A 288,358-nucleotide genomic window follows, 5' to 3' on the forward strand; every position below is an offset into this window, starting at 1 on the left:
AAAGTGGCTTCACTTGAAAGACAGGTGAATGGATGTTCTTTGTTCCTACCCCAAATCCAATGCCTCCATTAATTGTATCTAGGTGCCCACTCCTCTAACGTGTTACTGAGTTGAAGATGATCTCATATCCAGCTTGAGATTGTTTCTAATTAGCCATAGCCAACATCAGCAATCTCAACATATGTGAGAGAAATTGAACAAAATCCAAATTTCGCTTTTGAAAAGAAAAACTTTCAGCAAACTAGGAGAAAAGGGTTTCTTCAGCCTGATGTCAGCATCTATTGATCAACTCTACAGCTAGCATCATAATTAATAGCAAACCACTGAATGTTTTCCCCATAAAATCAGGAAAAAGACAAGTATATCTCACTCATACTTCTATTTAATATTGTGCTGGAGGTTTTAATAAATGTAATAAGATAGACAAAAAAGGTATCCAGATTGGAAAGGAAGAAGTAAAACTATCTTAATTTGCAAACAACAGGATCATGAATGTAGAAAATCTGATAGATTTACAAAACTGTTACTAGAACTAATATATGAGTATAGGAAGGTTGCAATATGTAATATCAATATAAAAAACCCTCTGAAATTAAAAATCCTGAAATTAAAATAAAAATAACATCTATAATAATTTAATATATATGTCTTGAAGAAAATGTGTGAGACTTACAAAATGAGAACTTAAAACTTTGCTCATCGTTGTTAAACAATTAAAATAGCCTTAAATAAAAGGAGAGAGGTACCTTGGTCATGTCTCAGAAGTCTGAATATTATGAAGAGGTCAAAAATATCTAAGATAAATTAAATAAAATAACTATTAAAATCTCAGCAGGCTTTTAATAGAAATTGACAGAGTGCTTAATTCATTCAGAAATTCTAAGGAGCTAGAATTGGCAAAATAACTTTCAAAAAATAAGGACAAAGTCAAAGGGCTAACCTTATTTTAAAACTTATTATAAATATACAAAATTATGACAGTGTGTTTTTACATCAACATATACAAGTAGATCAATGAAAAAAGATTAGAATGTCTAGAAACAGACTGACATATATGGACAACTAATTTTTTTTGTAAGAGCTTTATTAAGATATGATTCACAAATTCACATACCATACAATTCACACACTTAAAATGTACAATTCAAAGATATTTAGTATGTTCACAAAGTGCCACCATAACTACAATCAAATTTAAAACATTTTTGTCACCTCTAAATGAAAGCTCATACCCTTTAGCTATCACCTCCCAACCCCCCAATCTTCCCCAGCCCTAAGTAAACACTAGTCTACTTTATAGATTTGCCTATCCTTGTCATTTTATAAACTATGTGATCTTGTGTATCTGCCTTCTTTCACTTAACATGTTTTAAAGGTTCATACAAGTTATAGCATGTATCAGGACATTGATATTTATATGGATAAATGATATTGTGTTGTAAGGGTATACCACAATTGTATTTAACCATTCATCAGTTGGTAAACATTTAGGTTGTTTCCACCCTTTGGCTATTATGAATAATGCTGCTATCAACATTCGTGTACAAGTTATCATATACACATTTATTTTCATTGCTCTTGGATAAAATTTGAGTAACTTCCAGATTATTTTCCAAAGCATCTGTACCATTTCTCATTCCCACCAACAATCTGTGATGGTTCTGATTTTACCACATCCACATCCTTGTCAACACTTGTTATTATTTAACATTTTGATTATCATAGTTCTACTCAGTGTAAAGTGGAATACTACTGCGTTTTTGATTTGCATTTCCTTGATGACTAATGATATCAAGCCTCTCTTCATGTGCTCAGTAGCCATTTATATATCTTTGTTGAGAAATGTTTATTCATAACCTTGGCATGTTTTTAATCATGTTATGTGTATTTTGACAAGAGTTCTTTATATGTTTTTATCAGTTATATAATTTACAAATATTTTCCGCCATTCTTTGTGTTGTCTTTTTACTTTCTTGACAATGTCCTTTGCTGCATAAAAGTTTTTACTTTTGATGAATGTTAATTTATTTTTTTCTTTCCTTTCTTGTGTTTTTGATGTCATATCTAATGACCCACTGCCAAATTATGGTCACAAATATTTAACCCTAGGTTTTCTTCTACAAGTTTTATAGTCTGAGACTTTACATTTAGGTCTTTGATCCACTTTAAGGTAATTTTTGTACATGGTATGAAGTAAGGTGTCAACTTCCTTCTTTTGCATGTGGATATCCAGTTGTCTTAGCATCATGTGTTGAAAAGACTATTCTGTCTCAACTGACTGGTCTTGATACCTTGGTCAAAAATCAGTTGATCAAACATGTATGGATTTATTTCTATTCCATTGATCTACATATCTATCCATATGCCTGTATGACATTAATTACTGTAACTTTGTAGTAACTTTTGAAATCAGGAAATGTAACTTCTAATTTGTTCATCTTTTTCAAAATTGTTTTTAATTTTGTTGTTGTTGTTTTGAGCTTTCATATGAATTTAAGGACGTGCATATCAATTTCTACAAAGAAGGTAGCTATGATTCTGATTAAGATTGTGCTGAATGTATAGATTAGATCGGTTCAGGTCATATTGCCATCTGGTCACTATTAAGTCTTCTGATCCATAAATATGCAATGTCTTTCCATTTGTTTAGATCTTCTTTAATATCTTTCCTCAATGTTTTGTATTTTTCAGATTTTTTTTTTAAAGGAGTAAAGCTGTGGTTTTCTTTTTTTTTTGAAGATGTTGGGGGTAGGAGTTTATTAATTAATTTATTTATTTTTGCTGTGTTGGGTCTTAGTTTCTGTGCGAGGGCTTTCTCTAGTTGTGGCAAGCGGGGGCCACTCTTCATCACAGTGTGCGGGCCTCTCACTATCACGGCCTCTATTGTTGTGGAGCACAGGCTCCAGACGCACAGGCTCAGTAGTTGTGGCTCACAGGCCTAGTTGCTCCGCAGTATGTGGGATCCTCCCAGACCAGGGCTGGAACCCGTGTCCCCTGCATTCTCAACCACTGTGCCACAAGGGAAGCCCTGTATTTTTCAGAATTTAAATATTGTTGTTCTTTTGTTAAATGTATTCCTAAATATTTTATTCTTTTGGATGCTATTATAAGTGGTATTAATTTCTTAATTTCCTTTTTGGTTTGTTATTGCTGTTTTAATAGAAACACAACTAATTTTTGTGTGTTTATGTTGTATCCTGAACTTTGCTGAAATTTTTTAGCTCTAAATATGTGTGTGTGTGTCTGTGTGTGTGTGTGAGTGTGTGTGTGTGAATTGTTTAGGTTTTTCTATATATAAAATTATGTCACCTTCAAATGGGGATATTTTAACTTTATTGTTTCCAATTTGGATGCTTTTTATTTCTTTTTCTTGCTTAATTGCTCCAGCTAGAAGTTCCAATACAAGGCTGAATATAAGTGCCCCACTGAGCATCCTTGTCACATTACTGATCTTAGGTTAAGCTATTCAGCCTCACATAATTCAGTAAGATATTAGCTGTGGGGTTTTCATAAATGTACTTACTGAGTTGAGGAGATTCCCTTTAATTCTTAGTTTGTTAAGGATTTTTATCAAGAAAGGGTATTGGATTTTTTTCAAATGTGTTTTCTACATCAATTAAGATAATCATGTGTAGGGTTTTTTTTCCCCTTCATTCTAGAGAGAGAGAGAGTATTGACCCATCCTTCCATTCTTGGGATAAATCCCATTTGGTCATGATATATAATCGTTTTAATATAATGTTTGATCAGTTGGTTATTTTGTTGAGGATTTTTGCTTGTATATTTATGAGGAATATTGGTTTACAGTTTTCTCAGAATTTTGTTCGTTTTGTTTCAGGGTAATGCTGGCCTTATAGGATGAATTTGAAGTGGTCCTTCCTCATTTATTTTTTGGAAGAATTTGAAAAGGATCACTATTAATTTTCTTTGTTTAGTAGAATTTATTAGTACACTCATGTGTATCTGAACTTTCCTTTGCTGTTTTTTGAGTGCAGATGTTTTTGCTTGGATATGTCTGTTAAGATTTTCTATTTTTCTTGAGTTAGTTTGGTAATTGTATTTTTCTAGGAATATGTTAATTTCATCTAAGTTAATTTGTTGTCATCCAATTGATCATAGTTTTCTCATATAACCCTATTTATATCTGTAATAGTAATGTTCCAATTTTTTCCCTGATTTTAGTAATTTGAGTATTCTCTCTTTTTTTAAATCAATCTTCCTAAGTTTGTCAATTTTGGGGTTTTTCAAAGGACCAATTTTTATTTCATTACTGCTATTGTTTTTCTATTCTCTATTTCATTTACCTCTGCTCTAATATTTATCAGTTCCTTTTTTCCATTCACCTTGGATTTAATTTGGTCTTCTCTTTCTAATTATTTATGATTTAAGTTTAGGTTATTGATTTGAAATCTTTATTCATTTTAAATGTAGGCCTTTCCAGCTATAAATTTCCTCTGAGGACAGTTTTCACTACATCTCATACATTTTGGCATGTTGTGTCTTCATTTTCATTTATTTCAAAGTATTTTCTAATTTTTCTTTTAATTTCCCCTTTGATCCATTTGTTTTTAAACATGTTTTATTTGTACGTCATTGTAAATTTTCCACTTCTTCTGGTCTTGATTTCTAGTTTCATTCTGTCATAGTCAGAAAAGATACTCTGTATGATTTAAATCCTTTTAAACTCACTGAGACATGCTTGTGACCTAACATATGATCTAAGCTGGAGATTGTTACATGTAAACTTGACAAAATGTGTATTCTTGAGTGAAGTGTTCTACATATGTCTGCTGGGCCTATTTGGTTTCTAACGTTATTTAAGAGTTCTGTTTCCTTATTGATCTTCTGTCTTATTCTATCCATTATTGAGGATTAGACATAGAAGTTTCCAATAATTATTGTAGAACCGTCCATTTCTCACTTCAATCCTGTCAGTTTTTGCTTCATATATTTTGGGGCTCTATTTGCAGGTGTGTAATGTGTTGATAATTTTTACGTCTTCTAATGGATTGGCCCTTTCTCTATGTATAATGTACTTCTTTGTATCTTATAGTAATTTTTTACTTATATTCTATTTTGTCTTATATTTGTATACCACCCCAGCTCTCTCTGTACTACTATTTTCATGAAAGGTTTTTATGTCCATCTTTCAATTTCAACCTATATGTGTCTAAAGTTAGTCTCTTGTAGACAGCATGTAGGTGGATAATGCTCTTTTAAAATCCATTCTGCCTCTCTATGCTTTTTGATTAGGGCATTTAATTCCATTTATATTTAGAGTAATTACACATAAGGAAGGATTTACTTCTGTCATTTTTCTATTGGTTTTCTAATACCATATCTTTTTTGATCCTCAAATTATCTTTACTTCCCTTCTTTTGTGTTTGATTATATTTTGTAGTGTGCCATTTTTCTTCCTTTTTTATTTCCTTTTCTGTATATTTTTTAGGCATTTTATTAGTAGTTGTGCTAAGGATTTCAGTTAGACTTTTGAACTTATAACAACTGTATATGTGTGTGTGAGTGCATATAGGTGTGTGTGTGTGTGTATACACATATATGTTTATATATAGCATCTAACTAATAAGGGGACTATAAAGATATATATACACACATATACATAATAAATAAATAGTACATTAACTTTACCCTGTAGTTCTGTATAGTGTAGTAAAAGTGGAGGAAGTACAAAAATCATATTTAAGCACAGATAGAGCCGTATCATGCTTTAGGAATTATAATATGCTTTCATGCCTTATAGATTAAGTAACCCATTCAACTATTTCATAAGATAAATATACTTTTGTTGTGCTGTTTGATAGTTAAGATAATTGATGCAAAGAGCTTAAAGTTTTACAGGCAGTAAGTGATGATGCTGAATTTAAAATACAGGTCTCAAGGAGAGACCTTCAAGATGGTGTAGGAGTAAGATGTGGAGATCACCTTCCTCCCCACAAATACATCAGAAATACATCTACATGAGGAACAACTTCTACAGAACACCTACTGAACGCTGGCAGAAGACCTCAGCCTTCCCAAAAGGCAAGAAAATCTCCATGTACCTGGGTAGAGCAAAAGAAAAAAGAAAAAACAGACAAAAGAATAGGGATGGAACCTGCACCTCTGGGAGGCAGCTGTGAAGGAGGAAAAGTTTCCACACACTAGAAATCCCCTTCACTGGTGGAGATGGAGGGTGGGTGGGGGTGGGAAGCTTCAGAGCCACGGAGGAGAGCGCAGCAACAGGGGTGCAGAGGGCAAAGTGGAGATATTCCGGCACAGAGGATCGGTGCTGACCAGCACTCACCAGCATGAGAGGCTTGTCTGCTCACCCGCCGGGATGGGTGGGGGCTGGGAACTGAGGCTCTGGCTTGGGAGGTCAAATCCTGGGGAGAGGACTGGGGTTGGCTAAGTGAACACAGCCTAAAGGGGGCCAGTATACCACAGCTAGCAGGAAGGAAGTCCAGAGAAAACTCTGAACCTGGCTAAGAGGCAAGAGACCATTGTTTTGGGGAGCACAAGGAGAGGCGATTGAGAGCATGGCCTAAACGAGCTCCAGAAATGGGTGCAAGCTGCGAATATTAGCGCAGACATCAGAGATGGGCATGAGATGCTAAGGCTGCTGCTGCAGCCACCAAGAAGCCTATGTGCAAGCATAGGACACTATCCACACTTCCTCTCCCAGGATCCTGTGCAGCCCGCCACTGCCAGAGTCACATGATCCAGGGACAACTTCCTGAGGAGAACACATGGCGTGCCTCAGGATGTTGCAATGTCATGCCGGCCTCTGCTGCGGCAGGCTTACCCTGCATTCTGTACTGCTCCCTACCCCGAGCCTGAGTGAGTCAGAGCCCCCTAATCAGCTGCTACTTTAACCCCATCCTGTCTGAGTGAAGAACAGACGACAGAGGGCAACGTACATACAGAGGCAGGGCCAAATCCAAAGCTGAACCCCAGGAGCTGTGTGAACAAAGAAGACAAAGGGAAATTTCTCCCAGCAGCCTCAGGAGCAGTGGATGAAATCCCCACAATCAACTTAAGGTACCCTGCATTTGTGGAATACCTGAATAGACAATGAATCATCCCAAAATTGAGGAGGTGGACTTTGGGAGCAACTGTAGACTTGGGGTTTGCTTTCTGCATCTAATTTGTTTCTGGTTTTATGTTTATCTTAGTTTGGTGTTTAGAGTTTATTATCATTGGTAGATTTGTTTATTGATTTGGTTGCTCTCTTCTTTTATATATATATATATATATATATATATATATATATATATATATATATATATATATATAATTTTTTTTTTCCTTTTTCTCTTTCTGTGAGTGTGTATCTTTGTGTGATTTTGTCTGTATAGCTTTGCTTTTATCCTTTGTCCTAAGGTTTGATCAGTCCTTTTTTTTTTTTTGGAACAGTTTTTAGTGCTTGTTATCATTGGAGGATTTGTTTTTTGATTTGGTTGCTTTTTTCTTTCTTTTTTTTCTTATTTTTTTATAACATTTTAATTTATTTTCTTCTTAATAATTTTTCAAAATTTTTATTTAAATACTTTATTTTCTTTTCCTCTTTCTTTCTTCCTTCCTCTCTTTCTTTCATTATTTTCTTTCTTTTTTCTCCATTTGCTTCTGAGATGTGGGGCTGACAGGTTGTTGGTGCTCCAGCCAGTTGTCAGGCCTGTGCCTCTGAGGTGGGAGAGCCGAGTTCAAGACATTTTTCCACCAGAGACTTCCTGGCTTCATGTAATATCAAACATCAAAAGCTTTCCCAGAGATCTCCATCTCAACACGAAGACCCAGCTCCACTCAACAACCAGCAAGCTACAGTGCTGGACACCCTATGGCAAAAAACTAGCAAAACAGGAACACAACACCACCAATCAGGCGAGAGGCTGCCTATAAGCATAATAAGGTCACAGACACCTCAAAACACACCAGTGGATTCGGTCCTGCCCACAAGAAAGGCAGGATGTAGCCTCATCCACCAACACAGTAATCAGTACCCTCCATCAGGAAGCCTACACAACCCACTGAACCAAACTTAGCCACTGAAGGCAGACACTAAAAACAATGGGAACTATAAACCTGCACACTGTGAAAAGGAGACACCAAGGACAGTAAGGTAAGCAAAATAAGAATACAGAGAAACACACAGCAGATGAAGGAACAAGGTAAAAAACCACCAGACCTAACAAATGAATAGGAAATAGGCAGTCTAGCGTAAAAAGAATTCAGGGTAATGATAGTAAAGATGATCCTAAATCTTAGAAATAGAATGGAGAAAACAAAAGAAACAATTAACAAGGACTTAGAAGAACTAAAGAGCAAACAATGATGAACAACAAAATAAATGAAATTAAAAATTCTCTAGAAGGAATCAATAGCAGAATAATTGAGGCAGAAGAACTGATAAGTGAGTGGGAAGATAAAATGATGGAAATAACTGCCAGGAAGCAGAATAAAGAAAATAGAATGAAAATAATTGAGGGCAGTCTCAGAGACTTCTGGGACAACATTATACGCACCAACATTTGAATTATAGGGGTCCCAGAAAAAGAGAAAAAGAAAAGGATTGAGAAAATATTTGAGAGTCTATAGTTGAAAACTTCTCTACCATTGGAAAGGAGATAGTCAATCAAATTCAGGAAGCACAGAAAGTTCCACACAGGATAAAACGATGAAGAAACACACCAAGACACAGATTAATCAAACTATCAAACATTAAATACAAAGAAAAAATATTAAAAGGAGGAAAGGAAAAGCAACAAATAACATACAAGGGAATCCCCATAAGGTTAATAGCTGATCTTTCAGCAGAAACTCTGCAAGCCAGAAGGGAGTGGCAGAACATATTTAAAGTGATGAAAGGGAACCAACTACAACCAAGATTACTCTACCCAGCAAGGATCTCATTCAGATTTTTTTTTTTTTTTTTTTTTTGCAGTATGTGGGCCTCTCACTGTTGTGGCCTCTCCCACTGTGGAGCACAGGCTCCGGACGCGCAGGCTCAGCAGCCATGGCTCACGGGCCCAACCGCTCCACGGCACGTGGGATCCTCTCAGCCCGGGGCACGAACCCACGTCCCCTGCATCGGCAGGCAGACTCTCAACCACTGCGCCACCAGGGAAGCCCCTCATTCAGATTTGATGAAGAAATTAAAACCTTTAAAGTAAAGCAAAACCTAAGATAATTCAGCACCACCAAACAAGCTTTACAACAAATGCTAAAGGAACACAAGAGAAGGAAAAGACCTACAAAAACCCAAAACATTAAGAAAATGGTAATAGGAACATACATATCGATAATTACCTTAAATGTAAATAGATTAAATTCTCCAACCAAAAGACATAGACTGCCTGAATGGATACAAAAACAAGACCCGTATATATGCTATCTACAAGAGGCCCACTTCAGACCTAGGGACACATATAGACTGAAAGTTAGGGGATGGAAAAAAATATTCCATGCAAATGGAAATCAAAAGAAAGCTGGAATAGCAATTCTCATATTAGAAAAACTAGACTTTAAAATAAAGACTACTACAAGAGACAAAGAAGGACACTACATAATTATAAAGGGAACAATCCAAGAAGAATATATAACAATTTAAAGTATTTATGAACCCAACATAGGAGCACCTCAATACATAAGGCAAATGCTAACAGCCATAAAAGGGGAACTCAACATTAACACAATCATAGTAGGAGACTTTAACACCCTACTTTCTCCAATGGACATATCATCCAAAGTGAAAATAAACACAAGCTTTAAATGATACATTAAACAAGATGGACTTAATTGATATTTACAGGACATTCCATACAAAAACAACAGAATACATTTACTTCTCAAGTGCTCATGGAACATTCTCCAGGATAGATCATATCTTGGGTCACAAATCAAGCCATGGTAAATTGAAGAAAATTGAAATCGTATCAAGTATCTTTTCTGACCACAATGCTATGAGACTAGATATCACTTACAGGAAAAAATCAGTAAAAAATGCAAATACATGGAGGCTAAACAATACACTACTTAATAGCCAAGTGATCACTGAGGAAATTAAAAAATACCTAGAAACAAATGACAATGAAAACACGATGACCCAAAACCTATGGGATGCAGCAAAAGCAGTTCAAAAAGGGAAGTTTATAGGAGTACAGTCCTACCTCAGTAAATAGGAAACATGTCAAATAAACAACCTCAACTTACACCTAAAACAATTAGAGAAAGAAGAGCAATAAAACCCCAAAGTTAGCAGAAGGAAAGAAATCATAAAGATGAGATCAGAAATAAATGAAAAAGAAATGAAGGAAATGATAGCAAAGATCAATAAAACTAAAAGCTGGTTCTTTGAGAAGATAAACGAAATTGATAAACCATTAGCCAGACTCATGAAGAAAAAAAAGGGAGAAGACTCAGTAGAATTAGAAATGAAAAAGGAGAAGTAACAACTGACACTGCAGAAATACAAAGGATCAGGAAAGATTACTACAAGCAACTCTATGCCTATAAAGTGGACAACCTGGAAGAACTGGACAAATTTTTAGAAAAGCACAGCCTTCTGAGACTGAACCAGGTTGAAGTAGAAAATATGAACAGACCAATCATAAGCACTGAAATGGAGACTGAAATCTTCCAACGAACAAAAGCCCAGGACCAGATGGCTTCACAGGCGAATTCTATCAAACATTTACAGAAGTGCTAACATCTACCCTTCTCAAGCTCTTCAATATGTAGCAGATGGAGGAACACTCCCAAATTAATTCTACAAGGCCACCATCAGCCTGATACTAATACCAAAGATGTCACAAAGAAAGAAAACTACAAGCCAGTATCACTGATGAACATAGATGCAAAAACCCTCAACAAAATACTAGCAAACAGATTCCAGCAGAATATTAAAAGGATCATACACCATGATCAAGTGTTGGTTATACCAGTATTGCAAGGATTCTTCAATATATGGAAATCAATCAACGTGATACACCATATTAAAAAATTGAAGGAGAAAAACCATATGCTCATATCGATAGATGCAGAAAAATCTTTCAACAAAATTCAACACCCATTTATGATAAAAACTCTCCAGAAAGTAGGCATAGAGGGAACTTACCTCAACATAATTAAGGCCATCTATGACAAACCCACAGCCAACATCATTCTCAGTGGTGAAAAACTGAAACCATTTCCTCTAAGATCAGGAACAAGACAAAGTTGTCCACTCTCACAACTATTATTCAACATAGTGTTGGAAGTTCTACCTACAGCAATCAGAGAGGAAAAATAAATAAAAGGAATCCAAATTGGAAAAGAAGAAGTAAAGCTGTCACTGTTTGCAGATGACATGATACTATATGTAGAGAATCCTAAAGATGCTACCAGAAAACTACTAGAGCTAATCAATGAATTTGGTAAAGTAGCAGGATACAAAATTAATGCACAGAAATCTCTTGCATTCCTGTTAACTAATGATGAAAAATCTGAAAGAGTGATTAAGGAAACACCCCATTTACTATTGCAACAAAAAGAATAAACTACATAAGAATAAACCTACCTAAGGAAACAAAAACCTGTATGCAGAAAACTATAAGACACTGATGAAAGAAATTAAAGATGATGCAAACAGTTGGAGAGATATACTACATTGTTTGATTGGAAGAATCAACATTTTGAAAATGACTATTCTACCCAAAGCAATCTACAGATTCAGTGCAATCCCTATCAAACTACCAATGGCAGTTTTCACAGAAGTAGAACAAAAAATTGCACAATTGGTATGGAAACCCAAAAGACCCCAAATAGCAAAAGCAATCTTGAGGGAGAAAAATGGAGCCTGAGGAATCAGGCTTCCAGACTTCAGATTACACTACAAAGTTACAGCAATCAAGACAGTATGGTACTGGCACAAAAAGAGAAATATAGATAAATGGAACAGGAGAGAAACCAAGAGATAAACCAACACACATTTGGTCACCTTATATTTGATAAAGGAGGCAAGAATATACATGGAGAAAAGACAGACTCTCCAATAAGTGGTGCTGGGAAAACTGGACAGCTACATGTAAAAGAATGAAATTAGAACACTCCCTAACACCATACACAAAAATATACTCAAACTGGATAAAATACCTAAATGTAATGCCAGACACTGTAAAACTCTTATAGGAAAAGACAGGCAGAGTGCTCTATGACATAAATCACAGCAAGATCGTTTTTGACCCACCTCCTAGAGAAGAGGAAATAAAAACAAAAATAAACAAATGGGACCTAATGAAACATAAAAGCTTTTGCACAGCAAAGGAAACCATAAACAAGACGAAAAGTCAAACCTCAAATGAGAGAAAATATTTGCAAATGAAACAACTGACAAAGGATTAATCTCCAAAATTTACAAGCAGCTCATGCAACTCAATATCAAAAAAACAAACAACCCAATCCAAAAATGGGCAGAAGACCTAAATAGACATTTCTCCAAAGAAGATATACAGATTGCCAACAAACACATGAAAGGGTGCTCAACATCACTAATCATTAGAGAAATGCAAATCAAAACTACAATGAGGTATCACCTCACACCAGTCAGAATGGCCATCATCAAAAAATCTACAAACAGTAAATGCGGGAGAGGGTGTGGAGAAAAGGGAACCTTCTTGCACTGTTGGTGGGAATGTAAATTGATACAGCAACTATGGAGAACAGTGTGGCGGTTCCTTAAAAACCTAAAAATAGAGATGCCATACAACCCAGCATTCCTACTACTGGGCATATACCCTGAGAAAACCATAATTCAAAAAGAGTCATATACCACAATATTCATTGCAGCTCTAGTTACAATAGCCAGGACATTGAAGCAACCTAAGTGTCCATCAACAGATGAATGGATAAAGAAAATGTGGCAAATATATACAATGGAATATTACTCAGCCATAAGAAGAAATGAAATTGAGTTATTTGTAAGGAGGTGGATGAACCTAGAGTCTGTCACACAGGGTGAAGTAAGTCAGAAATAGAAAAACAAATACCGTATGCTAACACATATATATGGAATCTAAAAAAAAAAAAAAAAAACATATTCTGAAGAACCTAGGAGCAGGACAGGAATACAGACCCGGACATAGAGAATGGACTTGAGGACACCGGGATGGGGAAGGGTAAGCTGTGACAAAGTGAGAGAGTGGCATGGACATATATACACTACCAAACGTAAAATAGATAGCTAGTGGGAAGCAACTGCATAGCACAGGGAGATCAGCTCGGTGGTTTGTGACCACCTAGAAGGGTGGGATAGGGAGGGTGAGAGGGAGCCGCAGGAGGGAGGAGATATGGGGATATGTATATGTATAGCTGATTCACTTTGTTGTAAAGCAGAAACTAACACACTATTGTAAAGCAATTATACTGCAATAAAGATGTTAACAAAATAAATTAAATTAATTAAAATAATAAAATAAAATAAAATACAGTTCTCTTTAAGGCTCTAAATCTTGTGATTTTCCACTATTTTATTTTATTTATTTTTTGGCTGCACCACGTTGCATGTGGGATATTAGTTCCCTGGCCAGGGATCGAACCCACGACCCCTGCATTGGAAAGCTTGGAGTCTTAACCATTTTACCTCTGTGGAAGCCCCAATTTTCCACGATTTTATAAATTTTTTGAAAGAGTCAATTTCTTAATTATCCATATTCAAATTATTAATATCACAGTCACCAGCTCATATGTCAAAAATTTCTGATATATTTTAGTTTGTTTGTATATCCTCAATTTAACTCTAGTTATGTAAATTTTTTCTGTTTCAAAAAGTAGCAAAAATTATCAGTTTTTCATGATGGTATTTTGTGATGATTATTGTTCTGTTCCTTTTATAAATCTAAATTGACTGCCATTGCTGTGTCTTATATCTCAGGGATCATTTTTTCCTTCAGATCTGCACTCTTAACGAATTGGTTGCAAATCTGTGTAGCATATCTGGATATGAAATGAACGAAAGTCTGCCTAGTACTCAGATCTAGGTCTACAAACTTAGATGAAAAAAAGCTGCCAGGTATCATAAATATGTTCTTATTTTTCTTGCTTGAGAAACGGTTCCCCTCTTCCACAGATTTTTTTACAGTTCTCATGTAAATTAATTGACTATAAGTCAGTCCTATTCACATTCATCTGAACATCAAGAGGACCAAATTAAATCATTTTCTTTAAGACTAACAAGAACTTGATTTAAAAAGTAAATATTTTTGCAAATCATGAAGCTCCATGCAAATACAGTCTGCCTGTGAGAAGAGATCTAAAGAGTCAAACATGGAAAGTTAGGACAAAAAAAGAAATATTATTTTGGAAGCCATCGAGATATTGTTGTAGGAGTATTTTTGCCATAAACTTACCACCACATTTAATTAATATACTGAAATCCTGTAGTATAATATTTTAATCATTATTAACTATGTTCTCTATTCTTTGAATTATTGAATATCAGAATAACTTTCCCTATTATGCTAATGAGTTAAACTTACAGTCCTTTCTGTTTTGTTTACACAGTTCAATTAACCATTTCCAGAGTAAAAATTAATCATAAAATCATTTAATCTTTACCCTACTGACATGAAATCTATCACAACATTGTTAGCTATACAGGTCTCTAACCTCTCAACTTTCAAGTTTCCAAAATCCCATACTCATAAATGGTTTATTCATATTTTTCCTGTCTTAAGGCATTTCTTTTGCTCTAGGTGTTATGTGACTTAATATTCTAGATTCGTTTTGTTGTTCAACACAGAAATCGATAAGGTCTATATACCTGAGAAGAGGGATTTTTGGTGCCCTTACGTAAAAGAGACAAGAGAACAGAGAACAGATTTCACAGATAGAAGAAGAATGGGTAATGTTAAAGAGTAAGACTAGCTAGATGGGACAACCATGATTACAGAGTACCAGAGGAGAAGGATATGGAGCTGCCCCCAGGGAATTGTGTGTGTGTGTGTGTGTGTGTGTGTGTGTGTATGTGTGTGTGTGTGGGAGAGAGAGAGAGAGAGGAGAAGGAAAAGCTGAAAGACGGAGGAAAATAGAGATAGGTGGGTAGATAGATTAACTATAACAGATTTCTATTTGTGTTTTTTAAGTGTAGTTAGTTTCAGTGAACAACTTTTCATTGGTTGATGAATTGAATATGGAAAAGATAATAAGTGCATTAATAAGATAATTTAATCCTTCACCAATAGGGAAGCCCTGCTAAGATGGTGGGCGTGGGGTTACTGCAGATAGGAAAGTCAGTATCATTTTGTGTTTATGCTTCTTATTGGAATAAAACAGTTTTTCTCTGAAGACAGGCCAATAATTTCTATTTTTATAGTATTCTCAAATGCCATAATAATTAATGTTATAGAATATCTTCTTGGTTCATAAAGGACATGATTAATGAGCAAATCCACAATGAATAATATTTAAGTGTGCTGTGTCATCTGCATGGCCTTTCCTTTTCAATTAAAAGAATGCCACATATTAAATCATAAGAATATCTTAATGAAATATGCATCATTTTTAGTTAGGAAGAATGGCATACTTATTTTTATGACATTCCTGAATTTTTAAAGAATAAAAGAAATTGGACTGAATCCACAACTGAAATTTTGTACAGCACAATAAACAACAATACACAATATATAAGACTGTGCTATGGTGCTTTATCTACTTAATTAGCAACATGTAAAACTGGATCAAATCATTTTCCATCAGCAACTTATTTAGATATGTTGTCCAATCTTATGTAACACTAAACGATCTTAAACAATTTCCTGGTGCTTTATAAAATTATTTCCAGCTAAAGAAATTCAAACCTGGGGTTCATATGATAGGAAATAGGAAAATTAAATTTTTGTGAGGTTGTATAAAAAAAATATTGATTGAATAATAATCAGTAATTGAGCATCCATCTCTAGATAGCAAAATTTTAAAATTCTTAAAGAATAAGAAAAATGCTTCTGCAAATTTGTGCAATATTTTCACTGAAAATATTATTTAAAATTTTTTAAACATCCAGATAACTTTATTTGCTATTGATTGTATATGAAATATCAAAATACCTCTTTAGACTGGGATTTTGTCTTAAAAATGTGTGTCTTCTCCAGTAAATCTATATTATTTGAAATTTATGGTACTCAAAACATTTTTGATGAATTAATAATTATTTTATTAATATAATTTAAAAGTCAAAGGATAAATGACTAATATGCTTAAGTAATAATGGTTAAATGACATTATCTGTGTCAAATAGTTATAATGTGAGAGAAAAGGGCTTCCTTTTTGCCTTTGTAATTAATACAATTTTATAAGAATTAAAAGATATACATCAATTATTGTGGACAACTATATTGCTCTCATTGCTACAAAACACACACAAAATATTGCTTCAAAATAGTTGTATGTATCTGTGTGTTTGTGTGTGTGTGCTTTGCTAATATAGCACAAAAAAGGGGGATCTTAAGTTGAAGAATATAAGATGGTTTTAAAAGAAAAATGAAATGATATTTATAGTTGCTTTTTGTTAATATTTTTAATTTTTAAAATTAAAAAAATTTGTTTTAACATCTTTATTGGAGTATAATTGCTTTACAATGGTGTGTTAGTTTCTGCTTTATAACAAAGTGAATCAGTTATACATATGTTCCCATATCTCTTCTCTCTTGCGTCTCCCTCCCTCCCACCCTCCATATCCCACCCCTCTAGGTGGTCACAAAGCATGGAGCTGATCTCCCTGTGCTATGCTGCTGCTTCCACTAGCTATCTATTTTATGTTTGGTAGTGTATATATGTCCATGCCACTCTCTCACTTTGTCACAGCTTACCCTTCCCCCTCCCCATATCCTCAAGTCCATTCTCCAATTGGTCTGTGTCTTTATTCCCATCTTGCCCCTGGGTTTTTCATGACTTTTTTTTTTTAGATTCCATATATATGTGTTAGCATACAGTATTTGTTTTTCTCTTTCTGACTTACTTCACCCTGTGTTACAGACTCTAGGTCCATCCACCTCACTACAAATAACTCAATTTTGTTTTATGGCTGAGTAATATTCCATTGTATATGTGTGCCATGTCTTCTTTACCCATTCATCTGTTGATGGACACTTTGATTGCTTCCATGTCCTGGCTATTATAAATAGAGCTGCAATGAACATTTTGGTACATGACTCTTTTTGAAGTATGGTTTTCTCAGGGTTTATGCCCAGTAGTGGGATTGCTGGGTTGTTTGGTAGTTCTATTTTTAGTTTTTTAAGGAACCTCCATAGTGGCTGTATCAATTTACATTCCCACCAACAGTGCAAGAGGGTTTCCTTTTCTCCACACCCTCTCCAGAATTTATTGTTTGTAGATTTTTTGATGATGGCCATTCTGACCGGTGTGAGATGATATCTCATTGTGGTTTTGAATTGCATTTCTCTAATGATTAATGATGTTGAGCATTCTTTCATGTGTTTGTTGGCAACCTGTAAATCTTTGGAGCAATGTCTATATAGGTCTTCTGCCCATTTTTGGATTGGGTTGTTTGTTTTTTTGACATTGAGCTGCATGAGCTGCTTGTAAATTTTGGAGATTAATCCTTTGTCAGTTGCTTCATTTGCAAATATTTTCTGCCATCGGTGCTTTGTGACCACCTAGAGGGGTGGAATAGGGAGGGTGGGAGGGAGACATAAGAGGGAGGAGATATGGGGATATATGTATAGCTGATTCACTTTGTTCTACAGCAGAAACTAACACACCATTGTAAAGCAATTATACTCCAATAAAGATGTTTAAAAAAAAAAGTATACTTTGAGGCTTAACTACTTCCACTTCCATGACTACCACCCTAGACCTAATCACTGTCATTTTCATGTGTATTAATTTAGTGGATGTCTCACAGGAATTCTTCTACCATGCTGGCTCTCTAAAACCCTGTCTCCATAAGCCAAAGAGGGTCATACATTAAACACAGAATTATCTCACTCTCTTTATGGAAATACAGTAATCTCATCTTACATAAAGGACAAAAAGCTGATGACTTTACCATGGCTTCTAAGATCCTACATGCTATGCCTCCTACTATCTCTGTTCTTCCTTGTTCCTTGTGTTCCAGCAACACTGCTCTCCTTGCTCCTGCTCAAAGATCAGCATGTCCCATGGAATTTTCATGGGATAGTCTCCTTTCTTAGAACTATGTCCTTAGGTATTATATGGCTTATTTTCTCTTTCCCTTCTCTGACAACTTTAAGTAAAATAGAAAAAGCAGCCATGATCAGTCTATCAATTTATCCAGTATTGCTTCACCGCCTGATTTTTTTCTTAATACTTTAATTTTTAGAGCAGTTTTAGGTTCACAGCAGAATTGAGAGGAAGCTGCAGAGATTCACCACATATCTCCTACCCTCACATATATAAATTATCTCTAATCCCCAGCACAGTGGTACATTGTTACAATTGATGAACTCACATTGACAGACACATCATAATCACATAAATGGCATAGTTTACATTAGGGTTTACTTTTGGTGTTGTACATTTTATGGGTTTGAAAAAGTGTATAATGATGGGAATCTATCATTATGGTATCAAACAGAGTGTTTTCATTGCCCATATCTAAGGTATAATCTTTCAGGGGTCTCTACTAGAAGTCTAGAGTGTTTACCATGACTCTGAAATTTAAAGTTTTCCCTATACCCTCCTTCCATCCAGTTTCCACTCATCCCTAATCACTGCAGTCTCCACCATGCTCCATAAACTTGGGGAGAGTTCTGTTCAGCCTCTGAACCCCTAGAAAAATGTTTTTCATTCTGTAAGTCCCCAAGGGAAAAACATGTTATGCTAAAATCTCTGCATTCCCTTATTTCTGGGATCTTGAACACTCAACTCCCTCACTGGGAGCTCTCCAGTGCCTTCAAGCTTTCTTAAGTATCTTTCCAGTTTTTCTCTCTCTTCTTAATTGAATGGTCTATCTGCAATAAGCTAGTCTGCTATCAACCAAAGCAGAAACCAAGGACTTTTGCTTTTAATCTGAGTAATATTGGAGCCTCTCATCAGACTAAAAGTTAATAGTAGTGTTATACAACTTTCATTTTAAGAATATTATTCTGACTACCTTTTTGGAAATATATAGAGGGATTTTTTTGAAGGGCCCTTTAATAATTCAAGTGAGAGATGATTGTGACTTGGTCCAATGTGCAATCTACATCATAATCCAGAAACACTACATTCCCTAAAATAAAGCCTTTGTTTGAATGCCCCAGCAGTAGGTAGTATTAAGAGTGACTGGACTCTCATTAGAGGAAAAGCATTAACCAGACATAAAAGGAAGTGAGTTAGAGTCTAGTCCCCAACATTTCCTAGATTTATATACTTGAGGGATCATATAACTTCTCTGTTCTAAATTTACTAGTGTTATCAAAATAGCAGGATTGTTGAAGATCACATAAAATTATTTACAAGTCCATCGTAGGGTTTATATTACTTATATAATTTAGCATTGTTTTCTTCTTTATGATTTTATTTAACTTAGTATTACTGATAAATAATAGTTATTTACTATTTGTAATAATAAAGGTATTATTTATTTTGTGACACCCACCAGTGGTCTTAGATCTAGGTGTAGGCTGAAGAATCTACTCTACCTTGTATGTTCTTCCTCTTTTTCTTTGTAGGGTAGCCACTTTATGATAGCTGTATTTATTAGTCATTTTTCTTCCTGAAAAAGTCCTAATTTCTTTGAATAATTATTTAAGTGATACTGTGCTTATATTTTTATTTTATATACATTTTCTTCATGGATTATGTTTTTCTTTGGTTGGTTTGATTGTTTTGTGAATGCATAGTTGTAGTGTAACTATTATGTACCATCTTTTACATTCTGAAAATGTTTACCAAGTCAGTACTAATGTTATAGTAATGTGGCTTCCTTTGATGATAAAATATTGAATAAACTAATTTACCTGGTATCTCAAACACAATTTCATAGAAAATCGTGAATACACTTTAAAAAATGATGCATCAACTTGTTCTTGATTCTGAAGCAGGTATTAAGAGACCCATGTCCATATTACCTCTGCAGAACTTGAAATTTCCACAAAGAGTTTATTTACACAAATATACTCTTGCATTTTCAAAAATACAAAAATAGAGACTTGTGTTATATCTTTTTGCTGTAGTTTTCCCCAGTCATCACTGGTTGGCTGAAATTCATCTTCTCATAGTGCCATCAAAGAAAGTCATGGGAAATATTTCCTGAGTTTATGTATAGCTTTCATATTTTAAGGACAGATTGTCCAAATATTTTTGGTTTGTATTTTTTTTACCTCTGGAACACAGAGTGCCATTTCAATATGTAGATTGAAATCTTAACTCTGGGCATTTAAAAATTGTATTAGTTAACATTTATTGAGTATTTACTATGTATTTTATGCATTATTCAACAAATATTATTAGGGGTCTATTATGTGCCTAGCATTATTCTTACTACTAAAAATACAAAGGCAAAAAAAAAACAAAAACAAAAACCCAACGAGACAAAAATCCCTGACCTTATCGACCTTGCATTCCAGTCAGGGAAGATAGGTAAGAAACAATAGCAATAAGTAAAATTGTACTGGATATGAGAAAGTGATATCCTGTGGAAAAAATAAATCAGGAAGGGCGAAAGACTTGGAACAGCCAACATAATATTGAAGGAGAAAAACAAAGTTGGAGGGTTGACACTACTACTATAAAGCTACAGTGGTCAGGACAGTGTGGTATCAGTGAAAGAAGAGACAAATAGATCGATGGAACAAAATAGGGAGCCCAGGCATAGACCCACATAAAAATGGTCAACAGATCTTTGACAGTGAAGAAAAGATAGTCTTTTCAACAAATAGTGCTGGAACAATTGGACATTCTTGTACAAAAAAAGTGAATCTTTACAGCCATTATAAAAATTAACTCAAAATGGGCTTCCCTGGTGGCACAGTGGTTGAGAGTCCGCCTGCCAATGCAGGGGACGCGGGTTCGTGCCCTGGTCCAGGAAGATCCCACGTGCCGTGGAGCGGCTGGACCCGTGAGCCATGGCTGATGGGCTTGCGCGTCCAGAGCCTGTGCTCCACAACGGGAGAGGCCACGGCAGTGAGAGGCCCGCGTACCGAAAAAAAAAACAAAAAAAAACCCAAAATGGATCATAGACCTAAATGTAAAATGCAAAAAAAAAAAAAAAGAACATAGGAAAAAGCCTAAATAATCTTGGGTATGGCAATACCAAAGGCATGATCTAGAAAGACAAAATTAATAAGCTGTACTCCATTAAAATTAAAAACTTCTGCTCTGCAAACACAGAATCAAGAGAATTAGAAGACAAATCACAGACTAGGTGAAAATATTTCCAAAAGACACATCCGATAAAGGACTGTTGTCCAAAAATATACAAAGGAACTCTTAAAATGCAACAATGGGAAAACAAATGTTCAATTAAGAAATGAATCAAAGACCTTAACAGACACCTCATCAAAGAAGATATGCAGATAAACAATAGAGATATCAAAAGATACTCCACATCATATATCATCATGAAAATGCAAATTAAAACAATGAATTACAACTACATACCTATTAGGATGGCCAAAATGTGGCACACTGACAACACCAAATGTCAAGAATATAGAGCAACAGAGAATATAAATTCATTACAGGTGGGAATACAAAATGGTACAGCCACTTTGACAGAGAGTTTTGCAATTTCTTACAAAACTAAGCATACTTTTACCATATGATCAAGCAGTTGCACTCCTTGGTATTTATCCAAAGGAGCTGGAAATACAAGTCCACACAAAAACCTACACATGGATGTTTGTATCAGCTTTAGACATAATTACCACAACTTGGATGAAACCAAGATATCTTTCAGTAGGTGAAAAGATGAAAAACCTGTGGTACATCCAGAATGGTTTATTATCAGCACTAAAAAAAAAAATGAACTATCAGACAGAGGAAACATAAATGTATATTACTAAGTGAAAGAAGCCAATCTGACATGGCTATATATGATTCCATGTACATGAAATTTTGAAAAAGGGAAAACTGTGGAGACATTAAAAAGATCAGTCATTGCCAGGGGTTAGGGATTGAACAGGATGAGGAATAGATGGAGCACAGAGAAATTTTAGGGCAGTAAAAATATTACGGATGATACCATAATGATGTTTACTCATCATTATACATTTATCTAAATCCCCAAAAATGTACAACACCAAGAGTGAACCCTAATGTAAACTATGGGTGATTATGGTTTGTCAGCATAGGTCCATCAGTTGAAACACATGTACCACTCTATTGAGAGTGTTGATAAGAGGCAGTATATACATGTGTGAGGATAGGAGACACATAGGAAATCTCTCTACTTTTTCTCTCAATTTTTCTGTGAACCTAAAACTGCGCTAAAAATGTAGTCTTAATAGTAGTAATAAAAATTTAGTACTTACATAATTGAGAATCTGGGGAGACGATGGCAGGCTTCTCAAACTGATCTGAAATAACAAGAGCAAAGCAAGTAAACTTAACTACTTCAAATAACTTAAGAGAGCAAAGGTTTGGGATTTGAATGTTAGAGGGAGAGGGGTGAGAGTGTGAGTTTCTGCTCACAGGAAGGTGATTTTGTGGTTAGAATCTCCAGTTGGCACCAAGGAGGGAGTACTCAGACTTTCTTACTATCCTGTGCAGATGCGGAGCAGAAGGAAAAATGGAAGAGCGGGACTTAAAATTAGACAGCAATCAAACAACAAAAAATGCAGTTATACTTTTTATTACATATAACTAGAAAAAAATGCAAATCCAACCATACCTGCAAAGAAAGTCAAATCCTGATAATATGATTTCACCAGGTGACCAAGTTCCTTCCATAGCAGCTCTCTCAATCAGGAAAATAGAGCTAATAAAGACTTTTTAATCAATTTTTGTGAAGGTAAGTTAAACTTCTCATGTAGAAACATGCTAGATATCTAGTAATAAAAATCTACTTCCATTCTATCAAGTGTTGCCAAAAAGAAGATTTTTTTTAAACCATGCAGTTTCACTTAGATCCTATGGCAGAGATGTTTAGTTACCACCAACAGTAATTCTCTTCTTCTATATCAATGAAACCCCCAATTCAGTGAATTCAGTTAACAAATATTTATTACATACCTAATATGTACCATGAACTGTTATAGGACTTAAGATAAAGCAGTGATAAAAATAGAAAAAAAATCCCTTCCCTTGCCTTGTAAGACTTACATTCTATGGTAGGGAACTTACAGTAAACTATCTATCTATCTATACATATATGTATAGGTGTATAACATATATATATATATATATATATAATACATCAAATAGTATATTCAAATTAATGAATGAGTGTAACGGAAAAAAAAATACTAAAGCCTGGTAAGAGGAATTGGAAGTGATGAAATCAAGTGGGAGTGAGGTTTCAGTGCCAAATAGGGTGGTCAGTGTCTTACAGAAAATATGATATCTGAGCAAATACTTGAAGGATCCAAGTGGATTACTAGGGCAAGAACATTCTGAACTGAGGGACAGGTGGAAAAATGCTGTCAAGTGGTGGCACGTCAGACTTGTTCAGAGAACGTCAAACAGGTTATTGCATTTGGAATCACAAGAGGAGCAGGAAAGGAGGATGTGTCAAAGAGATATTGGGGGAGGCACCTTATATAGGGACTTTGATTTTAATTCTGAGTGCAATGAAGAGCCACAGCAAGGTTGGTTTTTTTTTGGAAGGGTGAATTTTTTTTAACATCTTTATTGGAGTATAATTGCTTTACAATGTTGTGTTAGTTTCTGCTGTATAACAAAGTGAATCAGTTATACATATACATATATCCCTATATCCCCTCTCTCTTGCGCCTCCCTCCCACCCTCCCTAACCCACCCCTCTAGGTGGTCACAAAGCACCGAGCTGATCTCCCTGTGCTATGCAGCTGCTTCCCATTAGCTAATTTACATTTGGTAGTGTATATATGTCAATGTTACTCTCTCTGTCCCAGCTTACCCTTCCCCCTCCCCATGTTCTCAAGTCCATTCTCTATTTCTGTGTCTTTATTCCTGTCCTGCCCCTAGGTTCATCAGAACCATTTTTTTTTTTTAGAGTCCATATATATGTGTTAGCATATGGTATTTGTTTTTCTCTTTTTGACTTACTTCACTCTGTATGACAGACTCTAGGTCCATCCACCTCATTACAAATAACACTGATGAAGGAAAGTAAAGACGATACAAACAGATGGAGAGACATACCATGTTCTTGGATTGGAAGAATCAACACAGCAGGGTTTTGAGTAGAAGAGTAAAATTATCAGAGTATCAATTTAGAAAGCCCACTCCAGTTTCTGTTAAGAACAGTCTGTAGAGGGACACAGTTAAAAGCAGAGACACTTGATAGAAGACTATTACAATAGTTCATTTAAGAAATGTCTGTGGCTTGGACATAGGTATAGCACTGGAGATGATGACCAGTAATTAGATTTGGGATATATTTTTAAGGAAAGGCCAAGAGGAATTTCTCATGGTTTAAAAAGGAGTCAAGAAAATTTCCACAGTTTTTCAACTGAGCTAGTGAAATATAGAATGGATAAACCATGATTTGAAAAAATGATCAAGGTTGTCAAGATTTGAAAAAATGATCATGTGGAGTTTAAGACATTTATTAGACAATCCAGTGAAGATATGGTGTAGGAGATGAATATAGCAGTCTGGTGCTCAAGAGCTATAAATTTATAATTTGTTGAAATATATTTGATACGTAGAGCCTTGAGACAGCATGAGATAACCAAGCTGTACATGTTGATAAAAAAAAAGAAACAAGGTCCAAATATGGAGCACTTCAAACTGAAGAGGAAACAGGAAAGGGAGACAAATTTTCAGCTGGATACATGGCCACCTGGAATAAAATCTTCCTTTATCTTGATGTGAGTATGTGGACAAATACTGGCCAAAGGAATTTAAGTAGATGGGAATTTATTCGACAGCTTGAGTGAAGCTCCTACAAGCCAGATGTCAAACTCCTTTTCCCATTTCTTCTTTCTTCCTTCCTTTATGTTGCTACCAAGGATATAGATATGATGGCTGTACCTCTAGGTACTATCTTGGACTTGTGGACAAGAACACACTCTGAGGATAGCAGATTGAGCACTGGAGGATGGCTGGATTCTTTGAACTTTGAGAAATTGTACTATCATACCAACCATGGACTGCCTTCTTCCAGATTTTTATATGAAATATAAATATTTTTGTCTTGTTTCATCCTGTTTAACTTTAGATCTGCATTTTCTTCAAGTGAAATTAATCCTAAGTGATAGTTCCCATAAAATAAAGCCAAACAGAAGGAATGTACTAGTTGTCTTCATTATTTTTACAGTGAGGAATAAAATATCCTCCTTCTGGTCAGATCAATTTAAATTGTATAATACCACCTGAAATATCATTATCTAAATATTTTATTCTCCTTCCATTTTCTTCCTTCCAACTGGGAAAGGAATAACCCATGTGAGTTATTCTTTATTTAGTAGCAAGTAATTTAATAAAGTATGTATGATAGTATTGAAGCAATCATGGAGCAGTCAGGAAGTAGATAAACTGCCAAGAATTTGCCAGCGAATTACAGAAAGACATTATAAACAGAACCTGTGTATGAGTATACATCTTGAAATGTAAAGCTTTTGAGTACTATTTTTCTGAATTTCTTAGCAGGGAAGTCCTTCCTAAAATGTGTTATTATATAGGATCCCAGTACATAAAACAGAAAACAACAAAGTGCTTTGACAGGGGAAGTACCCTGATTTTTTACCCTACCAGTCATTCAATAAGGCAACGTTAAGATATCTCTTGGAACTATTAAACAGAGTAAAAATTTAAAACACCACGTAAAAGTTTTAGTGGACAAAGTTTTAAAATATATTGAGTTATTTCTTTAATATAACCTCTGGTTATATTCGCATGAGCATGGAATCTATTCAGAATTTTAGGTAATTAATATAATCTGTCACTGAGACTATGATACTTGGAGAATATTTTGGGTGGAATGAACAACTGCTAAACATCTTTAAGTCGTTTGCTAATTCCTAGTTTAAAAAATCATGGCTCTGCATATAAGAAGCACCTGTGCATAAATTTCTCTTTTTCTTCAAAGACTGTGCTTGTTGTTGAAAATAAGAACCTGCATACACAATTACCTATTATTCAATAAGGCAGCTACAAATATATGACACCACAGATGCATCTGCAAAAGAAGAAGAAGAAAAAAGAAACGGATGTTATGATTTTTATTTAGACTCCTTTCAAAGAAGAGATGAGACCCAATAGGAAGAAAAGTCACTAGGCAATTAATAAACATTACTTTTCATCTCACTGCCTTACTTTTATTACCTCATCTGTTATAGTTTTATGGGTTTGTTCTTGTCTCCCTAATCTTTTCCTCTTGTAATTTTGTGTTGATTTAAAATCAGCTTTCCCGTGGCGTTTTTAGGCTAGGGACTTCTCCATTAATAGTGTGCTTACCTAGCATTTTTGCATATCCTTCACAGCTCCTTTTAAGAGTTAAAAAAGTATGTGATAAAATTGAAATATGTTAATATAAAAATGAAGAAAAGGATTTGTCTTTAGTATATTAGGAAGATGAAACAATGGTAAGAGCTCTAGACCATCTAGAGCTTTGTTTTTATCCTTTGCTTTTTGAAGCTGCTCCCACATCTCTATAAAGACACTAAATGGCAGCTCTCCTCCAAGGTTAGGTTATTCTGTTATTACAAGTGAAAAAGCATGAAAGAGACTAATTAGGCAGCAATGTGCATCTATGCATTTTATCTCTCTCCAATATAAATACCTAGGAGATGCTTGAAACAGTGTTTAAAAGGAGTCCTAATGAATCATAAATGATGATAAATCTGACTTGATTTCAAAGTGATGGGTATTTTACATTTACCAATTTTGCTATGGAAGTTGTCTTTTGTCACCTAGTTCTTTTAAGTTCAAATATATGATGCATTACGCAAAACTGGTATTTAGAGGCATCAGTTCAAACAACAAAAATATAAGAATTAAATATAAAACAAAATTTTATTGTATAAACACTGAATACTTACATATATAAACATACACACACATACACTATCTACATGGATTTATTTTTCATATAAAAATATATTTTATGTTAAATCAAAGGCATATTTAATTTTGATACACTACAGATTATTATTATTATTATTATTATTACTGAAGGAAAATCCAGTTATTTCAAAAATAGTCTGGATTTTTTTTGTATGAGAAAACTTTAAATATCTTTCTGATATTGCTTGTATTTTGAACTTGGGTGTCTTAGGTGTATGACCAAAAGTAATAAATGTTTTATGATTTTATAGAGTCTGCATGCTTATTTAAATTTCTCTAGGAGTTAAAAAAGATATAGAATATAACATCAATTTTTGTATGCATATTATATAAATTGGACAGGCAGATCGAATAACAATAAATTATTGATTTCAGGATGTGGTTAAAAGTTAGATTAATACCTATTATGCAACTGAAATCTTTGAAATTCCACAATTCTGGCACTTGTTCACTAACTTCAGTTTCCACATTTGTAGAATAGAGATAACACTAATATAATAGTGCTTACCTCTCAGTTACTGTGAAAATTGAATGAGATTATGTATGTAAAGTTATTCATATAACAGCTGATAGGGAATGTTTAATAAATAATTTGCTGTTACATCATGATTTATTCCTTCTCAATCCTTCTGTTAATTGAAAATAATGTTAAGTACATTCAATGTATCAGACACTATTTTCAACACAAAGATAAAGCTCTGAACTAGGCCAAGTACCTACTTTTGTGAGGTTACAATTTAGTGGAGAAATGGGACAGGATGGCAGATCATACATAGATGATCAGTACATATGTACCATGATGAAAGGTAATATATTAAGATCTATGAAGGTGAAGAAGGTTAAATTATGAGAGTTACATTGATGATGTATTTGATAGAGTTGTTAGAATATGTTTTTATTCACTGTAAATTGACTCATTTTTTTGATTTATACATTTCAAAGTTTTAGTAAGAAATGGTATTTAACATTCTGTTTTCTTTAAATACCAAGCCATTGAACCATTATTCTCTTCTATATCTACATCATTTTTATGTCCATAACTCTATTCGAATCTACTGAAAATGAAACATTCTGAGTAACTTTGAAATCTTTCATTTTAAAGAAAAAAGTAATGTACAAAGAAAAAAGACGCCTAAAATATGAAAACTATAAATAAATAAAAACATTTTCTTATTTTAAAATTTCTGTATCAGATTACCTATATAGAGTATTTAGGAAACCTTGATTTTATAATGTTACTACATCATAGTCCATGTAGGGCATAATAACACAGTAGTAGTGCTAAATTTTCATAGTCCCTAGTGGAAATAGTTGTTTATGTCAAAATTTGAAAACATCAGGAATTATTGATAATTTATGTCTCTTTGCCCTATTTCTAATTTTAAATTTACTGGTTCTTTCTATGGGATTTTTGGTGGTTAAGATGTTGAAGGTGGGTTTGGGGTAGTGAGGGTGTCATGCGTTGTTCTCGACTAAGAAGCAAATTTAATTTTTTTAGTTACTAAATTTCTCAATGTAATATAAATCTTGTCCTCTTGGATAGAATAATATATGGATATAATTTCTAATACTTTTCTCACAAATACAAATATCCAAAGCTATTTCAAAGTGGATCAAATTTCTTTTCAGAGACACATTTTAAAATTTACAATATTTAGTTTAATTTAGAGGAATTATAGACAAACTTAAAAGACATAGTTTGCTTAAGGTGGGAGAGTGAAAGACCAGCAGACAAAAACTCAATATAAATGGAAAGAGTCACGAGGCTTTACATAGTAAGTGGCAGCCAGTTAGTTATGGTTCGAGAGAAGCAGTTGTATAAGCACCATGGTTGTAAATAAATCAGTTGTCAAGATACACTTTATTTATTATTATGTAGCTCAAAATTGTCAAACTCAGTACGTCAATTGGAATGTAAATTCCATCATACAGGATTAAATAAGACTATATAAAAAATGTGAGAGCTGACTGGAGAAATGGAATGGACTACAAATTAGTTAATTAAATATATCAAGCAGGAAGGAATAAATAAAATAATGTTAAGCTTGTATTTATGTAATTATATTTAAAAATAAACATTTTGATTAATATTTAATGTTATTTTCTAAAACACTGAAGATAGTATACAAAAGGTTGTCTGAATTTCTAGTTTTACTTATATGCTTCTAATTATATATATCAAAGGTCATGAAAAATATTGCATCAATCCACTTACTATCTAGATGTTCTAATAATCACATGTAATTTTGTAGACTAGAAAATGCAGGGACTTCCCTGGTGGTGCAGTGGTTAAGAATCCGCCTGCCAATGCAGGGAACACAGGTTCGAGCCCTGCTCCAGGAAGATCCCACATGCTGCGGAGCAACAAAGCCCATGCACCACAACTACTGAACCTGCATTCTAGACCCTGCGAGCCACAACTACTGAGCACGTGTGCCACAACTACTGTAGGCTGCGTGCCTAGAGCCTGTGCTCCGCAACAAGAGAAGCCACCGCAATGAGAATCCTGTGCACCACAACGAAGGGTAGCCCCTGCTCGCCGCAACTAGAGAAAACCCACACACAGCAACAAGGACCCAATGCAGCCAATAAATAAATAAATAATGCAAAATATAACTTCATGGATTTCATGGATATGAGCATGACCTACTCAATTTTTCTGTGAAGCTATGATTTGAAGGCATGCTAATATGGCCATTAAAGAAACATTAAAGTCTCCATATATTTGTCTCTCTTATATTTGGACATTAGAGAACTGAGAAAAGTGGGCTCTGCCATAAACATAAGAAAGCCATTCATGTGAATTCCAGAAGCTTTCTTTGTCCATATAGTTAATTTCTCTTCTCTCTCTTGCTCTGGTATAATTACTTGCAAAATCTCAACCTCATTTAAATGTAATTTCCATTCTACCTCTGCACTGGAACCGTGCAGTGGGGAACCTCACAACTATGCTGACTTAGCATAAATAATTAAAGGGAAGCCTTCAGTAGGCCTTTAATGTTGCCTGCCAATCATATTACACTTCCCCAGTGCTTTCAATTGTTCCCTCCCCACTCTTCTAGGTATGTAGGACATATTTCTCCCCTTACTCAAACCCCCAGTAACCTCTCTTCTATCCTCATTTTCAATTGTTTGCTTCCTATTTCACTGAAAAAAAAAATTGTCAAAAGAGGGCTTTTGGGAAAGGGAATGATTGAATGCACTGGGGAAATGTAATACGATTCCTTATATTTGAGAATAATCTAAAGAAAAAAAGAGTGGATATATGTACATGTATAGCTGATTCACTTTGCTGTACACCTGAAACTAATACTACATTGTAAATCAACTATATTCCAATAAAAATTTTTTAAAAGATGAATTTTATATAATTTCCATCACCAAAACTTCCCACCTCCAGAACATACCCAGATGTTCCAGCTATCCAAGAATCTTAATGTTCTTTCATATGCCACTCCCTCTTTGCCTGCACCAATTCTTATCCCATTGCCCAGACACAGGGCACTGCTGCAATATTTTTTCTTTCTCTCTTCTGTATCTTCCAGTTTATTTTTCTCTGTCTCTCCCATGGAAATATGTTCTTTATGTCTATCATGTTTTCCTTGATCCTAACGTTTCATTTTCTCTTTCACTTGTCAGCAGAACTATAAAAAGTCCTTACGTTCCCTGTCTCCAAATACTTTCATTTCATTCTTTTTGAAATAACCCTAATAGAGTTCCCCTTTCAATACCTCACCCAATTTCCTTTTGTCAATGAATGTCAGCATTGAGTTTAATTTGCTAAGTTTAATCATTACTTTCATCCTTTGTCATACTTGAATTTTTAAAAATATCTTTATTGGAGCATAATGGCTTAAAATGGTGTGTTACTTTCTGCTTTATAACAAAGTGAATCAGCTACACCTATACATATGTTCCCATATCTCTTCCCTCTTATGTCTCCCTCCCTCCCACCTTCCCTATCCCACCCCTCTAGGTGGTCCCAAAGCATGGAGCTGATCTCCCTGTGCTATGAGGCTGCTTCCAACTAGCTATCTATTTTACATTTGGTAGTGTATATAGGTCCATGCCACTCTGTCGCTTTGTCCCAGCTTACATTTCCCCCTCCCAGGTCCTCAAGTCCATTGTCTAGTAGGTTTGCATCTTTATTCCCATCTTGCCCCTAGGTTCTTCATGACCTTTTATTTTTTTTAATTCCATATATATGTGTCAGCATACGGTATTTATTTTTCTCTTTCTGACTTACTTCACTCTGTATGACAGACTCTAGGTCCATCAACCTCACTACAAATAACTCAATTTCGTTTCTTTTTATGGCTGAATAATATTCCATTGTATATATGTGTCACAGCTTCTTTACCCATTCATCTGTCGATGGACACTTAGGTTGCTTCCATGTCCTGACTATTTTAAATAGAGTTGAAATGAACATCGTGGTAAATGACTCTTGTTTTTTTTTGGTTTTTTTGTGGTATGCGGGCCTCTCACTGTTGTGGCCTCTCCTGTTGCAGAGCACAGGCTCCGGACACGTAGGCTCACTGGCCATGGCTCACGGGCCCAGCTGCTCCACGGCATGTGGGATCCTCCCAGACCGGGGCACAAACCCATGTCCCCTGCATCGGCAGAGGGCTCTCAACAACTGCGCTACCAGGGAAGCCCACATGACTCTTTTTTAATTATGGTTTTCTCAGGGTATATGCCCAGTAGTGGGATTGCTGGATCATATGGTAGTTTTATTTTTAGTATTCTGAGGAACCTCCATACTGTTCTCCACTGTGGCTGTATCAATTTACATTCCCACAAAAACTGCAAGAGGGTTCCCTTTTCGCCACACCCTCTCCAGGATTTATTGTTTCTAGATTTATTGATGATGGCCATTCTGACCAGTGTGAGATGATATCTCATTGTAGTAGTGATGTGCATTTCTCTAATGATTAATGATGTTGAGCATTCTCTCATGTGTTTGTTGGCAATCTATATATCTTCTTTGGAGAAATGTCTATTTAGGTCTTCTGCCCATTTTTGGATTGGGTTGTTTGTTTTTTTGATACTGAGCTGCATGAGCTGCTTGTAAATTTTGGAGATTAATCCTTTGTCAGTTGCTTCATTTGCAGCTATTTTCTCCCATTCTGAGGGTTGTCTTTGCATCTTGGTTATGGTTTCCTTTGCTGTGCAAAAGCTTTTAAGTTTCATTAGGTCCCATTTATTTATTTTTGTTTTTATTTCCATTTCTCTAGTAGGTGGGTCACAAAGGATCTTGCTGTGATTTATGTCATAGAGTGTTCTGCCTATGTTTTCCTCAAAGAGTTTTCCAGTGTCTGACCTTACATTTAGGTCTTTAATCCATTTTGAATTTATTTTTGTGTATGCTGTTAGGGAGTGTTCTAATTTCATTCTTTTACATGTAGCTTTTACTCAGCGCCAATTATTGAAGAGGCTGTCTTTTCTGCATTGTATATTCTTGCCTCCTTTGTCAAAGATAAGGTGACCATATGTGCATGGGTTTATCTCTGGGCTTCCTATCCTGTTCCATTGATCTCTTTTTCTGTTCTTGTGCCAGTACCATACTGTCTTGATTACTGTAGGTTTGTAGTATAGTCTGAAGTCAGGAAGCCTGATTCCTCCAGCTCCATTCTTCTTTCTCATGATTGCTTTGGCTATTCAGGAACTTTTGTGTGTCCATACAAATTGTGAAATTTTTTGTTCTAGTTCTGTGAAAAATGCCAGTGGTTGTTTGATAGGTACTGCATTGAATCTGTAGATTGCTTTGGGTAGTATAGTCATTTTCACACTGTTGATTCTTCCAAACCAAGAACATGGTATATCTCTCCATCTATTTGTATCATATTTAATTTATTTCATCAGTGTCTTATAGTTTTCAGCATACAGGTCTTTTTTCTCCTTAAGTATGTTTATTCCTAGGTATTTTATTCTTTTTGTTGCAATGGTAAATGGGAGTGTTTCCTTAATTCCTACTTCAGATTTTTCATCATTAATGTACAGGAATGCCAGAGATTTCTGTGCATTAATTTTGTATCCTGCTACTCTACTAAATTCATTGATTAGCTCTAGTAGCTTTCTGGTAGCATCTTTAGGATTCTTTATGTATAATGTCATGTCATCTGCAAACAGTGACAACTTTACTTCTTTTCTGATTTAAATTCCTTTTATTTCTTTTTCTTCTCTGATTGCTGTGTCTAATACTTCCAAAGCTATGTTGAATAATAGTGATGAGAGTGGACACCTTGTCTTGTTCCTGATCTCAGTGGAAATCGTATCATTTTTTCACCATTGAGGACGGTGTTGGCTGTGGGTTTGTCCTATATGGCCTTTATTATGTTGAGGTAAGTTCCCTCTATGCCTATTTTCTGGAGGGTTTTTATCATAAATGGGTGTTGAATTTTGTCAAAAGCTTTCTCTGCATCTATTTAAATGATCGTATGGTTTTTATCCTTCAATTTGTAAATATGGTGTATCACATTGATTGATTTGCATATACTGAAGAATCCTTGCATTCCTGGGATAAACTCCATTTGATCATGGTGCATTATCCTTTTAACGTGCTGTTGGATTCTGTTTGCTAGTATTTTGTTGAGGATTTTTGCATCTATGTTCATCAGTGTTATTGGCCTGTGGTTTTCTTTCTTTGTGACATCTTTGTCTAGTTTTGGTATCTGGGTGATGGTGGCTTTGTAGAATGATTTGGGGAGTGTTCTTCCCTCTGTTATACTTTGGAAGAGTTTGAGAAGAGTAGGTGTTAACTCTTCTTTAAATGTTTGATAGAATTCGCCTGTGAAGCCATCTGATCCTGGGCTTTTGTTTGTTGGAAGATTTTTAATCACAGTTTCAATTTCAGTGCTTGTGATTGGTCTGTTCATATTTTCTATTTCTTCCTGGTTCAGTCTCGGAAGGTTGTGTGTTTCTAAGAATTTGTCCATTTCTTCCAGGTTGTCCATATTATTGGCACATAGTTGCTTGCAGTAATCTCTCATGATCCTTTGTATTTCTGCAGTGTCAATTGTTACTTCTCCTTTCTCATTTCTAATTCTATTGATTTGAAGTTTCTCCCTTTTTTTTGATGAGTCTGGCTAATGGGTTATCAACTTCATTTATCTTCTCAAGGAACCAGCTTTTAGTTTTATTGATCTTTGCTTTTTTTCCCTTCATTTCTTTTTCATTTATTTTTGATCTGATTTTTATGATTGCTTTCCTTCTGCAATCTTTGGGGTTTTTTTGTTCTTCTTTTGCTAATTGTTTTAGGTGTAAGCTTAGGTTGTTTATTTGATATGTTTCTTGTTTCTTAAGGTGGGATTGTATTGCTATAATCTTCCCTTTTCTAACTGCTTTTGCTGCATCCCATAGGTTTTGGGTCATCGTGTTTTCATTGTCATCTGTTTCTAGGTAGTTTTTGATTTCCTCTGATTTCTTCAGTGATCTCTTGGTTATTAAGTAGTGTATTGTTTAGCCTCCATGTGTTTGTATGTTTTACAGATTTTTTCCTGTAATTGACATCTCATCTCACAGCGTTGTGGTCAGAAAAGATACTTGATATGATTTCAATTTTCTTAAAGTTACCAAGGCTTGATATGTGACCCAAGATATGATCTATCCTGGAGAATGTTCCATGAGCACTTGAGAAGAAAGTGTATTCTGTTGTTTTTGGATGGAATGTCCTATAGATATCAATTTAGTCCATGTTGTTTAATGTATCATTTAAAGCTTGTGTTTCCTTATTTATTTTCATTTTGGATGATCTGTCCATTGGTGAAAGTGGGGTGTTAAAATCCTCTACTATGATTGTGTTACTGTCAATTCTCCTTTTGTGGCTGTTAGCATTTGCCTTATATATTGCAGTTCTCCTATTTTGGGTGCATAACTATTTACAATTGTTATATCTTACTCTTGGATTGATCCCTTGATAATTATGTAGTGTCCTTCTTTGTCTCTTCTAATAGTCTTTGTTTTATAGTCTATTTTGTCTGATACCAGTATTGCTACTCCTGCTTTCTTTTGATTTCCATTTGCATGGAATATCTTTTTCCATCCCCTCAATTTCAGTCTGTATGTGTCCCTAGGTCTGAAGTGGGTCTCTTGTAGACAGAATATATACGGGTCTTGTTTTTGTATGCATTCAGCCAGTCTATATATTTTGGTTGCAGCATTTAATCCATTTACATTTAAGGTAATTATCTATTTGTATGTTCCTATTAACATTTTCTTAGTTGTTTTGGGCTTATTATTGTAGGTGTTTTCCTTCTCTTGTGTTTCCTGCCTAGAGAAGTTCCTTTAGCATTTCTTGTAAAGCTAGTTTGGTGGTGCTGTATTCTCTTAGCTTTTGCTTGCCTGTAAAGGTTTTAATTTCTCCATCAAATCTGAATGATAAAATCTTGCTGGGTAGAGTCATCTTGGTTGTAGGTTTTTCCCTTTCATCACTTTAAATATGTCCTGCCACTCCCTTCTGGCTTGCAGAGTTTCTGCTGAAAGATCAGCTGTTAAACTTATGGGGATTCCCTTGTATGTTATTTGTTGTTTTTCTCTTGCTGCTCTTAATATTTTTTCTTTGTATTTAATTTTTGATAGTTTGATTAATATGTTTCTTGGTTTGTTTCTCCTTCGATTCATCCTGTATGGGACTCTCTGTGCTTCCTGGACCTGATTAACTATTTCCTTTCCCATATTAGGGAAGTTTTCAACTGTCATCTCTTCAAATATTTTCTCAGTCTCTTTCTTTTTCTATTCTTTTTCTGGGACCCCAATAATAAGAATGTTGGTGCACTTAATGTTGTCCAGAGGTCTCTGAGACCGTCGTCAATTCTTTTCATTTTTTCTTCTTTATGGTGCTCTGCAGTAGTTATTTCTACTATTTTATCTTCCAGGGCACTTATCCGTTCTTCTGCCTCAGTTATTCTGCTATTAATCCCTTCTAGAGAATTTTTAACTTTATTTATTATGTTTTTCCTCATTGTTTTTCCTCATTGTTTTTCCTCATATAAGAAATATAATTTCTTATATTTTCTCCGTTCTGTTTTTAAGATTTTGGATCATCTTTACAATCATTATTCTGAAATCTTTTTTAGGTAGACTGCCTGTTTCCTCTTCATTTGTTATGTTTGGTGGGTTTTTACCTTGCTCCTTCTTCTGCTGTGTTTTTCTCTGTCTTCTGATTTTGTTTAACTTACTGTGTTTGGGGTCTCCTTTTCTCAGGCTGCATGTTCTTAGTTCCCGTTGTTTTTGGTCTCTGCCCACAGTGGGTAAGGTTGGTTCAGTGGGTTGTGTAGGCTTCTTGGTGGAGGGGACTAGTGCCTGTGTTCTGGTGGATGAGGCTGGATTTTGTCTTTCTGGTGAGCTGGTCCATGCCTGGTGGTGTATTTTGGGGTGTCTGTGACCTTGTTATGATTTTAGGCAGCCTCTCTGCTAATGGGTGGGTTTGTGTTCCTGTCTTGCTGGTTGTGTGGCATAGGATGTCCAGCACTATACCTTGCTGGTCGTTGCATGGAGCTGGGTGTTGGTGTTGAGCTGGAGATCTGTGGGAGATTTTTGCCATTTGATATTACGTGGAGCTGGGAGGTCTCTGGTTGACAAAAGTCCCGAACTTGGCTCTCACACCTCAGAGTCACAGCCCTGATGCCTTGCCAGAGCACAAAGAGCCTGTTATCCACATGGCTCAGAATAAAAGGGAGCAAAAAAGAAAGAAAAAGATAAAATAAAATAATTATTAAAATAAAAAATAAGTATTAAAAATTTTTTTTAAGTAATAAAAGAAAGAAGAGAGCAACTAAACCAAAGAATAAATCCACTGATGATAACAAGTGCTAAAACTATACTATAAAAAGAAAAGAATAAAAAACGGACAGATAGAAACCTAGGACAAATGGTAAAAGCAAACCTATACAGACAAAATCACACACAGAAGCATACACATAGACCCTCAGAAAAAGAGAAAAAGGGAAAAATATACATATATCATTGCTCCCAACGTCCACCTCCTCAATTTGGGATGATTTGTTGTCTATTCAGGTATTCCCCAGATGCAGGGTACATCATGTTGATTGTGGAGGTTTAATCCGCCGCTCCTGAGGCTTCTGGGGGAGATTTCCCTTTCTCTTCTTTGTTCTCACAGCTCCTGGAGTTCAGCTTTGCATTCGGCCCCACCTCTGTGTGTAGGTCGCCTGAGGGCATTTGTTCTTCACTCAGACAGGATGGGGTTAAAGAAGTGGCTGATTAGGTGGCTCTGGCTCACTCAGGCCAGGGGGAGGGAGGGGTACAAATTGCGGGGGGAACCTGCCGCGGCAGAGATCAGCATGACATTACAACAGCCTGAGGTGTGCAGTGTGGTCTCCCGGGGAAGTTGTCCCTGGATCACGGGACCCTGGCAGTGGCAGGCTGCACATGCTCCCAGGAACGGAGGTGGGGATAGTGCCCTGTGCTTGCACACAGGATTCTTGGTGGCTGCAATAGCAGCCTTAGCATCTCATGCCCGTCTCTGGGGTCTACGCTGAGAGCTGCGGCTCGTGCCTGTCTCTGGAGCTCATTTACGTGGTGCTCTGAATCCCCTCTCCTCGTGCACCCTGAAACAATGGTCTCTTGCCTCTTAGGCAGGTCCAGACATTTTCCTGACTCCCTCTAAGCCAACTGTGGTGCACTAGCCCCCTTCAGGCTGTGTTCACTCAGCCAACCTCAGTCCTCTCCCTGGTATCCGACCTCCGAAGCCCGAGCCTCAACTCCCAGCCCCCACCTGTCATGGCGGGTGAGCATACAAGCCTCTCCGGCTGATGAGTGCTGGTCGGCACCGATCCTCTGTGCGGGAATCTCTCCGCTTTACCCTCTGCACCCCTTTTGCTGTGCTCTCCTCCGCAGCTCCAAAGCTTCCCGCCTCTGCCACCCACAGTCTCCACCCACGAAGGGGCTTCTGAGTGTGTGGAAAGCTTTCCTCCTTCACAGCTCCCTCCCAATGGTGCAGGTCCCATCCCTATTCTTTTGTCTCTGTTTTTTCTTTCTTCTTTTGCCCTACCCAGGAATGTGGGGAGTTTCTTGCCTTTTGGGTGGTCTGAGGTCTTCTGCCAGCATTCAGTAGGTGTTCTGTAGGGGTTGTTCCAAATGTAGATGTATTTCTGATGTATTTGTCGGGAGGAAGGTGATCTCCACGTCTTATTCTTCCACCATCTTTTTTTTTTTTTTTTTTTTTGCGGTACGCGGGCCTCTCTCTGTTGTGGCCTCTCCTGTTGCAGAGCACAGGCTCCGGATGCGCAGGATCAGCGGCCATGGCTCACGGGCCCAGCCACTCCATGGCATGTGAGATCTTCCCAGACCAGGGCACGAACCCGTGTCCCCCACATCGGCAGGCGGACTCTCAACCACTGCACCACCAGGGGAACCCTCTTCCACCATCTTGAATCCCCTCTATCATACTTGATTGATCACAAATATTTTATTCTGTTGATCAGTCCCTCGTAATAGAAAGACTTTATTTTAATTGAAGTATAGTTGATTTACAATATTGTGTTAGTTTCAGGTGTGCGGCATAGTGATTCAATATTTTTGCAGATTGTATTCCATTATAGATTATTACAAGGTAATGGGAATAATTCCTTTTGCTATATAGTATATCCTTGCTGCTTATCTATTTTATACATAGTAGTTTGTATCCGTTAATCCCATACTCCTAATTTTCCCCTCCCCACCTTCCCTCTCCCCTTTGATAACCAGTAGTTTGTTTTCTATTTATTTATTTATTTTTGGCAGAGCCATGTGGCTTGTGCGGTCTTACTTCCCTGGAAGCGTGGAGTCGTAACCACTATACTGCCATGGAAGTTCCACTAGTTTGTTTTCTATATTTGTGAGTCTGTTAGAAAGAATTTCATTAATGCCTTCCTGAACATCACATTAACATTGTAATTTTGATGCCTTATTTGACAATCCACTCCATAATATTTTCTGAATCTTCTGTAATTTCCTGAACTAAAATACTGGAGTTTTTTTTTTTTTTTTTTTTTTTTTTTCTGTACGCAGGCCTCTCACTGTTGTGGCCTCTCCCACTGTGGAGCACAGGCTCTGGATGCACAAGCCCAGCAGCCATGGCCCACGGGCCCAGCCGCTCTGCGGCATGTGGGATCATCCCGGACCAGGGCACGAACCCGTGTCCCCTGCATCGGCAGGCAGACTCTCAACCACTGCGCCACCAGGGAAGCCCAGTACTGGAGTATTTTATGTCTCATTCCTTTAACCTCTGATTTTACTGTTTACAATGATAGGATTTTAGGCACATTTTCCTGAAACAACTATCAACATCTTTACATAGCATAGAATGGTGAGGGAGGAATCATATGTGTTTACATGAGTCAAATGTGGCATTAATACATTACTCTTGATTAGTACCTTGGGAGGAACTCTTGACTGAGGTGAGAAGGTATAATTGCTATCATGTCATGACTTGTTTGACCAGAAATTAAATGATAGCCTAAACATTTTAACAAATGCAAAATGTGATGACAACCAAGAAACAGATAGTATCATCTACAACTCAGGGGATGCCAGCAAGGGAAACTAATGGAAGGGGACCAGCAAGAATTTAAATTTACCCCAGTTATGAAATCAGTAGACCCTTTGTTGACTAAATAAGCCTTTAGTTTACAGACGAAAATAATTTCTGACTTGTTTGATAATCTCTAGATTTGACCATGATATTTAAAAGGAAGGATATATGATATTTTGCACATGTTGCTTTGTTTCTATATTAGAAATTTATCATTATAAAAATATGTTCACAGTGAAATAGTTGAATAAACTATCTTCAGTTTAATAATAATCAAATGTATCATAATTATTCATTAAGAAAATAACATTGATTTGTTTACACCTTTTGTTTGAACCATGGAGGGTTTCTGAATAAATTGATATTGTGGTATGCTAATTTAATTAACATATTTATAGCTACTCATTAAACCTATAATCCTATCTGATATTAAAATTAATAATTCTATTTGATAGTACAACAGCCAAACTAAATCAGTGACACATGTACTCGGTGATATTCACATATTTGACACATTCTTACTAGCATACTTATGGTTATGGATGTCTCCATTCAGAACTTTATTCAGAAACACTGTAAAATATGCAACAATTTCAATGCCCTAGCATATAATATTAAAAAATAATAAAGATTGAAATTAAAATTTCAATATAAATGGACAGCTTTCACTATGACATTGCCCATCAATTTTGCATTTCCTTTCTTTTATAATTAATTTTTTAAAATTAATTAATTAATTTATTTATTATTTTTGACTGCGTTGGGTCTTTGTTGCTGTGCGTGGGCTTTCTCTAGTTGTGGCGAGCAGGAGCTGCTCTTCATTGTGGTGTGTGGGCTTCTCATGTGGTGGCTTCTCTTGCTGTGGAGCATGGGCTTTAGGCTTGCAGACTTTAGTAGTTGTAGCATGTGGGCTCAGTAGTTGTGGCTTGCAGGCTCTAGAGTGCAGGCTCAGTAGTTGCTGTGCACGGGCTTAGTTGCTCCATGGCATGTGGGATCTTCCCGGACCAGGGATTGAACCTGTGTCCCCTGCATTCGCAGGTGGATTCTTAACCACTGCACCACCAGGGAAGTCCCTTTAATTAATTTTTATTGGAGTATAGTTGCTTTACAATGTTGTGTTAGTTTCTGCTGTACAGTTACACATATACATATATCCACTCTTTTTTAGATTTCCTTCCCATTTAGGTCACTACTGAGCACCGAGTAGAGTTCCTTGTTCTGTACAATAGGTTCTCATTAGCATTTCTTTTCAATATGCTTTCTCTAGGTAATCTGGTCAACACAGCTTAAAATGGATACATTACCTGATAGTATGCATTTTTAATACAACATTCAAATAAGTAAATTAATTTTTGAAAAACTTTACCTTTTTTCCCTCTATTACATACCTAAAATAAATTGATACTATAAGTGTTGCTTATTCTTTCAAAAAGTAAATTAGCATCTGCTGATGTTAAAATGATACATCAGCAACTCAAATAATAAATTGAAGATTCGAAATCATGTAATTAGTATTTATGCATAAAAGTAATTACATTAATTGATCTAAATGTCAAGGTATCTTCTGTCTTAGCTTTTATTTAAGTATTAACTCAAAATCACTTTTCTTATAAGCCAGAACAAATATGTGAAGTATCATTAATGTCCTCAAAGTATTATTTTAGTACTACTTAAAAATTTTAATTGCTCCAAAACCAAATGTTTAAGATAAAAATTACACCATATGTGAAGCCTAAATTACAAATAAGAAGTGAGAAATTATACAGGAAAATTCTGGATAATAAAATATTTTCTCAATGTTTCATAGCATTTATGTGATTTTTTTAATGAATTATCTGAATAATATTCTTCATTTTCTAGCCCCTTGTATGTTTACATAAATCAGTCACAGGATACTACTTTAACGATATAATACAATGAATATAATATTTTTAATAATTACACAGCATTTTACTGAGTATGTAAAACTTTGATATATTTGTTATAGAGTAATACTGTCTAACATTTACCAAGACCATACTATGTGCTAGACATGTTTCTAAGCCCTTTACAAATTAATTTAATCCTCAAAGCAACACAATGAGGTAGGTACTATTTTTATTCAATTTTATAATTTAGGAAACTGAGAAGAACATCAATAAATATAAGTTGATTCTGAATTTGTTGGAATAATGTTTTTGTGGTCATGTGTCTGACCACGTGTATAGGTGTGGTTGAAAAGCTGTGTGTTTCCTTTTTTTTAAAATAAATTTACTGATTTTATTTATTTATTTTTGGCTGTGTTGGGTCTTTGTTGCTGCACACAGGCTTTCTCTAGTTGCGGAGAGTGGGGGCTACTCTTCGTTGCAGCGTGTGGGCTTCTCATTGTGGTGGCTTCTCTTGTTGCAGAGCATAGGCTCTAGGCACACGGGCTTCAGTAGTTGTGGTTCACAGGCTCTAGAGTGCAGGCTCAGTAGTTGTGGCGTACGGGGCTTAGCTGCTCTGCAGCATGTGGGATCTTCCCGGACCAGGGATCAAACACATGTCCCCTGCAATAGCAGGCGGATTCTTAACCACTGCACCACCAGGGAAGTCTGAGCTATGTGTTTTTCAATAGTTATTCTTTCACACATGATTTCGTAAAGACCACCATCTTCTGATTTATGTCTAAAAGTGTTATTTATAACTAAAATTCCATTTGTAAATTGATGGCTGTGGCCCAATTATTTTCATTTATAGAAACACAACATTTTTGATCAAAAGTGTGACTTTTTTCTTATATTTCCAATTTAAATCTCCATGATTACATTCCCCAGAAATGATTATTATAACTACTATCATGCTAGTAGTTTTATGTAATCATATATATCTATCATTGCATCTTTCTGGCAACAATAACTTTGTATAAGTAGATTAATTTTTTGGTTGCTGTAATCGGTGATTATAGAAGTTAATGAAATGTTCATATCATGGCCAATATTAGTGACATTGATTAAAAGTCTCAAAAAATCGGTTGTAAGATTTACATAGCTACCCTACTCATACAGAAGCATTAATATAATTATTATTAATTATATATTGTATTATGTTAGCTATATATTTCCAGCTTTTTAACTGGTTATCTTGGGATAACTCTCTCTTTAGAATGATGTTTAAAGTTGTATTACTATACGCGTTTTTATCCTGTAGCAAAAGGATACTTCTATTCTGTGATTTTGAAGATTTTTTTTTTTTAACATCTTTTTTGGGGTATAACTGCTTTACAGTGGTGTGTTAGTTTCTGCTTTATAACAAAGTGAATCAGTTATACATATACATATGTTCCCATATCTCTTCCCTCTTGCGTCTCCCTCCCTCCCACCCTCCCTATCCCACCCCTCCAGGTGGTCACAAAGCACCTAGCTGATCTCCCTGTGCCATGCAGCTGCTTCCCACGAGCTATCTACCTTACGTTTGTTAGTGTATAACCTAGGAATTGGTGCACAATATTACTAAATTCTTCTTCTTCTTCTTATTTTATCGAAGTATAGTTGATTCATAATGCTGTGTTAGTTTCTGGTGTACAGCAAAGTGATTCAGTTTTATATAACATAACTGAATAATACATATATATAATTCAGTTATATATATATATATATATATATATATATATATATATATATATATATATCCTTTCTTGTATCCTTTTCCATTATGCTTTATTATAGGATATTGAACATATTTCCCTGAGCTATTCATTAAGACCTTGTTGTTTATCTATTTTATATATAGTTGTTTGTATCTGCTAATCCCAAACTACTAATTTAGCTTTTCCCCAGTCCCTTTCACCTTTGTAACCATAAGTTTATGTTGTATGTCTATGAGTCTATTTCTGTTTTGTAAATAAGTTCACTTGTATCATATTTTAGATTCCACATATAAGTGATATCATATGATATTTGTCTTTCTCTGACTTATTTCACTTAGTATGATAATCTCTAGGTCCATCCATATTGCTGCAAATGGCGTTATTTCATTCTTTTTTTTTTCCGCTGAGTAATATTCCTTTGTATATATATACCACGTCTTCTTTGTCCATTCACCTGTCAGTGGACATTTAGGTTGCTTCCATGTCTCTGGCTATTGTAAATAGTGTTCCTATGAACATTGGGGTGCATATATCTTTTCAAATTAGAGTTTTCTCTGAATATATGTCCAAGAGTGGGATTGCTAGATCATATGGCAATTCTATCAATATTTTTAGTTTTTTTAAGGAACCTCTATACTGTTTTCCATAGTGGCTGTACCAATTTACATTCCCACCAACAATGTAAGAGGGTTGTCTTTTCTCCACACCCTCTCCAGCATTTATTATTTGTAGATGTTTTAATGATGGCCATTCTGACCATTGTAAGGTGACACCTCATTATACTTTTGATTTGCATTTCTCTAATGACTAGTGATGTTGAGCACCATTTCATGTGCCTATTGGCCATCTGTATGTTTTCCTTGGAGAAATGTCTATTTAGATCTTTTGCCCATATTTTGATTGTATTGTTTGTTTGTTTGTTATTGAGTTGTATGAGCTGTTTGTATATTATGGAAATTAAGCTCTTGTGGGTTGCATCATTTGCAAATATTTTCTCCCAGTCTGTAGGTTGTCTTTTCATTTTGTTTATGGTTTCCTTTGCTGTGCAAAAGTTTATAAGTTTGGTTAGGTCCCATTTGTTTATTTTTGCATTTATTTCTATTGCCTTGGGAGACTGACCTAAGAAAAAATTGCTACAATGTTTTGCCTGTGTTGTCTTCTAGGAGTTTTATGGTGTCATGTCTTATATTTAAGTCTTTAAGTCATTTTGAGTTTATTTTTGAATATGGTGTGAGGGTGTGTTCTAACTTCATTGATTTACATGCTGCTGTCCATCTTTCCCAGCACCCCTTGTTCAAGACACTCTCTTTTCTTTATTGTATATTCTTGCCACCTTTGTCAAATATTAATTGACTGCAGGTGTGTGGGCTTATTTTTGGGCTCTCTATTCTTTTCCATTGATTCATATGTTGGTTTTTGTGCCAATATCACCTTGTTTTGATTACTGTAACTTTGTAGTATTGTCTGAAGTCTGGGAGGGTTATGCCTCCCAGTTTTGTTCTTTTTCCTCAGGATTGCTTTGGCAATTCTGGGTCTTTTATGGTTCCATATAAATTTTAAGATTATTTGTTCTAGTTCTGTGAAAAATGATGTGGATAACTTGATAGGGGTTGAATTAAATCTGTAGATTGCTTTGGGTAATACAGCCATTTTAACAGTATTAATTCTTATAATCCAAGTCATTGTTTATTATTGAAATGACTATATGTTCAAAATTTATTCTATTGTTGAGATTATATAATATTAATAATTTTCCAAATGTTAAACTATTTTTCATTTCAAGAATTATCAAATAATATTTTTTAAAATTTATGTATTTTGTTTTGATACATGTACCATGGTTATTAAGATATTAACATTAGAGAAAATTGAATGATAAGGATGTGTGAACTCTGTAATATCTTTGCAACTTTTGTATAAATCCAGAATTATTTTTCAGACATTTTTTAATAAGGCCCTACTTATTTAGGACAAGACTATTGTTTTGTAGGTATGAAGTCATTAACCAAATAACTCTTTTTAATCAATATATATCAGCTCTATGGCCATTATAATTCCCTGTCCATGACAGCATGCTTTTAAACCCATCTATTCAATGAAACAGTGACACTCACTTTAGTGAACACACCTCTGAAAGCTAGCCAATCACTGTCTACCTCATTTTCTGAAAGTCACCTATTCAGTGGATTTGCTTTAGTGAACATTATTCTAAAGGTAGTGTTATCAAACTCATGTATCTCTCCCCAAAATAAGAGCTATTACATGCCACATTCTCAAGACTGATGCCAACTCACACCAACACAACCTCAAAGCAAAGGCTTTCCAAATACTTTATAAGAGAGCAGTAAGCTTTGCTCAAGGATGTCATGGCTGACCAGCATAGCAATCTTTTATTTAAGGAAGCAATACATTCAGCGTTTTGTTTTCAGATATTAAGTGGTGATCTCATAATTAAAGTCATTTGAAAAGATATATATAATTCACTGGGCCTCATAATCTGTAATGGGAGAAGATATAAATATCCTAGACTGCCACTTTCTAATGTTCTGAGGCTACAAATTCTCCCACTTCTGTTGACCCAAGAGAACCTATCTTCCTGACCCAAGAGTGGACTATTTCAATATTTTCAATCATTGTTTGCAGTGCTCAGTCTAAGGTCAGGGAATTTGTCCCAGCCTGGGCTGACCAGAGCCCTTCACTAATTGTTTTTTAATTGCTTTGTTTATACAAGTTTAATACAACTACAAAATGTTCCTCCAGTGATATCTTATCTGAGGACTGCACAGTTGATATGTATCTCCCACCCCTGTGGCCTCCAGTGAACCCTGTATGTCTTCAGTCACGTGTTCCTCCAAAAACTATGTTCAAATGTTAAGGACTTAGATGACTTATACTACACTAACAGCAAAACAAACAATCCTTTCAACTAGATATTCTAGCTAGTTTTAAATTATTACACTAAAATGCATGTATAAATATAGACCATTCCGAATCAGGCTATACGTAAAAATTAATGGGAAAGAAATTGAAGAGCAATTCAAAAGGATGTGATGAGTACACTTTTAAAAAATAGTTATAGTATATGAAGTATTTATTATAATAATAGAAATAATTTGCAAACTACCAACAAATTTCAATGGTAGTTTCCTTTCATTCTTTGCCACATGTCTCTTATGTCTACCATTTCTAAATGAACTTGTAGTCCTAAGAAAATAATGATAATTGCTTATTAGAAGTTGTTGTTATCTTGTCAATGTATGTAGTAGGAGAGAACATCAATCACTTAGAGGTAGCACTGTCTATAAGCAGAAACTATAATTTAGGAATATGTTATTCACTCAGATCATTTCCAGAGTCCTTGTGGATCTATGGAGATTTAATATATAACTATTTACAATCTTATAACAATTTAATAATTTATTTTGGTTAGTCAAATGCAACAATTTTTGTATGAATAAAGCAGTTACTGAATTTGCAGATGATAAGATCCAAAGTTAAGCAATTCTGAACAAATTTCAAAATACAAATTTAAATGATCTTAGTGGCACTAACAACTCCTGCTTTAAGTAGGACATTCTATAATAAAATTTTGCTATAAATTACAAGAATTCACAATTCAAAATGTAGCGAGCCATATGTTACACATAACTTATGGGTATGACATTCCCAAGGAGGCTATTGAGAAATGCAAGGTCTAGAACACTCATCCATTCATCTATTCAATGAATATTTATTGTGGATATGATAATAAATAAAATAATTGCATAAATAACTGCTATTCATGGAGCTTATACTCTATGAATGGGAAAAGGCAGAAATCAAGATAAATAAGAAAATATATAGAAAGATGTAATGAGTGCTATGGAGAAAAATAAAGCCTGAAGTATAACATAGAGGATTGAGTAAAAGCTGCAGCTTTTGATAGATTGTGTGTGTGTGTGTTGTGTGTGGGTGATGTTGTGTGTGTATGTTTATGTAATGCTTCCCTTTTAGTGCACATAGGGCTTCTTGAATCCCTAGAATGGTGCTTCTCATCATTTCAGAAAAGCCTCATTCTAATCTTTGCTGTCTTCTTTCATTCTTGGATGTCACTTGTACTTACATTAAAGGTTAAAATATTTCCCTTATGTCCTTTCTCTTCTTTTCTATATTTGTATATCTATATTTTTCTTTCAAAATATTTCTTCTGACAATTCTTCAGGTCTTAATGCTCTATATTTCTTCTTTGTCTTAAATATAATTTGAGTTTATATCAAGATTTTTAGTTCTTTTTTATATTCTTTTGATCTATAAATCACCTGTTTTAGCTGCATGCTTTAAATACTTTGGGGGGATATTCTGAAAGTACTTATTTCTTTTGAGATAGATGCTAATATTTCTTCAGCAGACTTTGTTTCATGTGTTCAAGACATCATATAGCTGCCATGATAGATGGAAAAGATAAAAATTATATTGTGAATTTGGCACAATAGAAATAATTATAGACTTATACTTTAATATAAACTACTGTCCCAATAATTAGAGTATTCAGACTGCCATCTATATATTGTACTTAAGTTTTATTTCTCACACATATTTCAACTAAGATATAATGAAAAATTTTCCTGTCGCTTCAACCATCTGACAACTTTGCTGCTTCATGGCATGGATCATGGAACCACTGGCTGGTACACGAACTCACTAAAAGAGGCAACAGTGTTAAGTATTTTTTGATAACCCCTTAACACAATAAAAGTTTAGCTGTCTAAGAGCAGATGTTGTACTATAAGCTTACAAGAGATACTGTAGAAAATCAGTAAGCAAGGCTAGTTAGTCACAATCTTATTGTATACATTATCTTTTAAGTTAAACTAAGGTGAGAATGGGAAGGATCTAAGTTTATATAAGAATGATGCAACTGTATCATACATTTCAGGAAAACAGAAAATGCATGTTCATTGATAAGTTGATAAAAGTCAAAAGAATAAATTTACATGTAATTTTAGAGTTTAAAAACATCCCATTACTCTGTTTCCTTTCCTGATTTTTCAAGGTGGAGGATACAATTTGAAAACTTGGGTTGGCATGCCAAGGTTGCATAACTACTTAGTGGCAAGGGAAGGGATACAACTCTGGATTATATATTCCCAATTTAAAGTGCTTTCCACTAGAACACAGTTTCACTCTTTGCCACAATTATAATATAATATAATAATTAATATAATAAATATAATAGTGCACTACTTTTGTAAATTAAATTTTTTTGGAACAGAGTCACATTTACTTATTTACTATTGTATAGGGCTGCTTTCATGCTATACCACCAGAGTTGTGTAGTTGCATAGGAGACAATATCACCCCCAAATTCTGAGATATTTACTATGTGACCATTTACAGGAAAAGTTTGCCTATCCTTAACTTAGAGTGAAAGATGTGGTTGTTTGTTTAGTTTCCAACTCATGCAGACCAATAATTTCTCACATGTAATAAAAATGTATTACTAGAAACCAATCGTGCATTTAAATGACACATCAATGTCAATAGCTATTATGTTTATAAATGCTTAACCTTAATCTCTGTACTTATTTACTATAAAAATGGATACAAACAGTTCTTAGATCATACAAGTTCACTGAATATACTGAGTAAAATGTCTGTGGAGGTAAAAAAAAAAGAAAAGAAATTAACTCTGGAGGAAAACTACCTGGGTTTGAATCACAGCTCTACAACCTACTGCTATTTATTTTGTCAAGTTACTTATCTCTTTGTTTCTCACAAACCATATCTGAAAAATGTGTGTAGTCATAATAATAGTGGAATAATCATTCTTGTCTTAAAGAGTTCTTTCAAGCATCAAATTAGTTAAAATATAAAGCACTTAGAAACTGCCTAGTGTGTATTTAAGCATTAAAGTCTTAGCTATTAGTATTAGTTCTTAATATATGAAACATTCACAGGCTCAAAATATACCTGAGCTATTTATTGGTTTAATTATTAATTATTGTTTATTTTGGATCAAAAAAATAGTGTTATCTATGGATAATATTGGTCATGAATAAATCTAACTCTTGCATAGAGTAATCCAATTAAAAATAATTATTTTAACTCCTTTGGTAAGCTTTGAAACATTTTTTAAAATAAAGACTCTATTTTTGTAGAGCAGTTATTTCCCATATACTCTCTGTCCTCACACATACACAGCTTCCCTCATTATCAACATTCCCCACCAGAGTGTTGTATTTGTTACAATTGATGAATCTACATTGACACATCATACTCAACCAAAGTTCATAGTTTATATTACAGTTCACTCTTGGTGTGGTATATAGGGTGGATTTGGACAAATGTACAATGACATTTATCTATCATTATGGTATTATACAGTACAGAGTATTTTCACTTCCCTACAAAATCGTCTGTACTCCATCATTAATCCCTTCCCCTCCCCAAACCCTGGCAACCACTGATCTTTTTACTGTCTCCATAGTTTTGAATTTTTCAGAATGTCACATAGTATTGTAGCCTTTTTAGATTGGCTTCTTTCACATAGAGATATACATTTCAGGTTCCTCATGTCTTCTCTTGGCTTGATACCTCATTTCTTTTTCACTCTGAATAACACTGAACCATTTTAAATGCTCTCTGAATGGAAGCCAAATTTTAAAGTGTCCATTTAAAAGCATGAAAGAAATGTTTTTCAAGCAAGGTTGCAGTGCTCTTGAGCAAAATCTGCTAGCTAGGAACTATACCAACTTTTTGCTCAATACACAGTCTTCTTATTCAGCCATTTTCTTTTGAAATCTCATTTACAATATACCACAAAATATTACACCTTTTGTTTATAATCGGGCTTCAGTTTATAGTACCCAGCGGCAATGATGCAGGTCACCTGTTCTCAACCTCATCTGCCTTTCTTTCAGAATTGTTTATTTCTTCTTTCAAAATCTCAGGTCTATAAAGAATTTGGAAGTCCTTTATAGAGGACAAACAATAACATTTAAACATGAACTAGTGGATGTTTTTATATTCAAATATATGAAAATATTTTAAAAATGTAAAATATTTGTCAAAAATGTGTAAAGTTTATCCAAACCAAAATCTAATTAATACAATGTGAGAAAATCATCAGATTATCAATAAATTCTGTGACGTTTGAAAAACTACATAAATGCTAAATATTAATTAGTTTGCCACTCTAACATCATTGTATTTATTTTATTAAATAATTACATTAATGAATATTTACAATTTATATATCAGGCAGAGGATTTGGATCCAACACATTCAAAGATTCCCAAAATACATTTTGAAAGAACATATAACTCCACTTAAATAGTGAAAAGGATAGGACTAGGTACCTTCAACAGAGAAACTCTGCATGCAAATAAACAGGAAGTATATATTTAGTTAATTTGTTATGAATTAAGCAAAAACGGAAGAAATCATATATTGTTTTATAACCTTTAGATTGGCAAAACATTTTCTACATCTGTTAATGTTAGGAATAGCAGAGGATGTGGAGCATGGGAGCTCATACAGCTAGTGGAGGTATATTTACCTGCAAAAGTTCTGAAAAGCAAATTTGCAATGTCTAGGAACTGAGTAGGCCAGCTAAGTAGACTAAACAGGTTTGTCAGCTTTGTTCACATCACAAAGTGGCGTCCTTCACATAGACAACAGTGATACAGAATTGTGTATTAGACAATCTGTTTAGCAGAACACGGTAGCCTCTCTGTGTAGCCATTACTCAACAATTTCAGTGGTAGGTATATTCTCTATCTAGAATAGAGAAACTCTTAAGATATGAACTCTTATATACATGGATTGGAGAAACAATTTAAATACTGTTAAAATAGACAGATATATTTGTACATGATGCATTTAGTTAATGTTTTTAACAAAAGTATATTAATATTTTAGAATTATTAATATATGTAATACAAATATTTAAAAGAGTAGTTGAGAAGGCTTTACACCAACTTCTAAATAGTGATTGCCTCTGGTCAGGAGAGAAAGGAATAGAAGTCATGAGGTTTTCTATGGTGTATTGTGTCTCAACTGTAGTTGTAATAGTTTGTTTAAGAAAAAGTCTTAGGCAAATATTTTAAAAGTTTAACATTTGATAAATCTGAACGATGGTATTCAGCTTATCATGTAACCTGTTTAATTATCTCTATTTTTGTTTGTTTAATATTTACATTTTAAAAACAGAAAAATGGAAAGTTATTATTACAATGGCCAACTAGTATTTAATTTCTCTTAAAAACTGAAAAAATGTCTGGTTTTATTTTTACTATTTTTATTTTCCTTAATTGTACTTTTTGGCTAAAGTTTATGTTCCTATTTTCTGTTTTCGTAAATATATGAAGTGGATATATTTATATACATATTCAGGATAAATTTTAAGCTTTATTGTTAGACCAGAATTAACACTCTACATTTTTTCTATGAACATATATAGCTATTCTTTGTATTTGAAATTACAGCATTACAGCCATCTACAGGATGAAGCTTAAAATACCTGCCAGTATTTCCCCAGAGTCAATTGCATATCGTAGTTATTAGCAAATGGAATAGATATTAAAATTGCATCAGCCAAATTTCTCATGTATTACATGAATCTTCAAGGCAATTGCTGGTAAAATCTGATCTAGATTTCTTGTCAAAATTCTTACTTTTCCTGTGGATCATATAATTTACAAACAACGTTCAACAATTTGCTTAAAATGTTCTAAGATAATCTTACCATCTGCACAAAAACATGTCATTTGACTGATTGAGTATTTAATTCAAACAAATGTCTATTCCATATAAAAGACTTTTTAAGTATGGAATTGTTACTTGATTAAATTATCCACCGAATTGTGATATTTAGCATCATTTTATACAACCATAGAAATATTTTATTGAGATATAATTTGCATACCACTAGACCATCAGGGACCAGTGGCCAGTGACAAGGCCCTGGCCCATCAGCTGTGTAGAAATGAATTTGACATAGAGACATAAAATAGTGAAACAAAGTAAAGTGTTTATTAGGAGGAAAAAGAGTACGAGTGGATAGACACAGGGGCGGGCTCAGAGAGAGAAGTCGTGCCCTCTTGATAGTTTGAATCATTTTTATGGGGCATTTCTTCCGGGTTTCCTTTGGCCAATCATCTTGCTTTGCTTGGTTCTGAGTCCATATTTGGTATAACTCAGGGTCTTCCCATGTGTACACGCACATCTCTTAGCCAAGTGATTCTAGTGAAAAGGCCTATGGGTAGGTTGATATCACCTACTGTGGGGTGGTGCCCCCTCCCTTTTTGACCTTCAATGAGCTTTTCTGTGCACGTGTTGTCAGGATGTCTCCTTGACTTTGTGAATGAGGAATATGTGGTCTTTACCTCTTATCTGGGCAGGACTTCTCCTCCTTCCTGCTATTTTGGAGTATCTGTCCACAGGGGATGGAACTCCAGCTGTTCAGCCTGTAGCCCATCTATCTCCTGCCTCAATTCCAGAATAGTTCCATTATCTCCAAAAGAAATTCGATGCTCATTAGCAGTCACTTTCCCTCCAGGTCCTGGCAATCACTAATCTACTTTATATATCTATGGCTTTGCCTAGTCTAAAAATTTCATATAAATGGAATCATGTAATATATGGCATTTTGTGTCTGGTTTCTTTCACTTAGCTTAATGTTTTAAAAAGCTTCCTTGGTTGTATCAATTCTTCATTTTTTTAATGGTATCTCATTGCTATTTTTATCATTGCTTGTGTTTTCCTAATAAAAAATGAGGTTGAGCTGCTTTTCATGTGCTTATTGGCCATTTGATTATCTTCTTTGGAGAAATGTCTATCCAAATCCTTTGCCCTTTTTTTATTTGGGCTACTGTCATTTTATTATTGAGATGTAAGTCTTCGTATATTCTGGATACTGGTTCCTTATCTATGTTATTTGCAAAGATTTTCTCCCATTTGTGTTTTTTTTTTCTTTCACTTTTTTGTTGGTGAATTTTGAAGCATAAGATTTTAAATTTTGATGAAGTTAAATGTATTTCGTTTGCTACTTATGGTTTTGGTATCATATCTAAAAATCCAGTGCCTAATACAAGGTCATAAAGACTTTTGCCTTATGTCTTCTAAGATATTTATAGTTTTAGCTCTTGCATTTAAGTCTTTGATCCATTTTGAGTTACCTTTTGTATATAATATGAGATAGAGGTCTAACTTCATTTATTTTGTATATGGTGTGAGATAGAATGTCCAGTCATCCCATTACCAACATTAGACACTATTCTTTCCTTATTGGAATAGCTTCTAGAAAATCAATTGACAATATATGTAAGGGTTTATTTCTGGATTCTCAATTATGTTTTATTAATTTATATGCCTATCCTTTTGCCAGCACCAGAGTGTTTTGATTTTTGTAGCTTTGTATTAAAATTTGAAATTGAAAAGTTTGAGTCCACCAACTTTGCTCTTCTATTTCAAGATTGTTTTTGTTATGATGGGACCCTTGTATGTCCATGTGAATTTTAGGATCAGCTTGTCAACTTCTGCAAAAAAAAAAAAAAAAAAGCAGATGAGATTTTGATGGAGAATGCACTGAATCTCTATATAAATCGGGGGAATATTACCTTCTTAATAAAATTAACATAGCAATTTCTTGTTAAAAATTGCTATAGTCTGAATGTTTGTGTTCCTCCAAAATTCATATGTTAAAACCAGTATTAGGAGGTGGGGCTTTGGAGAGTTAATTAGATCATGAGGGCGGAGCCCTCATGAATGACATTAGTGCCCTTATAAAAGAGTCCTGAGAAAGTTCTCTTGCCCCATTTACCACATGATGTTACAGTGAAATGACTGCCAGCCTTCTAGGAAGCAGGGTCTCATCAAAAGTAAAATCTGCCAGCACCCTGAGTTTGAACTTCTCAGGTTCCAGAATTGTAAGAAATAATATTTTGTCATTTATAAGCCACACAGCCTCTGGTATTTTGTTATAACAGCCCAAATGGGCTAAGGCAATATTATATCTTTGTTTTCAAGAACATGCAATGCATTTCCATTTAACCACATCTTCAATTTATTCATTGTTACTTTGTAGTTTTCAGTGTAAACATCTCATACATCTTTTGCTAAATTTATTCCCAATTATTATATTATTTTTGATGTTATTGTAGATGAAATTATTTTTAAATTTAATTTTTAGATTAGTCATTGCTAGTGTATAGAAATATAGTTGATTTTTATATATTAATCTTGTGTCCTGTAAACTTGCTGAGCATGTTTGTTAGATCTAGTTTCTTTTTTTTTTCATTCTTTAGTAATTTCAACATATGAGATTATGTCATTTTCAACTGGAAAGAGTTAACATCTTCTGTTCCAATATGGATGTCTTTTCTTGCCTAACTGCCTTCTCTAGAACTTCAGTATGTTACTGAGAAGTAGTAAGAGTGAATATTCTTGTCTTTTTCCTTATTTTGGAGGGGATACTTTCAGTCTTCCACCATTAAGGATGATGTTAGCTGTGGGAATTTTGAAGGTGACCTTTATCAGACTGAGGACACAGAAATGTTTCTAACACTGTTTTTAAGCTTGCTAGTGACACATGTGAACAATATTTTATTCAGCTCATATTGGATTTTTATGCTATTTTTTATTTGTTTATTTTATGTGTATCTATCATATGGTCAACTGGAATTTACAGGCCATAAAATGTCTAGTAATTGCAGAATTAATCTTCACATAGTTAAATGGTTGGCTAGCTATCTATCAAATTTTAATCAAATTAAATTTTTTACTATCATTAAGATAACCACTGAGTGATACATATATTAATAGATTCAAATAATTTATTGTTATTAAACACAGAATATAATTGTAAGTTTTTCCAGGAAGATATGTCATAAACTTAGGATAATGTGATTCTTCTTTTATATCCTTTTTTGATGAGCAACAAACCAAATTCAAAATTAATTGCTTAAAACAACAACTTTTTTTTATCATTCACATATCTATGGGTCATGTGGGTATTCTGCTGGCCTTGCCCAACGTTAGTTTCCCTCTGTTGATCCTTGTTGGAGTTGGTTATACATTTGTGCTCTGCTGGTAGGTGAGCTGGGGAATTCCTACCTAAGATGGCCTCATTCACGTCTTGTATAATTAGAATGTCTGTCAGTTTGGATGATGAGGTTAATTGAAATCTCATTTCCTATTCTTCAGCAGACTAGTCTCGATTACGATGGCAGAGTTCTAAAAGTAACATGAAGATGAACAGTAGTGGCAGGGTGATGTGAATTTTAGCGATATTTTTCTCTTTAAAAGTTGGGAGCCATTACAGAATGTTTATATATTGGTTGCATACAAGATTCCAAAGAATTCATGTGTAAGAAAAGTACAAATGCATGGACTAGACAGTAAAGACTATAAGCTTAGAGGAACAAGGCATAAATATGTTCATTGTTTAATTTGTCCTTACCAATGTGAATAGAAGCATTAAGAGGGCTGGGGAAAATTTCAATCCTTTATGCATATCACAAATCCTTTCATGTAATATAAATATTGTTAAATCTGATTAAATGAATGAATGAATAAATGAATGACAACTAAGGTAATAAGGAATGGTTTAATTCTGGTGATGAAAACTGATCTAGATTTTAAGGACAGGATACAGGAGGTGATCTAGGTATATGTATGGGATGTCTGGGGGGATTGGGGACTGGTAGAACATGACATAATGGAATATTCTGGAAATGGTGAGGAATAATGGACAATAGATAACTGTCCAATAACTCTGAGAAGATAATTTGACTCAACTTTGATAAACTTTGAGTAAATAAGGAGCAAATGTTATGTTTAAATGGGTACGAACATATTAATATTATCATTTTGGAAGATATATCTGAAAATTGTTTTTGAAGAGATTTAAGTGAACAGTGTCTAAGAGCAATGGAAACCAATTAAGAGCCTTCACTAACAATCAAAGTAGATAATGAGGGCTCAGGCTACAGTGGTGTCAGAGCAAATAGAAAGTAAGTGGGAATGGATGTTAAAAACACTTTGGATAGAACATACTGGCTAATCACTCATCTTTGTATGCCTTAGTGATATTTTATTTTTCCTAAGAAATCCTTGCTTTCCTGAGAGTAGGCTTCTTTTGCTGCATTCTTTTCTCATTTCTGACTATATTCTGTCCATTTAGGTCTCACCTAAAACATCTCATTTTCTATGGAACAATTATCAATTTTTATATAGTCAGTAATTAATATTCATTCCTTTTAATGCCTAGAATACTATTTTTATGCTTTTTAGAGCACTAAATTGTCTGCCTTATACTATAGTCATTATTTTTATCAAATATTTATTGTGAGCCCTGTAATGCTAGAATTATATCTTACTGACGTTAGTAACTTTTTAAACTTAGTGTTGTTTTCTGTTGAAGTTTAGCCACCTGTTAATAAATTTAACCTGTTCATAATGGCATTTTAATTGTGGAGGGAGAGGCCACAAATTACTGAGTTTTCCAGGCTGGAAAAACTAGTGAGCCATTGATAATCTTAAGATATTGATCATTTTATCACTATAAATCTCACTTTCCCTCAAAAAGCAAAATAAAATAGTAGCAAAATGTAGGAAGCTGTGCAAGAATTGGTGAAAAAATTTAATGAATATTTAAGATGAGAATAGCTTGCTTAATAATAAAAATATTTATATAGTGATTATATATATACTTGATGTAATTTTCATACAACCTTGGGAAGTATTATCATCATTACCACTTTATAGATGAAAGAATAGACATTTGAATTTGTCATGCTGAAAATAGTGAACTTTAAGCTTAAATCTTGGCTTTATGACCCTATATACAGGTTTCTTTATTCTACACCACAGTTTATAATTTAAGTATCATCTTCTCGTGTATTTTCAAGATGATTATAAATTTCCATTAACAATAAGTCCACCTTCCTTATTTAAGGTTTAATATTGTGATGAGTAAAATGTTTCTGGCACTGGTTTAAACTATGCTACCCATTTATTGACACTTGGTTAATAAATAGAATTTAGACTCATAAAAGTGTTTATTCCCTGTTTCTCAATAATACAATTTCCCTTCCAGGCTATGCCTGACCTCCACCATGAATGTGGAAGGAAAGGGAAAAAAGAACCAATTAAATAATTATTGAAGGCTAAGTTGTTCGATTCTTGAATTTGATGAAATGGGGTATACTAGTAGGGAGGCTCTTGAACTTAGAATATATCTTTGATGTGAAGTTCATCTAAAGGATTCTCATGGGAGAGTTAAATGAAAGTGGCCTAACCACCACTCAATTTATTCCCAACAGTTACCTGCCAGTCTGAGTGCTTCTGTACCATTATAAAAATCTATCAAACATTCAAAACCAATTACACACAGGATGTCATGTGTTGTCATGCCAGCTGTCCTTTCACTCCTCCTGAGATGCCACTGCCCATTTTCAGTTAAAAGTACATCTTACTGTATTGAGGTTTTTGTCAAGATAAACTTTACTATGTTCATGTCCATCTCTCATTTAACAAAAGTGCATGAGATTGTCTTTGAAAGACCAATAATTATCATAGGTCACAGAAGATTTTCCTGGCTATTATATTCTACAAACGTGTATTATCAAGACAAAAATCTCAGTGTCTGTGGGTGATTTTCTAAGAATTTCAGGTTTATTATTGAATAATTTTTCTAACTCATCAGAGAATGCTACCTGTCATTTAATCTAAGGGATAAACATGTGGAAGTAAATTAATACTTTATAAAGAGAAATAAGAAGAGAACTATAAATTGCATGTCCTGGTTTCAGTGAATCTATACTCTATTTAGATAGTTTATATTAGCAGGAAGGAATTGAGAATAATAAATAATAAAGAATTTAGAAGAACTTATTGTATTTATCAAGGCTGCTCAAAATATATTGAATAATATTAACAACTGTATCTTAATTAAAACCTGCACCATCTAACATGAATATCTGCCTTTGTATTTTTTATATTTATTTCCATTTTATCATTTGAGTATCCAGCACATATTCATGCAAGTCACATAATTAACTATATGATTGAGCTAAATAATTTTATATTTTGCTGCTTTCATCTAAAAGAAAAGCAGATTTATTGGAAGTTGAAAAAAAATTTAATATTACCAATTCTATAATTAAGAAATGACAGGAGGGCTTCCCTGGTTGGCGCAGTGCTTGAGAGTCCGCCTGCCGATGCAGGGGACATCGGTTTGTGTCCCGGTCTGGGAAGATCCCACATGCCGCGGAGCGGCTGGGCCAGTGAGGCATGGCCCCTGAGCCTTCACGTCTGGAGCCTGTGCTCCGCAACGGGAGAGGCCACAACAGTGAGAGGCCTGTGTACCGCAAAAAAAAAAAAAAAAAAAAAAAAAAAAAGAAATGACAGGAGCTCTAGATGAATGTAAGCCAACATCATATTGATCAATAAAAATATCAATAATGTTACCTATGAAGTATTACCTGCTCACTGTATGCCTGCTCTGTCCACAGCAGAATCATGAGTATCAAAATATAAGGTATTATTGAGCACTTTCTGCATTTGTATTTATATCCTGTAAGGTACTCTCTTGGATTTTCAAAAATGGCTAAGGCAGAATTAATAAAATTAACAAGAGAAAAAATAACATGTATAGGGGCTTCCCCGGTGGCGCAGTGGTTGAGAGTCCCGCCTGCCTATGCAGGGGACATGGGTTCGTGCCCCGGTCCGGGAAGATCCCACGTGCCGCGGAGCGGCTGGGCTGTGAGCCATGGCCGCTGAGCCTGCGCGTCCGGAGCCTGTGCTCTGCAACGGAAGAAGCCACAACAGTGAGAGGCCCGCGTACGGCCAAAAAAAAAAAAAAAAAAAAAAAATGTTAAAAAAAAAAAAAAAAAAAAAAATAACATGTATATTCCTCAAACAGAATGATAATTTCTATCTGGGAATATCATTGGAAGTCTTCAAGATGAGTGTAAAATGAATACAATTTAAAAATATAGTAAAGGAAATGAATATTTAAATAGAAAACAACGTGGTTGAAAACGATTCAAAAAATTGTATGGGATAGTTAGCAAAAAGATAGTAGTACATTTTGGACGGAGTATAATATATTTATAGGTTGGTGGCAAAATAAGACTGAAAAGGGAGTCTTTATTTGGATTTTAAAAGGACAATGAGTGCAAAGCTAAGGATTTAAAGTTTTATTATTAAGTAAAGGGATGCCACTGCAATTTAAAAAAATAGTGACATCATTATAATGCTTCTCTATGGAAGTTTATCTTGTTACAGTATGGTAAAAGATATTCTTTTTTTTCCTCCTTAATCCACTTTACAGAGATATGATTGACATAAAAAGCTGTACATATTTAATGTTTACAACTTGGTGAGTTTGGAGATAAGTATACACCTGTGAAACCATCACCACAGTCTATGCTATAAACATACCCATCACCTTCAGGGTATATTCCTGCCCTCTTTATTTATTATTATTATTGTGATGGGAACACTTAACATAAGATATACCCTGCTGACAGATTTTTAAGTATACTGTACGGGATTGTTAGCTATAGACTCTATGCTGTACAGTAGATCCCTAGGACAAATTCATTTTGTATAACTAAATCTTGTACCCTCTGACTAATACGTCCTCATTTCCCCCTCTCTCCAGCCTCTGGTAACCACCGTTCTACCCTCTGCCTCTATGAGCTTCACTATTTTAGATTTCTCATATAAGTGGAATCATGTAGTATTTGCAGCAACATGGATGAACCTGAAGAACATTATGCTAAGTGAAAAAAGCCAGATGCAGAGGGCAAAAAATATTCTTGAATGTAATGACCAAAGGATAACCTAAAAGCAAAGATATCTAGTAATTAAATTTTAGAATGTTACAAAAATTGGTGAGGACACATAAAACTATATTTGCTAATGGTGGAAAAGCAAGTTATTCAAAGGAAGTTACAAAGTTGGAATCTACAGAAATCAATATTTCACTTTCAATCAAAACAACCTGCATTTTTAGGTGAGGTAACTGAGGCACATAGGTAAAATAATTTGTCTGACATTACAAAGCTAGCTTATTAGGTAGGGTGGGATAAATGGTTATAGACCCTCAAAATTTGGTGGCAAAACCCATCAAGGTTTAGTTTCTTGTCACATAATTGTTCAAGTTACGGTTTTTGGGTCACAGGCAATTCTATTTCATGTAATATTTCTAGAATCCAGGCTGATGGATGAATTATCTCTAACATCTGGCTTCTAAAGTTAGTCTGGTCATTGTAATTTCAGTCTACCGTGGGAAAATAAAAAGGACAAAGAAAGCACGTTCTTAAAGACCTTGCCATGGAAGAGAAACACATTACTTTTACTCATATTTTATTATAGAGATATTGGTACAGGGCCACACTTAACTACACCAGAGGCATGGAAATGGAATTTTGCTGTGTCAGATGAGGAGAAATAGATTTTTGTGGACAGTTGCAGACTCTATTCTGATCACTAAGTGACAAATGGGGATTTCAACACAAGCAAGAAAGAATAGCATTTATGCTTTTAAATATTATTCCAAGCAAAGAACTGGGGTAGTAGAAACTCTTTTAAATAAAACTCCAGTTAGCCAGCTTCCGGGAAGATGGTGGAAGAGTAAGACACAGAGATCACCTTCCTCCCCACAGATATACCAGAAATACATCTACACGTGGAACAACTCCTACAGAACACCTACTGAACGCTGGCAGAAGACCTCAGACCTCTCAAAAGGCAAGAAACCCCCCACGTACCTGGGTAGGGCAAAAGAAAAAAGAATAAACAGAGACAAAAGGATAGGGACAGGACCTGCACCAGGGAGAGGGAGCTGTAAAGGATGAAAGGTTTCCACACACTAGGAAGCCCCTTCGCAGGCGGAGACTGCGGGTGTGGAGGGGGGAAACTTCGGAGCTGCGGAGGAGAGCACAGCAACAGGGGTGCGGAGGGCAAAGCGGAGAGATTCCTGCAAAGAGTATCAGGGCCGACCGGCACTCACCAGCCCGAGAGGCTTGTCTGCTCACCTGCCGGGGCTGGCGGGGCTGGGAGTTGAGGCTCGCTTTGGTCGGAGCGCCGGGAGAGGACTGGGGTTGGTGGCGTGAACATAGCCTGCAGGGGGTTAGTGCACCATGGCTAGCCGGGAAGCAGTCCAGGGAAACGTCTGGACCCGCCGAAGAGGCAAGAGACTTTTTCTTCCCTCTTTGTTTCCTGGTGCGCAAGGAGATGGAATTAAGAGCGCTGCTTAAAGGAGCTCCTGAGACGGGCGTGAGCTGCGGCTAAAAGCGCAGACCCCAGAGACAGGCATGAGAGGCTAAGGCTGCTGCCGCCACCACCAAGAAGCCTGTGTGCGAGCACAGGTTACTATCCACACCCCCCCTTCCGGGGAGACTGTGCAGCCCACCACTGCCAGGGTCCCGGGAACCAGGGACAACTTCCCTGGGAGAACGCATGTCGCACCTCAGGCTGGTGCAACGTCACGCTGGCCTCTGCTGCCGCAGGCCCACCCCGCAATCCATGCCCCTCCTTCCCCCCAGCCTGAGTGAGCCAGAGGCCCTGAATCAGTGGCTCCTTTAACCCCGTTCTCTCTGAGCGAAGAACAGACGCCCTCTGGCGACCTACATGCAGAGGCAGGGCTAAATCCAAAGCTGAGCCCCTGGGAGCTGTGAGAACAAAGAAGAGAAAGGGAAATCTCTCCCAGCAGCCTCAGAAGCAGTGGAATAAAGCTCCACAATCAACTTGATGTACTCTGCATCTGTGAAATACATGAATAGACAACGAATAATCCCAAATTGAGGAGGTGGACTTTGAGAGCAAGATTTATGATTTTTTCCCCCTTTTCCTCTTTTGTTGAGTGTGTATGTGTATGCTTCTGTGTGAGATTTTGTCTGTATAGCTTTGCTTCCACCATTTGTCCTAGGGTTCTATCCGTCCATTTTTTGTGTTTAAAAAAATTTTTTTTTCTTAATAATTATTTTTTTATTTTAATAACTTTATTATATTTTATCTTACTTTATTTTATTTTACTTTACCTTCTTTCTTTCCTTCCTTCCCTCCTTCCTTCCTTCCTTCCATCCCTCCTCCCTCCCTCCCTCCCTCCCTCCTTCCTTCCCTCCTTTCTTTCTTTCTACTTCTACTAATTCTTTCTTTCTACTTTATCTCGCTTTTATTCTGAGCCCTGTGGATGAAAGGCTCTTGGTGCTGCAGCCAGGAGTCAGTGCTGTGCCTCTGAGGTGGGAGAGACAACTTCAAGACACTGGTCCAGAAGAGGCTCCCAGCTCCAAGTCTCCCAGCTCCACATAATATCAAACAGCGAAAATCTCCCAGAGATCTCCATCTAAACACGGGCACCCAGCTTCACTCAACGACCAGCAAGCTACAGTGCTGGACATCCTATGCCAAACAACTAGCAAGACAGGAACACAACCCCATGCATTAGCAGAGAGGCTGCCTAAAATCATAAGTCCACAGACATCCCAAAACACACCACCAGACGTGGACCTGCCCACTGGAAAGAAAAGATCCAGCCTCATCCACCAGAACACAGGCACAAGTCCCCTCCACCAGGAAGCCTAGACAACCCACTGAACCAACCTTAGCCACTAGGGACAGACACCAAACACAACGGGAACTACGAACCTGCAGCCTGCAAAAAGGAGAACCCAAACACAGTAAGATAAGCAAAATGAGAAGACAAAAAAACACACAGCAGATGAAGGAGCAAGATAAAAACCCACCAGACCTAACAAATGAAGAGGAAATAGGTGGTCTACCTGAAAAAAATTCAAAATAATGATAGTAAAGATGATCCAAAATCTTGGAAATAGAATACACAAAATGCAAGAAAGATTTAACAAGGACCTAGAAGAACTAAAGATGAAACAAACGACAATGAACAACACAATAAATGAAATTAAAAATACTCTAGATGGGAACAATAGCAGAATAACTGAGGCAGAAGAATGGATAAGTGACCTGGAAGATAAAATAGTGGAAATAACTACTGCAGAGCAGAATAAAGAAAAAAGAATGAAAAGAACTGAGGACAGTCTCAGAGACCTCTGGGACAACATTAAATGCAACAACATTCTAATTATTTGGGTTCCAGAAGAAGAAGAGAAAAAGAAAGGGACTGAGAACATATTTGAAGAGACTATAGTTGAAAACTTCCCTAATATGGGAAAGGAAATACTAAATCAAGGCCAGGAAGCACAGAGAGTCCCATACAGGATAAATCAAAGGAGAAATAAGCCAAGACACATATTAATCAAACTGTCAAAAATTAAATACAAAGAAAACATTTTACAAACAGCAAGGGAAAAACAATAAATAACACACAAGGGAATCCCCATAAGGTTAACAGCTGATCTTTCAGCAGAAACTCTGCAAGCCAGAAGGGACTGGCAGGACATATTTAAAGTGATGAAGGAGAAAAACCTACAACCAAGATTACTCTACCCAGCAAAGATCTCATTCAGATTTGATGGAGAAATTAAAACCTTTACAGACAAGCAAAAGCTGAGAGAGTTCAGCACCACCAAACCAGCTTTACAACAACTGCTAAAGGAACTTCTTTAGGCAAGAAACACAAGAGAAGGAAAAGACCTACAATAACGAACCCAAAACAATTAAGAAAATGGGAATAGGAACATACATATCAATAATTACCTTAAATATAAATGGACTAAATGCTCCCATGAAAAGACACAGATTGGCTGAATGGATACAAAAACTAGACCCATATATATGCTGTCTGCAAGAGACCCACTTCAGACCTACTGAAACATACAGATTGAAAGTAAGGGGATGGAAAAAGATATTTCATGCAAATGGAAACTGAAAGAAAGCTGGAGTAGCAATTCTCATATCAGACAAAATAGACTTTAAAATAAAGACTATTAGAAGAGACAAAGAAGGACACTACATAATGATCAAGGGATCGACCCAAGAAGAAGATATAACAACTGTAAATATTTATGCACCCAACATAGGAGCACCTCAGTACATAAGGCAAATACTAACAGCCATAAAAGGGGAGATCGACAGTAACACATTCATAGTAGGGGACTTTAACACCCCACTTTCACCAATGAACAGATCATCCAAAATGAAAATAAATAAGGAAACACAAGCTTTAAATGATGCATTAAACAAGATGGACTTAATTGATATTTATAGGACATTCCATCCAAAAACAACAGAATACACATTTTTCTCAAGTGCTCATGGAACATTCTCCAGGATAGATTATATCTTGGGTCACAAGTCAAGCCTTGGTAAATTTAGGAAAAGTGAAATTGTTTCAAATATCTTTTCTGACCACAACACAATGAGACCAGATATCAATTACAGGAAAAGATCTGGAGGCTAAACAATACACTACTTAATAACGAAGTGATCACTGAAGAAATCAAAGAGGAAATAAAAAATACCTAGAAACAAATGGCAATGGAGACACGATGATGCAAAATCTATGGGATGCAGCAAAAGCAGTTCTAAGAGGGAAGTTTATAGCAATACCATCCTACTTTAAGAAACAGGAAACATCTCGAATAAACAACCTAACCTTGCACCTAAAGCAATTAGAGAAAGAAGAACAAAAAATCCCAAAGTTAGCAGAAGTAAAGAAATCATAAAAATCAGATCAGAAATAAATGAAAAAGAAATGAATGAAATAATAGCAAAGATAAATAAAACTAAAAGCTGGATTTTTGAGAGATAAACAAAATTGATAAACCATTAGCCAGACTCATCAAGAAAAAAGGGGAGAAGACTCAAATCAATAGAATTAGAAATGAAAAAGGAGAAGTAACAACTGACACTGCAGAAATACAAAAGATCATGAGACTACTACAAGCAACTCTATGCCAATAAAATGGGCAACCTGGAAGAAATGGGCAAATTCTTAGAAATGCACAACCTGCCAAGACTGAATCAGGAAGAAATAGAAAATATGAACAGACAAATCACAAGCACTGAAATTGAAACTGTGATGAAAAATCTTCCAAAAAACAAAAGCCCAGGACCAGGTGGCTTCACAGGCGAATTCTATCAAACATTTAGAGAAGAGTTAACACCTATCCTTCTCAAACTCTTCCAAAATATAGCAGGGGGAGGAACACTCCCAAACTCATTCTACGTGACCACCATCACCTTGATACCAAAACCAGACAAGGATGTCACAAAGAAAGAAAACTACAGGCCAATATCACTGATGAACATAGATGCAAAAATCCTCAACAAAATACAAGCAAACAGAATCCAACAGCCCATTTAAAGGATCATACACCATGATCAAGTGGGGTTTATTCCAGAAATGCAAGGATTCTTCAATATACGCAAAACAATCAGTGTGATAAACCATATTAACAAATTGAAGGATAAAAACCAAATGATCATCTCAATAGATGCTGAGAAAGCTTTCGACAAAATTCCACACCCATTTATGATAAAAACCCTCCAGAAAGTAGGCATAGAGGGAACTTTCCTCAACATAATAAAGGCCATATATGACAAACCCACAGCCAATATCATCCTCAGTGGTGAAAAACTGAAAGCATTTCCACTAAGATCAGGAACAAAACAAGGTTGCCCACTCTCACCACTCTTATTCAACATAATTTTGGAAGTTTTAGCCACAGCAATCAGAGAAGAAAAGGAAATAAAAGGAATCCATATCAGAAAAGAAGAAGTAAAGCTGTCACTGTTTGCAGATGACATTATACTATACATAGAGAACCCTAAAGATGCTACCAGAAACCTAGTAGAGCTAATCAATGACTTTGGTAAAGCAGCAGGATACAAAATTAATGCACAGAAATCTCTGGCATTCTTATACAGTAATGATGAAAATAGTGAAAGTGAAATCAAGAAAATACTCCCGTTTACCATTGCAACAAAAAGAATAAAATATCTAGGAATAAACCTACCTAAGGAGACAAAAGACCTGTATGCAGAAAATTATAAGACACTGATGAGAGAAATTAAAGATGATACAAATAGATGGAGAGATATACCATGTCCTTGCATTGGAAGAATCAACATTGTGAAAATGACTCTACTACCCAAAGCAATCTACAGATAAAATGCAATCCCTATCAAACTACCACTGACATTTTTCACAGAACTAGAACAAAAAAATTCACAATTTGTATAGAAACACAAAAGACCATGAATAGCCAAAGCAAACTTGAGAACATAAAACAGAGCTGGAGGAACCAGGCTCCCTGACTTCAGACTATACTACAAAGCTACAGTAATCAAGACAGTATGGTACTGGCACCAAAACAGAAATATAGATCAATGGAAAAGGATAGAAAGCCCAGGACTAAACCCATGCACCTATGGTCACCTTATCTTTGATAAAACAGGTAGGAATGTACAGTGGAGAAAGGACAGCCTCTTCAATAAGTGGTGCTGGGAAAACTGGAGAGGTACATGTAAAAGTATGAGATTAGATCACTCCGTAACACCATACACAAAAATAAGTTCAAAATGGATTAAAGACCTAAATGTAAGGCCAGAAACTATCAATCTCTTAGAGGAAAACATAGGCAGAACACTCTATGACATAAATCACAGCAAGATCCTTTTTGACCCACCTCCTAGAGAAATGGAAATAAAAACAAATATAGACAAATGAGACCTAATGAAACTTCAGTGCTTTGCATGGCAAAGAAAACCATAAACAAGACCAAAAGACAACCCTGAGAATGGGAGAAAATGTTTGAGATTGAAGCAACTAACAAAGGATTAATCTCCAAAATTTATAAGCAGCTCATGCAGCTCAATAACAAAAAAACAAACAACACAATCCATAAATGGGTCCAAGACCTAAATAAACATTTCTCCAAAGAAGATATACAGACTGCCAGCAAACACATGAAAGAATGCTCAACTTCATTAATCATTAGAGAAATGGAAATCAAAACTGCAATGAGATATCATCTCACACCAGTCAGATTGGCCATCATCAAAAAAATCTAGAAACAATAAATTCTGGAGAGGGTGTGGAGAAAAGGGAACCCTCTTGCACTGTTGGTGGGAATGTAAATTGATACAGCCACTATGGAGAACAGTATGGAGGTTTCTTAAAATACTAGAAATAGAACTACCATATGACCCAGCAATCCCACTACTGGGCATATATCCTGAGAAAACCATACTTCAAAAAGAGTCATGTACCAAAATGTTCATTGCAGCTCTATTGACAGTAGCCCGGAGATGGAAACAACCTAACTGTCCATCATTGGATGAATGGATAAAGAAGACGTGGCACACATATACAATGGAATATTAGCCATAAAAAGAAACGAAATTGAGCTATTTGTAATGAGGTGGATAGACCTAGAATCTGTCATACAGAGTGAAGTAAGTCAGAAAGAGAAAGAGAAATACCATATGCTAATACATATATATGGAATTTAAGAAAAAAATGTCATGAAGAACCTAGGGGTAAGACAGGAATAAAGACAGAGACCTACTAAAGAATGGTCTTGACAATATGGGGAGGGGGAGGGGTAAGCTGTGACAAAGCAAGAGAGAGGCATGGACATATATACACTACCAAATGTAAGGTAGATAGCTAGTGGGAAGAAGCCACATAGCATAGGGAGATCAGCTCGATGGTTTGTGACCACCTTGAGGGGTGGGATAGAGATGGTGTGAGGGAGGGAGATGCAAGAGGAAAGAGATATGGGAACATTTGTATATGTATAACTGATTCACTTTGTTATAAAGCAGAAACTAACACACCATGGTAAAGCAAGTATACTCCAATAAAGGTGTAAAAAAAAAAAAACCCTCCAGTTAGATACTAATACAAATAAATACCTTAAAATTTAATTAAATTAAGTTTTAATTAACTTTCTTTTCACTGGAACTCTTTTCATTGTTGCTGTAGTAATTTTTTATTACTATTTCACATGTAGTGTTTAATAACTATAAATATATATACGTAGAAAATTAAAATTTCAGTTTAATCACCCAAGGCCTTATTGACTAAGTTAAGTTTAAGGGACTATGGGACAGCAAATTAAAATGGGTTAGGAAGCCACTTGCATTCTACATCATTTTTTTCCACGTACACTATTTTAATGATTAAAAATAAAGTACTGGAATGAAATTTAATTACATAGGTTAAATACCTTCATATATACAGGTAACATTTCATATACATTATATATGACATTTGTTTATCTATCCATCTTATCTGTGTATCTATCATCTATGTATCTATACATCTAATCTATCTATCTGCTATCTTTACATGGTACTTTCCCACATAGTTTCCTTTTAGTTGCTGTATGTTTGCAAAGGAAATAGTAATTGAAGCCCTAAAAGTGCTTTCTTCTTGAAGCTATTTGAAATCACAGCTGGGAATAACCACTGTGCCAAAAAAGGAAACTACACAAGTGCTTCACCAACATGCACAGAACTTGTAATTCCATTGATTTACTAAACACATGCTTGAACTCCAAATATACTAACAATAAAACATCAAATTGTTCCACATGCCAATTCTTTGTAAAAATAGAAATATTAATTTAATTTTAACTAACATGGAAACAGAAAACATTAAGATTGATTCAATTGAAAGGGAAAAATCCTGATAGCCTACAAAATTTGAAAAATCACACAATTTTTAATAAGCATAATTTTTCTATGTTAGATTATATAAAAGCTCTATATTAATATAAAAATTCTATCATTCCAAACAAACACATGCATTCAGGGTATAATTTTCATGGTTAGTACTTGTTTAAAGTGTTTAAAAAATTTTTTAAGATGCAGTTTGATTAAACATTCATTAAAATTAGTTTCTAGAACTGGACAAATAAAAGATGCTTAATTAAATAGGGATAATACAAATATTTTTGTTTATAAGGAATTCATACATTTAGAAATGATAACAAGTAGTAATGGTGCCAAGAATACCTGTGAATACAAAATAAGAACTCAAAGATATTTGATAACATTGGATACTGTATTTTAACATATTTATTTGAAAATAAAGAATCTGTACAACTGATACAGAGAAATAACTTCTAGTAGTAAAATTATCAAAGAAATTTTTTCTTGTTACTCTAGCACTAAAGCCAGAGGATAGAAGCAAGACAGATTCTGCACCACCAGCTAAACTTTGGCAGATTGATCTTTCAGGTACCAAGGTAAAAAGTACATTTTAAGTAGCTATAATTTTGTCTTAAATAGAGATTCTAAGGCACAGTTGGAGATGCTTTGGGAACAGAAAACAGGGAAGTAATAAGCAATTATGTTTCTTCCAAGTCTTTAGATATTTTTATACTACATTTTGGTCTTTTGATTGGTATGAATGACTTCTCAAAGTCCTTTACAATTATAACTTATAAGGCCAAGTTGATAGTTGAATTATGTTTAATTGAAGTTTCAGAATTTTATAAGTATAATTTCAAACTACCTGATTAAAGGTGTGTTTCTTTAATGTCTGTTTTTTCCAAATAGCAAGTGCTATGGTAATATATAATATTAGCAATGGTTACCTAAAATCCTATTGCTAAAACTGCCATCATAAAATTATAATTTCCTTAATATAAAAGTTTTCATTATAGGTTTCATTTGATTAACCAAAACTTGTTTTAATTCTTTCATTTGTTGTTTTATATCTAATCATGGATTTAGAAAATCAATGCTTATTAAATACTCTAATATTGATTCACCTATAACTTTGATGTTTCTATTTTTAAATTACTTATGGACAAACTATCGTATAAATCACTTATTGTTACTCAATTCATTTGTCTATAATTTGAAATCATCAGTGGTGGGAGGACTACTAAAAAGGATATTTTATGTTATAAACTACAATAGATTAATTTCTGAGAAACGTAACTGGAATGGAAATGTAGCTACACCCATAAGTAACAAAATGTTAACTTCTTGCTACTTATGTTATGAGTGTACCTTACATTTCCTTTAATATACATATTTACGTATGTATGTATATATATATAAATAACATTATATATATATGTTTATTTAGGAAGAGAAGAAAACAATTTGTGTGTGTGTACATGTGTGTTTGCATATTGTCAATTTTATTTATGTCTTCATTATACAAATGTGGTACAGAAAATATGCTTATAAGTAATGTAAATGAAGACAATTTTGAGGATGTACTATATTCCTATAGAAATAAACATTTAGAAATACAATCAAATAGAAATTTTAGAAGCAATAAAATCAAAAATTGAAATTTCAAAAAACAAATAGGTTTAAGAACAGAATGGACATAATGAATTAGAGGAGTAGCAAAGAGGATTAGAAAAAGAAATTGGAAGATATCAGTATATGCAAATCAATCAGTGTGAAACACTATATTAACAAATTGAAGGATAAAAACCATATGATAATCTCAATAGATGCAGAAAAAGCTTATGACAAAATTCAATACCCATTTATGATAAAACCTCTCCAGAAAGTAGGCATAGAGGGAACCTACCTCAACATAATAAAGGCAATATATGATAAAGGCACAGCCAACATTGTTCTCAACAGTGAAAAACTGAAAGCATTTCCACTAAGATCAGGAACAAGACAAGGTTGCCCACTCTCACCACTATCATTCAACATAGTTTTGGAAGTTTTAGCCACAACAATCAGAGAAGAAAAAGAAATAAAACGAAACCAAATCATAAAAGAAGAAGTAAAACTGTCATTGTTTGCAGATGACATTATACTATACATAGAGACTCCTACGATGCTACCAGAAAACTACTAGAGCTAATCAATGAATTTGGTAGAGTTACAGGATGCAAAATTAATGCACAAAATATCTTGCATTCCTATACATTAATGATGAAAAATATGAAATAGAAATTAAGGAAACACTCCCATTTACCATTGCAACAAAAAGAATAAAATACCTAGGAATAAACCTACTTGAGGAGACAAAAGACCTATATGCAGAAAACTATAAGACACCGATGAAAGAAATTAAAGATGATACAAATAGATGGAGAGATATACCATGTTCTTGGATTGGAAGAATCAACGTTGTGAAAATGACTCTACTACCCAAAGCAATCTACAGATTCAATGCAATCCCAATCAAACTACCAATGGCAGTTTTCACACAACTAGAAGAAAAAATTGCACAATTGGTATAGAAATACAAAAGACCCCGAATAGCCAAAACAATTTTGAGAAAGAAAAACAGAGCTGGAGGAAAATCAGGCTCCCAGACTTCAGACTATACTACAAAGCTACAGTAATCATGACAGTATGGTACTGGCACAGAAACAGAAATATAGATCAATGGAACAGGAGAGAAAGCCAAGAGATAAACCACACACAAATAGTCACCTTATCTTTGATAAAGGAGGCAAGAGTATACAATGGAGAAAAGACAGCTTCTTCAATAAGTGGTACTGGGAAAACAGGACAGCTATATGTAAAAGAATGAAATGAGAACACTTCATAACACCATATACAAAAATAAACTCAAAATGGATTTAAGATCTAAATGTAAGGCCAGACAGTATAAAACTCTTAAAGGAAAACATAGACCACACACTCTATGACATAAATCACAGCAAGATCCCTTTTGACTCACCTCCTAGAGAAATGGAAATAAAAAACAAAAATAGACAAATGGGACTTAATGAAACTTAAAAGCTTTTGCATAGCAAAGGAAACCATAAACAAGACAAAAAGACAACCCTCAGAATGGGAGAAAATAGTTGCAAATGAAACAACTGACAAAGGATTAATCTCCAAAATTTACAAGCAGCTCATGCAACTCAATATCAAAAGAACAACAACCCAATCCAAAAATGTGCAGAAGACCTAAATAGACATTTCTCCAAAGAAGATATACAGATTGCCAACAAACACATGAAAAGATGCTTAACATCACTGATCATTAGAGAAATGCAAACCAAAATTACAATGAGGTATCACCTCACACCAGTCAGAATGGCCATCATCAAAAAATCTACAAACAGTAAGTGCTGGAGAGGGTGTGGCGAAAAGGGAACCCTCTTACACTGTTGGTGGGAATGTTAAGTGATACAGCCACTATGGAGAACAGTTTGGAAATTCCTAAAAAAAGAACTACCATACGACCCAGCAATCCCACTACTGGGCATGTACCCTGAAAAAACCATAATTCAAAAAGAGTCTTGTACCACAATGTTCACTGCAGAACTATTTACAATAGCCAGGACATGGAAGCAACCTAAGTGTCCATCGACAGGTTAATGTATAAAGAAGATTTCGCACATATATACAATGGAATATTACTCAGCCATAAAAAGAAACAAAATTGAGTTATTTGTAGTGAATTGGATGGACATAGAGTCTGTCATACAGAGTGAAGTAAGTCAGAAAGAGAAAAGCAAATACCATATGCTAACACATGTATATGGGATCTAGAAAAAAAATGGTTCTGATCAATCTGGTACAGGACAGGAATAAAGACACAGACTTTGAGAATGGACTTGAGGACACGGGGGGGGGAAGATTAAGCTGGGATGAAGTGAGAGAGTAGCACTGACATATATACACTACCAAGTGTAAAATAGATAGCTAGTGGGAAGCAGCTGCATGGCACAAGGAGAACAGCTTGGTGTTTTGCAACCACCTAGAGGGGTGGGTTAAGGAGGGTGGGAGGGAGACACAAGAGGGAGGGCATATGGGGATATATATATGCATATTGCTGATTTACTTTGTTATACATCAGAAACTAACACAACACTGTAAAGCAATTATACTCCAATAAAGATGTTAAAAAAATAAAAATAAATAAAAAAGAAATTGGAAGACACATGAGAGTTATACAGACTAAAGAAAGGAGTGAACAAATAATAATGAAAAATAGAGAAAATATAATAATAGACATTTATATACTGAAAATTTTTACCATAAATGTACTTGGTATTCCAGAAGAAAAGAGAAAGAGAATGGAGGTGAAGTAATATTTGAAGAGATAAAGTTTACAAGTGTCTGAAAACTGATGAAAAATATCAACAACATATTCAAGATATTCTAAACAAAATGGAAGATAAATACAAGGAAATTATACCTATGCAGCTTATAGTAAAACTACTGAAAACTAATGACAAAAAGAAAATCTTAAAATCCAAAGGAACAAAGGCACACTACCTTTAATTTTGTTGATTTTCTCTACTGAGTTCCTGTTTTCAATTTCATTGTTTTCTGTTCAAATTCTTATTGTTTCTTCTCTTCTGCTTATTTTGGATTTAATTTGCTCTTTTTTTTTTCTAGTTTCCTAATGTGGAAACATAGATTACTTATTTTAGATCTTTCTTCTTTTCTAATATGTGTATTAAATGCTATAAATTTCCCTCTAACCTCTGCTTTTACTGATTCCCACAAATTTTGATAAATTGTGGTTTCATTTTCATTTAGTTCAAAATACTTTTTAATTTCCCTTGAGATTTCTTCTTAGATCCATGTGTTAAGAAATTAATTGCCACATTTTTTGGGATTTTCCACTTTTCTTTCTGTTATTGATTTCTAGTTTATTTCATTGTGGTATAAGAGCAGACACTGTATGATTTTCAGTCTTTTAAATTTGTTGAGTGTTTATGGCCCAGAATATGGTCTATCTTGGTGAACACTCTATTTGAGCTTGAGAAGAATGTGCATTCTGCTGTTAAATAGCCTATAGATGTTAATTATATCCAGTTGATTGATGCTATTGTTGACTTCAGCCTTATCCTTACAGATTATCTACCTGTTGGATCTGTCCATTTCTGAGAAAAGGGTGTTGAAATCTCCAACTGTGAGTGTGGCTTCATTTATTTCTCCCTGCAGTTCTATTAGCTTTTGTTGCATTGTTTGATATTGTCAGTGCACACACATTTAGGATCATTATATCTTCTAGAAGTGACCACTTTGTCCCTGTGTAATACACTTTTTTATTTTGATGACTTCACTTGCTTTGAAGGTGGCTCTGTGTGAAATTAATATAGTTTTTCCTTTCTTTCAACTAGAATGGTATATTTTTCTCTATCCATTTACTTTATATATATACATATTTATAATATCTTTATATTTAAAGTGGGTTTCTTGTAGACAACATATTTGGGGTTTATTTCTTATCTACTCTGAAAATTTCTTTCAGTTAGTTCATTTAGACCACTGATATTTAAAGTGATTACTGATATATTTGGGCTGATATCTACCTTATCCATTGATGTTTTCTATTTATTGCCCTTGTTCTCTATTCCTATTTTTGTCCTCCAGTCTTTTTCTGCCTTTCGTGGCTTTAATTGATCATATTTTTATGATTCTATTTTCTCTACTTTCTTAGCATATCAATTATACCTCTTTTCTTACCTTTTTTTTAGGGGTTGCCCTGGAGTTTGCAATATACATTTATAACTAATCCAAGTCCATTTTTAAATAACACTATACTATTTCATGAGTAGTGTGAGTACCTTATGACAAAATAAACCTAATTTCTCCCTCTCATCCCCTGTATTATCATTGTCATTCATTTCACTTGTATATAAATGTACATAAACATAGGTATATATATAAGCATACAAAATTGCATACATTGTGGCTATTATTATTTTGAAAAAACATATTGTTAGATCAATTAAGAATAAGAATAATGAAAGTTTTAATTTTTCCTGCACTTATTCCTTCTTTGATGTTCTTCTTTTTTTTTTTTTATGTAGATCTGAGTTTCTGACCTATATTATTTTCCTTCTCTCTAAAGAATTTCTTTTAACATTTCTTGCAAGGCAAGTCTACTGGCAACAAATTCTCTCAATTTTCATTTTTCTGAGAAAGTCTTTATTTTGCCTTCACTTTTGAAAGAGAATTTCTCAGGGCACAGAATTCTAGGTTGGTGGTTTTCTTCTCTCAACACAAAATAATTCACTCTACATCTTTCTTCATTGCATGGTTTCTAAAAAGAAGTCAGATTTTTATCTTTTCTCTTCTATAGGTAAGATTTTTTCCCCACTAGTTTCTTTCAGGATTTTAAAAAATAATTCATTAGGATTTGAAAATTATATGCCTAGGTATGGGTTTTTAAAAAATATTTACCCTTCTTGGTGTTCTCTGAGCTTCTTGGACCCATGGTTTGGTGTCTGACATTAATTTGGGGAAATTCTCTGTCATTATTGTTTCAAGTATTTCTTTTGTTTCTTTCTCCTTCTGGTATTTTCATTATGTGTTTGTTACACTTTTTGTAGTTGTCTCACAATCCTTGGATATTCTGTTCTGCTTTTTCATTCCTTTGTTCTTTTTGGTTTTTGAGGAGTCTATTATTATATCCTGTAGCACAGAATTTCTTTCCTCAGCTGTGTCCAGTCTACTAGTAAGCACATGAAAGGCATTCTTCATTTCTGTCACAGTGTTTTTTTTTTTAATTCTCTAACATTTGTTTTTGGTTCTTTCTCAATATCAATATTTCTACTGTTCTGTTTATATAGCTCATCTGTTCTTTAATGCTGTCTACTTTACCTATTAGAAACCTTCATATATAATCATAATTGTTTTAAATTCTTGGTCTGATAATTCCAACATCCCTGTAATGTCTGCTTCTGTTGCATACTCTGTGCTTTTAAAATGTGTGTGTGTGTTTTATATTTTGTTATGCCTTGTAATTTTTTCTTGATAGCTGGATGTGATATAAGGAGTAGAAGGAATTGCTGTAAATAAGACTTTAGTAATGTGGTGGTGAGGTTTGGGAGAAGAGGAAATATTCAATAGTCTTATGATTAAGTCTGAGTCTTTAGCGTGCCTATGCCTCTGGACTGTAAACTTCACAAGAATTTCTCAGTTTATTTCTTTCCCTATACTTGGGAAAGTGTGGCTACAGTGGGCTGGAGTTGTGTATTTCCCTTCCACCAGGTCAGTTAGGCTCTGATAATACCTCAGCAATTTAGGCTCTTTTTAAGTTAACTTCCCTGAGGGCAAACATTGTTCAGAAGAACAGAGAGTTCTGGTATATTTAAAAATGGTTCCTTTTCCCCTTTCTCTGCCAGAAACATGAAGGGATATTTCTCCAACATATACTGTGAGAACCTGGTAAAACTCAGAAAACTCTGCCTCATCCCCCATGACTAGTCTCCCTGAGTTTTTAACGCTCAGACTTGTCCACACTGAGCCACTGGAAATTTGTCAATTACAGTTCAGATTCTCCTATCCCATCACTGTTTCCTGTGGTAATTTCAGCTTGAAAGTTTCTGTTCTGGTAAGCCATGATTCCCTGTATTAACCTGTCTGTCCCTCCAGTATTGAGGGTAGAGATTTGCTATGTGTCCTCACCTCTCTTAAGGATTCTAGAACAGTTTTTAAAATTTTTTTACTCTGTTCAGCTTTTTACTTATTGTTAGGGTAGAATGATGACCTCCAAGCTCCTTGTATGCAGACCTAGAAACCAGAAGTTGTCATGCTACCTTTAAAGAAACAAAGTTGATAATTGATACCTAATTAGAAAATATAGATAGTACAAAAAGTGGAAGTGTCTTTAAAATGTTGAAAGAAAACTTGTAAACTAGAGTTCTGTTCTCAGAGGAAGCAAACTCAAAAACAGTATGAAATAATGACTTCAGACAAAAACAGAGAATGTGTTGCTACAAAATCTACCCTAAGAGAAATATCAAAAAGTTTTAGATACAGACATCAAGGAGAACAGTATGGAGGTTCCTTAAGAAACTAAAAATAGAACTACCATATGGCCTAGCCATCTCACTACTTGGCATATACCCTGAGAAAACCATAATTCAAAAAGACACATGAACCCCAATGTTCATTGCAGCACTATGTACAATAGCCAGGACATGGAAGCAACCTAAATGTCCATTGACAGACAAATGGATAAAGAAGATGTGGTACATATATACAATGGAATATTACTCAGCCATAAAAATGAACAAAATTGGGTCATTTGTATAGATGTGGATGGACCTAGAGACTGTCATACAGAGTGAAATAAGTCAGAAGGAGAAAAACAAATATCGTGTATTAATGCATATATGTGAAATCTAGAAAAATGGTACAGATGAACCTATTTGCAGAGCAGAAATAGAGACACAGACATAGAGAACAAACATATGGACACCAAGGAGGGAAAGGGGGGTGGGGTGAATTGGGAGATTGGGATTGAAATATATACACTACTAAGTATAAAATAGACAACTAATGAGAACCAGCTGTATAGCACAGGGAACTCTACTTAATGCTCTGTGGTGACCTAAATGGGAAGGAAATCCAAAAAAGAGGGGATATATATATACATATAGCTGATTCACTTTGCTGTACAGTAGAAACTAACACAACATTGTAAAGCAACTATACCCTAATTAGAAAAAAAAAAAAAAAAGAATAGTACTTTTAGCAGAAGTGCAAAGAAAGAGCAAAAGACCCAGTTAGTACATTGGAAAGGCTAATTCATATGATTAAAGAAACCCAGTAAGTTTAACACGATTGTCTCAATAGCTTACAGCATAAACAGGCAAATATCACTGAGGATATAGGCTCTCTTAAAAATACAATAAATATCCTTAGAACATTACATTTTGCAAAGAAAGAACTTGCATTATTTTCAATTTATTTAATTTATTTTATCTAATTTAGAAAATTTTGTGTTTTAAACTTTTTTCAAATTCATCTATATTTTTAATTTCATTGGCATAAAATTTTTATATTGTTCTATTATTTTTTTAATATTTATGTAAACTCTAGTTATGTCCCTATTTCCTTCTTGATACTGTTGAGTTATACTTTTCTTTTTTCCTTGATCAAACATGGTAGAGTATTATCCATTTAATTTACCGTTTGAAAGATATAATTTTATGCCTGACACTTTTTCTATTGTATGCTTATTTACTATTTCATGGGTCTCTGTTTTTATGCTTATTATTTTTATCCTCTTTTTTCTTCAGGTAATTCCCTGCTCTCTCCCTTAATCTCTTAAGCTGAAAGATTAAAGCATTGATATTTCAGATTTTTTTTTTTGTCTAATATATAGGTCTATGATAGTTCCTCTAAGAACTGATTCAGCTATATCACAATAAACATATTGTCATAAGTCAATTAAAAACATTTTCTAATGCATATTATCAGCTTTACTTGTTAAATTAAAAAACAAACCAATGATAGGCACAAATTTTTATATCAGAACACAAAAATCACAAATTATAAGAGACCAAAAAAATGAGCTGAGCACCATCATAATTGGAATATTTTGCTTTTCAATAATCATTGTTATGAAAATAAAAGGAAAGTCATAGACTAGGTAAAAATATCCACAATACCTATATCTGACAGTGGTTTAGTACTTAAAATACATATAGAATTTTAAAATATGAAGAAATACTATCTAGTTTAAATTTGAACAAAATATTTGAATAGACATCTCACTAAGAATACCCACACACGTGTGTGTGTTCACACACACATGTAATACAGAGTTTATTTTCACTACTGTGATAGTTATGGTCTGTAAAATCTCCAGAAAAGTTGAAATAGAAAATATTGAATTATTGCTCTTACTGGAAATACAGTTAGTTTCCTGTGAGCCTTTAATCACAACAATTTCATCAACTGAATTAATAAATAACCTTGTTTTATGTGTGTTTCTGTTTAAAGATGCCTACTCAATATAGTTGAGTGTATATATATATATATATATATATATATATATATATACACTCAATATATATAACACATTAAATTTGCAGCCAACAGCACTTGAATTCATACATGAATGAAGCTTACCCAACAAGTATTTTCTCTTTAATGTATATCACAGCCTTCTTGCAGTTAACAAGAAGGACAAGTGTTGTAACACAGGACAACAGCACTACAGCTCGTGGAATTTTAAACAGCAAAATCATCAAATAGCATAAAAATGAAAAAAATCATAGCACTAAATTGATTGTGTAATGGACACCACACTGTTTACAGTATAAGAAATGAAACAAGTAAGCAGAGTATAGTTTTGTTTGCCTTCACCAAGGAACATTCATGTTGCGAGATTAAAATTTTTCACAGCTCTTCACATGACTGTGAGTATTGATTTTGGGTTTACAAATAAATTTTACCTAGTAAGAGATTTCACAAATATCAATTTTTGAATACTGAGAGTTGGCTGTATATGTGTGTGTATTATATATATATATATAATAGTACATATATATGTATACTTTTTATGTTATATATAATTAAAATATATGTGATATATATATAAGCTCATTAAAAATTACCTATTATAACTATTCATCAAGAAAATTCATATTAATGCTACAGTGAGATTATACAGTGGACTATATGCCCACTAGAATGGCTAAAATTAGAAAACACTGGTAATACTGAGTGGTGGTGAAGACATAAGAGAACTAGTACCCATTTATTACTAGTAGGAATAGAAAATACTACACACATTTTGGAAAATATTGTAGTCTCTTTAAAAATTAAACAAAAATTACCTTATAACATCATTTCAACTATTAGGTATTTATGTAAAATAAATGAAAACATAAGTTCTTAAAAAGATTTTTATAAAAATGTTCATATCAGCTTTATTCATTATAACCCAAATCTGGAAACAACTCAAATATATATTAACATTTGAATGGATAAGCAAATTGTGATACATCCATAAAATGGAATAATATTCAGCCAGAAAAAGGAACAAACCACTGAGACATACAACAACATGGATCTCAAAGCATTTTACTAAGACAAAGAACCCAGATAAGAAAGAATACAAATGTGAATAGGCAAAGTAATGTGATTTTGATAGAAATATTACCAGTGATTGCCTGAGGCTGGGGTAGGGGAGTGATTGGCTGCAGACGGGCAGGAAAAATTTTTTGGGGGCAATGGAAATATTCTGTATCTTTACCATACTAATGGTTTTGCTGATATGTATCATACTTATCCAACAGCACACTTAAAATGAATGCTTCTTATTGAATGTAAAGTATATATTAACAAATTTATATGAAAAAAGAAACAGGGGACTGTAATCTACTTGACAGGCCATTCACAAAAGTGGAAATCAAAATAGTATAACATGAAAATATACTCAAAATCTTTGTTGATCAGTCAAATTCCAATTTCCACCATGAAGATACGATTACACATCTAAATGATTTACGAAAATTAAAATGTCTGACAATATTAACGTTGGCAAATATATAGAGGAATTTGAAACACTGTAGGTAAATTTATCATTGATACATCTACTTTGGCAAACAGCTCATTGTCATATAGTAAATTTTAAGATCTACATGGCTTTGACATATCAATACTTAGAAAAAAATTGTTGGTCACCACACGAACAAAAATATGCAAGCATGTCCAAAATACCCTTGTTTTTAATAGTTCAAAACTTGAAACAAGTTAATAGTTGATCAATTATTTCATAGAATATTTTATAGCGATAGAAAATCTTTAGCTACAAACATCAACATGGATGTATTTCACAAAACTAACATAGAGAAAAAGAATGAGGTCACCAAAAAATACATAAAGTATGATTTCATTAAGATAAAGTTTAAAAATATTAAAATAATTTTAATGGTACATACATATGCAATGATATCATAAAAGGTTAAAGGTTAAGATATGATATACCCAAAAGCTGCATTAGTGCTTAATTCTAGGAGGAGGTAGAGGGGTATAATATGGTGAGATATGAAGATTATTGACAATAAAAGGAAAAAAAAAGATTATTGACAATACCCAATTTCTAGCCAATGATGTTGAATAGAAGTGTAGTTAGTTTAAACTTTACACTACAGTTTTATTGCATATCACACACATAACAAACGCACACACACACAATAGTAAAATAAACCCCTATCAGATATACTATGTGAATTTTCTACTGCCCTGAAGAACACAATGAGAATAAAAAGTGTCTTGATACATGTAAAATAGAGAAGTAGTTTTTGTTTTTTTTTTCTTTAGAAAGGGAGTTCCATCATCCCTAAAAATTGATACCAATAGGGAAGTAGCAACGGACTAGGTGGATTAACTCCCGAGATAAGAAAATTAAGAGGAAAAAAAAGATATTAGGAGAGAAGAGGAGATAGCATTGTCAGGCTCTAGACACTCCAAGTTTTAGATGTGTCTACTATATACTTTCCTCTAGATCGGAACGATCAATTATGTTTCCTGTCTACCAGAGTTAAAGATGAGAGGAAATTGGTAATACATAATTTGATAAAAATATAAGACCTAGTATTAATTATCTGTTGCCGTGATAATGCTGTATAATAGACTACCGCAAAATCCAGTAAGTTAAAATAGCAAGGAGATACATATACATACATATATATATATATATATATATATACACACACACACACATTTTTTTACTATATATATATATATATATATACACACACACACACACACACACACTTTTTTTTTTTCATTCTCTAGTATGCAGGTCAGATGGAACAGCTTTCCTTTAAGCTGTACATCCAAATTATGAGTTGGATTCTCATCTGCATCTAAGATTCTTATCTCCAAATTCCCCTCAGATCACAATCAGACTTTAACTAGAATATATTCTTCTCATGGAGGTTCACAAATGCACAAGGGGCTTGTTAGTTCATACAGGTACGTTTAATCAGTCTGCTTGTACCAACTGGCTAACATTTCATTAGCTAAATTTAGTGGGTCCTGTCCCAACAGAGTTATAGGGAAGTATATATTTGCCGAATAACAATAGTACAATTTCTCAAAAATGTAAATGACATATAGTTGAGAAATTAGGTCAAAGTTTGTAAAGATAAGACAATATTTGACTTTCATTATCATGATTAATTATGCTTTGAAACAGAATAATAAGGAAGATATTAGTGACATATACCTATACATATATATTAATTTTAAAAGAATATTATAGGTTATATACTTCTACTAAATATATAATATGACATTTTAAAAGTTTTAATTACTTCAAAAATGTCATACTTTAATAAACTTTAAAATTCATAGTACATTATTAAAGCAAAAATTAACAAATTTGAATAATTGTGTAAGTGTTCATACTTCTCTAAGGAGTTAAGAAAAGTTTTAGACAGGGAAGAAGAGATATATGCACATATGCACAGCAGTATAATGATCATTTTCAATAAAACTTCAGATCTTAATAGCTAAAATGATTAATGGGATAGGCATCTGAAATAACACGACTGTATTAACTTCCAATATTTTTCTAATATTACGCAGGTAAAGTGTGTTACTCAGATTTTGGATTTAAGGACATTTAAGGTAAAATTACTAAAATGCGGTCACAATGGCTTATTAGTTATCTAGGTGAAAGCAGTTATTAACCAATTCTATTGGTAAAGAGATAAAAATATACAGAACTGACTCTGGTTTGCCATGTGAGTCAGATTCATAGCAGTCATTTGTTATAGAGACAAATTAAACTCCTTGTCTGCTAGCAATGACTATTCATCTTTAAAGTTTCTTTTCAGATAAACCTGCTTGGAGATATCTTATCTTTTCCACAAGGAGAACTATTTATCTTTTAGTCTCAAAGACCATAATATACTTTCTGTACTCATGAAAATGTATACAATTTACTGTACATGTATAATAAGAGTAAACAGTAAGGTTTGGCAAAGCAGGGACTGTATTTTATTTCACTTTATATGCTATCATCCTGCATAGATGAGATCCTTGGAAAAATGTTAACTGAAAGAAACTGTATATAAATTCCTGAATGTGGACAAGAATGTACACATACAGTAAAGTTCACTAGAGGAAAAGAATATCATGTGGGGAAAAAGTTTTAAAGAAGTATAAAGGGAACTGTATGCCATTTTTCTATTTTCACATCTACGATAATGTAACATAATAGTGTTGAATTATTGAATGGTTCTACACAATGATGAAACCTAAATAAGCAAAGCTAAAGATTTGAATTTTTCAGGGAACTCAGAGAATTCAGGATGGCATCCATACACATAAGAGGAAAGATTCATATTATTTTAAGGGATCCCCATAAATTACCTTTGCATATTTTGATTCACATTATTCATAATTTATGTGGTGTTTTGGTTTGGGTTTTTTTTTTTTTTTGGAGGCAGTGTGGATTGGTGCCTGAAACCTGGTTCAGACATTCTCCCTCTCTCTTTTCTTACTTTCATGAAATTTCTATTGTGTTCTATTCTTGTGGTGGAGGACTTCTCTTTTTTATCAATATGTTTTTAATATTGATTGTATGTTACAATGATAATATTTTGGATAAATTGGGTTAAATAAAACATAGTATCATACTTAATTTATCTGTTTCTTATTACATTTTTAATAATATAAATATTATATATATATATAATGTGATATAACCAACACGTAACACTGTATACATTTAATGTGTACAAAGTGATTTGATACTCATATATTGTAATGTGATTACTACCGAAGTTTTAGGTAACACCTCTGTCATGCCACATAATTATTATTTCTAATTTGTAGAGAGAACATATAAGATCTAGTTTCTTAACAAATTTGAAGTATATAATCCAATAATATTGACTAGTCACTAAGCTGGATCACATGGTATTTACATTTTTAATTTTTGAGAAACATTTGTACCATTTTCTATAGTGAATGAACCAACTTACATTCCCACCAACAGTGTACAAGTGTTCCCTTTTCTCTACATCCTCACCAGCACTTTTGTCTTCCTCATGATAGCCATTCTAACAAACATGAGGTGATATTTCATCGTGGTTTTTGTTTGCATTTCCCTGATAGTTAGTGATTTGGGGCATCTTTTCATGTACCTGTTGGCCATTTGTACATCTTTGAAAAAATATATATTGTGCCTTCCTCTCCCCATTTTTTAATCACAGTTTTGGTTTCCTTGTGATTGAGTTATATGAGTTCTTTTTATATTTTATATGTTAATCCCTTATCAGATATATGGTTTGGGAATATTTTCTCTCACTTTGTAGGCTGTCTTTTCATTTTGTTGATTGTTTTACTATGCAGAAACTTTTTAGTTTGATGTAGTCCCACTTGATTTTTGCTTTTGTTGCTTTTGCTTTGAATATCATCTCCAAAAAATCATTGCCAAGACCAATGTATAAAAGGGTCTTCTTCCCTCTGTTTTCTTATACTAAAGTCTTTAATCCATTTTGAGTTTACTTTTTTTTAAGTCTACTTTTTTCTAATAGGAGTACAGCTACTTCTGCTTTCTTTTCGTTATCATTTGCTTAAAATATCATTATATACCTTCACATAAAGTCTATGTGTCCTTAAAGCTGGCATGAGTCTCTTTTAGGCAGCATTAAAAAAAAAAAAAAAAAACCGCCAGCCACTCTGTGCTTTTTGATTAGATAATTTAATCCATTATATTTAGAGATATTATTGACCAGCAGGGACTTAATACTACCATCATTAATATTTTCTGACTGTTTTGTAGTTCTCTTCTTTATTTTCCCCTCTGTTTCTGCCTACCTTTGTAAACTGGTGATTTTCCAGGTAGTATGCTATGTTTCTTCTCTTTATCTTTTGTGAATCTACTATAGATATTTGCTTTGTGGTTATCTTAAGGCTTATATACATAATACATCGTACTGATAAAATAGTTCATTTTACACTGATAGTAACTTAATTTCAATTGCATAGAAAAGCTTGAAGATTTTCCTCCCACTTTTAAAAATAATTTTGATGTTACAATTTATCTCTTTCTATATTGTATATTTGTTAACAAATTATGGTAGCTATAGTTATACTCTTTAACTTTTATATTATAATTAAGTGGCTAACACTCCATGTTACAGAATTAGAGTTTTCTAAATCTGATTGTATATTTACCTTTACCAGTATGCTGTATATTTTCCTATGTTTTCATGCTACTAAATAACATCTTTTCATTCTGTTTGAAAAGCTGAAATGCTTATCTGGATAGTTTTTATTTCTTTAATATCTGAAGGATAACTTTGCTGAATGTTTTATTCTTGGTTGGCAATTTTTTTTTCTTTAAAACTTTGAATATATCATTCCACTCTCTCCTGGTCTGAAAGTTTTTGCTGAGAAATCTGCTGATAATTTATTGGGGGTTTCTTTGCAGGTTACAATCTTTTTTTCTCTTTTGCTTTTAGGATTCTTTGTTTTTTTTTATTTTTGAGCATTTTTTTATATTGTATCTTGAAGAAGTTGTTTTTGCATTGAGTTAATTGGGTGAAGTATTAGCTTTGTAAACTTGATGTCCAAATCTCTCCCCAGGTTTGGGAAGTTCTCAGCTATTATTTCTTTAAATAAAATTTCTGCCCCCTGCCATGTTTCTCCTTCTGAAACTTCAGTTACTCTAATATTTGTACGTTTGATGGTGTCCCATAGATCACATAGGTTCTCTTCACCCTTTTTCATTCTTTTAAAATTTATTTCCTTTGATTGGGTTGTTTCTAACTTCTTATCTCCAGATTACTTTGTCTACCTTCTGTTTGCTCTATTTTGCTGTGATTTATCATTTCATTCACTGAATTCTTCAGCTCCAGAATTTCTGCTTGATACTTTTTAATGATTTCTATATCTTTGTTAAATTTCTTATTTTATGTATTGTTTTCCTGATTTTTTTTGAATTGTCTTTTTGTGTTGTCTTTTTGTGTTGTGTAGTTTCTTAAAACCAGCTATTTTGAAATATTTTTCAGCTAAATCACAAGATTTTGTGTCTTTGAGTTTGGTGGATTATTGTTATCTTTTGGTGATGACATGTTGCCTTGATTCTTCATGTTTCTTGGAGTTTTGCACTTACTGTTTTCACATTTGAAGCAGTGGTCACGTCTTCAAATCTTTACTAGTTGTTTTCAGATGGGAGATATTTTCCAAAATATATTCCTTTGCATAAAGTACTTTTATGTATTTTAAAATATTATGCTTTAAATTGTGTATAACTAGTTTTGCTGGTTTTTGAGCTCTATGAAATTATATAACACATTAATAATGTTTTAAAATATGGTTTTTAAACACAATATTTCAGGGATTCAGCCCTGTCATTGGTGTCCCTGCAGTTCATTCACTTCCATTGTTGTGTTATATGTCATTTTGTTAATAGGTCACAATGTATTGATATACATTTGACTTGTTTAAAAGAATTTTAAATTAAAAAAGATTCTCCAAAACTATGCTGAAAAAGAGTGGTGATAGTGGGCAACCTTGTCTTGTTCCTGATCTTAGTGGAAATGCTTTCAGTTTTTCACCATTGAGGACAATGTTGGCTGTGGGTTTGTCATATATGGCCTTTATTATGCTGAGGAAAGTTCCCTCTATGCCTACTTTCTGGAGGGTTTTTATCATAAATGGGTGTTGAATTTTGTCAAAAGCTTTCTCTGCATCTATTGAGATGATCATATGGTTTTTCTCTTTCAGTTTGTTAATATGGTGTATCACATTGATTGATTTGCGTATATTGAAGAAGCCTTGCATTCCTGGAATAAACCCCACTTGACCATGGTGTATGATCCTTTTAATGTGCTGTTGGATTCTGTTTACTAGTATTTTGTTGAAGATTTTTGCATCTATGTTCATCAGTGATATTGGCCTGTAGTTTTCTTTCTTTGTGACATCCTTGTCTGGTTTCGGTATCAAGGTGATGGTGGCATCGTAGAAGGAGTTTGGGAGTGTTCCTCCCTCTGCTATATTTTGGAAGGGTTTGAGAAGGATAGGTGTTAGCTCTTCTCTAAATGTTTGATAGAATTTACCTGTGAGGCCATCTGGTCCTGGGCTTTTGTTTGTTGGAAGATTTTTAATCACAATTACAATTTCAGTGCTTGTGATTTGTCTGTTCATATTTTCTATTTCTTCCTGATTCAGTCTTGGCAGGTTGTGCATTTCTAAGAATTTGTCCATTTCTTCCAGGTTGTCCATTTTATTGGCATAGAGTTGCTTGTAGTAATCTCTCATGATCTTTTGTATTTCTGCTGTGCCAGTTGTTACCTCTCCTTTTTCAATTCTAACTCTATTGATTTGAGTCTTCTCCCTTTTTTTCTTGATGAGTCTGGCTAATGGTTTATCAATTTTGTTTATTTTCTCAAAGAACCAGCTTTTAGTTTTATTGATCTTTGTTATTATTTCCTTCATTTCTTTTTCATTTATTTCTGATCTGTTCTTTATGATTTTTTTCCTTCTACTAATTTTGGGGTTGTTTTTGTTCTTCTTTCTCTAATTGCTTTAGTTGCAAGGTTAGGTTGTTTATTCGAGATGTTTCCTGTTTCTTAAGATAGGATTTTATTGCTATAAACTTCTCTCTTAGAACTGCTTTTGCTGCATCCCATAGGTTTTAGGTGGTCCTGTCTCCATTGTCATTTGTTTCTAGGTATTTTTTGAGTTTTGGAAGTTTTAGCCACAGCAATCATAGAAGAAAAGGAAATAAAAGGAATCCAAATCAGAAAAGAAGAAGTAAAGCTGTCACTGTTTGCAGATGGCATGATACTATATATAGAGAATCCTAAAGGTGTTACCAGAAAACTATGAGAGCTAATCAATGAATTTGGTAAAGTAGCAGGATACAAAATTAATGCACAGACATCTCTGGCAACCTATATACTAATGATGAAAAATCTGAAAGTGAAATCAAGAAAACATTCCCATTTACCATTGCAACAAAAAGAATAAAATATCTAGGAATAAACCTACCTAAGGAGACAAAAGACCTGTATGCAGAAAATTATAAGACACTGATGAGAGAAATTAAAGATGATACAAAGAGATGGAGAGATATACCATGTCCTTAGATTGGAAGAATCAACATTGTGAAAATGACTCTACTACCCAAAGCAATCTACAGATAAAATGCAATCCCTATCAAACTACCACTGGCATTTTTCACAGAACTGGAACAAAAAATTTCACAATTTGTGTGGAAACACAAAAGACCTCAAATAGCCAAAGCAATCTTGAGAACGAAAAATGGCGCTGGAGGAATCAGCACTGTTTGGTGCTGGTACTAGCACAAAAACAGAAATATAGATCTATGGAACAGGATAGAAAGCCCAGAGATAAACCCACGTACAAATGGTCACCTTATCTTTGATAAAGGAGGCAGTAATGTACAGTTGAGAAAGGACAGCCTCTTCAATAAGTGGTTCTGGGAAAACTGGAGAGGTACATGTAAAAGTATGAGATTAGATCACTCCCTAACACCATACACAAAAATAAGCTCAAAATGGAATAAAGACCTAAATGTAAGGCCAGACATTATCAAACTCTTAGAGCAAAACATAGACAGAACACTCTATCACATAAATTACAGCAAGATCCTTTATGACCTACCTCCCAGAGAAATGGAAATAAAAACAAAAATAAACAAATGGGACCTAATGAAACTTCAAAGCTTCTGCACAGCAAAGGAAACCATAAACAAGACCAAAAGACAACCCTCAGAATGGGAGAAAATATTTTCAAATGAAGCAACTGGCAAAGGATTAATCTCCAAAATTTACAAGCAACTCATGCAGCTCAATAACAAAAAAGCAAACAACGCAATCGAAAAATGGGCCAAAGACCTAAACAGACATTTCTCCAAAGAAGATATACAGACTGCCAACAAACACATGAAAGAATGCTCAACTTCATTAATCATTAGAGAAATGCAAATCAAAACTACAATGAGATATCTCACACTAGGCAGAATGGCCATCATCAAAAAATCTAGAAACAATAAATGCTAGAGAGGGTGTAGAGAAAAGGGAATACTCTTGCACTGCTGGTGGGAATGTGAATTGGTACAGCCACTATGGAGAACAGTATGGAGGTTCCTTAAAAAACTACAAATAGAACTACCATATGACCCAGCAATCCCACTACTGGGCATATACCCTGAGAAAACCATAATTCAAAAAGAGTCATGTACCAAAATGTTCATTGCACCTCTATTTACAAGTAGCCAGGACATGGAAGCAACCTAAGTGTCCATCGACAGATGAATGGATAAAGAAGATGTGGTACATATATACAATGGAATATTACTCAGCCATATAAAGAAACGAAATTGAGCTATTTGTAATGAGGTGGATAGACCTAGAGTCTGTCATACAGAGTGAAGTAAGTCAGAAAGAGAAAGACAAATACCGTATGCTAACACATATTTATGGAATTTAAGGGGAAAAAATGTCATGAAGAACCTAGCGGTAAGATAGGAATAAAGACACAGACCTACTAGAGAATGGACTTGAGGATATGGGGAGGGGGAAGGGTAAGCTGTGACAAAGCGAGAGAGTGGCATGGACATATACACACTACCGAACATAAAATAGATAGCTAGTGGGAAGCAGCCGCATAGCACAGGGAGATCAGCTCGGTGGTTTGTGACCACCTAGAGGGGTGGGATAGGGAGGGTGTGAGGGAGGGAGATGCAAGAGATATGGGAACATATGTATATGTATAACTGATTCACTTTGTTATAAAGCAGAAACTAGCATACCACTGTAAAGCAATTATACTCCAATAAAGATGTTAAAAAAAATAAAAAATATTTTCCAATGAATATATTTCCTAAATCATATATGCATGGGTTTCTTCAAGGGAGAGTCATTTAAATAAAATTTGTGGTTCATCTCCAATTTTAGATGATGTCTAGTAGTTTCATAAAATGTCCAATTTACACTTCCATCAGTCGTATGTAGATTTTTCACATCCTTTCTGTTACCTTGTATTTTAAAATTTGTTAATTTTGGACAAATCTAATGTTTCTAAAGTAGCACTTCATTCTTCTCTTAATTCTCATACTTCTGCTACTTATATTTAATACATTTTTATTTTTGTCACCATTTGTGGTCCTCTTTTCTGAAATTTTAAAGTTTGTTTTAATTTTCTGAAATATTTTCTTATATTCAAAACCAATATATATATTCTAATAATGCCTTAAAACTTAGATACATTGCAACATTTCCAGCTTCAACTCGACTAACTCCTGTTTATTTCCTTTCACAAACAAAATATCTTCCCTTTTATGTGGTAAAATTCATTAATTATTATTCTGATTTGTATACTTTCTGTTTCTTAAGAAATCCTATCATAACCCAAGACAAATGGAATTTCTACCGTAGTCAAAGTTTATATAGTTTACAAATAACATTTAAATATTTAATCTATTAGTAATTAATATCTGTGTAGAGTATGAGGGTGATTTCATTCTCCTTTCCTTTTCCTTCCATAAGAATAACCTATTTTACTACCACCATTTTTAGGATAGTCCTTTCTTTTTCAGAAATCTTCAAAGCCACCTTCCATCTGTCTAGGGTGTCATAGGTTTATTTCTAGGATCTACAGCCTCTTCCAATGGCTGATTTTCTTTTACCTCTACCTTAATACCACACTTTTTTTTGCATTAAAATTTTTTAATTGATATATAACACTTAGAAAAGTGCACAAATTTCGTTCTTGTTAAATGATCACAAAGAGAACATAGTCATGTAACCACAACCCAGCTCAAGAAATGAAACATTATTAGATTTTTCCTTTTCTAATAGCTACTCTTCCCTTCTGCTCAAAGATAACCAATATCCTTGACTTCTAATACCAGATGTCTGTTTTGACTGTTTCTGAATTTTGGAATTGGACTGAGACTGTGTTGGAATTAGACTGTGTTTATCCTGGTGTCAGACTTATTGTGTACATATTATGTTTGTGAGATTCATCCAAGGTATTTTGAATACCTTGTAATTCACTCATTTTCATTGCTAGTATTGCATTGTATGACTGTATATACTCAATGTGTGTAACCAATCCATTGTGTCAATAGAAATTTAGGTTGTTTTTAGTTTGGGGCTATGAAAATATTCTTTTGCATGTCTTGGTGTCCAGGAGCACACAGTTTTGTTCTGTATATTCTTAAGAATTAAAGTGGTGAGTCATGGGGGTATGAACACATCCAGCTTTTCTTGATAGTTCCAAAAAGTTTTCCAAAATAGTTGGCTTGATTTGCAATCTCACCAGCAGTGTATGAGAGTTCCAGTTCCCTCACTTCCTTACCAATATGAGGTATTCTATATCTTTTAAATTTAATAATTCTGGTGAGGGTATAGTAGTATATTGTGTTTTAAAATTTGTTTTTCCCTGATGACTAGTGAAGTTAAATGCTTTTCAAATAAATTTATTGGCCATTTGGATATCCTCTTTTGTGAAGTCTCTATTCTAGTTTCTTGCCCATTTTTTTCTGTTGGGTTGTCTGTCCTTTTGTTTGTATATAAGGACATGTGTGTGCTTGACACACTCTCTTCTTAACAGTTTTATAATGTCTTGATATTTGATAGGTATATCAAATATTCTTGTCATGATAGGTCCTCATGTTGTGTTTCTTATTCAGGAATACTTTGGTTCATTATGCCCATTTCCTCTTTCACAAAAGTATTAACGTTAATGTCTTTGTAAGAACTGTTTGAGGTACTAATTCAAATTTCAGTAATTTTACATATAAATTTGGGAATGGTTGCTATCATTACAATATTAACTCTGTCTAGTCATGACCATAATTTATCAGAAAATACATTTAAACATTATTGTAGCCTTTAATAATGTTATATTTTCTCTATAAAGGTCCTGTACACATTATAGTATCTTTATTTTAATGTACTTGAATTTTTATATGAATGTGAAGTTATATTTTTAAATTTATGGTTTTGAACTCTATTTATTTATTTATTCTTAGTAAGGAGAGACTTTATTTGAAAGGATTATTGTAAGGGTGGAAAAAACTATTTTCATAGGGAGAATGCAAGTGTGTAAAGAGTTGGGCAGAAAGTGGTTTTCTTTTTTTGAGAGAGGTAAACAAGCCTAGAAAGAACTGCATATGGGGAAGTGGAATGAAAGGGTGGCATGATTGGATAGCGATCAGAGAATATCTTACCCTTAGTGCAGCCAATTCTCAGGAAAGGCTGTATGCTGGCTCAGGCTGAGAGTGGAACAAAATTCAGAGGCCTGGAGGAAGGAGAGAAGCTTAACCAGAGTTTGGATAACAAGCATTTTTTCCAATTGATCAGTGTGGATAAAAGAGTTCAGCTAATCATTTATGAGGCAAGAAATGGGGATTTGTAGTGCTGGTGTCTACCCTTGTCATAGATAGACAAAGGGGTATCCTTGTCATCTGGGAAAGGGTGTTTTTTTGTGTTGTAAGCTATTTTCCAGGACATGAAAGGATTGAGGATTTCTCCACCGTCGCTATTTTCAGGTAATATTCAACACTGTCAATGGTAAAACCTTCAGGATCCAAAGTCACTCAATGGTGACATCCTCGAAGGATGTTGATGGGTGTGTCAGATCTTTCCAAGGCCCCTCAATGCACACTCTGCTGAGCATCTACCGGTGGACGTCTGACTGGATAGGAGTGCTCCTGCCCTTGATGGAAGAGGTCAGAGGCTTTCCAATGATTTGTGAGAGGCTGTCCTGCAGTGCAGTCCTTCCAGCTTGGCCATGGCTTGCTTGCTTCGGAGCCGGCCACGAGTGCTTTCACAGTCATCCTGTCGTTTCAATTGGCAAACCACAAGCAAACGCTCATATTCACCACGAGTTTGTAATAATTTGTACTTATTTCTGGTGGACCAGACAAGTTGGGGAGGAACAAAGCACTCAAGTGGCATCCTGATTATGCTGCCAGCCTTCTGATAAGACCTTTCTTTGGAAGATATCAGATGGCCCTGTGGTCTCACTTCTTCAAAGAGACATTCTACCTCATCCATTTCAACTTCCTCTTCCAACTCAGAGTCTTCTGAATCCTCAGGAAGTACAATGGTCAAGACAGCACTTTTCTTCAACAAATAGACTGTCTTAACATTTGAGAAGCTGCTCAGGTCTTTCAGCTTCCTGTCTTTCATAGTCTTTTTAATCTTTGCACACCTTTTCAAGTTCTCATTATACACCTCCCAATCTCATCATTCACGATCACTTCATCTTTGTCTGCACTTAATTTCCTATATGTGACTGGCTTTTTCCATGACCCCTTGGTTTTGCAGTCTGGTGAGGTCCATTCACCTCTGGAGGGCATTTTCTGGGGGGGATTTCTCTACTTGTGCTTCATACCAACACATGTCACACTGGATGCCCTCATCTACTTTGGTAAACTGGGCCAACCAGGTAGGGGAGGACAGGTTCCCTTCACAGTTATTCTCTATCTCACCTTCATCTTCATCTTCATCCTGGTTCCTACTCCCCATCTACTCTGCTCCATTTCTCATGTCATACTGGATACCCTCATCCACTTTGTTGAACTGGGTCAACCAGGTAGGGGAGAAACCGTGCTGCTCATAGCCATTTGTTCTCTACCCCACCTTCGTATTCATCTTCATTTTCATCCTGGTTCCTACTCTCCAGCTGCTCTGCTCCATTTCTCATGTCACACTGCATGCCCTCATCTACTTTGTATAGGGTTGGGAGCAGGGAGGAATAATGACGCCCCTCATGGAGGCTATAAGAGTCACCTCCAGAAGGCATTTGCTAGGGGTATTCCTCCAGTTGCATGCCCTCAGTTACTTTGTTTGGCAGGGGGGAATCAGAGGGCATTGCAAGGGAGGTATCATACCCCTCATAGAGGTTTTCATAATCATCATCATCAAATTCAAAGAGGTCCCTATACTTCCACCATGGGAAAGTGGTCCCTTTATACTGCTTTCTAATGAGGACTCAGGGGATTTCCCAGATTGTGTGTCATAACACTGACCCATGTCACCCTGGACGGCCTCATCAACTTTGTTGATCTGAGCTAACTAGCTAGGGAAGGGAATACCTCCCTCAGGTAGCTAATGCTACCTACCTCTTTCTTTTCACCCACATTCTCAGGGGAGAATGTATTAGCAGGGATAAAGGTCACCCTTCCTATGTCACAGCTGTTGCTTTCTGAGTGCACATCTCGTTTGTCATTCAAGTTTTCAGCCTGTTGAGGTTCAGTTTCTGTTTCTGTGTCTTTCATTTTCATTTCTTTCCAATAGCCACCATGTTGTCAGAATTGTGCCATGTTATAAAACATAGGAATCATGGGTCTTTGGTTGAGAATTGTGGCCAATGGGGACTGAGGGACGAGGAAGACAGGATACTCATTGAGCACCACAGGATATGGAAAATACAGACTTCCACTTGTGAAACCTGCCCCAGGAACGCATATTGGATTATAGGCAGGATTCCGGTACCAGGGACCCAGGAGAGGCTGCTGGGCCATAGGGTGCACATAAAAGAAAGGTCTGGAGTTACTGCCCTCAAAATTTTCATTGTTTCCTGAAGAGTTCATTTTCCAGGCTGCTCTAGCTTGATGTCTGTGATTGTGAACCTTTATGGTGGTGCACGGGACCTGTGCTGGTCTGCCCTTGGTGACAAGAGAGCCTATGGTCTGAACTCTTTATTGGTGCTATATTAAATTTCATTTATTTTTTAGTGCTTTGAACTTATAGCAAACATTATCAGTAGGTTCTGCCATTAATTATAATAAATATCTGAGATAAGTTGAAAGTTTTCTGAAGTATTAATGTGATTGGAGTAATGCAGGTTTTGTTTTTTCTTTTCCATCTTAATATCTATCATTTTATATATTTTTCAGGCATTTGTTTTTACTGGCTAGAAATTCCACTACGATGTCATTGGAAGTGATAATAGTTGCATATTTGCCTTGATATGATTTTCAAGAAAACATTTCTGCCATTTCAATATTAAGAATAATAATTATTGGTTTTTTGGCCTATACAGTGGTGACCCCTCATGTTCAAAACTATGCCTCAGGAAGAGTAAACATTTGACATTAGATAAGTATCCGTTGAATTGATGAATTAATGGAGTAAAAGATATGAGGAATTAGACTAGGGTATTATTTCTTATTTATATAAGATTCATACTTATACATGGGTAGGGATAATATTAAAAAGAACATTTCATAATTCTTATGAAAAAGAGACATTTCTTTGTTACTCATTGTATGTTTAATGGTACATATATATAAGCACCAGTTATCATATCTGATCCAGGGGAAAACTGGCAATGCCTCTGACGCTTATACAAAGCATGGCTTAAGGCAACTACCACAATTGCAGGCTTCATTTTCCCAGAAAGCTTTTCTGTGGACTATAAGGGCTTAACTAAATGTTAGTAACTTGACAAGCTGCACCTGCAAAAGGAATATTTTATTTCTAAATTACCATTCTGTAGACCCCATAATATTTAATCTTTTAAAGTGCTATGGTGATTCAGAGTTGATAAAATTGAAATGCATGTTTTCCAGAAGATAGGGACTGAAACCTATTAAGCCAGAAAACCTAGACCATTACTTTTCCTGTACCATCTGAGGTTTGTGATAAACTTGTGACTGATCCTTTTCCTCAGAGATCATTTCCTGTCTCTGTCTGTGTTCAATAAGGTGTAATGTCATTTCCCTGATAATAGGTATTTGTTACTTAGCAACAAGTTCTACTTGTATATGCTACAATTCATGGTTAATATATCTACACATTCTCTCCAAAAATGAACAGTTATGATATTTTAGTTTGAAGTAATACTTAAATTGAACTGAATGTTTTAAAAGTTCAAACAAATTCTGCTAGCAGATATGCAGAGCTGGAAAAAAAAAGGATGTTAAATCACAAAATAATCTAAACATAAAATAACATAAATATGTTCAGTTGGAATAAATATCAGTATCTCCAATCTATGTTGGCTTTAAAACTTTAAGCTGAATAAAAGTCAAGATAATCAAAGCACAATTTTTTTTTAGGAAATGAACTTCATTTTAGCAGATTTCTTCAATTGAGAAATTCAAGTTGAACTGTAAATTTAGAATGACTAAATACTAAAGAGACTATTTGAAAGTTGAATGTGATCTAAGACCATCTCAATAATATGAGAATATTTCTCAATAATATGAGAATATTTGTTAGGAAAGTAGAATTTTCTGGCACTGTGTTTTGTGTGACATTGTATGCATTTTGGCTCAGAAATAAAATAACATATCATACGATAAACTAGAACCATCTACAAACTGAACTGTCAAAAAAGAAATAAGGTTGATTCAGAGCAAGTTAAGTTCCCATTACTGTAAAGAATTAATTAAAAACTGGTTGATATTTTGAGAAAAAAGCCAAATAGGAAACTCATGCATTGCTAAAAAGTGTTACAAATTAAATACAATTAATCCTGATTTTTCAAATTAAAAAATAACAATAATGTAAAACCTGCAGCCATTACATTATTTCCCCCAAAAGTAATTCTCATTAATTTTTTATAGAAGATGAAGGAGATGAATTACCATTTAAATTTTTTAACAGTGCAACTTTACTTTTTTGAAACATCAATGGTTAAACATTAAGTACTGTATTTTGCTAGTCATGTAAGAGAGTATACTAAAATTATTGATGTGAAATACCATCTTGTCAACATACCCATTTGATATTTAAATTAGAAAATTATGATTCATAAGCTTCTAGATTGTCATGAACTCTTCAAAAAATATATTTAAAGCTAAGATCCTAACCAAGGAAATTGGACACATATAAATGTGGTTTTAAATTGAGTTTCAGTATTTACATTGCAGAAGTCTAATAATATACAATATTTAATGAAAAAGTATTATAATGTCATTGACATAAAAAAAACTATTAATCTTGATTTTCTGATGTAATGATGACTTGAGTATTCAATCTGCTATTTTTCTGCCAATAATATATTTTTAAAATGGAATAAGGAAAGAAAAAGTTATTTAGTTTCTTATTTTTCATATCGTTAAGCACCATTCACGAGATTTCCTTTAAGCAGAAAGAAGTCAAATTTTTATACAGTACGATAATTTAAAGTAAAATTCTGTGCACTTAAGAGTATTTTTTTTTTTGGACCTCTGTTAAAAATGTCAGGGGATGGATGTGAGGAATAAAATTTGAAAAAGGTTAATATTTGATATATTGAAGCTTAGAAGAAAAATCAATTTCCATTTCAAAATTAGAAAAAAAAAATTCCATTTCTTATCCTATAATCCTACTCTTGTCACAATTTTAACTTCTAGCAGTTATCACCAGAATGTTTAAATCATTTTTAGTGTGCACTAATATAACTTACCACTATATCCTTTAATTTCTGTGCCTAGATACAGTTTATTTGACTATTATTTGCAAATTAATTATAACACAATTTCATTCTTTGTGGTGGTCATTTAGTTATCTTCTTTTCTTTTTTAATTTTAGAAACAAAGAAAAAAGGATGTGTTAAGGAATTCCTTTTTCACTAGAACTACTTCATGTCTTGTTTTTTCTTCATTTTAGTTTTTGCATATTTATGTAAAACTTACTAAATTATAGCTCTTTATTATTATTATATTTTTAAAATTAATGCTATATTTCATTTTATTTATTTTTTGATAGTTTTATTTAGATACTGGGTATTTTTAAATTTTGGCAAAACACACACAGCATAAAATTTACCATCTTAATTATTTTTAATGTACAGTTCAGTGACAGTAAGTTCATTCATGTTGTTGTGCAAATATTACCACCATCCATCTTCAGAACTTTATCATTATCTGGAGCAGAAACTCTGTGCCCATTAAACACTAACACCCCATTCCTTCATGGCCAAATCCTCTGGCAACCACCTCCCTACTTTCTGTATCTATGAATTTAACTATTGAAAATGTGAATTAATAATTTTATGTAATTTATGTTCATCTCCCTCATCCCCTACACGTGGGAGTGGGAACACAACTGGATTTCTCTAATCGCTCCACACAGATGTGCTTCATTCTTAGCACCTGCAATGTCTGGCCCATGATGAGGGTGGACAAAACTGGGAGTCAGTTTATTCTTGCATTTCAAAAATATTCTCTGAACCTCAGCAGAATCCAGATGATGTGATTGGTGCTGGAGACCCATCTGGGGAGAAGACAGCTATGTCCTTTTGGAGCTGAGATTTTTAGCCTCCAGCTTCCGGATTTTCTAAGCCAGTGGTCCACATATGTGCTCTTTGGTCCAGCAGTAAAAGCCTCAGATTATTTACAGAAACTGTGAGACATTCCTGTGTGGCTTTGGAGAACACAGTACAGTTGTGAAAAGAAGGGTTGGCTTCATCTATTCTCAGCGCTTAGATCTACAAGGACAGTGGGCACCACCGATGCAGGGGACATGATACTGCCCCAGTGTGAACTTCCCACAGTGATCAAGTTGGGTTTCTTCCGTGGCTTTTTGTTTTGTTTTGCTTTGTTTTTACCACATAGTGATTTGATATTTCTGTACATTAATGAAATGATCACCATGATAAGTCACCATCTGTCAGCATACAAAATTATTTCAATATTATTGACTATATTCCCTTTGCTGTACATTACTTCCCTATGACATTTATTTCATAACTGGAAGTTTGTACTTCTTAATCCCCTTCCTCTATTTCACTCTTCCCCCTACCCTCTCCCCTCTGACAGCCACCAGATTGTTTTCTGTATCTATGAGTCTGTTTCTGTTTTGTTATTTTTTGTCCATTTGTTTTGTTTTTTGGATTCTACATATAAGTGAAATCATATGTTGTTTTTATTTTTCTGTCTGACTTATTTCACTTAGCATAATACTCTCTAGGTCCATCCATATTGTCACAAATGGGAAGATATTCATTTTTATGGCTGAAAAATATTTCATTGTATATGGACCATTAATCTTCATCAATTATCCATTCATATATTGATGGACACTTAGGTTGCTTCCATATCTTAGCTATTGTAAATAATGCTGTGATGAACACTTTGGTACATATATCTTTTCAAAATAGTATATTACTTTTCTTCAGTAAATACCCAGAAATGAAATTGCTGGGTCATATGGCAGCTATATTTTTAATTTTTTGAGAAAACTCTATATTGTCTTCCATTGTGGCTGCACCAATTTACATTCCCAACAATGCACAAGGGCTCCCTTTTTTTCTACATCCTTGTAAATACTTGTTATTTGTTGTTTTTTGATGATATCCATTCTGAAGTGTGTTAGTTGATACCTCATTGTGGTTTTGATTTGCATTTCCATGATGAGTATTGACGTTGAGCATCTTTTCATGTTCCTGTTGGTCATGTGTATATCTTCTTTGGAAAAAAATGTCTATTAAGGTCCTCTGCGAATTTTTTAATTAGATTTTTTTTAACATCTTTATTGGGGTATAATTGCTTTACAATAGTGTGTTAGTTTCTGCTTTACAACAAAGTGAATCAGCCATACATATACATATGTTTCCATATGTCTTCCCTCTTGCATCTCCCTCCCTCCCACTTTTCCCATCCCACCCCTCCAGGCTGTCACAAAGCACCGAGCTAATATCCGTGTGCCTTGCGGCTGCTTCCCCCTAGCTATCTACCTTACTACGTTTGTTAGTGTGTATATGTCCATGCCTCTCTCTCGCCCTGTCAAAACTCACCCTTCCCCCTAGATTGTTATTTTGATATTGAGTTGTATTAGTTCTTTATATATTTTTGATATTAATCCCTTATCAGGCATATCATTTGCAAATATCTTCTCCGATTCAGCAGGTTGTTTTTTGGTTTTGTTCATGGTTTCTTTCATTGTACAAAGCTTTTTCAACTCTTTAATCCGTTTTAAGTTTATTTTTTATACAGTGTAAGAATGTGGTCTGGTTTCATTCTTTGGCATGTATCTATCCAGTTTACCCAAGACCATTTATTAAAGAGACACTCTTTTCCCCACTGTATATTCTTGCCTCCTTTATCATGGATTAATTGACCATAAAAGTGTAGATTTCTTTCTAAGCTCTCTTTCTGTTCCATTGATATATGTGTCTGTTTTTGTGCTAGTACACTGCTGTTTTGATTACTATAGTTCTGCAGTAATTTTTTGAAACCTAGAAGTGTGATACCTCTAGCACTGCTCTTTCCCAAGATTATTTTGGCTATTCAAGGCCTTTTGTGGTTCTATACAAATTTTAGGAATATTTGCTCTAATTCTGTTAAAAATGTCATGGGTATTTTGACAGGAATTGAACTAAATCAGTAGATTTCTTTAGGTAGTATGCACATTTTAAACAATATTAATTATTCCAATCCATGAGCATAGTATATCTTTCCTTTTTTTTTTTTTTTGTAGACTTTGATTTTTTCTTCATGAACGTCTTATAGTTTTCAGAGTACAAGTCTTTCTCACCTCCTTAATTAAATTTATCACCAGGGTTTTATTCTTTTTGATGCAATTGTAAATGGGATTGCTATCCTAATTTCTCTTTCTGATAGTTTGTTGGTAGTGTACAGAAATGCAACAGATTTCTGTATATTAGTTTTTTTATCCTGCAACTTTCCTGAATAAACTTATTAGTTTTTTGGTGGAGTCTTTAGGGCTTTATTTATATAGTATCACGTCATCTGCAAATAGTGACATTTTTACTTCTTTCTTTCCATTTTGGATACCTTTTATCTCTTTTTCCTGTCTTATTGCTATGACTAGGACTTATACACTGTTGAATAAAGGTGGCAAGAGTGGGCATTCTTGTCTTGTTTGTGATCTGAAAGGAAATGCTTTCAGCCTTTCACCTTTGAGTAAGATGTTTTTGATGTATGACCTCTATTATGTTCCCTCTACTCTCTTGAGAGTTTTTATCATGAAAGTATGTTGAATTTTTTTCAAATGCTTTTTCTGTATCTATTGAAATTATCATATGATTCTTATTCTCCATTTTGTTAATGTGATATTATCATGTTCATTGATTTGTGAATATTGAACCATCCTTGCATCACTGTAATAAATCCCACTGGATCATGATGTGTGATACTTTTAATATATTGTTGAATTAATTTGCTAATATTTTGTTGAGGATTTTTGCATCTATATTCATCAGAGATATTGATTTGTAATTTTCTTTTTTTTGTAGTGTCTTTGTCTGGTTTTCATATCAAGGTAATGCTGGCCTTGTACAATAAATTTGGAGATGTTTTTTCTTCTTCAGTTTTTTAAAATAACTCAAGAAGGATAGGTGTGAACTTTTCTTTAAACGTTTGGTAGAATTCACAAGTGAAGAATTTTGGGCTTAGACTTTTGTTTGTTGGGAGTTTTTTGATTACTGATTCAATTTCATTACTAGTTATCAATTTGTTCAGTCTTCTATTTCTTCCTAATTCAGTCTTGGAAGATTGTATGTTTCTAGGAATTTATTCATTTCTTCTAGGGTGTCTAGTTTGTTGGCATATAATTTTTCATAATAGTCTTTTATGATTCTTTGTATTTCTGTGATATTGGTTGTAATATCTCCTTTTTCATTTCTGAATTTATATTTAGCCTTTTTCTCTTTTTTTCTTGATAAGTCTGGCTAAAGGTTTATCTATTTTGTTTATCTTTTCAAAAAGCCAGTTCTTAGTTTCATTAATCTTTACTATTTTTAAAATCTCTATTTCATTTATTTATAATTTATTTCCTCTATGATCTTTATTATTTTTATTCTTCTACTATCTTTGGGCTTTGTTTTTTCTTCTTTTACTAGTGCCTTTAGGTGTAAAGTTAAATTGTTTAGTTGGATTTTTTCTTGTTTCTTGAAGTAGGTCTATATCACTATGAGCTTCCCTCTTAGAATTGATTTTGCTGTATCCCATAGATTTTGGAAAGTTATACTTCCATTTTCATTTGTTTCTAAGTATTCTTTATTTCTTCTTTGATTTCTTCATTGACCTATTGATTGTTTAGTAGCATGTTGTTCAGTCTCCATGTATTCCTATATCTTCCAGTTTTCTCCCTGTAATTGATTCTAGTTTCATAACATTGTGATCATTTTTCTCCTGAGTTTGATGAACATTTTTATTACTATTACTTTGACCTCTTTGTATAATAAATTACTTATCTCCAATTCATTGAGGTTTTTTTTTTCTGCCATTTTTCTTGTTCTTTCAATTCAAATGTATTCCTCTGTCTCCTCATTTTGACTTTCTGTGTGTGCTTCTATGAATTAGGCAAAACAATTACTTTTCCTGGTCTTGAAGGTGTGGCTTTGTGTAAGAGCATCCTCTGTGTAGACTGTATGTGCCGGGTGGTTTTGGCAGACTGGCAGGAGCTGGAGCACGTGCTGCCTAGGGGTCCTGAGATGCACTGCTTCGGGACTACCTTGACAGTATGGCTGGATCTGGGGTAGGCGTGGGCCAAGGCGTCCTGGGATACTCCATGCCATGCTTTTTGGATGGCTGAAACTGCAGCAGGTGCAGGTTGGGGAGTCCCAGGAAATGCCACACTGGCCGCCTTGGTGGGACAGATGGAGCTGGTGCCCTCAGAGATTCCCGGGAGTGTCATGCCGGAGATGACTTGGCAGAATGTTTGGAGCTGGAGTGCGTGCACGGGGGCCTCTCTTGGGAGACAGTTATAGCTGGTGCGGGTCAGGGGTGTGGAGCATACTGGGACAGGCTTGGCTGCCGTCTAGAGTACCTGTATTGTGTTACCGTCCATGCTATCATGTAGGCAAAAATGGCACTTTTAGGTGCCTCTGACCCTGGAGAGATTTCCAGCAATTTCCCACCCATTTGGCAGATGCTCTAGGGTTAGTAAATAGATTTCCTTTATGTATAGCCTAGGTGCCCTTTAAACCACTGTTGTTGTTGTTGTTGTTGTTTTCTGTGCAAATGAGTCTGTGCAGGGTCCCCTCAGTGATGTCCCTTTCTACTGCAGGTTGAGAGGTTGGGGGTGGGGTTCCAGCCAATACCATATCTCCATATCTGTTACCTGTCTTTCTGTGATCCCTCTGTTGTTTTCTGTGCAGAAGCTGTTCAATTAGCCCTCAGTTCTTTTTCAGGAGAAATTGCTCTATATGTAGGTACAGATTCAGTGTGTCCACATGGGGAGGGGAGTTCAGGATCGGTCCACTGCCTTGGACCCCTACCACACTTATTATAACATTTTAATTAAACATGCTAGGTAACATTCAATTTGTTATAATTGATTTACTGGCTTTCATAATTATAATAATTTAAATGTTACATATTATAATTAGTCTGGTATATGAAGAAACTTTTTCTCTGAGGGACAAATTTATTTTACCAAAAACAAGTTGTGTAAATATATCCTATGTGTTTAGCATATTAAAAATATATGAAACATCTAAAGAGCTCATTTTCTCAAGAGTTAGGAACGTAAAAGGCACTACTACAGAGTCCTGGGTATTTTACCAGGCTGCTAAGTTAATAACCTATGGTTTTAATTGATAGTTAAGTTTTTGGAAAGAACCCCAACTATCCAGTATTTTACTCTCTGGTGAATATTGGTACAAATAAATTTATTATACACTCTCTTTAAAGTGAACCATGCATTGTTTTTCTTTTATGTCGATGAACCTTATTGGGAAATTTACATATACTCTTGTCTTCTTTGAACTACCTTTCACTATAATTTTTTTTGTCTTATCAAGTGGCACCAAGTTTGTCCCTTGAATAAAAAAGATGTTGCTATGCTGCAAGTTCTCCCCTATTTATGCAAAGTAGCTGTTAGTGGTTATAGGGTTTGCACATTGTGTTCTCTCTTGTCTGAGGATTTTAATTAAACCATCCAATCTTTCACTGATACATATTATATTGGACAGCCACCATGTATCCACACAACCTAGCTGCTAGAGATATGATGATAAATAAGGTAAAAATTGCCCTTTCTTCATGCAACAGATGCACTCTGCAGTCATAGAACAGAGTGAAGCTAACTGCCTCTGTCTGTTAGAGATTGGGAAGGATATGGGGATCCAATACTGAATCTTAGATTTGGATGCTATTCCTATTCAGCTAACCAACCAGAGATTCCAAATCAGATAATAGGCCTGGATTTTTATTTTCTTTTTACAATTTCTCTTTTTATTCTCATTAGTTTCCTGTTAAGATTCAAGGGCTTGAGGATTTGACTCCAATTTATATTTATTTAAATTGAAAGAATCATAAAAGTTATTACCAGATGGTCATGTTTCCTTAACACTATGTTGACTTCACTCTCAGTAGCACTAATATCATGAACTGGATGAGCTATTGTAAATTTCTCCAGTATTTAGAACTCAGATATTCCACAGCAGGTCACATATTTCACTGCTTGGTATTTGAGCCTCACAGCTTGGTGTTTCTGAAATTGCTCTGCTTGCATCCCTCAAACATCAAATTTAATGATAGGCACGAAGGAGCTTCAAATGCTTCATACATGCAGTGTCTTCCACTATCTGTTCCTCTCCATACAAACACTGCTTCTGATTACTGAGTGGCAAACATTTGATTTAAGTAGTATGGTTTTCTACTTATATAAGATTACTTGGCCTGTTCTTTTACCTTGGAATTTATTTTTCATTCAGCTATATGTGACCTTTTCCAAACAATATATATTTTTATTAAGTTGTTTCTGACAATATTTCAATGTCATAATTAAAGGTGTTGAGCTTGTGTAAAGTAGTAATTTAAAGAGAAAAAATAAGAATGAAATACTGACAGCTGTGCTAATACAGGAGACCATCACTACACAGCATGACATAGTCTCCAGTTCAGCAACCAGAAGCTTGTTAAGATCATCAGAAATTGAAACTGAAATAATTTATTTCATTTGACATTTATAGATTGAAATTAAAATATAAATGAATTAGATACATTATAGATAATTAGTTTTCAAAACTCCATTTAACTTAGATGTCAAATTTGTAGTGAAAATTTCATATCAAATATTATTTTCTGACTTTCCATGATGAACAGATGGTCCCCACTCAAAGAGAGAGAGAAAGGAAAAGAAAAAAAAAAAACACTCTAAGTTTTTAAAAGCATAGAGCCAATTTGAAATATCTTTTAGCCTTAAATTTAAATAAATGATGGGCCAACATCATTTAAACATGTCTGGCTCCCAAACCATGATGGCCTAAGAGTGCCACAGAGGCTTTCCTAATCTTGAATTGTCATCTGAGGTTTAGGATCTCAAACATATTTCAAGTATATAAAAACACTTGAATTAAAACTTTTGGCAATGATTCAAGATAATTATTAATAATTATCTATTAATCTTCAAAAATATTCACAGGAAGAGTCAGCAAATTTAAAATGCTCAGTTAATATTGTAATCATTTACAATTATATGAAATATATTTAAGTGAAAGTGTGGTATAATACTTCTATACCAAGATTTCTACAGATAAGCTTTATTAGTTATATCAATACAATGAAAGCAAATGAGATAACAATTAGTCATCTTCCTCCCTCTGGACTATTTTAAATCTCCATGAGCAGCAAACCAGGAATGTGTGCAGGTGCTTACTTTACCTTGGAATACTTTTGTCTAATTATATATTTATAGAACACAGGCCCTCAATTTAATATTTAAAGCTTTAAAAAAAATAGATGAATGACCACCATCATAAAACACTGATGTACTTATTTTGGTTTGAGCTTTTGGAAGTTTTAAAAAAAAATTATATTTACAGTTTATTCTAATGAATTGATAGAACTGATAATCACTTTATTGATTAATTACATTTCAATGTCTTCTTTTCAGTTTGTCAACTTAGATATAAAAAATATATACCTTCCTCCAAAATGACTTTGTTGGAAATGAGATAAAGTTTTTAGGGCAAAAGCAATAATAAATGGTGTTTGGGAAAATTTTTTCAAAAATAATTGAAATTTGTTGTGCCTCACTTAAAGTAATACACAAAGGATTGAATTTTCCGATAATGAATTTTCGTTAAATATAGTGGATATAATATTTGCATTTGTTTTTATTCCTTCCTGAACCCCATAAGAATAGCAATAAAGAAAATAAAACTGAAGTGATGTCAACATAAATTGTGATGTTGAAAATTAGATGAGAAATCCTAAATGATTTATGTTTTAGCTTTCTTCATTTGGTTAAATACCCTCAAAGGAGGAACCAACAAAAAACAAAGTAATTTATAATACAGTTTCTCAGAAAGATTCAGAAATTAGAGACATTAGTTATCTCTGAAGGCCAAGGTTTTGGTGGAGCTGAAAACAGAAGAATTTGACTGAAATCTAAAAAAAAATGTAGTGAGATTCCTTGATTCCATTCCTCTACCTGCACAGCCAGCAAATAACTCTCTCATACTTAGGCAGAAGACAGAGGTTTTGCTGTTTGGAAAGGTTGATACAGATGATCTTTAAAATCAACTCTGGGCAGATATGACCCTCACTCGTTGAGAGATGAAAGTGGATATTTGGATATTATAGAATGAAACTAGAAGCTACTAGATTAGCCCTACATTTTCCTTTCACCCATATCAAGATATTGGATCATTTTCACTGGGCTAATTTCCTGACTCAGAAAGAAATTCCTATGGATATTTGGAAGCTCCCAAAAGACACAGCCAGTTTCCCATTCAAACATCAATAAAAAGATCGAACAGTTCACCAGCTCCACCAGTTTATACAGAACGTCTTCTCAGTTTTAAATTGATTCACTATTAAATATGGGAAGATAACCAATAATCAGATAACCTTTGAAAGGAGGTTCTAAGATGAAAGAGTAAGAACAAGATATATAAAGAGATGAAAAATAGATCATATAAAACTGGAACATGCAAGAAATGGAAGAGAATATAAAAAGAGAACTAAAATCACCACAATCAATATACAAAGATAATGAAAATAAATTATATTTGTGAGTCAAAGATAGAATGTCCCTTAAAAAAAAAGTGAAATTCAAAAGTAAAGAAGACTCAATAGATGCAGAGAAGGCTTTCAACAAAATTCAACACCTATTATGAATAAAACCCTGCAGAAAGTAGGCAAAGATTGAACTTTCCTCAACATAATAAAGGTAATACATGACAAACCCACAGCCAACATCGTCCCCAATGGTAAAAAACTGAAACCATTTTCACTAAGATCAGGAAAAAGACAAGGTTGTGCACTCTCACCACTATTATTCAACATGATTTTGGAAGTTTTAGCCACAGCAATCAGAGAAGAAAAAGAAATAAAAGGAATCCAAATCAGAAAAGAGAAAGTAAAGCTGTCACTGTTTGCAGATGACATGATACTATGCATAGAGAATCCTAAAGATGCTACCAGAAAACTACGAGAGCTAATCAATGAATCTGGTAAAGTAACAGGATACAAAATTAATGCACAGAAATCTCTTGCATTCCTATACACTAATGATAAAAAATCTGAAAGTGAAATCAAGAAAACACTCCCATTTACCACTGCAACAAAAAGAATAAAATACATAGGAATAAACCTACATAAGGAGACAAAAGACATGAATGCAGAAAATTATAAGACACTGATGAAAGAAATTAAAGATGAAACAAATAGATGGAGAGATATACCATGTTCTTGGATTGGAAGAATCAACATTGTGAAAATGACTGTACTACCTAAAGCAATCTACAGATTCAATGCAATCCCTATCAAACTACCACTGCCATTTATCACAGAACTAGAACAAAAAATTTCACAATTTGTATAGAAACACAAAAGACCCTGAATAACCAAAGCACTCTTGAGAAAGAAGAATGGAACTGGAGGAATCAGGCTCCATGACTTCAGACTATACTACAGAGCTATGGTAATCAAGACAGTATGGTCTGGCACAAAACCAGAAATATAGTTAAATGGAACAGGATAGAAAGCCCAGATAAACCCACGCACCTATGGTCACCTTATCTTTGATAAATGAGGCAAGAATATACAGTGGAGAAAAGACAGCCTCTTCAATAAGTGGTTCTGGGAAAACTGGACAGGTAAATATAAAAGATTGAAATTAGAACACTCCCTCACACCATACACAAAAATAAACTCAAAATGGATTAAAGACCTAAATATAAGGCCAGACACTATAAAACTCTTAGAGGAAAACATAGGCAGAACACTCTATGATATAAATCACGGCAAGATCCTTTTTGACCCACCTCCTAAAGAAATGGAAATAAAAACAGAAATACACAAATGGGACCTAATGAAACTCAAAAGCTTTTGCACAGCAAAGGAAACCATAGACAAGATGAAAAGACAACCCTCAGAATGTGAGAAAATAGTTGCAAATGAAGCAACTGACAAAGGATTAATCTCCAAAATTTACAAGCAGCTCAATATCAAGAAAACCAAACAACCCAATCCAAAAATGGGCAGAAGACCTAAATAGACATATCTCCAAAAAAGATATACAGACTACCAACAAACACATGAAAGAATGCACAACATCATTAATCATTAGAGAAATGCAAATCAAAAGTGCAATGATATAACATCTCACACCAGTCAGAATGGCCATTATCAAAAAATCTACAAACAATGAATGCTGGATAGGGTGTGGAAAAAATGGAACCCTCTTGCATTGTTGGTGAGAATGTAAATTGATACAGCCACTATGGAGAACAGTATGGAGGTTCCTTAAAAATCTAAAAATAGAACTACCATATGACCCAGCAATCCCACTACTGGGCATATACCCTGAGAAAACCATAATTCAAAAAGAGTCATGTATCAAAATGTTCATTGCAGCTCTATTTACAATATCCAGGACATGTAAGCAACCTAAGTGTCCATCAACAGATGAATGTATAAAGAAGATGTGGCATATATATACAATGGACTATTACTGAGTCATAAAAAGAAACGAAATTGAGTTATTTGTAGTGAGGTTGATGAACCTAGAGTCTGTCATACAGAGTGAAGTAAGTCAGAAAGAGAAAAACAAATACCATATGCTAACACATATATATGGAATCTAAAAAAAAAAAAAAGGTCATGAAGAACCTATGAGGAAGATGGGAATAAAGACACAGACCTACTAGAGAATGCTCTTGAGGATATGGGGAGGGGGAAGAGTAAGCTGGGACAAAGTGAGAGAGTGGCATGGACATATATATACTACCAAACGTAAAATAGATAGCCAGTGGGAAGAAGCCGCATAGCACAGGGAGGTCAGGTCAGTGCTTTGTGACTGCCTGGAGAGGTGGGATAGGGAGAATGGGAGGGAGGGAGATGCAAGAGGGAAGAGATATAGGGACATATGTGTATGTATAACTGATTCACTTTGTTTTAAAGCAGAAACTAACATACCATTGTAAAGCAATTATATTACAATAAAGATGTTTAAAAATTTTTAAAAATAAAAGACAAATCCCCAATTATAGTTAAAAAAAAAGGAACGAAGAGATTCTTGGATATTAAGAATATTACTACTCCAACAAAAATTTAAAATAAATGTTACACAATAAAATTTAGGACATATAGGAGAAAGTAGGTAGTGATGCAGTGTTTTAAAACAATAGAGGATGGTAAGTAAAATTTAAAAAGTATATCAGGACACTTCATAGGGGACTTATATGTGTACCAAAAATAGAGAATAAAGTAAAAATAGGGATGAAATGTGCAAGAAAAAACTTTTAAGAAACGAAATATATGACTTTTATAGAAAGAAAGTGTTCAATGAAAGCTGAACATAGTTTATGAACAAAGAAATAAGAACAAGGCATGTCACTGTGATATTACAGAAAACTTGGAAATAAGTGACAATGTTAAAAATTCCAGTGGGTAAAAAATATGATCACGTACATCAAAAATCAGAATAACACTGTGTATAAATAGCAAAAAAAAAAGCACAAAAGCAGTGTTGTCCAAATAATGAGAGTAAATAGTTTCCATCCTGGAATTCTATACCCAGATAAGCCATCAATAGCTTTTTATATGCTTCTGCCTATACCATTATACATTGTTTCCTGCTTGAAACATAAAATTCAAGGATCTTTGAAAATGTTTATTGATTATATATTACTTTGAATTTACCAAAAAATGCATCATGTGCTACTATTTTTTTTTTCCTGTTAATCTCTTAAGCATTCCTTAACACCAATCTTTGCCTCACCTCCTTATGGCAGTGATCTCTAATATAATGATGGATGGTTCTCACATAGTTTATTGTTCACATTTCTATTACTATGTTTTCACATTACTTTGTAATTTTTAAAAAATATCAGTCTCTTCTGACTGACATAATTACCTTAAAGTAAGAAATATGTGTTTGTTTAATCATCACCAGAACCTAAGACAATGCCTATTGCATAGATTACAGTCAAACAAGTATTGAAGGGAAGTGTACAAAGGCTTGAAGTTTTAAATGCATTAATAGAGAAAAAGAGAGCTTTCTATGGATGGAGGAAAGTTTCTTCATAGACTTATTTAGTTATTTTAGAATCCAGGTAAAAATCTAGCTTGTTGATTCTATTGGTATCATTTTAAAGAAAAAAGAGTAATGACAAACAATTACCTGCAGGAAATGGAGCTCCATGTTCCTACTAAAATCAATGAGTTGAGTCCCAAATTTTAGAATAAATAGTATTTTTCATTCACTTAAAAGTATAATGAATAAATTATCTTGGAAAGGAATTAAAACCTGGGCTAACATTTGTTTTCAGCTTTACATACTCCAGAGCTGGTAGGGGATTGGAGAAAACAAACGGCAGCACATAAAGATTTCAACACAGCAAAATTTTAACGTATCTATGACATTCGTAGAAGTCATAAGTGCTGCTTTGAGAAAAGAACATTTTGCTAAGCTATTAGCAGCATTATAAAAGCATCAGCCAGCATACAATCTGATAACCAGGAGAAGGACAATCCTGCTATTGAACTGAGAAAATGTGGAGGGCTTCTGGAAACACACACACACAAACACACTCACAAGTGCATCCATATTATCCAGACATTCATGTTATTATTTCAATGATAGCAGTTTGGAATTTTAAGAGAGATTTACCAGTATACTAGGTACCAGAATATATTATACTACATTTTGCCAAAAGACTTAATAACTTATTTGTTTAAACATTGCCTAAGCTTTAATATTTCAAGTTGTGAAAAACAGAGGAGCAATCTGTAATAAAATGAAGGATTTTCTCTTCATTCTCTCTCTTACAGTATTAACTCTATTGGAATAATTAAGTTGATGGCTCCTTTTTATAAAAAACTGATAATAGCAAAACAATAGAACAATAATTATCAAAATGTTAATAAATTAAATATATAGTTTGTATAATTTATCAACAAATATTTAGTCCCTAGTTTGTGAAACAAAAATATATAAGGCATTTGATTTTGAATCTTGATTTTTACAAGTTACCAAAAGTTGGAGTTTGTGGATATCTAAAATATTGTGTAGAAATGGAAATGGGGTTGTAGTGGGAGGGTGGTAACAGCCAGTCTCAAATAAATTAATCAGACTTTGGAAATAATATTTTGCTACAAACTATTCTGATGGTGATATTTCTGTTAAGAGGCACTGTAAAAAGAGCTAGTGAAGAGCTGCTGTCTGACTGCCAAGTCAAGAAAGAAAAGATTCATCTAAATTAACAGCTTAATAAAGACTTGCTTGAGTATGCATAAGTTTTAGTCTACAGGACAAGAGAGAACTATATATAGCAATCCCATATTGATCTAACTGTAACTAAATCTGCAGCCTCTGCTCATCTTGCTAGTTGGCTGTTCCATTTTTGTGATGTTTAGAGCTACTCTTAATCTTTCATGAGATAATGTAACAATCACACCGAAATTTAGGTGATGGATAGATAACCTGGGGAAAAATGTGAAGGATGGGATGTTGATTATCACCACTGTTTCTCCATCAGCTGCTGAATGCTGATGTTGATGTTTATTTCTCATTGGTTAGGCAGTCAGTCCTGGACAAGCTCAGTAATGTTTTTCATAGCAGAGCCAGCTAAACTAAGAAGAAACGATTCTAGTATTAAAAGACAAATACAGTGAAGCAAAGACAAGAGGCGGCTGGAGAAATACAGAACCCAAACAACAGTGATCCACTCCATGTAGCTCAGTAAGGAGCAGATCATCTCCAGCACAATACATATGAGGTAACATATTTCTATTTTGTATAAAGTATTTTAAGTTTGATCATTCTCACTTCCAATTGCTATTGAATCCAGGTCTATCTATGATAATATTCATATGTTTTAATGTGGGAGAATGATCAGAGAAAAGTAATTTCTATTACTGCAAATGAACTTTATTGCTGATTGATAGTTGAGGAGCAATATTTTGTTTTTTTATAATCTTAGTATCAAATTCAGAATCAAACAATATTTTTTAAAAATTTAAATTTTGGTAACATGATAAAAAATCCTGGAAAAAGGACTTTTACTTATAGCTATGAAGGAATGGTCATCTTAGAACAATTTTAAAAGCCATAAAATTTAAGAAAATTCATACAGTGGATGTTAAAACATCAGGTATTAGAACCTAAGATTCTAGATAGTGGAGAATTGTAACAATGTGAGGAGACTGCAGCTGCATTTTCCCTGAGTACATTTGACAATTACGGGCACAGAGCAAGAGGGTAGGTATTTAGGCTTTAGTCCGGCTGGCAAGGGACTACTTCTGAGAGACAGAAAAACCAGTTCTGAAAAGTGGAACTTTGTTGTTGGCAGTCTTAGCTTGCCACAGAGACAAAGACTATGAGATCCCTACTTGCCAGGAGGATGGTAAATGTCAACAAACCAAGATTTCACCTTTAAATCACTGGAGAGCTATAATTTAGGTAAACAAAGATCTGGTAAAACTGCAAACCACTCTCAATTCATTCAGTTCAGTCTCTAATTGAATTATAGCTATTAACCCCCATTTTAGCTGTCTAGCAGAGGAAATGGTGAACCTCTCTAGAGAAGGATATCAAGACCAGCCTCTACAATTTGTTAGATACTCAGAGTTCAAACAAAAATTACTAAATATGTCCAGAAATAGGAAAATATCATTCAAAATCAAGCTTAAAAAATTAAACAACAGACACATGGGGTAGACAAAAGAGAAAATAAGGTTGGAGAGATTCATCACCAAAGTACATTTTATGAAGTAATACTAGAGATAAAGAGGAACTTAACAGATTGATAAAATAATCAAACCAACAGGAAGAAATCTCAATCCCAAAAGGGCACATAGCTGTTAGCACTGCCTCAAAATACCCAAAGCAAAATTAGACCCAGCCAATGATAATAGTCAAATCAACAATTGCAATGGAAACTTAAATGCACCTCTTTCAGTAACTGAAAAAAGAAGCAGAAAAAAATTAACAACGGTATAGAAGTTCTGAAAAACATGGTTAACAATTCTCACCCCCTTTTATATATAGAACACAGAAGCCACAGACTATGCATTCTTTGAAATAAATTGCACAAATTTAATTGCCTCAACAAATTTCCAAGAATTAGAATGATCTAGACAACTTCCTGTAGCCAAAATGATGAAATTTGGTTCAAAATGTAATGACTCTTATAAAAATTAAAATAAATAACTTAGAATATTGCAAGACTTTAGAAATTAAGAAATAAAAGCAATCAAATTTAGAAAAATTTTTAACCGAATAATAATGAAAACATTAGATGTCAAAACATCAAGGATTAGAGTTAAAATTGTGCTTAGAGAGACAAACTTGGTAATAGGAATATTAGAAAACTATAAATTAGAAAAATAGATAATGAATTAATGATATAAGTAAATATCTCATGAAGCTAGAAACATTAATTAAAAGTTAATGCAGCAAAAGGAAGCAATAAAAAAGCAAAAAATATTTAACTAAAAATGGTGTGTAATAAGAATCTACAAAGCTACATTTTTTTAAAATAATAATTTATATTAAAATAATCCAATTTATTTTCTTTGTTCCCGCTGTCCTATGTATTTTTACTGCTTCTTACAGGTTTTATTCTACTGCCCCCTTTTCAACTTTTCAGTTTCTCTATATTCATTTAAAGACCACCTATAATATATTCTTTCTTATAAAATAACAAATATCGTCTCTATTTTCCTGAATGGACCATGATTGGTACAGAAGAAAATCCCAAAGCACTTATAGAAAAAATATTAATATTATTATGTGTTTAGAAAGGGCACCAGACACAAGGTCAATATCCAAAAATTGATTGCACTTCAGTAAATTAGCAAACTAAAAAGGAACATTTATATCATCTACAATATCATCAAAAACACCAAATAACTGTGAATATAGTATAACAAAATATGAGCTATTTTTCTACACTGAAAGCCACAAAAAATTTTTGAGAAAATTCAATAGGGCTAAATAAAAGGAGACCTACAGGTACCATGTTCAAGGATGAGACGACTCAATATTATTAACATCAATCCCTTCCAAATTTATTCACAGAATCAATGAGACATCAATCAAAACTCCAGATGAACATTCTTGTATAAATTGAACAGCTGATTTAAAAACTAATTCCAAAATAACAAGGGGCTAAGATATTTAAGACAATATATAATAAGAAGAACAAATTTAGTTGACTTATTCTATCAGAAATCAAGATCTTTATTCCAAAACAAATCAAGTTATAGCAATTAATAAAATGAAATGATGCACTAACAAAACATTATTAGAATGACCAATGCATATGATTCTCTAATTTATGACAAAGGCATTACTATAGCACAATAAAGAAAAAATTTTTTTCGATAAATGATTCTGGGTCCACTGTATATCAATATGGGAGAAAATTAATCTCCTTTGCCCCATCACAAATATACAAACATTAATTCCAGGAGGGTTAATTGTTGGAGATAATGAAGTTGAGAGAAGAAAAAGAGGTAAAGAAATAATAATATTAATGTAAGACTTTGTACTAATTTAAAGACACTATTAAATAAGGGCAATCAATCCAGAGATGAGCAGAAGATATTGGCAACACATGTATTCAAAAGAGTGCTCCTAACTAGAATATATAAAGAGCTTGTAGAAGTCAGTAAGGAAAAGGCAAGCAATTTAATAGAAAAATAAACAAACAAATGACAGTCCAAAAATATGAGTCCGAATTTCAAGTCAACTTGTGAATATTTATTTGCCTTCATTACTCTTCAAGGAAGTGCAGTCAATCGCAAGCAGTTACCACCAGACACATACCAGAATAGCACATAATAGAGTGACAAAGAAAAGCAAATTTTGGCAAAGCATGCTTGTAAATTTTTGTAATTGTAACACTTAGCTGGTAAGAAATATAAATCGGGAAACCTGTCTGGTGGTACTATTAACTATTAAATCTAAATATTAATATATTCTATGACCCAACAACTCCACCCTTAAGTGAATTATAATCAAATATTGATATAAGCAAAGGAAATGTATACTACTGTTTATCAAAAGACACATACATGGATTTTCATAGCAGCATTATACAAAATAACTAAAACCTAGCAACAACCCAACTGTCCACCAACAGAGAGATGAATAATAAATTGTGGTGTATTTAAACAATGGAATACACTATATCACTGAGAAGTAACTATCTGGAATTACATGCAATAATATGGATAAATATTACAACTATAATATTGAATTCATAAATCCATTCTAATATATGATTCTATTTCTCCACAATTCAAAAACAGACAAAAGTAATATATAAGGCTAGAAGTATATTTATGTCTCTTGGGTGACTAGTAATAGGGAGGGGGCACAAGAGAGTATTTTGAATTGCTGGAAATTCTCTGTTTCTTTATCTATGAGCTGGTTATATTTGCTGGACAGACTATGCACAATTATATATTTTGTACTTTTTCTGTACATACTTCAATGTATTTTCAATGCTATACTTCAATGAAAAATACACATTTAAAAAGTAGTAATTTTGCTTTAGATTATGATGGATCAGACTAATCCTCCCAACAAATATAACTAGAAGAACAGAATGAAATTTACTTGAGAGGTTCCATGCGTGTCAGGCAGAAATTAAAATGTCACCAACTCAAATTAATAAGAAAGCTTGAGAGAGAGAGTTTGAGCTCTATGCTGATTTTCCCTTCAAGGCATTTGCCAATTTTTAACATTCACAGGACTCACATGAAAATAGTCCAAATGGGAAGTACAGAAAACTGCCTAAGAGAATATGAGAAACAGTTAAAAAAGAAGTCTAACATACCTGAAGTCTTGACAGAGAGAAAGAAAAAGTAATACTTGACTAGATTTTTGGCACAAGTTTTCCAAAACTGACTTAAATAACATGCCACAGATTCAAGAAAGTATATGAATACCAGGCAGGGTAAAATAAAACAGAAGCAAGCAAAACACACACAAAAAACATTTAGGCAAACCATGTGAAATTCTTGAGAAAAGACTAAACAAATATAAATAGCAAACAAAACAGAACAAGCAAAAACAAATAGAAAAATTTTTAAAGCAGCCAAAGAAAAAATGTACAGTGGTTTCAAAAGGTTATCTATAATACTAATAGATGAATTCACACACACACACACACACACACACACAAATAAATGAAAGACAAAAAAACAATGTGAGATATTTGGTATATCTAAATTTTAAAGTTGAAACAATAAAGCAACGAGAAGATAACAAAGGAGGAAATTACAAAGACCTTTAGATAGACAAATAATTCTTAAGACACAGAATACAAAACCATAAAGAAAAGATGGATAATTTAACCAATTAAAAAATGAACAACCATTCATCAAAAGATATTATTTAGAAGACATTAGCACACATATATCCAACAAAAAACTCATATTCACAATATGTATAAAGCATTATATTCGTTTCCTAGAGCTACTGAAACAAATTACCACAAACTGGGTGGTTTAAAAGAACAAAAATGCATTGACTTACAGTTCTGGGGGGCAAAACTCCAAAATCAAGATCTCTTTAGGGCCCCACTCTCACTTTAGGGCTCTAAGGGAGAATCATTCCTTTCCCTTTCCAGCTTCTGGTGGTTTTGGGCCACATGACTCATATTGCTGCTTCTGTCTTCACATAGTCATCTCTCTGTCTTCTCTTCTGTCTTAAATCTCCCTTTACTTTTATTTTACAAGGACACTTGTTACTGGATTTAGGACCCACCTGGGTAATCCAGAATTATCTCCTTATCTCAAAGTCCTTCCCTTAATCACATCTGCACAGATCCTTTTATTCTAAACGAGGTAACATTAACACATTCCACAGATTTGATGTGGATACCTTTTAGGTGGCTATATGTGGCCTACCACAAACATCTACAAATTAACACAAAAAAAGAAACAGTAAAAGCTTACAAAATCTTGAACACATATCTCCAAATAACCAATTCTCTTTGCTTGGGTTTCCCCATAAAAAACAATGGCTGTGCAAGTAGTTTACTTTAGGACAGAATTCAAGAGAATATGATTAGGATCCTGGAAAGTGTAAAAGATGAAAGGAAAGGGACATGTTATTGAGTCTGTTATTGCTATGGCCAATTTGGGAACAATTGTTAGGAGTGCTGAGAAGTCAGGTAGATTGGCACCATGGCATCGTCTACCCAAGTAAGAGGAAAGAAATATTTATCCACTAACTCATGTTCCCCTATGGCCGATGCTTGGCCCATGTGGTATTAAATCCCTTGCACATGTGTCAGAATGGCTGATAAGATTCTAGCAGACATCTCCCCACTACCCCAGGTCCATGACAGGAAACAAAAATACAGGACACAGGGCTTCCCTGGTGGCGCAGTGGTTGAGAGTCCGCCTGCCGATGCAGGGGACACGGGTTCGTGCCCCGGTCCGGGAAGATCCCACATGCCGCGGAGCGGCTAGGTCCGTAAGCCATGGCCGCTGAGCCTGCATGTCCGGAGTCTGTGCGCCGCAACGGGAGAGGCCACAACAGTGAAAGGCCCGCGTACCGCAAAAAAAAAAAAAAAAAAAAAAAAAATACAGGACACAGCTGAAGCAGTATGCTACCAGATTAATCCAGCAAGCATCTGTTTTCCATGACAGTGACTGAAATAAAAAGATGAGCTCAGGTTATGAGGTAGGACAAAAAGGGTCCAACATACAAGTAAATTATACAAGTCTGTACAACATCGTTTTAGTCCGGAAAATTTAAATTACATCTTTATTAAGATTCAGAACCTCTGAAATTCTCAGTTTCCAGGTATGAATATAAATGGGCACAGCTATTTTCCAAAATGCTTTGACTATGTCTATTAAAGCTGAATTATGTATACACTATGACACTGCAGGTCCATTCCTATTATATATCTAATGTGAATGCAAGCATATATGTACAAAAATATATGCACATACATTTTCATAATGGCATCATTAGTAACTGAAAAGCACTCAAATGTACAAAGTTGTATCAATATGAGAATGCATAAGTAAATTATAGCTTATTCATATAGTGATGAATAAGAACGAACTACAAAAAAAACAAAACAACTTAACTTACAAAAAAAAAAAGAACAAAGTACAAGTATATACAATAATATGTTGAGCAAAAGAAACCAGATAAAAGAGAGCATATATCACATGAATCTATTGAATAAAGGTAAAAAATAAGCAAAACTAATCTGCAATGATAGAAGTCAACACAGTTATCCTTGCAAGGTTAGTTACTGGGATAGAACACAAGTGGAGCTTTTTTTAGTAGAGGAATATTTTTTGTCTCATTCTATATCATGGTAGCACAAGAATGTTCATGTTGTGAAACTATATTGAGCTATATATGTGTCTGTACACTTCTAAAAATGCATGTTTTACTTCAATAAAATGTATTCCTTAAAATTTTTAAATTTTTTCATATTATGGAAAATTCAGACTATATAGAAAGCAGAAGAAAATAAGATAAATATTTCACCATTCAAATATTTATTTCCCTCTGATATTTTATCTAGGCATATACGGGCAGCCCTTATTCAGATACGCATTAGCCCACAAGTGACTAACAGTCTTCCTTACCCACTCAGTGGAGGTCCGCAATTAGGCAGTGATGACTGCCAGCCCGTGGCATGTGACATGAAGAGGAGACAAGTTCCCAGCAGTGTTCATGGAGACAGCCTGGGGAGTCAAAATGGCTCAACTGGGGTTTTATTTCCTCCATACAGTGTGTCAGAAATAGTTGTAGTCAGTTACTGACTTACTTTTAAGCTGTGTCTGGGCATTGGGCATCCTGTCTCTATTATGCCTTAATATTTGCTCATTTTAAATATTTATTTTATTGTTATTATTTGTTTGTGTTTTTACTATAACTTGGGCTCTCTGTGGCCTACCTTATCATCATTATCCAGTTAATCTTTTATATTTAAAAATTGTATTAATTCTAGACATTCCACCACACAACATACTTCCCAAGTGTATATGTATGTGTACAGTTTGGCTTTTGGTTTCTAAGGGTCCCCCTTGAAAAGAAGGTAAGAAATCTGAATCAAAAATCCTTAGCAAGCCACATCTTTTCAACATAACCATTTCCTCTACTGTCTGAGTATAGAGGCACTGACTATACACCATCGAAATCATATTTCATTATTGATAATTACTGGAACTTTTATCACAGATACAAAGCATCAGTCTTGGTAAACTGAGGCTGCATATGAGCAACAAGAACTCTATTTATATAAGCCACTAATTCTCAAACTCTAATGTGTGTCAGGATCATCTGGAAGGCTTGCAAAAACACAGATTACTAGGCCCCACATTCAGAGTTACTGATTTTGTAGGTCTGAGATGAGGCTTGAGAATTTATATTCCTAACAAGTTTCCAGGGGATGCTAGTGCTGCTGGTCAGAGGTCCATGCTAGAGACTGCAGGCTCAAGGGAACCTAAACTTTAGCACTCTGACCTGTCTCCCATCCCTGTTTCAGCTTTATTTCCTCTATAGATAGCTGCTGTTTTTGACTGTTCAATCAAGTTTACAGCATCCCTCCCACTTTTTTTCAGGTAATAGCAATTTTTACCACCTTTACACTTACTGGGTGGGTCTGATGAGTAGTAGTGATTAGAGTGAAACTCTGCCCTCATCACAGGTTTAAGCATATTAACCCAAATGAAAGAATAATCCCAGCCAAAAGGCAGGATAGTGTAGGGATGTGACTCAAGTAAGGTCAATCAGTATAGATGCATAGATAGATAGATAGATAGTTAGATAGATAGATACATAGATAGTTAGATATAAACATAGGTAAGATGTCAGTCTTCTATCCAATATTCTCCAGTAGTTCCCTCTTTTACAAAGAATATAAAACTATGTAAACTCAGAATATAAAACTAAAATGCCTTGAATGGCCTTCAAGTTCCTAAACAAGCTATAATCTACAACCTTCTATCCCTATAGATGTCATTTCTTAACCCTCTCTTTTATTTTCATTCCGGTCCCAATTGCCTCTTCCAGTATCCACATTTTCCACCACCCAGAAATCTCTTCAATGTGGCTGTCTTCTCTTGATTCTGAACAGGCACCAACTGGTCTGGCCTACCTTATTTATTGTAACTAAACTTTCCATTTTCCCTGGCCTGTGCCTCCTTCCTTTCTGCTTCTTCTACATAATACTCATCACCTTCTATTTTATACATACTGTTAAATGTACAACTTGTTTTATGCATATTTTGCCTCTTGCTACTTCAACTAAGCATAACTTTGTGAAAGCAATGACTTTCATTTATTTTATTCACTGTTATGCCTTCAGTACCTATAAAAGATGTGGGCTCCTAATAGTATTCAGTATATATTGGGTGGGTCAAAAGGTTAGTTCAGTTTTTTTTCCATAAGATGGCTCTAGTAGCACTTAGTTGTCTTTAACTTCATTCGAAACAATTTTGTTAGATTGTATGTGACAGCTGTCACATCAGTGTGCATTTAAAAAAAGACATCAAAACTGGTGAATTTTTGTGTAGCCATTTAATATTGAAGATGGAAGGGGAAAAGCAACATTTTCAGCATATTATGCTTTATTATTTCGAGAAAGGTAAAACTGCAACTGAAATGCAGAAAAATATTTGTGCAGTGTGTGGAGAAGGTGCTGTGACAGATCAAACGTTTCAAAAGTGGTTTGCAAAGTGTCGCGCTGGAGATTTCTCGCTGGACGGTGCTCCATGGTCAGGTAGAACAGTTGAAGTTGATAGTGATCAAATGGAAACAATAACTGAGAACAATCAATGTTATACCAAGTGGAAGATAGCTGACATACTCAAAATACCCAAGTCAAGCGCTGAAAATCATTTGCACCAGCTTGGTTATGTTGAATTGCTTTGATGTTTGGGTTCCACGTAAGTTTAGCAAAAAAAAAAACCTTCTTGACCATATTTCCGCATGTGATTCTCTACTGAAATGTAATGAAAACGTTCTGTTTTTAAAACAAATTGTGATAGGTGATGAAAAGTAGACACTGTACAACAATGTGGAATGGAAGAGATCATGGGGCAAGTGAAATGAACCACCACCAATCACACCAAAGGCCAGTCTTCATCCAAAGAAGGTGAGTTTGTGTATATGGTGGGGTTCGAAGGGAGTCCTCTATTATGAGCTCCTTCCGGAAAACCAAACGATTAATTCCAACAAGTACTGCTCCCAATTAGACTAACTGAAAACGGCACTCGGTGAAAAGCGTCCAGAATTAGTCAACAGAAAACGCATAATCTTCCATCAGGATAATGCAAGACCACATGTTTCTTTGATGACCAGGCAAAAACTGTCAACAGCTTGGCCGGAAGTTCTGATTCATCCACCGTATTCACCAGACATTGCACCTTCGGATTTCCATTTATTTCGATCTTTACAAAATCTCTTAATGGAAAAAATTTCAATTCCCTGGAAGACTGTAAAAGGCACCTGGAACAGTTCTCTGCTCAAAAAGATAAAAAGTTTTGGGAAGATGTAATTATGAAGTTGCCTGAAAAATGGCAGAAGGTAGTGGAACAAAAGGGTGAATACGTTGTTCAGTAAAGGTCTTGGTAAAAATGAAAAATGTGTCTTTTATTTTTTACTTAAAAAACCGAAGGCAGTTTTTGCCCCACCCAATATTTGTTGAATTACTTTTAACAGGTGTATACATATAAATCATTAAAAATGGATCATACTATAGCTTACTTTAATAAAGTATAACAAAGTTTTACTTTAGTTAAATTTTGCTGAAGAAAATCAATCTGAAGTAAAAATGAGAAAGTTGCTAGCCTTTCAATAAATGCTTCTTTCCTATAGATGCTTATTCTAAAATCATTCCTTTAAAGTTTTCTTTTATAAAGTTGAAGTCACTACAAATTATATAGTCCAATAATAAAGATAACAAACACAGGGATTTTACACATTTCTATACCTCCACTTCTCCAGCATACTTCTCCAGGTTTTATTACTTGTTACTTTTATATTTTCAAGATTAATATTTATATTCGTATATTTAACCATGACTTTTATTTTTATATTAAATTGGATTCACCACCAGTTGTTTTACTAAAAGACCTCTATCATTGGCTGAAATTCAATATAAGTAGCTTCCCCACCCCCACCCCACCCCAGGGATAGCACATGCTTGCATTCTTGAAAATATATATTATTACCTAATTTTTCTTTCAATAACTGTCTCTGGCTTATTCATATGACTTCTCTTTTTCAGCCACTTCCCAACCAGTAGTTTTAAACTAGATTTATAAAGAGATAACCCACGTCTTTTCTGTGGCTTTTCTAAAACCCTTTATCACATCACTCCAAAAAAAGCCGCACTGACTATTGTTTTCATGATTCTGGCACTTACTTTGGGCACATTCTGTAATCTGCTGATTGGCTTTCAGAATGCCCCTGGATTGGCTTCCTGCTGTTCCCTTATCTTGGTGATTGATGGTTTGAATCTGTCACACATCATATTCGTTGAAGATACTTTGTAAACAAGTTGACATTTCTTATTTTTTCTGGTATTTAGAGAAACAATTTTCATTAGTGAGTATTCCTAAAATAAAGAATTTCTTGACTTAACTGAAAATTTTCATTTCTCATGGACCTCTCCTTGTTATGATCAAAAAGCTAATTTTAATTTTCTTCTATTGGCTACCATCTTCACCAGAGTAAGAAGATCCTCAAAGATCTGATCCATTGATGTTGCCCTTCTCTTTTATCAATAGTGATGTTGATTCCCCTTTTTTTTTTTCACCTTCGTGTTTCTTTAAACTTTCCAGTGGGCTTATTAATAGATAATAGACATAATATGACTAAAATATTTAGCATGAGAGAAAAATATTTAAAGAGGATACTGGAGAGACATTTTGGTAATTGGCTCTAATGCGGTTATTATCTGTTCTTGACTATCTTTTATTAGTATATACCATATCTCTTCATTACTTATTCTGTCTTTAGCTTTAAAATTATATTTAAATTATATTAAGCCTGATATTAAAACAATTTACAAGCTATTTCAGGTTTACTTTTACTGACATACCACATAAAAAGAAATATATATATATTGATTCCATCCATGCTAATATAATTAATATTTTGTATTTTCACAGAAATAAAGACAATAGATTGCTTGATCTTTGTTTATTTTTAATATAATTTGGAATTTGTCTTTTCATAACAAGTTTAATTCGTGTATGTGTATTGCAATTACTGTTATTTTAGAGGTATTCTCTGTTAACTTACTTTTTTGTTTTACATTTATTTTATATTCTTTTTGATTTTGTGTTTTCTCCTTAACTGTCCTTGGATCACTTATATTTTCTCTGCTATTTATACATTTACTTTTATTCTTCATTAGTCATTAGTTTATTACTACCCAGTATTTATATTTACATGTTAGTTTAGATTTCTAATACTTATAATTAACTACAGTTGGTCCTAGAACAACATGGGTTTGAACTGCGCAGGTCCACTTATATATACATGGATTTTTTTTCAATAGTAAATACAATAGTCCTACAGATGCAGAGCTGCGGATACAGAAGAACCACGTATATATATGGAAGGCTGACTATAAATTATATACAGATTTTCAACTTCAAGGAGGGTTAGCACCCCTATCCCCCATGTTGTTCAAGGACCAACCACATAGCCTCATTCCAAACAAGGGAAGCTACTGAGGATCCACTATTGACCCCTGCCAACTATTCTCTTAATATTAGCATTTTTGGCACTACTTATTTAGATAATGAAATGTCTTGAGTTATTTACTCATCTTCACTTTCAATATTATTGTTCTTCTACTTGGAGTTATTTCTATTCTTGCAGATGTACTTCTACTGTGAACACTGCCAAAGAATACCACTGAGTAATAAACTTTCTGAGACTTATATTTCTGAGAACCTGTTGAATTGGCTAAGATATTCAAATGATACTTTACTTGTATGTAAAATGTGATGCTCAGTGATTAAAAAACTATCAATATTTTTAAGTGCTTTGAAGTATCATCTGGGGAGAAATTTGAAGTCAGTGTGATTTCTGTCTCTTTTCAGTAAACATTTTTTCTCTTCTGGTAGTTCTGGGATTGTTTCTGGGATGTTTTCCTTGAGGTTCTGAAATTTAAAAATAATATTTCTAATTGTGTGTTTGTGTGTGTGTGTATGTACATGTATGTGCACTTGCTTTGCCCTTATATATCCTGCTTGTCATTTCTATGTTTAATTCTTGGAAATTCTAGTTATTATATCATTAAATATTTCCATCCCCCTTTATTTTTTCTCTTATTTGGTGACTCATAAGATTTATGCTGACATTTCTAAGTCATTTATTTTGGGATTGTTCCCTTACCTCATCATCCAGTTCATTAATTCCATCTGATGACCATATCCACTTTCTAACACATTTATTGAGATCTTTATTTCAGCAATTAAAATTTTATACACAATAATTTAAATTGGTTCTGTCCCATAGTGCTTGTTCCTGTTGCAAGTTTGTAATCTGATCCTTTCTGGGCATATTTGTTAGGTTTTTATAAAAAGTTATTGTTTGCCCTGTTAATAAATTCAGTTGTTTAGTTTGTTATCTTTCTTCATGGTGCTTGTACTCTTCAGATAATCTACTTTCTTCCTGTGCGGTTATCATGTATGGTATGTATTACATCATTACATAGTCATTCATGTCTGAGGAGAGAGGGGAATTCCTAAACCTGACTTTGTGCTACTTCATATGAATTTAGAATGTGGGGTGAACATTAGGGTAGAGAACGCTACTATTATACATGGGTCTCAAACACACCTTATTTAGTTTATTCACCTCCCTCTCCCTATGATGATGTTGGCCCTCAGAGAAACCCCCAGACACTCTGATTCTTGTATTTCAACATTGAGTTTAATATTTGTTTTAGGTAGATAAATTTTAAGTTAAAAGTATACATACAGATTTCTGTTTTGTGAAGAGTTTTTACCCTCAGTGTACACTAAATTTTATTTTGTTTTCCTGGAAACTGATGATGCTATGGTTATATTTATGTCATGATTGATTAAGGTAAAGTCTCTGAACAAATCAGGATGTAAAATTCTCTTCCTACCACATTTGTAATTCCTCATGATGAGTGAGTGAGGTGAGCAAATGGAATGGTGTAAGTAAAGTCAATATATTCATAAGGAAGAATTTTCCTTCAGATGAGGTTGGAAATGGAGTATTACCTAATGCTTGGAGGCTCTAGATGATCAAGGTAGTAATAATAATTCTTCTAGGCAAAATATTTCTCTCCTTTAACGTTACTCTGAGTCTCCAAGGAAACATTACTCTGAAGGATATTCTATATTCTCACTATTTTTTTTGGCTGTAGTTTCCTCTCATCAGTCTTAGCTTTGTTTTTGTTTGTTTGTTTATTATACCTTGAATCAGAAAAAAAATAATCAGTGTTGGCCTGATGTTAGCTGGCCCATGGGATGAGTGGATTTCCTTTGCTTTCATTATTTTTCACTTTAGTAATTCTGGAAATCTTCCTCTAAAATTTATAATGCTCTGCCAATTGCTATAAATTTATATTAATATATCAATGATACAGTAGCCTGAAAATTGGGGGATGAAGACTGGGATGGAGTCAGTTCTGTAGTGGACTCCTTAATTAATCCCCAAGGCTTCCTATTTCCAGCATTTCAATTGTGGCTGATTTCTAGTAGTAAAATGGCATACTAGTGGGGTATTTTCCTCCAAGTGACCCAAATACCCTCATTAGCAGACCTTGTTTTCTATATTATGGGTATTACTTGACTTATGGCATTTTCTTCTTTTCCTGTCTATTAACATTACTGATTCTCAGAGGGGGTAATTACAAATCTAGTCCTCATGTCTTCCATCAAACTCATCCTATCTGCATTCCCTAGTTTTTAATCGTATTGGAAGGTTCTGTCATTTTGTTTATAATCCCTTTATTCATTTTCTAGGATATAGAGTGCAAAAGAGGATGAGTAGGTAGAGAGGGAGCTGAGGTCAATTAAACCTCTGTACTTACTTTAAAATATTACATGGATATCTATAAGAAAGAAAATCTTTATCAATTTGCTTCTTCAGAAAACCACAAATACATCCAATAACTGGCTTACTCAGGTTTTTATGTGCTACTCAAAATATTTAGGAAACCTAGAAATAATGAAATTAATTTAAATTTCCCCACATGTATCCAATATCAATTTTTGACTTAATCAAAATTTCAGGTTAGTTTTCTTATGACTCTAATCTAGACTCTAGATGTTATCCAGACAAATTAATTTGTGTATTTTTTTTCCAGAAAATAATCAGCCTAGTTAGGGCTCTCAAAGTTAAAATGATTATAGCATGGAATGCAACCTGAAGGTAAGCATCCTCAGTGATCACTTCCCTCTGGACTGGAGGAGAATTAAAGGATTATTTTGGATGAGATATAAGTGATTTAAGATAAATATTAATTTCCTTCTCTCCAATCTGTTCTGTCTTAAACTATCCTAGATACCTCACATATAGTAATGTTTTGTGACATAATCATAAAATCATAAAAAAATCATAAAAAAACATTTAATAATATAATCATTACAAAGAGATGATTTTGTGAACAGAAAAGCAACTTATTTAATGTGGTCTTGTAAACTGAAGTTAGCTGCCCTTTTAAGATAAAGAAACCTTACATTATAAAACACAATGGAATATGACTCATAAAAATGGTATATGTTGTGAACAAAGAAATAAAAGTAAATACTACAGTTAAACATCCATAAATGAGAGAAGGCCACAGCTGCATAAAAACAGACCTTTTTTAGCCAAGCATTGTGTTATAATTAAATTGCTTGCTGAGACAAACAAAAATCAAGTCTCTCTCAGAATCAGATTCTGACTGTCATGCACTTTAAGTGAAGTGAAGCAAAATGCCTCTCCATGTGTTCAGAGAGTGTTATGGCTTTCACTGGGTTTTGGAAAGCTTTTCTACAGGGCTTTTCATAATTGTATTTTCCCCAGGTTAAAAGAAATCTCTAATCACAGTGCCTTTTTTATTCCCCAGGTACTTCCCTACCTGTGTTACATGAAAGACCACTGTGACTCACAGGAGGAGCTCTTTTTGCAAGTTTCAAACTAATTTATACAAACTTCATTGAAGCTTCAGAGGATTGAATTTGTAAAGTAATGCAACTGCCTTTTAAGAACTTTTCCAATTAATGTTTGCTCCATTAGCCTTTCTAACTGGCACAGTAAATTTCGTGCTGTATATTATATGTGTGTTATATTCATACACATCTTATATCATATGTCAAACATTGTACACATGTACAATAGATAAATAGGTATAATATGTGTTCAGTATAAAACATCTTATGATGATGAAAATCAAACTATGTTTTCTTCTTATAGCACAATAATTCACAAAAGAGAGTGTAAAATATGTGTTCACTTTAAAAAGTAGGTAAAAACACTCATTTTACTTCAACATGACTAAGTAATAGAATGTGGTTCCTTAGAATCCCTCTTCATGTTCCCTCCCCCATTGTACATTTCTCTCTACCATTGTGCTAGTCACCAGTGTAGTCTGACATTTGTGATAAACATATCAAACTTTAAAAAAATCTTATCATAATTTGTATATATTCCAAAATTATATAAGGTTTTTCCTTGTTTTTAGAAGCTGTTCAAATGAAATCCAGCCAACTCTTGATAAATGTTCATTTTTATATCCATTTTCTTACTCAGAGGAAGAGTAGAACAAAAATATAGTGCAAGTGGCTTGTTTTAAATGAAACAATCCAGAAATTACACCCTTCTTTCAATTCGCATCTTATTAACACCAATTTAGTCACATGAACACGTGAGTCTTAAAGGAAGGCTAGGAAATCAGTCACTAAATTGGCAGAGGTCTTCCTTTGGCCACTCAAGTTTTCGTGTATACCCTTCTTCCCATACATGAAATTCACTCCTTCCTTACTAAAGAGGCCAAAGACCCCGAAAAACTTATTCATCCAGTTCAATATTCAGGATCTTTGAGTCCTGCACAGTGTTTCCCAAAAGGTCTGACATGGCTCACTAATCTAACAATCTATTAACAAATAGCTATTACTGCAATCTCCAGCACACATTCACAATCAATAAGGAACAGTAAAAATAAAGAAGATAATCACACAAAAAACTTCCACTCAGGAAAATAAAAGAAAGAAAGAAAAAAGGAAGAATTCAGTGGCCACTTGTTCTTTGTCAAAATGAAATCTTGCTAGGCACTGATTCCAAGTGGTTATATCCTGGTAGTGAAATAGGATACTTGGTTAGAGACTGCTTCTATTATTTGTCAGAAAGTGACTTGAAAATGTCGTTTGTGGCACCTACATTCTCCTTTCTGAAAGTTCTTCTTTTTCTATTGAACTATGAGGAATGAGCACTGGAGAATGTTCCACCGTAGAACATGCAGCCCACTGCCTGCTGGAAGATTGCTTTAGGATTTAATCAATATCAGGCATTTGCCTGTCAGAATTGTAATTTCTATTGCAAACATTCATCTATTCATAAAACAAAAACAGAAATACATAAATAAGCAATTATATTTTAGATTAATTATAAATTAATTAATATAATTAATAATATATTAATTAATTTATAATCAATATAAATTAACATATATATTATATTAAAATTAGGAAAAGGTATTGAAAACTATGATAGTAGAAAAGAAAAATTAACAAAAAGTTTGGAAGAAGTTTCAAATTTCAAAAGAAATTAGAAATTAAAAATTGAGAATACTTTCCAGAAAGTAAAAAATAGACCAAATAAAATTAACAGATTAGATCAAAGTGCCAATATCCAAATAATATGAGCTAGAAAGAGTCAAAAAAGAAATGAGAAAATTTTAGAATATAAAAGTAATATATAAAATTTAACTTAACTGAAGGCCATGAGTTTCCAATTTTAAGTGATTTACAGAAAATCATATCATCATCAAATTTTACAAACATTGTGATAGAAAAAACTTTAAAAAGAGAGAGAGAAACTATTAAGAGAATTAAAAGTCATATAAAATAGGTTGAGAATCAGAGTGACATATGATTTCTTAGAAACAACACTGAAGCCTAGAAGCAAAGGAACACAAATATTCAAAAGTCTGCAAGGTAGTTATTTCTAAGATAATTCTAAAAAATTGTTTCTAAAATAATTTAAGGAATAAACCAAGAAAGAAAAAGACAGGAGATAAGAGAAATGAAACACACCACAATAGAGAAGTGCTGCTGTACAATTGGGCCAAAAAGCAACTAGTGTATATTTGAGGAGTAGAATGGAAGGTTCCAAGAGATGTGTCTCCCCACACTCCCAAAAAAGGTAAATCCCTGATCTTTATGAATGTATTCAGAAGAGATTTAAAATTCTGAAAGTTAGTCCATGAATGAATACAGAATGGGTATATAGAAAATTAAATAAGGCCAACGAGGCAATTACTAACTCCTGGGCAAATAAAAACTATACAAAGCAATACCTGTATTTATTCAGCATTATGTTAGCCAACTGTGAGAAATGTTACATAGTCATAATCATATAAATACAATAAAGATGAAACTCAAAGTAATTGTGCAGATTGTGAAAGAGAAGTGAGCATGAATGTTTATATTGCAGGTAGAGGTGGAGACTGGTAGAGTGTGACAAAGATAAACTATGGCTTTCCACAGGAAGAAAACAGTAGATAACATATAACACTGAAAACTCAATGCATTAAGATATAAGCACATTCTTTATTTTTTATTTTTTTTTCTCGGCCACACCACAGGGCTTGCAGGATCTTAGTTCCCCAACCAGGGCTTGAACCTGGGCAGCAGGCAGTGAAGGCACAGAGTCCTAACCACTGGACCTCCAAGGAATTCCCAATATAAGCACATTCTTAAGAGACATGGAGATAAATGCCAAAAGAAACAGTGAAAGAAATAAAAGTGACAGCTTCTGGGAAGCAGAGATTGAGGAATGGTAAAGAGTGGGAAAATAACTGTCATTTTCTTTTAAAAGATTTTTAGGACTCTTTGGCTTTTTAACTATGCTCATGATAAAAATTTTAAATAAATAAATATATAGAGAGAGGGAGAGAGAGAGAAAGATGTATGTACATTTGTGTGTAGATATATGAAATTTTTATTTTTACCAGAGTCATTATATAAGTATATATTGATTTCAGAATGTGGCACATACTGACACTCATTAACAGCTAAATCCATAGCTCCACATCCACATATTCACAATTAGCTTTACCTTTTAGGAATTGATGAAGGAACCAAATCCCAGAAAGGTTAAGTGATATGCCCAAGTACATAGGAGTAAAAAGAGGAGAGAGTTCAGATCATATCTGTCTCTGAAAGTGTGACCTTCATTACGTTACATTTTACCTGGCTTATTTATATTAAGGAACACATTCTACTGTACATATTTGTTTCCAGTAAGATGAGTAAGATGAAGTCAAAATATTCCAAGGGAAAATCTTCATCTAAATCTGTTGTATTGTTATCACTTTAAAAGTGGGGAAGTACAGATCCACAACTGTGTGTCTAATGATTTCAAGTTATCTATGACTCTTTTTTTCTTTTCTAATTTTCTATCTTAACATTGCACAATGATGTAATTTAAAAAGCCAATGTCCAAATTTAATATCTCTTACTGTCTTGAAGCCATAAAAGTGATAGGGAATGAAAATGGACTATTTTTGAATAGTTTTCAGATGACTTCGATAAATAAAGAAATTTATCATTAAATCAAACTTTTTTTTTTTTGCTTCTAAGCAAACACGTGATATATAGGTCCAGGTCCTCTTTAGAATTCCACAGGACTAAGACATACAGAGCAATAAAAATTACATTAACATCATGAATGTCTGTGAAAGAGTAAACCTGCAAAACAAAATGGACAATGATGTCAAAATAAAATTATATTACATGCTACTCTCAGTTTTAGTGCTTCCATTACTTGCATGGCATTTGGGAGACTGTGGAGGAAGAATTAGTACCAAGTGATTTTTTTTTATTAGGGTTGATGCATCCATGTTACCATACACATATCAGAGAAATGAATATAAACTGTGGTTTAATACATAATAAATATTATACTGTAAGCACAAATTTTATGCAGGGTAGTGTCTTCTTAAATGTAAATAATAAATACTACAAATTTTTAATTTTATGTGACTATTGTTCACGTTGTTGATGAAAAAGCATTGATGGTGTCAACCTGTGCTTGAGAAGGTGAAGATTTATGTACTTATATTTAATATATTCCAGTGTTAGAGATAAAACTGCATATGATTTGTTTTTTATTATATTTCCACTGCTTAGAATAAAGTATGGTATAGTCCAGGGACTCATTCCTTCATTAATCGTTTTAAATTTCATTAGTCAATTCATTAAACAAATATTTATGATGAATCTACAACTACATTCCATTTTTAGCACTGACAGAACATGGAACAAAATAAATCAAAACTTCTTCCCTGAAGGAGCTTAAAAGTTAGCGAGAGGAAACAGATAATAAACATTTAAAAATTACTGAAATATATAGAATGAAAGATGGTGGCATATAACACAGAGAAAAATAAATGAGGAAAAGGAATAGAAAAAGCCAAGTGCAATTCTAGGTGGATGGTCAGTGTCATGGGTTGAATTGTGTCCACCAAAAACAAACAAACAAATAAGTAAATAAATAAAAAGTCAAAGTCCAATCCTCAGTAGCTCAGAAAGTGACCTTATTTGGAAATGGGTTTGTTGCAGCTGTAATTATTTTAAATGAGGTCATACAGGAGTAGAGTGGACCCTTAAGCCAATATGACTGTGTCCTTGTAAGAGGGAAAAGACACAGAGGGAATACAGCTATGGAAAGAACAGAGACACTGGGAAGATGCTGTGTGAAGCTGGAGGCCCCGATTGGAGTGATGCATCTATAAGCTGAGGAATGCCAAGGATTACTGGCTGTCATCATAAACTAAGAGAGGCACATGAAGAGATTCTCCCTTTGTGCTCTCAGGAAAAATGAACCCTTGATTAGTTCCTTGATTTCAGACTTCTAGCCTCCAGAACTGTAAGAGAACTTAAGTCACCCAGCTTGTAGAAATTTGTTATGGCAGCTCCAGAAAATGAATATAGTCAGGAAAAGTGGCATAGAGAAGGTGATATGTCAGTATAGACCTGAAAGAGTCAAGGGACAGATACATGTGAAAATCAGTGAATGAGTCAAGGGGAAATGCAAATTCAAAATTCCTGAGGTCAAGGTGACTCTGGTGTGGCTGGAGCAGTGTGATTAAAAAAGAAGGTAAAGGGAGAGTATATATTTCATTGTGTATAGATATAGATATATCATATCTTCTTTATTCATCTGTCATTGGATATTTAGGTTGCTTCTATGTCTTGGTTATTGTAAATAGTGCTGCTTTGAACATTGGGGTGCGTGTATCTTTCTGAATTACATCTTTCTCTAGATATATGCCCAAGAGTGGGATTGCAGGATAATATGGTAACTCTGTTTTTAGAAGATGTGGTGTGTGTGTGTGTGTGTGTGTGTGTGTGTGTGTGTGTATACACACACACACACATATACACAATATAATATTACTCAGCCATAAAAAAGAATGAAGTAATGTCATTTGCAGTAACATGGATGGACCTAGAGAATATCATACTAAGTGAAGTAAACCGGACAGAGAAACATAAATATCATATGATATCACTGATATGTGGAATCTAAAAAATAAAGAAACAAATGAACTTATATACAAAACAGAAAGAGACCCACAGACGTAGAAAACAAATTTACGGTTACCAAAAGGAAAAGGTGGGGATAAATTAGGAGGTTGGGATTAACACATACACACTATGATATATAAAATAGATAACCAACAAGGACCTACTGTATAATAGCACAGGGAACTATTCTCAGTATTTTGTAATGAACTACAAGGGAAAAGACTCTGAAAAAGGATATATATATGAAACACTCACTGTGCTGTACACCTGAAACTAACACGAGATTGTAAGTCAACTATACTTCAATAAAATTAAAAGCAAAACAAAACTACAACAATAAAAATTAAAGAGAGATATATTTCAAGAATTAAGAGGGTAGGAGAACCATTCAGGCCCTTCTAAATTAATGCTTAGACTTTGTTTTTTACTATGAGTGGGAAGGAAAGCCATTGGTGGGTTCTGAGCCAAAGACTGTCTTGATCAGATTGGGTTTTTTTGTAATTTTATTGGTTTAGTTGATTTACAATGCTGTGTTTAATTTCTGCTGTAGAGCAAAGTGACTCACTTATACATATATATTATTTTTCATATTCTTGATCAGACTATTTTAATTGGATTAATCTAGGTATTATGTTGAGAATTGACTAAAAAAACCCCACAAGGTTCAAAGCAGGGGAAACATTTAGGAAAATATTGCAGTAATTTAAGAAAGATTTTATGTTCCTTTTTCCAGATAGTAGCAATGGCTGTAGTGGAAATGGGTTCATTGAATATTCTAAAAATATTTTGAAGGTAAAGCTTATAATGTTTGCTGATGGATCAAATATAAGCTGTGAAAGAAAGAAGTCAACTATGTCTGTGAAGTTTTTGTCCTAAAAACATTGTGGAATGGGGTTATCATTATTATGATAGAGAAAAGAACTGGGAGAGCTGACTATAGGGGAAAGAACCACATTTCACGTTTTGATATGTTAAGTAGACTTACAGGTGGAAATACCATGTAGGCTATCAAACATTTGAACCTGGAGTTCAGGGAGTGGTCAGAATATAAATATGAGGGAGATTAGTATAATTACATCATTTAAAAACATGAAAATGGATGAATTCAGTAAATAAGTGGAGAGAACCAAGAATGAATCCTAGAAAACTCCATGGTTAGAGATGGGCAAGATGACGAGGAACCAACAAAGGAGGTTAGGAAGAAATAGGCAGGGAGGAGGGCAATTAGTACTGTGTTTTTTTGCAGATAAGGGCAGAATATGTTTCAGGAAAGAGAGAATAACCATCTGGGCCATGTACTGCCAATCATCAGTCAAATAAAATAAAGGCCAGGTTTTAACCACTAGGTTTTGCAACAGCAGGATCACTTGTGATTTAATTAGTGGCAGTTTTAGTGTGGTATAGGCCTTAAAAGTCTGGAGGAAGTAGGTTGAAGAGAGAATGTGGGCAGAGGTATTGGAGACAATCTGAGACTTTCTAAAAAGATAATGAAAGAAATGTTGGTGATAGCTAGAAAGGAAGAGGGGTCGAGTGATGGTGTTAAATGTGTTTGTAGGATGATGCAAAATATCCAAACAAGAAGAAAACATTGACTGATTCAGAATAAGACAAAAAATTGTTGTATAGTTATCTTTGATTAGATTTGGGGTGGTGGGAAGTTACTGGAGCTAGTATACTAATGGAGAGGTGGGCTTTTGTTGTAAAAAAGGATTGTCCACCTATAGTAGCAAGAGTGCCTACAAAGAGTATGAGCACAGATGCAAGTATTTAGGTAGATACAACAATAGGACTTATGGAAGTTTTCTTCTTACAGTTTCAATTTTCTGAAATCTAAAGCAAGTTCAGGAGCTGAGAGTTAGAATAAGGAAGGAGATATTGTGAACTTGACAAGAGATAAAAGGCTATGAAATTAATGACCAGGAGGGTGAAACATTGAATGTGCTACGACAATATTGTGAGATTGGCAGGTAGCATCTGGGACACATTTGAGGTTAATGATAATTACTTTAAATTGAGGCAGTCAGCATTGCTGTGGATTTTTTCCAGATTCCACAAGTTGCGAGGTTGCAGGCATGAAGTGAGTAGAAAGTTGAATTTAACTGACCAGGGTATAATTTAGCCTGATCACCTTTCACATAATCACCTATCACTGCTCTGATTCCTCACTGTGTTGTAACTACAGGTTATTTTGCCTGTTACAGTTACAGGTTATCCTGCGGTCTCAGTCAATGTTACTATGACTTTAGGCATTAGTATGTTCTAGTTTCTTTCTTGTTCTTCATATTATTTGAATGTTTTGTCAATCAGCAAGTTTTGAGGAAAGTCTTCCTTGCCCATCCTATCTATCAGTAAATAGCTCTTCATCTCCACCACATGGGCCATATTTCCTTACCTTCTATATTTATCTATGTATCATTTATCACTACTTGCCTTTATTTTAAGATATTATGTAATGATTTGCATGTTTAACATCTGTCTCACCTATTCCCCTTTAGAATGAGTGTAAAGGGAATCCAGCTAACATAGAGCTTAGAATTCTATGTAAAGACCTTAGATTTTATTTTGAATGATAAGGGCAACCATTAGAGGATTTTGTTGTGGTATTTTTTTGACTGATATGCTTGAATGTGATACTGAATGAAATTCTGAGGTAGAGGCACTACAGTGGAGGAGAGGATGGCAGAAATTAGGGAAATCTGTTTGGAAGCTATTGAAATATCACTGATAATAGATGAAGTTGTCTTGGATTAAAGATATGTTAGCATTGATGGTAAGAAAGGAATCAGACTTCTAAGTTTGGGGCTTCATAAATAGAATATATCATGGCCCTATTTACTGAAGTGTTAATTTTTGTAGATTTTCACATTTTATTGAAGATGAAGAGGTTGGAGAAGGGAAGCTAGAAGTCTGCTCTCGAATATATATATGTGAGTGTGTAGATAAATATATATATATATGTATATATATAACTAAATCACTTTGCTGTGCACCTGAAACATTGTGAATCAACTATATTCAATTAAAAAATAAAATAAATTAAAAATAAATGAGATAAACTAAACTTTAACTTGATTACAAAGCATTGACAAAAATGATTTCAAAATAAGATATTCATCATTATGAATGATGAACAATATACTATGAACTTTACATTAATTCATATGTGATTCTCACAAGACATCTGAGATAGGTTTTACTGTTGTCTTAATTTACAGATAAGGAATTCTGAGTAACTAGAGAGCTAAGAAACTGCTTATTCTTGGCATCAAAGTAGCATTGACCTTTTAGATGTCAGTAAAACTGATTATTAGTTTCATATTTACTTCCCAGTAGAGATGATAAATAATGTATTTGACAACTATTTTCACAATAATTCTGAGAAACAAACCATTCAAAACTCAGAGGCTTAATACAGTATTTATGTATCTTGTGGTTTAGTGGATATGCTTGGGTTCAACTGATCTAGGCTGGGCTAAGCTAAGAGATTCTGCTTCAGACTTCAGAGTGTGAAGTGATTGATTTTCCCTGTAGGCCTATGGGCTAAATAGGCCCAGTTGATTGTGTCTGATACCAGAAGGTTAATCCAAAGCACATTCTTGTGGTAAATAACAAAGGTGCAAGGGGAGTAAGGCCTAAGCTCAGAACTGGTACACCATCACTTTCATGCCATTGCACTGACCAAAGGAAGACACATTAAGCAAGCCCAAAGCCAAGAAGTGGAGAGCTATATTATATTAATAACAAGGCTATAGCAAGAGTGTGAATATCAGAGCTAAAAAATTGGAGAAAAATTAGAGCTGATCACTAAATCTTCAGTAATTAATAGTCTATATATGTCTATTTGGAGTTTAGTGGAGATGTCTGGAATAGAGCTTGTTCTTACTTAGCATATACATAGTTTTTAAGCCATGGAATTTTATGGGGAAGTAAGAAAGTGAGTGTAGATAGAAAATAGTTGTACAGTTAAGAGTTAATTCAGCAGGCTTAGAATGTTCAAACCCTGCACATTACAAAGAAAAAAGTAGCCCTTGACCAGCTACTGGGTTTTAACTTCTAAGCACTTGAAATATCTTGTATGACAAGAGTGTCTTTGTATGTGTGGGGTTTTGTCAGCCAGTTTACTCTGTCATTTATGGTAGACTTGGGTCATGCTGTATCCGTTTGACCCCTGGAGAAACTGGAGACTGAGTAACTAGTCAGTTACACCAGCAGTCCATGCCTACATGACTACCCCCCAATAAAAATCCTGGACACCAAGGCTCAGGTGAGCTTCTCCCTGGATAGTCATACTCATACATATTATTACACATTGCTGCTAGGAGAATTAAGCACTATCTGTAGGACGATACTTGGAATAGACATCTGGAATCTTGTGCTTGGATTTCACCCTATGAGCCTTTGGTCTTTGCAGATGTGAATCTGTATCCTTTTGCTGTAAGAAAACATAATCATGAGTATAATAGCTTTTCTGAGTTGTGTGAATTATTCTAGTGAATCATTGCATCTGAGAATGATCTTGGGGAAAACTGATACATAGGAGCAAGAAAAAATTCTGAGAATCCAGTTTCTGAGTGAAAAATGATAAGCCAGATAAAAATATGAAGGATTATATAAAAGCTACCAGTGAAACCGACAGAAAAATAGAAGGGTGTAGTATCCTATCATCCATGGAAATAATGTTTCCCAAGATGGAGGAAGTGTCACTTGGATCACATGCTGCTGAGAGAAAAATGAATTTATTTAAGAAGAGGAGAGCCACTACAGAAGTGAACAGAGTGTTACTATGAGTCTTGTTTGGAGGGATTAAAAGAGAATTTTGTAGGGAAAAAATGGAGTGGTGATTATTGACAGTACTTTGTATTGAGTTGCTTATAAAAAGAGCAGAAGAATAGAGTAATAGCTGAAGTGAGAGATAGTCTTATGGGCTTTGTTTTATTTTTGGATGCAACAGCAACATATTAAAATACATTTCTTTGCTGATGACAAAAAACACAGAAAGGAAGGAAAATTGTGTGATATACGAAACAGTGAAATAATTTTTAGAATGAAGTCTGTGATACGTGATATTGAGATTCAGTGAACATGTGTAAAATTTGGCCTTAGAAAGGAGACAGGGTAGATTATCTACTTAATAGGAGGTAAATGAGTATTATATAAATAATGATACCAATAAGTTTGTATTTTGGAGTTGGTATGACTAGATAGTTATCGTACAATTGCTTCTATTTTAGTCAGGAAATAAGCAAAGATATTATGAAAATATTGAAGTAGGAAGGGTATATGGAGGTTTAAGTATAGTGAACAAAGTGTAAAATATTCATTTCAGGGACTGGAAAATTAAGTTTATTAAGTAAATTGATGTTAGATTTCAGCAGAGAATCCCTTGAAATGTGTGATCATATATTTAAAGTGAAACCAATGAATATGGGTAGATTTTATTCCAAGTTGTGTTCAGTTGCCAGAGTTCAGACTTCATGTTAAAAAAAAAAAAAGAGAAAGAAAAGCTTAGCCAGATGTGGAGTTTTTTAGAGTAAGTAAATAAGATACATAAGAAAGTCAACGGTAAAGGAATAAAGATAATGATGATCTAAAATATCTAAGAATATGGTAGATAGTGAGGTCATAGCAGGGGTAATAAACAATGAACAAGTAGTAGTATACATGTACAAATTAGAAGATTCTAATCAGGTAAAAAGTCTTGGGAAGGTTATCAGTTATATCTCCTACATAAAAATAAATGAAATGTTGGAAGACAGTAACCTGTCTGAATTGATGCTTAAAATAAAATCAAGATTTTAGATGAAGTGCAATTACTTATAATTAAAAACTCCAGCATGTAACCATTAAGTAAATTGTTGAGGTACTATGGGTAAATAGATCACTGAAGAGTTCACAATGAATGTGAAAATAACCATTATATTAATATCAAAATTATGAAAGAATGTCTTGATAGTTTCAAAAGGAACATTTACATAGATACACATAATTTCCATAATGATATATCAACCTGGAAAAATATTAAATAACAACAGAAATATTCACGCAGTAAAATCATGCCATGTATACATACTGAATCTGTTACCATGTTAACTATGTAATCACAAGAGAATTACAATAAGCATCTTAAAGAAATTGTAGTTGTCAGCAACAACAAACTCCTTCATTTACTGATGAGAAGTGTTTTTACTTCGTAGCATCAGATCACAAAATCCTCAAACCGTGGGATGTTAAATTTCTTATTGTTGCTTGAGGAACTATGCTTACGATATATTTGTGCAAATCCTAGAGCTCTGGCCAGGATTACTTTCCATATATAAAAATAATAAAGTACAGCTATAATGATTGATATAATAATCCACAAAGGAACTAAATGGTCATTGTATCTCCTAATAAGTCTCCTTTTTTGGTCATTTCTATACTGCAAGTCTGGCTAGTAAGAATGTGAACATTTGCCTCCACAATTATATTGGTTATTTTTCTAATGCTTTTGTGAAATTTGGATCCTTTAACTCTTTGTTTCAATACCAGTATGTTAATTTATTATATAAGTAATATGCTTAATTACACTCCTTGCTAAGGCTCTGTTCATGTGTTTGGTTGTTGATATGTGAAAACAGAGGCATATTTTCATTCCATTGATCTCCTCACATCTTTATTATTCTTTACACGTAGACAGTTTCTTGCTACCCAGGGTTTATAGTTAGCTCTTAAAGCCTGTTATGAAAAAGCCAATGGCTTCACTTTCACATTATATAACTTAATATTCTGCATAACTTAATATTCCACCATACTAAATGCTTAAGTGTGTGGGAGTGTCTTCTAGGTTCCATGGTGTCAGATTGCTCAATGAGGTGAACACACTCCAAACAGCTGTCTACCTCAGATTATGCTGGTGACTCAGGGTTCTTTATCCTCTTTTATTTACCACCTTTTCATTCAAAATGACAACTTTATACACAAACTCTATTCCTAGAATCATTTGTCAAATTTCTTGTGTCTAATATTAACAATTAAGTCACATGCTTAGACCAATCTCTGACTTCTAAGCAATTCACATTACAGATGATTTCTACCATTTAAGAAATACATAGCTAGGACAGCTCTCTCAATTGTTCTGGAGTAATCCTTTGTGTATGCACTTCACACAAGGCAGATTCCTCTGACATATAGATGCAATCGTGACTTTGAGGTGTTCCCCTATTTCAGCTAAAGGTTTTAATGTCATTTATATGTATCATTTTTTGGGACTAATATTATTAGTCAATATTTCCATTAAAAGTAATCTTTGAAGACAAAGCTTTAGAAGATCATATCCAATTATCTCAAAGGAATTGCTTTCTGGAATGCCAAGAAACTAGAACAATCTCTGAGTTTTTAAAACAATGAGAATGTAGTATGCCTACATAAGTTTGGCATTTGCTGCCTTCGAAACACATTCCTTTCTATCCCCAGCTGCATCTACATAAAAAGAGAAATGAAACAATGGAAATTCAGAAAAGGACCTTTTCTGCAATAGTAGACATACACCTTTGAGTCTAACTCAGGATACAATGAACTATATTGAAACAAACAAGTGAAAACGAATATATGATTACTCTCTTGTTGAGTTCCTATTACAGTTTTTTCACCTTAAAGTGAGGTTTATTTTCCCAAATTTTGCATGAGGATTATTGGAAATCCTCTTTCTTTTGTATATAAATTATATGCAAAGCCCTTAGGAAAACATCTGGAACATAGTAAGTGATCAATTAGATAGTGGCAATGACTGTTACTTTTCCCTTTCCTGTTACACATTGAAGGAGAATAAAGATTTGATGCCAATTTTGTCTAACTCTAAAACCAGGGTTTTCTCTCCCACATTGTATTATCAACAAATCTTAAAATATTAATATATTTTAAGTATCCAATATTTCCAATGTTTTATCAATTGCTATTTTTAGACAAAACGCTATACATAAATTTAGCAGCACACTGTGATGAATGCTCTGAAAACTCCTCCATTCTTTAATTAATAGCATATATTTAGAGGTGATTGTTTTATCCTGAATAACTATAACAAACACTTCAGTATCACACTTTGCTATGCTTTAGCCCACTTAAATTTCAGCATATCAGTTCACCAATTTAAATGAGCACAAATAATCTTAATGAAATTAGTTTCATCGAGATTCTTTCAGATAAAAGAATTTGGCAATTAATCATGCCTAAGAATTTTTTTCTTAGATCACCCAGCATTTCATATTTATTTCTCTAAACCTATAACTGTTGTAATGAAATGAAAATTCATATTAGTTAGTGACTATTTGAGATAATTTGCATGAATTTTAATATATTAACACTTCAAAACTAACATCTAATTTTCAGAAAGAAGCCTTATAATGTAAATGTTGCAACATTATTGTGGCAGACTGAACTAATTAGCTCCTACAAAATTTCCCTAGAGCCTTTTCTTTCACACCTTTCTGAAAAAGTTATGCTTTTTTGATTTTCAGTTCCATAGGGATCAGGATAATGCCCAACACTTTCTAATCATTTTTCCAATGTACAAATTACCAGTAGGTGTTGAATTATGAGTTGAATAAATTACAAGACTGATGCACACACAGAGAATGTTTAGGGAGATTTTAGAACTCACTCTTATTTTTTAAAAGCTAAAGAAATGTTTCTAATGAGAAAAAATAGTATTTCAAACTTTATTATACAATTTGAGAATGTTGTCAAATTTCTGACCAAGTGATTTGTGAAGTGTCTCCTTCATAAAAAGGCAGTATTTGTCATATTTTAGGATAGGTTAATCAAATGGAATTGGATTTGTCAAACAATTCACTTTATTAAATCATGCCTTCAATACATTTTTAACAAAAACATTCAGTCTACCTGTGTAACACATCTACTGTTTTTGCAACAGGTAAATGATTAAGCACATATGATCTTTTCTTTTTTTCTTAAGTACATATGATCTTGACCCAAACTGAGAAAGCACAACCCACTTCCATCACTAGCTTCCTTATTGGAGGATGTTATCTAATATCTCTAGATTTCAGTGTCCTCCCTTGCAAAAAGGGGATAATAATAGTACTAACCTCATTCAATTATTGTGAGAAATAAGTAACTGAAACATGTAATCTCTTAGAACAGAGTTTAGCAAGTATTAGCTACTATGAATTTAAGGGGATTAAACTTTGTACAATGGTCCATATTCAGATATTAAGTGATGTGTATCTATAGCATGCAGACCTTATTTTGGCTAGTTTGTTTTCAAAACAAACATAAATAGTCATGTTTTTAATCTTTCATCTAACAATTCAATATTCTTATATCTATATCTTAAATATCTTTACCTGTACTGAAATTGTTTTCTTACTTATTTCATTCCCCTTACTTTTTTAAAAATCTTTATTGTAGCATAATTGCTTTACAATATTGTGTTAGTTTCTGCTGTACAGCAAAGTGACTCAGTTATATGTATACATATATCCCCATATCCCCTCCCTCTTGAGCCTCCTTCCCATACTCCCTATCCCACCCTTATAGGTTGTCACAAAGCATCAAGCTGATCTCCCTGTGTTATGCAAGAGCTTCTCACTAGCCATCCATTTTACATTTGGTAGTGTATATATGTCAATGCCACTCTCTCACTTCATCCCAGATTCCCTTCCCCTACCTACACCGTGTCCTCAAGTCCATTCTTTACATCTGTGTCTTTATTCCTGTACTGCTACTAGGTTCATCAGTACCCTTTTTTCAGATTCCATGTATATGCATTAGCATACGGTATTTGTTTTTCTCTTTCTGACTTTCTTCACTCTGTATGACAGACTCTAGGTCCATCCATATCTCTGCAAATTGCACAATTTTGTTCCTTTTTTATGGCTGAGTAATATTCCATTGTATATATGTACAACATCTTCTTTATCCATTTTTCTATTGATGGACATTTAGGTTGCTTCCATGTCTGGGCTATTGTAAAGTGCTGCAATGAAACATTGGAGTGCATGTATCTTTTGGAATTATGGTTTTCTCCAGATATATGCCCAGGAGTGGGATTGCTAGATCATATGGTAGTTCTATTTTTAGTTTCTAAAGGAGCCCTCATACTGTTCTCCATAGTGGCTGTTTCAATTTACCTTCCCACAGACAGTGTAGGAGTGTTCCCTTTTCTCTACACCCTCTCCAGCATTTATTGTTTGTAGATTTTTTGATGATGGCCATTCTGACCAGTGTGAGGTGATACCTCATTGTGTGTTTTTTTTTTTTTTTTTTTTTTTTGCCATACGCGTGTCTCTCACTGTTGTGGACTCTCTCATTGCAAAACACAGGCTCTGGACGCGCAGGCTCAGCGGCCATGGCTCACAGGCCTAGCTGCTCTGCTGCATGTGGGATCTTCCCAGACTGGGGCATGAACCCATGTTCTCTGCATTGGCAGGCGGACACTCAACCACTGCGCCATCAGGGAAACCCTCTCATTGTGGTTTTGATTTGCATTTCTCTAATGATTAGTGATGTTGAGCATCTTTTCATGTGTTTCTTGGCAATCTGTATGTCTTCTTTGGAAAAATGTCTACTTAGGTCTTCCACCCATTTTTGGACTAGGTTGTTTTTTGTTTTTTTTGATATTAAGCTGCATGAGCTGCACTTATATTTTGGAGATTAATCCTTTGTCAGTTGCTTTGTATGCAAATATTTTCTCCCATTCTGAGGGTTGTCTTTTTGTCTTTTTTATGGCTTCCTTTGTTGTGCAAAAGTTTTAAGTTTCATTAGGTTCCATTTGTTTATTTATTTATTTTTATTTCCATTACTGTAGGAGACAGGTCCAAAAGGATCTTGCTGTAATTTATGTCAAAGAGTGTTCTGCCTATGCTTTCCTCTAAGAGTTTTATAGTGTCTGGCTTTATATTTAGGTCTTTAATCCATTTTGAGTTCATTTTTGTGTATGGTGTTAGGGAGTGTTCTAATTTCATTCTTTTACATACAGCTGTCCAGTTTTCCCATCACCACTTATTGACGAGGCTGTCTTTTCTCCATTATATATTCTTAACTCCTTTGTCAAAGATAAGGTGACCATCTGTGCATGGGTTTATCTCTGGGCTTTCTATCCTGTTCCATTTATCTATATTTCTGTTTATGTGCCAGTACCATACTGTCTTAATTACTGTAGCTTTGTGGTATAGTCTGCAGTCAGGGAGCCTGATTCCTTCAGCTCTGTTTTTCTTTCTCAAGATTGCTTTAGCTATTTGGGATCTTCTGTGTTTCCATACAAGTTGGGCAATTTTTTGTTCTAGTTCTGTGATAAATGCCATTGGTAAATTTGCTAGGGATTGCATTGAATCTGTAAATTGCTTTGGGTAGTATAGTCATTTTCACAATGTTGATTCTTCCAATCCAAGAACATGGTATATCTCTCCAACTCTTTGTATCATCTTTGATTTCTTTCATCAGTGTCTTATAGTTTTCTGCAGACAGGTCTCTTGCCTCCTTAGGTAGGTTTATTCCTAGGTATTTTATTCTTTTTGTTGCAATGGTAAATGAGAGTGTTTCCTTAATTTGTCTTTCTGATTTTTCATTGTTAGTGTATAGGAATGCAAGAGATTTCTATGCATTAATTTTGTATCTTGCTACTTTACTAAATTCATTGATTAGCTCTAGTAGTTTTCGGTGTCATCTTTAGGATTTTCTGTTATCTGAAAACAGTGACAGTTTTACTTCTTCTTTTAAAAGTTTGATTCCTTTTATTTCTTTTTCTTCTCTGACTGCCATGGCTAAAGCTTCCAAAACTATGTTGAATAATAGTGGTGAGAGTGGACAACCTTGTCTTTTTCCTGATCTTACAGGAAATGCTTTAAGTTTTTCACCATTGAGAATGATGTTGACTGTAGATCCCCTTACTTTGATTCACCGAAGGTGGAGACTGGATCTTGTCCACTGCTATGCTTCCAGTGCCTAGATTACAACCTAACACATAGTAAATGCTCGATTCATAATTTTGAAATAAACAATTATATGTGTATAGGTTTTTCAATTTTTAACATATAAAAAGAGAGCCTCCACTGTGTGGTTGGTAGCAAAATATACTAAACCAATTGATCATAATTAAAATAACTAATCATTGAACAATTTTATAGAGTACATATTTCTTATTTGCAGATTATGTAATATGTGTTTTAGGAATTCCTGAACAATGAGCTAATTAGAACATATTTCCATAAAAGCCTGATTCTGCTGTCCTTTATCTCTACTAACATGATAGGGGGAAAAGTTGTTGTGTAGATAAAATTCATCATTAATATTCTTCAAAAGGTTACCTCATTTATCCTTAGATTATCTCACTGGAAAAGACAGAAACTGAATAGCTAAAGATAAGCCTGTAGAACAATATTTTTTTTAATGTTAAATTCTTATAGTATCACAGTTTATACCATGAAATCAGTGTATTTTCTTACAGTAAAAATTATCTCTAAACAGTTACCTGGTTTTTAAAGTCTGAAATACCTATTTGATTAGGGCCATTTAAAAAATTCTCTAATGAATAAATGTGCCTAAAATTGTTTATTCAGTCAATTAAGCATTCTGATTACTAGTCTAAGCTAAAGGCCGAATTAAATAATTGCATGGTTTGGGCAAAAAAGACATATTTAACATAATCCTGACTAAATATATGAATCTGAGAAATTTTTAGACTGGTATAGAAAAGTGTATGTATTGTATCTGTAAATTAGCTACAATATACTATGACATTCTTTATGCGTTAACTAAATTTTCAGGTAATTACCTGATAAAATAGGAAAATACCATCTTAAAAATTTATTCATTTGTCAATATTGCTGATAAGCCTAAAACATACATATACTCATTAACTCTTCATTATATTTTTATGACTATATTCACTGCTTAATTGAAAACAAAACTAAACTCCTTCAGGCCAACATCTGCTGGCTAAGGGAATTAATTTCCATAAACATAATCAATATTATAAATTAAATTCTAATTAAAAACTCAGTCACAATCTAACACACAGCATTTTAAGTTATTTTAGTGTGAAAAAAGTATAGTGTGTTTCTTTGTTTTTAAAAATAATATGAGGAAAAAGCTACACATAAAAGGAAAAACGCTCAATAAATATTGCTCATACATAAGATGGGTGCTTTGCGTGACTTGTCCCCCGACTCTACTGGTATAAAATATACTTCAATACTTATCCTTAGATCAGTTTATTCATTTTCCAATCTATCATCTACAAAATCAATGGGCTTATCTTTCTAAAACAAAAATTCAAAGAATATCACTTCCCTGCTCACGCACTTTGGATAGCTTATCATTGCGAGGAATGTAATCAAAGCTCTTGAATCTACAGTATAAATGTTTCAACTTCTTTCTCTTGCTTTAACTCTACAATCCTCTGCTACAGTCGTGATTGGAATATCTTCATTCCTATTATATATCAAGGTCTGCAGCCCTTTCATGCCTGTGTTCTGTTCTGGCAGCCTCTTCTTTCTTTCAGGCTCTCTGATTGGGACCCAAACTTATCAGCCTCACTCACCCAGCAGAGCTATGAGTTTGTAGGGGAAGCCTAATGATGCTACATCAGCTCTATGCACAACTTCTGCACTGCTTAGCTCACACTTTAACTGTCTCTTTACTTGTCTGTCTTAATGGATCATGAATCCCTCAAGAGCAGGACAAAAGTCTTATTTGTATAACTGCCCTTCTCAACACAGTCCTGAACACACAATGTTTTCACTTCCCCAATTTTCTATTTGCACAAAATTGGGAAAAATTTTACCTCTTTTTAGCTTTTTCTTTGTCTAAAAATGAGGTTAAAGATATTTTTCTCCACAAAATGATCAAGGGAGATTACATTTTGGGAAATTTAACTTTGTATGTAAAATTAACCCCTCTTTCCTTCTCGTGACATATAATAAGAGTTGAATAAATATTAGCTACTATAATTTTACTTAACTTTCATTATATAATAATAATAATTGTTATACCATTATTCAGCAATAATGAATGATGATAATATGATATAAATTAAAAGTAAAAAAGAATAATATCTTTATCTAAGATGAAAAATGCAACTCTATCCCAGGAGTCAATCCTTCATTAACTAAAGAGAGCAGAGGAAGCATTTGAGGAGTTTTATAGGACATCCTTTCCTCATGTAACACATGCTCCCAAACAGAGCTTTGTACACATTCTTTCTTCTGCAGGACATGTTATCCTCCAGATGTCTGTATGGCTCATTGTTTTGCTTCTTCAGGTGTCTACTCAAATGTCTCCTTTTGAGAGTTGCTTTACCTAAAATGAATATCTTTCCCATTTCTCACCATCTCCTTACTTTGCTTTATTTTTCTTTATAACACAACTACCAGCTAATATATGGATTTTTATTTATTGTATTTATCTCAGACTAGACTTCTATATGTATGAGGAAGAGACCTGTCTGCTAAATTCATATCCTCATCAACAGCTAGGAAGGTGCCTGTCTTTTTTTAAAACTGAAGTATAGTTGATGTACAACATAATATGTTACAGGTGTACAATATAGTGATTCACGATTTTTAAGGTTATACTCCCTTTATAGTTATTATAAAATATTGGCTATATTCCTTGTGTTGTACAATATATCCTTGTAGCTTACTACTCAGTCTACTATAACAAAATACTATAGACTAGGTGACCTATTGACAACAAACATTTGTTTCTCACAGTTCTAGAGCCTGGAAGTCTGAGATCAGCGTGTCAGTATAGTCAATAGAAAGCCTCCTTTTGGACTGCAGACTTCCAGCTTCTCACTGTGTCCTCACATGGTGGAATGAAGCTAGCAAGCTCCCTGAGCCTTATTTTATAAGGGTACTAATCCCATTCATGAGGGCTCTACCCTCATGTCCTAAGCACTTCCCAAAAGCTCTTCCTCCTAATGCCATCATATCTGGTATTAGAATTTCAACATATTAATTCTGGGGAGACACAAACATTCAGACCATAGCAATGCCTAATATGTCGTAGATGCCAAGTAACTGATTGAATGAATGCAATTTGAAGAGCATTGAAAAGTATTCAATTCCCAAATAGATTTTCACCACTGACTTTTGGAGTGTTAGAAATTCTTTCCTAACTGTGTTCTAAGCTATAGTAAAGGCAATTTTCTTCAGTGGATGCTTGAAAGGAATATAGGAACATAAACAAAGGAAGAGACACTAAAGTTCTCTCTCTCTGGACACCCACACAGAGGAAAAGCCATGCAATAACACAGTGAGAAGACTCCATCTTCAAGCCAAGAGAGAGGTTTCACCAGAAACCAATGCTACTGGCACCTTGATCTGGGACTCCTGCCACCAGAACAGTGAGAAAATATATTTCTGTTGTTTAAGTCACTCAGTGTGTGGAATTTTGTTATAGCCTAGAGGCTATACCCAAGAGTCAGGCTTAAACCAGACTTAAAGTGAATTCTATTAATAGTGCCACCTGGATACTAGCCAAGTACAATCCTTGATTAGATTGAGATGATCAGGTTCTGACCTTATCTCTCAAGCAAAGAAATGGGAAAACCTCTCTAATGGAAGACAATACCATTTGGAATGTATATTATTTTTATGTACAATATTTGGTGTACGATAAAATATTATAAGGTATGGAAGTAAGAATATATGACTTATAATCAAGAGAAAAATATAAAAATAAAAGCAGATCTGTAGTTGATTCAAAATTAGATTTAGCACAAAGTATTTTCAAATAATTTGATTATAAGGCCAAAAAAAGAGAGGCAGAGATAAAAAAAAAATGAGGAGATTGAGAGTTTTACCAGAAAAGTAGAATTTATAAAAAAAGAAAAATTTGATGAGCACTCCAGAAAGCAAACCAAATATCTGAAATTCATATTTTGAACAATGGTTATTATAGCAGTTTGAACACAGTTGTTCAAAAGATTAATTACCTGTAAACAAAACATAGACAACATTCAAAGAGAAGCACTGAAAATAACAAATGATGGGGGAAAGGAGATCAGAGCATAAGACATACATACAACATATTGTAAATTCATGGTCTTTTAAAAAAATAAAATCATCATAAGTATGGAAAATGCTTTTTTATCTACATGGTAGCAATTAAAAATTGTAAAATTTTTATAATGAGCATGTTCATAGAATAAAAAATTGAATAATTAAACTTGTTAATTGAAAAGTAGGTAAAAATGGAAAAATAGGGAATATAAAATAGATGGGCCAATGATAAAATAAATAGTGAAATAATAAATATAAACACAAATATATTAATAACTAATTTAAATATCAATGCAGTAATATTTCAAATAAAAGGCTAAGATTGCTGGAATTAATAGAAAAGAACTAAAATACTGCTTAAAAGAAACATTTTAAATACAGGACACAGAAAGATTGACTAAAATGATAAAAAATATGTTATTAAAATCCTATCCAAATTGTGTATGGAAACTATAGTGTTATCAGGCAAATTGCAAGAAGCACTTCAAATGATAAATATCAATAGTAATACTTCATAATTAAAAGTGGGTCAATGCAATAGGAAGATAATACAAACCTAAATGTATCTATCATAGCTGCAAAATATGAAAACAAAATTGACAGCACCAAGCAGAAAGATAGAAAAACCTGCAATCAGTATGGGAGATTTTAATTTTCCAATTAAAAAATGCAGGAAAAATGTCTACTGACAATAGATGAACAATGAAATTAATAAACATAGTCTAACTGATATAAGATTGTACATTGCAACAAACAATGAAAGAGCTTTTAATTTATTTCAAGTGTACATGGAACATATAATGAAATAAAGTGGGGTACCTCAACAGATTTCAAAATATTGAAATTATTGGGAATATATTCTTTAACAGCAATGAAATTCATATGGAAAAAATGAAATTAATACACTAAAAAGAAAAAGGTAACTTAAAAAGCTACATTTCTAAAACCAGCTAGAACATGTCTATATAATTCATTTGTCAAAGAAAGCAAAATTATATTAGAAGTTTTTAGAGCTGAAAAATAGTGATAAACAGCACTTTAAAATTTGGGGAGTTTGGCCAATGCAGTGCATAAAGAGAAATACATAGTCTTGAATTCACATTAGGAAAGAAGAAGAAAGGTGAAAATCAATTATTTAACTTTGATCTTGATAAGTTAGGAAAATAACAATAAGACAAAACCAAGGAATGCAAAATAGAAGACATACATATGACAGCAAAAGTCAATGAAATAAGAAAAAAATTGTAAAATACAAATAATTAACACAGTTAATTTTTGGTTCTTTGAAGAGATTAATAAAATTGTTTACATGCTAACAGTAATGATTTAGAAAAAGAAAAGGAAGACAAGTTTCCTACACTAGAAATGGAAAATGGGAATTCCTACAGATTTAATAATTTATAAAGGCTACTAAGAAAATAGTAAAAACAACATATATGGAATTGAGAAATCTCTAGAAAAGTACATGGTACCAAAGTTCAAAGAAATAGAAAATCTAAATGGAAAAATGTACATTAAACAAATCCAATATATTTTAAAAACATTTCCACAAGAAGGAAATGACAATCTTGAACAAACTGTTCTGGAGAATGAAAAAGGAGGTAGCTTTCCAAAGTTTTCTGAGACCACCACAATGCTGTATTCACAATTTATCAATGACATTTCACAAAATAAAACTACAGACTGATTAACTGTGATTCCTGTGATGTATTGGGGCATAGATTTAATGCCGTTAATAATCTAAATTAGATCTTTAATTCAACTCATTTCAGGTCTAGTTATATAATGTAGAAAAGGGAGAATGATGGAGAAAAATGTTTAGAGGGACACACACACACACACACACACACACACACACACACACTCAGACCGGGGGTTCAGGGGAGAGGGAAAGAAAAAGAGGGGGGAGAGAGAAAAACAGAAATTTAGATAATATACTTTAATTTTTTAGGGACAGTGAACCCACAGTAGGAACATTACAAACTATTTCTTTGAAAAACTGGCTTGCAAGCTAGAAAAACGTGTAAAAATTAGTCAGATGCTGAAAGATATGGACAAAAAATGTTTCGGACCAAGAGAATGACATGTTCCAAAATATAAGGAAGTATGAGTTGTTTAGGGAAAGACCACATATTTTAGCAAAGTTGATGAATATTATACAAGATGATGTTTATCTTCTAAGAATTAGCTCATGTGTCACTTCTCAAAACACATTTTCTTAAAAAAATGTCATATGTTCAAGAAGCACAAAGCAGTTCACCAACTGTAAAGCATGATATATCACAACACGAGATAAGGATAGAGTTCAAATCATTCAAGACCTTTTATAAAAGTGCACAAGGTAAGGAGCTGCCGACATAATTTAAGCATGAGTATAACATCATATTTGTCCTTTAGAAAGAGCAGTTAGGCAACAGTAGGTTAAATGAATTATAAGAAAAAAAGTCTGAAAGTGAAAACTTTTGGGAGGTTCTTGCTGAAATTCAGGAAGATGATGAGAACTTGGTTGAGTTTAAGAGCATGGTGATGGAGGTGAGCAGTTCTGTTCTATAAATGTTTAGGAAATAGACTGGATGGACTCAGTGATTATATATGTTAGTAAGAAGATTTAAGAATAAAATAATTTCAGTTTTTCCCTTTGGAAACCCACAAGACCATTACAGGATAGCTCTCAACAAAATATTTTTTACATTGGATGACAACATGGGACTTCATTTTTTTTTTTTTTACATCTTTATTGGAGTATAATTGCTTTACAATGGTGTGTTAGTTTCTGCTTTATAACAAAGTGAATCAGTTATACATATACATATGTTCCCATATCTCTTCCCTCTTATATCTCCCTCCTGCCCACCCTCCCTATCCCACTCCTCTAGGTGGTCACAAAGCACCGAGCTGATCTCCCTGTGCTATGTGGCTGCTTCCCACTAGCTATCTATTTTATGTCTGGTAGTGTATATATGTCCATGCCACTCTGTCACTTTGTCACAGCTTACCCTTACCCCTCCCCATATCCTCAAGTCCATTCTCTAGTAGGTCTCTGTCTTTATTCCTGTCTTACCCCTAGGTTCTTCATGACATTTTTGTTTTTTTCCTTAGATTCCATATATATGTGTTAACATACGGTATTTGTCTTTCTCTTTCTGACTTACTTCACTCTGTATGACAGACTCTAGGTCCATCCACCTCACTACAAATAACTCAATTTCGTTTCTTTTTATGGCTGAGTAGTATTCCATTGTATATATGTGCCACATCTTCTTTATCCATTCATCTGATGATGGACACTTAGGTTGCTTCCATCTCTGGGCTATTGTAAATAAAGCTGCAATGAACATTTTGGTACATGACTCTTTTTAAATTATGGTTTTCTCAGGGCATATGCCCAGTAGTAGGCCTCCACCCCCTTCTACAGCCATACCACCCTGAACGCGCCCGATATCGTCTGATCTCAGACTTCATTTTTAATTGCTCTTTGCAAAGAATTTCAGAACTGATAGCCAAATACTGATGAGGCTTTAAATGTTTCTGAAATAGTATTTTAGTAAAGCAATAAGCAATAACCTTGCACTGTCTATGACCACCAATTAATAAATATCATTAACAAATGAATATTTTTCCTGAATACTGGTAGGATTTGATGCTAATTCAGTAAAAGGGAGACCCTATAATCCATAATTCACACCTAATTAGTATTTAATCTTTTTTTCAATCCTGTGATTTAATTACAAATCGTTAGTTCAACAAAATGAGAATCTTTTTTCGGTCATTGTTGTTCAGTTAGAGTCAACAGGGGTCCCTGATAGATATAGATTACCAACACATGTTTATCCTCTTATAATTACTCTAAAAGATTAGTTCAGCAAACAAGTCATCAGACCTTGATTAAGAACAATGACAAAAGGTTTCTAAACTTATTTTTCTTAATTTGCCCATCAGATATCAAAGTTTGTTTCATAAATGTGATTTTCATTCCCTTGAGAAATATAATCTTACTGAGTTAAATGTTATATTAATGCATATATTTAATAAAGTTGGAAAATTTTTAAATATATTTGTCTCTAATTATCCAAAGCCTTTATGTAATTGGGAAAACTTCCAAATTAAACCCTAAAAATTTCAAATTCTTCATGTTTAATTAATGTTTATTATTTTAATTAAAAGGATAATGGCTTAAAAGTGGTAATATTGATGTTGATCAATATTGATTAATATTTTTCCATGACTTCTTTTTCAATAATAAAGCACACTTTTGAAATTATTTGAATTGATCCAATAATAAAATACATATATTTTATATATTTATCTATAAAGAGAATGAGTTGTTGAAATTATAAAATTGAGCATATTTAGATTAAAATTGGTATAACTGACTAGGAATTTCAAATAACAGAAATTTTTAAAATGAATCTGAACCAAAATAAATATTTAGTACTTAAACAAGATATTAGACCTTTTCAAGTAAAGAGGAGTACAGTCATATTTCAGAAATAGTAGTAGCAAATAGTCAATAACCAAAATATTCACTAACCAGATGATACACAACTACAAATACCTATATATATGCACACATACATGTACATCATATGAACTCTGGTGTATATATAAGCCTTTTCCCTACCTTTTAGCCTAAGTGCTGTGAGCCAGCATCTCTTGCCTAAAATTTAGTTTTGATATTTCAGGTAGCAGTTTAATCCACTGAACTTTTATCAGAAATTGGGCACTTCCTCTAAGCTTCTTAGACAATGCAAAATGGCGTGTCAATTTGATCCACTGATAAAATCCAGTGGTCACCACCCTTTCTTCAGAGCAAGCCTTATCTTCAAGCTACATAAAATGAACAATATAAAATGGGAATCAGAATAATAAGAGGGATTGAGCAGTTCTAATTTCACTTGGCATCCTTTATTCATCTCTATGGCATCCTTCACTTGGCATCCTTTATTCATGTCTATATTATTTAAAAATAAATATGACGTTTCTTAAAACAGAAAACAATAGAGATTTTTAGTTTGGTTGCATATCAGCTATTTAAGGAAACCAATTGAATATGAACGGTTGAGATGTTGATGAAATATAAGGGCATCACTGTGAGAATATTGGAGCCTGAGATTGGCAGGGACCTACCTACCTGAGAGATTTATACCAGGAGATGAAAAAGAAGCTAAATCTCAATTTTGAGACAGGTGTTTGGTTGTACATATTAGATACATGTGTAGCCAAATGCCAGTGTTGTAATATTAACTTCTGCCAAATTTTAGTGATTGCCTTAGAGAAAAATTCTTTGGAAAGCAAAGGACAAAAAACAAAAATCCAATTGATAGTGGCTTAATTAAAGATTAATATTTTCAAATATCAAGAAGTCTGTCTAAGGCGTCCCTGGTGGCGCAGTGGTTGAGAGTCCGCCTGTTGATGCAGGAGACACGGGTTCGTGCCCCGGTCTGGGAGGATCCCACATGCTGCGGAGCGGCTGGGCCCGTGAGCCATGGCTGCTGGGCCTTTGCATCCGGAGCCTGTGCTCCGCAACGGGAGAGGCCCGCATATCGAAAGAAGTCTGTCTATCTGTGTCCAGGTGATATTCATTCAGCAATTCAACAATATCTTGGCAAATGACTTCAGGTTACGTTACTTGTGTTTGCAAGATGTATGTTAAAAGTACCTGGACTTTTGTAGCTCATATAGCTATTTAAGGCAGGAATAACAGGTGCTTAGAGAAAGTGATGCCAGCATGTCTATTTCTTTTACTAGGAAAGCAAAAGTTTTCCAAGATAACCTCCTTTCTAAAAGACTTCCCTTTATGCGTCATTAGCTAGAACTGGGTCACATGGTTACTGCTAGCAGAAAGGAATGAAAGGAAAAGTGAAAGGAAGAACAGAATCCTAGTTGGCTTAGATCAATCATGATCCACTGTCAAGGTGTAAGCTTGTCAAAATTCTATTGGCAAAAAATCAGGAAAAAAGGGCAGGCCCCTAACATTTTCTTTGACCAGTGATCTATTGCAACAAATTTGTTGCTAGACATTATGTATCTTAAACTTCCAGATAATGAACATTATATTTTTAAAATTAAATACTTTTGCAAAATTTCTTTAAAATTGGGAGAAAAAAGGAAAAAATATAAATAAAGTATAATAGATTGCCACTCTTTCTTATACTGTAAAAATCCATATGTCACTTTTTATTTTTAGTTTAGCACCAAAAATGATGCATGTTGATATTTCACTATTTGGAAAATTTTATTAAAGGTTAGTGGGAGTGAAATTTTGAATATGGCATCTTTGTGAGTGTTACTTTTCAAAGAAACTAGAGTGAAGTTATTTCTGTTGATTTTTTTCATTAAAATTGTCTTAATAAATCTAGAAATAGATATCATTAGGAAAGTTTTAGGAGTAACATGTCTCAGTTAATATCACTCTGTGATTTTATCCTATTTACCACCATTTTACTTACATGCATTGACAGTGTGGATAAATTAATATGGATAGGACTGGAAGTAAAAATAACCTGCCTATTTTTAAATATATGGCCATAAGATAGTAAGAAACCAAATTATAATGTTAAGGTAATGTGATTCTCATATCTATCTAGAAGAAATCGAATGAATTAATTAACTGATGACACAATCTCTGGCATATGTGTGAGAGTAACACATAAACAGTTGTTTATTTTCTCAAACACACACACACTTTAATAAAGATATGCCAGGACCATAGAAGCACACATAAGCTCTTTGAAAACAGGCCAAAGAAATATTTAACTGGGGTTAACTATGTTCCATGCATGGCAGTTTACAACAACCACTTCTAGGTATGATCTGCCTCAGATTGATTTTCCATTTGTTTATTTTTCTTTCTTTTCTTTTTTTGCTTTTTGGTACTTCAGGTGATCAGTCTCTTCTGGAGTTATTCTGATTCATTGAAACATGACACAAAGAGATATGTTTTGTTTTTGTTTTTTTCCACCCAAATCTGAACTGTTCCTTTCCTTTTTCATCTGTTTTCCTCTCTCTCTCTCTCTCTCTTTCCCCACTTCTTACATTTTATCCTTTTCCATTTTTAAACAACAAATTAACCATTTAACTTTTTCTGACAAGTTGTTTTAAAATGCTAGTGGCTCTTGAAAAAGCTGCATTCTAGTGCTTACGGAATCTGTGGATCCCTGGTATATGAAATTTCAAATTATCAATTTATGGCTCCTACTCTTATGGTATAATGCTTTGTAATATGCACATAGAGAGCAGAAGTCAACCCTCAGAAGTTACTTGAGGATTATCTGGAAGTTTTAAAATGATATTCATAAGTGATTGTGTTAAAATTATCTTTCAGGGGAAAAAGGGAATTATAACAATCATTTTCCAGTTATTTCCCGCACTTTCAACCATGACAGTGTAAAATTGTTCAAATAGGATTGGTTTTATATGTGATACAGTTTTACTCCATTGGAGACATGCTGAATTTAAAATATTAGGTAGTAAACACAGTGAAGTACTGAATTAATCTACTTTGCTAATGCTGAGGCAAAGCTCTACTGGATAGATGCAGAGAAAAAATGAGATTAATTTCCCCAAATAGTACCTAGAATGAAAGCTGCAGTGGTTCAATTATGAGGGAAAAAAAAGTTAATTTCTTTCTCAGTCTACGTCCACAGTAAATCAACTAAACATTTAAATCAATATAATTTGATTATTGAGTTTAAGCATGACTTTTTTAAGGATCCTTTGGGTATTTGATAGATTTATTTGTAATGTAAATAATTTGACTCCAATCTCTTCATAAGTAGAATTATGAAAGTTTAAATCTGGAAGAAATATTTGAGGCCATCTAGGACACTTGTTCATTTCTCAAGTAAGGTCATCAAAGTTCATGAGAGTTAATTTCACAGGAATTCATGACTAAATGGTGGCACAGCTGCAACAATAACTTATATACTTTTGTTTCCAGACTTTGAAATTTTCTTTTGATGTTTTAAATTAAAAACAATCTTTACTATGAAACAACTGTCAGAGATGACACATTTTAAATTGCCTTTCATACTGTAAGGCATGATAATATTTCAATTATTATAACTATAATTTAGAACATTAATCCTGTATGGAAAAAATTTGTTTTAAGTATTAAAGAAAATGTAATATTTGGCAATTATTTACAGAAAAAAATGTGTAAGTGGGAAACACCAAACTGGCCAACTGGTACAAAGCTGGAGTTGTAAGTCTAATTCAGAAGCTTATCAAAAGTCTTGCAAAAATGATGGAGGTCTAACTTAAGCAGTGGGCAGAAAAAGAAAGAGATGGATGTTAAAGATTTTAAGAAATTAGAATCTCAACACCTAGCCAACTGGGATGGGGAATGATGAAGACAATTTTTGAAGACAGCAAAATGATAAGATTAAATATATTGAGTTTGAGATGTCTGTGGCATATCCATATGACTAGTCTACTTCATGGATTTTAATGTTTGCATAGTACAATAGACATATGATTTGGGCTGATACGTAAACTTTGTTGTGATCACTATTTCCCTAGTCAGTATATAAGGAGCCTACACAGTCACATAAAGAAAACAGAATAAAGATTTCTGAGAAACACTGACTAGATGGAGATTGAGAAAGCAGAGGAGGAGGCTAAGATTGAAGAAACAAAGAGAGAAGAAAATTAAGAAAGCCAGGAAGGTAAAAATGTTTTAAGGGAAGAGTGCTCCTCAGTTATCAACCGACAGGAAAATATGAAGAATGGTGGAAAATGAGATATAGCTTCTTATTAGCTCTAAAATTATATCAATTAAATGGAACTTGGCATTATTACAGTTTTTATTCATTACCATTATTTATGACCACTGTCTGGAGATTTAGGAATTTTGAATGTGAGACTCTAGTTCCTGCTCTGGTAGAAATTCCTCTATATTCTGGATACTTGAAGCCAATTATTGGAATGTCAGTCAGGTTATTGCCTGTATTACCTGAAAAAAATGAGCATTGAAAAAATTGTTTTTCTTGACAGTACGTCTTAAAAAATTCAAAAATGATAATTTCAAATTTTATTTCAAACTTTAATACAATGACAATTATATAGCTAGTTTTATATTAAATGATTCATATTTGAGGAAATGTTTTTGTTTTCAAAATATGTATTTAATTATCTGAAATCATGAACTGCATGAGAAACGATCTCTTAATATGATAGGATAAGGAGAATTTGTTCATAAAAATAGTATTTATAATGAATAATATTTTTCTTTGTTTTAAATGTTAGTCAATAAATTTTTAAATAATATCAGTTTCAAATGCATTCACCCTTCTCAAATACAAAGTATTTGTATTTAAGTACTTGTGTTTATACTTGTGCTCATATATAAGCAGAGAAGTATATAAAGCAGCCCCTTTCCCTTTGAAGTGTATCTGCAACAAGCTAAAGTGACTTTCCTAAATTTTGTTGTTACCTATTAATATATTTCAGTAAATTAGGAATTCTTTGAGTTAAACTTGACCAAAGCAAACTAATCATAATTCATAAGTTTCAAAGTTTCATTGCTCATAATGGTGTTTCAACATTTAGTACTTTAAATCACAGTATATAGTGAGAAAATTTTAAGATATTTTATATCATTGTCATATATCCCATTGATATAGTGAAATCAATACATACATTCAATACATATAATTCCTTGGTAACCATAATAGTTAATTTTATGTGTCCACTTGACTGGGCCCCAGCTGTCCAGATGTTTGGTTAAATATTATTCTGGTATGTCTATGAGGGTATCTCAGGAAAAGATTAACATTTGTGTTTGTAAACTGAGTAAAGCAGATTGCCCTACCCAGTGTCTGATGGGGGAAGGCGGTGTGGCCATCCAGTCGTTGAAGGCCTGAATAGTACAAAAAGGCTATCTTTACACACTAAGGCATGGGTGTGTGTGTGTATGTGTGTGTATGTGTGTGTGTGTGTTTCCATCTATATCTATATCTATCTATATTCTACTTGTTCTGTTTCTCTGGAGAATTCAAACTAATACAGACTTTGGTACCAAAGTGATTCCAGAGGAACAGAATTTTAAGGCAAGTTTTCTGAATAGGTTTTGGAGTTCTGGAATAGACTCTCTAATCTGATTAGATTTAAAGATATTAAAAACTCCATTTCCAATAGAAGAGAGAGCACTGATAGTCCATGGCCTGATCTGGAAATAGAGATATGCAAAATATTTCCATTGCATACTCCTAATCAGCCACTTATAAGAAGCAAGGAGTGGGTGAATCTGCATATGATATTTTTGAACATTTTTTGAAAACTAACAAACATAATGAAATTGCTTGCCCCTAATATCACTGGGAAAAAGTTGTGAAAGAAGAAGATAAAATATATGTAGCACATATATATTTCAAAAGAATTTGTAAAGTATGTAAATAACTTTCATAAAAAAAGAAGGCAATTTTTAAAAATTTACCAAAGTTTTATTTTTTAGTTTTTATTTTCTTTCATTTAATTATTTTTTAACATCTTTATTGGAGTATAATTGCTTTACAATGGTGTGTTAGTTTCTGCTTTATAACAGAATGAATCAGTTATACATATACATATATCCCCATATCTCCTCCCTCTTGCATCTCCCTCCCACCATCCCTAGCCCACCCCTCTAAGTGGTCACAAAGCACCTAGCTGATCTCCCTGTACTATGCAGCTGCTTCTCACTAGCTATCTATTTTACATTTGGTAGCATATATATGTCCATGACAACCTCTCACTTCGTCCCAGCTTACCCTTCCCCCTCACCGTGTCCTCAAGTCTATTCTCTACGTCTGTTATCTTTATTCCTGTCCTGCCCCTACGTTCTTCATAACCTTTTTTTTTTTTTTTTAGATTCCATATATATGTGTTAGAATATGGTATTTGTTTTTCTCTTTCTGACTTACTTCACTCTGTAGAACAGTCTCTAGGTTCATCCACCTCACTACAAATAACTCAATTTCGTTTCTTGTTATGCTGAGTAATATTCCATTGTGCATATGTGCCACATCCTCTTTATCCATTCATCTGTCGATGGACACTTAGGTTGCTTCCATGTCCTCTATTGTAAATAGAGCTTCATTGAACATTGTGGTACATGACACTTTTTGAATTATGGTTTTCTCAGGTTATATGCCAATAGTGAGATTCCTGGGTCATATGGTAGTTCTATTTTTAGTTTTTTAAGGAACCTCTATACTGTTCTCAATAGTGGCTGTATCAATTTACAGTCCCACCAACAGTGCAAGAGTGTTCCCTTTTCTCCACACCCTCTCCAGCATTTATTGTTTGTAGATTTTTTGATGAAGACCATTCTGACTGGTGTGAGGTGATACCTCATTGTAGTTTTGATTTGCATTTCTCTAATGATTAGTGATGTTGAGCATTCTTTTATGTGTTTGTTAGCAATCTGTATATCTTATTTGTAGAAATGTCTATTTAGGTCTTCTGCCCATTCTTGGATTGGGTTGTTTGTTTTGATGATATTGAGCTGCATGAGCTACTTGTATATATTGGAGATTAATCCTTTGTCAGTTGCTTCGTATGCAAATATTTTCTCTCATTCTGAGAGTTCTCAGAATGTTTATGGTTTCCTTTGCTGTGCAAAAGCTTTTAAGTTTCATTAGGTTTCATTTGTTTATTTTTGTTTTTATTTCCATTTCTCTAGGAAGAGGGTCAAAAAGGGTCAAATAACAAAGTGAATCAGCTATACATATATCCCCATATCTGATTCACTTTGCTGATTCACTTTGTATGTTTTTATCATACATGGGTGTTGAATTTTTTCAATCATATTGCTGTGATTTATGTCATAGAGTGTTCTGTGTATGTTTTCCTCTAAGAGTTTTATAGTGTCTGGCCTTACATTTAGGTCTTTAATCCATTTTGAGGGTTTTTTTTGTATATGGTGTTAGGGAGTGTTCTAACTTCATTCTTTTACATGCAGCTGTCCAGTTTTCCAGACAGCACTTATTGAAGAGACTGTCTTTTCTCCATTGTATTTCCTTGCCCACTTCGTCAGAGATTAGTTGGCCATATGTGCATGGGTTTATCTCTGGGCATTCTGTCCTATTCCATTGATCTATATTTCTGATTTTGTGCCTGTACCATATTGACTTGATTACTGTAGCTTTGCAGTGTAGTCTGAAGTCCAGGAGCCTGATTCCTCCAGCTCCGTTTTTCTTTCTCAAGATTGTTTTGGCTATACAGGATCTTTTGTGTTTCCATACAAATGGTGCAATTTTTTGTTCTATTTCTGTGAAAAACGCCACTGGTAATTTGATAGAGATTGCATTGAATCTGTAGATTGCTTTGGGTAGTAGAGTCATTTTCACAATGTTGATTCTTCCAATCCAAGAACATGGTGTGTCTCTCCATATGTTTACATCATCTTTAATTCCTTTCATCAGTGTCATATAGTTTTCTGCATACGGGTCTTCTTTCTCCTTAGGTAGGCTTTTCCCTAAGTATTTTATTCTGTTTGTTGTAATGGTAAATGGGAGTGTTTCCTTAATTTCTCTTTCAGATTTTTTGTTTTTAGTGTATAGGAATGCAAGAGATTTCTGTGCATTAATTTTGTATCCTGCTACTTTACCAAATTCATTGATTAGCTCTAGTAGTTTTCTGGTAGCATCTTTAGGATTCTCTATGTTTAGTATAATGTCCCCTGCAAAAAAAAAATGACAGTTTTACTTCTCCTTTTCTGATTTGGATTCCTTTAATTTCTTTTTCTTCTCTGATTGCTGTGGCTAAAACTTCCAAAGTTATGCTGAATAATATTGGTGAGAGTGGACAACCTTGTCTTGTTCCTGATCTTAGAGGAAATGTTTTCAGTTTTTCACCATTGAGAAACGTTGGTTGTTGGTTTGTCATATATGTCCTTTTTATGTTGAGGTAAGTTCCCTCTATGCCTACTTTCTGGAGGGTTTTTATCATACATCGGTGTTGAATTTTTTCAAAAGCTTTTTCTGCATCTATTAAGATGATCGTATGGTCTTTATCCTTCAGTTGTTAATATGGTGTATCATGTTGATTGATTTGCATACATTGAATAGTTCTTGCATTCTTGGGATAAACCCCACTTGATTATGGTGTATGATCCTTTTAATGTGCGGTTGCATTCTGTTTGCTAGTATTTTGTTGAAAATTTTTGCATCTATGTTCATCAGTGATATTGGCCTGTAGTTTTCTTTCTTTGTGACATCTTTGTCTGGTTTTGTTATCAGGGTGATGGTGACTTTGTAGAATGAGTTTGGGGGTGGTCCTCCCTCTGCTATATTTTGGAAGAGTTTGAGAAGGATAGGTGTTAGCTCTTCTCTAAATGTTTGATAGAATTCACCTGTGAAGCCATCTGGTCCTGGGCTTTCTTTGTTGGAAGATTTTTAATCACAGTTTCAATTTCAGTGCTTGTTTTTGGTCTCTTTATATTTTCAGTTTCTTCCTGGTTCATTTTTGGTAGGTTATGCTTTTCCAAGAATTTGTCCATTTTTTCCAGGTTGTCCATTTTATTGGTATATAGTTGCTTGTAGTAATCTCTCATGATACTTTGTATTTCTGCAGTGTCAGTTATTACTTCTCCTTTTTAATTTCTAATTATATTGATTTGAGTCTTCTCCCTTTTTTTTTCTTGATGAGTCTAGCTAATGGTTTATAAATTTTATTTATCTTCTCAAGAACCAGCTTTTAGTTTTCTTGATCTCTTCTATTGTTTCCTTTATTTCTTTTTCATTTATTTCTGATCTGATCTTTATGATTTCTTTCCTTCTGCTAACTGGGGCTTTTGTGTTCTTCTTGCTCTGATTGCTTTTGGTGTAAGGTTAAGTTGTTTATTTGAGATTTTTCTTGTTTCTTGAGGTAGGATTGTATTGCTATAAACTTCCTTCTTAGAACTGCTTTTGCTGCATCCCATAGGTTTTGGGTCATTGTGTTTTCATTTGTTTCTAGGTATTTTTTGACTTCCTCTTTGACTTCTTCAGTGATCCCTTGGTTATTTAATAGTGTATTGTTTAGCCTCCCTGTGTTTGCAATTTTTATAGATTTTGTCCTGTTTTGAAATCTAGTCTCCTAGCATTGTGTTTGAAAAGATACTTGATATGACTTCAGTTTTATTAAATTTACCAAGGCTTGATTTGTGACCCAAGATATGCCCTATCCTGGAAAATGTTCCATGAGCACTTGGGAAGAAAGTGTATTCTGATGTTTTTTGATGGAATGTCCTATAAATATCAATTAAATCCATGTTGTTTAATGTATCATGTAAACCTTGTGTTTCCTTATTTATTTTCATTTTGGATGATCTGTCCATTGGTGAAAGTGGGGTGTTAAAGTCCCCTAGTACAATTCTGTTACTGTCGATTTCCTCTTTTGTGGCTCTTAGCATTTGCCTTATGTATTGAGGTGCTCCTATGTTGGGTGCATAAATATTTACTATTGTTATATCTTCTTGGATTGATCCCTTGATCATTATGTAGTGTCCTTCTTTGTCTCTTGTAATAGTCTTTATTTTATAGTCTCTTCTGTCTGATATGAGATTTGCAACTCCAGATTTCTTTTGATTTGCATTTGCATGGAATATCTTTTTTCATCCTCTCACTTTCAGTCTGTATGTATCTCTAAGTCTGAAGTGGGTGTCTTGTAGACAGCATATGTATGGGTCTCGTTCTTGTATCCATTCAGCCAGTCTATGTCTTTTGGTTGAAGTATTTAATCCATTTACATTTAAGGTAATTATTGAGATGTATGTTCCCATTACTATTTTCTTAATTGCTTTGGGTTTTTTATTGTAGGTCTTTTCCTTCTCTTGTGTTTCCTGCCTAGAGAAATTCCTTTAACATTGTTTTAGAGCTGGTTTGCTGGTGCCGAATTCTCTTAGCTTTTGCTTGTCTGTAAAGGTTTTAATTTCTCTGTCAAATCTGAATGAGATCCTTGCTGGGTAGAGTAATCTTGGTTGTAGGTTTTTCCCTTTCATCACTTTAAATATTTCCTGCCACTCCCTTCTGGCTTGCAGCATTTCTGCTAAAAGAACAGCTCTTAACCTTTTGGGGATTCCCTTTCATATTCTTTGTTGTTTTTCCCTTGCTGCTTTTAATATTTTTTCTTTGTATTTAATTTTGATGGTTTGATTAATATGTGTCTTGGCATGTTTCTCTTGGATTTATTCTGTGTGGGACTCTCTGTGCTTCCTAGACTTGATTGACTATTTCCTTTCCCATATTAGAGAAGTTTTCAATTATAACCTCTTCAAATATTTCCTCCGTCCCTTTCTTTTTCTCTTCTTCTTCTGGGACCCCTATAATTCAAATATTGGCACATTTAATGTTGTCCCAGAGGTCTCTGAGACTGTCCTTCAATTCTTTTTTTTTCTCCTCTACAGTGGTTATTTCCACACTTTTATCTTCCAAGTCACTTATCCATCTTCTGCCTCAGTTATTCTGCTATTGAGTCCTTCTAGAGATTTGTTAATTTCAGTTATTGTGTTGTTCATCATTATTTGTTTGCTCTTTAGTTCTTCTAGGTCCTTGTTAAACGTTTCTTGTATTTTCTCCATTTTATTTCCAAGATTTTGGATCATCTTTACTATCACTACTGTGAATTCTTTTTCAGATAGACTGCCTATTTCCTCTTCATTTGTTTAGTCTGGGGGTTTTTACCTTGCTCATCATCTGCTGTGTGTTTCTCTGTCTTCTCATTTTCCTTAACTTACTGTGTTTGGGGTCTCCTTTTCACAGGCTGCACGTTCATAGTTCCCTTTGTTTTTGTTGTCTGCCCCCAGTGGCTAAGGTTGGTTCAGTGGGTTGTGTAGGCTTCCTGGTCGAGGGGACTGGTGCCTGTGTTCTGGTAGATGAGGCTGGATCTTGTCTTTATGGTGGACAGGACTGCATCCGGTGATGTGTTTTGGGGTGTCTGTGACCTTTTTATGATTTTAGGCTGCCTCTTGGTTAATGGGTGGAGTTGTGTTCCTTTCTTGCTAGTTGTTTGGCATGGGGTGTCCAGCACTGTATCTTGCTGGTCATTGAGTGGAGCTGGGTCTTAGCATTGAGATGGAGATCTTTCAGAGAGCTTCCGCCATTTGATATTATGTGGAGCTGGGATGTCTCTGGTGGACAAATGTCCTGAACTCGGCTCTCTGACCTCAGAGGCACAGACCTGACACCTGGCTGGATCCTGTCAGGATCAGAAGAAAAGGGAGAAAAAGAAGAAAGAATAAAATAAAATAAAATGAAATAAAATTATTAAAATTATTTTTAACTTTTAAAAATCTAAAAATTTTAAAATAATAAAAAAAGAAAAAAAAAGAAAGGAAGAAGAGAGCAACCAAACCAAAAAACAAATCCACCAATGATAACAAGTACTAAAACTATACTAAGAGAAGAAAAAAAAAAAAAAACGAACAGACAAAACCCTAGGACAAATGGTAAAACAAATCTGTACAGACAAAATCACACAAAGAGGCATACACATACCCACTCACAATAAGAGAAAAAGGAAATAAATATATATATCTATATATTAAAAAAAAGGAAGAGAGCAACCGAATCAATAAACAAATCTACCAATGATAATAAACTAATTACTAAACTAAGATAAACATAAAACCAGAAACAAATTAGATGCAGAAAGCAAACTCCACATCTACAGTTGCTCACAAAGTCCACTGCCTCAATTTTGGGATGATTCGTTGTCTATTCAGGTATTCCAGAGATGCAGGACACATGAAGTTGATTGTGGATATTTAATCCACTGCTCTTGAGGCTGCTGGGACAGATATCCATTTCTCTTCTTTGTTCACACAGCTCCTGGGTTTCAGTTTTGGATTTGGACCTGCCTCTGCATGTAGGTCGCCCTCTGGTGTCTGTTCTTCACTCAGATAGGATGGGGTTAAAGTAGCAGCTGATTAGGGGGCTCTGGCTCACTCAGGCCAGGGAGAGGGAGGGGCATGGAATGCGGGGCAAGCCTGCCATGGCAGAGGCCGGTGTGACTTTGCAACAGCCTGAGGCGAGCCGTGTGTTCTCCCAGGGAAGTTGTGCCTGGATCACGGGACCCTGGCAATGGTGGGCTGCACAGGCTCCTGGGAGGGGAGGTGTGGATAGTGACCTGTGCTTGCTCACAGGCTTCTTGGTGGCGGCAGCAGCAGCCTTAGCATCTCATGCCCTTCTCTGGTGTCCACAGTGATAGCTGCAGCTTGTGCCTGTCTCTGGAGCTCATTTAGGTGGAGCTCTGAATCCCCTTTCCTTGCCCACCCTGAAACAATGGTCTCTTGCCTCTTAGGCAGGTCCAGACATTTTCCCGACTCCCTTCCAGCCAGTTGTGGTGCACTAGCCCCCTTCAGGCTGTGTTCATGTTCATGCAGCCAACCCCAGTCCTCTCCCTGGGATCTGACCTCTGAAGCCAGAGCCTCAGCTCCCAGCCCCCACCTGCCCCAGTGGGTGAGCAGACAAGCATCTCAGGCTGGTGAGTGCTGGTCGGCACTGATCCTTTCTGTGGGATTCTCTCTGCTTTGCCCTCTGCACCCCTATTGCTGTGCTCTCATCTATGGCTCCAAAGTTTCCCTCCCACCAACCCCTGTCTCCACCAGTGAAGGGGTTTTCTAGTGTGTGGAAACTTTTCCTCCTTCACAGCTCTTTCCTAGAGGTGCAGGTCCTGTCCCTATTCTTTTGTCTCTGTTTTTTCTTTTTTTTTTATTGCTCTACCCAGGTACATGGTGAGTTTCTTGCCTTTTGGGAAGTGTGAGGTCTTCTGCCAGCATTCAGTAGGTGTTCTGTAGGAGTTGTTCCACGTGTAGATGTATTTCTGTTGTATTTGTGGTGAGGAAGGTGGTCTGCACCTCTTACTCCTCTGCCATCTTGAAGGTCTCTCTTGCCAAAGTTTTGAATGGAAAATTAGCAAAACTAATATTCTATTAATTGCACAGATAGAATATTAGCACATAAAAATATATTCAGCATCATTAATACTTGAGGAAATGCAAATTAAACCACAATGAAATATCCCTACTTATCCAATATAATTGTTAAATTTTAAAAAGATGCTATAGCAAATACTACCATAGATGTGAAGTAACTGCTGGTAGGAATATATAATGATATAACTATTTTAGAAAATTGTTTGGAAGTTTTTCAAAAAGTTAAATATATATCCATCATATGACCCAACCATTACAATCTTGGGCAATTAGCAAAAGGAAATGAAACCATATGTGCATAACTTGTACATGAAATTTCATAATAGCTTTATTTTTAGTAACCACAATATGAAGAAAAAAATTGTTTGAGGGTAAAGGATGAACAAACTACATACTATTCTACATACGAGAATACTATTCACTCTTAAAAATACATGAACTGCTGATAAAACATGGATGAACTTCAAAATAATGACACTGTGTTAAAGAAGCCAGATAATCAATCAATATTATAGGAATCAATTTATATAAATTCTAGAATTACAAAGCTTATTAATATAGACAGAAAGGAGTAGTTGCTCAAGGATGAGAGATGAAAGGAGTGAAGGAAGGACTACAAAGAAGCATGAACAATTATTTAGGAGTATTGGATGTCTTGATTATTTTGACTGTGATAGTGATTTCATGGGTATTTGCAAACATCAAAACTCACTAAATTGTATACATTAAATACATTTAGTTTATTGTACAGCAATTACACATTAGTAAAGCTGTAAGTTATTTAGCCTTATTGAGGCCTTCTTATGTCACCATGTGTAAAATTCCATTTACCTTCTTGACATTTCTAGTCCCCTTTTAAAATTTTGTTTATTTATTATTACCTTCATATTTATTGCTAACTAAAAACACCTAATTTATTCTTTTAATTTGCTTACAAGTAGGCATATATTTTTATCATTTTAAACACTGCTTTATTTCTACTGACTAGAAAATTCCTCTACCATAGTAAGTGCAAACTAAACATTTGTTAAATAAATAAATAAATAAATGATTGAATGAAAGAGTAGGAGAAATTGATGGTATTAATTAATATGACTCAATGGAGTCAATGGATGGTTGGAGCTGGGTTACTAGGAGAATTGCAAAGGAAAACTAAAAGGAAGTGCCACAAAGATATATGCTTGTGTTGAATTATTGGAGACATTATGTTTACTGGCAATGATATGTCTAAATTTGGACCACTGGGTCAAGTTACTAGGTAAGGTGGGGAAAGCAATATTTGAAGGGGAAACAATGAAGAAATTAAGACCCCAGAGGTTTGGAAATATATTTATTTTTATTGATGTCAAATGTAAGGTAAATTTAGTTGGAAAGAATTATAGTATGCCAAGAGCCAGTAAATTTAAAGGAATGAAGTAAACTCTATGATGACAATAAGTAGGTACATCAGTGGGTAAACTGATATGAGATTCAAAGTTTCCTGTTTTTAGGAAGAAGAAACATCTGCAAACAAAACGTAGCTGTTAGAAGCAATCTACTCACATTTTAGATAGTGAGAAAAGAAATAGTCCCATAGTGGGAAAGTTGCAAGGGAAATGATAGTTCTAAGGAGGCAAGCCAGAACACAGTTAAAGGGAGAAAGCCAAGGGATCATTCTGAAAAGAGATTAAGGATATAGGAGATTTGGTTGATGACTGACTTTGAAGACTATATACATTCTGCTCAAATTTAAGGGAAACTTATTAGAAAAACTGAAGGGGCAACATGATCTAACAGATTTTACAACCCCATGAAAACCATCACTATAGGAGAAGCCTCTCCAACAGAAGCTGTGGCCTTCAATAGAGGAATGAGGCCAAGGTCTCATTCCTGCACGGTCATAACCAGGGGATTACCTCTCCTGACCTCTCCTCTTCACACACTCTGATTTTCAGATGGTAGCTCCTTATGACAAAATCTAAACAGAAACTAGAGAGCAAGAGATCCTGGTTCCTGAACTACATTGAGGTCAACCTCCTGAGACAGAAAACAGAGTGCAGAAAGGCAGAGAGTGAATTTGGAGGAGCAAGTGATGCCTTTCTTGTACAGAATCTTTCTATGTTCCTCAGTCATATGGCTGAACTTTTAAAAGTTCATTCTTCCCAAATTGTTTTATAAGTCAATGGAGTTTACTTTAAAAAATTATATGTGTATTTAATTTGGATAACCCAATATATTTGTCCAAAAATTTTTTAGGAAAGGATTAAGTTTCCTGATTTGTTAATTAGACTTGGAAAAATAAGAGCAAAAAATGGTATTTGCCTTACTAAAGACATTCTATGAAGTTATAGTAACACAAATATTTTGGTACTACTTAAGGACACATGGTAGATGCCACAGTATTAGGTTAGATAACACAGAGATAGACCATGTGTATGTGAAATCTTGATATATGATAAATTTGCGTTGTCTAATAAATGAGGAAGAGAAGGAATATATTTTACTCAATGCTAAAAAAAATTGCTCACTCCATGTGGAAAAATTAATATTAACATTGATAATCTTTCAGCTTCTACTTAGGTTGCAGAAAGCCTGAAAATGGCATTACCCTCACATTTACAATACACAAAACACAACTCTTCTTAAATGTATCAGAAAGCTGTGATTACAGGAAAACTAACCTGAAACTCGAAAGACAGGTGACTACAGAGGAGAGATGATATGAGTATTGCTTGGGGCAGATGTTGAAATCCAGACAGCATGGAAATCAGTAAAAAGAATTCACCTAAAATTTGTAATAAATTTTTAAAAGCCAAGTGTAGACTAGACTGACAGTATAGAAGTCCTGGAAGTCACAGACACAGAGGGAATTGATGCTTATTTGTGGTTTCTACACCACAAACTCTACCTGGTTTTTCACAAGAAAGACTGGGAGTTGAATGGAAGTCTGAGAAAGTCTCCAACATGGTTACTCCCAGGGAAGAAAACAGCAGCTGTATAAGGCATTACCCATTTGGGCTCTCTCCTATATTCCCTATGGAACAAAAGCCTTAAGCTACTTGTGGAAGGGCAGCAAACCCATTACCCATAGGGCACAAATGAGACCCAGTGGAATGTGGTAAGGTTCTAGGCCCAGAACATTAGAGATCTCCTGTAGCAGGGGTAGGGGTAGTCAGTTAGAGAGCCTCACCACCGATATCCAGGATCAGATATCCAACAAAAGGCTGAAGGTGAAACATGGCAACAGAGAATGCATCCTCTCCTTGCACTCCATTCCAAATCCAGGCTAACAAGTATAAAGTAACATGTACCAGCAGTTTATTGTTGGGGAAGTTAAAGAGGAAAGAGATGTTCTCTGAGAAGCAATTATCAATACAAAAAGAAGACCTGAAGCTGAAGGGAGAGAAAACATTAAGTACAATTCACTGCAAGCCAGCCTCTAAACACATTACAAGGGAACTCTAGAAATATTTAAAGCCTGTGGTGCTCTGAGTGTTGTAATAGCAACAACAAAATCTATATGCTGCTCAAATCCTAACTTAATTGACTAAACCCTCAAACTGGCAATACTTATAAATGTGAATAAGGCCAACAAGTGGGATATGACAGCACAGGAATTCTTATACATACTGGTAGACATATAAACATTTGTGTCCATGTAACCCTGTGGTCTACCTCTGAGAAAAAGTCTCACCAAGGTCCATAAAAGGATATTCATTAATTGTAGTAATAGAGAGTTGAGGAAAACTGGTTTCCATCACTAGGGCAATTAATAAAGAAAGTGGGTGCATTTACCCCATGAAATAATATGCAGTTGTTCAGAGCAAAATATAAGGTACCTATAAACATTGGTATCCAAATCTTAAAAGTATCGTGCTGAGAGATAAAGAAAAAGACATCCATAGCACAATGTCATTTTTAAATAAAAATACATGCACAAAAACTAATTCAGTATAAAAACTAAATATTTAACAAGGACATGTATCAGTAAAAGGATACCCACAAAAGCCATGAGAACAGATGATCAAATAGGAGCATGGAGATAGGACACAATGAATAAAGTGAATAAACAGATAAATATACAAGTAAAATAGGAGTGAGCCTTTATGAAGACTGATGTCAATTCATTTCTATGAATACAGAAGAAAAATTAATTTGAATTTTTCACCTTGAGTTAAACAATCAAATAAAATAAAACCTACAGTGGTCACTAAATATATTGGGTTTTCTAGTTTAATTACAGAAAAATATTTAGAAGCACCTAGGTCATCGTGTGTGTGTGTGTGTGTGTGTGTGTGTGTGTGTGGTTTAAAGAAGAGCTATCATTCATTTACTTTTTTTTAACCTTAATTAATTGATGTCTAATTTCATTTATTTAGCTCAAAGACATTTAAATAGATGGTATTTCTCAACTATGATACAAATTCAACTTTAACAGGATTCATGTTGAAAAAGAAGAAATAATAAGAAAACAGAAATAGTGTTTTCAAAATTTTTCCTGACTCTGAGAAACTCTAGAGAGTGAACCACAATCTTTCTCTCTCATTGAAATTAGTAAAGTGACAAATCTGATGAGTGTTACAATAAAAGTTTAAATAGTATAAATGAAATTCATAAAAAAGATCTTCCTTTGGAGGCAGTCTTGGAAAGTTTCATAGAATCTCCCAGCTTGCTGATAGGCTTAATTGTACAAAGTAGTAACATTTGGAACTGGGCAGTCCTAGATAATAGACAATTTTTATTCACAAATCAGATTGCAGAAGAAAGTTGTTCCCCAAATAAAAAGCAGCACTTACTACCATTATCCAAATATTGAATCATGAATGTCTGCACATGCCAAACAAAGCTCCAGAACAATTATTTTGAATTTTTGTTGAAGAAAAAAAATGACTCTTTCCAGCCTAATTTCTATTATACTATCAGCAAATCATCTATTATCATATAAGACTAAATCCCTTTCATTGGTTCCCCAATAGTCACTTGTACTAGTTTAAATTAAAATTAGTTAAAATTAAATAAAATTTAAGTCAATTCCCCAGTCACATTAGAAGCATTTCAAATGCTCAGTAGCTCTATGTGGCTAGTCTATCATATAGACAGTGCAACTTTAGAGCATTTCCATCATCACAGAAACAGCATTGGTGTAAAGAATATACAGTATTATATTTTATATTGTTGTTGGTTGTTAAAATAAGATAGAACAACCTACAGTTTTCAAAAGACATCTGTCATGCTAATAATGTAAAGAAGTATTCTCCGAACCTATAGTCTATAAATTTTAGTGCCATTGCTAGAGGCATCCAAAACAAAGGTGGGTTATATAGATGTAAATAACACATGAAATTCAATGAAAGAAAACCAATCAAAGGAAGATAAAATATTCTCAAGAGGTATAAGCACACAGAAGCTTGTCTTATGACATAAAAAAATATATAAGTGGTCTTGTTTTATGACATAAAGTATATATATGTGGTCTCTATCTTTATGTGTTCCAACCAAAATCTTCAAATATATTTCCTATAAAGAGACACAGTATACAAATCTATTGATACATAACAATAAAAACAGATAAAATTTCCTATAACAAGAACGTTTTTAAAACAAAATTTAAAAGTAGCATTGTCAAAGACTTTTCACACCTTGATGAAAGTTTTAACATTATTAATTCTCTAATGTATTTTCAGTGAGTTGGTATGATTAATGTGTTAGCAATAATACCATGCAAAATAGGAAAAAGAAACAACACAAGATGAAACTAGCCTGACAAGAGAAAAACATAAGGTCTTATAATTAGTAGGACACACAGGATGTTATCTCAGTAAATATAAAAACACTATTAAAGGTAAAAACTAATTTCTATTCTAGAATCCTCAAAAGAAGTATTAATATTGATATATCAAGTTACTAGAAAAAATCCAAACTCCCTCCTAGGAAATCAGTTATCATTGTCTTTCAGTCTTCTGAAACATTAAATATTCTATAACATGTTTGCATTTTGTGCTTAGTTTTCAGATCTAACAGAATAGGTCACTGTAAAAGTGTGGGCTTGACTCTGGCAAGGAATTTTATTTTGACATGAATTTTATTTTGACATACAATAGAGAGTAGATTGGAGAGCTTTCCTAAAGATAATTTTTGACCAAGTGAGAAGTGCATCTAAGTTAGCCATAATAATTATAATGTTAAAATTACTAGAGATTCAAGTATCCAATCCCATTTCAGGGTGGTTGGCTTAGTCCAGAGGTAAATTCTATCCTTGCCCAGGTCCAGACAACTGTCTCACAAGTGAAACTAAATAAAAAAGATATGGATGTGGCACATATATACAATGGAATATTACTCAGCCATAAAAAGGAACGAAACTGAGTTATTTGTATTGAGGTGGATGGACATAGAGACTGTCATACAGAGTGAAGTAAGTCAGAAAGAGAAAAACAAATACCATATTCTAACACATATATATGGAATCTAAAAAAAAAAGAAAATGGTCAGAAGAACCTAGGGGCAAGATGCAAATAAAGATGCAGACCTACTAGAGAATGCTCTTGAGGATACGGGGAGGGGGAAGGGTAAGCTGGGACAAAGTGAGAGAGTGGCATGGACATATATACACTACCAAACGTAAAATAGATAGCTAGTGGGAAGCAGCCGCATAGCACAGGGAGATAAGCTCGGTGCTTTGTGACTGCCTGGAGGGGTGGGATAGGGAGAGTGGGAGGGAGGGAGATGCAAGAGGGAAGAGATATGGGGGCATATGTCTATGTATAACTGATTCACTTTGTTATAAAGCAGAAACTGACACACCATTGTGAAGCAATCATACTCTAATAAAGATGTTAAAAAAGAAAAAAAATTAAAAAGAAAAAAATTAAAAAGAAAAAAAAGGTATAGTCAGTTCAGCCATATTCTCACTGATATTAAGAAAATAGATCCACAGTGAGCTGCCTACTAATTAATTATATCCAATTTATGTGTAATCCTTAAATATCTATTTTAGTCACACAATATAAAAAAGTTATTATATTAATATTTTAATGGCAAATCAAATTTATATCCTTCACAAGAGAAACAAAGGAGATAAATTTTATGTGCAGAGATATGCACTTGCAAAAAATACGATTCATATACTGTATACATCTGTATTCCAACATTGTAAAAGAGAGCAATTATGCAGTGCAAAATTTGTGGGAATGTACATATAGCATTCCCCTTACAGTTTTCTTCTCTTCCCTTCCCTCTCACTGGTACCCATGGCCAATGCTCTTCATTATGAGCAGCCAGCTAACTCATAAAGAAAAGCAAGCAACTAGAAATTAGTCATAATTGAATAAATATATTGATAAACACATTGTATAAACTATTACCAGGTCAAAACATATAAATAAGGATGGGTTTCCTATTGCTAAATGAAAGAATTTAAGTCCCTGGAATCAGAAATACCCATAGGAATCTGGATATTTCCCAACTTGTCTCCAGTGAATTTTATTCCACTTGATATTTCACAAATTTACATTTAAGAATAAAACAAAATTTGGAATTACTTCATGTAATACCCTACTTGGTATTACATAATGCATAATAACATATCAAGGACTTTTTTAAGACTTTCAATACTTGGAGTAAAACATTTTAAAATTTGTTTATCAACATTTTAATTCATAACATTTCTGAAGAACACATTTTGGAAAACACTTTGTTTGCTTAAATGATTTAATTTTTAAATGAGGACTTCAAATTACAAAGAATAGGATTATTGAATTCTCCAAAACACAACAAAATCTGTTAACAAAGAAAAGTTTTAAGAAAAAATATCACCTTAGCAGAGCTGTGTCTCAGAAAGGGAAGCTACATATATAAACAAAGTTGATAAGGCTTTGGAGTCTGAGCTCAAGTGGTTTACCATGCATTTTTCAAGGCAAAATCAGATTGAAATTAGGCAAAAGTTATGATATAACAGTTTAGAATTAGAGGTCTCAGCGTCTTGATGTGAATGGAAAAATACTTCTGTTTTATACATTAGCTGCTTGCCCAGATGACTAGAATATTGATCTGTAGGGATTTCCTTTATCACACATTGAAATTATTTGTCTTATAGCTTCAATTCTCTGTGGCAGAATTTTCCTGAAACAACTAAGTAATACTGACTTAAGTAGTCCACAGTCATATTTAAGTCATAGTGACAGGTATAGTCTTGATTCTCAGTCCCCCATCATAGTCATTCTTCAGTGAGTATGATGATAGGTCATTATCAACTGGGGAAGTGATCATTCCAGATCTCCCCCCACTCTTTGAATAGTCATGATTGTATACCAGATTTTTGGTGGCAGTTATTTGATCTACTTCATATGTCAGGGTTATGTGATCTTTTAGATGAAGACCACTTATTATTTATTTATATTGACATATAGTTGATTTACAATGTTGTGTTACTTTCTGCCGTACAGCAAAGTGATCCAGTTATACATACATATATATATGTATATATATATATATATATATATACATACTTTCTCATATTCATTTTCATTATGGTTTATCACAGGATATTGAATATACTTCCCTCTGCTACACAGTGAGACCTTGTTTTTTATCTACCCTATATATAATAGTTTGCATCTACTAATTAAAAACTCCCACTCTAGAGTCATGTACCAAAATGTTCATTGCAGCTCTATTTACAATAGCCCGGAGATGGAAACAACCTAAGCGCCCATCATCGGATGAATGGATAAAGAAGATGTGGCACATATATACAATGGAATATTACTCAGCCTTAAAAAGAAATGAAATTGAGCTATTTGTATAGACCTAGAGTCTGTCATTCAGAGCGAAGTAAGTCAGAAAGAAAAAGACAAATACTGTATGCTAACACATATATATGAAATTTAAGGGGAAAAAATGTCATGAAGAACCTAGGGGTAAGACAGGAATAAAGACGCAGACCTACTGGAGAACGGACTTGAGGATATGGGGAGGGGGAAGGGTGAGCTTTGACAGGGTGAGAGAGAGTCATGGACATATACACACTAACAAACGTAGTAAGGTAGATAGCTAGGGGGAAGCAGCCGCAAGGCACAGGATATTAGCTCAGTGCTTTGTGACAGCCTGGAGGGGTGGGATAGGGAGAGTGGAAGGGAGGGAGATGCAAGAGGGAAGACATATGGGAACATATGTATATGTATAACTGATTCACTTTGTTATAAAGCAGAAACTAACACACCATTGTAAAGCAATTATACCCCAATAAAGATGTTTAAAATAAAAAAAAACAAAAACAAAAAAACTCCCACTCCATCCCTCCCCCACCCACCCCTTGGCAACCACAAGTCTGTTCTCTACATCTGTGAGTCTGTTTCTGTTTCGTAGTTAAGTTCATTTGTGCCATATTTAAGATTCCACATATAAGTGATATCATATAGTATTTGTCTTTCTCTGTCTGACTTAGTTCACTTACTATGATAATCTCTAGGTCCATCTATGTTGCTGTAAATGGCATTATTTCATTCTCTTTTTATGGCTTAGTAGTTTTCCATTGTATATATGTACCACATCTTCTTTATCCATTCATCTGTCGATGGACATTCAGGTAGCTTCCATATCTTGGCTATTGTGAATAGTGCTGCTATGAATATAAGGGTGAATGTATCTTTTTGAATTATAGCTTTGTCTGGATATGTGCCCAGGAGTGAGATTGCTGGATCATATGGCAACTCTATTTTCAGTTTTGTGAGGAACCTCCATACTTTTCTCCGTAGTGGTTGCACCAGTTTACACTCCCACCAACAGTGTACGAGGGTTCCCTTTTTTCCACAACCTCTCCAGAATTTATTGTTTGCAGATTTTTTGATGATGGCCATTCTGACTGGTGTGAGGTGGTACCTCAATGTAGTTTTGATTTGCATTTCTCTAATAATTAGTGATATTGAGCATCTTTTCATGTGCTTAATTTCATAATTTCTTCCTTTTTTTCTGAATCTTGTTAATAATATTAAGATCTGAGAGAGTTCCGTGGGTGTTTAAATGAAACATTCTCCTAAAATGATAGATATACCTTTTGCAAAGACAATATCATATCTACTTCTGCTCGCCCTTATTTCTGCCCATTATTGTTAACCTTTTTTTAGTGAGAAGTTATAACACCTTAATGACATTCTAGCCCCTGTAAATATATAAACTATTGCATATAAGATTTTTTCCATGTCTCATGATTCTTCCATAACATTATATGAGGAGATTTAAGTATAGAAAAAAAGCCATCTAGAATTTCTGAGTTAGCAATCTCAGTGAGAACCCAGTTTTTATCCTTGATTTAAGTTATCTAGCAATCTCTCAATCTCTCTCTCTCCCTTTCTCTCAATAAAAAGAAAAGTATTGAGCCTAAATGAACTATGAGTGACATCACAGTATCAGTAGCTATTTTTCAGACCAGCAGTAGTTTTTCAAGTAATAGGTACATACTTAATTTGCATTTAGTATTGAACAGGTTTTTGTGCCACAAATCTAATACTAGCTGTTAGAGGCTACACAATAACCTGTTTTCAGCCCAAATCCCCCTACAAAGGCTGATCTATTTTATTGTATAGTTTTGGTATCATTCTGAGATAGTTAGGAGCCTAGTTAGGTAGGCAAAATATAAAAAGGAGAGGTAATCAGATAGATGAAGGATTCGATCTGAAGAAAAGAATTGGAAAACTTACGTACTAGACATTAAGACTTCTATGTAAGATTGTTATTAAACCTATGTCATCTTTTTCTGTTTCCTTTCTTAGCCTTACCTGTAAGAAAGTTTGATTACAGAAACAGCTTTCTACAAATGACCCCTGAGTATTGTTTCATTGTTTTTCTTGTCATAAAAATGATACAAAAATGGTTTTAGATTTTTGGTTGCCTGGTACTTTTCTTGCTATATTACATATAAAAAATCAAATAGTAGTTGAGTCCAATTACTTATGAAACTTTTTAAAACAATTGATTGGTTCTAGAAGGAGTTGATTGGAACTCAGAAAAAAAAAATGTGTGCAAACCAATGCTATTTGAATTAATATTTAATCAAATCATTAAAAAAATTGAAATGGATGCTTAGACTCATACCAAGGATTGACTAAACGCATAAAAGAAAATTTTAAGTATAGAGACTTTATAAATATTATGGTTAAATTTTTTTTTTTTTTTTTTTTTTTTTCGGTACGCAGGCCTCTCATTGTTGTGGCCTCTCCCGTTGCGGAGCACAGGCTCCGGATGCGCAGGCTCAGCGGCCATGGCTCACGGGCCCAGCCGCTCCGCAGCATGTGGGATCTTCCCGGACCGGGGCACGAACCCGTTTCCCTTGCATCGGCAGGTGGACTCTCAACCACTGCGCCACCAGGGAAGCCCTATGGTTAAATTTTTTAAAAAATTGCTAACGGCAAAGGGAAAATAAAAGAATAACAGTATGTCAATTAAAGAATGAAGTTTCTGACTACCATTATGTAGATTTTGTTTGGTAGATCTTAACTGGGATCTGCCCATGTAATGCAATTGTTCTCTTGATACAAAGATCCTGTCAAGCCCTGTCTCTTTCTATGCCAGTTACCTATTTATTGTCTCTCAGCTCCAAATTCGCTTTTCATTTCCTGCTTTGTGAAGTAGGGTCTGGGTACTTTAAATATTTTTCCTTTGCCAGCTGTCATAATGTTAAGCATTGTCAGTAGAGGTTATTAGAGGGACATAGCAAGAAAGTTTTCCTTCCTCTTTCCAGTCACTCACTTGGCTGGCCTCTGCAGCACACAGATTACCAACTATCCAATTCCTGCTGTGTGGGTGGCTTCTCCAGCACCCAGCACCTTCAGTGCATGACACACAGCAGTACCTAGAGACCAGTGGATTCCCCCAGGACAACCTCCTCCCAAGGTAGTCTTGTAGCAGAGTGCCTCTAGCTTTCTCTAGGTCCTAAGAGTGGATTTACAGCACTTGATTTCTAGCAAGTTCAGCCATCAAGCATCACAGCAATATCTTTGCTCCTCAGAGAGCCACCACCTTTCCTTCTCCAATATTTTCTGGATCTGAGATTTTTCTATTTTCTATATAGTTATTTTTACTTTATCAACCAGTTCCATGTTACTCCAATCCCCTGTAATGGTTAATAATTCTTTTTATTGACTTTTCCCTGTTCAAATTACTTTGTGGTTTCTTTCTCCTGACCAAACTCTGACTGATATACCATCTAAAGCTGTCTATTAATGGAGGATTATTAAGACTCTTAGTTTTACATTTCCTGATATAATGGCAACCCATGTCTTATATCTTTTTAGCTAGGACACATTTAGCCATGGATCAATAGTCTGAAGATTGAGTTCAGCTTTAGTGTTCAAAAGTATTTAATAGAGTGTTTTCCAACATGATTCTAAGACATATTCTCCCTCTGGTATATTTTCCAGGAGATAATTTCTTTAGTCTGAGGCCATTTAGAGCATACTGCAAGAATGTGAGGAAAGGAAGCTTATACCCCTCGATGATAAGACTGGATATATTGCAAAAAAAGTCTTGCATAATTTGTGAGGCATTCCTTAGGTAAATTAGGGTTCAAAATCAAGAGTGAAATATCCAAGCCCATAGGTGACCTGCACTAAACTTGATAGTGAAAGTCACGAGCCCTGGAGAGTGTGGGTCTCCTGTACATGAGGGTAGAGGCAACACTCTTGTCTAAAGAAGCCCAAGTGTCTGCTAACTTTGCTAATATATTTTAAAAATGTCATTGGCCCTCTTTCCTTTTCCTAAGTATTAAGCATGATAGGGACAATGATGTGTCTTAGTAAGTGATCAGACTTTTCAAATTTCCCTAGTAAAAAATCTCAGTAAAATGACAGTCTCTATCACTGGAGATGTAGGTTGGAACTACCCAGCCAGACACAAAATCAAGTCAAATTTTTGCTTCAGTCAGAGCCATAATTCTCTGGAAAAGTTTCATCTTCCTAAAGATAAGCAAAAAGAGAGCATATTTTCAAAACCCATAGCAGGTAGGTGGTTGTATGAAATCTATTCAGAGATGTTCAAGGGACACTGAGGTTTGGATTATTGTCCAAGTTCCACCTTCATGCTTTTGCCAGGTTGGTCATTGTGATAGATGAAACATGTACTGGAGGCATTCAGAAATATTTAGTACAATGTGTTCACCAATATCGGTTGGGTATAGTGGCAAAGTTTTAAAAGTTTGCATTTGAAGTCTCTGTCCCCACCAAGCAGCTCTCATGTTGTACTATAAATTATCCTCATGAATTTTTAGTTAGATTTTTTTTTTGTTAAGTTTTTACAGACGCCAGAGCAGATCTGTGACATGCTATTATAGCTTCTTTTCACATCTCCAGTGATTTGACTTCTTGGAGTATTAAAGGGGCCAGGATCTCAGTGAGGGCATAATGTTCAGCTAAGGCATTTCCTATAGCTTCCATATTATCTCCTTTTCAATGAGATTCTATATGAGAGCCCTTGAAAGTTCTTTAAATTAGATACCATTTTCAGTTGGTCAAAACCTTGATTGTTTCCACACTGACTACTCCAAAACTATACCTGATACCAGGTATAGGTTAAAAATCTCTCACAAGTTAAGCAATATCTGGTAAATGTAATATCTGGAAATTTTAGTAAGTTCTGGTATCTGAGCTGACTTCACCTCTAGTCAAAGATCAATTTATAGTAAGGGAGAGCTGTTATGGTATATTCTGCTTAATATCTTCTTATTTCAGTTTTAAGTTATGATCCATCAAAAAACAAGATGAAATCTGGATTTTAGTTCACAACAGAGAGAATAAACAGTCATGGATTTACCCTTCTTTTGGAGAATGGAATGATAGCAGGATACAGTTTATACAAATAAATAGAAATATTTGAGGGGAAAACTAACAAAATTTCATAGGAGGTAAACCCATTGATTAATAAATGTTCTCTATTTTCAGTAAGTAACAAGCACTGACAGCATGAAAGACTGTCACGTTTGAAGATTTTAAAGTCAAGTATGGAGAAGACTTCCCTAGCTCAGTTGCTGTTACAATTTCTCTTAGAAAATATGGGTAGGTCTCTGTCACAAGGTTTGTGGTACACCTTTAATAAGAAATTGATCTTTGATTATTCCTATGAGTTTGATTCTAAATTCTAAGAACTTGCTGATATTACTCATGTACAGATAGATTTATAGGTTCATAATAATTAAGAAGGCACAGAGTATGGGGCTCTTAAATACTGTATTTAAATGACAAATTTTTTTCAGGTTTAGATACCCAGGGAAGTTTCAGTCATAAGGTAATATAAAAGTTGAGATTCTCATACTAAGTGAAGTAAGTCAGACAGAGAAAGACAAATACCATATGACATAACATATGTGGAATCTAAAATATGACACAGATGAATTTATTGAAGAAACAGAAACAGGCTCACAGACATAGAAAACTAATTTATGATTACCAAAGGGGAAAGGCAGTGGGGGAGGGATAAATTAGGAGTTTGTGATTAGCAGGTACAAACTACTGTATATAAAATAGATAAACAACAAGGTTCTACTGTATAGCAGAAGGAATTATATTCAATATCCTATAATAAGCTACAATGGAAAAGAATCTGAAAAATGATAGGTATATATATGTATAACTGAATCACTTTGCTGTACACCAGAAACTAAAACAACATTGTAAGTCAACTATACTCAATTTTTTAAAAAAGTTGAGGTTCTGTTGCCAACAATACATAGCGATACTCAGAAAAAACTATCATTTGTTTCCTAGTAACACTGAATGGATTGTAATGTATGTAATCCATTGGGAGTGTTCACAGCCTTGGGACAACCATGTCCAAAAAAACCAACTTTGTTCTCACAAAATTATAACCTTTCTTCGTTGTTTTTATGGCCTAAAAGAGTATGTGTATTGATGGAGTCAGTTTATTACTAATATTCCTTATGTATATAGATGCAAAAATTCTCAAAAAATATAAACAAACAGGATTTCCGCCTTACATTCTGACATTAATGGGATTTCAAAGTTGTCACTCCTGTACTCATGATGAGAAAAAGTTGAACAAACAGAAAATTAACAACTCTTCTTAGATCCATCAGGGAATTGAGGTCACGGTAAAAGCATTGTCCTGAAAACCGGACAGGCAGGCAGATATAGAGAATCACAGTTTATCAAGAACAAAACATGCAGAAGCCATAAATGAATAAGAACACTTAAAGTAACTGACAAATAACTAGAGGCTGAGTGTGGACTAGCTTGAGTTAAAAATTCCTGAGGGCTCTGTTTTAGTGGGAGGGGGGAGGAGATGTTCTGCGAGTTTTACCACTAAGAACCCCACCAGGTTCTCACAGTGAAGAATGCAGAAATAGACCTTCAATCTCTGCAATAGATACAAACCAATTTTTTGAATTTATAGCAATTTTTTGGTAAAAATTTTTTGAACTTGTAGCAATTTCTATGACAGTGTTTATGATTTGTAGCAAAAGTTGAAAAAGAAAAGAAAAGAAAATTTCCAAGACCTGTGAGAAAATTATAAAAGATATATGTATGAATTATGAGAGGATTAAAAGGAGAAATAAGAAAGGAGAAGAAGAAAATATTTGAACTAATAATGGCTGAGAATTGTCTAAAATTCATCAGGGACACCAAAAACCACACATCCAGGAAATTCAGACATAACAAAGAAGGACAAAGACCAAAAAATGTACACCTACACATATCATACTCAAATGACAGAAAACCAAAGGCAAAGAGAAAATCTTGAAAGAAGTCAGAGGGAAATGGAGATTTACCAAAATAGAGGAACAATGATAAGAATTATATTAGACTTTTTTTTTTCAGAAATCATGCAAGCAAGAAAGGCATAGAATGAACTACTTAAAGTGTTAAAATAAACACAGACACACGCACACACAAGCACACACATAACTAAACACAAAACACCAACCTAGAATGCTGTGTCCAGCACAATAATCTTAAAAAGTGAATGAGAAATAAAGACTTTGTCAGAAAACCAAAAACTGAAGTTTGTCACCTGTAGACCTGCCTGGCAAGATATGTTAAAAGTTCTTCAGAGAGAAGGAAAAATGTATTCACTTCAAAAGCTCCCCAAACTGGAATTAAATTATGAAATTTTTGTCATTGTGAAATTAGCCATTTACAGTAATAATTTAATGATTGACAATTATAGTATAAATGGGCTGGCCTGGAGAGGTCACAGAGTTATGTTTAAACTAAGACTAACCCATGAGAGTTTAACAAAGGTCATAGACAGTAAATTTCCTCTCCAGCTTCTGGAATGTCAGCCCAGTTTTACATGAAGTCCCACTCTCGGCTTCTCATCTTAGAATCTCTGCCATCATCACCAACTTCAAACTGTTGATTCCCAAATATACCCCTCTTACTGGTCTGTTAGTTTCTTCACTGCTAATTCCCACAGCTCAAACCACTTGTGTTGTTAAAGGTGTCTTCAGTTTAGAGGCGTTCACATTACCAGAGTCTATCAGGTGGGGACTATGGCTTGCATCTTGTCCTGCAAAGAAAGGAGTATATTCTTGGTCTTCCAAAGTGGGATTTCTAAATTTGTTTTCCTATACATATGTCATTATATAATATTATACAGATCCATACAACTGTAACTGGTGAGTGTTGTGTCAGTCACACAGGAGGAGTGGCTTTTGCATGTAGCCAGGAATCTTAACATCATGTATTACATTCTTGCTCAGATGAATGCTGAGTTCTAACTAAAGTGAACTTAATTTAGGTACTCACCTGTGGCTATGCATCTGACAGCCAACTTTCTAAATATTTGAAGAAGTAAGAGTAGAATGAATCAAAATCACACATACAGACCTGGTATATAAATGTCATCGCAAATGCATCAAGAATTTTTATCCAGGAAAAATGAGTATTTAGAATAAAATCTATTATTCATGTCAAATGGGATGACACTTTCAGTCATTCAAGAACACAGTTAAGTATTGAGTTTATAAATGACAGGAACTAACCTTTTAGATAAGAAGATGAAGATGAAAATTTTGTTGTTGCACACAAGCAGAGTGCAGTATATTTTGGAAGGCAGACACATAAACCATCAATCATTATACTATATCATAAGGAGACTTTCTATAGCATGTAGCATAATGATAACTCAATAGTAGTATCAGCTAAACAAATGAACTCAGTCTTTTATTTGGGGGGAAGTTGGGAAAGGATGAAGGGTATATGGTGTCATTATCCTTTCACAGAGAAAGTAATTTTTACAAAATTGTGGCTTAAATAGTGTGTAAAATATCCACAGGCTAAGACTATTCTCTGAAAAAGTACCAAGGAGAGTAAACCCAGGGAATGTTTAGGTACCAGTGTCATTTAGGTATGCAGGGCATGTGTATGATAATACCTTTTATGTAGGAAACCAAGATTCACCTCCCAGAAAATAAAAGGTCTTGTAAAATTTGACACAACTCTGCTTGACATTGTTATTCAGACTTGGTATCCCTAAAATTTATCTGCAGCAAAATTCACTCAGTTTTAGCTATGAACCTTCTCCTGGAACACAGAGTTTTCTGGTTTTGTTTAATTAAATATATATAATTTTTATGTGCTTGGAACAGAGGGATCCAGTTAAATGGATCTCTCCAGTTAACTAGAGGGATCTAGTTAAATAGACAACATGTATTCTGTAATTATTAAATTGAACTTTTAAACTGTGTGTTCAAATTTGATATCCATATTGATTTTTGTTTGCTTGAGCTATTAAATCTTGAGCAAGGACTGATAAAATCTTTCAAAATAATGATGGAGTTTTTATTTTATTTTTTATGTACAGCAATGTGACTATAGTTAACAATGCTGTACTTTATAAATGAAATTTGCTAAGAGGGTAGATCTTAAGGGCCTTCACCACAAAAGAAAGAAAACAAAAGAAGAGAAGAGAAAAGAAGAAAGAGATAGAGAAGGAAGGAAAGAAGTAAATGTAACCATGTGAGGTGATGAGTATGTTATTTAGAAGCTGGTGATTATTTCACGATGTAAATGTGTATCAAAATATCAAGTTGTCCACATAAAATATATATAATTTTTATTTGTCAGCTATACCTCAATAAAGCTGGAGAGAAAAACCAAAATTCTAGAAAGAAACATGAGATAATATCTTTGCAACCCTGTAATACACAATATTTCTTAAACACAATTTAAAAAATCACTGACCATAAAAGGAAAAAATAATAAATTGCACATCAAAGTTATAAATAACTTTTTAATTCAAAAAAATGTTCTAGACCTACTGTAGCCATCCTAACTTCAATACAAAGCTTTCAATAGTTTTTGTTTGTTTGCTTATTTGTTTTTTGGTTCCCAGAGAAAGGGAGAGGGAATAAAGAGCAAAAATTGGAAGAAAAAGATTCAAAGTGGGGAAGAGAATGGGAGGAAAAAAGTTTTTAGTTCAAAAAGTTATGCCCTGTTAGAAGGTTAGAGTTTTTATTTTATTTTTAATTTTATTTATGTTTTTATACAGCAGGTTCTTATTAGTTATCTATTTTATACATATTAGTGTATATATGTGAATCCCAATCTCCCAATTCATCCCACCACCACCACAATGATAGAGTTTTTAATACCCACTTGTCATTTTACTAGTTTTGGTTTATATACATTGAGAATTTTCACATGAATGTAGAAAGTTATTTCACATAATTTTACTATGATTATTGTTTTATTTATGATTATTTATACCATCTTTTTTATTTTGTTTCATGGCTTATCTATACTTGTCATTCCTTATATACATCATATATTACTTTCTTATAGTGGTTTATAAGATATACACTTCATTTTTATTATTTTAGTGCTCACCTTTAAAAGTTAAACATAAATTTTTGATGTAAAATATATAAAGAAAAAGAAAGATAAAATAAATAACATATTTATCTATCTGTCATTAACAGTGCCATCAAACACTTTAATTCTAATTAATACCTGTATAAGTTTACTAGGGCTCCCAGAACAAGGTATCACTGACTGGGTGGCTTAAAGAACAAAAAATTATTTTCTCACAGTTCTGGAAGCAAGAAGTCTAAGGTCAATGTATTGGCAGGATTGGTGCCTTCTGAAGGTTGTGAAGGAACAGTCTATTCTAGGCCTCTCTTCTTGTCTTTTGGATGATTGTCTTCTCCCTGTGTCTTCACATTTTATTCCTTTTGTGTCTATGCCCAGATTTCTTCTTCTTATAAGTAATCAGTCATATTGCATTAAGGTACATCCTAATGAACTCATTTTAACTTAAGTACCTCTGTTAAAACTGTCCCCAATTATGATCACATTTGTAGATATAGGAGGTTAAGACTTCAACGTGTGAGTTTTGAGGGGACACAAAAAAGCCAATAAAACCAGCTTCACACATTTGGCTGCTATTTCTACCTAGAAAATGAATTCTACACATTTTTATTAAAATAAATTAGATATCATCCTTATTTATCTGGTCAATATAATCTCAAATTTACCTACTTGTTTTTATATTTCTTTTCAAAAGTTATTTGCTGAGAAATCTGCAATCAGTAGAACTGTCTGTGACTATCTGTTTTTTGCTTCATTTAAGAAAGTTTTAGAGATTGGTTCAAGATGGCAGAGTAGAAGAATGTGTGCTCACTCCCTCTTGTGAGAGCACTGGAATCACAACTACATGAAGAACAATCACTGACAGGAAGACACTGGAACTCACCAAAAAAGATACCCCCACATCCAAAGACAAAGGAGAAACCAAAATTAGACGGTAGAAGGGGTACAATCACAATAAAATCAAATCCCATAACCACTGGGTGGGTGAATCACAAACTGGAGAGCATTTATACCACAGAAGTCCACCCACTGGAATGAAGGTTCTGAGTCTTACATCAGGCTTCCCAACCTGAGGGTCCAGGAGTGGGAGGAAGAATTCCCAGAGAATCAGACTTTGAAGCCTAGCGGGATTTGATTGCAGAACTTTGACAGGACTGGGGAAACAGAGACTCCACTCTTGGATGGCACACACAAAGTAGTGTGCGCATCAGGACCCAGGGGAAGGAACAGTGACACCACAGGAGAATGAACCAGACCTACCTGCTAGTGTTGGAGGGTCTCCTGCAGAGGTGGGGGGTGGCTGTGGCTCACTGTGGGGACAAGGACACTGGCAGCAGAAGTTCTGGGAAGTACTCCTTGGTGTCAGCCCTCCCAGAGTCCACAACTAGCCCCACCAAAGAGTCGGTTAGGCCCCAGTGCTGGGTTGCCTCAGGCCAAACAACCAACAGGGAAGGAACACAGCGCCACCCATCAGCAGACAAGAAGATTAAAGTTTTACTGAGCTCTGTCCACAAGAGCAACACCCAGCTCCACCCACCACAAGTCCCTCCCATCAGGAAGCTTGCACAAGCTTCTTAGATAGTCTCATCCACCAGAGGGAAGACAGCAGAAGCAAGAAGAACTACAATTCTGCAGGCTGTGGAACGAAAACCACATTCACAGAAAGATAGATAAAATGAAAAGGCAGAGGACTATATACCAGATGAAGGAAGAAGATAAAACCCCAGACAAACAACTAAATGAAGTGGAGATAGGAAACCTTCCAGAAAAAGAATTCAGAATAAATATAGTGAAGATGATCCAGGACCTCAGAAAAAGAATGGAGGCAAAGATCGAGATGAAGCAAAAAATGTTTAACACAGACCTAGAAGAATAAAAGAACAAACACCTAGAATAATTAAAGGACAAACAAACAGAGATGAACAATACAATAACTGATATGAAAAATACACTAGAAGGAATCAATAGCAGAATAACTGAGGCAGAAGAACGGATAAGTGACCTGGAAGACAGAATGGTGGAATTCACTGCTGCAGAACAAGATAAAGAAAAAAGAATGAAAAGAAATGAAGACAGCCTAAGAGATCTCTGGGACAACATTAAATGCACCAACATTTGCATTGTAGGGGTTCCAGAAGGAGAAGAGAGAGAGAAAGGACCTGAGAAAATATTTGAAGAGATAATAGTTGAAAACTTCCCTAACATGGGAAACGAAATAGCCACCTAAGTCCAGGAAGCACAGAGAGTCCCAGGCAGGATAAACCCAAGGAGAAACATGCTGAGACACATAGTAATCAAACTGACAAAAATTAAAGACAAAGAAAAATTATTAAAAGCCACAAGGGAAAAATGACAAATAACATACAGGGTAAGTCCCATAAGGTTAACAGTTGATATCTCAGCAGAAACTCTACAAACCAGAAGGAAGTGGCATGATATATTTAAAGTGATGGAAGAACCTACAATGAAGATTACTCTACACAGCAAGGATCTCATTGAGATTCGATGAAGAAATCAAAAGCTTTACAGACAAGCAAAAGCTAAGAGAATTCAGCACCACCAAACCAGCTCTACAACAAATGCTAAAGGAACTTCTCTAAGTGGGAATCACAAGAAAAGGACCTACAAAAACAAACCCAAAACAATTAAGAAAATGGTAATAAGAACATACATATTGAAAATCACCTTACATGTAAAGGGATTAAATGTTCCAACCAAAAGACACAGGTTCACTGAGTGGATACAAAAACAAGACCGATATATATGCTGTCTACAACAGACCCACTTGAGACATAGGGACACATACAGACTGAAAATGAGGGGATGGAAAAAGATATTCCAGGCAAATGGAAATCAAAAAAGAAAGCCGGAGTAGCAATACTCATATCAGATAAAATACATTACAAGAGACAAGGAAGGACACTGCATAATGATCAAGTGATCCAACCAAGAAGATATAACAATTATATATGCACCCAACATAGGAGCACCTCAATACATAAGGCAACTGCTAACAGCTATAAAAGAGGAAATCGACAGTAACACAGTAATAGTGGGGGACTTTAAAACCTCACTTACACCAATGGACAGATCATCGAGACAGATAATTAATAAGGAACATAAGCTTTAAATGACACAATAGACCAGATAGTTTTAATTGATATTTATAGGACATTCCATCCCCAAATAGCAGATTTCACTTTCCTCTCAAGTGCACAAAGAACATTCTCCAGGATAGATCACATCTTGGGGCACAAATCAAGCCTCGGTAAATTTAAGAAAACTGAAATCATATCAAGCATCTTTTCCAACCACAACACTATGAGATTAGAAATCAATTACAGGGGGAAAAAAAGTTAAAAAAACAAACACATGGAGGCTAAACATTATGTTACTAAATAACCAAGAGAATACTGAAGAAATCAAAGAAGAAGTCAAAAATACCTAGAGACAAATGACAATGAAAATACAATGATCCAAAACCTATGGGATGCAGCAAAAGCAATTCTAAGAGGGAAGTTTATAGCAATACAATCGTACCTCAAGAAACAAGAAAAATCTCAAATAAACAACCTAACCTTACACCTAAAGGAACTAGAGAAAGAAGAACAAACAAAACCCAAAGTTAGTAGAAGGAAAGAAATCATAAAGATCAGAGCAGAAATAAATGGCATAGAAACAAAGAAAACAACAGCAAAGATCAATAAAACTAAAACCTGGTTCTTTGAGAAGATAAACAAAATTGAAAAACCTTTAGCCATAGTCATCAAGAAAAAGAGGGAGAGGACTCAATCAGTAAAATTAGAAATGAAAAAAGAGAAGTTACAATGAACACTGTAGAAATACAAAACATCATAAGAGACTACTACAAGCAACTCTATGCCAATAAAATGGATAACCTGGAAAAAATGGACAAATTCTCAGAAAGGTATAACCTTTCAAGATGCACCAGGAAGAAATAGAAAATATGAATAGACCAGTCACAAGTAATGAAATTGAAACTGTGATTTAAAATCTCCCAACAAACAAAAGTACAGGACCAGATGGCTTCACAGGTGAATTCTATCAAACATTTAGAGAAGAGCTAACACCAATCCTTCTCAAACTCTTCCCAAAACTTGTGGAGGAAGGAACACTCCAAAACTCATTCTACGAGGACACCATCACCTGGATACCAAAACCAGACAAAGATACTACAAAAAAAGAAAATTACAGACCAATATCACTGATGAATATAGATGCAAAAATCCTCAACAAAATACTAGCAAACAGAATCCAACAACACATTAAAAGGATCATACACCATGATCAAGTGGGATTTATCTCAGAGATGCAAGGATTCTTTAAAATATGCAAATCAATCAATGTGATACACCATATCAACAAACTGAAGAATAGAAACAATATGATCATCTCAATAGATGCAGAAAAAGCTTTTGACAAAATTCAACACCCATTTATGATAAAAACTCTGCAGAAGGTGGGCATAGAGGGAACCTACCTCAACATAATAAAGGCCATATATGACAAACCTATAGCAAACATCATTCTCAATGGTGAAAAAATGAAAGCATTTCCTCTAAGATCAAGAACAGGAATAGGATGTCCACTCTCGCCACTATTATTCAACAGAGTTTTGGAAGTCCTAGCCACAGCAATCAGAGAAGCAAAAGAAATAAAAGGAATACAAATTGGAAAAGAAGAAGTAAAACTGTCACTGTTTGCAGATGACATGATGCTATACATAGAGAATCCTAAAGATGCAACCAGAAAACTATTAGAGCTAATCAATGAATTTGGTAAAGTTGAAGGATACAAAATTAATTCACAGAAATCTCTGGCATTCCTATCCATTAACAATGAAAGATCAGAAAGTGAAATTAAGGAAATAATTCCATTCATCATTGCAACAAAAATAATAAAATACCCGGGAAAAAGCCCACTATACACAAAAATAAACTCAAAATGGATTAAAAACCTATATATAAGACTGGACACTAAAACTCTAGAGGAAAACATAGGAAGAACACTCTTTGACATAAATCACAGCAAGATCTCTTTTGACCCACCTCCTAGAGTAATGGAAATAAAAATAGACACACGGGACCTAATGAAACTTAAAAGCTTTTGCACAGCAAAGGAAACTCTAAATAAGCTGAAAAGACAACCCTCAGAATGGGAGAAAATATTTGCAAATGAATAAACAAAGATTAATCTCCAAAATATATAAACAACTCATCAGCTCAATATTAAAAACACAAACAACCCAATCAAAAAATGGGCAGAAGACCTAAATAGAAATTTTTCCAAAGAAGATATACAGTTTGCCAACAAACACATGAAAGGTTGTTCAGCATCACTAATCATTAGAGAAATACAAATCAGAACTACAGTGAGGTATCCTTTCACACTGGTCAGAATGGCCATCATCAAAAAATCTACAAACTATAAATGCTGGAGAGGTTGTGGAGAAAAGGGAAGCCTCTTGTACTCTTGGTGGGAATGTAAACTGATACAGCCACTATGGAGAACAGTATGGAGGTTCCTTAAAAAACTAGAAATAGAACTAGCATACGACCCAGCAATCCCACTACTGGGCATATACCCTGAGAAAACCATAATTCACAAATAGCCATGTACCACAATGTTCATTGCAGCACAATTTACAATAGCCAGGACATGGAAGCAACCTAATTGTCCATCGATAGATGAATGGATAAAGAAGATGTGACACATATATACAATGGAATATTACTCAGCCATAAGAAGAAATGAAGCTGAGTTATTTGTAGTGAGATGGATGGACCAAGAGTCTGTCATACAGAGTGAAGTAAGTCAGAAGAGAAAAACAAATGCCATATCCTAACACATATATATGGAATCTAAAAAAAAAAGAAAAAGTGGTCATGAAGAACTTAGGGGCAGGATGGGAAAAAAGATGCAGACCTACTAGAGAACGGACTTGAGGACACAGGGAGGGGGAAGGGTAAGCTGAGATGAAGTGAGAGAGCGGCATTGACATACATACACTACCAAATGTAAAATAGATAGCTAGTGCAAGCAGCTGCATAGCACAGGGAGATCAGCTCGATGCTTTGTGACCACCTAGACGGGTGGGAGGAGGAGGGTGGGAGGGAGTAGCAAGAGGGAGGGGATATGGGAATATATGTATACATGTAGCTGATTCATTTTGTTATACAGCAGAAACTAACACAACATTGTAAAGCAATTATACTCCAATAAAGTTGTTAAGAAAAAAAGACACATGCACCCCAAAGTTCATTGCAGCATTATTTACAGTAGCAAGGTCATGGAAGCAACTTAAATGCCCATTGATAGACGTATGGATAAAGCAGATGTGGTACATATATAAAATGGAATATTACCCACCCATAAAAAGGAACAAAATTGAGTCAGTTGTAGAAACTTGGATGGACCTAGAGACTGTCATACGGAGTGAAGTAAGTCAGAAAGAGTAAAACAAATATCGAATATTAATGCATATATGTGGAATCTAGAAAAATGGTACAGATGAACCAGTTTGCAAGGCAGAAATAAAGACACAGATGTAGAGAACAAACATATGGACACCAAGAGGGGAAAGTGGCGGTGGTGGTGGTAGTGGTGAGATGAATTGGGAGATTGGGATTGACATATATACACCAATATGTATAAAATAGATAACTAATAAGAAACTGCTGTTTAAAAATAAATAAATAAAATATAATTTTTAAAAAAGATGTATTATATTTCAAATTCTGTAGATTTATTAGTATGTATCTAATATCCTCTGTGTAAATTGAATTATCTTTATCCTACTTTTGATACGTTTTATCTGATTCTAAGCAATCATTTCTCTCTTTAAAAAAACATCATCAATTATCTCATCACATAGTATTTCTCCTTTATTATTACTATTTTCTCCTAGAATTCTGAACAGATATATAGTAGACCACCTCATTCTAACCTCCATGTATCCTTACTTCTCTTTAATAGATTTTGTTTCTGTATTTTTTGCCTGCATTTGAGAATTTTCTAAAACTCCACTATTTAGTTCACTGATCTTCTTTCAATTATTTATAATTGCATGTTTAACTTTTCAAAAAAATTTAAATAATCTTTATTGAGGCATTATTTGGGTACAAAATGTTACCTATTTAGACTATATAAATTATTGAATTTTGACACCTATGACAGCATCACAACAATCAACATATAGAATATTTCTATCATCCAATTTTTCCTCATGTTTTTTTCCCAGATAATCCCCCTCCACTTTTGAATTAAGAAAACCATTGATCTTCTACTTTGCATTTTCTAAAATTTCATATACATAGAATCAGACCACATTTATGCTTTTGTGTCTGTTTTCTTTTATTTAATGTATTGTTTTTGAGGGTTAACCATGTTGCTGTATATGTCAAAAGCTTGTTTCTTTTTAAAATTTATATTGCAAAATTTATTTATTCACCTGTTTGTAAATAGTAATACATGAAAAGATGATCGTGATCCACCCTTTAGAATGGCCAACATTAAAAAAGACTAATAATGCCAAAACTTGATGCAGATGTGCAGTGACCAGGACTCACATACTATTGGTGAGAATGCAAAGTTTCACAACCATTTTGGAGAAAAGCCAGTCTTATATACAATTTCTTAATTTCTTATAAAATTAAGTGTAAATCTATTATATGGCCCAAGAAATGTTGTTTTTAAGTATTTAACCAAGAGAAATAAAAACGTGAAAGTATGAGAACATATATGCATATATACACATATCTTTATATGAGAATATTTACAGGAGCATCTATTATAATAGCTAAAAGCCAGAATCAATTAGGTTTTAAATTTACTTATTTTTAACTACTAGAAGTAATATTTGATTTAATTTCAAAGCTTTGTTTTTTTTGGTATCTTTTTTTTACTAGATTTTAATTCTTTGTATTAGTTTTAAATCATTTTAAATTTATCTTATTTTAGCTTTTTGATCATTCTGTTTGAAGTCCTTATGTGTCTAATTGGGGAATTTCATGGTTTTGTTGATTCTTGTGGTGGCTTGATTTCTTGTTAGTGGTTTAATTTTTGAAAGTGAGCATTTATTTTGAGTTCTGTTGGTGAGAATACTATATGTCTGAAAGTGTGCCCCTTCTACTGCATACCCCATGAACATATATTAGGCCACCTCATTGTAACAAGACCAAGTTATGATAATGTCCAAATAATGCAGTAATATATATTTTATGTAATAATTTGTTTGTGGCTAGAGCAGTGATTTTAAATTCTCAGAGGACCATTTTATTTTTTAAACTCAGAGCCCAAAACTAAAGGAAAATTTTCTTTCTTAAATTACTCTCCAGATGGCTACAATATTTTGTAGCCATCTTTTTCTCTCACTGGGTAGCATTTTGAGTGTCTGTGGGGGTCTGAATTACAGCTCTCTTAATTGGTTAGATCCAAGTATTTGTTTTTAACAGTCTATGTGGTCATTAAAGCCCAAGCCTCTAGGTCTCAAAATTTGAAAAAGGCCCCAAGATCACTTGACCTTTAGTGTTAGCTTACTGTTTGGATTTCAGTTCACTATTTGTTTTATGGGTTCTGGATTTTTGTCCTTAACTTTTGGTAAACTTAAGTCTGTATTTAAAAGCATGTTTGTTGTATAAATCAAACACTTACACTATTTTTTATTTTAATTCTTTTAGAGGGAAAGTGTTTCAGACTATTTTATATTTTCCAGAAAATGTAACTTTCTACTCCTCTCTTAATCCAGATTTTGCTAAAGTATATTATTTGTTCACAGCTATATTCTCCCTCATTGCCCTTGCTGTAGACAGAGTATATTTTCTAGATGTATTAAATTTGGGTTTGGCCATATAATCTGTTTTGATCAGTGGAACATGAACAATACAGATTATACTCTAACTCTTTGAAAAGGCTTTAAATGCACTGGAGTGGTTGGGCTACTCCTTTATCTCAAATCCTGGAATGAGATGACCTAGAGAAGGCTGGAAGATTTGATACTGACCCACACAGCCCTCCTAAATAAAAGCAAATAAGTAAATGCTTGTTACTGTTATCCATAATCATTTTGGGAGTGTGTGTTGCCATAGCAAATGTTGACTAATACACCAAGGAGTCTGGTTTTCATTCCATCTTGGTTCTTGTTTCTCTCACCACTGATAAGACTGGTACTGTGTTATGCTTTTTTGATTGTCTCCTTTATTACAAGGTTTTGGTAAGGATCTGTTTCTTGGTCTAGGCGACTGCTAAACAGATGAATTCACTTTGTGAAAGTTCATCAAGCTTTACAATTATAAGTTGTACACTTTTCTGTGTGTATGTAATAATTCAAATTTTCAATAACTGAAAAACAATGCTTAAATATTTTGATGGAACAAAAATTTCACCAAACAATACTTTAACCACTAAATTTTACATTTTACATATTTTCTATGCATTATTGCCAGTAAAATAAGCAAATCTTCATTTACTTTTCATTATTGTTAGTCTTTTCACCATTTCAAGAAAAATTATTAATAATATTTCTAAAGCATTTTTTAGTATCTGCAAGTTTTGATATAAGGTGTTTGGATAAAACTTGAGAATGTATAATATATAGAACTAAAAAAATAAGAGGGTAAATATTGTTTCTGGTATATCATTTTAAATATTAAAATGTAAATTTCATGAAGAAATTTTTCTCTGAATCAGATTGAATAGGAACAATTTTCCACTGGAATATTTTTTTAAAATAGACTAAATGAAATAAAAGCCAAACATGTGAAGGAGGTAAATACATTCAAAAAATGAAAACAAAACATTGCTTTGGCAGGATTAATGTCCACAGCTTCAGTGTCAAAAAGAAATATGGGAAAGAATTAACAATACATGAAGCATAAATATAAAACACCTGAAACAAATGTTCAACAAGAGAATAAATTGAACATGAAATACCCTGTCCTTAGTCTCAGAGATGGAGAGAGTAATTGAGAAGATTATGCTTTGTGATCCACTGTGATAAATTCCATCGACAGATGCAATAGGCTTGGCATGGAGCAGAAACAAAACTTCTGCTACTACAAGGATAATGAAAACTTTATAGGTATGGCATTTTAAATTGTATGACCAATTTAAACCTTAAAACCAGTTAGTTATGCTTAAATTTATACTATATAAGGCTAAAGAAAATCTAAAAGCATGGTTGTACTTAATAATTTACAGGAAGGTTTTTATACATAGCTGTTTTATATATATCTTGAATATAAACATTTTTCTTAAGAAATATTTGATTCAGATTTTAATTCTGCCTGTGACTAATGATTTAATTGTTAATATATTTTAAAGAGACTAAAAGGGAAAGTCCTATAGAATTATTAATATTGCAAGAACATATATTTTTATTCACACAACTTATTTATTTTTTCCTTTTCAAGAGTGATTGCAAGTTTTAATCAATTGTCATATGCATAGGAAAGAACTGAAAATCTTACATATATTAAAACTTAAATGCACACTGATCTATAGATGCCCAGGATGGGAAGCACTTAGATGTAAGAATGGTTGTTAGAACATCTAAAAAATATGAAATTCATGTAAATGTGAAATGAATTTAAAATATTGTATTTTGAGGCAAGGTCAAAATTTCCTAACACTTAAATACTTTAGTAGATAAAGGGTAATAAAGGGTAAATTTATCTAATTTCAACATATGTTCTAGGAACAGGAACACAGAAATGAACAAATGTAAAAATAAGAATACACATGCAGTTCCTTCCATTCAGCATATAATAGTGGAGACAAAAAGAAAAACACCAGTTAAATTCAATTTGATAAATCTATAGTAACAGTAAGATTATGTTGCCAAAGAAGCAGAAGAAGGTAACATACTATGAGACATAATGTAGGAGGGTTATACAGGATAAAGACTCAGAGGAAGGTCCACTCCAGCAGGGAGTCTATTACAAGTAGAGGACAATAATGTGTGAAGAGGTGTGAGGGAATTTCCAGAGTGACTGAAGCATAATAAGCATAATGAGGTGGATGGCAAGATGAGACCAAAGCCTAAAAAAGTCACTACTACAAAAAGATTGTACTGTCATGACAATAAAATTAAATATAAATTTTTACTCCTGAAAAGTGAAGAAGCCTGTATAAGAATTTTAGTCTAGACAGATATAGAATATTTTATGTTTTAAACAGATAATCCTTAGAGGATTCTTGAAATTTTGGCTTGTAATATTTCCAGAAAACAAAGAGACTAAGTATTATATAGTTAAAGTTTATTATTATAAATCCTTGTATCTATAATACTTTATACAGTTGGACCTCCGTATCTGCAAGTTCTGCATTCATGGATTCGGAGGGCTGACTCTACTATGTAGTTATGTATAATTATATATATATATAATTATAATATGTTGTTCTTTACATTATAAGTAATACAGATTAGTATAACTATTTTTGTTAATTAAATAAGTTTCAGTATTTAATGCCTGCCAGAAAATTGTAATAGTAATGCAAGAAAAACACAAATCTCAAATGATTTGAAACACACGTATATCTCAAGCATTCAGCAGGGAATACTCTTCTTACAGTTTTGCTTTATTCTCAGGTTAGTCATTCAGACATTTTATACATCTTTAATTACTACCTACTGTGGACCTGGAATAATCTAAACTCTTGGAATAAAACAGTCAAACAGAAAGGATCTCGGTCCTCAAAAAACTTACAGTAACATATTGATAATAAAAAGAACAGTTCAAGAATTCTGTATCTGAGGACCTTACAGAATAATAACTAATTTCTCTGTGTGTTGATGGTGCCAAGTGCAGAGAGCTGCTGTGTAAGTGGAGAGACTGGTAGACCAAACAGGTGCATCTACTTGGACAGAAGAGGACAAATAGTTGTTTCAAGGTGTATGTTTCTGGTGTATGCTTTCTTTTGTGTCCTGAAGATTAGTCACCTGAAAAGAAATTAACTCAGAAGATTAAATGATATCAGATGTTAAGAAATAATTAAGAGAAAATTTATAACTTATATAGGTAATTATTTTTTAAAATACTAACTGCAAAGGAAAAGGAAAGTCAAGCTTATTGTCAAATAATAGCTCAAAATGCTAAGTTCATGTTTCAAAGAATCCACAGAAAAAGAAAATGGTACAATGAGAAAATAGACAGGATTTACTTTCAGTAGTTACGTTATGTCAATTCATTTCATTCAAAACACAGTAGGTAATATACTATGTTCAATGTCGACGCCAGGTAGGAGCTAAAATAATGTTTTTTAAATGAATTGACTGAAAATTACAGTAATTATTTTATAATTCAGATCCACTGGACTTTAAAAAAAAGAACATTAAATTACAGTTTGTTGTAATAGCATTCTTGGAGCACTAGCTTAGTAACACGTGTGATGTATAAATAAACCGATGTAAATTCTCAATTTGGAATTCAAATTCTAACATTCCTTCATGCCCTACATTCACATTCAAACAGAAAATGGGCCAACGGTGAATATGTTTTACCAACTTCATATTGAAACTTTCTTTGGGGAGGGGTTGTATTAGGGCAGGGGTCCCCAACCCCCTGGCTGCAGACTGGTACCATTAGGAACTGGGCCTCACATCAGGAGGTGAGCGGTGGGCAAGTGAGTGAAGCTTCATCTGTCACTCCCCATCGCTAGAGTTACCTCCTGAACTATCCCCCCGACCCCGCTGTCCATGGAAAAGTTGTCTTCCACAAAACCAGTCCCTGGTGCCAAAAAGGTTGGGGACTGCTGTATTAGGGTATAGCCAGATTCTAGGGCAAGGAAGAAAGAGGAGAGAAACAAAAATCTGAGCTGAAAACTCAAATCATTTTAGATGGGGAGAAAGAAGAAGTTGTGAACAGTAAGTTGTGTATAGTTAACTCATAAGTACCCATATGATTTGTCCATCACTATTCCTGAGTAGAATAGTTCTGCCTTCCTTCAAGCAATGTTATTTGTTTCAGGGATGGTGTTATCTGATTGATGTGAAAGAAGGGAAAAGGGGCTTCATCCTTCATCATTTTCATTGTTTCTTCTCATCTAACCATGTTAAGAGTATAGACCTCTCTCAGTAGCATCATTTGCAAATATTGTCTTCCATTCTGTAGGCTGTCTTTTTGTTTTGTGTATGGTTTCCTATACTGGGCAAAAGCTTTTAAGTTTAGTTAGGTCTCTTTTGTTTATTTTTGCTTTTGTTTCCATTATTCTCAGAAGCGGATCGAAAAAATATTGCTGCAATTTATGTCAGAGTGTTCTGCTTATGTTTTCCTCTAGGAGTTTCACAGTATCTAGTCTTACATTTAGCTCTTTAATCCATTTTGAGTTTAATTTTGTATACAGTGTTAGAGAATGTTTTAAATTCATTCTTTTACATGTAGCTGTCCAGTTTTCTCAACAACACTTATTGGAGAGACTGTCTTTTCTCCATTGTATATTCTTGCCTCCGTTGTCACAGATTAATTGACGATAAGTGCATGGGTTTGTTTCTGGACATTCTGTCCTCTTGCATTGATCTACGTGTCTGTTTTTGTGCCGGTACCATACTGTTTTAATTTCCAAAACATACAAATAGCTTATACAGCTCAATATCAAAAAAAAAACAAACAACCTAATCAAAAAATGGGCAGTAGACCTAAATAGACATTTCTTCAAAGAAGACATAAAAATGGCCAACAGGCACATGAAAAGAAGCTCAATGTTGCTAATTATTAGAGAAATGCAAATCAAAACTGTAATGAGGTATCACCTCACACCACTCAGAATGGCCATCATCAAAAAGTCTGCGAATATTAAATGCTGGAGAGAGTGTGAGGAAAAGAGAACTCTCCTATACTGTTGGTGGAAATGTAAATTGGTGGAGCCACTATGGAAAACAGTATAGAGGTTCCTTGAAAAACTAAAAATAAGTTACCATACGATCCAGCAATCCCACTTCTAGGCATATATCTGGAGAAAACTCTAATTTTCAAAGATACGTGCACCCCAATATTCATAGCAGCACTGTTTACAATAGCCAAGACATAGAAGCAACCTAAATGTCCATCAATTGATGAATGGATAAAGAGGATGTGGTATATATATATATATATATATATATATATATGAATATTACTCAGGCATAAAAAATTATGAAATAATGCCATTTGCAGCAACATGGATGGACTTAGAAATTATCATACAGAGAAAGACGAATATCATATGATGTCACTTATATGTGAAATCTAAAAAGAATAGTACAAATGAACTTATTTAAAAAACAGAAACAGACTCACAGACATAGAAAATAGAAAGTATGGTTACCAAAGGGGAAAGGGAGAGGGATAAATTAGGAATTTGGGATCAACAGATATACAGTACTATATATAAAGTAGATAAACAACCAGGACCTACTATATAGTACAGGAAACTATATTCAATATCTTGTAATAACCTATAATGTAAAAGAATCTGAAAAAGAATTTATATATATTACTGAATCACTTTGATGTACACCTGAAACATTGTAAATCAACTATACTTCAATAGAAAAACATTTTAAAGTACATAAAAGTCCCCTCCACCAAAAAAAGAGTAGAGACCTCTGTCTTGTTAGGTGTGCTATAACAAGGATAACCCATTTATAGGTAAACTTATTAGCCCTTTGGAATATTTTTAAACTTTATTTTCTGTGTACTCATTGCAGAAAGTTGACTGAAACAGGACTGCTATGATTTGTTGTCTGTCTAAACATCACTTTGTGAGGCAAAAAATATTTGGTTGAATATCACACAGTATTAGCTCCCAAGGTATATGAGCCATTTGCTTTAAGACAATTACTTCATATGTTTAAGATCTGAATATAATGAATAGTGACCTATTTTTAAAAATTATAATTATCTATATTTGTCTTCATTATCCCTCTAGAATTAGTGTTGTGAGCTACAGACTATACTCCAAAAGACAAAATACATTACCTTCAAGCTTATCCTTGGTCTTTTAATTTGCAGACTATAGAAAAACATTCCTGCTTATTTGTTATAGCCATATCCTACCTTCTATTTCCTCATTTCTGAACTTAAGCTTCCCTTTATAGTTGACCCTTGAACAACATGGGTTTGAACAGCCCAGGTCCACTTATACTAGCATGTTTTTCTATAACTATACAGTCAGCTCTCCATACCCACGGGATCTGCATCCAAGGATTCAATCAACCACGGATCATGTGCTGTTTACCATGCACAGTTGGTTGAATCCCTAGACAGGAAATCCACAGGTATGTAGGGCCAATTATGGTACTTGAGCATCCACAGATTTTAGTATCCATGGCGATCCTGGAACAAATTCTCCCACAGATATGAAGGGAGAAGGGATGATGATATTTCATGCTCAATGAAAGCTATTCAATATAAGCCATTTGTACAGAAAAAATCTGTAATATCCTCTTCCTTCATTTTCATTGTTCAGCTGAATACTTCATAAAATGCTGACTACTAAATTTTTGTTTTTCTATTAGTTCTTAGTAATATGCCTATATTCAGAACTACTGAGATAATTATTTCTATAAAGTTCCTTCCCTGTCATATTTTTATTTTGAAATGTTTAAAAATAAGTGGCTTCCTAAGCTCATTGTGTGGTTATTATTGATCATTCATAAATTATAATAACTTAACCAGAAGAATATAGTAGCTGCTCAGGTTGATTGGTTCTAAATTTGTACACAGAACAGAAGGCATAATAACATTTGGTGTTAGAATAATCTCAACACAGTAATATTATTTGGCACTAATTCTGTACATATTGTTAAAAATCCTTCTAGATTTTTTAATTTACTAAACAGCAAAAACTATTGTTAAGAAGTATATTTCCTTATTACAAATTTTAGAATATTACTTTTTAACACACTGCATTAAACAAAAATATATATGTTCATTTTAAATTGAATGAAAGCACAAAAATATAACTTAACATCTAATGTTTTTCTTTCTATGTAACTGTCAGAAGAAGAAAATTGTCTAGTTCGTTTATATGGCAAGAAAAACTTTCTTCACATATTTATGTAATTTTTGTTATTCCTAATCACAAGGCTTTACAGATTAACATATATCCTTGGTAAGTGAATTCTGCATAGTGTGACTTTGTGAAGTGTGCCATATCAGAAGATAATTCAAGATTGGTAATTCTCACCATTTATTTTAATTTATCCTTTCTAGTATTGCAATAATCAACAAAAATGACTTTTAAAAGGCCATTCAGGGTGGTTAGTTAACACATAAATGTTCTTTAATGGTTTCCTATTTGTTTTGCATTCAATATTCCCCTAGGTAGAGCTAGACTGATTGAGGAAATATATAAAGTATTTTATGAGATGCATGGTGATATTTTAATTGATTCCCTAAACAAGCACATTCAGATTATTAAAGAGAATTAGTGTATCCTGTTTTCAAAGGTCTGTTATTTGATATTGGTCATCTCACAAACCAGGAAATCTATGATTAATAAGCTTCTTTTCTGTCACAACTCCAAATTCTAATATTTTAGGATTAATATCAGGGACATTGTGAAATTGAGAGATTCAAATATTTGGTATCATTGCTGCCAAAAAGATGTTTTGAAAGTGATTTTCCCCAATGGCCTTAAATATTTTAGGTTTGGACTAGAATTTTGAAATACTAACTGATTTTTTCAAAGTATCAAACAGTTAATAAGAACCAGATGAATAAATACCAAGAACTACTTATGTCCTGGTGATGTAAAAGTGAATGAGATACTCTAGTAGTTCTCAACAAGATTGTGTTCTCTCAGTAATGAATGCCTTATTTCAAAAATGTGTAAATCATATTTTGTGGTGTTTGTGTGTGTATATTAGAGAGAGAGAGAATAATTAACAATTCTATGTTCTATGTATCCCTTTTATATTCTACTCATAATTCATAGAAAATTAGATTTACTAAATGTGTGTTATGGAAGATATTCTGTATTTCACTCTTTTCCTCTTTTCTCTCTAATAAAGGCTTCTTTGCCTCACCTTTAATTAGATTAACTGAAGACTTTGACATATAAAATAGGTGGAGTGTTTCTTACATAATTATAGGACTAAAAAGACAATTTTAGGACTGCTCATTGAATGGAAGTCAAGTTTCCCAGAGAACAAATAATTGTTTACATTACACACACCACAGTTTCCAGGATTGCCTTTGAAATGTAGTTGAAACCTTCAAATTCTGAGTTGTGATAAATATGAGACAGGGCTGTGGTTTCTATAGTTGCTCTCTAGAGGCCTGTTCTTAAAGTTCATTACAGGTAATTTTACCATTCTCTCACATTACCCTACTTCAGAATGAGCTACAAGTGCTTTTCATAGCGCATGAGAAATGGCATGTATAGGGAAGAATTGAAAAAGTAATTGAGAGAATGGGAGAAATATCCATGAGTAATAAACCAAATCTTCTATTTATTTTACCTCAAAAAACCAAGAAGACACCCAGAGCTTCATGCTGGTTACTATAATAACTCCAAGGTTCAGCTACCTCAAGGTCCTTATATTCTGCCATTAACTCTTATCCCTTCTGGTTAAATACTGCTTTTTCTAAACGGCCATGGTTGATTGAGCTACCTACAAGAGCTGCCCCTGAAGAAGTTCTCCCCATCTCCAGGCTTACATATCATCTTTAGATGAATGACTTATGAACTGACCAGTAGATGCATATATTCCAGTTAAACATGAATTCTCTAGTCTAGAATCTCTAGGCTATTATTGATTAAGAACTTTCATCTATGATATAATCTTTCTACAAAGAAATGATATTTTATAATATGCTGACTTCCTTGATCACCTACTCTAGGACTGCATTTCAATAACATCCTTTATATCCCATAATTTTCAGCTTCTTCTTCTAAACTGGATAATTCCCATTGCTATAAAAAAAGGCTCTAATATTTCCCATAAAAAAACCTTGATTTTTCTATTTTCTTTTAATTGCTATTTTATACATTTACTGTATCTTGAAACAAATGTATTGAAAATAGTTGCCTTTACTGGAAAGCTCTACCTTCTATTTTTTTTTTTTTTTTTGTGCTCCAATGAGGGGCCTATCTCAGTCTTAATTCCCTATCTACAGTCTTCCTAGTGAGCACCCAATGAAGACCTATAACAAGTTGTGAGTAGACAAATCAGTGAACGTCAATAGAAACTATGAAATAGGGACTTCCCTGGCAGTCCAGTGGTTAAAACTCCACAATTCCACTGCAGGGGGTGCAGGTGATCCCTGGTGGGGGAGCTAAAGATCCCACATGAGGCACAGTGTGGCCAAAAAAAAAAAAAGAAAAAGAAAAGAAACTATGAAACATAAATTCAGAGATATAAAGACCAAAAAAAAAAAAAATGTACAGAGAGAGACTCAAAGACCTATGGAATAATACCTAACAATCTAAAACATGTGTAATTGGACTCCCAGAAAAGAGGAGATCAGAAAAACTATTTCAAAAATTCTAAATTCTTTCTAAATTTGATGGAAAGTGTAAATCCACACATCCAAGTCATTAAATAAACTCCAAGTAGAATACACGTAAAGGAAGATATACTTAGACATATCAAAATTAAGTTGCTAATAAAGCAGTGATAAGGATAATAACTTTTTTAAAAGTCAGAGGAAAAAATATGCACTATATACAAGAATACAGATAGAATGACAGAAAATTTCTCATCAGAAACTAAGCATGGAGTTATTTTTTAAAGGTGGTAAAAGAAAAGAGAAAAAAGAACTGTCAACCTAGATTTCTATACATAGTTAACATGTCTTTAAAAATGAAGACAAAATAAAAGCATTTTCAGACCAATTACCACACAAATATTATCATGGCTAAAATCTTAAAAATAAGATCACCGACAATACTATTTGCTGGAGATGACACACAGCAACAAGGACTCTTAATTCTTTACAAAATGATACATTTCTTGGAAGTCAATTTCACAGTTTCTGATAAAACTAAATATTGTATACCATAAAATTAGAATACTAAGTACTTATTCAAATTATTTGAAAACTTATGTCCACACAGAAACCAGCATGTGATAGTTTATAGTGTCTTCAGGATCACCCAAAACTGGAAGAAAGCAAGAACAACAAATAGTTAAAGTAGTACTGGATTTTATCCCGAAGTATAATATAAATATCCATGTGTCCACAATGACATAAATAAATGATTGAATAAATAAATGAATGAGGGGGAATATACTAGTTTCTTTTTTCTTTCCTTCCTTCCTTCCTTCCTTCCTTCCCTTTCTTTCTTCCCTTTCTTTCTTTCTTTCTTTCTTTCTTTCTTTCATTTTGGCTGCATTGGGTCTTCGATGCTGCACATAGGCTTTCTCCAGTTGTGGTGAGTGGGGGCTACTCTTCATTTTGGTTAGTGAGAGCTACTCTTCGTTGCAGTGCCCGGGCTTCTTACTGCGGTGGCTTCTCTTGTTGCAGAGCATAGGCTCTAGGCATGTGGGCTTCAGTAGTTGTGGCACACTGGCTCAGTAATTGTGGCTCACAGGCTCTAGAGTGCAGGCTCAGTAGTTATGGTGCATGGGCTTAGTTGCTCCGTGGCATGTGGGATCTTCCTGGCCCAGGGATTGAACCCACGTGCGCTGTGTTAGCAGGCAGATTCTTAACCACTGCACCACGAAGGAAGTCCCCACAAGTGTCTAATGCAAAATAATTTCAAATAACTGAATAACTTCCTAGTCTTTAAGTGTGGGCTACACACAATGCCTTCATTTCAAAGAGTACAGTATTCAAAGTGGGAAAATAATATTTTTACAGTAGAGAAACCTGAACCAAGTGATTAAAGTTAACATCAGTAATGCTAATTAATGTTGTTAATATTATTGAAATGGCACTTTACCTCTATGGTCTTTCTTCCATAAACCCATTATCCTATTCTAATCATAACAAAAACAGCAAACAAATCATAAATAAGGAACATTCTATAAAATACATGATCAGTCCTTCTCAAAAGTGTCAAGGTCATCAAAAACAAGGAAAGTCTTCAAAACTATTATTACAAAGAGGTACCAAGAGATGTAATGACTAAATGTAATGTGGTATACTTGATAAGATCTTGGGACAGAAAAAGGACATTAGGTAAAAATTAAGGACATTTGAGTAAACTATGGACTTTAGTTATCATTGTATTAACACAGGTCTATTAATTTGAACAAATTTGCCATAATATGTAAATTGTTAATAACAGAATAAACTGGGTGTTTGTTATATGGCATAGATTTACAGTTTTTCTGTAAATCTGAAATTATTTTAAACTAAAGTTATTAAAATAATATAAGGAAATGAAAAATATATATATAAACATTAAGAGAAACTCAAGAAAGCTGGAGTGGATAGATTACTAGTCATGAAGAGAAATGTTTCAAAATGATAAAAATATATTTATCAAAAGATAAGCATATTAAATGTAAATTAACCTAATAACAGAGCTTCAAAATACTTAAAAGCAGAAGCATATAGAAGTGCAAGGAGTAATAACAAATCTAAAAATACAGTAATAGATTATGATACCTTTCTGTCAGTAACTGACATAACAAGTAAACAAAAAATCAGTATGACTATAGAGTGCCTAATGACCACTAAAACTAACCTAATTGATATTCATAGATCATCCAACCCTCAAATAGTAGAATGTATTTTATTTTGAGCTGTACAAGAAATACTCTATAAATGAGACCATATTCAGGGCCATAAAACAAGCTTCAGTGAAAAAAGTATTGAAATTATACAATGTATTTTCTTTGACCATAATGGAATCAAAGTAAAAATCATTAATAGAAAGATATGCAGAAAATTGCCAAGTATTTAGAAAGTAGTTGAGATATTTTAAAATAATTCATGTGTTAATGTGTCATAATAGAAATAAGAAAATATTCTTACTTTCTTAAATAAGTTAGAAGTTAGAAAATAATGGTTTGAATGAGAAAGGAAACACAGTACATCAAAATGTGTGGAATACAGCTAAAGCAATACCTACAGGGAAATTTCTATCTTTAAAGACTGATATTGCAAGAAAAAAAGAAGTTCTCATTTCAATGAACTATACGTGTACCTCAATAAGCTAGTAAAGAAGAGCAAATTAAACCCAAGGAGCAGGAATAAAGAATAGTAATGGCAAAGAAGAAGAGAAATCAAAGTAGAAAAGCAAAAGCTGGTTTCACAAAAAGATTTATAAAATTAATAAATATCTAGCTAGATTGATCTATCAGAAAAGAAGAGAGAAACTCTAATTAGTATTATCAGGCATGAAACAGGAGATAGTACTACCAATCCAAACGACATTAAAAAGATAATAAAAGTCTATTATAAAAAAGTTTTTAATTGAATAATTAGATGAAATAGAAAAGTTCCTTACAGTCACACTATGAAAGTTTCCTCAAGAAGAAATAGATAATCACAATTGCCCATATCTACAAAAGAAACAGACTTCATGTGTAACATGAGAGAACTGTTTTAAAGACTTACTATAAAGCTATATTAATCAAGAGTGTCACTAAAACCCATCAAATCAAAGTTTAATGACTGAATTTTATTATATGAAAAATATACCTTAATAAAGTTGCTTTACTGTTTTAATATTATATATTAGTATATATTTTTATTTTAAATTATTATTTAATAATATATAATATATTGTTATATATTATATGTATAATTAATATTTATTATTATATATTATATTATATATGTACTGTGAGAACTGTGAGAAATATCTGTTGTTTAAGCCACCCAGTCTATGGTATTTTGTTATATCAGGATGAGCTGACACTTACCTTGAACCATATAAAAGAAAAAAACTTGAAATTGATCTTAGTCCTAAATGTAAAAGCCAAACCTATAGAAATTCTAGAAGAGCATACAATAATATTGTTGTGACTATAGTCAGGGAAATAATTCTTAGGATGCAAAGAATATTAACTATATATAGAAAAATATATAGAATAAACATCAAAAATTTTAAAACATGCTTACAAACATTACTAAGAAAATGAAAATCAAGATACAGACTAGGAGATTGGCATTTACATATTTTTATAATATATAATATATATTTATACAGATTTATATTTAAATTATATAGAGAATTCTTACAATTCAATAATAATAATAAACCAATTTATATAATGTGTAAAAGATTTGAGATACTTTAATCAGACAGTATAATTCAATTGCCAATGAGCCGATTTAAAGTGGCTCACCATCATGAGGTGTTAGAAAAATGCAAATTAAAACCAATGAGAGACCACCTCCCACTAGAATAGCTAAAATTAAAAATAGAAAATCTAAAATTAAAAAGACCAAGAAAACCAGTATTAGCAAGGATACCGAGCAACTGGGATTTTCACACATTGGGTGTGGGAATGGAAAATGGAATAGTCATTTTGAAAAATAGTGTGTTGGTTTTTATATAATTAAGCACACATTTCCAAATCACTCAACAATCTGCTACTAGATATTTACCTAAGAGAAAAGAAAACACAGGTCCATGCAATGATTTGTATGCAAATGTTCATAGCAGCTATTTCATACTAGCTCAAAGCTGGAAACAATCCAAATGTCCACCAAATGGTGAATGAATAAGTACATTTTGTTATATTCTTACAATGAAATACCACTCAGTGATTAAAAATGAGTGAACTGCCAATGCAAAGCCCAACATAGATGAATCTTAAAAGCACTACGCTATGTGAATAAAGGGGCAGACAGAACTGACTACATACTGTTTCGTGCTATTTATGTAAGATTCTAGAAAAGGCAAAATTATAGTGGCACAAAGCAAATCAGTTGTTACTAGAGGCTGGGTTTAGGAGGAGGGTCTTGACTGCAAAGGGGCCATGAGGGATCTTTTGAGGATGAAGGAAATGTTCTGTAGCTTGATTTTTGACCATATTCATTTGTCAAAACCCATCAAAGTATAAACTTTAGTAAGTGAATTTTGTTGAATGAGAAATATACTCAATAAGCTCATTTTATGGATATGCTTAGCAAGGTGCTTACCCTGTAGTAAATGTTCAATACATGGTGGATAAAATAAGCTTTTATTAGCAGGTTACAATCGTCTTTTTAAATAGAATTAGGACTCAAATTAGATTTTAAATATTACAGAATGACATCAAGTCCAAGTTCTGGTAAAATTTGCCTTAAAGGAGTTGAAAAAAAGAACATGCTCACTCTTTTTCATAATAAGTTAATATTTAACTGGGATTTAAGTCACCTTGGATGCAAATATGAAAAACACAGTCTCTAATGGGTAATACGTTTTATATATTGGAAATAAATATATTTTCATGCCTTAACTTTTTTCTGTGCTTTCACACTTCTGACACAATGAAAATTTCGCTACCTTTCAAAGCCTGCTGTAAACAGTAAACTCACTTTGCCAAGTAACAACTGGGTAGGAAAGGCATGTTACTGCCCCATGTAATCACCCTTCTCTTCAGTAGCATCAAAATATTTGGACTGCCAGTTGCAGAAAACTATTTAGCAATTATGAAGTGACTGTTGGAGCCATGCTGTATCATTTTGGTCAGTACCAGCTCCCTAAAATGGCACCACTTTAGAAAACAGCATTGTAACACAGTGGGTGAGTGAGAATGTTCTGCATCCTCTAACACCTGTGCATAATGGGGGAACAGACTTAATGACCTCTCACTATATTCCCTTTGCTGGTAGACTGTATTCATAACTTCTGTGTTTTCTAATATTTTCTAGTGAACTTTTAAAATGAAATCAAGTTTTTGGTCTGATTTGTCATGATTTCCTGAGTTCCTACCTAGAAATTCACCATAATTTTCACCACTCAGCATTATTATCTTCAAGACATTTGCAAATAAAAACCATCAGGTGAATCTCATTCTAAATTTTTGCTCACCTTGTAGAATTAGTAGGCTGAGAATTAGGCTCCCTGTAATTGGCAAGCTTCTCTTAACTTTTGTGCAGAGTGCAGGAACAAGGACTCATCTACGACTTCTGTGACTTTAGAAAGGTTCTCCTACGTCACATTTATTTCTGTGTCCATTTGGAACTAACATGCTTCCTCTATATTCTTCTGTATTTGCAGATGTGAATAGGAAAGCAGGGGGCAAAAACTGATTGTCAGGAAATTGTATCAGTAGTTAATTATGAACCTCTTGCTGCATTAATAATTATGCTAAATAATACATATTTGTATCTGTTTTCTACTTTAAAAATATTTTAAATGCATTATCTCATTTGATTCTCGTGAAAACTCTGTATAGATCAGGTATTATATCTTCACAGATAGGAAGTATTATATCTAACAGATAGGAAAATTGAGGGATTCAAGGACCTGTCTAGAGCCATCTAGTACATAAATAATGTCAAAGGAAATAGAATCAAATCACTTTATTACAAACTTATTAGTGTTCTACAATACCATAAAAATGAAATCTGGGTGGAAATGTAGAGAGATGTGCTCAAATCTACAATGGAGACTAATTTCAATAATTAGAAGGAAACAATATATTGTGTCTGAATCCAAGGAATTATTCTATATTTTGATTATAGTGGTTTTTACATGGTTGTATACATTTGTCAAAACATATCAAACTATACACTTTAAATGGGTGTTTTTATTTTATGTAAATTATGCTTCAAAAAAGTCGATTATGTAATGTTACCTCTGAAAAATAGTAATATTTTTATCTACAAAATGTAATATTCTGGGGCTTCCCTGGTGGCGCAGTGGTTGAGAGTCCGCCTGCTGATGCAGGATACATGGGTTCGTGCCCTGGTCCAGGAAGATCCCACATGCCGCGGAGCGACTAGGCCCGTGAGCCGTGGCCGCTGAGCCTGCGCGTCCGGAGCCTGTGATCCGCAACGGGAGAGGCCACAACACTGAGAGGCCCGCGTACCGCAAAAAAAAAAAAAAAAAAAAAAAATTCTGCTTAATCAGCACATGTAATACATAGTTGATATGTAAGCATAATTACTGGCACATAAATTAAGCAACCATTTTGTTGATTTTATATATGATTACTGAATTAAGTAATTATGCTTTTTGAATCAGCCAGTTATATTTTTAAAAATAAGCTGGCTTGGGTTTTCTTTCAACATCTACAATGATAAATTCTCCAGTAATCGTTTAAAATAATACAAATTCTATAGTTGAAAAATTCTGATAGTAAAATTTGCACTTAGTATTCTATATGTAAAATGTAGCTGATATTTATGATACTATGAGAAACAGTTATTTAAATTATCTGTAGGTTTACCAAGTAATTTAGTGTTTTCAGAACAGGATTCTCAAATTAAATACATACCTGCTTGTCTAATAATATTATTTATCCAATCAACTTGGGAGTTAACTTACACGTTAAAACACACACACACACACACACACACACACACACACACTTTAGTTTAAACAGAAGAAACAAGTAAAAAGATAACGACCGTAATGATAACCATAATAAATTCTTTTTTCTCCCCCCAATGGATCAAGAACATCTGCTCTCAGGGCTGCCCCGGCTGGCTCTCAGGGAAGTGGGATGAGGCACAGGGTGGGGGTGGGGGTGGGGGTGGGGGCGGGGGCGGGAACCTGCCGCATACGTACACATCAGCCAGCGCCTATGGCCTCAGCGTCTGGCCCGGAAGAAATACTTCACTCCCACGGAGTGACCCTCCCTCGACCGTGTGTTCCTGTACTAGATCCTGGACACCGTGCACCTTGCCAAGTTACACCAGATTTAGGGCTTGTGGCTGACCACAGCCTCACCCTGAGCCATCTCATAGGAGTCTTGTGGGAGTTCTGCACCAAGCTGAATGACACCCAGCTGCGCTTCAAGCCGGCCTAATACCCTGACATGGAGCCCAGCCTGGAGGTGTTCAGCTCCCACCAAGGCCTGAAGAAGTGGTTGGAGGCTGGGAACTCCTGACTCTCCTGCCCAAGATGCTGCTGTCCATGGGGGTCCCTGAGAACCTGTCGGCCATTGCCTGGCTGGAAGCGCCCAACGATGATCAGGTATGGCTTTAACAATATCCTGCAGCCGGTGGACCACAAAGTAAACTTGCAGATGGTAAACACCAAACTGGCCTTCTGGTGTGGATGGAACTTTTGGGGTGTAAATGAAATTGTGTGTATGCATGTGTGGAGAGGGAGAGGGACAGAAAGAGAGAGGGACAGAGAGAGAGAGAGAGGCAGAGATGCATCCAATGGATTACTTTATAATGTTGTTAAAAAATCAGTTGACTAAATTTTGGGGAGTCTCTTCTAGTCTTTCTATTCTGTTCCATCAGTCTGTGGATTTGTCCTTTCACCAATACCGCACTGTCTTGATTACTGTAGCTTTCAAGTAAATATTTAAATTGAGATTTGTGAATCTTTCAAATTTGTTCTGCAGTTTCAAAATCATTTATGTCTATTCAGGGTTTTAAAATTTTTCTGTATAAGTTTTAGAATCAGCTAACAGATATCTACAAAAATTCTGCTGGAATTTTAATTAGGATTGCATTGAATCTACAGATCAAATTGGGAATAATTTATTTCTCAATGAAATTGAATCTTTCAGTCCAAGAATATAATTCGTTGTTTAATTATTTCCACTCATGTTTTATAGTTTTCAATATATAGATCCTGAACATATTTCATTAGGTTTTTAACCTAATATTTCAATTTTATTTAGTGCTATGGTAAGTGATATATTTTTTTAAATTCCAATTGTTCATTGCTGGTAGGTAGAAATATAATTGATATTTTGATGTTGACTTTGTATTTTAAGACTTGATAAACTAATTTATTATTCTAGAAAAAATTCTGAGTTTTTCAGATTTTCCACCTAGAAAGTCATTTCATCTGTGAATATAAAAAGTATTATTTCTACTTTTATGTTTTGTATGCTTTTGATTTGTTTCATTTAATTGGCTAGCATATCTTGCTCAATGTTGAATGTGAGTCAGGAGAGAGTGTTCTTGCATTTTTCCTGATCTTAGGGATAAAGCATACAGGCCTTCACTATTAAGTATGATGTTAATAGTAGGTTATTATAGATACTCTTGTCAAATGGAGAATTCAGATTTACTGAGAGTTTATCATAAATTGTTGCTGTTGTTTTTTCAAATCCGTTCTTTGCATCTATCGGTAGGATTCTGAGCTTTTTTCTTGTTAGGTCTGTTAATATGATGAATCACATTGATTGATGTATAGATCTTGAACTTGCCTTGAATTATTGGAATGAATTCCATTTTGTTGTAATGTATTATCCCTTTTATTTATTGCTTGATTCCATTTGCTAATATTTTCATGGAGGACATCTGAGTCTATGTTCATAATAAGTTGTTTCTAAAGCTGCCAAACTTTTGTCATTATAGCCAGTTATGACCAAAAAAGAAATTCAGATTGACTTGATAGTTATAACAAATTTGAGTCTTGCTAAGGAGATGCCTATATTTTTACCTTTGAAAAATAACTATTTGTCTCAAATTTGCCTTATTACATTATAGTATGTTTTTTTTACTGTTAGTAGCAAAATGAAGGGTGATTGGAAAATATGTTGTTTATTTAATACTAGTATTACAAAGAGGCTTTTTTTATAACTTGCAGGCACACTTGGGATTTTTGTCCCAGTTTTAAAGAATGACAGCAAAAGCACCTTTATCTGACATTTAGGATGATTAAATTTTGAAAAATCACTTGGCATATTCAGCATGACTCCACAGGGTGCTCTAGCTTTATAAGACAATGCATCATGTTAGCTTAACTTATATTTAAGATTTGCTGGCCTGGTATTATTGTGTTAGGCAGGATTGCTGAAATGGAAACATAAAATTTTGCTGCCATGAGATCAAGTTTCTGCCTGCCCTACACTAAATTAGTTCCATACAGTTTTAAAATGCAATGTTTATTCTGGTTCTAGTAGTATTGTGAAATGGCAAACTGTGCTTAAGTACATAAAATTAAGCCTACTCTGTGTGAAAACAGATTTTGTTTTTATTCATGTATCATTTAAATTCAGGAGTAAAGGTTGCTTAACCACCAAGAAGGTTTATATGAAGCTAAAAGAAAGAAGCCAATTGTGTCTGAGAGTTCATTTTTAAAACCAACATATCCTTCTGGGCCATAATGCATAATTTTTATGAGCCTACATATATATTGGCTACTACTGCAGCATAACAAGAAATGTAATGAGACATGCAAAGAAGCAGGTTATAATAGTTACAGTGTTCATAAAAAGTGTTCCATCAATGACATCCTACTTTGAGAATATATATATTCAAGAAATATTAAATAAAATGGAATACTGAGTCTAACTCAATTTTGAAAGCACAAAATTGGTTTGTTACATGTGTTAATTAAACCATTTGAAGAAAAAAATTCACAAATAAGAGTGTGACAAAAAATCAGTTATCATTGAAAAATACCTTGAACAATATGGACGAGGCAAACTATCATTTTGGCAAAGAAGAAAAAAGTAAGCAAACAATGTATATAGCTCCTTTGTTTTTTTTAATCCTCCAATATTAAAAAAGTCACAAAATAGTGTTTATTTTAAACAAAACATAAAACTGTTGAATGAGTAGATCATTACCTGCTAACTATAAAATGATCTTATGGCTAACTACTTAGAGAATACTATTGAACACATGAAATTTGTCAAAATTTATATAACCATTGAATAATTTTCTTGTTTAGCAATTATGTATAATTCTATGGAAGTATTTTTTTGATTTGTGTATTTTCAAGCATTTATTTCATTTTCTTGCCAATGTAGGACCAATTAAGTAAAATGATAAACTTTATTTTTTTCCCTTAATATTTTACTAGTATAAATGAGAAAATAGTAGTAAAATGGACTTTTGGTATTTTCTATAAAAGTGACTCTAACCATTCCTAAGTTCTTATATGTAAGAAATAATTTATGTGAGTAAAATTATATTTTTAATTGTGTTTATTGAACCAGGCTTACCTACTGAGTAATGTAAAACAAAATAAGCAATATACAATTTCAAGATGGCAGTAAAATAAGTGTTAGGAAATATCAATTTTAATTTTTATACAATTTATCCCTAAAATAAATTGATTTAATATACTAGAGAGATAAAACAGCATCTATCATATGAAGTACTTGGAAAAGGGAATTTGATATTACTTATTTGGCAACCCTATAAATTTATGAGTACCAAGTCTTGTAAGGGATATTGATAACTATTAATATTCATTGAAGGATTGTGACTATCACAGGTCAATAAAAGGGAATTTTATGCAGATAATGATCTATTCCCTCCCCCCCCCTTTATTTTTACTGTGCTTAAATCTTAGTATACAAATGTATTGGATTTTTAAAGTTATCCAAACTTAAAAAATTTGTATTGTGATGTTCATTTAATTTTAATTTTTTTATGAAAAATGAAAAGTATTCCAGATTTGGTCAATCAACTTAAATTGAAAAATATTCAGCCAATTAAGTTAAGGGACATATAAAAATATTGACCAGTTATCTCTCTTTCATTGTGATATCAAGCATAACTAACTGTCTTGGCAATTATCTTGCAATCATAACTACTAGCAAGCATTTGGTTGTGTACGTTTAATATATAGTTTGGAAATTATTTTAAAGTTATCTATTACTCTAAGACTTATGGGTGTCAAACCAACTTTATGGGAATTCATAGATTAAGAATAACATTTTATGTTACTCTGTCCAGAGTTTTGTGACAGCAAAGGTTTCACCCTAAACTGTCATCAATGTAGAAAAACAAACACATTTAATGTTAATATTTTAATGAAACATTCCTCTTGCTCAGCAAATTTTTTTTCTATATTCAGTTTAAAGTTTATTCATTGTTTACTATAGTTAGGTTTACAGTGAGTATAAATAAGGTCATTTTTATATTTATATAGTATAAACTATAGCGACTTTCCTGCTTCTTAAAATGTCATGCAGTTTTATTTGGATTTCCCTGATGGAATGCTTTCTATGTGTCTCTGAAAATTGTTTGCTTTCTGTAATTATCACATAGTATCCATTATGTGGGTTGTTAAAGGGGAGAAGTGTGTACGTGTATATGTGTGTGTGTGTGTGTGTGTGTGTGTGTGTGTAACTAACATTCCTAAATAAAGCAAGAAGATGACTTAATTTCCTTGCACTGTCATAATGGAGCATTGTTTAACAGATTCCCTGAACTATTATTAATTATGTAGGAAAATGCACTTGTGCTTATCTTTGCTATTTATTATGTGATTAGTACCCAGACGTTATGGAGTTACACGTTAACTAGTGGATTTCTGTCTAGTAGAAAAGCTAATTACAATGCTATATTTTTAATGTTGTGTAGGAGTTCAACCTTTTTGGTCTCTATTAACATATTTAATTTAGCATTCCTTTAACTAGGTGATTATATAAATCTTCATTTCTCAAATTATTTTTTTTCGGCACGTGGGCCTCTCACTGCTGTGGCCTCTCCCGCTGCGGAGCACAGGCTCCGGACGCGCAGGCTCAGCGGCCATGGCTCACGGGCCCAGCCGTTCCGTGGCATGTGGGACCCTCCCGTACTGGGGCACGAGCTTGTGTCCCCTGCATCAGCAGATGGACTCTCAACCACTGGGCCACCAGGGAAGCCCTCAAATTATTTTTTGAACCAGCTTTACCATCTTACTTGTTCCTTAATTGATTAATGTTTTGAATAAGTATCTTTGACATATATTGTTCTGTATTTGTGTGAGGGTCATGTTTTTAATTTTGAAAATTGTATTTTATAGATTCTATGTACAGTAATTCCAAAAATGTGATAAGTAGGAAATCTGTGTTTTTAAAATTTTTATTTGGATACTAATTTACACTAGATCATGACTAAAGGCAGAGTCTGATGGCACTCCTTTATATTTCTTCTGGATGCTCACTCAGTCATTATCACAAAGCATTTAATACAGTTTAAAAAACTGAGGTGAAATTTCCTCTAGTGATTTAATGCATTGGATCCGTTATAAGGCACTTCACTTATGCTTTAGAATTTTACTTTTGAAATATGTTCAGGAAGACATGAATTGTGCTATATCTTTACAGCTTCAAGGCAGACATTTATACAAGCCATCAAAACCTTAAAAGAGCTTATCTGTCTTCTTGGAAACAATCTTTTCAAAATACATAACTTTGCTGTTACATGTATGAGAGATGGAATAGAAAAGAATTGGCTCAGTTTAGAGAAAATAATATTCCCATAGAACACTGACTACCTAAATGTGATAATGCATTAATCTATTTGTGATTATGCAGAAAATATTGACAAGCAGCCTCCAACAGATGTGTCCCAATAGCTTGTTTGTAGCCTAAACTTACATATTTCATCTCTCTTTGCATATTTCCTGACAAAGCATTTCCTAGTCATCTGGGTTGTATGTCTTGCCATTCTTATTCTAAAACATGTATTTCTGTGGGCTAAGATAAGGTTAGAAAATTTTAGGAACACAAATATGATTCTGTTTCAAATTCTCAAATGCATTATGTTGTTTAAGGATTTAGATTTAGACTGCAAATAATCACTAATTTGTAGACTTAAAAAATGTCCCATCATTTTTTAGGTCAAGCTCAAGTTCCTTTGCATCACTACCATAGATTATCTTATTACTTGGTAGTTTGGTAATCATATATTTCTGAATGTTAACTAACAAAATATATTAGATCTTGAGTTATTCTACCATGCCATTGTATTTTCTTTGATCTTTCATTTTTGGGCCATAATAGACAAAAATTTTCTCCATTAATGTTTAATTTACATCATTATCAAGGTTGATTATGTCACTCATAGTGGAAAAATTGATAAATTAGGTTTCAACACTTTCTCACATCATTTAATTTTAAAACACATAATTAAAATGTATTTTTAAAGCCTTTCCTACTAGATTGGATGCTTTTAAAATGTGTCATTTCTTTTGCTTTAGATTGAATCAAGGATGGAGCTAGCGTTACGGGGTTTATAGCACAAGTTGAATTGTAATGTTTTTGACATTTGTAGAAGTGATTTTCTTTCTACACAAACCCTGTGAGCTCTAGCTTATAGAAGTTAGGAACAAAAATTCTGAGTTTCACATGATTTCTGTCAAGATAACAATTGCTGCATGTATTGAGAACTATGAATATTTCTAGCTTTTTTGGAAAATTCCTGATAGATAAATGACTGCAAGAAGTGTAAGCAGGGATTCTAGGTATACAGCCAATAGCATGTTTTCCAGTTTATTCTACCTCTGAGTTTACCTGGCAAAGACATCAAACAAAAATGCAATACTATTTTAGGCACTTTTTTGTGATATACTAATCAGCTAAGTAATATGTATTACCTGACCGAGGAACTAACTTTTGGATGAAAAAGACAATCTTCCATCCTTAGAATTACTAGAAAGTATCACTTGTCAGTAACATGACCTTGGAAAAAAGTCTCATTTCCTTCATCTGTGAAATTGGGATAATAATTGTACTTTCTTCATAGGGTTATAGTGAAAATAGAATATTTGTAAAGCACGTAAAAGATTTCATAGCATGTTGGACACAGTTAATTTTAATAATGATTACTATTTTTGGATAAAAATCTCAATATGAAAATGACTATGTATTTTCATAGCACTTTAAGAACAATTATTTTCATATATATTGTCTTATATGTATGCAATCAATATAGTCCTGATAGATAAAATGACTGTTATCCTGACATTATAAATAAGGAAATTAAGAAATAATTTTTGTATTTTTGAAATACTCCTAAAATACTATTAAATGCTCAGAGAGCTGATACTTAAATTGATACTTAAATGGCAAGGCCTCAAATTCAGATCTTCTGATTCCAAATCAAAAATTCCTTCCATTACACCAAAATGAAAGAACTCAAATCTTTTAAGTGAGAGGAAGCAACATCCCCCACTCCCCAAGGAGTCTCCTTTTCTCCCACCAATTCTGGAAAGCATTTGCTTTTTTTAGAACCAACGAATCTGAGAATCATTAGACATATGAGTGGATATTTTTAAAAATAAAGACATATTTAGATAAACTAAAAAATATCACAAGAGTAAATCTGAGCTATAAACTTACCAACCCACAAAATATATAAACAGACATCAGCAGAGAGTACGACATCAGCGGCAGCCTGCATCACTCAATGGTGGATCAATCTCTATCAATTACAGACCTGTCTGGGTGTCTTGGAACAACACATAAACCAAACAAATAATGGATAACTAGTCACAGAGAGAAAATTGTTAAATTGCCACCTCCTACCCTTATGGTAATGGCAGCAAGGAAACCCATAGTTATCTTTTTAAGAATACCGATGATTTTTCCAGCATAAGCAATGTGCTTAGAGTACCAGAGTTGCATGATTTTGTCAGAATTTGAAACTAAATATTCAAAGATGATCTCACAATATTTATATTAGTAGTAGAATAATATTACATGAAGGGATACATGTTGAAAAGGAAGATATATATTGTTTTACATTATTTAAATAAAATTATTTAAATAATTACCTAATCATTACCTAATATAAGTTATGTAGTCCTTATTACCTGAGCAAAAACTCATTTAATGAAATAACAGTTTACTTATGACTTGCTTCAAGAATCTTTCTTTGCTCTGTCCGCCAATCTGAAGTTGTTCTTTTAAAACATTTGCTACAGTACGTTCATTTCTGTACTTAGAAACTTAAGCCACTTAAGCTCAGACCTCAGAGTAATATATAATTTCTACTAACTTCCCCTTTCTGAAATACAGCAAACACTTGTGAGATGAGTGTATTGGTCAGGGTTCAACTAGAGAAAAAGAACATCTTATAGGATACACACACACACAAGTACACATACACATATATACATATATGTAATAAACGTGTATTAGTTATAAGGCATATGCATTTCTTACATGTATTTATTATAAGCAGTGTATCTGTTTTTATATAAGTATGCATTTATTTAAAGAACTGGCTTATTGTTAATACTGGCTAAGTAAATCTAAAATCCATGGGGAAGGCAGTCAGGAAAGGAAGGAAAAATCACAAGGAGGGTGGAATCTCAAAAGTACAGGCTGAAGCTTGCTGTCCATGGGCTAAAAGGTCTAATGTTTAAAGTTTTCCTAGTTGATTAATTCAAGCTCTTTTGATTCACTTAAAGCCAACTGATTAGAAACTTCAATCCTGTCTACCAAATTGCTTCTCAGCTGTATGTAGTAATGTTTCAATGAATAATGGGGAAGTTGTTTGCTTGTTACAAAAGTACTGCTGTCTTTGTCCTCCAGCTTTCTTAAGAGAATATCATTTGTAGCTACCCTAATCAGAAGCATACTAGAAAGGGAATTCTGTGTACCACAGTTCAGCTTGGCCAAATTGACATATTAAAATCCATTCCAGTGGCATTCTTCCTTAATTATGTAATTCTGATACATTTAGCTTTGGTAACAGGTTTTCTCGTGATGCTTTGGGAAATTCAACAATTTGGAGGTTACACCAAGATCCATATGAGACTCCCTAACTGTGCAACCCAAGACTCTTGACTCAAAAGCAGTGTTTTCCAGTGAGGCAGCTTGAGACTCACTCAGGGGTCTGTTCAACTGGAAGAAGAGGCTGTTTCTCATGATGTTCTGATTTCTATTTTCTTTTCATTGAAGTCAGACCAAACGTGAGACTTTATTTATCGTCTCCAATGAAGTAAGATCCCTTTTAGGAATGCTTTGGTTTTCTGTTCTTGTTTGAAAGACTTTTATCTTTGGTGGAAAATGGTATTGGTATTGTCAACACTACTATTTGTCACAGTCTTCATCAGTTTTTTAGTGTTAAGTCTGTAAGATGTTCCTAGGGAAAAAGATGATCTTGATAAATTTATTTCTTGAGCTGGCTCTTGGGCCTGAGGATTTCAGAATGTAACTCTTCAGAACAACAACTTTTGGCCAAAACTTATAGAAACCTATGAGAATTTTCCTCAGGCTGTCTTGCTTTGTCTTTGAGACTCTTGTTCTGTGAGAAACCTCCCTTCCAAACTTTGTATATGCTAGGAGTCCTTGATTGTGAATGTCCAAGACAAGTTGCATAAGAAACTTTTAGACTGACCTTTCCTAGACTCTCATGAGTTTTTCTCAGTTTAAACAGAACTCCATGCCCTCTCCAAGCCAGGCTGTTTAAATTATAATTTAATTATAATGGCCATTTATTGAATTATCACTCTAAATAGCATAATTCCACCAAAGATCATTTAGAATTACAGTGGCCACTCTCAGAAGCTTTTGAGGTCAATAATTAATGTTTATGTGAGAGTTTCCATAGAATATAGACTAAGTGAGTTCCAAAATATTAAAAAGTCTGTACTTTCTGATTAGTGTGAGGAAGCTAAACTGTTTTCCAAACTGTCTGTAACATTTTACATCCTCATCAGCAACGTATGAGGCCTCCTTGCCAACTCTTGAGATTGTCTGTATTTTTTATTATAAATAAGCTAGTGAGTATGAAATGGTATCTTATTATGGTTTTATTTTGCATTTTTCTAAAGTATATTTTGTTCATTTTTAATTGGTATGTTTATCTAATACATAGAAATACAGTTGACTTGTCTGTTACGGTCCTGTGTCCTGAAACAGTGCTTAGCTCATTTATTAGTTCGAGTATCGGCTTTCTTTATCTGTCACCGCCACTTCAATAACTATTGGATCTGCTGGATCATATGGCCCAAGTGACAGAGCAGCTTGCACTGACTCTGGACCTGTTGCGGAGCCTTCTCCTGTTCTGGGCCCCACACAAAACAAGCAGCTTTTCGGGTTACTCGGTTAATGAACTGGAGTAGAACAATGAAATGAGGTATATGTTGCCTCCAAAATCTAATGAAACCCACTAAGCATTCTGCTTCTTTCTTGATTTTTGGAGGGGACAGATGAAACATAACCCATAACCTATAACTTAGAAAGGATATCTTCACATGCTTCACACTTGGCATGCTGGACCCTTAGAAATTTCACTGAGGTGGAAGCCTTCTAAATTTTTGTCAGATTTATTTCCCACCCTCTGGCATGCAAGTGTCTTACCAATGAGTCTAAGAGTATTTGCACTTCTTGCTATCTAGGTCCTGTCAGCATAATGCTATCAAAATAACTGACCAATGTGATGTCTTGTAGAAGAGAAAGGTAATCAAGAGCCTCCAAAGTAAATTATGACATAGAGCGGGAGAGTTGATATGCCCCTGAGGTAGAACAGCAAAGGTGTATTGCTGGCTTTGCAGCTAAAACAAACTGCTCCTGGTGGTCTTTATTAACAGGTATCAAGGAAAAAGTATTTGATCAATGACTACATATTAGGTACCAGAGGATGTGTTCTGAAACCACATCTGATTTAGCAGCTGCAATTGGAGTCACTATCTGGTTAAGTTTACAAAAATCCACTGTCATTCTCTAAAATCCATCTGTTTTCTTCACTGGCCAGATAGGCTAGTTAAATGGGAATATGGTAGAAATTATCACCTCTGCTTCCTTCAAGTCCTTGGTGGTTTTAAACTCTGCAGTCCCTCCAGAATGAGGTATTGTTTTGGTTTACTGTTTTCCTAAGTAGAGGCAGTGACATTTTGGGTCTCCTGGAATTAGTGTCAGTTCATAGATGGTGCTCAGTAGTCCCCAAAAGTCCCCTTTCCCCCAAAGCACAGTTACTCTGGTAAAAGACTGTAGGTCCCTTTGAGGAAGGCTGGGGGAAATATTAAAATACATGGTTTTACTATTGCACTGGGATCCTTTCTTAAGGGACCCCATCCTATCCTTCATTCATGGGGTTCTAGGTATGTAAAGTTTAGTTTGATCTTCATTTTCTAGTACCTAGGGTTGTAAAGTTAGGTATCCGTGGGATATCCATTTAACATCCTAAAACTATTACACTCCATATTGAATTAGTACAATCTTAACTTCAATAGCGTAAAAAATTGCTCCTTTACACCTCTGTCTCCACTCTTTTCATTTATTGATGTCACAGAATTACACCTTAATAATTGTGTGTCCAAAAACAAAACTAATAATTGTTTTTAAATGTGTTACTCTCTTAAATTACGTAGAAAACAAAATGTGGAGCTACAAATCAAAGTTTAAATAATACGAACTTTTAGGCTAATAATTGATTTTTTAAATGCATTAGTCCCATAAATCATTTAGAAAACAAAAAGTACAGTTACAAACCATTGTTTAAATATTACTAGCTTTTATAATTGCCTGTGTATTTACCTTTATTTAGATCTTTATTTCTTTATATAGCTTTGAGTTTCTATCTACTGTCCTTTCATTTCAACCAGTAGGAATTTCTTGAGCATTTCTAACAGGACAGGCCAAATGCTGTGAACTCCCTAAGCTTTTTTTAATCTGGGAATGTCTTAATTTTACCCTCACTTACGCTGTGCTGTACTGATTATTGTAGTCATAGTTGATTTTACAATTTTTTATCTTTTAATCTTTGTACTAGCTTATGTAAGTGGTTGATCCTCAGCCTTTTCTATATATTTGCCTTTACTAGTGGGATTTTTCCTCCCCTATAGATTCTTAATTCTTGTTATAGCCTTTTCTTTCCCACTTAAAGAAGACCCTTTAACATTTCTTTTAAGGTAGGTTTAGTATTAATTAACTCTTTTCATTTTTGCTTGTCTGAGAAGTTCTTTCTCTCTCCTTTAATTCTAAATGATAATCTTGCTGGGTAGAGTATCCTAGGTTACAGGTTTTTCCCTTTGAGATTTTTATATATCATGCTACTCCCTTCTGGCCTGCAAAGTTTCTGCAGAAAAATCAGCTGATAGCCTTGGGGTGGTGCCCTTGTATATGACTCTGTTTTTCTCTTGCTGCCTTTAGAATTCTCTCTTTACCTTTGGCCATTTTAATTATGATATGTCTTAGTGTGAGTCTGTTTGGATTCATCTTGTTTGGGACCCTCTGTGCTTCAGCTTTGGGAAGTTTTCAGCAATAATTTTATCAAGTACTAAATATCAAATATTTTTGACCCTCTCTCTCTTTTCCTTCTGGGACACATATAACGTAAATGTTGGCATGCTTGTTGTTATCCCAAAGATCCCTTAAACTGTTTTCATTAATTTTTTAAAATTTTTATCCAGTTGGGTGATTTTTATTATTCTGTCTTCCAGACCATGTATTCATTCTTCTGTATCACCTAGTCTGCTGTTAGTTCCTTCTAGTGTCATTTTCATTTCAGTTATTGTATTCTTCAGTTTTGACTGGTTCTTTTTTATATTTTCTAGTTCCTTGTTAAAATTCTCACCATGTTCATACATTCTTTTCCCTAATTCAGTTAGTGTTCTTATTACTAATGCCTTGAATTTTTTATCTGGTAAGTTGTTTATTTCTATTTCATTGTGTATTTTTTTCAGGTTTTTTTTCTTGCTCTTTCAATTGAGACCAATTTCTGTCTTCTAATTTTGCTTAACTTTCTCTGTCTCTACAAAATTAGGTGAAAAAGCTACCTATTGTGGTCTTGAAGGAGTGTCTTTATGTGGGAGCATCCCTATACAGTCTGGATGTACCCAGTGGCTTTGGTGGGAGAGCTGGATTTGATGTGAACACAAATCACATCTTTCTTCAGGGTGTGCTGACAGCTATCACCTTGGTAGGATGTGGGCTTGGAAATGGAAGGATTAGAAGCCAGAGCCAGTTTTTAAGCAGGGATTTCTCTTCTGCTCAGTGGCCATCACTGCCCTATTGGGGCCAAGGTTGGGTCCCAAGTTGCTGGAGCCAAAGCCCTGAGGGTTGGGTCCGAGCTAGCTTCATTCCTTTTGTTTGCTCTCCCTCCTCCCAGCATGACACCCTTGCCCCAGAGGGGATCAGTGTTGGAGCAAGAGGGGCTGGTGTGGGCACTTGGCAGGTATTGGGGTGCACACTGTGGTGATCTGGCGGGGTCTGCGATCCAGACTGCTTCTGATGAGCTGCCTACGTAAGTGCCATTAATAGCTGCCTATGCCCTGCTCAAACACTCCTTTGGGTCTGAGTCTCCTTTGTCCTTCACAGCCGGGCTCTCCCTTTGGCCTCTGCCACCCTTGCTCTGGTGTGGGTATACCACAGGACAGGCAGTGCCTACGTGGGCTCTTGATGTGTGTCAAGGCACAGGCTGTGGTGCTCTGGCCACAAACAAAGATGCGTCTACTTCTCTTGTGCTGCCTGTATAAGTACCAGTAATGGCTGACCCTGCCCTGCTCAGACATCTCTTCAGATGTGAGCTGCCTCTGTGCCTCACAGCTGGGCCCTCATCCCAGTGTGGGCCTGCACCAAGAAGCAAGTGGGGCTGGAGCATTCGCTCAGTTCAGGCTGGGGCATGCACAATGGCAGTGGTGGCAGGAAACCGGCCAGCCTCTTATCTCTTCTGCAGTTTAAGTTCACCCTTTCCACCCTGCTATAGGGGCAAGCACGTATGCACACACTCAAAAGCAGAGCCCAGGCTTTCCTCAGCCCTCCTGTTAGTCCTACTAGCCCTCCAACCAGCCAAGGGGACTTGTGTTTTCTGTGTTAGACCCCAGGGCTGGGGCACCCAATATGTGGCTTGAAATGCTCACTCCCCAGGGAGGATCTCTGTGTAATCTCCCTTTTTCACTGAGTCCCCTCCCAGGGGCACAGGTCAGGACCTGATCACTTCACTTCCCTTCCTGCCCAATTACATGTGGACTTTTCTTACAGCCTTGGTTGTACAGGAGTCTTTCTGCCAGTTTCCATTTAGTTTTCAGTTAGAATTGCTCCACATGTAGGTATGTTTTTTATGCGTTCATTGAGGGAGGTGAGATCCACGCCCTCTTACTCCACCATCTGATCTCTTCCTCTCCCTCACTGTTTTTTTTTTAACATCTTTATTGGAGTATAATTGCTTTACAATGGTGTGTTAGTTTCTGCTTTATAACAAAGTGAATCAGGTATACATATATATATGTTCCCATATCTCTTCCCTCTTGCATCTCCCTCCCCACCACCCTCCCTATCCCACCCCTCTATGTGGTCACAAAGCACCAAGCTGATCTCCCTGTGCTATGCGGCTGCTTCCCACTAGCCATATGTTTTACGTTTGGTAGTGTATATATGTCCATGCCACTCTGTCACCTTGTCACAGCTTACCCTACCCACTCCCCATATACTCAAGTCCATTCTCTAGTAGGTCTGTGTCTTTATTCCCATCTTGCCCCAAGTTTCTTCATGACCTTTTGTTTTTGTTTTTGATTTTGTTTTTAGATTCCATATATATGGTGAGCATATGGTATTTGTTTTTCTCTTTCTGACTTACTTCACTCTGTATGACAGGCTCTAGGTCCATCCACCTCACTACAAAATAACTCAGTTTTGTTCCTTTTTATGGATGAGTAATATTCCACTGTATATATGTGCCACATCTTCTTTATCCATTCATCTGTTGATGGACACTTAGGTAGTTTCCATGTCCTGGCTATTGGAAAAAGAACTGCAATGAACACTTTGGTGCATGACTCTTTTTGAATTCTGGTTTTCTCAGGGTATATGCCCAGTAGTGGGATTACCAAATCATATGGTAGTTCTATTTCGAGTTTTTTAAGGAACCTCCATACTGTTCTCCATAGTGGCTGTATCAATTTACATTCCCATCAACAGTGCAAGAGGGTTCCCTTTTCTCCACAACCTCTCTGGCATTTATTGTTTGTAGATTTTTTGATGATGGACATTCTGACTGGTGTAAGATGATATCTCATTGTAGTTTTGATTTGCATTTCTCTAATGATTAATGATGTTGAGCATTCTTTCATGTGTCTATTGGCAATCTGTATATCTTCTTTGGAGAAATGTCTGTTTAGGTCTTTCTGCCCATTTTTGGATTGGGTTGTTGTTTTTTTTGATATTGAGCTCATGAGCTGCTTGTAAATTTTGGAGATTAATCCTTTGTCAGTTGCTTCATTTGCAAATAATTTCTCCCATTCTGAGGGTTGTCTTTTCATCTTATCTATGGTTTCCTTTGCTGTGCAAAAGCTTTGAAGTTTCATTAGGTCCCATTTGTTTATTTTTGTTTTTATTTCCATTTCTGTAAGAGGTGGGTCAAAAACGATCTTGCTGTGATGTATGTCATAGAGTGTTCTGCCTATGTTTTCCTCTAAGAGTTTGATGGTGTCTGGCCTTACATTTAGGTCTTCAATCCATTTTGAGTTTATTTTTGTGTATGGTGTTAGGGAGTGTTCTAATTTTATTCTTTTACATGTAGCTGTCCAGTTTTCCCAGCACCACTTATGGAAGAGACTGTCTTTTCTCCACTGTATATTCTTGCCTCCTTTATTGAAGATAAGGTGACTGTGTGTGCACGGGTTTATCTCTGGGCTTTCTATCCTGTTCCATTGATCTGTATTTCTGTTTTTGTGCCAGTACCATACTGTCTGATTACGGTAGCTTTGTAGTATTGTCTGAAGTCAGGGAGCCAGATTCCTCCAACTCCGTTCTTCTTTCTCAAGATTGCTTTGGTTATTCAGGATCTTTTGTTTTTCCATACAAATTGTGAAATATTTTGTTCTAGTTCTGTGAAAAATGCCAGTGGTAGTTAGATAGAGATTGCATTGAATCTGTAGATTGCTTTGGGTAGTATAGTCATTTTCACAATGTTGGTTCTTCCAATTCAAGAACATGGTATATTTCTCCATCTATTTGTATCATCTTTAATTCCTTTCATCAGTGTCTTACAATTTTCTGCATACAAGTCTTTTGTCTCCTTAGGTAGGTTTATTTCTAGATATTTTATTCTTTTTGTTGCAATGGTAAATGGGAGTGTTTTCTTAATTTCACTTTCAGATTTTTTATCATTAGTGTATAGGAATGCCAGAGATTTCTGTGCATTAATTTTGCATCCTGCTACTTTACCATATTCATTGATTAGCTCTAGTAGTTTTCTGGTAGAGTCTTTAGGATTCTCTGTGTATAGGATCATGTCATCTGCAAACAGTGACAGCTTTACTTCTTTTCCAAATTGGATTCCTTTTAGTTCTATCTCTTTTCTGATTGCTGTGGCTAAAACTTCCAAAACTATGTTCAATAATAGTGGTGAGAATGGGAAACCGTGTCTTTTTCCTCATCTTAGTGGAAATGGTTCCAGTTTTTCACCATTGAGGATGAGTTTGGCTGTGGGTTTGTCATATATGGCCTTTATTATGTTGAGGCAAGTTCCGTCTATGCCTACTTTCTGGATGGTTTTTATCATAAATGGGTGTTGAATTTTGTCAAAAGCTTTCTCTGCATCTATTGAGATGATTGTATGGTTTTTCTCCTTCAATTTATTAATATGGTGTATCATGTTGATTGATTTGCATATATTGAAGAATCCTTGCATTCCATGGATAAACCCCACTTGATCATAGTGTATGATCCTTTTAATGTTCTGTGTGATCCTTTTAATGTGCTAGTATTTTGTTGAGGATTTTTGCATCTATGTTCATCAGTGATATTGGCCTGTAGTTTCCTTTCCTTGTGACATCTTTGTCTGGTTTTGGTATCAGAGTGATGGTGGCCTCATAGAATGAGTTTGGGAGTGTTCCTCCCTCTTCTACATTTTGGAAGAGTTTGAGAAGGATAGGTGTTAGCTCTTTTCTAAATGTTTGATAGAATTCGCCTGTGAAGCCATCTGGTCTTGGGTTTTCGTTTGTTGGAAGATTTTTAATCACAGTTTCAATTTCAGTGCTTGTGATTGGTCTGTTCATATTTTCCATTTCTTCCTGGTTCAGTCTCGGAAGGTTGTGCACTTCTAAGAATTTGTCCATTTCTTCCAGGTTGTCCATTTTATTGGCATATAGCTGCTTATAGTAATCTCTCATGATCCTTTTTATTTCTGCAGTGTCAGCTGTTACTTCTTGTTTTTATTTCTAATTCTATCGATTTGGGTCTTCTCCCTTTTTTTCTTGATGAGTCTGGCTAATGCTTTATCAATTTTGTTTAACTTCTCAAAGAACCAGCTTTTAGTTTTATTGATCTTTGCTATTGTTTCCTTCATTTCTCTTTCATTTATTTGTGATCTAATCTCCATGATTTCTTTCCTTATGCTAACTTTGTTTTGTTTTTTTTGTCCTTCTTTCTCTAATTGCTTTAGGTGTAAGGCTAGGTTTTTTATTTAAGATGTTTCTTGTTTCTTAAGGTAGGATTGTATTGCTATAAACTTCCCTCTTAGAACTGCTTTTGCTGCATTCTGTAGGTTTTGGGTTGTCGTGTTTTCATTGTCATTTGTTTCTAGGTATTTTATGATTTCCTCTTTGATTTCTTCAGTGATCTCTTGGTTATTAAGTAGTGTGTTATTTAGCCTCCATGTGTTTGTATGCCTTACAGATTTTTTCTTGTACTTGACATCTAGTCTCATAGCATTGTAGTCAGAAAGGATACTTGATACCATTTCAATTTTCTTAAATTTACCAAGGCTTGATTTGTGACCCATGATATGATCTATCCTGAAGAATATTCCATGAGCACTTGAGAAGAAAGTATATTCTGTTGTTTTTGGATGGAATGTCCTATAAATCTGAATTAAGTCCATCTTGTTTAATGTATCATTTAAAGCTTCTGTTTCCTTATTTATTTTCATTTTGGATGGTCTGTTCATTGGTGAAAGTGGGGTGTTAAAGTCCCCTACTGTGATTGTGTTACTGTCAGTTTCCCCTTTTATGGCTGTTAGCATTTGCCTTGTGTATTGAGGTGCTCCTATGTTGGGTGCATATATATTTACAATTGTTATATCTTCTCCTTGGATTCATCCTTTGATCATTATGTAGTGTCCTTCTTTGTCTCTTGTAATAGTCTTTGTTTTAAAGTCTATTTTGTCTGATAAGTGAATTGCTACTGCAGCTTTCTTTTGATTTCCATTTTCATGGAATATCTTTTTCCATCCCCTCACTTTCAATCTGTATGTGTCCCTAGGTCTGAAGTGGGTCTCTTGTATATATGGGTCTTTGTATCCATTCAGCAAATCTATGTCTTTTGGTTGGAGCATTTAATCCATTTACATTTAAGGTAATTATCAATAAGTATGTTCCTATTACCATTTTATTAATTGGGTTGGGTTTGTTACTGTAGGTCTTTTCCTTCTCTTGTGTTTCCTATCTAGAGAAGTTCCTTTAGCATTTGTTGTAAAGCTGGTTTGGTGGTGCTGAATTCTCTTAGTTTTTGCTTCTCTGTAAAGGTTTTAATTTCTCCATCAAATCTGAATGAGATCCTTGCTGGGTAGAGTAATCTTGGTTGTACGTTTTTCTCCTTCATCACTTTAAATATGTCCTGCCACTCCCTTCTGGCTTTCATAGTTTCTGCTGAAGGATCAGCTGTTAATTTTATGGGGATTTCCTTATGTGTTATTTGTTGATTTTTCCTTGCTGCATTTAATATTTGTTCTTTGTATTTAATTTTTGATAGTTTGATTTATATGTGTGTTGTTGTGTTTCTCCTTGGTATTATGCTGTATGGGACTGTCTGTGCTTCCTGGACTTGATTAACTATTTCCTTTCCCATATTAGGGAAGTTTTCAACTATAATCTCTTCAAATATTTTCTCAGTCCCTTTCTCTTTCTCGGACCCCTGTAATTCGAATGCTGATGTGTTTAATGTTGTCCCAGAGGTCTCTGAGACTGTCTTCAATTCTTTTCATTCTTTTATCTTCATTCTGCTCTGCAGTAGTTATTTCCACTATTTTACCCTCCAGGTCACTTATCCGTTTTTCTGCCTCAGTTATTCTGCTATTGATCCTTTCTAGAGAATTTTTAATTTCATTTATTTTGTTGTTCATCACTGTTTATTTGCTCTTTAGTTCTTCTATGTCCTTGTTAAACATTTCTTGTATTCTCTCCGTTCTATTTCCACGATTTTGGATCATCTTTACTGTCATTATTCTGAATTCTTTTTCAGGTAGACTGCCTATTTCCCCTTCATTTGTTAGGTCTGTTGGGTTTTTATCTTGCTCCTTCATCTGCAGTGTGTTTTTCTGTCTTCTCATTTTGCTTATCTTACTGTGTTTGAGGTCTCCTTTTTGTAGGCTGCAGGTTCGTAGTATCCATTGTTTTTGGTGTCTGTCCCCAGTGGCTAAGGTTGGTTCAGTGGGTTGTGTAGGCTTCCTGGTGGAGGGGCCTAGTGCCTGTGTTCTGGTGGATGAAGCTGGATCTTATCTTTCTGGTGGGCAGGTCCACATCTGGTGGTGTGTTTTGGGGTGTCTGTGGCCTTATTATGATTTTAGGCAGCCTCTGTGCTGATGCATGGGTTTGTGTTCCTGTCTTGCTAGTTGTTTGGCCTAGGGTGTCCATCGCTGTAGCTTGCTGGTCATTGAGTGGAGATGGGTCTTGGCGTTGAGATGGAGATCACTGGGAGACTTTCCCCATTTGATATTATGTGGAGCTGGATGGTCTCTTGTGGACCAGTGTCCTGAACTTTGCTCTCCCACCTTAGTGGCACAGACTTGACACCTGGCTGGAGCACCAAGAACCTGTCCTCCACACGGCTCAGAATAAAAGGGTGAAAAACAAGAAAGAAAGAAAGAAAAAGATAAAATAAAGTAAAATAAAATAAAGTTATTAAGATAAAAAATAATTATTAAGAAAAATATTTTTTAAGTATTTAAAAAAAAAAAAACGGACAGACAGAACCCTAGGACAAATGGTAAAAGCAAAGCTATACAGACAAAATCACACACAGAAGCATACACATACACACTCCAAAAAGAGAAAAATGGTAAAAATATATATATATATCATTGCTCCCAAAGTCCACCTCTTCAGTTTGGGTTGATTCGTTGTCTATTCAGGAATTTCACAGATGCAGGGTACATCAAGTTGATTGTGGAGAGTTAATCCATTGCTCCTGAGGGTGCTGGGAGAAATTTCCCTTTTTCTACTTTGTTCACATAGCACCTGGGATTCAGCTTTGGATTTGGACCCACCTCTGCATGTAGGTCACCTGAGGGCATGTGTTCTTCACTCAGACAGGACAGGGTTAAAGGAGCAGCTGATTTGGGCACTCTGGCTCACTCAGGCCAGGGGGAGGGTGGGGTATGGAATGCAGGGAGAGCCTGTGGCGGCAGAGACCTGCGTGACGTTGCACCAGCCTGAGGCGCTGTGTGTTCTCCCAGGGAAGTTGTGCTTGGATCACGGGACCCTGGCAGTGGTGAGCTGCACAGGCTCCCAGGAGGGGAGGTGTGGATAGTGACCTGTGCTTGCACACAGGCTTCTTGGTGGCTGCAGAAGCAGCCTTAGCATCTCATCCCCATCTCTGCGGTCTGCGCTGATAGCCGCGGCCTGTGCCCATCTCTGTAGCTCGTTTAGGCGGTGCTCCTAATACCCTCTCCTTGTGCACCAGGAAACAAAGAGGCAAGAAAAAGTCTCTTGTCTCTTTGGCAGCTCCAGACTTTTTCCCGGGCTAGCTGGGGTACAGTAGCCCCTTCAGGCTGTGTTTATGCAGCCAACCCTAGTCCTCTCCCTGCGATCCAACCGAAGCCCGAGCCTCAGCTCCCAGCCTCCGCTTGCCCCAGTGGGTGAGCAGACAAGCCTCTCGGGCTGATGAGTGCTGGTTAGCACCGATCCCCTGTGTGGGAATCTCTCCACTTTGCCCTCCACAACCCCGTTGATGTGGTCTCCTCCGTGGCTCCGAAGCTTCCCCCCCCCACCACCCAGTGTCCACCCATGAAGGGCATTCCTAGTGTGTGGAAACCATTCCTCCTTCACAGCTCCCTCCCACTGGTGCAGGTCCCATCCTTATTCTTTGGCCTCTGTTTTTTCTTTTTTCTTTTGCCCTACCCAGGTATGTGGGGAGTTTCTTGCCTTTTGGGAGGTCTGAGGTCTTCTTCTAGCGTTCAGTAGGTGTTCTGTAGGAGTTGTTCCACGTGTAGAAGTATTTCTGATGTATTTGTGAGGAGGAAGGTTATCTCCGTGTCTTACTCTTCCACCATCTTCTAGCTCCTCCCCTCTCCCTCACTTTTGAAGAAAAGTTTTGCCAGGTATAGTATTCTTGATTGACAGTGTTTTTTTTTAAACACTTTGAATAAATATATCAGCCCACTGCCTTATGGCCTCCAATGTTTCTGATGAGAAATCTGCTGAGAATCTTATTGAGGTGCTTTATGTGTGATGAGTTACTTCTCTTTTTCTCCTTTCAAGGTTCTTTCTTTGTCTTTGTCTTTCAACAGTTTGGTTATAAGGGTGTTTTGAGATGGATCTCTTTAAGTTCATCCTGTTTGGAAGTTACTGAGTTGTTGGATGCTTATATTCATATCTTTCATAAAACCTAGTATATTTCAGCCATTACTTCTTCAAATAATATCTCTCCCCCTTTCTATCTTCTTGTTGTGGGTCTTCAAATTCATTGGTTCATTCTGCCTGGTTAAATCTGCCTTTGAATTCTTTTAGTAAATTTTTCATTTCAGTTATTATGCTTTTCAACTCTGTAATTTCTTTTTGATTTCTTTTTAGGTTTTCTTTATTTTATTAATATTTTAATTTTGTTCATATATCATTTTTTTAACATTCTTCACATTTTCCTTTAGTTCTTTGTGCATCTCTAAGCTGTTGTTTTAAAAACGGTCTAATTGATCTTTCATCCAGTTTTTCTCAGAGATAGTTTCTGTTGCTTTTTTTTTTTTCCTTTGAATGGGCCATATTTTTCCCTTTCTATATGTGCCTTGTGATCATGTGATTTTCTGTTGAACACTGGACATTTTTAATCTAATAATGTGGTAATCAAATTCTCCTCCATCCCCCAGGGTTTGCTGTTTTTGGTTCTTGTTATTTTTTGTTTTTAATCATTGTAGGCTGTCTTTATGCTGAGGATAAGCCTGAGGTGTAAATTATAGGTCTTCTCTAGTTTAGTTTGATCCTGTACCTATTCTTGGGTATATCAGTGACTTTTTAGTTTCCCCTTTATATGCAGTTGATTTTGAATGCCCTAGTATTTAATCTCTGGGGAGTGAAAAATGAAGACAGAAATAATAAGGCTCTGCCCTAGAATCCCTAGAAGTTTCTTCACCCTAAGAGGGAGGGGCTTGCAACAATGGAGGAGGAGTGGAGCAAGGCCTACCCTCCTCTGTCTGCACCTCCATGATTAGAAGCAGTAATCATTGATCAGAACACACATCCCTGATATTTGGAGAATAGGGTTCTTATTGCTTGCCTTGGATCCTGAAATCTATGTACAAGCTGCTCTAGGAATATGTGCATGGATCCCTGCCATGGGGCTGGGGGGTGGGGAATGGGTGGCAACTGCTGAGCTAATGTAATTGACCGAAGTTAACCCAATTTACCTTCCAAGACTTCTCTTGGAAGTTGCAAGGCTTAATCGGCTCCAGAGCTTCGAAATAATGAGGTCAGTAGATTCTGCCAGTACAGTTGTTGTCTAGGTGAGGAAATGGATTCCTGGTGCTTCCTATTCCACAGTCTTCCCAGGGTTCTCCAGTCCTTCATTGTTTTTTCTTCCATGTAAATTACTCTGAATAAGTTTGTGTATCAAAAAAATCAGATATCCTTCCCTGATGATATTGTAGGTTCTTTCATTGTATTTTTCTCTTCATGAATTGCTCAAACTTACTTATTTAAATCATCCTGTTTTGGCAAATATTTCCACTCTAAATATCAGTTAAGTATTATCTGGTCTCACGTCCTAGAACTAGTATTAAATTAAACCAAAGTTCTACAACTAATTAGATTTTTGCTTTGAAATTGATTACCCCAGTAGAACTTTTGTAAGAGTGTTTAGCAGTCAAATAAGGTATCAGTTTTCCTCAGAAAATCTGGCATTGAGGTTCCTCTAGTAAAATGCCATTCATTCAGAAAATACTGAAATATTCATGGTTGGAAATCAAATGGTAAATGAGTTTAAAGAATTTATAAAGCTTTTATCAAATCCAATATTTTTTTTTTTCGAGCCCACCCATAAACTGACTAGGAAAAACATTACCAAAGCCCTCATTTTTTTTTTTCTTCCCAACTCTCTCCTTTATAGAATTTATTAGAGTCAATATAGCCTTGGGCCTCTCCTTATTTGTTATTCCACTGAATGGCCTGGTAAATAATTCCACATAGATATCTATAATAAAACCCATTTTGAAAGTATATGAACTTTCTTTCCTAAATGTCCTCTCTGTGCCAATGGTACCACCAGACATCACTTAAACTTATGAAGAGAGAACAAGGTAAAATGCCAACAGCATGGGCTTTGAAGTTAGGAGATCCTGTTTCAAATTTTGACAAAGTGACTTTGAGAAAGCCCATAATAGCTCAAAACCACTGTTTTCACATATGTTACAGGAGTTCTATCATGTGGCTTGAATTGTTACTATAAGCTTATTTGGAAAATGTATATTAAAGCACACAGACACTCAATTATTATTAGATCTTTTCTGCTTTCTCTTTTTGGTATCTTAATTGCATATTATTTCTTCTTCATTCCTATATCTAGTTATCCAGTTATGCAGTCCAATTTGTTTCTCCTCTAAAGGAGTATTCTATTTACACATTCTTATTTTATTATAATTTCTCATGCACTAATTGAAGACCACCTCACCTCATACTGTTTTCCCCCATAACCATGTTGTATCTGAATATTCTTCCCTAGATCTTTGCATAACTGACCTTGTCTTGTCATTGAAGTTTCATATCAAATTTCCAGCAGAGCTTTTCTAAAATTCCCCACATTTCCCAACTCACTTTCCATCATTCATCCTGTTTTGTTTACTTCATAATATTTACAGCTGAAATTGTCCTATCTCTTTATTCATTTATTTTCTGTCTTCATTGTTAGATCATAGGTTTTATGAGATCTAGGACCTCATTTCTTTTTTTTACTACTGTAAACTAAGAAGAAAAAACTGTTACTAAAATAGAGTGGACAGTAGACATTTTGTCTATGGACAACTGACTTTCTGACCACATTCATAGACAGAACTTTTCCATATCTTTCAATCTGTTATGTGCCATCATCCTAAAGTCTTCCACACTTTGATGAATGTTGGAAATATTATACAATAGTTTTCACCAAATTTATTCATCACAGTCTCCCCACATATACTTTCTGACTAGGTCAAGAAGGTCTTTTCCAGCCCCAGACATATATTGTCTTTGTGTTTACTATTATGTGGAATGTACTTGACTGACTTTTTTGATCTAGGGAAATTCCATGAACTTAGATATTAAATTGTATCATGTTTATGAATGGTTCTTCAGTTGTTTCCATTTGCATTCACTTCTATTTTTGAAATCTCCTATAGATTTTATAATTTATAGTGCACAATTTGGCAATTTAATAGAATTCTTTCACAGGTCACTGGCTATACTGTGGCTATCCAGTCCTCCCCACAAAGCCTGCACTCTAGTTTTCATTCCATTCTATTCCTTACACTTCTCATACCTCAGTGTTTTTGTTTATTCTATTCCTTCTGTCTGAAAAATAGTTTTCTCTATTTCCCTCCCTGTGAAAGCACTGCTCAGCCTTCAAAGTGGACCTCACATTTTAGCGGCTCCATGATTATAATTAAGCTTTCCCTTCTCTAAATCAAAACTGTCCCTTTCTCTAATTTATGACACTAATTCTAGTCATTTTTAGCTTTCCGCCGGTAACAGTGTGAGCTTGTGATGGCAGTTAAATGGACATAGTTAACTGCTTAGCACAAAGGGCGTAGCACATAATGGTTTCATAAGAAGGAAAATCAGTTATGAGATCATTCTACAGGCTAGAAATGTTTCTAAGGAAAAATAAATTATATATATATATATTCATATACCCATTTAATCCCCACAATAACTATGTGGTAAAAACTCTTATATCCCCATTTTATTTATGAAGTAAGTGAAACAAATCTATGAGGGAGGGTTTGCTATTATAGCGAGTAAAGTAATTTACCCACAGTCATGCAGCTAGGAAGTAATGGAGTTAGGTTTATGTGATTAAGAGTCTGACTCCATTTTTGTGCTGATTGCTGATATCATTCAGGCCCCAAACCTCTCTCATCCCCTCTTGCTCCACATCTGGACAAGTCAGTAAGAAAGCACAGGTGCTTTCTCTTGGCAACAGAGGGAGGGAGGTTGAAGTATAAACCTCTGTCCACACATTGGAATCCTCACCCCAGCCACAGCCCCTGACCACAATAAAAACCGAAGCTCCTTTAGCTCAAGACGTTTAAGACAGGCTTGGCTGCTCCCTTCCTCTCCTGAGAAAGCCTTGTAACATGAGTTATAAAACATTATACATTTTTGGTTGTGGGTGATTGTGGCATCATCAGTCTTGACATCTGAGCCAGTTCGGGATGGGGAGTTGATCCTGCCCACCATGGTATAACACAAAACAGTGTTGAGCCTGGGTTGTCTAAGTCCAGAATTCAAGCTCTTAACTATCATGCTACGTTACTTCTCAGATAAATAACTAGTTTTTACATGAACTAATTTATGAATTCCTTGGGGGACAAGGTATTTTTCTTGATAATTTTTATTAACTTACCCATTAATTATTGAAATGGGAAGTATACATTAACATTTTTCTTGGCAGAATGAAATAATAGAGAATTCGAATAGTCTAGAACAGAAAATATTGGAGGCTTTGGGACTGTTATATTAAGCATTATATGTATATTATAAAACATCATATAATAAATTCTGTTCATTAATCATAACAACATAAAAAGTAGGATTCACAGAAGATAAAAAATTGAATGAATCTCCAAATTAGCCAACAAATAGTTTTTAATTTATTCTGGTGCCAAATTATCAAGAACCAGTTGCCTAAAGTAGTTCATATTTCATGTATTTTAATTGAGCAGTCACATCAATTTAATGCTCAAAGTTTTATCTTTATTTTATATAATTATTTAAAAATGGGAGAAATACCTACAAAAAGAACTTTAATCTGTTTGTCATGACAAATTAAAACACAAAGTATCTGTATTAATACTTACAATAACTTAGTAGAATGGCAAGTTTGATTTAAAAAAACATTTCCAAAAGGCTGCTTGAGTCAATCCAAACATCAAATACTTTGGAGATGAAGTATGATCTTTTAAAAATATATATACGCTTTGTGACCACCTAGAGGGGTGGGTTAGGGAGCGTGGGAGGGAGGGAGACGCAAGAGGGAAGAGATATGGGAACATATGTATATGTATAACTGATTCACTTTGTTATAAAGCAGAAACTAACACACCATTGTAAAGAAATTATACCCCAATAAACCCCAATAAAGATGTTAAAAAAATAAAAATAAAAAAATATATAAATATCTTAATTAAGTGGAATTTTTAAAGTAAAATTTCTAGGCCATCACTTTTGGCACTCTTTATCCCAAGTCTTCCATATAAAAACCTTACAAATGCTAGTTTATTCATGGAAATATTATTAGTTAATTTAAATTATGTCTGAAATATATTTTATATATTGTATCTATGTTTTAATTTGAAGTTAAAGTATAGATTGTCATTGAATAAATTCATAATTTTCCCATACTTATGGAAAATATATAAAAAGATCTTGAAGACATGGAATACTCCTCATTTGTAGTTTTGGTACAGTCTATTGTAAGGTCTTGCCCAGAGATCCTCCCTCCCTTGCTTTCCCTTTTCCATCATACCCTCTCCTTCCCTCTTTTCTTTCTTTGTAGTTTTTTAACAAATATTAAGGACTTACTATGTGCCTGCCTTCAAAGAAATAATGGAGGGTTCACAGTTGTTAAGTGTGGCTCTGGAACAAGTTAACCAGGTCTGGTTGGGGTCAAAAATGTTATAAAAAAGGAAAGAAAGAAAGAAAGAAAGAAAGAAAGAAGAAAGGAAGAAAAGAAAGAAAGAAAAGGCATTTGATGGAAGTAAGTGAGTGTCAGATTGGTAATAGAGCTTCCCCAAAAGCAGCAGCAGAAGGGACCTCACTGACCAGCATCTCTACTTAGTTTGGTGGACATTAGTGGTCACCATGTTCAACATCTCAGAATGGTGGGAGATAATACATGGCTCAGATTTCCTTTCAAAAGCTATGTTCAGATATTCTACCTAAAAATGGTGAAAATATTCCAAATTTATGTATATTGATTATATATTGTGAAATTCTGTAGACAAACAACCTTTTCCGTCACATGTGGATCTTCCAATAATTTCAATATCAATCCTACTTTATCTTAAAAATATTTTCATTAAAGGAACTGTGCTGAAGAGGCTGAAATCAGATTATCCTGACTGAGTGTTGCCCCCAGAGGACACAGGCATAACAAAAGACTGAGAGAATCAATAGCTGAAACTTTTAGAGGCAGGTGGAAGTATGGTATGAAAACCAAGTGGACTGAGACCAAGAGCAGTAGTAGATGAAGATAAACAGAAAGGTAAAATCAGATCACGAATTAAAAATTCAATACTAATTTCTATACCCCACATCATTCTTTAAAATGTTATTTCATTGGCTGCATACTTAAATGAATGATCTATAATATAAAGTTCTGTGAGTTGTTAAATCAAAGGCAACCCACTAAGAGATCACAAAGACAGAAAAATATCTTTCCCTTTATATAGCCAAGCAGACACAACCCATTACATACATGCTCTCAAGATAAACAATAACTAGTCTTCAAATAAGAGAACTTGACAATATCATTTGTCATGCATAGTTCATCTTAAATTCACTTGGTGATTGGTATGACCATCTATGTTAGCTTCTTGACTTTATCTAAAAAAAAAATGAAAAACTTCTCATTTCTTTATGTCAAAAGGTGATTTTGCAACTTGAAGAGAGGCTCCCACTCAAATTAGGCTCCTACTTTCACACAGAAATTGAGAAAGATGCAATTCTTATCTTCTGAAGTTCTAAAGTTGGCAATTTGCATCTGCCTTTACAGTCTCCTCTCTGTGTTACTATAAAATAGTAACACTGCAATTTCTAATGATTTTCATTTTTGTCAGTGTCTTTCTCTGGGCAGGTTACAGCAGTCTATTGATAAATACCCAGCAAATACACAGTAAAATACAAAGCAAAGCATTTTTCAGAACGACAAATAACAGAATTAATGAATTTTTAAAAGTCAGTACTTTTATTTGCTTTGAGGGATTAACCTGTGAATGTATCATACCAATGGTGAATGGTGAAATTAGTTTCCTAATTAGCAATTTACAAATATTTTTTAGCCATACATTAATTTACCAATTGTGTTATCCTTATTGCTTGCGTTTTCAAATGGTTAACTATAGAAATATCATTTGGTGGTTCCTTATGAAGTCCCATCTCATCCAAACTTAAGGAATAGCTCAACTCTGGAACCTGAAAGTCTAAATTTTTAACTAGAAGTTTCCCTTGCAAGACCCAGTGCATTTTGAGTGTCAATCACAACTGTCATCACATTAATATTTCAATTTAGTCTTTTTTAGTAATTGTCCTATCTTTTCCAACAGTTTTACTATTTCCCAGATGTGAAATGTAATGATATCCAAGGCCACCATCTAATATTTAAAGTCTTATTATGAAGCACTTATTGAAATGTACAGGTTGAACTTCCGGTGTTTATGTACATTCTAAGTCTTGAGGACAAACCCTATGGGCTTTTGGTTTGTTTTTGTTTTTGTTTTTGGCATTGGGTCTAAATCAATACTTATACTATTATAACAGCCAACTAAATCTCATTCACCTTTGTTTATCCATCAATATTGGGATTGGAGATAATTTGCATCCCAAGGTTAATTGAGTGACATTGGACCTGTTTTTTGCAGTCTTTATCTATAAATGTCTGATTTCTATTTGTGTGTTAATCAGATGTTTTTCCTTTCTACATCATCCTTCCAAAAGACATCAAATTTTTTTGTGTCAAATTTAGGGCTTGAGTACCTGGACACATGCTAATTAATTTTACTTTGTTGCTATCAAAAATTACTAATGGAGATGGTCCCACTTTTACTTTGTCAATAATCAGATTGTTAAGAGTTATATATCCAGACCCTATTTATACTGGGAATACAATTTAAAGGTGATAGCAAATGAGATTGTAAGAACCATTACTGAGTATATTAGTTTGCTAAGGCTGCTGTAACAAAGTACCATATATTAGGTGGCTTAAAAAAGAAATTTATTGTTTCACAGTTCTGCAGGCTTGGAAGTCCAAGATTAAAATGTTAGCAGGGTTGGGTCCTTCTGAAGGAAGTGAGAGATACTCTGATCCCTCACACATATCATCTGGCATTCTGTTGGCAGTCTTTGTTGTTCCTTGGCTTATAGAAGCATCATTATGATCTCTGCCTTCATCTCTATGTGGCATTTTCCTTGTGTATGTATCTGTTTCCATACTTCCCTTCTTTATATAGACACCTTATGGTCAATTAATCTTTGATAAAGGAGGCAAAAATGTACAATGGGGAAAAGATAGTCTCTTCAATAAGTGGTGCTGGGAAATCCGGACAGCTACATATATAGATACCAGTCATACTGGATTAGGAGCCCATCCTACTCCAACATGACCTCATATTAACTAATTACATTGGCAACACCCTGTTTCCAGTTATGATGCCATTCTAGGATATTGGCGTACATCATCATATGAATATTTGAGGAACATAATTCAACCCATAAAACTGGGAGTACAGAAAGAAAAAATAATGTAACAAATAACATGTTTGTTTTCTAGTAAAATGTGCCTCTTAAAGTAGTTGAAATAACCCTACTGTTAATAGGAGAGCAAAGCAGTCTATGAAAATAGTGATAAATTTGCTAGAAGAGCTACTTTCATTTGACTTCAGTAAAAATATCACTTATTCTAGACTACTTAAGTTTCAAGTCCTTGGTAAGAACCATAGTTTAGTGTTCTTGAGATTCTGGCATTATATGAGAAGCATGAATCCAGATTTTGTTGTTGTTTTTGTTTTTTACTTTGATGGTTAATTTTATGTGTCAATGTGACTGGGCTAAGGAATGACCAGATATCTAGTTAAACATGATTTCTAGTTGTGTCTGTGAGATTATCTCTCCAAAAGAGTAGCATTTGAATTTGTGGACTGAGTAAGGCAGCTGGCCTTCTCCAGTGGCAGTAGGCATCATCTTATCTGTTGAGGGTCTTTAGAAACTTCATCATTCTGACCTCTGTGACTCTAATATGAAATACTGATATCTGAGCAGGCAATTATAAAGCTTTAACTCTGACAAATCAGCTATGCACTTTGCAAGAGCTATAGTAGGTTTGTTGAGGTAAAAAAATTCTCTAATTTGCTCCAATTTTTTAAAGTGGGAGAAAAGCTGTAACCAATTTCACTTATAAAGAAGCCTCTTCATCCTCAAATCAGTGAATGTGATACACCTCACTAAAGTGAAGGATAAAAGTCACATGGTCTTCTCAATAAAAGCATGAAAAGCATTTGGCAAAATTCAGCATTAATTCATGATGAAAACTCTCATTATAGTGGGTATAGAGGGAACATATCTCAACATAATAAACACCATTTATGACAAATCCACAGCTAAAATCATACTCAGTGGTGAAAAGTTGAAAACCTTTCTTTTAAAGTCAGGAACAAGACAAGGATGCCCTTTCTTGCCACTTCTATTTAACATAGTATTGGAAGTCCTACTCACAGCAATCAGGTAAGAAAAAGAAATAAAACACCCAGATGGGAAGAGAAGAAGTAAAACTGTCGCCGTTTGCAGATTGCATGATAATATGTATAGAAAACCCTAAAGACCCCACCAAAAAAACTATTAGAAATAATAAACAAATTCAGTAAAGTTGCAGGTTACAAAATTAATGTACAGAAATCTGTTGCTTTTCTATACATTAATAATGAACTATTAGAAAGAGAAAGCAAGAAGACAGTCCCAGTTAAAACTGCATCAAAAAGAAAAAAAATTACCTAGGAATAAACTTAACCGAGCAGGTGAAAGACCTATACTCTGAAAACTATAAAACACTGGTGAGGGAATTTGAAAATGATACAAAAAAATGGAAAGATACCCTGTGTTCTTGGATTGGAAGAGTTATTGTTAAAATGTGCCTGCTACCTAAAGCAGTCTACAGATTTAATGTAATTCCTATCAAAATACCCTTGATATTTTTTTACAGAACTAGAACAAATAATCCTAAAATTTATATGGAACTACGAAAGACCCTGGATTGTCAAAGCAGTCTTGAGAAAAAATAACAAAGCTGTAGGTAACATGCTACCTGACTTTGGGCTAAACTACAAAGCTACAGTTATCAAAACAGTATGGTACGGGCACAAAACAGATACATAGATCATTGGAACAGACTAAAGAGCCCAGAAATAAACCCACGCCCGTATGGTCAATTAATCTATGACAGAGGAGGCAGGAATATACAGTGGGGAAAAGATAGTATCTTCAATAAGTGGTGCTGGGAAAACTGGACAGCTACATGTAAAAGAATGAGTTTAAAACAGTTCCTCACACCATATACAAAAATAAACTCAAAATGGATCAAAGATCTAAATGTAAAATGGGAAACCATAAAACTCCTAGAAGACAACATAGGCAGAACACTCTCTGACATAAATCGTTAACAATTTTTTTTGGACCTATCTCCTAAGACAAAGGAAACAAAAACATAAATAAACAAATGGGACCTAATTAAACTTAAAGCCTTTTGCACAGCAAAGGAAACCATCAACAAAATAAAAAGACAACCACCTGAATGGGAGAAAATATTTGCAAATAATATGATAAGGGGTTAATATCCAAATAGATAAACAGCTCACACAAGTCAATATAAGAAAAACAAACAACCTGATTAAAAAATGGGCAGAAGATCTGAACAGTTTTCCAAAGATGACATACTAATGGCCAATAGACATGTGAAAAGATGCTTAACATCGCCAAATCATCAGAAAGATGCAAATCAAAACTGCCATGAGATATCACCTCACACGTCAGAATAGCTATCATCAAAAAGACCACAAATAACAAATATTTTGAAGATGTGGAGAAAATGGAACACTAGTAGACTGTTGGTGGGAATATAAAATGGTACAGCCACTATGCAATACAATATGGAGGTTCCTCAAAAACTAAAAATGGAGCTACTATATAATTCAGCAATTCCATTCCTGGGTATATATATCTGCAGAAAATGAAAACACTGATTTGAAAAGATGCATGCACCCCAATGTTCATAGCAGCATTATTTACAATAACCAAAATATGGAAGCAACCTAAGTGTCCATCATGGACGAATAAGAAAATGTGAGATATATATATGTAATACCTGGAGAGTATTATGCTTAGTGAAATGAGTCAGAGAATGACAAATACTGTATGTTATCAATTGTATGTGGAATCTAAAAAATAAAACAAATGAATATAAGAAAACTGAAACAGACTCACAGATACAGAGAACAAAGTAATGGTTACCAGTGGGTAGAGTGAAGTGAGGAGGGACAAAATATGGGTAGGATATTATGAGGTACAAAATGCTATGATCAGCACGGGAGTTTTGACCTGCTCCATTTCTGACCTTGGCCTGTTCACCCCTCTTTAAGGCAACCTTGTGGTCCCTCACTCCCGGGAGGTCACCATATTGATGCCAAACTTTGTGCAGACACCTGATAGGCATAGTACACTACAGCCCAGAACTCCTGGGTTCAAGCAGTCCTCCTGCCTCAGCCTCCCGAGTAGGTGGGATTACAGGCTCAGGCCACCACACCCAGTGATACAAAATACTATGAATAAAATAAATAAGCTGCAAGGATATATTGTACAGCGCAAGGAATATAGACAACATTTTGTAATAACTTTAAATGGAGTATAATCTATAAAAATTTTGAATCACTCTGTTTTATACCTGAAACTAATATAATATTGTAAATCAACCATACTTCAATTTTTATAAAGCCTCTTAAGATTTTAGGGCCAAACCAAAAGATCTAGGTAATTAGTTGTTCCATCAGAGGTTTTGTTTTCCCTTCAAAAACTGGAACGCACTGTTTACAATATTGTACTAGTACCCCAAATAAATTGTGCATTTTTTGGTTTTCTTTTAACTTTTAAAGTTTTGTTTTCTGTTTGTTTGTTTGGGGTTTTTTTGGTAGTACGTTATCTGCACAGTGAGCTGACTTGTAGATTGTAAAACTCTGTGGCCTACAACTGACAATAGATGCTGTAAATATCAGACTTCAGTTGAGCAATATTGCAATGTGTTTGGTGAGGCCTTATATCCTGTGAAGCAAAGAACTGTAACAAAGCCAAAATATCAATTTTGCAATGCTCTCAAGTTTCTGAGGACACCGGCAAGTCATCTACATTTTGAACACTTATAGATCCCCTTGGTGGGACAAATTTCTCTGAGTTCTCCTGTAAGTAACTAGAAAAACATGTAGGAAAGTCCTGAAACCCTTGAGGAATACTTTGACATAATACTGGACTCTGTCATAAGTAAAAGTAAACTATAGTATAGATCCTTCCTCTAGAAGAACAGAAAGAAAGAGAGAGAGAAAAATCAGAACATTGATAAATTACAGAGAAATACTTTGCAGACAGTGTTACCCAAGTCAGTAGTGAGGTTGCAGAGTTGGGAACTACACAGATTAATGGTAAGATTTTGTACAATTCTGTATAGTGGTTAATCATCTTTATCAAATTTACCTTACTCTTTTATTGGAAATACAGCATTATAGATGAGTTTCCTATTTAAATTTTTCTTTATTTTTTATTCCTGTATTATAATTTTATTTCTTTTAACTGAGATATTGAAAAAGGATATTATTTTACATATGACCATGGATTATTCTTTTGGTAAACTATTTTTATTGTTGTATATCTCAAATTAAATGAGTCTCATCATTCACTGGGACCCAAAGTGATGCATTGATTTGTTCAGATCAGAGTGCTTTTCAAGCAAGGTGTTAGTGCCACTCTGTCATACCACAAAGCAGTGTAACTTGGGGTACTTTTCCAGGATGGTATGAGATTGCCACTTTCTGTCATAACCTTTTACTTTCAGAAGGTACATAGTTAATTAATGCAAATGCCTTTTTCCCAAGGAGCCCCACAGGCTTTCTCTCCAAAGTATAGGATATAGTAGCCTTTAAGTTATGTAGTAAGTCTGTCTCCAATTAGATTTACAGGAAGATCAAGAGAAAGTAAGAACAGATGTTTCTCAGCAAGAAGACCTAGCTGTATGGTAAAAGCAGGGGAGAAGGGAGAAGTAGAAGGCTGACCTGAAATACCAGCAGCTTGTATTGATCCATCACCAAATGGAAAGAGAAATTTCTGAGGAAATTCCAGAATAAGTAGCACCAATATCACCAGTTCCCACCTCCAAGGTTCCCTAAATCTGTCCATTTTAAGACACTGTCATTCTCTGACTTTCTGGGCTTTCCTGATTTTCCTGTTCTTGCAGTTCCTGCATCCCCCAGAGTCTCTTTCTATAACCCCTTTTCCAATGTGCTGGCTTTTTGCAATAAGGACATACAGTCTCCTTTCTTCCTTTTATAGGTTGGCCAGAATAAGAATTATTCCCATTAGTAATGAGTTTTAACTAAGAAGCCAACATTGCACTCTTTAATTTCTTTTCTTTTTTGTTTTTTTCTCTAGATTGTCCCTAAACAGTATAGCTGCTATTAAAATTTGAGTAACAGTCTGTTCTTGCCATCCTACCACCTTTTTCTTAACTTGAGTTTAGAGAGTTGGTGATAGATCCAGACAAAAGTTGCTAAGGACTAGAGTGTAGATTTGATCTGTCCCCGTATCCCTGCCAATGAATTCTGAGAAAGTTTCAACAGTCTGCTGATGGAAATCAATGGGGAACTCACCTGTCTTCTGGGTACATGGCTGCAATTCCTTCCAGCTCATCTTTAGTGGAGAGGCTTCAGATACCACCTTTAGCAATCCCTCCTGATGAATCTCTAAGTCCCTCAGTTCTTCAATAGTTGTGCGAGGTGGTGGAAAGTCAGCTTCCCTTGGCTACCATACTCTTTGATGTGGTGATCTTCCAGACCCCAGTGTGCTTGCTCCATCAAATGCAAAGCCTCTGGTTGCAGAATTTCATGCAGTAACCAGTGTATACCCCCATTTATGGGGCAGTAAGCTGAAAGCATGTTGCAGAGTACTTTTGCAGATTTCTGGGGCACAGGGAAAAGAAACCTTTAAAAAAGTAATGTCAGTTTGTGAGAAAGGCATGTGGCTTATACCCCAGAGGCCTGGCTAGCTTCTCAGTGGCATTAGCTTCACTGGTGATCCGAGTAGGAAGAGCTGATCTTCCTTACACTGAGAGAAGAGAAATATAAACTATATAGTAATGTGGTTCCCTTTCCTGCATTGATGTTTGTCAGTTGAACACCTTACCTCATTTGTTTGCCCTCTTTGAAGAAACTAGTGTATCTTCTCCCCATCCTGCTGCCTTCATATGTGGCAGTCCTTTGTTCAAGTTTTCAAAGATTTCCAGATTATGTGTCTTTACCATGTCTGCTTTCCTAGCTTCCTGGTGAGTAGATGATAAGGGACTCTTAGAGGTGGAATCTGGTCTAGGCTAAGAGACCCATAAATGTGTCATCAAAGAGAGAAGGTAATTCATTACTGGTTAAAGATATTATGCTCTTGTCTATCTTTGAGAGGAAATCAAACAATGAAGGGAACTACCCATCTAAAAGATGATCGTCTCCCCCTTCCCTTCACTGGTCAGTTTGAAGCAGGGAGGAATAAAGACATGCAGGGAAAATAGAGGCAGCAGGGACAGCAGAGAAGTTCTCCATAGCCCTTTCACTATAAATATTGGGATTATCATGTGAAAATTTAGAATACAAGCTTCTTGAAGATAAATAAGAATTGTACTTCTAGGTGAATAAAATAGTGCTTGAATAATCAGAAGATTTAATAAATATTAAAATATATTTAAAATAAGTATTAATATCATATCTATGCAAAATAGAACTAAAACTTGGAAGTTGGTCATCCTTACCCAAGAAGAAGCAATCAGTTGGCCTGTTGTATTCAATTTCTTCCTTTTTCCCATAGAATAGTCATTAAAAAATGAACTTTATTGAAAAAACTTCAGTATCTTCTACTTTGAAAGGAAGCTATCTTCTTTTGCATCTATCACAAAGGATTCTGATTTGTGTTGGGAGAAATTGTTTTGAAATATAGCCTAAGTTGTATTGTAAAGTTAAAGAATAGTGTTTTTCAGCTCAGAACATAAAGTGAAATTAAACAGTGATTTTTTCCATGATTCCTTTTTGTTTGGCAATACTTTATAAGTTTAAAATGTGATAGAGATGAATGGGAAATATATATGTTTATTATAAAACTTTTCTGAAAGAAATAAAATTGTACAACCTTTACAGCAAAATGAAATTTATTTTAATTACAGTTGCAACAAATTACACTCTATTTTGTTCACTGGAAATAGGAAGCTAAGGGAACATAGCTTACAATTTTCAAACCACAGTCTAGGGTTCCTTGTTTCAACAGCCAAAGGAATTATAAAAGGAATAAAAATGAAAATACTATATAATGCAACATTAATTTTTGCTTGAACCCAAACCATAAGAAATTTCCAAATCAAATCAGATCACTTGACCATAATATTGGGTCCCAAAATGTTGCTGACAAAGTGAGGAATCCTTCCTAGACTACACAGTGCATATGATCTCTAAGTTGGTTTGACTACGAATATGGCTCTCATATGTTCAAACCAAAAGATCTTTTATCAGAGGATGAATGGCCAAACATTTATCAGTTTCAGAAACAGTACTGTTTAAATTTTTCAGAAATAATCTATATATTTGGAGCTACTGTGGTGTACTCCTCAGTTAAAATCAAAAGCAAAATCATCCAATATCACTTATCAAATACCTTACTTTTACCTCAGGAGAAATAATTAAAGGTAGTTTATTTGTTATAAAATAATATTAAGCAAAATCTTAATTCTAATACTAAACACAGTTCCTATGCTTATCTATAAAAAGGCCTTAGATATAAAGATATCAAGTGAGACAATGGTGGTGCATAAACTATTAAAATAAAAAGACTTTTAGGGGGACTTTGGTGGTGGTGGTAGTGGTGGTTAAGGATCCGCCTGCCAGTGCAGGGGACATGGATTTGAGCCCTGGTCCAGGAAGATCCCACATGCTGTGGAGCAACTAAGTCCTTCACCACAACTAATGAGCCTGAGCTCTAGAGCCTGCAAGCTACAACTACTGAGCTCGCATGCTGCATCTACTGAAGCACTTATGCCTAAAGCCCATGCTCCACAAGAGAAGTCACCGCAGTGAGAAGCCCACGCACCACAGTGCAGAGTAGCCCCCACTTGCCACAACTAGAGAAAGCCTGTGCACAGCAACAAAAACCCAACACAGCCAAAAATAAATAAATAAATAAATATTTTAAAAAGGGGCTTCCCTGGTGGCGCAGTGGTTGAGAGTCCGCCTGACGATGCTGGGGACACGGGTTCGTGCCCCGGTCCGGGAAGATCTCACATGCCGCGGAGCGGCTAGGCCTGTGAGCCATGGCCGCTGGGCCTGTGCGTCCAGAGCCTTTGCTCCACAACGGGAGAGGCCACAACAGTGAGAGGCCCATGTACTGCAAAAAAAAAGAAAAAAGACTTTCAGGAAATACCTTCCTGAATCAGTGCAAAGGGGTCAACATTTATTGAAGATCTGCTATATGCCAGCCTGTATTCTAAATGTTCACAAGAAAATTCAAAAGTCTTTAGGGAAAAATGTGATTCTTTTCTAACATAGTAATTGTCCATGTTAGTCAGAATGGCATTTGAGCAGAATCATGCTTTTACAGTGTTGTACACTTTTCCTCTTTCACTCATTTGTCTTAGTACACAGTCTTTCTTATGGTAAGTATACCAACTAATAATACTAGTAAAAGTAATTTACTGTATACATGTAAAACTCTATCTTAAAGGGTTTATTACTCAACAAGTTTTCATCATATTAGAATGAATCATACAAATTAGCTAACTATAAATCATCTTTTGTTAATAAAATGCCTAAATTATTTAACAAGTTGGGTAAGGGGTAAGCCAAGATTGGCAAACTGATCTACTTTAATTATTGAAGACAGTGTCCCCTGTATGAAATTCAGATTTCATTGTACTGAATTTTACAAGTAATAATACATAATGTTAAAGAAACCACACACTATTCTTTTCTACTAAATAAGGAGTCTGTTTTAATAAGTGAGATCTCTGGTTTTATGCTGAGAGGTTTTTTGTTTGGTTATTATTTTGCTGTTTGATTGTTTTTTCTCCTTATTTAAATATTTAATGAAAGTTTTATCCAGCTTGTGCTCTAAGGCTTTAAAACAAAGGGCATAATTTAAAATATCTAATAAGTAAATAAATGTCAGAATACTGAAAAAATATGGGATATGCAAAATATATTAAAAGCATTGTATTAATAATAGAATAACAAATTCTACTTTTCTCTTGAGATGATTAAGTGTAAGAAATGAGATTTAACAAGGTATAAAATCTTTTAAAACCTTGTCTGTGCAGTACTAATTTTTGTATGGCTATCTGTTGCAATGTCTTGTGCATAGTAGTTATTTAAAAATGATCAGTGATATAAAACGGGTCCTGCTAAAGATGCCTTCAGTAAATTACCAAATATCTCTTTAACATTTTCCACGTGTCATTGTTGTTTGTACTGAATCAAGAGGAATTTTTAATAGTACGTAGGGCAGTCAAAAGTATTTTTATTATAAATAAGAGGTTTTAAAATTTTATTAATACCCATATATGTGCTTACAACTAAATAAGTATTATTGTGGCCATTCTACAAAGTGTAATAAAATATTATAATAGAATGATAAAGATTTGACTGTTGGCAGTATTCAAAAGCATTTAGGAAGAGTACATCGAGAAAGTGTATAAAAAAGGTTATGTTTAAAAGAAAACATTTGCTACTTTAGACATAACTCTTAAGTGAGAGGGATTTGAAGATTGCATTATTATTGTATATATATATCTTTAGCCTGAGAGTGAGAAGGAAGAAAAAACAATCAGAGATTAAGTATAGAAATGCACATATTGAAATGAGAGTCCCACATAGCTTGTGAAAATTTTAAAAAGTGGTCACTAAAACTGAAGAGGAACTGGAGCCAGGCTATTAATGTCTCCTTGCCTATGAATTTTATATTTGAGAAAAACTTGGGGAAACTCAACATATAAAGAAATCAAAGCTTATAACAGCAAATTTCTCTGAACTTAGTTTCCAACACTGTGGTTGACAATGGTTCTATTCTGTTGTAATGGTGTTCAGTCCACTAAGATGGGATTGGTTAGTCAACATAAAAATATTCAAAAACTCACTGAAGTCACTGAAGATTAGACTATTAGAGACTATCTTAGAAGTTAAAATTTTAGTCCCTGGCGTATTTTCTTTAATTCTCTTTATGTATTAAGTATATACCCAAATAACTACTACAATATGATTGTTAATTGTACGTTTTCCAGTCCATTCTCAAACCCAGAGAGGTATTTTGAACAGCTCGCTCTGCAACAGGTAGCACTGTCACTAGGTATTATTATCTAATTCTGCAACAGAAGCACTAGATTGATACCCAAATGCCATGACTGAACAATGGTACTCTGTAAGGTGTTAACTAATGTTTTTTAGTCACAAACTATTTACTTATTGATTATGTTTTTAGAATTAGACTAACGCAATGGTTACTCTCTTCAAAAAATTAATTTAAAATATATATATAAAGAGAATTTTTCATATAATCTCAGAAACTGCCTAGAAACATTCAATTCCATTCATAGATCTGCTGTTAGAATCCATGCATATCAAAAATTGCTGTTCCATTTCAAAGGGAAGAAATGGAGTTTTCTTAACTACATTTATGTACATAATCCCTAGACCAGTGTTATTTCATGTGGGCTCTGTTAAATAAATAATATGATCTAAAAAAATCCCAGTAATTGTATTTATAAATTCATGCATAAAATTCTGTACTGAAATATTATATATATTATAGGATAGCTGTATATAAAATCAAAATTTTAAATTATGATATAAATAAAATATAAATATAATTTAAATATTTTATTATGTGAATGAATACTTCTTTAAATACTTAAGGTATTTTTACTGTACACTGAACATCCCTGTTATAGGAAACAAATATTGCAACTTATATATTTTAAATGTTTCTAATTATTTGAAACATATTTTGCAATATTTAGTTTAAAACCTTTGTATATGCTTATGATTTCTGTGAATTTTTATCATAGAAACCACATATTATTTGCTTTTAAAACTAAATTTTCTTCCTTCTTTAGTTAATCAAAGTTAATTCGTTATCCAGGAAGATGTTCATTTGGGAAACTTATAGTTGAAAAACCATTGTGTAAGGACTGAATTCCTGAATTTTGGTTGAATAAAGCTTTCTAGATCCATCTTCTTTCACAAATACAATACAAACTGCTAATTTTATAAATTTAAGTGCAGTTGAGTTCAGCAAATGTTTTTAAAGTATTTTCTTGATGCTTTTGCAGTGTTGAAAACATAGAGGTGGATATGATATGGTTCCTACAAATAAGGGTCTTTTGGTCTAGTGGCAGAACAACTTCCATGTTTTACTTTTTATGTTTTTTGGACAAATGGATCAGTAGATAAGACATTATTGTTTATGCATCTCTTTTTATGATCTGTCCTCTCTGAACCACATTCATTTGAACTCCACCAAATACCTAGTAATTGGTCAGAAATCCTCTGTCTAAATAATCCAAGCCCTATCTCCCTTGCTAGAGCAAGACATATTACAGTGAAGCTCCATAGTTAGAATTTAAATTCAGCCTTACATTGTGTGGACATAACAGTCATAAAAATTTTCACTAGTCTTAGTCCTGCCCTCTCTTAAAAATTCAAGTCAGTTCAGTTTTGCCATATGACAGTCTTTTAAACAGTTTAAGACTTAACTGTCTCCATTCATTCTTTATTTTTTAAATTAGCTTCAAAATCTTAACTAGCTATTCTTACCTTCAAATTATTTTATATGATGCATTTTGAGATCTTAGGACTCCTCAAAAAGTATCTTCCCTTATTCCTAATTCTAGTTCTAAATATTTGAGAAATAAAACAGATTAAATAAGGAAGCAAAAATGTCTCCTTTATTACTAATAGAGGTAAGTCAGAAAACATAGCTTACCTTAAGAATCAAATTCATCCATTGGCTGAACTCAGGTGAAATGACCCCAACAAAGTTTGGCAGAGCAAATCTAGGGGAGGCCAATGAACAGTGTTGGTCAACGTAATGTCAAATGAGACAAAAACTATAAAATGTTTGAAACTAAAATGAGAATATACTACATGTGTTCTGTCATATCTTCAGTATTCATGAAAATGTTATTGTTCACTCTTTCCACTACCTTCCCCACAACCTTCCTGTAACATCCAAGATGAATCTTGGGAAAACTTTGAGAGAGGTTGAAATTGGGGGACTGACTAGTAAGAATATGTTGAGAAATATGTTCTGAAAAGTGAGTAAAGGTTTTCGCCATAGTGACTCTAATAGTAGTATATGCTGAGAACTTCATTACGTAATTCAAGAGTTCAATTAAGTGAGACATAAGCAGTAGGGATTAGAAGACAATGCCAGCTAAACAGACTAGAGCTGTGCTAGTTGAAAGCCTTTTAGAAAAGGGGAATAGAGGAACCGTGTATGCTGACATTTCCATCTGTGTATCTGAACACATGTGCATCTCTTGGAACTAATACAATAACCCATTAATTTACTAGCTAGTATGTAGCAAAGCCAAAGACATAGCCAGGAATAGCTGTCTGTCTTCAAAAATAGTGTATTGATATATGTAGTCACTGTATTATACTGACATGTCATCTACATGGACAATAACTTTAAAATATCATATTAAGAAAAGCTTGCTGTATGTAGACCCTGTTTATAGGCAATGCTCATAAAATTATACATTTACACATTTATCCTTACTAACATTTATCTTTACTAACATCCCTACCTAGCATGTAATGATAATACATGTTGGTAAGAAAGCTGGCCCTTGGGAGTAAGCCCAGATTTATTAATTCTAGTTTGGTCATAAACCATGTCATCTTGCATGAGAATGCTAAGTTCCTCAAAGTTCATAGTCATGTTGTAAGAGTTGACTGTTATAAGTTATATAAAGCATGTTTAGCACAATGCCTGGTTAGCACACAGTATATGTGAAATATTAGATTGAAAGCTTTAGATGGTTATGATAATGAAATCAAGGTAAAGTGAACATTGGAAATTAGAGTGTAATCTGCTAGGATCTTATTTTATTGCCCTCAGTCTCTTATAATACACTGTACACTCAAAATTCTAAATGACTATAAAACAATAAGTCACATGGATTATATTACCTAATGTTAATAAAAACCAAGAAAAAAGAAGAACTCAGTTTTTGGTTTTCTGAATATACACAAGTATTTTTTTGAAGTACACCAAATAAAATGGAGCCTAACAAAAAGTCATATTATTATTAATACTATGACAGAATTTCAATATAAATACAAATATACTATAGGGCTTCCCTGGTGGCGCAGTGGTTGAGAGTCCGCCTGCCGATGCAGGGGACACGGGTTCGTGCCCCAGTCCGGGAAGATCCCACATGCTGTGGAGCTGCTAGGCCTGTGAGCCATGGCCGCTGAGCCTGTGTGTCTTGAGCCTGTGCTCCGCAACGGGAGAGGCCACAACAGTGAGAGGGCTGCGTACTGAAAAAAAAAAAAAAAAAAAAAAAATATATATATATATATATATACTATATTATAAACTAAATATATATAGTTAGCATTGTTTTTATATCCTACCAGAAATAAATTTATGATTGTAAGATGAAATAAGAAAATAAAAGCCATAGAAGTTGGCAGAAAATATTTGCATATACTTCTCAAATCTTTTATTGACAGCACTTTGGAATCCAGCTGTTAATCTGTAAAAAATCAACTTTGCTTTCCCATATAAACTAATTTCCAAAAGAGATGTCCATATATCATGCTACTACACCTCTGAAAAAAATCGGATTATAAACCTACCAACAGCTAAGCAAAAGTTTATGATGTTTATTTCCCCTTCGCTTAACTGCTGTAGATGTGAAAACTACATAAAGCCTATATACTTAAAGCCTATTCAAATTGAAAATAAATTGTAGTTCTGAATCCATGTTACCTGCAAATGTAATTGTGTTATCTACAATATCAGAAAAAACTTCATATTGATAATGGCATCTCTTTTAAGAATGATGTGTATATGTGTGTGCATGTATGTCTGTGGTTTTATATTTGGAATGGAAAAAGATTAATAACAATGTATTAATATATGGCTTCCCCATTTAAGCTTTCTCTCACAATTTATGAACATAACCCAGTTATTTCCTACACACAGACCTTTATTACAATCAGTCATTTGCCATGTTTCTTGACTTCATGCTGTGAACATGAACAAAGCAAAATTTCTAGCAACCGTATCTGATAAAATAATGTCAGAAAATGCTTTCAAGTATTTTTTTTTTTTTGCGGTACGTGAGCCTCTCACTGTTGGGGCCTATCCCGTTGCAGAGCGCAGGCTCCGGATGCACAGGCTCAGTGGCCGTGGCTCACGGGCCCAGCCGCTCTGCAGCATGTGGGATCCTCCCAGACCGGGGCACGAACCCGTGTCCCCAGCATCGGCAGGCGGACTCTCAACCACTGCGCCACCAGGGAAGCCCAGCTTTCAAATATTTTTTCTCTACAGAAACAGCCCATTGGCATCACACTTCATATTAACCTCTATAATACCTGAGAAGAGCTTTAATTTCTCATTTTTCACCCCAATGCATTTATATAACCCTTGGCTAAGCAATCTGAGGAAGTTTTAATCCAGCTCTGATTAGTAAAGACCACTGTAAAACTGTTATCATCAGCATGTTAGTCCTAGTTATCAGAATAAAATGTTGCTGAAAACAGGCCATTGTTTTCATCCCCTTTTGGTTACCCAGCTAACTCCAACTTCCTTTCCATTTACATAACATTATCATAAAGAGGCAAACAGTCATACTCCATCCTTCATTCTGGATTTGTTACCACTCTTGTTTTTTACTCATAATCCCAGAAATGCCTAAGAGAATATATATATATACATTTATCCGAATATGTGTATGCATGAGTATAAGTGTGTATATGCCTTTTTTCAAAAAAAACACTAGCTACCTAAGACAGGCTTTCAATGTTTCTGCTTCCCTTTATCAGTAATATATTTTCCCCTGGGAATTTCACCATTCTTAACATTATCTTTTCTTTGGCACTACATCACCGTTGACATGTGTGATTCCCTGTTCCTATGTTCCACATTTAATACAGAATGCATATTGTTCACATCACAGTCATTGGTTCATCCTTCTTTTCCTTTGGTCTTTCATACTCAGAAAGTTCTCCTCTTGTACTACTTTGTCTGAATTCAGTACTTATAACATGACGCTTTAGAAACATGCACTAAAAATAAGGATAGGTAATTAGATTCTGTCCTTGAGAAATAGTCTTTACAGTGTTAGACATATTAATATTTCATGGATATATTTCAGTATGATTTTATCCTATTTATTTAAGCAGTTTTAAAAAAGCAAACCAATTTGGCTATAGTGGTAGAGAGGTATTTCTTTAGAAAATGGCTTTTGTTCTTTTTTTCTTCAGAGATATGAAATGACTATTAACATATATTCATATTGGATTTATTTTAACTATTCCTATGGTGCTCAAGTTTGGAGTATCAGGTACTCTGTTGAAAAAATACCACTTCCTGGCACAAAAAATTTATTCCAAAGCTGGAGCTTCTATTTATGCATAAAACCTCTCTAATTTGCTCTTCCTTGTCTGCTTCACAGAAATTGCTACATCTACTCCACAACTCTGGATCTGTGTCACACAGCTTGACTTTTTCCCAGTCTGAGGTCTCTCAAATGACCCATTGATCTCCACATATTGCAACCATAGGCAAAGGTTATAGTATCTTGATTCATGCTGTTGGGGAGGTGTGTGTGTGCGTGTGTGTGTGTGTGTGTGTGTGTGTGTGTAAGGATGTGCATGAGGAGATTTTAAAATATATTCACAGCATCACTAGTATTTGCAAATAACTAGGTCAGACACATACTTACTGGCTGTTACTATCATAAGGATCAGGTTAATCTCAGAACTAAAGTAACTGGAGTTACTGGAGTAATCATCTGTCTTTTCAATACTTTTACATTTGGATGTCCTTCAGAGTTCTAACTTTTGCCCTTATCTGTTATCAGTCTAAATATGCTTTCTTAGTGATCTTATCCCACTAGGTTCACAGGTAAAAAATGTCATTTGTGATATTGGTTTACAAATCATTCCCTCCTAACTGTATTACTGAATGTCACGTGATAAAAAAGCTAAATTTAATTTAAAGTAAGCGCTGTATTCTAGTGCTGTCCTAAGAACCTTTCATATTTTTACTAATTTGTCCCTCAAAGGAAATACATGAGGGAGGTACTGTTTTTATACCCTTTAGAGAGGGAAATTTGGGCACGCGTGTTATGTATAGGTAACCTGCTAAAATTCTCAATCCCTTTTAACCTACATTTAATTTGAAATGTTTCAGAAACAGTGTATTAAATCAAACAAATACCTTAAAAGTACAGTGGAATGCTGGCATGAGATAAGTTTCTGTATAAGTGTGTTCCAATGTTTATATTATATGAATGACCCTTTACTTCTTCAACATATTACACAGACAAATTGAACAAAAGCATAAATTTGAAACCAGAGATATTTCCATAATCAGAGGTAGAGAAGTCATGTGTATCCCAGTTATGATTCATTTGATATGTGTTCTTAGTGAGACAACATTTAGATAGTAATTTTCATTTTTAATTCCTCCACCCAGAGATAACACTGATACTAACTTGCTTTGTATCTTTTCACTCTATTTTAACATATATTCCTATGTATATGTATTAACATATATACATATAAAAACGTACATCATATTTAATAGCTGCATAGTATTCCATGGTAGAGATACACTCTGGTATATTGTTATTTAGATTTGGATCTGTATCAGTTAGCTTTAGGTGAATAACAAATGCACCACAAGTTAGTGACTTAAAAAATATCTGTTTATTATTTTGCATAGATCTATAAGTAAGTCAGATGTTTCTGCTGATTTGGGCCAGAATTGACTCACGTTGGGTAGGCTTGCACATGTGTGGTGACCAGACTGGCAGATTGGTTGGCTCTGGACTGGCTGACCTAAAATAGACTCAGCTGAAGAAAAATGAAGCTTTGTTCCATGTGATCTCTAGTCCTTCAAGACTACCTAGCTTGTTCTCATAGTTGTGACAAAGATCCGAGAGAGTGATCTCAAGCAAGTGTTCAAGGAGAAAGAGGATCAAGAGTGATAGTAGAAACATACAGTTGCTTTCTTGGACATGTACTTCCATGAAATTTGCTGCTGTCCCATTGGTAAAAGTAAGTCAAATATATGAGCACAGACTTAGTACAGGGGTATATGAAATATTGAAGACATTGAGAAAATAAATTTACACAAAGATTTTTTTATTATTTCAAATGTTTTTTTCTAAAATACACAATACAACAGAGAACATCCTCTAGCTAATCTTTTTATATTTATAGTTTGATAAAATAATTTTACTTTTAGCTCTGGAAGATCCAGTGCTGAATATATTTTGTATAATATATTGAGTTTGTCAAATCACAAATGACAAAGTCTAACAGCTGTGGAATGGACTTTAAAACAAAACAAAACAACAAACAAAAATAACCCAATGTTGCTTGCTCTGAATCATGAGATGTTAAGATGTTGAAAAGTACTATGAAAAGGATATGATTTTTTTATTTTTACCTGTGGCCACAGGACACTGAAAAACAGCTTCAGAAACATTAAGAATCAATGATGTGTGAAATGTTATTTTCAGTATTTTGGTTCATACTGCTACATTGTTTGGAAGATGATTGCCTTCAGGATAGAATCCACATCACTTTATGTCAAACTTGAAAAATATTAAGTACAACACTAGATATCGTTCTTACAAAATATACACAATGGCCTAGTCAGGCAATCAGCTCCTCTGAGCTTAAAAATGGTTGACCCTACCCTACCAAGAATTCTAACAGCTATGTATTCATATTATATTTGAGACCCTATAAGAAAATTTGTTCATGAGGGCATGAATGAGTAAAATTATCCAAGCACTGACCGCTCAATGTGTATAACCTTTACTTTTTTCATTAAATCTATTTCTGGAATACTGATAGAAACACTGGCTGTAGATCACCTTTCACTTTCCATGGGGATGCTTTGTCATGCTACAACCAGAGCAATATGTGTATGATAAATAGGGAAGTATGGTATTGGTGTAGTGGAGGTTTAAAAATCTACTACAGATTAAATTTAATAGAACTACCATATGACCCAGAAATCCCAGTACTGGGCATATACCCTAAGAAAACCATAATTCAAAAAGAGTCATGTACCAAAATGTTCATTGCAGCTCTATTTACAATGGCCAGGACAGGGAAGCAACTTAAGTGTCCATCAACAGATGAATGGATAAAGAAGATGTGGCACATATATACAATGGAATCTTACTCAGCCATAAAAATGAACGAAACTGAGTTATTTGTAGTGAGGTGGATGGACCTAGAGACTGTCATACAGAGTGAAGTAAGTCAGAAAGAGAAAAACAAATACCATATGCTAACACATATATATGGAATCTAAAAAAAAAAAAAGAAAATTGTCAGAAGAACCTAGGGGCAAGACGGGAATAAAGTTGCAGGCCTACTAGAGAATGGACTTGAGGATATGGGGAGGGGGAAGGGTAAGCTGGGACAAAGTGAGAGAGTGGCATGGACATATATACACTACCAAATGTAAAATAGATAGCTAGTGGGAAGCAGCCTCATAGCACAGGGAGATCAGCTCAGTGCTTTGTGACCACCTAGAGCGGTGGGATAGGGAAGGTGGGAGGGAGGGAGATGCAAGAGGGAAGAGATATGATGGCATATGTATATGTATATGTATATCTGATTCACTTTGTTATAAAGCAGAAACTGACACATCATTGTAAAGCAATTATACTCAATAAAGATGTTAAAAAACAAAAAAAAAGTAAAACAAAAAAAATAAAAAGACTCATGAGTATCTAAATATGAAATTAATTTTTTATATATAAACTAGTTGAAGAAAAACACACAGCCTAAAAGTTGTGAATTAAATTTTATTTGGACCTTACTGAGGACCATAGTCCAGGAAATAGCCTCTCAGATAGCTCTGAGGAACTGCTCCAAAGCGGTAAGAGAGAAGCCAGGGTATATAGGAGCTTTTTGCTGAAAAAAATTACGTAGTTGAACACCAAAAGATTACTGCTAATGACAAAAAACAGACATCTCAAGTTAATGATTTTAGTGATTTTCTTTGTACAGGAAGATGGAAGAATCTGGGCTCATTGAAATGTTATTCCTTAAATATGCAACTTAATTATCTAGGGCCAGTATCCAAAGAACGTAATGCTTCACATTTTTCTCTCTCCTTAATTCCCCTCAGGATTGGCAGGCAACATTCTTGTTTACTGGAATGGTAGGCAACATTCCCTGTCCAAAAAAAGTCATAAATAACCCAAAGCAGTGATATTTCTCAGAAGTAGTTGACTCTAAAACAAGGGCTAGAATATGCCATCTCTGCTTAGGGATCATTTGTTCAAGAGAAAGTTTTAGTCAAATTTGTCTCATAGATATGCGCTAATAAGAATCCCAACAGTGATATTCAGTTAATCCCATGTTGTTTCCTGCTGACAAAAACAAGACAACAAGCCCAAAATGCTGTTGCTTATGCTAAATTCCATGTCATCAGAGACTTAATTATAGCTCTCCCAGAAACAGAATCTTAAATACATCAGGAATCATCTGATCAGCATTAGTTAGGAAATCTGCCTGATAGATCCCTGCCATCTCCTAAATAACGAATCCACTATTTTTGCCAAGTGTAATCTTGTTTTTGCTCCCTTCTGCCTATAATAGTCTTTCATTTTATATAGTTCTTTGGAGTTCCTTTCTATCTGTAGATTGGATGCTGTCTGATTCATGAATTGTTGAATAAAGCCAGTAGGATCTTTAAAATTTACTCAGTTGAATTTTATTTTTTAACACTTCTTATCATCTAAAGTTTATGTTCCAATTCATAGTTCCAGGACACATTAATTGGACTTCTGACTGTGTCATTTCCATTCCTCAGTGTGTGGTCACAGGTTTGTTTGTTTTTCATCTAAGGCCACTAAATAGCATTTTAAATTACAGAAAAACCATCAGCTAAGTTTATTTCACATATCTGAATTCAATCTCCTATTAGGACATTTCTTTTTTTTTTTTTTTTAATTTTTTTTGCGGTATGCGGGCCCCTCACTGCTGTGGCCTCTCCCGTTGCAGAGCACAGGCTCCGGACGCACAGGCTCAGTGGCCATGGCTCACGGGCCCAGCCGCTCCGCGACATGTGGGATCTTCCCGGACCGAGGCACGAACCCGCGTCCCCTGCATCGGCAGGCGGACTCTCAACCACTGCGCCACCAGGGAAGCCCAACATTTCTTATTTTGAGTGCAGAAGTAGAAGAGAGTTGTCATTATCCTTTCCTAAACTTATTTCTTTATGTGCAGTATCTTTAATGGACTTGACTGTATTTTATACTTACCTTGAAAGAGCATCCAAGTTCCTTATACTTTTCTTAAGTTAATCAAAATATTTAGTTTCTAATATTACTAGAGATCAGTTGTTGCCCCCATAAAACGAATATCCTCATACACATTTAAAAAAAATAACAACCAAAAAAAACCACAAAAGATAATGGCTAGAGAAAAGACTACTACTTCTCAAACGTCATAATAGTTATGCTAACTAATTAATGAGATGGATGGGCAACCATTATGTATAAAACATTTTGATAAATTCTAAGACATATAAAAGAAAATAACGTGCATGATCCATGCCATTGAGAGGTTATTAATATAATAGCTTCTTATATTGTAATGCCGTAACCAGATCATCCAGTTAATATGGCAAAGTAATGTAGAAGTTGTTTGTAGTTATAGGTTTTAATAAATAATTCATGATAATATTTAGACTAACATTTTAATTAAGCAAATGAATAATTTTTCATATAATTAAAATATAAATATTTGTAATATGTTATAATATGTATTATGTATATGTTATTGCTATATATACATAAACATATATAGTGTATAATAAGAACAAGAGTAGGTTCCTTATCTTTACTGGTCTTCAAAAATATGCACTGTCCAATATATCAGCAACTTGCATGAAGTATCATTAAGTTTATAGAACATCACATGTACTCTATCCTTGATCCTATTTCTTACTTGACTACAAATCACAGTTTTAACTTTCTAAAGGCATTAACACATTCAGCCTAACAATATATGTTTATAACATTCTCAATTTAGCAGTATGCATCTGCATAAAACAAAAAGATCCATACACATTTTAAATACCATTTGGGGTATGGAGCAGTAACCTCTTTATGCAAATCTTTCACATAAAGAAACAATATAGGCTTAGTTTGTTCTTTTCCTAGTACCTTGAAGTGTAAAATTAGGTTGTTTGAAGGTCTTCCTTCTTTTTAAACATCAGCATTTACTGTAATAAACTTATCTCTTAGTAACTTCTTTTGCCATATCTCATAAGTTTTGTTATATTGTGTTTTCATTTTTGTTTGCCTCAGGATATTTTCTAATTTCCTATTGATTTCTTCTTTGATACAATATCGTTGATCAGTGTGTTGTTTAATTTCCACATATTTGTGAATTTCCAGTTTTCCTTCTGATGTTGATTTCTAGTTTCACTCCATTGTGGTCAGAAAAGATACTTGGTATGATTTCATTCTTAAATTTGTCAAAACTTGTTTCATGACCTAATATGTGATCTATTGTGGATAAAATTCCCTGTGTCCTTGAATGTATATTCTGCTGCTGTTGAGTGGAATGTTTTGTGTTGGAAAAACAGGATATCCACAAAAAGAGAATGAAATGTCTCACATTATACACAAAAATCAACTCAAAATGAAAGAAAGAATTAAATATAAGATCTGAAACTGTAAAACTCCTGGAAGAACACATAGGGGAAATGTTTCATGACATTGGTCTTGGCAATGATTTCCTGGATATGACGCCAAAAAGCACAGACTGACCTCAAAAACAAAAATTAGCAAATGGGACTGCATCAAACCCAAAAGCTTTTGCACAGCAAATGAAAACAAGTAATAAAATTAAAAGGCAACCTATAAAATGGAAGAAAATATTTGTAAACCATGTATCTGATAAGGGGTTAATATCCAAAATATACAAGAAAATCCTTTAACTCACTAGCAAAAAACCTAAAATCCTGATTACAAATGGGCTAAGAACTTGAATAGAAATTTCTCCAAAGAAGAAGTACTAACGGCGAACAGACACATGAAAAGCTGCTGATGCCACTAATAATCAAGGAAATGAAAATCAAATCACAGGATACCTATCAGGATAGCTGTTATGAAAAAAAACAAAGATGAGTAGTGTTTACAAGGATGTGAAGAAATTGGAACCCTTGCGCACTGTTGGTGGGAGTGTAAAATAGTACAGATACTTTGGAAAACAGTGTGGCGGTTTCTCAAAAACTTAAATATAGAGCTGTTATATGATCCAGCAATCCCACTTCTGGATATATATATTCAAAAGAATTGCAATCAGGATCTCAAGGAGATATCTGCATTCTCATGTTCATTGTAGCACTATTATCAATAACCAAGGTATGGAACAACCTTGTCCATTGTCAGATAAATGGATTAATAAAATAAGATACATATATACAATGGAATATTAATTAGCCTTAAAAAAAGAGGAAATCTCACCATATGCAACAAAATGGATGAACATGGAGGACATTATGCTAAGCGAAATAAGCCTGTCACAGAAGAGTAGATACTGCCTGATTCCCCTTATATAAGATATCTAAAACAGTCCAACTCATAGAAGCAGAGAGCAGAGTGGTGGTTGCCAGGGACTGGAGGGAGGGGAAAATGGGTAGTAGTTGTTCAATGGCTATAAATTTTTCAGTTATGCATGATGAGTAAGTTCTAGAGATCCTCTGTTTAACATAGTGCCTATAGTTAATAAAACTATATTGTAGAGATCTGTTAATAGCATATACCATGTTAAGTGTTCTTACCATTATATATTTTTTAAAATCTCCTGTTTTTGCTAATAAAACAACACTTTTATAAATATGTTTAAATACAGTGCTTTCTGTGTAACAGTATGGTCCTAAAAATGGAATGTCAAAGAGTAAATGTATTTTCAATTTTAATAGTACCAGATTTCTCTCCAAAAATGTTGAAGTAATTGGCCAATCTCCTGGAGTATTTGAGTGGTATGCCTTGTACTTAGTGTTAGAAATTAATTTTCTTTGTAAATATTTTGCTATCTAATGGTCATTAATAATATATCACAGTTAATTTAATTCGAAATCCTAATTATAAGTGAAGTAGATAATATATTTTTGGACTTCACTGGTAAATGATTTTTTCATATATTTTGTTAAAATATAGTATTTTTGAGTATTCTGCTTTTTGGTTTGTAGGAGCTAAACTGCTTGGGAATATGAACTCTCTGTGCCATCTTGTTGCAATATTTTTCCATATTTCTTTTGATTTGGTTTATATTGACTTTTCTCAAAATATTAGGTGGGTCTAATTTTATTTATTTTCAGATGTAAGGGTCAGTGATGTTTATTAAATTAACATGTCTTTTCCGTAAAGTAGAAATGTCCTCATTTGTTTACATTAATTTCTTAGATAAATGAGTTTTTACATTTTTATAATTATGTTACTATTCAAATGACTAAAATTTTTACAATATTAAGCATTCTCATAGAAAATATTTTACACTTTCCATTTGGTCAAGTTGTGTTTTACATGTTTAACAATACTATGATTTGCCTCACACAACATCTCTACATTCTGATTATGTATATGCCTATATCTTTTATAGCTTTTGTCTCTATTTTCCATAGAATAACTTTACATTTCCTTTTGAAACTGGTTATTATGCATGTATTAAGAGATTATTTTACTATATTTATTTTTTATCATCATCTAAACTATTCGTCAATAACTCTAGGAATTTTATGTTATTGTTTTTATCATAGATAGTGATATCATTCACAAATTATGATGACTTTTCTCTTCCAATAATTCTGCCAGTTATAAACTTTTCCTATTACATTGATTTTATCTTTCTCCAATAAGGGCTACCAATGTTTGTGATAGCTGGAATGTTTATCCCTCTGGAATTTTGATAGAAATTGCTTCAGCATTTTGTTATCTAGCATAAAATTCCCTGTTGATTTTGGCTAATAGTCTTTAATATATTTATATATTTTCTTTCTGTTCCTATGTTCCACTAGTTTACCTACCCTGTTACAACATTCAGGAAGAAGAGAAGTATATAGAGCTCAATCTTCCAAATTTACATAATTATTAATTATCTTTATATATTCATTTGGTGACTAGAATTCCTAATTTTGCAGCAAGACTGCAAAGTGTAAAAATTAGGTAAAATATGCAATATTGCATCTAGGCCTGGAAAGTTAATAGAAGAGAGCAATAGCACTTGTTAAATAGCAATTGGCCATAAAGCATTGCATTTTTCATGCATTGGAATTACAAGTCCTCTACAAACTAATCAGAGATAAATTTCCTTCTGCCTAATTAGATGACCTGTAAGGAGAGTGATGAGTCATTCTTCATCCTGGAGTGCAGTATATATTGAATGTCAGAAACATGAGAGATATTTCTATAATTGCTGTTACTTTTAAATAACTTGTTGAATAAATACATTAGTAAAGAATTTAAGTTTACGCACTTAATTTCTGTAGTTACTGCATTACTTGTAATACTAAATATGTTTATTTTATGTATATACAGAACTAGCTTGTTCAGTGTTTCATAAGTGTGCATCTTTTCCTCTTATCTGATTGTAAACCAGTATAATATCACAGATTTTATATTCAACTTAATGTACTGGACATACTTGTTAAATCATGTTAATTCATTGGATGCTTATCCTAGCAATAGATGAGTGGTAGTTCACAAAGCAAGAAGAAAAAATATTGTTTCTGTCACTGGATATGTTGGTGATTTTTTAAACTCAAAACAGGTTAGCTAAATTATAGAGTTCTCCACTTTCAATGATGGTTCTCGGTTCTCCATTTCACAGCATGAATTTTCCTTGGTTTACTTGAATATAGAACTTACCAATGCAAAAGATATTCATTTGTGTATACACACTCACCAACTTTCAAGTAATACTTGTACTTTGTAAAGTGAGGTAGGTATAGGCTTATTTTCATATACTCACTTATTTGTCTAAAGAGATGACTGCATTGGACAACTGCAAAGTTTTTGTTATGAGAGACAAGAGGAAAGATTGAACATAGAGTTCAGTCATAATTGTTGCAGATATTATAATGGACTCACACTGTATGCAAATTTCAAGTTCGGTTTGTTCATGTTGCTGCAGCACACTAGGAAATGTATATAATTCCAAACAATAATCCAATAAAGCTGAGTGATGCCACTTAATATCAAGCATTGGCCAAAACTTTTTCAACAGTTATAGATAAGTTTAGTATAGTATATTGTGCCATGTTACTGCTTAGCAACCATAAGAGTTAATTCATAGAGGGCTGCCACATGCTATCTTGTACCTGAATTAGGTGCAGCATGCCCCCAAACTGCTTGTTCTCGTAACAGTCTTTAAAAGTTAGTTTAAGCTAAACCTCCCATGCACATATCCACAAAATAATAACCCTACCTTGATGGTGAACCATGTTGAAAATTGTTTATTTTATTTCATCAAATGTAGAAGGGGATCATAAATTCTGTTCAATAAAAGGAGAATGTTAAGAATGTGGATTCACATACCAGGTAGATATAGTAATAAATTTGACAACTAGAATTACTGTAATAAAAAGAATAGATTTTTATTGGCAGGGCAAGACTCTTGTACTAATCTATAAAACATAAATGCCATTAAAAAATCTTATATTTAATGATATGCATGTAAATTTCCCAAAGAATGTCATCCCCATCCAGGATCTTGCACTATCTACTAATCAAAAATGTTAACATAAATTAATTGGCTAGAAATCAATACATAAGTAAATAAACAGTAAATAGTAAGTAAATGTGGTGTTTCTAAATAAAAATCTTTGAGCAAGCTGTAATATCTTTGGGAGGACTTAAAAAATGACAGTGATGTTTGACAAGATAAAGATAAGTTAATGCAGCAGCAACAATGTTATTTGACTGTGGATTAATAAAGTAATGTTTCCATCTTCTTCCCTCCCAGTGGGTTAAGAATGTAAATGAGGAAGGCATGGCAAAGAAAGAATGAACTATGAGAAAGTATAATGTATCTGGACTGCCCCTAAGGAGGGTTAAGGTTCTTTCTTCTCCTTTCAATGAAATCTCAGTATTGCCTTTGATATTAAACCACAATAGCCTTTTAGTAAAAATTTTATATTAAATTCTCTCTCTGCCAAGCACTTCTTAAATGACAAAAGCAAATGATAGTATATACTCTCTAGATAGGTGATGTCTTTATTTGTGGAAAAAAAGTAATTTTTGTAGTAATGGCTGTCTAGCCACTCTTCACCAAGCTAAAAGCAGAAAAGCTTTACAACGAACCTTATCTTACCGCCTAGTAACTGCCTAGTTTCTTTTATGGCAGCTCCTGGGTCTAAATCATCTCTGAAGTCCTCAAAGCCTCTAGTACAAATCATAGCCCTTTTTGGGTACTTAAATGTATTTGTTACAAAATTGAATAAATGAAGCACCCTTTAACTTAGCCCTGAAAAATGAAAGGGAAGTGTATAAAGTAAAAGCATTTCTGTTTCCAATTCTTCAAAGGCAAATCAGTAAAGGAGGAATGGAATCACTAAAATTTTGTCCCATTGTACTAGTTATCATAGGCATTACTTCTCATATTGATGAACTACTTTTGGAAAACTTAACATACATTTTTAATGTTTATGATCATTTAAAATTGCTTTTGCAATCTATAGCTACTATCTTAAGCACAAGCAAAAGAGCTAATAATATCCTTTGAGAATTATTCCCAAATGTCTAATGTTAAGTATATATGAAACTAATTTTTTTCTGATTAAACATGATCTTATATCATATTTAAAAATAAAAATCAGATATATTATGAAAAACTGTACTGTTATTTTCTTAGCTCTGCACTTAAAAGCACACTGGAAAGATACTTAGAAGGCCATTGCATTAAAATATTTTTTTAATTATGGGACTATGAATTTGGAAAGAACATAAAATGTTAATTTAATTTGTTTTCCATTTATAGGTACAAAAATGCTTAAATTATTTACTCATCTTCCTATTTTTAATTACTCCTGGAGATTAATCTTAAAACAAGTTTAGTAACTATCTTTTTTTTTGAAAGTTGGGATTATTCATCCCATGTGTATCTAATCTGCATGGCCTCCTTCATGCTATAGTTTAAAGAATTTTTTTTCCTGACAACTTTTGCTTTCAGAGTCACAGCTACAAAAGCGTATGTCAATTTTGTCATTTGATTAAATAAAAATATTATTTAATGATGTATATAATTTTTGACATAAGAACTTTAAAATTATAGATATCATAATTCAGTGGTTGCTACTTGTCAGTCACAATTCTAAGCAGTTAAAATTTATTTAATCTTCACATTGACACTATAAAGTGTGCATTATTACTTGTATTACTTTTTCTCACATGAGGAGTCTCTGGATATACAGTAAATCCCCTACATATAAACGAGTTCTGTTTGGAGAATGTGTTAGTAAATCCAATTTGCTCGTTAAGTCCAACAAAGTTAGCCTAGGTACCCAACTAACACAATTGGCTATATAGTACTGTACTGTAATAGGTTTATAATACTTTTCACATAAATAATACATAAAAATAAATACAAAAAACAAAGAAAACATTTTTAATCTTACAGTACGGTACCTTGACAAGTACAGTAGTACAGTATGACAGCTGGCATACAGGAGCTGTCATCGAGTGAACAGGCAAGAAGAGTTCCTGACTGGAAAACAGGTGGGAGATGGTAGAGCTGAAGGATCGTCATCAATAGGAGATGGAGGGCAAACTGCAATTTCACTCATGCCTGATGTCAATGGAACTCATGTTCGCATCTTTGAAAGTTCTTAACTTGAAGGTTCATATGTAGAGGACTTACTGTATAATAACTCTCTACCCATAACCACTATAATGTGAGTTGGAGGGGCCCTCTGTAGGGGAGGAAAAAAATTTTCTCTCATAGATTCAGTTCCAGTACCTGAAGATTAAACTAACAGATTAACAGGAGAAAAAGGTTTATTTTGTATGCAAACGAGAGACAACAAAAGAAGTAGCTAGTTCACTAAGTGGTTAAAGTTAAAAGCTTATATACCTAACTTAGTAGAGGAAGTGAGTGGGGTAGAAAAGGCTTTTATGGGGATAAGAAATATATTTCCTTAGGAAAGATGAAAGGGTTTTTAGGAGAACAGATGGAGAACAGATGGTAGATAAGAAAATTTGTGATATTTGTCTATACCAGTATGAGTGGTCTTTCTGTCAAGGTCAGGATCATAAAACTCCCCTAGAGAATGAATTTATGTAACTTCATGTTGATGAAAAAAATTAATAGTCAATCTAAGAAAGAAATAGAGAATTTTATTTGAGCCAACCTGAGGATTTTAACCTAGGAGATGGTCTTTCAGAAAGCTCTGAGGACTGGTCTGCCTATTAGATGTCAAAGCACAGTTATGTAAACTTTTGAGACAGAGGTTAATTTAGATCAAAGAAACATATGGGTGGTTTACATAGTCCAGATCTGCATGTACCAAGTGAGTAGCTGGTCATTGTGACCCCTTACAGAATTAAGAAAAGAATCTTACTTCCTAAAGAGTTACCTTGCTGGCTCCAAGAGAAAATAGCCTATATTTTTTTCCAGTCTAGCAGGCATTCCTGTGTCTTCCTAGGGGATCTAGTTAATGCATAATGCAGATGCACAGTGCACATTAAAGGGGAGATGGTGGTGGCACAAATTACAGAGAAAATTTTCTGTTTAAATTTTTCTTGTTCTGCCTTAAAATAATTTTATTTCATCAGTTCCCACTTTTTTTGTGTGTGTGTGTGGTACGCGGGCCTCTCACTGCTGTGGCCCCTCCCGCTGCAGAGCACAGGCTCCGGACGTGCAGGCTGAGTGGCCACGACCCATGGGCCCAGCCGTTCCACAGTACATGGGATCCTCCTGGACCGGGGCACGAATCCACGTCCCCTGCACCGGCAGGCGGACTCCCAACCACTGTGCCACCAGGGAAGCCCCCTTCAGTTCCCACTTTTGATCATTAATCTTTTGATAGAATGTGTAGGTGATTAAATATTTGGTCCCTTGATGCCAGGGTGGTTGCTTATGTGCCCTGTATTCATCATGTCTCTCAATGCTGGGTTTCAATATCCTAGTTCTTTATTTTCTTTTAGGGGGGTTGTACTGGTAAGATATCTGTCAAGGACTAACAGTCATTTCCAAATTGTCCAGTAGGACTTATGCCAATTTTACCTTGCATGTGCATTGTGCATGTCTACTATTTTATAGAGAACTATAGATGTGATCAATAGTTTAAAGTTGTTTAGATATCTTTATCTTAATAGCAGTAGGTGACACACAGTGCAAAATACAAGAAATAATCACTTTGTAAGTTACACAAACTGTAAACAAAATTGCCAATAGGAGTAATAGTGTCATTAGTAAAGATTTAAGCCAAGATCCTCCTAAACCAAACCATTTTCCTAGTGTTTCCCCTAAACTGGGAAGAGGATCATTCACAATGGAAATTGATTTTTCATATGCATCATAAGATGGATTACATTAGAAGACTAATCAGGTTTAAAAACACAACATTCAATATGTATTATAACACAGGTTCTCCCTTGGGAATCAGTTAGAATAACAAGACCATGTGATTCTGAATGACTGATTTTATCATCATGGAGACTTCCAAATTGAGCAAGCTAATGGCTTGATTACTGTCATTCTAAGCTTGCTGGGTAAATTTTGTTAACACCTCTGTGTGAGTAATGACATCTTCTATTCCAAGGAAGGAACAAATATCATGGCCAAATGATCATACCATTAGAAATCTGATTGAATCCAGCATGCTCACATTAAAGACAGATTGGCAGAGGTTGTTTCCAAGGCTACCTGTAGGTGACCTTGAGCCCAAAGGGAACCAATCATGTGTCTTCCTAACTAACCTGGGGAAGTCAAGGATATAAATTTGTTCCACAAATCCACTGGGTCCCTTTAGGAGCTACCCATTATGTCCCTGGTCATCTTAACCAGTCAGTTCCATATCAATTACTGGTCCTCAAAGTTATGGTATATTGACAATTTTCAGGTGCTATCGATCCTAATTTACAAGTTATTGTTAGGTTGATTATCTTTGGTATTAATATGTTTGGTTTGCTCCCAGCAAAGAAGGACCTTCATATTTAGGTGGTCCTATCCCAGTGTCAGCCAAATAAATCCATACCACAACTGGGGAATAATGCCACCACAGAGATGGTTTGTTATGTTTTTAGGTTTAGCTGCAGCACAATGTTCCGATTAGGATTGAGTAACATTGAGTAAAAAGGAATATTTATAACTAGGTTCAGAACAGGTGTCATTAATTGGCAAAGTTAAGAGGGTCCTACTTAATGATATTGATGGTGATTTACATGGTAGTAGAATTTGTTTCTTCTAAAATAAAATCTCTAAGGGCTAGCCAATCTGAATCCTGGAGAGATGAAACCCACCAGGGTAATCCAGAAGTGCTGGGCATTGGTAATTGGCCACAAACACAGCAATTGGATTGATTTTTTGAAACCTGCATATGATTAAGTCCAAGAAAAAAATGTTTGGTTCATAAGCAAAAAGTGTGAGCAATTATCAAAGTAATTGGTATACAGGCCTGGTTCAGCATCTCAGATCCCCTCTCTATTTCAGATGTTACCTTCTTCTTGCCCTGTTCTGGTAGTGCTGGTTTTAGTAGAAGCCAGATGTCAGAAACAGGAGTTGCAGTCCATTCAGAGGGGGAGGCCTTTTTGAGGTGGGAAATGTGAATCCAAGAGCTTACTCATATAAAGTTTCGCAGCACAGAGACTTGTAAATAAGGCCTGATATGGTCCTTTCCAATGTGGCTGTAAAGAGTCCTTTATCTATGTCTTTTGCAATAGACAAAATCTCCACGCCATAACCCATGGTCCTTAAGGTCTTCGTCTCCTGAGAGTTTGCTGTGGAAGGAATTAGTTACTAAATTTTTAATTTTCTTTCAGTGCTTTAACAAGTCCTTGGCAATAATGTAATAAATCACCATTAAGTAATGCTGGTTCATCCATGTTTTCATCTAAGTTCATAGGTGGCCCAGTGATTATTTCAAAAGGAGACAATTGATGTTTGCTAAAAGGAGTGAACCAAGATTGAGAAGCACTAATGGGGAAGATTTGGCTTTGAAAGATGAAAAGCCTCTGAGAGTTTTGCCAATTGAGTTTTTGTTTTTTTTTAATACATTTATTTATTTATTTATTTATTGGCTGTGTTGGGTCTTTGTTTCTGTGCAAGGGCTTTCTCTAGTTGCGGCGAGAGGGGGCCACTCTTCATCACGGTGCACAGGCCTCTCACTGTCGCAGCCTCTCTTGTTGTGGAGCACAGGCTCCAGATGTGCAGGCTCAGTAGTTGTGGCTCATGGGCCCAGTTGCTCCACGGCATGTGGGATCTTCCCAGACCAGGGCTCGAACCCGTGTCCCCTGCATTGGCAGGCAGATTCTCAACCACTGTGCCACCAGGGAAGCCTGAGTTTTTTTTAATTTAATTTAATTTTTTTACTGGAGCATAGTTGCTTTACAATGTTGTGTTACTTTCTGCTGTACAGCAAAGTGAATCAGTGTGCATATACATATATCCCCTCTTTCTTGGATTCCCTTCCCATTTAGGTCACCATAGAGCACTGAATAGAGTTCCCTGTTCTATACAGTAGGTTCTCATTAGTTATCTATATTATACATAGTAGTGTATATATGTCAATCCCAATCTCCCAATTCATCCCACCCCCAGTATCTGTATGTCCATTCTCTATATCTGTGTCTCCGTTTCTGCTTTGCAAATAAGTTCATCTGTAGCATTTTTCTAGATTCCACATGTAAGTGATATTATACGAAATTTGTTGCTCTCTTTCCGACTTACTTCACTCTGTATGACAGTCCGTAGGTCCGTCCATATCTCTACAAATGACCCAATTTCTTTCCTTTTTATGGCTGGGTAATATTCCATTGTATATATGTACCACATCTTCTTTATCCATTCTTCTGTTCATGGATATTTAGGTTGTTTCCATGTCCTGACTATTGTAAATAGTGCTGCAGTGAACGCTGGGGTGCATGTATCTTTTTGAATTATGGTTTTCTCTGGGTATATACCCAGTAGTGGGATTGCTATGGTAGTTCTACTTTTAGTTTTTTAAGGAACCTCCATAGTGTTCTCCACAGTGGCTGTATCGATTTACATTCACACCAACATGTGTGAGAGAACCCTTTTCTCCACACCCTCTCCAACATTTATTGTTTGTAGATTTTTTTTTTTTTTGTGGTATGCAGGCCTCTCACTGTTGTGGCCTCTCCCATTGTGGAGCACAGGCTCCAGACATGCAGGCTCAGCAGCCATGGCTCACGGGCCTAGCCGCTCTGTGGCATGTGGGATCTTCCCAGACCGTGGCACAAACCCATGTCCCCTGCATCGGCAGGCGGACTCTCAACCACTGCGCCACCAGGGAAGCCCTTTGTAGATTTTTTGATTATGGCCATTCTGAACAGTGTGAGGTGATACCTCATTCTAGTTTTGATTTGCATTTTTCTAATAATTAGTGATGTTGAACATCTTTTCATGGGTTTGTTGGCCATCAGTATGTCTTCAGTGGAGAAATGTCTATTTAGGTCTGCTGCCCATTTTCTGATTGGGTTATTTGTATTTTTGATATTGAGCTGCATGAGCTGTTTGTATATTCTGGAGATTAATCCCTTGTCAGTTGCTTCATTTGCAAATATTTTCTCCCATTCTGAGGGTTGTCTTCTCATATTGTTTATGGTTTCCTTTGCTGTGCAAAAGCTTTTAAGTTTCATTAGGTCCCATTTGTTTATTTTTGTTTTTATTTTCATTACTCTAGGATGTGGGTCAAAAAAGAACGTGCTGCAATATATGTCATAGAGTGTTCTGCCTATGTTTTCCTCTAAGAGTTTTATAGTGTCCAGTCTTACATTTAGGTCTTTAATCCATTTTGAGTTTAATTTTGTGTATGGTGTTAAGGAATGTTCTAATTTCATTCTTTTACATGTAGCTGTCCAGTTTTCCCAGCACCACTTATTGAAGAGACTGTCTTTTCTCCATTGTATATTCTTGCCTCCTTGGTCATAGATTAGGTGACCATAGGTGTGTGGGTTTATCTCTGGGCTTTCTATCCTGTTCCATTGATCTATAGTTCTGTTTATGTGCCAGTACCATACTGTCTTAATTACTGTAGCTTTGTAGTATAGTCTAAAGTCAGGGAGTCTGATTCCTCCAGCTCTGTATTTCTTTCTCAAGATTGCTTTGGCTATTCGTGTTCTTTTGTGTTTCCATACAAATTGTGAAATTTGTTGTTCTAATTCTGTGAAAAATGCCCTTAGTAATTTGATAGGGACTGCATTGGGTCTGTAGATTGCTTTGGGTGGTATATTTATTTTCACAATATTGATTATTCCAATCCAAGAACATGGTATATCTCTCCATCTGTTTGTGTCGTCTTTGATTTCTTTCATCAGTATCTTAGTGTTTTCTAAGTTCAGTCCTTTGCCTCCTTAGGTAGGTTTATTCCTAAGTATTTTATTTTTGTTGCAATGGTGAATGTGATTGTTTCTTTAACTTCACTTTCTTAAGTTTCATTGTTAGTGTATAGGAATGCAAGAGATTTTTATGTATTAATTTTGTATCCTGCAACTTTACCAAATTCACTGATTAGCTCTAGTAGTTTTCTGGTGTCATCTTTAGGATTTTCTATGTATAGTATTATGTCATCTGCAAACAGTTACAGTTTTAATTATTTTCCAATTTGGATTCCTTTTATTTCTTTTTCTTCTCTGATTGCCATGGCTAGGACTTCCAAAACTATGTTGAATAAAAATTGTGAGAGTGGACATCCTTGTCTTCTTCCTGATCTTAGAGGAAGTGCTTTCAGATTTTCACCTTTGAGAATGATGTTTTCTGTGTGTTTGTCATATATGGCCTTTATTCTGTTGAGGTAGGTTCCCTCTATGCCCACATTCTGGACAGTTTTTATCATAAATGTTGAATTTTGTCAAAAGCTTTTTCTGTATCTATTGAGATTATCATATAGTTTTTATTCTTCATTTTGTTAATATGGTGTGTCACATTGATTGATTTGCATATATTGAAGAATTCTTGCATCTCTGGCATAAATCCTGCTTGATCATGGTGTATGATCCTTTTAATGTGTTGTTGGATTTGGTTTTCTAGTATTTTGTTGAGGATTTTTGTGTCTATATTCATCAGTGATACTGGCCTGTAATTTTCTTTTCTTGTGATATCTTTGTTTGGATTTGGTATCAGGGTGATGGTGGCCTCATATAATGAGCTTGGGAGTGTTCCTCCCTCTGCAATTTTTTTGGAAGGGTTTGAGAAGGATGGGTGTTAGCTCTTCTCTAAATGTTTGATAGAATTCTCCTGTGAAGCCATCTGGTCCTGTACTTTTGATTTTTGGAAGATTCCTAATTGCAGTTTCAATTTCATTACTTGTGATTGGTCTATTTATATTTTCTATTTCTTCCTGGTTCAGTCTTGGAAGGTTGAACCTTTCTAAGGATTTGTTCATTTCTTCCAGGTTGTCCATTTTTTTTTGGCATATAGTTGCTTGTAGTTATCTCTTATGATCCTCTGTATTTCTGCTGTGTCAGTTGTAACCTCTCCTTTTTCATTTCTAATTTTATTGATTTTAGTCCTCTAGCTTTTTAGTCCTCTTGCTAAAGGTTTATCAATTTTGTTTATCTTTTCAAAGAACCAGCTTTTAGTTTCATTCATCTTTGCTATTGTTTTCTTTATTTCTATGTCATTTGTTTCTACTCTGATCTTTATGATTTCTTTCCTTCTAGTAACTTTGGGTTTTGTTTGTTCTTCTTTCTTTAGTTGTTTTAGGTGTAAGGTTAGGTTGTTTATTTGAGAGTTTTCTTGTTTCTTGAGGTGGGATTGTATTGGTATAAACTACCCTCTTAGAACTGCTTTTGCTGTATCCATAGGTTTTGGATCGTCGTGTTTTCATTGTAATTTGTCTCTAGGTGTTTTTTGATTTCCTCTTTGATTTCTCAGTGATGCATTGGTTATTTAGTAGCATATTGTTTAGCCTCCATATGTTTGTGTTTTTTACAGGGTTTTTTTTTTCTGTAATTGATTTCACCAACTGAGTTTTGATAGTACCATTAGTCCTTTCTACCATTCCTGAAGATTGAGGATGATAAGTGGAGTAAAAATGCATTTTTGGTCAAATATACAAATGGATTTAATTATTTGTCCAGGAAAGTGGGTCCCTCAGTACTATGCAACTCGGAAAGGATCCCCCAAACAGGAATTATTCTTTCCCATAGCAACTTACCTACTGATAAAGTCATTGCTCTCTTGCAGGGAAAAGCTTCAACCTGGTGTGAAAACAATACAGATCATTACCAAAGTATATTAATATCCTTGAGATGGTGGCATTTGGACAAAATCCAATTGCCATACCTCAAAAGGTCCCTTAGGAAAGGAAAAGTGACCTTGAGATCCATGAAGTGGTTTTCTGGGATTATATATAAGGCAAATGGTGTATTGGGCATATGCCTTGTGGGCTTCCGTAGTGGTGGGTTTCCAAATATGTCTTTTTCCTCATAAATTCACTCATTTCCCAGAATTTGCTACTTTTAGTCAGATAAGGGAAATTCTTAGAAGACTTTTTCTGCATGTGTTGAATCTCAAATATCTTTAGCTTAAAATAATATTTATGTCAACTCTGGGCTTCTAAGTGGCTCCTCACACTTCCATGCATTTACAGTAATAAAAAAGACAGTACTGTTCATTACATAACTATTGAATAACTTTATTCATTTGAAGAACATCTTGATATAATATGCTCACTGTGTGTTCCATGATGAGCAATTTACTGCCCATGTATTCTATTTAATATAATCTATAGATATCACAATTAGTAACCTACATTTAATGGCCTCCAGAGGGGCAGAATTCTCTTTCCTGTTCTAGGCTATATATTCAAATATCCTGTCTTACAGATTTTGTATTTACAAGCAAATATAAAGCAAATTTGTGGGCTTTTGCTCAACTCTTGGGATTGAAACCAATTGGAGGTTTTTATGACATATTGATGCAAGAATCTATGTAGTTACTTCATAGTTTTTTTTTAATGCCCTATAAATACAGTGAAGAAGCATCTTAGTTTTCCCTGAAAAGTCAATTTGTGCCTGCTGCACTGAGATCCCATACGTGTCTTGGTTTAGATGATAAAATAGGTGGTTATGTTCCCTATAAACTCACCTCTGACAGTGTAGTTGTTATCCTACTGACCTTTTTACAGAGGAGAAAAATACTGGGTGACTAGTGCATGTTTCCTTAGCTGTAGCAGGTATCCTGAAAGGACAATCTGCAGTAAAATGGAAGAGTAAAAATAAAAGTACAGAAATGGTAAATAAAATAAAGAAAGAGATGTTTGATCTCTTAAATAGTCCATAAAATATTCTTGAAGTTTCACAGAACGATAAACTCTATAGCAAGATGCTGTTGTTTACAAATTGCTTGACAAATTGTGAATGACAATGGATAGTTGAGCTCTCAACTCATTTCACGATGCTAAGACTAAAAAAAGCAGTTACCTCTCTGATTTCTGTGAACAATATTGTGGGCTTTTTTTAGTTTATTGCAGATCTTTAACCCTATGATCACAGAGAAAATGGTTTTAAAACTGTGATAAAAATGAAATTTCATTGCACTGCCAATCGTGTCATACCTATTTTCACCGGTTTCTCAGGAATTTGCTTATTGTATGCTTAAGTTCTATAAATATGGCCTCATTGATTCCTCTAAAACAGAGTTAATTGAATTTCAAGTAAATTGAAATGATGTTTTCATTCTGATGTAAGGGAACAAAATTTGCCATCCAAATTGTGTCTCTTTGGCATGAGAATTAATTTAGGCTGATTATTTTTGAGGTCCAGAAGACTCAAGAAGAATCTTTGACCTTCCCCCTAACCGCAAGAAGAATGTAGATAGAGGACCTGTTCCAGGAAGGCAGCCATCACCATAGATAACTGTAGTATGAACTAAGTGTATAGAAAGGGAGGAACCTTGCAAAATCTGTGTGTTAAAATTCTTCTCTGTGTCCCATTGTCTCTGCATGGCCCAGCAAACATTTGCTTACCAAACATTTGCTTTTCCTCCTTGTCAGTTGCCTTGCTCTCTTTTGAGTTTCCAAACCACAACCCACAACATCTTCTTTTGTCTTTAGCTGAAGATGGTTTTTAAGGTGAGGGTTTCAGTCGTTTTGGCTAGCTACTCACTTTGCCTGGGTCTCTTCCATGTGTACATGTTACTAAACTTTTGTTTGATTTTCTCCTGTTAATTTGCCTTCTGTCAATTTAATTCTTAGACCAGCCAGAAGAACCTAGAAAGATAAAGGAAAATTTCTTCTCCCTGATACAATATTTTTAGTCACTAAAAACAAATCTGGGGAACAATTTTGTTAAAAATCAACATATAAAATATTAGCTATAAATATACTTTATCTGAAATCTGAAAATTCAGTATTACCACTTATAAATTAGATGATTACTACAAATAAGACTGGTTAAATCCATTGACCATTTTCTTATTGCTTGTCAACATCATTAAACATAATTTCTGGTGTTGCCGTAGCACTTAGAAAAAAGTTGAAATACCATACTTATAATAGGAATAGTATGATTAATATTAAAAATGATTTTAAAAATATCTTTGACTATTACAGTATCACTTGACTTAATTTTCATAGTACTCATGTGTCAAGGCTAATCTGTTAAGTAAAACTGTTTTACGTTCCAGAAAAATGGCAAATGTAAGTTCATTTTACTCATCATTATTAGATAATCTTTTTCAATAACACATATATTCAATCCTTACTTTAGATGACTTACTTCATATGACTGTTCTTACTATCATTATAGTTAAGGCTAGAGTATACTTTAATTTTTTCTTTTAAAAATACAATAGTTTAATCAGTATAGTTCAAACAATCAAAATTGTACTAAAATTAATTGCTTTTGAAAGTCAAATATTTTATCATTAAATTTACAAGTTAATTTGCTAGATTTATTTTTAATGCTAGTTTTTCTTTCCTTTTGTAAAATATATACACAGTGAAATTTTATTTATTTATTATTTTATTTTTTTACTGTTTTTCCTCAAGATTTGTATGATATATGCATACTTTATTTTTTTTAATTTTATTTTTGGCTTCATTGAATATTCATCGCTGCACGTGGGCTTTCTCTAGTAGTGGCGAGTGGGGGCTACTCTTTATTGCAGTGCGTGGGCTTCTCATTGTGGCGGCTTCTCTTGTTGCAGAGCACGGGCTCTAGGCACATGGGCTTCAGTAGTTGCAGCACCCGGGCTCAGTAGTTGCGGCACCCAGGCCCTAGAGCATGCAGGCTTCAGTAGTTGCGACACATGGGCTCTAGGGCACGTAGGCTTTAGTAGTTGTGGCACGTGGGCTCAGTAGTTGTGGCTCGTGGGCTCTAGAGCGCAGGCTCAGTAGTTGTGGCACATGGGCTTACTTGCTCTGCGCCATGTGGGATCTTCCCAGCCCAGGGATCAAACCCGTGTCCCCTGCATTGGCAGGTGGATTCTTAACCACTGTGCCACCAGGGAAGTCCCCACACTGAAATTTTAGAAACATGAAATTATAGAGAAATTAAAATGCCGTGTAACACCAACATTCATAAATAACAACTATTAATATTTTTATATGTTATATCATTGCTTTTCCATTGCTGTTGGTATGTTTTATAGTGAAGACCCTTATGTAACGGCTTTCTGTGATCACATCTTTCCTTCCTTCAGCAGGCTACAGTCTCTCTAATGTCACTTTATTAGGAGCTAAATTTATTTACAGTAAAGGTGGTAAGTCTGCACACTTTTTCCTTTGGTTCCATTGAGCCTCCCACTTATTAAACTTGAAACTAAGGTCATTTCCTACTTTGATTTGCTTACTTATGAACCTAAATCAAATTATCCTAAAAAAGATTTCACAACTAGGGTCACGGGCCACACAGAGTACAGCTCTCCAAAAGAGTCTTGGAATACTTGGTGGTGACAGTGCAAGGGCGATTTAGTGTGTGGTTCCAAGGAAGCTAAACGTCCTGCAATGCACTGGACATTTCCTGATCAAAAGACAAACCCTTACCATTGGAAACAGCCTTTAAGAAGAGTGTTTGTACTTTTAAGAAAAAGATCTTACCTTTGCTTAGGATATGAGAATGTATGTGTTGGCTCTAAGCATCTTTCCTCTTCTGAGTTCTGTTTCAAATTATGTCTCAGTATGCTTCACACATCATGATTGGGGGTTGTGATATTTTTCCTAACTGCATTGTAGATGGAACATCTCTCTTCCATTTTATTGTTTATTTTTGTGGTTGTCGGTGGATTCAAGGAACCACGAGTATGTCCAGTAGATGTCTTTTACCAACCTTAACCTCTACCTGAGGATATTTAAATGTATGTGAAAAAGGAATAAGTGAAATAAATGGCACAGTAATGGTTCTATAAAGAAGAGTGGGGTTAGGATATCAGGTATATTAGAAATAATAGGGTATATATAGGGAAGGGCCATGTCATTCCTTACGTAAGTGAAGAAAGGATGGGTCATATGCCAATAATTGGTGGTTACAGGAAATTAAAGATACTCTTCCATATTAGTGCTATTTTCCCCAGCCTAAATCTCTCTTGAAAATTCTAAATTCTTAGATTCAACTGCTTTCTCAACCTTGCTATTTGAATGGATATTATATTACCTCAACCTTAGAAAACCAAAAACTGAACTTGTGACCATCTACCTTGAGAACCTTTTCTGTTCATAGCCTTCCTCATCTCATTTTACCAAAACTCTATCTTTGCATTTGCACAGATTAAGGACACTAGAGTCATCCTTGACTCATTTCTTTTGCAATCTAAGTTCAATACAACAGAAAACTATAACAGCCGTATCTTAAGAGCACACATAAAATATGACCACATCTTACTCCTTCCACTGCTCTAACACTAGAGCAAGCCACCATCATCTATTACTTTGATTATTGTAATAGACTCTAATTGGTCTTTCTGCTTTTGTTCTTATTCCAGAGAGCCAGATTCTATTGCACCATGCAGAATGTTCCTTTATAATACCTAAACTTGATCTTGTCCTCCTTCTGCTCAAACCCTGCAATGATTCTCCGTGTCATGCAGAGTAAATATCAGAGATTTTACAGTGGTCTGCTCTGTAGTATTCTCTCTTCACTCTGCTCCAAGCACCCTGTCTCCTTGCTGTTCCTCCAGTAAGTCTAGGCACACTTTCATTGTATGGTCCATGCACTAGAAAACCGCCTGGCACACCCTTCTCCTTTTTGTTCAGGGCTAATTTCTTCACCTCTTTCAAGTTTTTACTCAAATGTTACTCTCTTATTAGAGACTATAATTAACCACACTATTTAATACCTCCCTTCCTCAGACTCCTGATTTCTCTTACCTCGTTTTACTTTTTGTTTTTTTAATTCAAATAGTTATTTCCTTTAGACAATTTATTTTAATCCATTTATTATGTTTGCTTCTTCTTATTCAAGGCACCAAGTGATCTTGTCACTTTTATTCAGTGGTATATCCTAAGTGCCTCGAACAGGGTCCAGCACAGAACAGGTGCTCAGAAAATAATTGTTGATTGAATGAATGAATGTAAAGCTGAGATGGGAGATTATCTGTTGAGAGTGATTAAAGGATAAGGTAGGACATGCAAAAATTTCTCTTTCTCCTGCAGTATCAATTTTCCTCATTATTGTTTTATTGTTTGTTAATATATAAACATGTTGTGATTTCTCTGGTCCATAAAGAAAAACCTTCTTTGACCATATTTTCTCCATCCAGTAAGCTTTTTGCCTTACATTGTAGCAAAACTCTAAAAATTATTTTTCCCATATCCACTTTATCCTCTATCATTCAATTTTCAACCCAACTCTCAGGTACTTACTTATTTGAAACAGCTCTTTTCAAGCCTCCAAAAACTTCCATGTAAGTCAAATGTTAATGACCATGTATCAGTCTTTAACATATTTTGTATCTCAAAACATTTGGTACAGTTGGTCCTGCCTCTTTCTTGGAAATATTTCTCCATGCAATCCTAATTTCCCTCCTACCACTTGGAAAACTCCCAGTAAATCTTTCTCTTTTCTACCTTTTAAATGTTGGGGAACTCCATTTCTTATAATAATAAGACCTTTACAACTACTCTGGGTGCTTCTTACACTAATCCCATACATTTTATTATAATTTATAAGGTAAATATTCCCAAATATATTAAATATCTCTATTGACATATTCCAAGCTACAGACTTATGTAAGATATTGCTTAATATCTCCACTTAAACTTTTTTTTTTTAATATCCATACTTCTACCCAGTTTGCTCCTTCTAATCTATTCCAAACAAGTGGTCACAGTCATATATTTAAAATGTAAATTAGGTTGTTATTTTATCATATATATGAAACACTCTTTTTCATACCTTACTAAGCCCTCCATAGATTGGCCTATATCTAACTTTCTCCCAATCTTTTCACTGTATCTGCTTAAGCTATACTGGCCTTCTTAATATCTCATCTCAGGGATGTTTCAGTTATTGTTCCTGTACCATATGTCCCCATAATTCATCCTGGTTCCTGCTCACATGTTACATTCTTAAATGTTACCTTTATATCTAAAATTACATCATTGCTTGCTTTTTTGTAGCACTAAATAAACCCCAAATAATATTTTTTGTTCACTTGATTGTTACCTATTTTCATTCCTCTGATAAAGCATCATGTAGGCAAGGATCATGGCCGTTTTATTCCTCTTTAAAAATATTTGGTCTCTATGTAAATAAAAGTATATTTAAAAAGAGGCTTGCATGCCATGAGGTTTAAGATAAACAGGTGTGTCAGGGGTCCCAGAGACCACCCTGAAACTTGATAATTCACCAGGAGGACTCAGAAAATGGTGTTATACTAATGGTTATAAGTATTTTTTACAGTGAAAGAATACAAATTAAAATTAGCAAGAGGAAAAGGTATATAGGCAGTGTCCAGCAGAAACCAGGCATAAGCTTCCAGGTGTCTTTTTCTAGTGCAGTTATAAGGGTATGCTTAATTCTTCCCTCAACAATGTGTGACGACACATGCAAAGTGTTGTCAACCAGGGAAGCTCACCCAAGCCTTGGTGTCCAGGGTTTGTGTTGGAGGTCAATCACATAGACATGTAGCTCCTGAATGACTGACCATAGATACTCAGATTCCAGCCCCCCAGAGCAAAAACAGGCAAAACACTACAAATCACATTGCTAGCATAAAGTACATGATCAAACTGGTCCCTTATAGCCAAAGTCCTTAGGCATAGAAAAACACACTTGTAAGTTTAAATATGAGCTGGCCAACTAGTCCTTTTTTGTGAATGTGCAGAGTTCAGACAACCCAGGGCTGCTGAGTTAAACCTTTCCTGCACAAAGGGAAGTAACTTTAAATAGAAGAAGCTACTATTAAAAAAATAAAGCTTGGATGTTCTCCAAGATGTAAAGGTTTTAAGTAAGTAGTCTTCACTTTGTATGATTCTGATATGCACACAGATCAGTTACCATGGTTTAGTTAAAATAAGACCCATACTCCAACAACATGGTTCAATTTTTAACTACCACGAAGTATTAACTGTAATTGCATAAAGTACAAATTTTGCTGCTAATGCTTGGTCCACAAATCTGTATGTAAACAAGATGTGTACCATGATTAATGACCAACACATCACTTCTGGTGACTCAGTTTATGCACAGATAGCAAAGGATGTAGTTGTGTTACATCCTTGTCTCCCAATGATAAATCTCCATGACATATTCCAAAAATGGAACCACATATATGAAATATATATTACATATAATATATGGGTATTCTATATTAATAGTTTCTAGATATTATAGCTATATATATCTATATGTAATATTTTATATAGTAATATCTATATAGGAATATTATACTTAGGTATATAATAAAGAAGATACTGTTGACAAAAAATTAATCAGTTGATCTAAGAAAGAAATGGAAAATTTTATTTGAGCCAAATTTGAGGATTATAACCTGGGAAGAGCATCTCAGAAAGCTCTGAGAACAGTCCCACCCTTTAGAAGTCAAGTTTTTTGACACAGAGGACTGTACATTAAGTGACGTATTATTAACTGTTTTCACACAGATCTAAGCATCATTTTGACTCCTTACAAGATAAAGGAGAAATGTTATCTTTTAAGGAAGGAGGTGTCTTGTTGATACTAGGAGAATGTTGCTCTTTATGGCTGAGCAGTTATTTCTGCTGATAGAGGAGGTTTGGTCGATGCACAATGCAGATACACAATGCACAGTGTGGGGAAGAGGGGAGGGCAAAGGGCAGAGAAAAATTTTTATGTTTAAATTCTTCTTGTCTTCCCATAAAATATAAATTTTATTTCATAATAATATAGATGAAATAACTGACTCTGGCAATGTTGACACTGCCACCATTCAAGAGACTCTAAATATGCTGCCAGAGGAACTTAGTGAAGGTGAATTTTTCAACATAAATGAGGAAAGTGATTATGGTGAAAGAGTGAAGATGAACCAAAGTAAGTGAAAATGACCAAAACACTTCACATTAAAATATCTCTCAGAGATATTTCATGATATTTTTCACAGAACTAGAACAAATAATCCTAAAAATTATATGGAACCACAGAAGACCCAGAATTGCCAAAGCAGTCATGAGGAAAAAGAACAAAGCTGGAGGCATAACCCTCTCAGACTTCAGACAATGCTACAAAGCCACAATAATCAAAACAGCATGGTATTGACACAAAACCAGATAAATGGATCAATGGAACAGAATAGAGAACCCAGAAATAAACCCACACACCTACAGTCAATTATCTTTTGACAAAGGAGGCAAGAATATGCAGTAGAGAAAAGACAGTCTCTTAGGCAAGTGGTGTTGGGAAGACTGGACAGCCAGATGTAAATCAATGAAGTTAGAATACTCCCTCACACCATACACAAAAATAAACTCAAAATGGCTGAAAGACTTAAATATAATATGACACCATAAAACTCCTAGAAGAGAACATAGGCAAAACATTTTCTGACATAAATCATAGCAGTGTTTTCTTAGGTCAGTCTCCCACTGCAAAAGAAATAAAAGCAAAAATAAACAAATGGGACATAATCAAACGTATAAGCTTTCACACAGCAAAGGATACCATCAACAAGACGAAAAGACAATCTACGGACTGGGAGAAAATATTTGCAAATACTGAGACCAACAAGGGATTAATTTCCAAAATATACAAATAACTCATACAGCTCAATATTAAAAACAAACAAACAACCCAATCAAAAAATGGGCAGAAGACCTAAATAGACATTTCTCCAAAGAGAACATACAGATGGCCAACAGGTACATGAAAAGATGCTCAACATCACTGATTAGAGGAATGCAAATCAAAACTACCATAAGGTATCACCTCACACCAGTCAGAGTGGCCATGATTAAAAAGTCTACAAATAATAAATGCTGGAGATGGTGTGGAGAAAAAGGAACCCCCTGCACTGTTGGTGGGAATGTACCTTGGTACAGCCACTATGGAGAACAGTATGGAGGGCCCTTAAAAAAACTAAAAATAGAGTTACCATATGATCCAGCAGTCCCACTCCTGAGCATATATCTGGGAAAGACAAAAGCTCTAATTTGAAAAGATACATGCAGTCCAATGTTTATATCAGCACTGTTTACAATTGTCAGCAGCACTGTTTAAATTGTCAAGACATGGAAGCAACCTAAGTGTCCATCAATGGATGAATGGATAAAGAAGGTGTGGTATATATATATACAATGGAATACTACTCAGCCATAACAAAGAATGAAATAATGCCATTTGCAGCAACATGGATGGACCCAGAAATTATCATACTAAGTGAAGGAAGTTAGACAAAGAAAGACAAATATCATGTGATATCACTTATACATGGAATCTAAAAAAATTATATAAGTGAACTTATTTACAAAACAGAAACAGACTCACAGACATAGTAAACAAATTTATGGTTACCAAAAGGGAAAGGGGAGGGGGAGGGGGAGGGATAAATTAGTAGTTTGGGATTAACATATATACACTATTATATATAAAATAAACACCAAGGTCCTACTGTATAGCACAGGAAACTATTCAATGTCTTCTAATAACCTATAATGGAAAAGAATCTGAAAAAGAATGTGTGTGTGTGTGTGTGTGTGTGTGTGTGTGTGTGTGTGTATCATTGAATCACTTTGCTGTACACCAGAAACCAGCACAACATTGTAATTCAACTATACATCAATTTAAAAAATATATCCATTACCTTTACATACATGCTGTGTAAAAAAGTGTAAAGGAGAATTAGGTGACGTGATAGAGGTGCTAGCTAAAGCTATGGTGGTAATCATATAGCAATATATGTGTATCAAATCAACACGTTGTACACCTTAAATTCACACAATGTTATATGTCAATTACAGCTCAATAAAAGTTTTTTAAAAGTGCAAAGGACAAAATGTCTGTAGCTGATTCAGACTTAGAAAGGAGTATGACAATTTGTTAAGGCATAGAAAAGATGGGCTTAATATTGTAAGTTATACAGCAAGAAGAAAGCAATCATTGTTTGAACTATTCTTGATAAGTTTTTTTAAATAATGAACTAAAACATTTTAAGCCTCTGTGTTTCCAATGTTTTAAATTACACTACTAAATAAATAATAGTTTCACTGTATTTTTCATTTCCATATACATTTATAACCAATAGTGTGGGAGGTTTTAATGTTTTAACAAAAATTTATTAAAAGTCATGGAATAATCATGGTTTTTCCCATTGATTATTAAAATTGCTTTGCATAGTTTCAGTGTTTACATTATTATGATCCCACATTACCATACAAAGTGAAAGCTGCGTGTATTTAACAAAAATCATAAAATTTTAGTTATTTGCTTTTATCTATCTGTTACTTCAGGAATTTCTCTTCAGAAATCTTTTCCCTTATGGATATCTGAAGGACAAGACTGTGACTTGCATATTTTACATAATGAGCACCAGATTGTAAAATTTGAATCAAAGTAAAACACTCCATTGAGCATAATTTATTTGAAATGGATAGGCAATTAACACTGAAATAAGACATGAAAAAACTGAATTAAAAATGTAAATGTCTGTATTCTGGAGTTTTAAAATGTATTCTTCCCACTAAGGCAAACATGTACCTAAAAAATCAAACAGTTTAGCTGCATTCACTTGCCCCAGTTCCCTAATTCCTTGCCATTTATATATGCTATCCTTTAGCTTCTCACTTTCCCTGAGTTTTCCTCAGTTGTATCTCTGTGAAACTGCAGTGTTTCCTAACAAAATTTTTAAGCATTAGTCTTATTTGTAGCAATTTGGTAATTTATCTAATAAAAAATTTATACATATCTTAATATAACTTACTTGAATATGATAGAACAATGTCACAATTTACCAGTTCTTCTATTTCTCAATCTAAAGGGAAATTCACCAACTGTAAGTGAATATTGTGGCTTTAGGATATAAAACCTTAGTTTTTTCTCTAACTGTACAGATTTTTTTTTTTATAGAATCGTAAATACTTTCAAGCTATTTTCTGCATATAATGAAGGACAGTAGATGCTGTATGGACTTTCAGGTGCACTCAGTACCTTGGGTCAAACTATAACTGACTGACCACTTAAGAATCAAACTTGAGGCTTTGACACTTCCCTAACTTGCTGCAATGGCTACTGTATTTAATAGATTTGTAGTAAATCTTTTTAAAAATGTATTGTTTAATATTGTGTTCCCACTTCTTTAAAAATATTACAAGGGCTATACCTCCTGTGGCTATTATGGTAGTCAAATCCAGTATAAGTGCAATGCTTTGCAATAATGATGTAAATATATGCCTGTTTTGATAGAAAAAAGAAAATGACTGCTTCTTATATTTATTGAAGAATATAAATGAATATATTTGTGTATTATTTGTTAGTGCTTCTTCCCTAATGTTAAGAAGTTTTCAGTTTTTTAAAATTTACTTTCAAACAGGAGTTATTAGGAATTTTTTTGGTATAGTCTATTCATTTGGTGATATAGTTTCCAAGAGTTTGTCTGTAAGAGTGATTTCTATGTACTGATTATCATTATGCTGCTGTTCTTTATACCTATGGTTGTTTTGCCAACTATAAGAAACATTTACTT

Source organism: Phocoena phocoena, chromosome 1 (genome assembly GCF_963924675.1).
Source record: "Phocoena phocoena chromosome 1, mPhoPho1.1, whole genome shotgun sequence".
NCBI lineage: Eukaryota > Metazoa > Chordata > Mammalia > Artiodactyla > Phocoenidae > Phocoena > Phocoena phocoena.